The 252,242-nt window shown below is 40.5% G+C and overlaps 7 protein-coding genes and 1 pseudogene across 22 annotated transcripts; 7 read left to right on the top strand and 1 right to left on the bottom strand.

Moving 5' to 3' along the window:
- The first annotated feature begins 4,549 nt into the window (after window positions 1-4,549).
- Window positions 4,550-28,928, top strand: klhl15 (kelch-like family member 15). 4 transcript variants are annotated; one of them, XM_088322410.1, is made up of 10 exons: window positions 4,550-4,811; window positions 5,944-6,002; window positions 6,061-6,160; window positions 6,231-6,369; window positions 9,300-9,488; window positions 10,393-10,617; window positions 10,699-10,860; window positions 15,303-15,512; window positions 20,358-20,548; window positions 21,094-28,928. In XM_088322410.1, exons 3-10 carry the CDS (start codon window positions 6,138-6,140, stop codon window positions 21,842-21,844), a joined length of 1,890 nt encoding a protein of 629 aa, XP_088178536.1. In that variant the 5' UTR covers window positions 4,550-4,811; window positions 5,944-6,002; window positions 6,061-6,137; the 3' UTR covers window positions 21,845-28,928. The 4 variants fall into 4 exon arrangements, with proteins under 4 accessions (XP_088178536.1, XP_088178537.1, XP_088178538.1 ...); XM_088322411.1 differs by having other exon boundaries at window positions 4,550-4,768; XM_088322412.1 differs by lacking the exon at window positions 5,944-6,002.
- A 3,288-nt stretch (window positions 28,929-32,216) lies between these two features.
- LOC148348033 (MICOS complex subunit MIC26-like) lies at window positions 32,217-43,550 on the top strand. Of its 2 annotated transcripts, none has more exons than XM_088322802.1 (9): window positions 32,217-32,338; window positions 32,885-32,980; window positions 37,790-37,918; window positions 38,093-38,125; window positions 40,596-40,650; window positions 40,714-40,809; window positions 42,253-42,344; window positions 42,416-42,505; window positions 42,573-43,550. In XM_088322802.1, the coding sequence occupies exons 1-9, from the start codon at window positions 32,252-32,254 to the stop codon at window positions 42,582-42,584; spliced, it is 690 nt and encodes a 229-aa protein (XP_088178928.1). In that variant the 5' UTR covers window positions 32,217-32,251; the 3' UTR covers window positions 42,585-43,550. The 2 variants fall into 2 exon arrangements, with proteins under 2 accessions (XP_088178928.1, XP_088178929.1); XM_088322803.1 differs by lacking the exon at window positions 32,217-32,338 and adding an exon at window positions 32,421-32,554.
- Window positions 43,551-44,019: 469 nt separating this feature from the next.
- Window positions 44,020-54,569, bottom strand: LOC148348034 (diamine acetyltransferase 1-like). 3 transcript variants are annotated; one of them, XM_088322806.1, is made up of 7 exons: window positions 53,926-54,057; window positions 53,067-53,210; window positions 50,537-50,588; window positions 45,482-45,562; window positions 44,469-44,570; window positions 44,367-44,407; window positions 44,020-44,295 (listed from the first exon to the last, which is right to left on the bottom strand). In XM_088322806.1, exons 3-7 carry the CDS (start codon window positions 50,565-50,567, stop codon window positions 44,119-44,121), a joined length of 432 nt encoding a protein of 143 aa, XP_088178932.1. In that variant the 5' UTR covers window positions 50,568-50,588; window positions 53,067-53,210; window positions 53,926-54,057; the 3' UTR covers window positions 44,020-44,118. The 3 variants fall into 3 exon arrangements, with proteins under 3 accessions (XP_088178932.1, XP_088178930.1, XP_088178931.1); XM_088322804.1 differs by lacking the exons at window positions 53,067-53,210; window positions 53,926-54,057 and adding an exon at window positions 54,291-54,569; XM_088322805.1 differs by lacking the exon at window positions 53,067-53,210 and having other exon boundaries at window positions 53,926-54,082.
- Window positions 54,570-65,770: 11,201 nt separating this feature from the next.
- Window positions 65,771-78,069, top strand: LOC148348035 (uncharacterized). 3 transcript variants are annotated; one of them, XM_088322336.1, is made up of 8 exons: window positions 65,772-66,149; window positions 68,058-68,128; window positions 68,196-68,372; window positions 69,589-69,635; window positions 70,743-70,817; window positions 77,084-77,122; window positions 77,187-77,360; window positions 78,024-78,069. In XM_088322336.1, exons 1-8 carry the CDS (start codon window positions 65,941-65,943, stop codon window positions 78,042-78,044), a joined length of 813 nt encoding a protein of 270 aa, XP_088178462.1. In that variant the 5' UTR covers window positions 65,772-65,940; the 3' UTR covers window positions 78,045-78,069. The 3 variants fall into 3 exon arrangements, with proteins under 3 accessions (XP_088178460.1, XP_088178461.1, XP_088178462.1); XM_088322334.1 differs by lacking the exon at window positions 78,024-78,069 and having other exon boundaries at window positions 65,771-66,149; window positions 77,187-78,017; XM_088322335.1 differs by lacking the exon at window positions 78,024-78,069 and having other exon boundaries at window positions 65,771-66,149; window positions 68,199-68,372; window positions 77,187-78,017.
- A 2,141-nt stretch (window positions 78,070-80,210) lies between these two features.
- On the top strand, window positions 80,211-95,922 carry acot9.1 (acyl-CoA thioesterase 9, tandem duplicate 1). Of its 2 annotated transcripts, XM_088322793.1 has the most exons (15): window positions 80,211-80,374; window positions 82,196-82,290; window positions 82,413-82,439; window positions 83,978-84,023; window positions 84,617-84,787; window positions 84,850-84,887; window positions 84,962-85,045; window positions 85,113-85,216; window positions 85,924-85,997; window positions 86,061-86,128; window positions 86,678-86,789; window positions 92,425-92,601; window positions 93,608-93,695; window positions 93,759-93,909; window positions 95,649-95,922. In XM_088322793.1, exons 1-15 carry the CDS (start codon window positions 80,358-80,360, stop codon window positions 95,705-95,707), a joined length of 1,311 nt encoding a protein of 436 aa, XP_088178919.1. In that variant the 5' UTR covers window positions 80,211-80,357; the 3' UTR covers window positions 95,708-95,922. The 2 variants fall into 2 exon arrangements, with proteins under 2 accessions (XP_088178919.1, XP_088178920.1); XM_088322794.1 differs by lacking the exon at window positions 82,413-82,439.
- Window positions 95,923-96,037: 115 nt separating this feature from the next.
- Window positions 96,038-146,044, top strand: LOC148348037 (phospholipase D1-like). 4 transcript variants are annotated; one of them, XM_088322790.1, is made up of 27 exons: window positions 96,071-96,103; window positions 97,654-97,742; window positions 115,549-115,812; window positions 122,575-122,736; window positions 122,822-122,982; window positions 124,713-124,855; window positions 124,930-125,038; window positions 126,021-126,086; window positions 126,154-126,212; window positions 126,287-126,379; window positions 126,738-126,890; window positions 128,274-128,423; window positions 128,611-128,694; window positions 128,847-128,928; window positions 128,991-129,101; window positions 131,017-131,199; window positions 135,678-135,891; window positions 136,779-136,907; window positions 137,626-137,744; window positions 137,813-138,037; window positions 138,247-138,335; window positions 140,226-140,339; window positions 140,421-140,470; window positions 141,716-141,850; window positions 142,996-143,149; window positions 143,236-143,353; window positions 145,321-146,044. In XM_088322790.1, the coding sequence occupies exons 4-27, from the start codon at window positions 122,607-122,609 to the stop codon at window positions 145,543-145,545; spliced, it is 3,096 nt and encodes a 1,031-aa protein (XP_088178916.1). In that variant the 5' UTR covers window positions 96,071-96,103; window positions 97,654-97,742; window positions 115,549-115,812; window positions 122,575-122,606; the 3' UTR covers window positions 145,546-146,044. The 4 variants fall into 4 exon arrangements, with proteins under 4 accessions (XP_088178914.1, XP_088178916.1, XP_088178917.1 ...); XM_088322791.1 differs by having other exon boundaries at window positions 115,549-115,701; XM_088322788.1 differs by lacking the exon at window positions 115,549-115,812 and having other exon boundaries at window positions 96,038-96,103.
- LOC148348038 (U2 spliceosomal RNA) lies at window positions 130,125-130,210 on the top strand (annotated as a pseudogene).
- A 7,754-nt stretch (window positions 146,045-153,798) lies between the features above and the next one.
- LOC148348039 (TRAF2 and NCK-interacting protein kinase-like) lies at window positions 153,799-241,586 on the top strand. Of its 4 annotated transcripts, XM_088322465.1 has the most exons (34): window positions 153,799-154,206; window positions 158,554-158,619; window positions 167,529-167,585; window positions 167,733-167,858; window positions 168,392-168,502; window positions 168,575-168,665; window positions 168,742-168,872; window positions 171,213-171,267; window positions 171,361-171,439; window positions 174,072-174,247; window positions 177,927-177,993; window positions 178,067-178,265; window positions 179,930-180,046; window positions 183,506-183,592; window positions 190,874-191,080; window positions 202,447-202,689; window positions 205,502-205,618; window positions 205,850-206,089; window positions 208,327-208,433; window positions 208,525-208,640; window positions 208,712-208,803; window positions 210,280-210,303; window positions 215,940-216,127; window positions 220,131-220,245; window positions 220,594-220,740; window positions 223,712-223,835; window positions 223,896-224,066; window positions 226,720-226,863; window positions 228,380-228,514; window positions 228,587-228,687; window positions 232,183-232,332; window positions 232,408-232,567; window positions 233,586-233,725; window positions 236,684-241,586. In XM_088322465.1, the coding sequence occupies exons 1-34, from the start codon at window positions 154,150-154,152 to the stop codon at window positions 236,765-236,767; spliced, it is 4,224 nt and encodes a 1,407-aa protein (XP_088178591.1). In that variant the 5' UTR covers window positions 153,799-154,149; the 3' UTR covers window positions 236,768-241,586. The 4 variants fall into 4 exon arrangements, with proteins under 4 accessions (XP_088178591.1, XP_088178589.1, XP_088178592.1 ...); XM_088322463.1 differs by lacking the exon at window positions 210,280-210,303 and having other exon boundaries at window positions 153,800-154,206; XM_088322464.1 differs by lacking the exon at window positions 220,594-220,740 and having other exon boundaries at window positions 153,801-154,206.
- The last annotated feature ends 10,656 nt before the right edge of the window (window positions 241,587-252,242 follow it).

Raw genomic sequence — 252,242 nt, forward strand, 5'->3', positions numbered from 1 at the left:
GTCCTGTTTTCCTGTTGATATCTTCAGTCCGGTATTGTTTCCGTTTATTTTTGTCCTGTTTAATTTCGGGTCCCAGTTTTGTTTCTGTCTATTTTGGTCCTGTTTATTATTTTCACCAGTTTTCGTTCCCGGCTTGTTTCTTCTTTTGGTTTACTATGTTTACTATGTTTGTGTACTGTAATGCTAAATGTAATTCACCCTGGTCATCCTGAAAGGGGGATACCACTTGTGAGGTCCCTTCTCAAGGTTTCTCTTTTTCCTCACGCTGAGGTTTTGAGTTGTTCCTTGCCCGCATGTTGGTTTAAGATCAGGTAATTGTGTCATTGTATTCCCGTGCAGTCCTTTGAGACATTTTTGTGATCAAGGGCTGTTTAAATAAATGTGACTTGACTTGACTAGTTATCGATATCTTGATTTTTTGTCAATCCTGTCTGTCCCTTCCTGTCCTTCCATGCGAGACCGGCTTCCTAACGTGCATGAATCCCCATTTCCCGTAAAATAAAAGGCTTGTGTGAGAACGTCATGTGATTGGGTCCTGTCTTCGTTCTGGTCCTGACACAAATCTGTTTAAAAAAACTAACATTCTAGGCACTGAAATAGTTATAACCCAAATGGCTGGTGACACAACTCCTTTCACAAAAGAATAACATCAAGTTCCACTTGTTATAGAAAAAGAGAAGTATTTCTTGAGCTTCTAGGCTAACATTGAACTTAAAAAAGGCGAACTTTTAGCTATACATGATACTAATTTAAAAGACATTGATAACATACCTATAAAGTATACCATACAATATCTTGGAATACATCTAACAAAAGAAACCAAACAAAATAACATTCTAAATTTGGAAAATAAAATAAAACAAGATGTAAATCTTAATTGGATTTATGGCTTCAACGGGATGTATTGGCCGAATCTATTTGACTAAAATGTAAAGTTAATCTAGACGTATCTACCCAGGTCTCAAGCAATTACAGACAAGATCATTAAAACTATCAACCAAATGCACTTTAACATTATTTGGAGAAACAAAACGCATTATGTTAAAAAAAAAGCCACATCTTCAAAGAAATAGGTGAGGTTGGCCTGAAAGCAAGAGATTTTGACTGCCTCAATGGAACTCTAAAAATAAAACGGATTCAAACATGGATGACCAATAATAATTTGTTCTGGTATTGTATCTCTAAATATATATTTAAAAGGCTTGGAATAATTGATTTTTTTCTTTCATAGGATTGAGGTTTTTGAGTTTTTCCTTGGCCTCATGTAGGTTTTAGATCAGGGGATGGTGTAATAATAGTCCGACATTTGCAGTTAACTACGGTAATTCACCTCCTATACAGGGGATGTCAATTCTAAAAGGTAATGTAATAATAACCTCATTAGACAATACTAAACAAAATGGACATTCCCTGGAAATAATAAAACAAAAAGGAAATTCATTATGTATTTGATGACAATGTAATAAGTAGGGGCGGCACAGCGGCTGAGTGGTTAGAACGTCCGCAACACAGTTCTGAGGTCATGGGATAAAATCCAGCAACCAGCCTTCCTGTGCGGAGTTTGGATGTTCTCCCTATGCCTGCCTGGGTTTCTTACGGGCACTCCGGTTTCATCCCACATTCCAAAAACATGCATTTCAGCTTAATTGGCAGGTCCAAATTTTCCCTAGGTGTGAATGAGGGAGCGAGTTGTCTGTCTCTGTGTGCCCTGAAACTGGCTGGCAACCAGTTCAAGGTGTACCCTGCCCACTGACCTGAAGATAGCTGGGATGGGCTCCAGCACCCCCGCGACCCTACTGAGGATTAGAGGTGCAGATAATGGATGTGATAAATAGATTGAGAACTAAATATTTAAAATTACTTTTAGCCTCCAAAGTCAAAGAAACAAACACAATTTAAAATGATGAATAATATTCATCCATCAAAACATCTATTAAAAGCACGTTTTAAAATTGAAAAAAAAATCTGCTCATTTTGTAAAATTGATATTGAAACCACTGACCATTTGACCTTTTTATGTCCAATTTACAAGATTTCTGGCAAATGTCTATCTCTGGCTTACTCCTGTCATCTCCACTTCTCCTACCAAGTTGACAAGAGATCATATCACATTTGGACTAATTTTAAAAGAACAAGAATGAAGAAAATGCGACAAATATTATCTTATTTACAGCAATATTTCATCCACAAAAATAAGAATCAAAAGTGTTAATCCGTTTTCAGTATTTTTTCAGTGAATTTGTTTATTTTAATCAAATCTTTGAGTTTAAAACAAGACTCTCAGTGTCCAAGGGATTATTAGTACACATAAGAATATTCCCCTTGTGTTGATTTAAACATCTCATCTCATCTCATCAGCTGCACCGCTTATCCTCAGTAGGGTCGCAGGGGTGCTGGAGCCCATCCCAGCAATAATCGGGCAGTGGGCAGGGGACACCCTGAACTGCTTGCCAGCCAATCGCAGGGCACGGGGACAGACAACTCACTCGCTCATTCACACCTAGGGACAATTTGGACTGGCCAATTCACCTGAAATGCATGTTTTTTGGAATGTGGGAGGAAACCGGAGTGCCCGGAGGAAACCCACGCAAGCACGGGGAGAACATACAAACTCTGCACAGGAAATCTGGAGCTGGATTTGAACCTACGCAGGGGGTTCCCAAGACCTTAGAACTGTGCCGCACATGCGCTAACCACTGCGCCGCCGTGCTGCCCTGATTTAAACATCTCTTTTTAAATTTTATTTATTTTCATTATTTAAATCTGTATTTCTACAGCACATTATTTTCCTCTTAAAAAATGTTTAATACGTATTGTTTGACTTTCCATGCCATATTTTGTACTTGCAATGTTTAATAAAAATCAGGAAAAAAAATAACAAGAAAAAAGACTTAACCACGCAACAGTGTTGGAAAACCCAAAATCTGCTTAACAGGATTTTCTTCTAAACACAACAAGTACAATTTATTTGGTTTTCTACTCATAATTACAATGAAAAGTAAACCAGAAGTCCCAGAAGGGTTATTCTTTTGTGATTAAGCGTCTTCGATGGTTTCCTTTTAGCTTTCCTATATGAAAATCCCATTTCCTTCAGGTGACTTTGGACAGTTCTGACCCAACCTTCTCCAATTTCTTCATTTTGTCTTGTTGTGCATTTTATATTTTCACGACATATTAGTTAATTGTCTTGACGCGTACATGTCTTCCTTGGCCTATCAGTACGCTTGACTTTAACCACCCTCGCATGCTCTTTGTACTTGGTCCAAATCTTCGATACAGTTGACCGTGAACAGCCCACATCTTTGGCAAACATACGAGTGGAGTTACCGTCTTCAAAAAGTTTGACGATTCTGTCTTTGGTCTCAATGAACCTCTCTCTTGTTGGAGCTATGATTCACACCAATCCACTTAGCCCGGGTGGCCTCCAAGGTGTGATAATGGCACTGTTTTTAACCGCTGACGAACGAGCAGACTAAATCCAAGCCACGTGCCAAAATTAAGGAAAGGAAATGGACTGGGTGTGTACTTATTTTCTACTCAAAATGCACTGATTCCATATTTTTTTGGGTCAGAATTGAGTGATTCCACTTTGATTTCCCTGCACTTGCTCTATAAAAGTAACAATTGGTCACCATTTAAATGCTTTTTCTTATTTTTTTTAGTGTTTCTGAATGCCTATATGTTGCTCTTTGGAATGAGTTTCATGTTTGTGATCCGAGTTTTTCAACGGACTACATTGTCTGAGAGAGGGCTTGCTCTTTCTTGACTGGTGATTCCATACTTTTTGCTAGGGGTACAAAACAAACTTGTATCCAATAAAAAAGAACAACAATATTAATTTCAACACTAAGCAAACATACATGAACTATCGTATCAATGTTAATTTGTTATTTAAAAAAAATCATAGGTCAAGAAATTTGTATTCCTTCTTCACCGTGGAATCCCTTCTTGGATCGGCGCTGTGTTCTTTTACGCTCTACTGTGTATCACTGGACCTCGTTCGCACCAGACAACACAGTAGCATCTTCTGGTCAATCATAATACATTGGGGTTTTTAGAATAAAAGATGTAAAACACATGTTTAGGTATTACATAATTATACTGCTATTTTTGTGCAAATTATTTATGGTTATATTTAGGTAAATAATGATTGAATTTCTTTTTGTAGTGTGTCGCCAAAAAAGCCACAAACAAACTAAAATATATGTATTATTGTGCAATATTGAACCACTGTAGGGCACGGTTGTCTAATGCAAAGGAAACCCTGGACAGAATGAGCACTGCGTAGCAATTAGATACCAGACAAATACGGCGGCGACGACTAAGTATGGATTCCTCGATGTCAAAGAAATACACATTGCCCCACCAACGATGTTGTATCAAAAATTACATTGGTATTGTTCATGTATTTTAGTCTAGTATTCGAAACAATGTTTTTTATTTTTACTGAACGAAAGTTTTTTTTATACCGCTAGATATGCATTAAAAAGGAATATTTAAATATCCGAACTGGGACGTCGACGTCCGCTCAAACCGGATATGACGCTTTTCAGAAGATGGCTTCCCCAAAACCTCTGGATTGATTTGGCTTGCTAGTGGTCTTCCGTTGAGCCAACCCGGGGCCCCTGGAGCAACTCGCTCTGGGGTTCGGGTCCCACGGGTGACACCATGGCGGTGGCTCGCTGGAGTCGTCTTTTTCCGCTTTGAAAATAACGGTGTTCGCTTGTGTCCGAAGCGATCGTGGCTCGTGTGGAATCTCAGCGCCGGGGTGAGATGCTTCGTTTGGCCGTCAGGCTGAAGTTGTTTCCCCGGTTTGTCGTTTTCTTGCTACGAATTATACAATGACAAAAACGATAATGGGTTTCTGTTGCACTCTTTTTTTTTTCTTTTTTTGCACCATTTTGAGATCACTGGCTTTGAAATCAATTCTGTCACGTAGCCTCAACGTAGGCTCAACAAACCTGCGAGGTCTGCTCTTATATTCCAGTATTTAACTCAAAATAGTATAAAATCGTCTTAACTATCATAGGTGACACTATAGTGTAATGGTTTACAACGAGATTTCACACCTGTCAACCCCAGCCATTTGTTACCCTTAATTCGCGATAATAAACATCCCAAACACAACGCGGCATCGAATTACTCACAGCAAGACACAATACGTAAAATAAAATCAAAGATAATGTTTGTAAAAATGTGTTTACCAAATAAACCACACAAACAATGCTTTCAGCAACTTTCTTATTTGTTTCCCCATTTGCTGTAAATTTTAGTGTTGCTCACTATGCGTAGCGGTATAGAATTTAGAAGGCCTCGTTATAAGGACAGCTTTAATTTTAATGAGATACTCTCACAATTTAGTTACATTTGCGACAAACGTGGCAGAGTATCAATTCCCATTGTCTTATGCTGTATTTACAATGTACATTCCTCAAATGGCTGAAAACTCATTGTCGTTATATATTGAGGAAGGCATAACAATTCGCTCAAAAGAAAATAAATGCTTGATCAAGGATATCATTTGCTACTCTACTGCGATAATATTAACAATCTTTGTTGCCACGGCCGACTGATACTGGTGACAGATGATACGAATTAGAGCCAAGCTGGACAATATAAGATCAGTCTAAACAAAAACTGAGGTTTTAAATTTTTTAAAATTATTTATTTATTTATCCCGTTCTAAAATTGTTAGAGGGCATACATAATTTGAAAAAACGTGTGAAATACGAAGAAAAATGCATACGTTGATAGTTATAACATTAAACGTGGAGTCACTGCCGGGCCTTTCCTACCAGATTTATTGTAGCTTTATAATGACACTTCTTGAACAAAAACACATACAAACTTTTCATATTAATTTTACAGCAATGCTAACATGCCTTTGCCCGGTGATAAATGTCCCAGAAAATGTACTCTTGTCTTTTTCACTTTTCTAATCAGGCTGGAAACTCAGATATGGGAAATGCCAGAGACTGCTTTAAGCTCAGACATCAGGAGCTGTAAGTCTTGTGCAGCACTTTTACATTTGGTCACTTAATGATTAACCCCCCCCCCCAGGTGATTGTTATTGAGTCAGCATCAACTTGAGACACTGGGACACTGTCCTCCGATTGGCCGGGCTAACCTCCTCTGACATGCCTGTTGCTCAGTCTCAGAGGTGAGTATATGTCACTTAATGGCATCATTCATTTTAATTTTATTTTAATACGATTTCCTGCCAATTACAGGTGTGTTATGTCGGGTGCGGATGTGGAGGTGTACCTTTCCCAGGTGCACGATGGGAGTGTGTCTTCGGGCTTCCGGGCGCTATACGAGGAGCATCTGTTGCTGGACGTCACGCTGATGATCGATGAGCATCATTTCCAGGTAAGTGATGACATATATTGTCACGGAATTTTTGAAGGACCCAAATGCAGGACTCAAGGTGGCGTAAAATGGGAATGTGATCAAACACCTACAGGGGCCGTTTATTTATTACAAAAAAAAGAAGAAATTTACTATAGATCAGGGTGACTAGAACCAGGACTGCTGTGGGAAAACTTGGGAATGTGGTCTTTGGGTTACAGAGGTCCTGAAAATAAGATTTTGGAGTACCTTTCAGAAGATGGCTGGTGCAGAAGGTCTTGGGACAAATAGGGGACTGCCAAGGAGGGGAGACTTGAGATAGAAACTTGGGTGTGGGGGGTGGGGGGGTTGTTACTTGAGAGCGGATCTTTGTGTGGGGGAAATCTTGAAAGGGAGATTTGGGTTAACCTTTAAAAATATGGCTAAAATGGAAGATCTTCAAGTGGATGAACTTGGAACAAGGGGGGAACTGAAAAAGAAAGTCGTGTGAGGAGATGCTTGCCGTCTTGGTGAGTTTTTTTTTTTCAGGAATCAAAACGGTTCAGCAATTTGAGATGCGAGCCATAGTATTAATGGTAGAGGTGGCTCTTTGTCAGATTGGAATCAACTCCGTAAGGAATAGTGAGGGGGACTGGAAAATGTGGTGATGCTGCTATCTGTTGGAGAATATGTGGGAATGTATGTGCCATAGCATTACATGTACAGAATTTCTATACAACATTAATACGTTCAGAAATGAGGATCGCAAAGTGAAATTGCCCCATAGCATAAGTTAGAAACGACAATTAGCTAATGGTAAATTGCTCCCCCACATGAAAACAGTTGGCCTCTTGATCTGACTTGAGCCACAGCACCTACATCATCTGGTCACTGTTGTTTTTTGGTGTAAGTTAGACATTAGACCTAAGATTTATGGCCCGAACCCGAACCCGAGGCAATTTCGGGCCGGGTCGGGCCTGAAATGTCAGTCATACGGTCGGGTCGGGTCGGGTTCGGTCCTGCTTTTTTTTTTTTTTTTTTTTTTTTTTTTAAATTAATTAATAATTATAAATATATGTTCATTAAAAATATATACTTAAACTATGTATGGATACTAGACCAAGGAATATAGTAAATCAAATAAATATTATTTGTGTACAATTAGTTGTGATTGCGGAAATCATAGCGTACAGTGACGTTGGTGACTTTTCCATCCGCATTAACAAACGCATTTTGTAAAATACGATCGCGCTTTATTGTTTAAATAAACGCGTTATATTGACTAGAATCTCCCAATTATTATAATTAGCTCGCTTTATTTTGTTTTAAAGCGTATTATATAGAATACGATCGCTTTTGTCGGAAGCGTACATTGACGTTGGTGACATTTTCATCCGCGTTAAAAAACGCAATTTGTAGAATACGATCGCGCTTTATTGTTTAAATAAACGCGTTATATAGACTAGGATCTCCCAATTATTATAATTAGCTCGCTTTATTGTTTTAATAAGCGTTTTATATAGAATACGATCAGGGGGGGGGGGATTTGCATAGGAGTCGGAAAAGGGCACAACACGTCAACACCCGCTTAATGAAAGTGCTGCGCTAAAATCTTAAGGACGTACTACTACTGCTGCTGTGGATTATGGCCCAATGATCAAGTCGTCAAAATGACGGACGCCCTTAAATGTTTTCGCTACCTCAAAAAAAAAACCCGTCAATGACAGATTGTCGCTTAATGTAACATCTGCAGTGCAGACACAGAAATATAAAAGATGTAAATGTTTGTACAGTTTTATTTAACTTAGGCCTAGATGTTGTAACAAAAGGCAGAGTTTAATTTGTTATCATAAATCACCCCTCCTTATAAATAAAATATGTAATTTCGGGCCCCCTCGGGCCGGGCCAGCAAATCCAGTTAATTAGTCGGGCTCGGTCCGGGTCGGGTTTAATACCCGTCGGGCCTGCGTCGGGCTCGGGTGCTTTTTTTTGGCCCGATCTTACCTCTAGTTGACATCATGCACTTCAGAGATTAGACGGATCTTGGCATTGACGGTCAGTGGCGTGTGTGGGACAATGTTGATACTACTGTATTTACCGGACTGTGAGTTCGTGTATAGAGGGGGGGGGGGGGGTCTTACACTCCCGTCAGACCTCTATGTGAAAATTACCAACACATTATTATAATCATTGAGATTCAATTTTTTATTATCATTACTATATATATCACCTGACATGTTATTTTAACACTAAACCAATAGAGGGTGCTCTAGGTGTGGTGATAATTTCACCTTGCCCTGTTGTGGCGGGACATTTTTCAAACCAGAAGAAGGAATCAGCTTTTCGTCCAACTCCCAAGTTGGGGTAGTTGTTGACTGGTTAAAGTGACACAGAGGATGAAGATTTGATTGGATTCAGTGATTTGGAATGAAACTGATATGGTATGCATGTTCTTTTTGCTAGAGATATCTGAATAACTAAAATGTTACCTCGGTACTGACAAGCATGTAAGATATGCTCTTACGTTAAATGGTAGTAAAGCCCATTCTCTATTTTATTTTTATTTTAGGTTACATTTTAAGATGACTTGTATGTTTTTGGTTTTGGATTTGATCAAGTAAATTTCCCCTTGTAGTGCAAATAAGCCTAGCACAAAAATGACTTCCACCTTCTTTGTTTCAAATAACTCACTTTGGAATTGATGGAATTACAGCGTCCCCTTTTGTACAGTACCAATTCACCATGTATCATAAGGAAATCTGATAACATGAAGTTTTAAATGTCATTAAAAGATCCAAGGAAATGTATTGATAAAATAATGTTCTCCCTGTACATAATTACTTCGTAGTGACTTATAGACCAGAAAATGCAGTAGGTCTTAAATCAATGCGGAAAAACGTTACACACCACTTTAGAGTAGGCCTGTTTTGTTCACTTTTTGAAATAACAAAAGCTGTAAATGTCTCCTTCAGGCTCACAAGGCGCTCTTAGCCACCCAGAGCGACTATTTTCGGGTCATGTTTACGGCGGACATGCGGGAGCGAGACCAAGAGAAGATCCACCTGAAGGGACTAACAGCAGCTGGTTTCGGGCACATTCTTCGCTTCATGTACTACGGCTCGCTTGAGCTTAGCATGCCTACGGTGCAAGAGATCCTACAGGTGTCTGATTGCACTGAACTAAAACCATAAAGCAGGGGTTGGGAACCTTTTTGACCCATAGAGCTATAAAAGCACAAATATTTAGATTTTTATTTGAGAGAGATGGCGAGAAACACCATATATTTTAAGACAAGGTTCAACAAAATAGCCAAACATGCTCTCCAGACGCACATTTTATTTCACTCTATGATGTTTGACGATTTGATAAAATCAATGAAATTATAATAATGCCAGAGCTGTGTCCCATATCAAACTAAATGTACCACTTAAAATTTGTCTCCCTCCTGCAGTTGCTCAAGTGTTTAGGCTCATTTTGACCGTCATTTTTGTCCAATATAATGGTTTCCAAGCTAGGTCTGATCAAAGTTATTTTGTAGAAATGTCACAAACTACTACAAATGAGAAGGATACCGTATTTCTCTTCGGTGCAGACTGAGCTTGGCAAGTGGAAGAAGGATTGCATGCTATGTGTATAGCTCTGCCTGTTCCTACTGCTCACAAAATCAAATTGCTCTGCAAGATTTGCTAGAGTATTTGAGTGTTTAGTTTCTTCTGTGGGCTTTCGTCATACAATCTCTCAACAGTGAACATAGATTGTTCAATGAGCTTACATGTAAAGGATGTTTTAGCAATTTATAGCTAAATGGGGTCTGTTGTTATGACACCTTGACTGTAAATTGTAGTTGAATTTGTGATTATATATATATATATATATATCAAAACCTATAATAAGCGGTGATATCTCTGTTCTCCCCTTTGCTTTAATCGGCTAAGCATTTAACTAGATGGTAAATCATTGAATAAGTACTATTTTATCTTGCGAGCCATAGGTTCCCGATCCCTGCCCTCAAGGCAAGCTTTCAACAACAACAAAAAATATCTCTTTATGCCTGTTTGGTGGTAGGCGGCCATGTACGTGCAGCTCACTGAGGCAGTGGAGTTCTGCTGCTCTTTTCTGTTGGCCAAGATCTGCTTGGAGAACTGCGCCGAGGTCATGCGGCTTCTGGAGGACTTCAGCGTCGGTGTGGAGGGCATCCAGGAGCAGATGGACAACTTTGTCCTGGACAACTTTGTCCCGCTCATGAGCCGAGCCGACTTCCTTTCCTACCTCAGCCTGGAGAGACTCCAGGTTTGGATTTCAAGCAAAGCTAAATTCATATTGATTTTTCCACCGGACTCTTAAATGAGTACTCTTCTAAATCCGTCACAGGCATATTTGGACAGCGATGCTCTGAGTCGATACCCGGAAATCGAACTGTATGAAGCGGTGCAGTCGTGGCTGCGACATGACAGGAGGCGTTGGAGACACACGGACACTATCGTCCAGTCGGTCCGCTTCTGCCTCATGACGCCTGCGAACATCTTTGAGAAGGTGAGGATGGAGATGGACGGATTATTTTTCCGATGTTTTTGGTTGCACTACACCAATGGTCTCAAACCAGCTGATTTTTGTTATGAATTAGCGCAAAGGGCACACAGTTTGATATGAATTTCTAATATTGCATCTTAGCTAGATTTCTTTTAAATAGCTTAAAAGGTAGCTTTTTAGTTTACTAGAAAGGTACATGGACGGATAGAAAGCTAAAAAAAAACTAGATAGCCCGTGAGAAAGGAGGCCTGACTTTATCCCGATAACTAGCAAAAGATGTTAGTTAGATTGTATCCAAAACATGTAAAAAGCTAGCTAGATAGCTTGACCTATATCTAAATGGTAGAAAGATAGCTAGCAAAAAACTGCAAATTTCTTGCTCATTTGCATTATAAAACCCATGAATACAGACTTGGTTTGTTGTACTTCCTGTAAGGAACAAAATCAATAAAAACATGGGTACATAAATTTGTTTAATACATGGATAGATTCTCATTCTATTCTCATAAGTACCATATTTTCACGACTATAAGGCGCACCGGGTTATAAGGCGCAACCCCCCAAAACATTCTTTTTTCCCCATATATTTTCCATACATAAGGCGCACCGGACGATAAGGCGCTACAGTGGGAACGTTAATCAAACAGTCAGATAGTTCAGTCAAACTTATTAACCCCTTAACATTCCGGCGGCTGGCAACAGCAAATGCGTGTCTCAGACACGTACGGACACAGTGTCTGTATGTCACCAATCGCTCAAATGCGTCATTCCACATATCATTAGGGAGGTTAAACTCTTGGTAGTCAAGAATTGCCAACCATTTCTTAATTTTTATTTTTTGCTGGCAACTGTGTGGACAGCAAAGTAAGAATTCCATTGTGCAGGGAAACTTCATTCTTTACTGTGCATATGAAATGAAATGATCTGCATTTATAAAGCACTTTTCAAGTCAATGAAGACTTCCCAAAGCACTTTACAATGTGCTTCACATTTTACCAATAGCGGCCGTGCAGCCATGTAAGGCGCAAACCTGCTTATTGGGGGCATTAGGGGTTCAGTGTCTTACCCAAGGACACTTCGACATGTAACACGGGTTTCGAACTGCGATCTCTTGATCCCAAGACGAGCGCTCTACCTCCTGAGCTACTGCTCAGAGAGCTTTTGTCTTTTATTAGCATATTTGGTATTGGAGTAATGCAAAAGTAATTGAAAGTAATCAAGTTAAAGTAACCCTATCCAACCCTGTCCCGGATACAAGTGGCCGAAATGAGTTTCTTCCGTAGGGTGTCTGGGTTTTCCCTTAGAGATAAGGTGAGAAGCTCAGTCATCCGGTAGGGTCTCTGTGTAGAGCCACTGCTCCTCCGCATTCAGAGGAGCCAGTTGAGGTGGCGCAGGCATCTGATGAGGATGCCTCCTGGACGCCTCCCTTGGGAGGTGTTCTGGGCATGTCCCACCGGCATGAGGCGCCGGGGGCGACCCAGGACACGCTGGAGAGACTATGTCTCTCGGCTGGCTTGGGAACGCCTCGGCATCCCGTCAGATGAGCTGGAGGAGGTGGCTGGGGATAGAACGTCTGGGCTTCCCTTTCTAGGCTGCTGCCCCAGCGACCCGACCCAGGATAAGCGGAAGGTAATGGATGGATGGGTGGATGGATGGAATTTCTAAAATGACAATTATGTTACTACTATATTGTTCCTCTGTTATTACCTGGTTAATTATTAAGAATAGAGTTAAAAAGAACATGGCACTGCAGCTGGGTGGTAAGCGCGCAGCCCAGGGTTCAATTAATGGATCTGACAGCGCGCTAAGCCACGCCTAACATAGTTACGGTATCCATGTATTACACGCGGAGCAAACAGAGTGACTATTTCATCACTATTCCTGATAGCATAGCCGTATCATTTATTCCTTATTATGCAAACTTATCTCAAAATGTCAATAGAAAAGGGTCTCAATTATCATATACAGAGTTATATTCATGGCATCAAGGTGTCTAAAGATGCTAATAACATTTTAAGGGAGGATGCAAAATCTTTGCAATCTATGAGTAAGTCAGAAGCCCTGTACCAACTACACATAGAAATATATTCAGATTTCTTAGAGATATTGGTATATAGAGAAGATGCAAATGAGTGACCCAGAACACCAAATTCACAAAACGACTGGTTCCATCTCCACCCGTTCCAAGTCTCCAGCGAGGAATATATGGAAACTACTTTACCAGTCCCTCAAACCCAATACACCGGATCACGAACTGCACATCCTATTGATATTTACAAGTTTTACTTTAATGATGAAACCCCACCTTTGCTTGTATTTGTTTTTGTCTTATGCTAACAAGGTATGCGATTTAGGGTGCAGTAATATACTCGAAAAAAGTGCAAGTAAAGCAGCCGCGGTAACTTACAAACTTGTCTTACTGAAAACTAAACTGTCCCAAGGGGGCACACTGGTGTCTGCCACCTTGAAGACCCCTGCATTACACAATACAGTGACATTTAGTGGTCAGATATTACAGAGCAGGTGTGGCGAACACGCAGCTCTTGGCCAATAAGAATGCGGCTCTTTGCCTCATCATATTTTCTATATACTGTGGCTCTAGTTTCATGTTTAGGTTTTTTTTTGTGTGTATTGAGGGTAGACACTTTCTTTGAAATTAACACAAGCAGAATACTTGTTGTATTGTAAGGTGAGGAGTTTGTTATGGGAAATAATGTTTTTAATTGTGTGTGTGTGTCTGTCTGTCATGGCAGGTCCGTGCGGGGTGTGGCTCTTTGACTCATAGTTAAAAGTTTTGGCTCTTTGTGTCGAACTTGTTCGCCACTCCTGTTACAGAACAGAGGATCCCTTTTAACAAATAAAAAGGACTGTATAAAAGTTTTTTTTCAAATAACTATTTTATTGTCAAACACAATTTTTAATCATCATATAGAGAAGAAGCAAGGAGACTATTTGGCAATTAGAGTGCAGAAGACAATGAAAATCAGTAAAGTAGTGAAACAGTGAAAAGTGAATCGTGTTATAGTAAGGGTTTACTGCAGCGGTCAGCAACCACCAGGTTGAGACTGGTAGCAGGTGGGTTCTTTCATATCGTTTTACACAGAAATGATTAATAGTTGCCTTGTTGTAGAAAAAAAGTTGCCTTATTTTTTTACAATAGTATATCACCATATTTGAGCAATAATTGAACAGTCAAAAAATATTGCTGACCACATTTGATCAACATTGGATGCAACGAGAATTGAACCCAGATTGCAGCTGTGAGAGCGCCGAAGCCTAACCAGTTGACTTTATCATCATATTATTTTTACTCACGGTACCATGTTCCTGAATATGTGGCACCATGGTTAAAATTATTCATTAACAACATAAACTATGAACACAATACAGACGCTGCCCGACTTAGGAAAGAGACGGACGATCGTTCGTAAGTTGAATTTGTTCATAAGTTGCTTCAGTTCTTATTTTGTATTGAATGTATGTTTAAGGTTTATATAAGTATGTTTAAGGCTTGTATAAGTAACCTGTGTTGTTTTGTACTGAAAAATAATGATTTGATAAAATAATATTCTATTTAAAGATAAATAAAGTTAAGTTTAACTTACTTTTGGAAGATAAGCATCAAGAGTTGGGCAACTTCCTCCTCCGTGGTAGAAAGTGGCCGAAAAAAGCAATCCAACCATTTTCTCAACCGCATCAAGCTTTCTTATTCCGTTTAAATTTCAAAAGAAACGTCTCGCCTCTTTTTTACCCCAACCATATTGAATGGATGCACGAGATATTAAACAATAAAAATGTCAAAGTTCTTAGCGCGCTTGAGATAGTATGTTTACACATGAACTAGGAAGAGGAAGCCGAATTTCTTCTTTGGGGTGGTGACCTCTCATAGTGCCACATGCTGGTAGTGGCGGAAAGAAGCACTACAGTACTTTCCTGTACTCGGAAAAAGGTGTACAATACTAAATCTAACTTGCAGTAATATGGATATATTTCGACTTGGTGAGAAAAATGTTTGTATCTACCGTTTTTCGTAACTCGAATGTTCGTAAGTAGGGGAGCGTCTGTACCGTTCCCTCGATGTGCTCTTTGTCGTTTATTTTTATCTTTCAGGACTTTTTTTTTTTACTTTGGTACTGTGGGCACAGTAGTGTGATAACGAGATAAAATCAAATGTATTTCCCCATGTTATCTACATCCCTCGTGATCTAGTGATTACTCATTGAATTTAGGCTTATTATCATTATTATGATTATTACTATTACTACTATTTTTTTGAGCCAAGCTTTAAGAATATTGTCAGATGTTCAACCGCTCAGTGGGACAGAAAAGGTTGGGCCTACTGGTCTACTGTATTCCAAAACATATTTAGGATGAGCGTATAATAACTCGAATTAAGCTTTTACTCACATTTTAAATTGACATTTACTAACATTGTCATCCTGCAGGTGAAAACGTCCGAGTTCTACCGTTACTCGCGTCAGCTGCGCCAGGAGGTGGAGCAAGCGCTAGGCTACTTCCACGACGTCAACGGGCAGCCACTAGCTGACACTTGTGCCAACCGCATTCGCTCCAAGCGGCCACAGACTGCCGTCTTCCGGGGAATGATTGGGCACAGCATGGTCAACAGCAAGATCCTGCTCCTGCAGAGGCCCAAGGTGCCGTTGTTGTCACTTTTATCTCTCGCAGTAACTCAATGTTTCTAAAATAACGTATTTTCCGGGCTATAAGTCGCAGTTTTTATATAGTTTGGTTGGGGTGCGACATATACAGAGGTTCCCCTACTTACGACCATTCGACTTGACTAAAATGGTGGAAACTAACATTTTTTTCAGGATGTCGAAAAATATCCGGACATTGCTGTAAGTTAGATTTCGTATTGTGTGCACCTTTTTCTGAGTACAGGACATAACTTTAGTGCTTCTCTCCGCCGCTACCGGTGTGTGGTGGTGGTGTGAGAGGTCAACCAGCATCCACCCCGAAGAAGAAATCCGGCTTCTACTTCCTAGTTCGTGCGTAATCATAAAACGGTACACGTACTGTATCTCAAGCGCGCTCGGAACTTTGACATTTGTATTGTTTAATATCTCGTGCATCCATTCAATATGGTTGTTGTAAAGTGTAAAAAAGAGGCCAGCCGTTTCTTTTGAAATGAAAGTGGAATAAGAAAGCTTGATACGGTTGAGAAAATGGTCAGAAAACTTTTTTTCTGCCACTTTTTACCATGGAGGAAGACCACTTGAACTTTATATATCTTTATAGAATATATTATTTTATGAAATGTTTATGTTTCAGTACAAAAAATACTGGTTACTTATACAAGCCTTAAACATACTTACATAAACCTTAAACACACAAAATATTGCACTGAGGCAACTTATGAACAAATTCAACTTACTCCAGTAAGATCTCATCTGTAAAATATTGACTCATTACTACTGGGTAAAAAATTCACATGTTATTTTCACTATTACCCTCAAGAGAGCGCTCCAGGCCTCTGTTATTAATTACAAAATTGCCGTTGTTGTCCCACCGCATGAAATGCCCCCCAAAGCATATAGAACACAGGCAAACCTAACTAAAAGGTCATTTTTGGGAAATGTAATAGTCAAGTCATGTTTATTTGTATAGCTCTTAATCACAAGAAGTCTCAAAGGGCTGTACAGACTACAGACTATTATTACATGAGGTAAGCCCCTTCCAGGATGACCTGGCTGCAATGAATGTTCTAAGCATCAACAAAATATACACAGACATTATCAACATAGAATACATGTCATTCATAAGCTATACAATATAAGTGTGTTTTAAGCCTAGATTTAAACAGTCCCACTGAGGTTGTAGATGGAATCTGTGGGCAGAGCATTCCACGGAACCTATATATATATATATATATATGTATAAATATATATAGGTATAAATAGATATGTATATAGAGATAGATATCTATCTGATTCCTGTTGTATTCAATGTTTAGTAATTTAGGTAAGCGATGTGTATTGATTTGATCAATCATTGCTATGTATATATATACAGTGGCTTGCGAGACTATTTGGCCCCCTTGTACTTCAAGATATGAAAATGTAATTTCCTCCTTGCAAAACAGCTCGAGCTCAGTGAGGTTGGATGGAAAGCGTTTGTGAACAGCAGTTTTCAGTTCTTTCCACAGATTCTCAATTGGATTGAGGTCTGGACTTTGGCTTGGCCATTCCAACACCTTGATATGTTTTTTCTGTGAACCATTCAATTGTAACTTTTGCTTGATGTTTTGGATCATTGTCTTCTTGGAAGACAAATCTCCGTCCCAGTCTCAGGTCCCTTGCGGACTCCATCAAGTTTTCTTCCAGAATGATCATGTATCCGGCTCCATCTATCTTCCCATCAATTTTAACCTGTCCCTGCTGAAGAAAAGCAGGCCCAAACCATGATGCTGCCACCACCTCGTTTGACTGTTGGGATGGTGTGTTGAGGGTGATGAGCTGTGCTGCTTTTACGCCAAACATATTGTCCTGCATTGTTGGCAAAAAGTTCGATTTTGGTCTCACCTGATCAGAGCACCTTCTTCCACATGTTTTGTGTGTCTCCCAGGTGGCTTGTGGCAAACTTTAAACAACACTTTTTATGGATATCTATAAGAAATGGCTACCTTCTTGCCACTCTTATATAAAGGCCAGATATGTGCAGTATGCGACTGCTTGCGTGGGTTTCCCTCGGGGCACTCCGGTTTCCTCCCACATTCCAAAAACATGCATGATAGGTTAATTGGCCGGTCCAAATTATCCCCAAGTGTAAATGAGTGAGTGAAATGTCTGTCCCCTGTGTGCCCTGCAACTGGCTGGCAACCAGTTCAGGGTGTCCCCTGACCACTGCCCGAAGACAGCTGGGATGGGCTCCAGCACCGCCGCGACCCTACTAAGATAAGCAGTGCAGACAAATGATGGATGGACGACTTATTGTTGTCCTATGGACATATTCTCCCACCTCAGCTATAGACCTCTGCAGTTCATCCAGAGTGATCATGGGCCTCTTGGCTGCATCTCTGATCAGTTTTCTCCTTGTATGAGCTGAAAGTTTAGGGGGTCGGCCCGATCTTGGTAGATTTGCAGTGGTCTGATACTCCTTCCATTTCAATATTATTGCTTGCACAGTGCTCCTTAGGATGTTTAAAGCTTGAAAAATCTTTTTGTATCCAAATCCAGCTTTAAACTTCTCCAGAACAGTATCTCGGACCTGCCTGGTGTGTTCCTCATTCTTCATGTTGCTCTGCGCTTTGTCTTCTGAGACCATCACAGTCCAGGTCCATTTATACAGAGACTTGATTACACACAGGTGGATTCCATTTATCATCGTTAGTCATTTAGATCAACATTCAGAGATCCTCACTGAACTTCTGGACAGAGTTTGCGGCACTGAAAGTTAAGGGGCTGAATAATTTTGCAACATCCACTTGGTCGTTTTTATTTGTTAAAAAGTTTAAAATATCCAATAAAGTATATTGCACTTTGTGATTGTGTCACACTTGTTGTTGATTCTTCACAAGAAATTAGTTTTATATCTTTATGTTTGAAGTCTGAAATGTGGCAAAAGGTCACAAAGTTCATGGGGGCCAAACGGTTTCGCAAACCCCTGTCTAACAGGGGGTTAAACATCCCAGACAACATAGCTCCTAGGATCATTGGGACACACAAACTCTCCCACCATGGTAAAGTAGCAGATCATGGAGGAGGTGTACAAACCCTGAATAAGAAAATTGTATGTAGCACATGAATTCACTGCGAGATGAGGAGAGAACAGTGCTCGTACTATGTCTAAAAATGTCTGCTGCAGAGAGAATGGAGCAAAGTAAGTTTAATAGATCAACGTCTCTTCTCCTGAAGCACTGGTACAGAGGACCTAGGTACTGGCTGTGTCTTTCCCTAATTTTACGTGTGATGTTTTTTAAAAAATGTTTTTATATGATTTATTCCCCTCCAATTGCAACCGCAAACATACAGTGCATCCGGAAAGTATTCACAGCGCTTCACTTTTTCCACATTTTGTTATGTTACAGCCTCATTCCAAATTGTATTAATTTAATCTCTTATCTCAAAATTCTATTCAAAATACTCCATTATGACAATGTGAAAAAGTTTTTTTTTTTTTAACTTTTTTTGAATTTATTGAAAATATAAAACTAAGAAATCACATTTACGTAAGTATTCACAGCCTTTGCTTAATACTTTGTTGATCCACCTTTGGCAGCAAATACAGCCTTAAGTCTTTTTGAATATGATCCCAGAAGTTTAGCACACCTATCTTTAGGCAGTTTTGCCCATTCTTCTTTGCAATAAGTCTCAAGCTCAATCAGGTTGGATGGGAGACGTTTGTGCACAGCCATTTTCAGATCTCTCCAGAGATGTTCGATCGGATTCAAGTCTGGACTCTGGCTGGGCCACTCCAGGACATTCACTGAGTGGTTCTGAAACCAATCTTTTGAGATCTTGGCTGTGTTCTTTGGGTCGTTGTCTTGCTGAAAAATGAACCTTCGCCCCAGCCTGAGGTCAAGAGCGTTCTGGAGCAGGTTTACATCCAGGATATCTCTATATATTGCTGCATTCATTTTTCCTTCTTTCCTGACTAGTCTGCCAGTTCCTGCTGCTGAAAAACATCCCCACAGCATGATGCTGCCACCACCATGCTTCACTGTAGGGATGGTATTGGCCTGGTGATGAGCGGTGCCTGGTTTCCTCCAAACATGGCGCCTGGCATTCACACCAAAAAGTTCAATCTTTGTCTCATCAGACCAGAGAATTTTGTTTCTCATGGTCTGAGAGTCATTCAGGTGCTTTTTGGGAAATTCCAGACGGACTTCCATGTTCCTTTTACTAAGGAGTGGCTTTCGTCTGGCCACTCTACCATACAGGCCTGATTGGTGGATTGCTGCAGAGATGGTTGTCCTTCTGGAAGGCTCTCCTCTCTCCACAGAGGAACGCTGGAGCTCTGACAGTGTGACCATCTGGTTCTTGGTCACCTCCCTGACTAAGGTCCTTCTTCCCCGATCGCTCAGTTTAGAAGGCCGGCCAGGTCTAGGAAGAGTCCTGGTGGTTCCAAATGTCTTGTGCTCATTGGGATCTTCAAAGCATCTGCTGCATTTTTCTGTATCCTTCCCCAGGTTTGTGCCTTAAGACAATCCTGTCTCGCAGGTCTACAGACAGTTCTTTTGACTTCATGCTTGGTGTTTGTGCTCTGACATGCAAACTCAACTGTGGGACCTTATATAGACAGGTGTGTGCCTTTCCAAATCATGTCCAATCAACTGAATTTACTGCAGGTGGACTCCAATTAAGCTGTAGAAAGATCTCAAGGATGATCAGTGGAAAAAAGATGCACCTGAGCTCAATTTTGAGCTTCATGGCAAAGGCTGTGAATACTAATGTAAATGTGATTTCTTAGTTTTCTATTTTTAATAAATTCAAAAACAAAATAATTGAGATGCCCTGCAGTAAGTAAAATCATTTTTACAGGTGTGGTGGGAGCTGGAGGGCCCCCAAGTGCCGCTTAGACCCGACTGCCTAGCCATCGTCAACAATTTCGCCTTCTTGCTCGGAGGGGAAGAGTTGGGGCCCGATGGGGAATTCCACGCATCCTCCAAGGTCTACCGCTACGACCCTCGACAGAACTCGTGGCTGCGCATGGCCGACATGTCGGGGCCCAGGTCAGGGAGCTTCAGCTCCTTTTTATAATATATATAAAATTCTATTCCAGTAATCATTTTTGTTAAATTATTTAATCAATCATTTACAGAAGTAGTCCGAAATTTTAAACTTTGTTACTCTCTGCTGCCATCTACTTGTTAAAGTCATGGCCTTAGTCAGCTCGTTCATCATGCGCATGCAAGTTCGTGCATTTCTTAGACGCGATCAAATAAACTTTTTTTTTTCATCTTTTTTGGGGGGTTTGGGTTGGTGTTTGGACTGTACTTAAAACAGACTTGATCGCACTGTTCTGTGTAATGCTAACAAAAACCATTGTCAAATGAACACAGCGTAGAGGCAAACGGCCAGATAAACACGGTGGTAATACAAATATCTCCACCTATCAATATTTATAAAAATGAACATTAGTATGATAGTTTATGTATTTTTGCCCATTATTCAAATCATCATGTATATTTATATATATATATATATATATATATATATATATATATAAACAAAATATTCAGCACTATCCCTTTGAAACCTTACCTCTGGTTCGCAGGTCTGAGTTTGCGGTGGGCGTGATCGGCAAGTTTATCTACGCGGTGGCAGGCCGCACGCGAGACGAGACCTTCTACTCCACGGAGCGCTACGACATCACAGAGGACCGATGGGAGTTTGTAGACCCCTACCCGGTCAACAAGTACGGACACGAGGGCACCGTCCTGGCCGGGAAGCTCTACATCACAGGTGGCATCACGTCCTCCTCCACCTCCAAGCAGGTGTGCGTCTTTGATCCCGACCGGGAAGTGGGTGGGGCAGCTGGAGGGCCCCCGGCCGGGTCGGGGGCCCGAGGTGTCCGCGGGGGGGCTCCCGTGCCGGGCGCCCACGCCGGCTGCTGGGAAAACAAGTCCAAGATGAACTATGCCCGTTGCTTTCACAAAATGATCTCACATAAGGGCAAGCTGTACGTTTTTGGTGGTGTTTGCGTTATCTTGCGCGCTTCCTTTGAGTCGCAAGGTTGCCCGTCCACTGAAGTATATGACCCTGATGCAGACGAGTGGACCATCCTGGCTTCCATGCCCATCGGGCGAAGTGGGCACGGCGTGGCGGTGCTGGAGCGGCAGATCATGGTACTAGGCGGCCTTTGCTATAATGGCCATTACAGCGACTCCATTCTGACTTTCGATCCCGAGGACAACAAGTGGAAGGAGGACGAATATCCCAGGATGCCGTGCAAACTGGACGGGCTGCAGGTCTGCACCCTGCACTTCCCCGAGTACATGCTGGAGCACGTCAGGCGCTGCAGCTGAGGGCGGCTACACACTCGAGTACTTTCAGCATTTAGTCCCACCGGTGCAATGAATTTCCCGTGGACTCAAACTGGTCATTTTAAGAGCGTTTTTATTTTATTTCTTATTCTCTCTGTCTTCCACAATTTTTGACATTTCTGCCAAGGCTCAACCGATACGGGTTTTTCAGGGCCAATACAGATTATTATTATTATTATGTTATGTTAAGTTATGGCCGATAACCAATATTTGGAGGTGATATTCATCTACTCTGAAACCCTTTAAAAATTGGTGCAAGAATTGTTTTAATATTGCGGAAATAAACAATGTGTTACAAATTCAAATACAACTTTTATAGCTCTCAGTAACATTTACAGTAAATTAATTAAAATTTCAACACAACTCGCATAACTAAACTTTCACGTAAAACAAAAGCTAACAGTGCAAAAAAATCAAATTCGGCTTAGCAGCAACTTGTACAATGCAGTGTTCATTTTACCTCTGAAAAGTGATGGGTCCCGGGGAGTCGCATGCTCAAAAATCTATGGGTCCCAACAGGGATCTATGGGTCCCCAAAATTTAGTGTTATCGAGGTTGAAATCGTAAATCGGCGACAAATATATAAGTCTATATATTCATTCAGTTTTAATCATCAAATTATTAATTCATTTTCTGCATCAAATTATTGTTGGTAATATACCGATTAAAGGGATAACCACAAACATGTCTTTTTTTTTTTAATTTTCTCCTTTTATACTTCCTTTTTTTCTTAACTTCTTTATACAACATAATTCGTAATATCAATCATCAAAGCAAGTGAGCCGTTTGAGAGTCAGCTCTTTTTAATGAGTTGAGCCAAAAAAGCCGGTTCTCTATAAAAAGGACGGACTTCCTTTCACTACACGAGATCTCGTTGGGCGAGATCGGTGTGCAGACGAAAACTCGAACTGCGAGACCAAAACAAGAATGGTGGATCTGCCTGACGAAAAGTTTGGAGTGCAGTAAATCTTTGTTAAAAAAAAGTAATCGGGTAATAATGACAATTTTGTGGCAAAAAGGTTGCGTCCCAGGGACGCACGTTGATTTGAGACGATGCGTCCCCAGCAAAAATCAGCCGTCTAGGGCGCAGGGACGCGGGCAAACGAGAACACTGATAATGGTACATAAAAACTAAAATAGCTCTCTGATTTTTTTTTACAATGAATAAATAAAAACGTCAATACCATCAACATGGCTTAAACTAAATGTAAGGCATGGCAAAAAACCCTCATTAAACCATATTGCAAAAGCAATGGAAATTGCAACAGAGTTTGCAAACAGAAAAGTGTGGGCATTCCTGTTTTAGAGCCAGATTGTCAAACTTATGTTGTGGTAACAGCTAATCACTCATCTTTCCACTTGCTTATGCTCTCAATAACAAACACACTATCGCTTGACCAACTAATGTTATGATAATAGATAACATATACAGTTGTGGTCAAACACTTACATATACTTGTGAAGAACATAATGTCATGGCTCTCTTGAGTTCCCAGTTATTTCTACAACTCTGATTTTTCTATGAGGGTGATTGGACCAGGTAGTTCTTTGTCACAAAAACATTTATGAGGTGTGGTTCTTTTATGACTTTATCATTTGTTAACAGAAAAAGTAATCAAATCTACTGGGTCAAAAATATGCATACAGCAACACTAATTAGGAATTTTGGTGACTTAGAAAGTCAGTGAAATGAGCTTTATAGCATGGCCTCTTAACTTCTTACAGTGAGTGATTATGAGTGACTACAGCTGGTGACTTCTCTGAGGACATTTAAATAGGCTCATTGGATGCAAACGCCCACAAACGCTATAATGCAAAAGTCAAAGGAGCTCAGCATGGATCTAAAAAAAGCAAATCATTGACTTGAACAAGTCAGGAAAGTCACTTAGAGCCATTCCAAAGTAGTTGCAGGTCCCTAAGAGCAACAGTGTAAACAGTTGTTTATAAGTATAAAGTGCATGGCACTGTTTTGTCACTGCCACGGTCAGGAAGAAAACGCAAGTTATCACCTGCTGCTGAGAGAAAATTTTTCATGTCAATAGACTGAGAGGCTGCTGTGCAAGGAAGAAAGAAGCCTTTGCTCCAAAAGCGGCACCTTAAGTTTGCTGCTGGTCACATAGACAAAGATAAGATTTTCTGGAGGAAATTTCTGTCGTCAGATGAAACAAAAATCAAGCTATTTGGCTACAATGCCCAGCAATATGTTTGGAGGAGAAAAGGTGAGGCCTTTTACCCCAAGTACACCATGGCTACTGTCAAGCACAGTGGTGGTATTATGCTGTGGGGCTGTTTTGCTGTCAATGGAGCTGGTGCTTTACGGAGAGTAAATGGGATAATGAAGGAGGATTACCTTCAAATTCTTCAAGATAACCTTAAGTCATCAGCCCGAAGATTGGGTCGTGGGCACAGTTTGGTGTTCCAACAGGACAATGACCCCAAACACATCAAAAGTGGTAATGGAATGGCTAAACCAGGCTAGAATTAAGGTTTAGAATGGCCTGCCCAAAGTCCTGACTTAAACCACATTGAGAACTTGTACATAATGCTAAAGAAACAAGTCCATGTCAGAAAGCCATCAAATTTTACTGAAATGCACCGATTCTGTCATAAGGAGTGGTCAAAGATTCAACCAGAAGCTTGTCGATGGCTACCAAAAGCGCCTAATTGAAGTAAAAATTGCCTTGGGACATGTTACCAAATATTAGCGCTGCATTTTTTTATATTTTTGACCCAGCAGATTTGAGCACTTTTTCTGTTAAACAATAATACATTCATAAAAGAACCAAACCTCATAAATGTTTTTTTTGTGACAAGCAACTATCTGTTCCAATCACTCCATTAGAGAAAAATCCGAGTTGTAAAATAACTGGAAACTCGAGAAATTCTTCAAAAGTGTATGTAAACTTTTGACCACAACTGAAAGTCTTCACCTAAATGTTCTTCCCCAAAAGAAGTAGAATACACTTTTTACGCTATTTCTTAATCACACACATGCTTTTCCACCACGGGCTTTTTAAAATATCAATATTTATCAGCGGTCTTGATTCTCAGGCATGTCTGGACTCGCATTTTAGCAAGGCTGCCGCTGTCTACTCTGCTTTAACACTAGTCTTCTGCTTATTTCAACGATCGTAAAAGTCGTGAGATGTAGAGCACCGGAATCATACATTTTCGGGGGAGTTTTCTGTGTTTACCTTCTACTCGTCTGTACTCTCGCTCCTGTATGCAGTCTTTGACTGCAGAGTCTGAAAGGCTTTCCTGGCTCTCCCCACTGTCACTTGTATATATATGTATATATATGTATGTGTATATATATATATATATATATATATATATATATATATATATATGTATATATATATATATGTATGTATATCTATCCATCCATCCATTGTCTTCCGCTTATCCGAGGTCGGGTCACGGGGGCAGCAGCCTTAAAAGGGAAGCCCAGACGTCCCTATCCCCAGCCACCTCCTCCAGCTCATCCGACGGGACCCCGAGGCGTTCCCAAGCCAACCGAGAGACAGTCTCTCCAACGTGTCCTGGGTCGCCCCCGGGGCGTCCTATATATATATATATATATATATATATATATATATATATAATGAGAGAGACTCAGAGAGAGACTCAGCCATAGCCGAGCCTAAAAAAATCAACCCCTTCGAAAATATATAAGAATACAGATAGCGATATCCTTCAAATTCCCAAATATCGCCCCGCCTGATAGTCTGTTGACCTAATTTCTGCCCAAGACACGTGAATAAATGTGTTGATCTTATATCTGTGTACAAATACTCTCCTTAACCTCGCGAGAGAATTGGCATGCCAATTTTTGCTACTTGTATATAATATTCACAAGATGAACTAGTAATTGTTACTATTTTCATTCGATATACATCTGTTACCAAGGTAAAAACAGCATAGAAAACCTAAATGTTCTGTCTCAAAATGTTGTCAATAAAGGGACCAAAAAGTTGATCTAAAGAAATCACGTTGCATGAATTTTTAAAAATGTTTTATTTGTTTGATATAGCTGCAAATAAGTATTTGAACACCTGATAAAATGAATGTTAATATTTGCTACAGTGGCCTTTGTATGCTATTACAGAGGTCAAACGTTTCTCTCGTCTTTGACCAGGTTTGTACACATTGCAGGAGGGATCTTGGCCCACTCCTGCACACAGACCTTTCTTTAGATTAGTCAGGTTTCTGGGCTGTCGCCGAGAAACACTTAGTTTGAGCTCCCTCCAAATATTTTCTAAAGGTTCATGTCCGGAGACTGGCTGGGCCATGCTAGAACCTTGATATGCTTCTTGCGGAGCCGCTCTTTGGTTTTCCTGGCTGTGTGCTTCGGGTCGTTGTTGTGTTGGAAGACCCAGCGCTGACCCATCTTCAATGCTCTGAATCAGAGCAGGAGGTCTTTCCCCAAAATCTCCCAATACACAGCCCCAGTCATCCTCTCTTTATCGCAGTGCACACGTCCTGTCCCACGTCCAGACAAGCACCCCCAAAGCATGATGCTACCGCGCTCGTGTTTCACTGTTGGGATGGTGTTCTTCGGATTGTACTCTTCATTTTTCTTCCCCCAAACACGCTTAGTGGAATTATGACCAAAAAGTTCTATTTTGGCCTAATATGACCACAAAACTTTCTCCTATGACTCCTCTGTATCATCCAAATGGTCATACGCTAATTTAAGATGGGCCTTGACATGTGCTGGTTTAAGCAGGGGAACCTTTCTTGCCATGCATGATTTCAAATCATGACGTCTTAGTGTATTACCTACAACAACCTTGGAAACGGTGGTCCTAGCTCTTTTCAGGTCATTGAACAACTGTCATGTAATTCTGGGCTGATTCCTCACCTTTCTTAAAAACATTGAGACCCCACGAGGTGATATCTTGCCTGGGTCTCCACTCCGATTGAAATTGACCATCATGTTTAGCTTCTTCCATTTTCTAATGATTGCTCTAACAGTGACCTTTTTTCACCAAGCTTCTTGGCAATTGCTCCCTAGCCCTTTCTAGCCTTGTGGAGGTGTACCATATTGTCTCTGGTGCCTTTGGAGACAGCTCTTTGGTCTTCGTCATGTTACAAGTTAGTCTTACTGATTGAATGGGGTAGACCGGTGTCTTTATGCAGCTAACGACCTCAAACCGCTGCATCTGATTCAGGATGATACAAGGAGTTCAGATTGACTTTAAATTGGTGGACCAACAGGTCTTTCAAGGTCAGAATTCTAGATGATACACATGTGTTAAAATACTTATTTGCAGCTGTATCACACAGATAAATTGTCTAAAAATCATGCATTGTGATTTCTGGACTTTTCTTTTCTCTCACAGTAGACATGCACCTACGATGAAAAACTGAACTAAACTGATCTTTGACAATTCCAGCCGTTCATGTCACCCTTTATGAAATGAAACGGTAAGGTCTAGGGCCATTTATGGCATCCATGCTAAAATAGATCTTTGATGTCTACGGCTGTGTATGCCACCCTTGCTTAAACAGATCTTTGACGTCTACAGACGTTTGTAGCACCATACTTAAAATAGATTTTTGACGTAATCACTCATATATGGTACTCTAGCTAAAACTGATTTTTGACATATACAGACCTCTATGGCACACAGGCTAAAATGGATCTTTGATATCTACAGCTGTCTATGGCACCTTAGCTCCAATAAAGCTTTGACATTAATGATTGCCTGTGGCGCACTTGCTAAAATATATTTCTAACATTCTACAGCCATCCATAGCAGCCTTGCCTATATGGATTTTGAAAATCGACAGCCATTAATGGCATCTTCGTTGAAATGGATCTTTGACATTTAGAGCTTGTAATGGCAGCGAGTGAGAGGCACAGCCATTTTCATGTCTCAATTTTTTTTGCGCATTTTCTCACATTGGCCGTTGCGTGAAACAGACTTATTTCCCTTGGCTCCATTTTTTTTTTTGTCATTGTAACATAAGAAATGACCAACTAAATTACATTCTTTCTCGTTGTATGCAAAAAATGTCTCATAATTGTGGAAGGATTTTTATTTTTTTTCATCATCCTGGGGACAACTTGTGTACTAGCACATGGACAATTGAGCGACTGTGTCTGGAAGGTTTTGAAATGTAATATATTGGCTCAACTTGGACTTTCAATCGAACGAGTGCGCTGGTTCGGTGTTATGTGTTTTTTTTTTGTGTTTTGCGCAAAGGGCTCAGCACATACTGATGCAGTGTTTAAAATGTTATTTATTTTGCAAAATATGCAGTAATGTATTGTAATCTTTATTTTTGTTCTTTTTATGTCTTTTTGTGCAAAACTGAAAAACAAAATTCATTGCCAAGATGCCTGTCAGTTTCCACTTTTAAGCTTTTCTCAACTGGGCTATAACCATGGCAACTCTGAAAAACTGCATGCGTAGGGGATTAAAGGGATGGTATGTATTATTTGACTACTAGATGTGGTGTGCAACCAAACATGAGTGCTAAAAGCACAAGAAGTTTACAAACTACAAAGACTCAAAGGTGACCAAACTACAATCTTTTTGTTTCATTCAGTAAAAAAATCATTGATTTGAATACTAGGAAAAAATACATGAATTACCGTTATAATGTTATTCAAAAAAGCAAACCATAGGTGGAGAAATATGAATTTATTTTACATAGTGCAATCCTTACGTGGAAGTCGCCATCGTGTTTGTCTGGCATCTTGCTGTGAAGCTTTGCTCCTGACAATGGTTTTCGTTCCATTTAGTGGTCAAATATTGCTCCACACTGGGGTATTAAAGAAGTTCTGAATTTCTTCCAACATTCCTCACAGTTGCACCTCGTACTGTTTCAGGACGCTCCAGATTATTTCACTCAAGTCACTACTGTTATTTTAACTATGCACTTTTATTTATTTATTTTTTGGGGACACAAGCTTATTTGTTGCTGTTTTATTTTTTCAGTGGCCACAGAAAGTGTAAACAAGTTGAGGAATTTTTGCTGTCTAGAAAAAGAAAGTTGCTGAGTCCTTTTGTTCTCTCAATAGACAACCAGGAAAAAATAAAAACATTCACGTACAGTATTTGTACTGTATATACATTTATTCAGAGCAGTGATGCAATAGTTTACTTTAAATCTTGATCAATATCAAATTAATCAAGTAATCGAGGCACAAAAAACAATTAAAATTGATGGTTGCTGAAATGCACATAAATAAACGCTCACTTATCTACCGTATTTTCCGCACTATAGGGCGCACCGCGTTATAGGGTGCACCCCCAAAAAATAGTTTTTGGTCCTATATCTTCCATAGATAAGGCGCACCGGATTATAAGGCGGGGGATTTTTTAAGGGTTATTGATCTATCTTCTTTATTCATTATCCATTATCTGTTATTGGTCAGTTCATAATACGCTACTAAGCCTAGGAGCCGGGACTCTTACTCTCAGCCAAAAGGACAAGCTAAGGTCCTAGCCCTAAAGCCTTGCTGCGATCATTGCGAATGCACCGTTCCCGGAGGTACTGCAATACCGGGCCGATGCGTGGAGTGGACAGAGCAAGCTCTTAAGGCGCTACAATGGGAACGTCGACAAAACAGATGATTCAGTCAAACTGATTACCCCCTTAACATTCCCAAAGCTTGCAAAGAAGCAAATACGTGTCGTAGACACGTGCGGATGCGGTGTCTGTACGATGTCACTTAAATGCGTCATTTCAAATATCATACGGAAGTTTAAAGTCTTGGAATTCAAGAAATGCCAACCATTCCTTAGTTTCTATTTTCTTTTTCGCTCGCAACTTTACTGTGCATATGACAATAAACACTTGGAATTGAGTTTAATTCACTCAACTCATCACAGCAACATCAAGATCGTTCTAAAACAAGATACCGGGAAAATATAAAGCCTCATAACTCACCTAAGTTCTCACGTTCAATAATGCTACGCAATCATGGTCTTCTTACAACCGTGAGTGTAGTAAATCCAGGAGAGTAAAATGTTTACAAATACAGACTAATGAAACATGTTTCTCTATGGCGTAGTTTAGCAAGCTTGCTATTCAGTCATCTTTTTCGCCCAATTGCAGGGTTTGTTTTGGCCCTCCAGCCTATCCGAGGCTTCGAATAACTTCAGCCAATAGCGATCGATTTAACGGATGATTGACACATCTTTTTCGGCCAATTGCAGGGTTTGTTTTGGCCCTCTAGCCAATCCGAGGCTCCGAATAACTTTAGCCAATAGCGATTGATTCAAATGATGATTGACACATTGATTAGCCAATGAAACGCCGGTATATAAATCCCAGCATCCACCGCGGACTACCCCACGTTCGGGGGGAAATCGAGTTGGCGGCTGTTGCGTAAGTTGCGAGACCTTGCAAATTCAATATTGAGCCATAAATAAGGCGCACTGTATTATAAGGCGCATGGTCAGCTTTTTCAAAAAATTACCGTATTTTCCGCACTATAAGGCGCACCTAAAAGCCTTTATTTTTTTCAAAAGCTGACCATGCGCCTTATAATACAGTGCGCCTTATTTATGGATGAATATTAAATCGCCAAGTTTTCCAACTAACTTGCAGCCGCCGACTAGATTTTCCCCCGAACGCCAAGTAGTACATGGTGTATGCTGGGATTTATTTGCTGGCGTTTCATTTGCTAACCAATGTGTCAATCATCATTTGAATCGATCACTATTGGCTAAAGTTATTCGGAGGTCAAGAGGTGGATCCTTTTTATCATTTACAGGCTGGCATTGGCTTAAACGGCAAAACAAAGCCTGCAATTGGCCGAAAAAGATGTGTCAATCATCAGTTGACTCGATCACTATTGGCTAAAGTTATTCATAGGTCAAGGGGCGGATCCTTTTTAATCATTTACAGGCTGGCATTGGCTTGAACGGCAAAACAAAGCCTGCAATTGGCCGAAAAAGATGTGTCAATCATCAGTTGAATCGATCACTATTGAATCGTTTCTCCGGCGCCGTCACGAATGGCAGCCACTCCAGCAGCTCCCGTGTTATTTTCGATTGTTCTCAGTTATTTTCGATTGTTCTCAGCTTAGGGATGCTGCTGGAAAAGTGAATTTCCCTTCGGGGATGAATAAAGTATCTATCTATCTATCTATCTATTGGCTAAAGTTATTCATAGGTAAAGGGGCGGATCCTTTTTAATCATTTACAGGCTGGAATTGGCTTGAACGGTGAAACAAAGCCTGCAATTGGCCAAAAAAGATGTGTCAATCATCAGTTGAATCGATCACTATTGGCTAAAGTTATTCGGAGGTCAAGGGGCGGATCCTTTTTATCATTTACAGGCTGGCATTGGATTAAACGACAAAACAAAGCAATTGGCCGAAAAAGATGAATGTGTATAGCACGTGGCTGACGGCATAGAGAAAGCCTTTTTTTCTATTCTGTATTTGTAAATATTTTATTCTCCTGGATTTACTACCCTCACGGATATAAGAGGACACTGGCTGCACATTATTATGAACTCAATGACTTCGGTGAGCTACTCCGGGTTTTATATTGTCCCTGTATCTTGTTTCAGACTGAACTCGATGTTTCTGTGATAAGCGGTGCAGATAATGGATGGAATGGAGTGTCTATTTTTAAATTAAACTCAATTCAAAGTGTTTATTGTCATATGCACAGTAAAGTTGCGAGCGAAAAAGAAAATAGAAACAAAGGAATGGTTGGCATTTCTTGAATCCCAAGACTTTAACCTTCCGAATGATGGAACGATGCATTTGAGTGACATCGTACGGACACTGCATCTGCACGTGTTCTCGACACGTATTTGCGTCTTTGCAAACTTGCGGAATGTTAAGGGGGTAATAAGTTTGACTGAACCATCTGACGGTTTTGTCGACGTTCCCATTGTAGCGCCTTATAATCCGGTGTGTCTTATGTATGTCAAAAATAGGACCAAAAACTATTTTTTCGGGGTGCGCCCTATAACCCGGTGCGCCTTATAGTGCGGAAAATATGGTAAGACTTTTAGGTGCGTCTTATAGTGCGGAAAATACGGTATATTAATTTGATAGCGCGTGATTTATGCCTCGTAAAGCACTGAAACAGGAGAATATGAACTTGTAATGTGGGTAAATCCTCTTTGGAAATTGGCATTTATTTCCATGAATAAATGTTCATATTGGATAAATTCTGGTTGTTATTTGTTTTTGATCTACTGCATAAAACACACATTTCCAAAATAAAACGCCTTGGTCTAAAATGGGACTGCGCATGCATGTAATATACGATTTTGCAGGAGAAAGTGAATGCGTCTCGATGAGGTAGATCCCTTTAAAATATTTATAAATTATTTTGAGAAATGAATGATTGGATTGACTAAGCTCTACATTATATTTTTTACTTAATTTATGCACATTTCCGAAATAAAATGTTCGGTTTCAGTTTTAAATGGGTTTGCGAATGTTTGTTACATAGGATTTTGCTGGAGAAAGCGAATGCGTCTCAAGTAGACACGGTAAATCCTTTTCAAAATTATTAATTGTTTTGATGGATATAAAATTATATTGGAGATAATTTGGGTCCTGCCTCTATTCTGCAGCTATTTACAGTTTAACGCTTATTTCCAGGTTAAAAATATTTTGGTTTTAAAAATAGGATTGCGCATGCGCGTTACACACGACTCGCCGTAGAAAGCGAAGATACCGGACGGGAAATGTCAAATTTCAAACTGGTAATAATACTTTTTTAAGGTTTTGCACGAAGACAAAGCTCAATTGAGAGTAGGTACAAGTTTGAATCTTTTTTGTGTAACTGCTTTCAGGTACATCCCGTAATTTCCAGCCATTGCTGCCTTTCAGTGTTAGCATTAGCTAGTTGTTAACGCTTGACTGGGTTAAACATTATGCTAACTGTTAGTACTCAGTTCTAAAAATAGCAAAAATTGAAAACATATTTACGTGGTAACTGTTACTTTCCATTGACACGTTCATTTTTGTTGCAAATTTCGACATACGTTTAACCCTGTGCACTCGTATTTGTCAATTCCTTGGGCATCCGGCAGGTGTCGCTGTGGGCTACAGCTCCGGGGCTGCTGACGACTGCTACCGCCTGTGAGGCCGCCAAGAGAAGCCCACAACCGGCTATAAGCATCGATGAGGTGATCTCCCTTTTTTTTTGAAGAAGTTCATTTCATTAAGTAATTGAACACGAATGTAGATGATGGGGGAAGAAAATACTGCGCAAGTGTTTGCATGCAACAAATGTTATTTAATGTGTAAACAAGCCACCATATTCCGTAGGATTCCCCTGTTTGGGTTATCATTTAAATTATTATAGTGATTTAAAGGCTAAATACACAGTTAAGTTTTTACCTCTTATTACTTAGTTCAGTTTAATCCATTTGGCCGTCATAAAGCAGACAGAGGAACCTTACAGAGTCATCAAAACAACCAGGAACATCATGGGCTGCTTTCTCTTCAGTTATGAGAATATTGTTGGCTCTAAGGATTCCTCTCACCTCGGCCACCACCTCTTTGATCTGCATGTGCTACAGGTCTTCAAGCTCATTCAGTGCCAGGCTTTTCTCTCTAATGGGAAGAGACGGTTTTATACAATTTTTTGCCATTTTGATATATTTTTGATGACCTACAGATTTTTTTTGTCATGTAGCTATATAGGTGAATGGGTACATCAAAAGAAAGCTTTAACTATTAAACATTGCTAAGTTTCCTGAAAATAATCGTTTCTAAGAAAAGTTCAGGAAAAAAACGTTTGTCTGTGAAAGGATGCATTTCAAGCTGAATTTTCTATTTTGTGATCTTTTATTATATACATTTGTCATACCTCCAATATCGAAACAATGCTTTCCATAAACACAAAGGCGCTTTGCTTGCAAAATACAATTTTATTGCAAGAACACTAAACTTATGCATGAACGATTTCAGGTGACCTGATCTCATTATTTAGGTCGTTATGGCAATTGGGATGAGCACAAAACGTCATCCCTCTCCGTCCCGTCGGTTACGAAGGCACTTTGGCATGTTCTTTAGAATGAATAAGCTTTGAAACGTTAACTGTCTGTACTTATGTCATTGCTTTTATCAGCACATTGCGTGTACTCTGCAAATGGGCTGGCCCTTACATGCTGTCATACTGTGTAATAGGGTGGAGGTTGGTTGGTTCAGTCCCTTAACCACTAAGGTTGTAGGGGAACCATTTTCCTGTCGTGTGTCTTGGGCAAATACAGCCTGGTGGCGCCTATCCCTCTCCAGGCCAACATATGATTCCACCCGGCCTCGAACCGAGGATCTTTAGAGTGATAGGCAAATGTGCTAAGCACTGCATACAGAAACGAAACTAAGCACTAAGTGTTGACAAAGATCTGATAAAAGCCTGCCAAATAGTGGTGATTTATCAGATATCATCCACATAGGCTTGATACTTACTAATCACCAGCGCATAGTAAAGTTAAAAAACACGTATTTTCACATTTTGGCAGTCAGGGACAACGCTTTTGAAAACTTATTTATACAGTAGGCTCAGGGACCATTTCTTCCCAACGCTATATTATCCAAATCACGGTTCACAGATCCATTAACCAAGAGGATTGTATAGGGCACCTCTTCATGTGGTGTGACTTAGGCAAGTACAGCATGGTGGTGCCCATTGCTCCAAGCTGTATTATTCTAATACCATATTTATATGTGCAGAACATGCATTTTCTTAACCCTAAAAAGAACCCAAAATTTGGGTGCACGTTACACACATGGTATTTCGGTAGCATATTACCATATTTGTCCAATGATTGATCAGCCGACCTTATCGCTAAATGCAACCACATCACTCAACCCACAAGACATATACAGTCTATTTTTTATGTAACATAATTTAACCCAAAGGCTGTAGTTTTAGCTGGACGAAGCAACATTGAGTACTCATTGTTTTGCCCTACCAACATTATGTGATCACTTCAAAAAATGTTTTGTTCACCGAGCAGCTCAGAGTGTTCACGTTCTCTGGTGAAGTGATGACTCATGAGTCCAATGAATCAGTTGTGCCTTTCCCCTATTTAAAGTGAAGTTTGTTTTGTTTAAATTTGGTCTCCACCTATAGGTAAATCTTTAAATCCGAACCCTAATCCACCGCTACTCTCTTGTTGCTTTTTTTAAATCCATGCAGGAGAATAAACTCTCGTTTATACCCTAAAATTGCAAAGTTCAATCCGTTCTCTACATACCCACAACCAGCGTGTTAATAGCGCTGTGTGGCACACAATTGATCAGCAGAACGTTAGTTGAACCTTGCTCAGTAGACTCAATATTGTTCCTTCCTTGTGTGAATTTCCCTACAGGGATGAATAAAGTATCTAGCTATCTAAACAATATCCTGTTTTTGAAATTGACATTGTAATTATTGTCTGAGGCTTTAATTATTTCCTTTATTTCACTGGACTGAAAACCAGGAAACAAGGCCGCAATTTGCAATCCATTGATCGGCAAGGCCACGCAGCAGAGTCAAAGCTTTTGCTCTATTTATATTTTGCACAATTTGTAAACTTTTTTTGTTCATGTTTGAAAATTATTGTATTACACTGACCTATTGTTTTTTAATTCAAACACTTAAGTGTCTTTTTCTTTTTCGTGTTTCTTTCTTGTTTGACTCATGTAATTATTAGTAGGCTTATTTTTATGCATGTATAACTTTGTTTAGTTGATTATTTATTTTTAATAGTGGTCTTAACATTTAAATGTTGTTTTTATTTAGATTATTAACATTGTGTTCTATCTAGCTTTTTTTTTAATGTTAAATTACTCTTTACAGCATGCTTGTTCCGAGCAAGTGTGATTTTTTTTTTTTTTTTTATCCTAGAAACGTGTTCCTGAAAGAGTTCCTATTTATTTGGTTTCAACGCTTCTTAAAGCAGGTTGTTTTCGTGTGTGTTTCGGTGCAAATAATTAAAATGAAAAATGTTATCATTTGTTTATTATCTAGTTTGTGCTTTTGCTCTTCGATCATTTCTTTAGATTTCCCATTTTAGTTAGTCAGGTAGGGTCAGGTTTCGATACTTGCAGGCGGGGTCGGGGTCAGGCGGGATATTTTAGGCCCGATCTCACCTCCATCCTTACCATGACCAACCCCAAACCTACATCATTGTCCATATCACGCTGCATGGATATTATATAATAAATAAGGTAATTCTTGATTGCTTGTTCGTAGAGGCAAGATGCCTGTTCATTTATTTCCTTGCCTCGCCCACACTAACACGTGAGTTAAGATTTACTGTTTTGCGCTATACCAATATCTAGAGTTCTAAACTTTAAATTCAGTCTGATTCATATTTTTAATTATATATTGGAACCCGTTAAATGGAAACTGGGGCTGCATAGAGGCAATGTTTTGCATAAGAGGCGGCAGTAGCTCAGGAGGTAGAGCGATCGTTTTAGGATTAAGGGATCCCAGTTCGAATCCCAGCTTGTCCGTGTTGCATGTCGAAGTGTCCTTGGGTAAGACATTGAACCCCCAATTACCCCCAATAAGCAGGTTAGCGCCTTACATGACTGCACAGATCACGGCCGCTATTGGGAAATGTGAAGCACAATGTAAAGCGCTTTGGGAAGTCATTGACTTGAAAAGCGCTATATAAATGCAGATCATTTCATTTCATTTCATAAGAAGCCTCTTATAAAGCTCTTGCTGAAATACATGGAAATCGAGCACTGGGCCGAAAATTTACTGTACCAGGGAAAATTGTTACGGAATGGAGAAAACAGAAAGTTGTCCTGAAAGACATAAATAAAAGCAAAAAAGCATCAAAATTGAAACAACTCTTTGGTGTAATTCATGAGCTTGAAGGACATTTTAAAAAATTGTTAATTTATTGATGGTATTGTGTTCATAGTTTACATTGTCAAACAGCGATTGTTTTTAATCATGGCATCATGTTTTCAATGATGTTTGTCACCTACAATGCTTAATTTGAGCTGAAAAAAAGTAAAAAAATGTTCTACTGATTTTGAATAAAAAATCAAAAGTGCACTTTATACACAAGCGTCCGTCATACTCAAAATGTATACGTAACCTAACATTCCTTTTTCATCTCCTTTCTCTCTTCAAACTTGGGGTGCGGCATTCGAAAACTTAAGGATGCAATCGTGACTTTCGGCCAGTAGAGGCTGGCAGAGTAGCAAATGATTTGCGTGCATTTCTTAGACACGCTTGAATAAACTCTTCCTCTTTTGTCTTTATGGGGGTTTGTCCTGCCCCCAACCGGCCTGATAAAAGTAAGATGAAACCAGATAGGCACAGAAGAAAATAAAGCATAAGGGGTCTTTGAACAGTTAGGAATTGTTGACACATAATTTATTGAGAAAACATATAACTCTGAATTTTCTAAGAACTCCTCAAACGAGGCACCCTACCTTTAAGTGTTTTATGACATGTTCATCCTGGAGTGCCACATTTAACCCCATTGTAAACAATGTACACTATGGTATTATCAATGACAATAAAGACAATTCTTTTAAAAACGTAAGAAAATTGATGAGCCTAAAGGATCATCATACCTGTCAACCTCCATAGCTCCATGCCCGTACAAACTGTTATATTTTCCCGTACAAAATACAAAATAATCTTACACTATATATATTTTTTCTGAATAATGCATGATGGGAATTCCCAGGCGGCAGACGCATGCGCACAGTAGCATCAAACCGCTCGCTTCGTTTGCAACAAAAAAACTATACCGAGATAGAGGTTTCCGCGGCGAACTCCTTTGACTCGATTGATTTTCCGTTTCATGATAGTCGGTGTATACCGGATGGTACCCATCATTGACAAATTTGCGTTTTTCCATACAGATTTCCTTGTACGTCGTATTCGTCTTAAAATGCATAAAAACCCTACTTTGTACAGCAAAACCGTACAGGTTGACAGGTATTGATCATATGCTCCGTCGTTGTTTTCACAGCTGCCGTCGTTGTACACCAGACCTGCCGAGTTGGAGCGCCGTGTTGATCCGATGGAAGCAGTGGGTCAGTTGGAGCCGAGCGTGACGTCTCTGAGGAAATGGGCAGAACCCTTCACAGATCGATGCCAAGTGTGTGTTTTTTCTGCTTGGGGGCTATCTTAAGGGTTTATTGAAAATCTTTGATATTAATAAAATGGCTCTCTCTCTTTTCTCAAGTGACATTCAAGAATCTGGAATAAACATGATTAAAGGTTTTCACAGAAGTAAGCATTGAACCAATAGACATGTGTTTTGTGTTTGTAGAAAGAAAGAAGGACAATAGAAGACAAAGTTGAGGTAAGTACCGTAAAATTCGGACTATAGAGCGCACCTGATTATAAGCCGAACCCAGTTCATTTTTAAAAGAAAAACCATGTTGTACTTACATAAGCCGTACCTGACTCCAAGCCGCATATACCCACAATGAAACATGAGAAATTTACAAAGAAAGCTGGTAAGCAGAAAGAGTTTTAATAATAGACTGTACCTTAACCCCTTAACATTCCAACGGCCCACAGGTGGGCTGCTATACTTTTGATAAAAAAATGCGTGTCTGTACGACGTCACCCGTCACTGAAATATGTCAAGCCACATATCATTGGAAATCTTTAACTCCTGGTATTCAAGATATGAGGACCATTCAAAAATATACTCATCAGGGAAACACCACAATCAGTCTGAAACAAAATACCCGGAAACTATAAATCCTGGCCGTCTTTAACTTCTTTGAATGTTTGCGAAAATGGCTTTGTTACGGCAAGTAAAATTCATAGAATACAACCGTGTAAAATAATGGCGACAGATGAAAAGGAATTCGCCTAAAACATTTCTGCTTTGTTGGACGTTGCTTTTTGTAATGCGTTCATTTCCCCACATTATTTCCGTTTACATATAAAGAGAGACAGAACTGGAGTAGTCGTCGAACTGAGCAAGCATGTTGATAAGAGAGTACTCTGTTGGTTTGGACACATGGAGAGGAGCAGAAGTCAATGGAAGGAGTTCAAGAGGAAGGCCGCGATTGACGTGGATGGATGGTGTTATGAGTGCACTGCAGGAAAGAGGTCTAAATCTAGTGAAAGCTAGAGCTATTGTTGGTGATAGGAATGAGTGGAGAGGTGTTGAAAAAGGGTAGTGGGATGTTTGGGTGCGTTCTAAGGGATGGGCAGGGCACCTGTATGATGCGGCAGGGGTAAACCAGTGAAAGCTGTCGGGCCCTGCTGTTGAACAAAAGAGTGTTGTGTCACCCTGACCTGAGTTACATGGCCGCTTTCTGGTGTCCCGTTTCATCTGGAGGGACGAAAGCATGACCAACTTGGGTGCCGAGGTGCCTAACTTGTTTGGGTGTTTGGGCAATTGGGTTGGCCATGGTCCAAAAAATTTGGTGTGTTTTTTTGGTTATTTATTTCCCTTTTATTTTCTTTGTTATTGTATGTGTGTGTCTTGCTGTCGGTCACCCCTCTTGAGGGATATGACCAAGGTAGATAGATAGACATATACTGTAAAGAGAGTCGGAAAATTATTACCGTGGCAGTTAGCCCTCCAATTTTGATTGACGCCTTTTCTATTAGGGCGTCTGTTCATGCTAATTTTATTCATTTACAACACACGAAGTTATATTGAACTTGCTTCTTCAACACATATATTCCACCTGTCTCACTCTTACCTTTACTGCTCGGGCGCCACTGGCGGCCACTAGAAAAAATGCGTAAATTAGCTGCATCATTGCGCAAGCTGGAGAGTTTGAAACTTTGGGGAAAAAGTCGCAGCTTTTTGTCCAAACTGTACGGTAATGAAGACCAACCGATATGGGTTTTTCAGGACCAATACCAATTATTTAGTATTAAGGGGAGGCAGATAACGATATTAATTTGCCGTAAAAGCTTTAAAAATTGGCACAATTTGACACCTTTTACAGTAATTAGAATTTTAACACAACTAACAGGACTTTCACTTAAAACAAGAACTAACAGTGAAGGAAATACAATTAGCAGCGACCCTGTAAAGGTGCATAAAAACTTAAATAGCTCCCTGATTTTTTTTGCAATAAATAAATGGTTCTGTCAATACAACCAAGATGACTTAGATTAACTTAAAACAAAAAGTGCATTGAAATTTTAACTGAGCTTTCAAAATAAAGTCTGAGCGCTCCTGTTTTATAGCCAGATTGATGCACTAATATTATCGTAACAGCTAATCACTCAGCCTTCAACTTTAATGTGCTTTTTATGCTCTCTGAAACACAAACGCATACGTTTGATTGACAAACTAATGTTATGTTAAGAGCTAATATATCAGTCTTGCTTCCCTAAAACAAGTCAAATACACTTTTATGCTATTTTTAATCACTCACGCGCTTTTTTACCACATGTTTTTCTAATTGTTAAGATTATCAGCGGTCCGGAATCACAGGCATCTCAGTACAAGTTAGCAGAGCTGCCTCTCTAGCGTTATTGTTCCTGCTTCAGTGACTCCGCCCTTGGTCGCTTATCCAATCAGAAGGCGTGGGGTGGGTAGCGTCTGAGGATAAAGAGGAGGAGAAAGTGAGAGCGAGGCTCAGCTGCATTAGAGCCTAAATGACCCCGTTTTAAATAGATTTAATAAGCCTGTTGAATAAATAAAAATACCGATATCTGTCAAATTCTCAAATATCGGTGTCAATAATTGGCTCGCCCAACAATCGAACGTCCTCTAGTAATGTCTTTAAACAAGATATGATTTTCTTTATTTTTTTTTGCCCGTTCTCTACAATGTTCATTTGACTCCACAGGAAGTCTACAAAAGAGCAGAACCCACAATCACCGCATCCACTTCCGCAATCACAGGTGACAATATCAGTCTTGTAGTTTGAGAAAAGCACAGAACTGAATGTGAGTGTTGGTTTGCAGAAGCGTACCAGTTGTTTAGTGATCCGCCTCCGGACTTGTACCCTAGCGTGGCAGTGGTGGGATTCTCGGGATTGCTTGGACTCTACTTGTCCCAAGGTAAATCTACGTTGATAGAAAAATATGTGTAAAAATTTTACAACCATAAGGAACACATGAAAATGTAAGGTTTTCTTCAAATTGTGCGTCGAACCCTTTGTGCGATGTAAAGCAGCGGGCGTAGCTGAGAACACAATGAGGCTGCCGTTCACACTGCAGAATAATGCTCAATTCAATTTTTTTGGGGTGGAATCCGATGTTTTTGTAAAAGCGTTCACATTTCCAACTAAATGTGACTCAATGCATTGTTTCTCATAAATGCTAACGTCGTAATGTATCTAGTATTCTGATTTATTGTGCTACCAGAGGCTGAACATAGTTGTCCCCCCCAAATATTAATGAGTTTAAAAATCTCACTTTCTAACTCTTGAATGCTTTCCGTGTTTAAAGATTTAAAAAAAAAATTCTATTAAAATTAGACATTGAAAATATTGCAATAATTTTGCTCATTTTTCTTTAAATTTACATAAGACAAGTAAATAATGTTATAATCTTTCTCATTTTTCAAACTATTACTAATACATAAAACATGGTAATAATATCCCTTTAGAATTATTCTAGGATAAAAGTATAAAAATACTGATAAAATTCTCCCCATTTTATGTTTTTAGTATATTTTAGTATGAAAACTAGTTAAAAATAAAAAACATTTCCCTCTTATTTTACCAGAAAACCATGTTTAAAAAATGTATTGATATTACTTTTTTTTTTAACTTCTAGAAAAAGACAGTTTAGAAAAGATGAATAATTTTGCCCTTTTCATAGTTTTATAATAATAATAATAATAATAATAATAATTTCCTTGTATTGTCATTCTGTGTAACAATGTACACAGAACGAAATGTCGATTGCACCTGACCCGTTGTAGCGAGCCGATGCAGCCGCAGCCAACAGAGGGCGCCGAGTCATTCAAGTTGAAAATTATTGTAATTTTGCTAGTTTTTGGGGGGGTGGGGGTTGTTATGGTAATTTTACCAGTAAAACAAGTCTTGAACTAAAGTCATAATTTTGGTGATTTTTTCATTTTGACAAGGGAAAAAAAGTAGAAATAATATTGCTTTATTTACTTTTCTTTAAAATAAATTGCAAAACTTTACATAAACAAGAATAAAATAAGTGAAATTTTAGCACATCATTTCACTTCTTAGTTCATTTATTGTTGTTATTGTAACTGAAATACCAGCTCAGTAGCCTAGATGGTAGTGTGCCGGCTTTGAGACTGGGAGGTCGCTGGTTCGCGCCTCGACCGACACATACCTAATTGGTATAATGGCGGCGCCCTCTGGCTGCGGCTGCACCGACTCGCTACAACGGGTCAGGTGTATCGACATTTCGTTCTGTGTACATTGTTACAAAGAATGACAATACAAAGGAAATTATTAATTATTATTATTATTATAACAGGTGATTAATGCTTTTGTTCTAAGTCTGTGTCCTTTTCAGGGTCAAAATTAAAACGCGCTGCTTTCCCTGTTGGTCTCATGGCCGTCAGCGCCTCTATGTTCTACCCCCAGCAGGCCTCCTCGCTTTTCAAGGTTTTTTAAAAAAAATTGAATTCAGGATCTGGTCTCGAATCCCCTTCTTATCCTTTTGATGTCGCTGTCAGGCGAGTCGTGACTTTGGACGACAGTGGATGGAACGTGCTCGCGTTGTCGTGGAGACGCTACGGAAAGATCCACAGTTCTGGAAACGGAAGGTAAAAGGCTTCAAGAGGGATTTAATAACAATTATGTGACAAAAATCTAAGATTTTTTTTCCTTAAGTCTGAAAAGTGAGAGCGTCTAGACGGTGGCAGATGAAGCAAGAGAAGACACAATTACACACACAACTCTTAGCAATACTCAAATATCAGTTAAAGCTTCAATGTGTATTATATTGTGACCCCTAGTAGTGTAAAACTACTGCATTCATTTCAATAAAACACGATTGATTCACATAACTTAAAAAAACACATGATCGTGATTTTAGGATTAGTAATTGCTAATGATATGACACAACTTGAAGAAACTGGCATGTTTGGCTTACCACGACTACAGAAGCCCGAATTACTATTTTGTGAAGGTAGCTGGGTGCATCTAGCACTTAAAAAGGACACTTGACGAACACATTAGTAACTCACTGGACTGCATTTTGTATTGTATACTCAGTCACTGAAGACCTCCAAAGCACTTCACAATATACGTCACACTTTCCCCATTCACAGACACACACACTCACACAGATAGCCAGAGTAAGTCATGAAAGGTATAAATTGATAATTCCATTATGATTATCCACATAATCAATTTCACTTTTGACTTCAGTTTTGCATCTTTACATAATTATAACACGTTTTATTAGGTGCTGAAACCAAGCACTTTTCATTATTTATTATTTCTCTAGCCACTCATAAAGACTAGCTGTTTTTGGCTTTTCCATAATAAAGCTTATTTCGTCTTGCGGCTTTTTAGTAGCTTTTCCTGCCAGCTGCTAAAGTGTGCCACTTATACCAACTCTGACCAATACCAGGTAGTCACCATTTTTAGCTGCTCGGAATGTAATCCAGCTTGCCCTTTCTTTTGTTGCCACATGCTGGCTGAAATTCAGCCATGTTCACGCGAGAAAATGAGTTACTCCCTGATTTTTGTTGCGTGTTATCCTTCAGGCTTCGGTGGTGAATCTTCTTTGAATATTAAGCTACAGTGACCTCAACAGTGTTTACACACTGTCACTTTAATAAAGGAATAGTTGTACTAGCATAATGGTCCAAGTTTGTTTCAAAGGTTTCCTGTACATTATGGCGGGCATCTTGGGAAGGTTATGACATAAATTCACACTTGTTTGACCGAAATGTCAACCGTAACCTTGTTAACAGTTACATCATATTAGGTGTGTAGATATGCTTACTAATTAGTTCTAATTAAAGGCAAGATTGAGTCTAAAACAATTCTAGGCAGACCCAATCCAGGCCCGCAAGGGGTAAAGCCTAACCCTGCCCAACTAATTAACTTCATTTGAGGGAACGAGCTCAAAGAAAACGAAAAATGAATTTGCACATTTACTTGGCTTCTGTCTCTTTTTTATTGTTCTTGCTTTTCCATTTCACGCGGTGGAGGATCCACGCAATAGATTCAGTCCCCCATTCACGCAGAATTTTAAAGGTTCGGTCTAAACGTAATGATTGACTTACCTCTAGTCCGAATTAGGAAAAAAGTCAAGACACAACTGACATCCAGGAATGCGATTTTATTACTGCTTAATGACATCAAGAAATAAGCTGTTTTTATCTAACGCAAAGCAAAAAGTGAAGACTTCCTCTGATCCATGCAGTCACTCCTCTGTGGGGGTGGCCATCTTGACGAGGCTGCTCTTGTCGAAGCGGTAAAGCCTCCATCCTTCCTCTTGGGAAAGGTCCTCAGCCCCGCGTCGTTTGTAGTACTGAATGGAGACCTCGTTGTTCTCGGCCACCACAAACATCATGCCCGTGCAACGGGTCTTCACTGCCAGCTGCAAAGAAGGCAGGGCATGTCAATCTCTGAGTTTCGTTTATTCAAAATCAGTCTAAAAATGTCCCTCACGTCGCTGAGCTGACGCAAGATCTCCGATCCGATGCCGAGGCCTGCGAAAAAACAAACGTGAGCCAAGACCGACGGCAGGATGGGTGGAGTTTATTTCCCTACCTCGAAAGTCATCCATTACGTAGAACTCCTCCATGTAGAGCTGCTTGCCCACCCAGGGGTCATACGTGAAGTAGTACATGGCAAAGCCCACTACCCTGGAATCTGCAAGACAACAAATATCCTTTCCATTCTGTTTTTTTCTAATGGCAAAAACTATGATAGGCAACGAGTGAAATAATTTGACTCGGGGGTTTTCCAAACTTTTAGGAGTGGGCCCGATTTGGCAAGCTGAAAATGTGCAAGGGCTTTTAGAACAAGTTGGAATTTCTTGTCTAAATTTTGTGGTCTTCCCTGTTCTCCGTGCAAGTTTAAAAGCAATTGATGTCTTCTCCCCGTTGATTGGCAAATAAAGTAAATCTAACGGGCTTATTTATATCTCCTAATGTACCTGAAATAATATATAAATCCATCTATATAATGAAGCCTTATCCCCTAGTGGGAGGTGGCTAGAGTCAAAAATGCACTCAACATTCATTCCAATTCAGTCTTCCCAACACATGAATAATAATAATTAAAAAAAATGCCGTCTGATTTTCAGGGACAAAGGACTCCCTGCCTTTAAAGCCCCAGTGTGTAATATTTGACCACTAGGGCATAGTTTAATGCGAATGAAAATCAGTGCCACAGAGCAAAGCGTAGCAGCAAGATGCCAGCCAAACATGGCAGTGACCTCTAGATACGGATTCCATTATGTGAAATAAATAAATATCTACCTAGTTTTTAAATACAAATTAGCATTAGTTTGATAGCTAATGTATTTTTGCCAAGAATTCAAATCAATGAATTTTACTGAATGAAAGTTTTTTGTATCAGTACGGAACACTAAATATTACACACTGTCCCTTAAAACTTGAAAATGGCTCCATTATTTGAGTAGTCGAATAGAAATGCCCTTTGACACAGTTTTGTAATGTGAGCTCATGAAAGAAGCGCAACACACACTATGCTTCCCTTTTTTGCAAAGCAAAGTGGGAAGCGAGGAATGTTTCCATGACTCAGTGATATTGGCTAACCATGTCCGCCATCTCCTCCTGGGATTTCAGCAATGATGCAGTGGTAGAACGGCGTCTCGCCAAATCCGTCCTCCAGGAGCTCTACAAGAAATACATTTTACATTCAGTTCTCATATTTCATTTATTTCCCTCTCAAAACAATACTACTAGTATGTTTCTGTAGTGCAGTGGTTAGCACGTTCGCCTAAAACACAGGTCCCGGGTCCCCGAGAGGGATGGGCGCCACCAGGGTGTACTTGCCCAAGATACACCACAGGAAATGGTGCCCCTACGAACCTAGTGGTTGAAGAATCCAAACAACCATGTAGTCTACAGGGGCTGCTTAGGGTTCCAAAATTTGGCTCTCGGCCCAAGCTGAAAGACTTATCCAATTTGTTCATTTGTGAATAAATATGGATGCAGACATCTACATGTTATATTTCTTTGTATTTATTTTTAAATAGAACGTTTCACAACCAAAATGAAGAAATTAATCAATGCAAAATAATATTCCATTTTAAGCACTACACTTCATATTTCGTTTTGTAGTATTACTACCGTATTTTCCGCACTATAAGGCACACCGGGTTATAGGGCACACCCCCAAATAATAGTTTTTGGTCCTGTATTTTCCATACATAAGGTGCACCGGATTATAAGGCGATACAATGGGAACGTCGACAAAACAGTCAGATAGTTCAGTCAAACTTCTTACCCCCTTAACATTCCGAAAGCTTGCAAAGAAGCAAATACGTGTCGACACGTGCGGATGCGGTTTCTGTACGATGTCACCAAACAAACATTTTAGTTTCCATTTTATTTTTTTGCTGGCAACTGTGTGGACAGCAAAGTATGAATTTTATTGTGCAGGGAAACGGGGTTCTTTACTGTGCATATGACAATAAACACTTTGAATTGAATTTAGTTTAAAAATAGACTCGTCATAGAAACGTCAAGATCTTTCTAAAACAAGATTCCGGGAAAATATAAAGCCGCATAGCTCACCTAAGTTCTCTTGCAGCCTTCACGTTCATTAATGATACGTAACCATGGTCTTCTTACAACCGTGAGTGTAGTAAATCCAGGAGAGTAAAATATTTACAAATACAGAATAGTAAAACTTGTTTTCTCTATGCCGTAGTGCAACCCAACATGTGATTCACATTCATCTTTTTCGGCCAATTGCAGGCTTTGTTTCGCCCTTTTAGCCTATGCGAGCCTGTAAACGATAAAAAGGATCCGCCCCCTTTATCTCCGAATAACTTTAGCCAATACTGACAGATTCAAATGATGATTGACACATTAGTTAGGAAATGAAACGCCGGTATATTAATCCCAGCATACACCGCGCACTACTTCGCCTACGGGGTGAAATCTAGTCGGCGGCTGGTTGCTTTAGTTGCAAGACTTTGCGACTTAATATTGATCCATATATAAGGCGCACGGTATTATAAGGCGCATGGTCAGCTTTTGAAAAAAGTAAAGGCTTTTAGGTGCGCCTTATAGTGCGGAAAATACGGTACATTAGTTGTATTTTCAGTATTTTTGTGGTATTAAATTGTATATTTGTTTTAATTCTATAGTATTTTTGTAGTATTACTCAATTTTTTTAAAATATTTTGTAGCATTTCTGCAGTAGGTTTTTTGGGGGGTACCATCTGAAGTTGGATTTATAACGTAATTCTGTAGTACTTGCGCTAGTTTTATTTTGTCTCATTTCTGCAGTAGTATTTTTAGTATTTGCACAGTAGATTTTGTTTTATTATTGTAGTATAACTGTAATTTTAATTTTCATAATAGTATTTTTGTAGTTAAATCTTTTCATTTGTATTTTTGTATTTCCATATTAGAATGTTTGCATTATTTCTGTCATACTTCTCTGTTAGGGGTTTTGTATCATAATTAGGTGTATTTTTGTTGTAATTCTGTAGTATTTGAATAGAGTTTTTTGTATCTGTAGTATTTGCGTAGTAGATTTAGTGTTGTAAATGATAAAAAGGATCCGCCCATTGACCTTCAAATAACTTTAGCCAATAGTGATCGATTCAACTGATGATTGACACATCTTTTTTGGCCAATTGCAGGCTTTGTTTCACCGTTCAAGCCAATTCCAGCCTGTAAATGATTAAAAAGGATCCGCCCCTTTACCTATGAATAACTTTAGCCAATAGATAGATAGATAGATAGATACTTTATTCATCCCCGAAGGGAAATTCACTTTTCCAGCAGCATCCCTAAGCTGAGAACAATCGAAAATAACTGAGAACAATCGAAAATAACACGGGAGCTGCTGGAGTGGCTGCCATTCGTGACGGCGCCGGAGAAACGATTCAATAGTGATCGATTCAACTGATGATTGACACATCTTTTTCGGCCAATTGCAGGCTTTGTTTTGCCGTTCAAGCCAATGCCAGCCTGTAAATGATTAAAAAGGATCCGCCCCTTGACCTATGAATAACTTTAGCCAATAGTGATCGAGTCAACTGATGATTGACACATCTTTTTCGGCCAATTGCAGGCTTTGTTTTGCCGTTTAAGCCAATGCCAGCCTGTAAATGATAAAAAGGATCCACCTCTTGACCTCCGAATAACTTTAGCCAATAGTGATCGATTCAAATGATGATTGACACATTGGTTAGCAAATGAAACGCCAGCAAATAAATCCCAGCATACACCATGTACTACTTGGCGTTCGGGGGAAAATCTAGTCGGCGGCTGCAAGTTAGTTGGAAAACTTGGCGATTTAATATTCATCCATAAATAAGGCGCACTGTATTATAAGGCGCATGGTCAGCTTTTGAAAAAAATAAAGGCTTTTAGGTGCGCCTTATAGTGCGGAAAATACGGTAATTTTTTGAAAAAGCTGACCATGCGCCTTATAATACAGTGCGCCTTATTTATGGCTCAATATTGAATTTGCAAGGTCTCGCAACTTACGCAACAGCCGCCAACTCGATTTCCCCCCGAACGTGGGGTAGTCCGCGGTGGATGCTGGGATTTATATACCGGCGTTTCATTGGCTAATCAATGTGTCAATCATCATTTGAATCAATCGCTATTGGCTAAAGTTATTCGGAGCCTCGGATTGGCTAGAGGGCCAAAACAAACCCTGCAATTGGCCGAAAAAGATGTGTCAATCATCCGTTAAATCGATCGCTATTGGCTGAAGTTATTCGAAGCCTCGGATAGGCTGGAGGGCCAAAACAAACCCTGCAATTGGGCGAAAAAGATGACTGAATAGCAAGCTTGCTAAACTACGCCATAGAGAAACATGTTTCATTAGTCTGTATTTGTAAACATTTTACTCTCCTGGATTTACTACACTCACGGTTGTAAGAAGACCATGATTGCGTAGCATTATTGAACGTGAGAACTTAGGTGAGTTATGAGGCTTTATATTTTCCCGGTATCTTGTTTTAGAACGATCTTGATGTTGCTGTGATGAGTTGAGTGAATTAAACTCAATTCCAAGTGTTTATTGTCATATGCACAGTAAAGTTGCGAGCGAAAAAGAAAATAGAAACTAAGGAATGGTTGGCATTTCTTGAATTCCAAGACTTTAAACTTCCTATGCCAGCCTGTAAATGATAAAAAAGATCCGCCCCTTGACCTCCGAATAACTTTAGCCAATAGTGATCGATTCAAATGATGATTGACACATTGGTTAGCCAATGAAACGCCGGTAAATAAATCCCAGCATACACCGCGGACTACTTGGCGTTCGGGGAAAAATCTAGTCTGCGGCTGCAAGTTAGTTGGAAGACTTTGTGACTTAATGTTGATCCATAAATAAGGCGCATGGTCAGCTTTTGAAAAAAATAAAGGCTTTTAGTGCGGAAAATACTGTATCTTACATATTTGCAGGTATATCGCATACATTTCTATAAATTTGTTTTATTTTCTAGTTAATTGACACTTTTTATCATTTTGTATCATATATTTTGTTTTGTGCACTATCGTCTGTGTGTTCAAAACTTCAATATTTGAATATGTATTAGGGAAATTAGAATTCAGATTCACTGAATAATTGAAGAAATAAAAACAGATTCATCCATCCATCCATTATATTCACTGCTTATCCTCAGTATGGTCATAGGGGTGCTGGAGCCCATCCCAGCTGTCTGTGGGCAGGGGACTCCCTGAACTGGTTGCCAGTCAGTCGCAGGGCACACAGGGGCAGACGATTCGCTCGCTCATTCACACCTAGGTACATTTTGGACCGGGCAATTAACCTAACATGCATGTTTTTTGAATGTGGGAGGAAACCAGAGTTCCCGGAGGAAACCCACGCAAGAACGGGGAGATCATGCAAACTCCACACAGTAAGGTTTGATCCCATGACCCCAGAACTGTGCCGCGCACGCGCTAACCACTGCGCTGCCCGATCGATTCATCGATTGTGAAATTAATCGTTAGTTGCAGCCCTAATAATAGAATTTCTGGAGTAAAAACGTTGTATATCTGAAGTATTTTTTTTTCATTATTTCTTTTTTGGAATGTTTGTAGTGTTAGTGTTTTTGAATCATAATAACTGTGGTGGTATACAAGTATTTCCCAAAAAGTATTTTTGGGAGTATTTCTGGAGATAATTTTTCATTACCTTCATGTAGGTTTTAAATCGGTTCATATAATTGTAGTCTGAGCAGCCCCTTTGAGACTTGTAGCGATAAGGAGCATCTGAAAATAAACTTGATTTTAGAATTTTTGTACTATTACTTTCTTTGTATTTCTAGGGTACAATTTCTGTAGTAGTGTTATTACAGTGGTAGTATTTGTATGGTATTGTTTTTAAAATGAATGTTTTTAAGCACAAAATGAATGTTTTTAAGCACTAAATTTGATAATTATGAAGTATTTTCATTGTATTTGTGTCGTAGTATTATTGTTGAATACACACAAAGGGACACAATGGGGACAAGTTGGCAAAAAAAAAAAAAAAAGTTCACGATTAGTACTTTGTTTACTATTGTCATGGTATTTGGACCAGTTTGGTTTGGGGGGCTGGATTAAAAAGCCTGCCGGGCCACATGTGGCCCGTGCACTGTAGTTTGCCCACCCCTGCATTGTAGTCCATACCTTTTTCAGTCAGCGTCACGTGTTGCTCCATGTCCTCGTACTTGGCGAGTTCCTATGGAGTAGAACGAGGCGATGTTTAACAGGAATTAGAAGCCAACAAGCCTTTCATTGAGACCACTTTTGACAAAGAATAAGAACACTTTAAATGAAACTGCGTAGAAACAATGAGCCCCATTTGATGATTGCACTTCCTCTAGGTCATAGGTTTTGAAACATGGGGCCCGGGAGCCAATTGAGGCCCCTGCCTTAAAATGGAAGTTTAAGGGACTGTGTGTGTCATTTTACCACTACTGTATATAGCAATGCATTCCGTCATGCCACCGAAAACAAGTGCTAAAAGCACAACCTAAAAAGACAAAAGTACGGAGATTCAAGGTGACCAAAATGCACCTTGTTTCTTTTTAAAAGAGAAAAATAAGAAATTAAAAAAAAAAAAAAAAGAAACTCAAGGAAAATAATAAAAAGGACAGGATCTACACCTACATGGCCATTCATAACCTTGCCCCTCCCTACCTCTCTGACCTCCTTCACACTGCTACCCCATCCTGTACCCTCAGATCCTCTTCCTCCGAAATTCTGCGACCGTGTCCAACTTTAAATCCGGACTCAAAACTCACCTCCTCAGACTTGCCTTTTTTTGACCATCTGCCTTTGCATACTCCCCCCTTTTAACTAATGTCGTTATTTGCTATTTGTTACTTGCTTGTTTTAACTCTTGCTTTATTTTTGTGCCCTACAATATTACAGCGACTTAGGGTGTCCTGAAAGGCGCTTCGAAGTACAATGTATTAAGGAAAGAAAAAAAGAAAAACATAAGACAAACAAGAAAAATTAAAATGATTTTTTTTTTAAGTATATATTTTTTGTCCTTTTTCTCTTTAATTCCTATACTTTCTCCCCCCCTACTTTTCTTTATATTCCTGCTTCTTTTTTTCCTATTTTCTATTCCTTTAAAAAATATATATTTTTCCCTTTATGTCTTTCCTTTTCAGTCCCCATAGTTTGTAGTCTTCCTTGGACTCATTTTTGGTTACACTACACATTACACTGACATCTATCTATCCATCTATCTTGATCATATCCCTAAAGAGGGGTGACAGACAGCAAGACAAACACATACAATAACAAAGAAAATAAAGGGGAAAAAAATAGCAAAAAAAAACACAGAAAAAAATGTTTGGACCATGGCCAACCCAAATGCCCAAACACCCAAACAAGTTGGGCACCTCGGCACCTAAGTTGGTCATGCTTTCGTCCCTCCAGATAAAACGGGACACCAGAAAGCGGCCGTGTAACTCGGGTCAGGGTGACACAACACTCTAGTTCAACAGCAGGGCCCTACAGCTTTCACTGGTTTACCCCTGCCGCATCATACAGGTGCCCTGCCCATCCCTTAGAACGCGCCCAAACATCCCACTACCCTTTTTAAACACCTCTCCACTCATTCCTATTACCAACAATAGCTCTAGCTTTCACTAGATTTAGACCTCTTTCCTGCAGTGCACTCATAACACCATCCATCCACGTCAATCGCGGCCTTCCTCTTGGTCTCCTTCCATTGACTTCTGCTCTGTAGATCCTCTTCAACATTCGCTCCTGATCCATCCATGTGTCCAAACCAACAGAGTACGATTTTATCCACATGCTTGCTCAGTTCAATGACTACTCCAGTTCTGTCTCTCGCAATTTCATTCTTCAATCTCCAAGTCTCTGCACCATACAACACAGTCAGCACAATCAGACTCTCACAGTCCTCTCCTAACACCCATGCTCATACTGTTGCTCATCACTCTCCTCAGAGAACCCAAAACCTTGCTTCCTTGATTCACTCTGTACAATACCTCACACTCCATTCCACCAACTGCAGCCACATCACAACCCAAGTACCTAAAGCTTTCAACTTCTTCCAGCACCTGTCCATGCAACCTTATTTCAAACGCCATGCCCACTCCATCACATGAACACTTCACCACCTTACTCTTACCAACATGCACACATAACTTACGCCTATCACATACACACGCTACACTAACATCTAGTGCAGGGGTGTCAAACTCATTTTAACTCGGGGGCCACACGATAGAACAAACATTCTGTCGGGGGCCGGACTAGTAGATTAAAGAGGAAGAAAAAGAGATAAAGAAATAAGAGAAAGAGGGAGGGAAAAGGAGAGAGGGCGGACAAAGAAAGAAAAAGAGAGAGAGGGAGAGAGCGTGAGAAACAAAAGAGATAAACGGAGAAGTCATGAGAGAGGGGGAACGAAAAGGAGAGGAAGAAAGAAATTAAAGAGAAATAGAAAGACAGAAGGAGAGAAAAGAGAAAATAAAGCGCATAGGGTAGGGAGAGAGAAAGAGGAAAGGAAAAAAGGAAGTTAGAGCAAATGAAGTTAAAAAGACACGGAGCGAGAGAGACAAAATGCAACAAAGGAAGAAAAATAGAGACACAGAGAGTGGGAGAAAAGGGGTGGAAGAGAAAGAGAAAGAGAGAGAGAAATAGATAAATACAAGTACAGTGTCTTTGTGAGAGGCACCTGGCTTTGGCAACATCAAGTGGACATATTTCAACCTGCAGCTTGTTTTTCTCTTGCGCTTCTCTGAGTGTTGTCTCACGGGCCGGATTCAATCCCTTAGCGGGCCTCATCTGGCCCGCGGGCCGCCTCTTTGACACCTGTGATCTAGTGGATACATATAAAACACTGTCCCTTTAAGAACAACTGAATGCTACCAACGCTGTTTTTGTGGAAAACCCCATATGGCTCAACCTCACTATCTTCAGCAGCCCCAGCTCAATTTAGTTTGAGACCTCTAGGTCTAGGTCATCTTCACAAGACAAATCAAAAACTTAAACAAATGAAACTATTTCCTATATAAAAAGTGCCAGCCTATTTTTATTATGTCCAATTGTAATTAATGTCACAAAAGCTCAACATGCATACAAATATCCACATAATACAAGTCGTTTTTCTATGAGGTTCCCTGCTCATTTTACACTGAAAAGTCCTGCCTTGCCTTTCAATTTTTCTGCAGGTATAGCTTATGAGTGGGCCTACAAAATGTGCATTATCCTGTTTTTTTAGGACAAAATGACAGACACAATGAGCCTCTACACTCTAGTAACTGCGGAAAGGATTCGAATTTTAAGTGGTGTACTGTATTTATATTGATATGGAACACAGGCTCTGGGATTATTATTTCAATCTACCAAAATCAAACGTCACACAGTGAAATAAAATACGCTGATAATTTTAGCTCTAACGGGTTCAGCAGTTTTTTGTTTTTTTTAATAGTGTGAGTCTTTCAAAACATTGCCTTTATTGCTCTTTGGGTCAAAAAAGATCCCGACTACTGGGCTATACAAATAAACACGACTTGACTTCAAAATCTGTTTACCTTTTGATGATTTGATGATTTCTGGGCGTGTTTTAACCATTTTTTGCTGAGTGAAACGCACTAATGTATTTTTTTTCTATCTGAACCTGACTCGAGTCCAGCTGCTGTTTACGCAAGACAATCAGACGTGAGTCAACAGGCCCAAACAAAGAGTGATGTCACACTCATCGGTTTCCAGGCTGTCCTTTTATGGTCTTGACGTAGTGTTTTGTGTGCTTACGGTATGACGATTCGATTCGCGACACGATAATAGTTGGTTGTTTACCAACCACAGGAATCGAATATAGGCCTTGACCTATATCCAACCTACTTTCGAGTGAAGGATTAAAAACGGGGTTTTCTTGTTTGAGTAATAACGTAATTACCTTGACCAGCCGTAAGATATCAGGCACGTCCTTTGGTTCCGCCTTTCGCAAGCTATACTCCATTTTCTCCGTTTACTTTTTTTTCCTTTGTTGCGAAGTCCTCTGTAAGTGAATTGAAATATTAGGAGCTTCTTCATTCGCTTCAGAGACGCCTTCCCCTAAAAGTCAGACAGTGGTCCAGTCGACTTGATCCGCGAAAGAACATTCAGTATGAGAAAAGCCCGAAAGGCTCGATGCCGACTCCTGCTTGCGACTCGTTGTTTACTTTCGCTTTATATAGCCCATGAGTTCGCCCGTGTGATTGGTTTCACTTCTGACCAATTGGGATTGAGTTCTTGGTCACGTGTTTGGTATTTTTCCTAATCGGCTCGAATTCCTTTCTCGTTTTTGTTGTTGTTTTTATCTTTAAAAAGAGTCAACATAAAAGTATTTGCAGAAGGTTTATAACTTGAGTTATGGAAAAAGCACCAGCTTGACTGATTTTTTTTTTGCTATTTGATGTGCTCCTTAAAGTGTGTCATATTTGTATTATCTTTGCAACCTAAAATCACAAGGAAAGATACAAGCTACGTAGACCCCAAGTGACCCACAAAGCAACTTTTTTCTTCACATTTTTGAGAAGCGGTGAGAGAAAATAAAATGAGAAGAGGGAGTGGGGAGAAAACAACAAAAAATGTCAGGAATAAAGGGTGAAAAAAAGAAAAAGGCGACAAAAAAAAGAAAATCAAGAAGGAACTAGTAAATGAAAAATGAAGAAAAAAATAAAGAAAATGAAAAAGAAAGAAAAAGTAATGTTGAAAAGCAAAGAAAAAGAGTAAAAACACACACAAAAATTTTTGGACCACGGCCAACCCAATAGCCGAAACACCCAAACAAGTTAAGCAAAGAACATAGGAATGGAAAAATACCAGCTTGTCAAAATTTTTAACTCTTTGATTTGCTTTTTGAAAGGACTATGTGATATTTTTTTTACAGCTAGATATGGCTTTATTGTGTAGCGCAACTAAAAGCAGTGCTCAAAACCACAAAGAAGAATAAAAGCTATGTAGACTCCAACTACCAAGAGACGAAACAGCAAAATTTTCCTCTCCTTTTTTGTCAAGCCTTTTGCAAAGAAAAACGTGAAAAATGGGGAGCAATAAAGGAGGCGGAGGAGAAGAGGGGTAAAGACAAAAAGAAAAATAAGAAGAAATGTATAGAAAAAAGCAAGTAAAAAGAATGAAATAATGAAGACAACAACCAAAAAAGAACAAAGAGAAGAGGAAAATGAAAAAAAACTTAGAAAGGGAAAGGAAAGAGAACAAAAACAGAAAGAAGGGCGACACGGCAGCTGAGTGGTTGGCGCGTCCGCGGCACAGTTCTGAGGTCATAGGTTCAAATCTAGCTACCAGCCTTCCTGTGCGGAGTTTGCATGTTCTCCCCCTTGCTTGCGTGGGTTTCCTCCCGTTCCAAATTGTCCCTAGGTGTGAATGAACGAGTGAGTTGTCTCTGTGTGCCCTGCGACTGGCTGGCAACCAGTTCAGGGTGTCCCCTGCCCATTGCCTGAAGATAGCTGGGATGGGTTCCAAGTGACCAAAAATCAACAAGCTTTTTGCGTAGAAAAAAAGAAAAACAACCAAAAAGGTAAAGAAAAGGCAAAAAAAAGAACAAAAGCAAGAAGGAAATAAAAAAAAAACTAATGAAAAAGGAATAGAGAGGGGGGAAACTGAAAGGGAGAAAAAAGAAAAAAAAAGAAAGACAAAAACACAAAAAGGAAAAGAAGAAAAAGGAAAAGAAGGTTTTCAACTTTAATTGATTTTATCTCTTCACAGAGTGCGTAGGAGAGGAAATACACTAGCTAGTTAGAATTGTTTACATATGATGTGTTCTTTAAAGATTTCACTTGATTGGGAAGTCTTTTTTAGTTTTCCAGGCTCATGTTATGTCGAATAAATACAAATGTATCTACCTATTTTAAAAGAAATAGTGTCTATATCAGGGGTGTAAATGTTACGGTTGCCCATGGCGCCCAATTAGCCCCGCCCGTTTGGTTCGTTGACTGATTGGCTTCCCTTCTATTTAAGCTCAGTGCTCTCACTCATCCTTTGTCAGTCCTTCAATGAACCTCTGCACCCGCAAGATGTGGGTTTTGACTCTGTCCGGTTTCCTGCTTGTGTTTCCCGTCCGTTATTGTTCCCATTCAGTATCGTTCCCATCCGGTATCATTCCCGTCTATTTCTTCCTGTTTGATATCGATCTCCATTTTCGTTCCCGGCTATTTTCTTCTGTTTGATATTGATCTCCAGTGTCTGGTTGCATTCCCGTCTAGTTTGTCCTGTTTAATTTCGATATCCTGTGTCTGGTATCATTTCCATCTATCTCGTCCTGCTTGTTATCGGACTCCAGTGTCCAGTGCCTGATATCAATTCTGTCTGTCCCGTCCTGTCCGGTATCGAACCCATCTGTCCGATATCTGCTCGTGCAATTGGTATCGATCTCGTCGGCCTCTGGCTTCCTGTCATTCTACGCTAGACTGCTGCTGTACATCTTCCGCTGAATCACTGGGGTTTGGGTTAACGCGCATGACTGCCCCATTTCCTGTAAAATAAAGCTTGTGTGAAAAACGTCACGCATCTGGGTCCTGACATGTCAAAAGTAATTTTAGTTCACATAACTAAAAATATTCCTTTAGGTTCTTTTTAACTTTTGCAGACGGAAAACACGATACAGTGTGCTATTTTGGCCCTCATTAAAATGCACGTGTACAAGTATGGCTTTTTATCTGCCACTCATTTAATAAATGATTTCCACCTGCTTTTGAATTAGTTTGCTTTTCATGCACAACAAAAGTTCTCCTTTGCTTTATCTGTCCGAATCAAAAAAATAGAAACAATTTATTTATCACGATGAAAACGAACCACTGTGTGTGTCATAAAATTTTACAAATGTTACACAAGGTTAAAAAAACGTACCTTGTTCATGATGAGGTCATTTCTTTAATATTTTTTTGTATTTAAAACACTTCAAACATTTCAAGTAATGTCATTCATTATCTACTTTGTTAAAATCTTGGATTCATTATTTGAAATCATTTCAACAGTTAAAACAGCAACAAAAAACAAATAAGTTCAATTACATCTAGAAAATGCTGCGGTACAGTAATACTATGATATATCAATATATACATCATACATAAATAGCACAACAGAAATACTACAAAAATACTACTACAGATATACAACAAAAGCGCTACTACAGAAATATAACAAAAATACTACTACAGTAATACCACAAAAATACTTCAACATTAGTACAACAAAACACCTCAGGAACACTGCAGAAATACTACTACTGAAGTACTACACAAATACTACAAAAATACCACTACAAAAATACTAATACAGAAATACTACTACGGAAGTACTGCAAAAGTACTACACAAATGCTACAAAAATACTACTAAAAAGCACTACTACAAAAATACTAATACAGAAATACTACTATGGAAGTACTGCAAAAGTACTACACAAATGCTACAAAAATACTAAAAAATACTACGACAAAAATACTAATAAGGAAATACTACGAAGGAAGTACTGCAAAAGTACTACACAAATACTACAAAAATACTACTAAAAAGTAATACAGGAATACTAATTAAATACTAATTACATATGACAAAAATACTACTACAGTTATACAACAAAAGACTACAGAAAAAATGTGGAAATACTACCGTACTTCGGAAATAACACAAAAAAATAATAACACAGAAATACTTCTACAGAAATACTCCAAAATAAATCACATATTGACATCATATGCGCCGCCGTGAGCGGCAGCCTTTCCAGCAGCTTCGTGTTATTTCATTTTTTGACACATTGTATATATTTTTATTATATATTTGATATATTGTTTTAATTGTCTGCTTCTATCTTCAGTGTTTTTCGTCCCGTTTGACAACTACACTTTGGATTGCTTTCTATCCAATTGTTATGGGTTTTAACGCACAAAAATGCGTTTATTCAAGGAATCAACTCCTTGCCCAGAAGAATTCTCGCGCCGGCGTGATGAGGGGGCCCTATCGTGGCTGCAGAGCCGGAGCTAAGGTGAAGGCTAAGCGGCTGGCGGTGTTATAAGCCTTCGGTACCGTCCGTAATCATGGTAAATGTAAACTCTGCCAAATAAAACCGACGAACTGGCTGTGCTAGTGAAAAATATCAAAGCGTACAGGGAGTGCAGTTTGCTGTGTTCTACGGAGACATGGATCTCGTCTATAGCATCCCTTTTTATCCATCCATCCATTATCTGCACCGCTTATCCTCAGTAGGGTTGCGGGGGTGCTGGAGCCCATCCCAGTCATCTTCGGGCAGTGGGCAGGGACTACCCTGAATTGGTTGCCAGCCAGTCGCAGGGCACACAGAGATGGACAACTCACTCGCTCATTCACACCTAGGGACAATTTGGACCGGCCAATTCACCTGAAATGCATGTTTTTGGAATGTGGAAGGAAACCGGAGTACCCGGAGATATCCCACGCAAGCACGGGGAGAACATACAAACTCCGCACAGGAAGTCTGGTAGCTGGATTTGAACCCATGACCTGAGAACTGTGCCGCACACGCGCTAACCACTGCCCCGCCGTGCTGCCCTATATTTTTTTATATACCCTATATATTTTTTTAAACATTGAAACCAAATTTATTTACAAAAAAGCAACATAGACAGCTGCATTTCTTTAAAAGGCAGGTCAAGCCAAACAACATACTGTACATTTTTTCACTTAACACGGAATGCAATGAACATTAAACACTTTGCAGCATGTGAAAGTAAGCAGTAAATTGCAGATATTTCTTAAATGAACCTGATTTTCAAGCTTTTTTTAGGGTTGACAACATGTCAACAGTTGAGCGCTAACCCTAACAAGTAAGGATCGTTTCTTTTCTGGAATTTGGAACATAGAACAAGCTGCTCCCAAAACCAGAGTAATGACACTTAAGTTCATGGAACAGTCGCAAGAACTGAGAAGTAATTTCAGGGGTAAGATAGTGCGGATACATAACACATGTCAAGTTTTTATGATTCAATGTTCCATTGTAGGACATTAAACGTTGGGTCAGCATTCTGTTTTTCAGTGTGAAAATAAATGATGAAAAAATATCAAAAGTGTGCATTGAATCCAATAGGGGCTCTAAATAATTAAAAAGATTGAACTGTCTGATGTGGCACTGGGCGTGAATGTGGGGTTTTGTGTTATCTTGCATTTGTAAAACAAAGGGACATTCCAGGTTTTCTTGCCCGCAGTCAGTTCTTTGAAGCCAGAGCAAGTGTTCGCCTAACAAGTGGTTCTGACTGAGCCAGCTGCAAGCAAGGAGCAGGAGACACGGTCCGTTTTCTACCAAGCAACCAAAAGGTTCTGTTTTTGGAGCCAGTAACCTTCAAAGGTCAAGCCTGACCGCTATTGCTGTGTTGGGCTTTTAACCTATTCTGGCAGAAAGCACCCCTGGGACAAAGACAGGACGGGCTAGCCAAGACCCACAGCTTCACAACCCCGGAATGATGCTGGTCCTGGCCGGGCCTCCAGCCTTGATTATTCCTTACTGCTGCTCCTCAGCCTAGAACATCAGAACTGGCCTCCACCATCATCGAACCGAAACCAAAGTTCAGACCATGTTGCCAGATATTGATTGGTCGATCTTTAGGAGAATTCTATCAAATTACAATAATAGCCAGTTGTCTTAAATTGTATCTACAGTAAAACATTATGACAACCACCATGGTTGTCTACTCAAATGGTAAAAGCCAAGATCCCCACTTCTATCTTTCTTTGTTTTATTTGACAACCAGCTGGCCCCGCCCCCTTGGCACCGGCTGTAACAGATTGTCTAAATTGCGTGTGTGCTTCTTAAGGGCGGGTTTTGGAGACTGACGGTTGCTGGATCATTGCATTTTTCTGTTCTGCATTAGTCTGTTCTGTTTGGCTCTGTTCTGTTTTGTTTGACTCAAAGAAGACCTGTCATGCCCGTTTGTCTGAGTTAGTAACTTTAAGCCTGTTTGTGAGTATTACCCAGTCTGAATTTCTGATTGTCTGTAAGTCTGTTTTTGTTTTGTTTTTGTCCCTGCGTGTTGGACAACTTTTATTTTCTAAATAAAAGTAACTGATCGTTACGCAATTGAGTTCACACCTCCTGCCTCCCGGTTCGGTCCGTGACACTTGTCCTTGTTTTGTTTTGTCTTCTATACAAGTTTCCCCAAAGGATGATTCATAAGGAAAATTCCTAGAATCGGACAGTGTGTCTTATGATTAGAGTATGTTGAATTATCAAAAACAGTGAAAATAATTTACTTAAAATTGTTTTGTAGCCGATCCTTCAGATTACTTAATAGGGTTTTCATCTGTTTTCCGGATATGATCCTCTAAAAAAACTTATGTGGTGCTCCAAAAAAGCAAGACGGGTTTAAAAAAAAAAAGGAACTCAGCTCTGCAATTTAATTGGTCTATCGATTAGCCAAATAATTGTTTGACCATTCAAACACCAATGAGGTTGAACCGTATAAAATAACAATAACCAGACTAAACCATTAAACTTGGGCAGTGCTTTGAGAAGCAAAACTGTTTAGTCAAAAACTTTGCTGCCTTATTTTTGTCCATTTGCTGGATTACGCAAATACCAGACCTAAACCTGCTAACAAGGATCTAAAGCTGGGGAGCTCGTTGCGTAGATTGCGAACTACTGGTGGATCGCAGATAAAGTACTGGTAGATCATACAAAAGTGTGTTCAGTGCATTGTATATGTAGGGATATGTTATTTGTCAAATGCAGAATGTGAGCATCAACTTCAATGTTGCTTATGCTGCAGTAACAAATTGGAGAACTCCAGATTGTGTAAAAGAGAGGGTTAATTTATAGCAATTATAATTGTTTTTAAAATCGTATTGAATTTTTACATTTGAATTAATATGTATTTAATGGTAATGAGTTCAAATAAAATGTAATATTTACATTTTTGTATCGTATAATGTATGAATATGGGGTTTATCAACATGTCTTGGAAATCATCCATCCATCCATTATCTGCACCGCTTATCCTCAGTAGGGTCACGGGGGTGCTGGAGCCCGTCCCAGCTATTTTCTGCAGTGGGAGGGGGACACCGTGAACTCGTTGCCAGACAGTTGCAGGGCACACAGGGACAGACAACACGTTTACTCATTCACACCTAGGGACAATTTGGACCGGCCAATTAACCTGACATGCATGTTTTTGGAATGTGGGAGGAAAAACCAGGGTGCCCGGAGGAATCCCAAGCACGGGGAGAACATGCATACTCCACACAGGGGGTTCGATCTCATGACCTCAGAACTGCGCCGCACACGCGCTAACCACTGCGCCGCTGTGCTGCCCTCTTTGGAAATCAATAAAGAAAAAATGTTAACTAATTTACTATTTAAGTATATGTTCGAATTTCATATAATAATTTCAATTAAACCCTATTTGCCTAGAGTCAGTACAGGGTATTTAATCTTTTCCATTGAATGGATCTGTACCACAGCGGGTACAGTGTCATTTGTTTTTTGCAAGAGTAGCATTGGACAAAATCATTGGCAATAAAAAAAAAGACTGACCTAAAATGAGTCATGGAGTTGACAATTACAATACGACTATTGTGTTACGTGTTTTTTTAATCATATTTCATCTATTTAGACATACATTTGAAATGCTAAACTTCTCTTGAATCTCCATTTTAGGTGGGTAGATTCTTTTGATTTTGTCATTTTGTAAGAATGACAAAATCAAAAGAAAACAAGGCTCTCTCTTTCTATCTGTCTCTTTTTCTCCCAATCTCATTCTTTCCTACTTCTTTTCTCTCTCTTTCACTCTTTTATTAATTTCCTCTTTTTCTCTCTCTCCCTTTAACACATTTTTTCGATCTTTTATTCATGATGGCAATGGACTCTGGCACTTCATCACTCTTGCTGCTGCTGGACCTTAGTGCTGCCTTTGACACTGTGGACCATAATATTTTACTAGACCGGTTGGAAAAACTGGTCTCTCGGGAACTGTCCTCTTATGGTTCAGATCCTACCTCTCAGATAGGACGCACTGTGTTAAATATGGTGAAAATACATCTGAGCTCTTTAGTCTTACCTGTGGTATTCCGCAGGGCTCAGTACTTCAGCAATGGCTTGCGAAACTATTTGCCCCCTTGAACTTTGTGACCTTTAGCCACATTTCAGACTTCAAACATTAAGATATAAAACTGTAATTTCTTGTGAAACAACAACAACAAGTGGGACACAATCATGAAGTGGAACACACTTTATTGGATATTTTAAACTTTTTTAACAAATAAAAAACGTAAAAGTGGGTGTGCAAAATTATTCAGCCCCATTGAGTTAATACTTTGTAGCGCCACCTTTTGCTGCGATTATAGCTGCAAGTCCCTTGGGGTTTGTCCTTATCAGTTTTGCACATCAAGAAACTGATATTTTTGCTCATTCTTCCTTGCAAAACAGCTCGAGCATAGTGAGGTTGGATGGAAAGCGTTCGTGAACAGCAGTTTACAGATCTTTCCACAGATTCTCAATTGGATTGAGGTCTGGACTTTGACTTGGCCATTCTAACACCTTGATATGTTTTGGTGAACCATTCCATTGTAGCATTTGCTTTATGTTTTGGATCATTGTCTTGTTGGAAGACAAATATCCGTCCTAGTCTCAGGTCTTTTGCAGACTCCATCAGGTTTTCTTCAGAATGGTCCTGTATTTGGCTCCATCCATCTTCCCATCAGTTTTAACCATCTTCCCTGTCCCTGCTGAAGAAAAGCAGGCCCAAACCACAAAGTTCAGGGGGGCCAAATAGTTTCACAAGCCATTGTAAATGACGTGATTTGTTTTCAAAAACTGCTCTGAACATTGACAAAGTCAAAAATTTAGGTGACAAATTTGACCCCAATCCGTCCTTTCGAATACACATTAGGAATATTACTAGAACAGCTTTTTCCATCTTCGCAACATTACTATAATTCGCCCTATTCTATCTCAGTCCGATGCGGAGATTATAATTCATGCGTTTGTTACCTCCCGTTTCGATTACAGTAATGCACTACTTGCCTACCCCCGAAGTCCAAAATCAAGAGCCTGCAGATGGTACAAAATACTACAGCGAGGCTTTTAACTAACACAAAAAATTTTTATTTCAATACTCCGATTTTAGCTAATCTGCATTAGCTCCCTGTTAGCTTAAGATGTGATTTTAAGGTTCTGTTGGTATTATACAAAATCATGCATGGACTTGCTCCCTCATATCTTCTAGATTTTATTTCCCCCTATGTTCCGGTCCGTAACTCGCTCTGAAAATGCTGGTCTACTAGTGATCCCAAGAGCCAAGAAGGGAACCGCAGGTTCGAGAGCGTTCTCATTTTGGGCCTCAATGTTGTGGAATGCTCTTCCCCCTGAGATTCGATCTGCAACCTCTGTGGAACTGTTTAAATCTGAGCCTAAAACACACTTCTATTCTATAGCTTATGAATGACCTATATTTCCTGTTGAACTATCTCTTTCCCTCTCTTTCTTACTCTTTTTCCCTCTGTCTCTTTCACTCTCTGCTTCGCTATATCCAGTCAAGTCAAATCACATTTCTTTTTATAGCCCTTGATCCCAAAATGTTTCAAAGGACTGCACAGACCACAATGGCACAATATCCTGATCTGAAACCGACATGCGCGCAAGAAAAAAACTCAAAAAGCTTAGCATGAGGAAATAAAAAACCTTGAGAAAGGGTCACACAAGTAACAATCCCCCTTGCATGGAGACCAGGCCAAAATAGATGTTGCATTGGGTAACAATACTCAAAACGTAGTCAACATCAATATAAAAAACATAGGTATTGTGTATAATTGTTCAAGAGTTCTATGACAGCAACGATGCAGCTTCCTATCTCAGCCGGCTGGTGGGTGCAGATGATGACATGCTTCAGGTTCAGGTGCGGGTCCACTGGCTCATCTCGATTCATCCTTCTCCCTCGTATCACCGCCAGGCAGGCAGCCGAAAAGGACACTAAAAGAAAAGAATGAGGTGAGGATCAATCAGAAGCTATTGAATAGATTGAAAAACTTCCACTGAGGTCGCAGATCCTATCTCCGGATGCAGAGCATTCCACAGCACCCGGGCCTGGATGGAGAACGCTCTCGAGCCTACAGACTTATTCTTGGCTCTTAGAGACACAAGTCGACCGGCAATTTCGGAGCGGAACCTCCGTGCAGGAACACAGTGGGAAATCAAATCGGCGAGATATGAGGGCGCAAGTCCATGTAAACATTTGTATGCTAGTAAGATAACCTTAAAGTCACATCTTAAGGGGACTGAAAAATACCATAAAGTCATGGGCAGAATAGGTAGATCTATTAGGGTTAAGTTGCTGTCGAGTAAGTTGTTGCCATTGTACCAAATAAAAATTTTGGGTTATTTTTATGTACAGCAATAATCTTAAATTAATGCTTTAGCTAATGCAAGAGCTATTTTATATTTCAGCAATCTGTTAATCTGGTTTGTCAACATTGTCGTGTCATTTAAGTTTCCTGCAACCTTATTTGAGTGACCTCATTTCTTCAGTAAACCAAGGCGTATGCTTCTTTAATTGAAATTTATACCGTAAGGGTGCCACAGAGTCAAGAAATTTAAGCAGTATTAAAGTCATTTGTAAGTGAGTCAATAGGCACGGGAGGGTGCAATTGCCACAGGTAATGGTTCTATTAGAGCTGAATTAGCACGTACCTTAACGCCCATACTTATTTTCTCTCTCTAGCGATCGCTCCCTTCCTCTATTGCTATCGCTCCCTTTCTTTCTCTCTATTTCTCTCTGTCTTTATCTCTCTCTCATACTCCTTTTATTTCTCACTTTCTTTCTCCGACTCTCTTTTTCTCTGTCTTGCTCATTTTCTCTCTTACACTTTCTTACTCTCTCTCTTTATTGCTATGTTTATCTTTTTTTCTTTCTCTTACTCCTTTTCCCTCTTTCTATTTCTCTATATTTCTTTGTCTTTTCACTTTCTCTTATTTCTTTTCTCTTTCTCTCTCTCTCTCTCTCTCTCTGTATGTATATATGTCTCTCTGTATGTATGTACGTTTTTTTTGTATTTATGTCTCTCTGTATGTATGTCTCTCTTATCTCTCTTGAAGACCCGTGACTGGCTGATAAGAGTGGCGTTCGCCCCGAGTTGTTTGCATAGTATACACAACTTGACAAAACAAATTGAGAATTTGAGTATTCAAATTAGTAAAAAGTGCACTGAATATCGAAACAAAGGCTATTATGATATGGTAACATTTTACATTTTCAAAATGAATTCATTTGGTTCATAATATTTTATTATTGTTTGTAATATATCATTAATACAAAATAAAACTGAAGGACTGCCTGGGAGCCGGAAGAGACGCCTCATTTAAGAGCCGAAAAGGCCGATTCTCTAAAAGGAGCCGGAGCTTTCATCACTACGATGTTAGTTGCCGCGCCGGAAGTGACGTTTCCTAATAGCCGAATCTAGCCTTCCAACCCTTAGGGGGTATTGCACGAAAATGGAATAAAGAAATCCGAGCTAACTTACTAAGCGCGGCTCAATTGAGTCAGGATTCGACTCAATCGGTTGCATGTTGGCCGAAGTACAGCGAAAATGTCGAGCCAGACGCCCGAAAACAATCCCAGTTTCGCGGATCTAAAAATGGAAAGGATTCGTGCGTCGTTTTTTATCGCAGCCGAACAAGAGCTCCTTTTGGACTTTTATGAAGACGTGAAAGAAATCATAAGACAAAAGGGAAACACTGCAGTTATTATTAAGGAACGAGAGAAAGCCTGGCAGACCATTGCAGATCGCCTCAATGCGTAAGTACTGCAGATGCCAAATTGTCACTGCAACTCTTATGATTATTAAAGGGACGTGTATTTAGTGCCGTTTAGTGGTAAAAAACAACATTCATTTACAAAAACCCAATCTTGATTTAAATCAGGGGACTCAGAAAGTGTTCTCAACAGTGAACATAGGTTGTTTAATGAAGGGGTTTCCGAATCAATTGAATTAGGGGCCGCTGAAGCTAGGATCCGAGTGAGGTTGGGTCAAATGGGTTTTACACAAAATCAGCGCTGATTAAAACATTCCGCTGCTCTTAAAGGGACAGTGTTTTACATGTGTCCACTTAATATTGCTGTGATGCGCATTCCACGGAACACTACAAACTACGTAGACCGAAAGTGGGCAAAAAAGGACAACAGGATGAAAGAAAAGTAGGGAATAAAAAGAAAAAAAGGAAAATGGAGAAAAAAAGAAGAAAAAATAATGCCATTTTCTTTTTTCTTTTCATTTATTATTTTTCTCTGTATTATTTTTTTCATTGAGTTTCATTTTTGTCTCATTTGTCGTTTTGTCTCTCTTCTTTTTTGTCCTTTTTCATTTATTTTTCTTTAGTTTTTTTCTTTTTTCTCTTTTCAAAAGTTTAAGGGGAATCTGTGGTCACTTTGGGTCTCCGTATTTTGTCTTCTTTTGTTGTGCATTTAGCACTTGTTTTCAACAGCACTACAGAATACAGCAAAATCTAGAGGGCGAATAATACACTTTATTGTTCCCTTAACCTTCATGTTAGGGCAGGGGTTTAGGAAGTAATATATTTAGTCCTTTAAAGGGATAGTGTCTCTAAGAAAAAATATTATATAAAAAAAATATATGAGTTATGGTATAAATGTGCATTTTTTTAAAAACACTCGTACGTTGAGAAGTGTGTATGATTTGTCCGCCATTTTACTGTCCATCCTGTCGGACAGGACAAAAGACTGAGATCACTTGCGCTCGTTTCTTGGTTTTATTGAAAGGAAGGAAATGACAAGGTGGGATTCTTCGATCCGTTGGTTGGCGGATCGAAGGAACTTGACAGGCGGGTGAAGGCTTGGCGGGAATGGTCGCGGACAGACGTAGTGTTCGGAAAAGAGTTCAGGAGTCAGACGGGCAGGGCAGATTACAGAAACGGGTCGGCAACGGAGATCAATCAGAAGAAAACAGGGAGCAGGCAAAGAGTCAGAGGTATGGGCTTACTGAGCTGAAGGCAACAGGTAGCATGAGTACAATCAGACAAAGTGTTACCGGAAGCTGGGGACTTAAATGTACAGGGTGTGCCAATCAGCTGTCCTGGCCATTGGCGCCAAAACCTGAGCACAGGTGTTCCCACTACATGTGATTGTGACACATCCATCCATTTTCTGCACCGCTTATCCTCAGTAGGGTCGAGGGGGTGCTGGAGACCATCCCAGCTATCTTCACGCAGTGGGCAGGGGATACCCTGAACTATTTGTCAGCCAACCGCAGGGCACACAGGGACAGACAATTCGCTCATTCACACCTGGGGACAATTTGGACCGGGCAATTAACCTAACATGCATGTTTTTGGAATGTGGGGGGAAACTGGAGTGCCCGGAGGAAACCCACGCAAGCACGGGGAGAACATGCAAACTCCACAGAGGAGGTTTGATCTCATGACCTCAGAACTGTGGCGCACACACGCTAAACACTGTGCCGCCGTGCTGCCCGCCAATGTACTGATTTATTTTTATTTTCAGATCTTTTTTTGTGCAGCGAATTTTTTTTATTAGGATATTTGAGAGCACTGCAGTGTTTTATCAGAGTTTTTTGGCCCTAACTCTGGCAGCCCCCAAGTAAATTAAGTTTGAGACCCCTGATCTAGTGTGTCAATAATATCCATTTAATGTCTCTTTTTGTGTTTATTTCATTGATCCTTCATAAAGAGCAAATTTGTCCGGCCAAAAGAGGACCTGGCAACAAGTCAAAATCAAATATAAGAACATTTTGCAAGCTGGTAAGTGATGTCGGATGAGATGAGAGTGAACGTATGATGATTTTGACATGGAATGTCTGATTCGTAGCAGTAAAAAAAAAGGAACAGACAAATGGCACAGGCAGTGGCCCAACAAGCCAGACTGTGAAGCCAGTTGAGGAGCCGTCCCTCAAACTGGAAAAAGGGAGTCCAGCAAAGGAAGGGATCCCAGGAGGGACCGTCACAGACTGCGTCCCAGCCATTGACACTGACTACTTCATACAAGGTTCTTACTGGAATATAAACCCTTGTTTATCGTGGTTAATGTGGACCAGAACTCCCCTGTGATATGCTAAAATACACAAATGGCTAATGGATCGCGGCCATACAAGTGCACCACAACTTTAGGCAGAAATATCGTCAAAAAAAGAGCCATACAAAAGATCATTTCACAGATCCCCAATGGCAGCAATATGAGATTTGGGATAAAAGAGCCATACAAAAGGCCATTTCACAGGTCCCCAATGGCAGCAATATGAGATTTGGGATAATGGATCACACCTGCAAGAGTGCACTTCATTTAAGGCAGCAATAACAGCCACTGGGCCCAACAAAAGTGTGTTTCAATAGTCTCCTTTCACAGGTATATGGGATTGGGCATAATGGATCGCAGCCATGCAGCTGCACTCTATTCTAGACAGAAGTATAAATTACAAAAGAACTGCCAGGCCCGGCACTAATGCACTTCATTGGTCCCCACTTGCAGAAATATGGTATTGGGGATACTTGATCACAGAGTTTGAGTGCACTTAAATTTAGACAGAAGAAACGGGATAGTGAGCCACTATGCCCGACAAAAATGCACTTCACTGCTCCCCACTCGCAGAAATTGGAGATAATTAATCAAAGCGTTCAAGTGCACTTCATTTAAGCCAGAAAAACTGCCAGGCCTAAATAAAGTGTACTTCACTGGTCCCCGCTCTCAGCAGTATGGGATTGGGCATAATGGCTTGCAACGCTTTAGTGCACTTCATTTTAGGCAGAAATAATAGGAAAAAAAGAGTCACAAGCCCGACAAAAGTGCCTTTCCCTGGTCCCCACTTGCAGCAATATGTTGACTGTGGCTGCACAAGTGCATTTCATTTTAGGCCGGAACACAGTAACGACAAAAAACGTTGTCGTACCCGACAAAAGTGCGCTCTGCCAGTCTACCATTAGTAGCAATATGTGATCAAGGCAGCTGCATGAGTACGCGTCATTTTAGGCGGAAATAATGGCAAAAAAGAACGGCCATGCCCAGGAAAATTGTGCTGTGCCTGCCCCCACATGCAGCAATATACAATCGGGGGTAATGGACAGCAGAATATTTTTCAACCAGAACTGTTGCCAGGAAGTAGCAAGGGATAACAACACTGCAGCAATATTCATTCGATCAATCATTCATTCCTCATACTACCCATGTATCAAAAAAATATACTGTCTGATTTTGTCTTTTCATGCAGTGCCTGGGAACACAGTCACGTTATTACAGCCACAAGAAGAAAATCAGGTTCGTTGCCATCTAAATCAGTACTTCTCAACTGGTCTGACTTCAGGACCCTTAATTCCACCCTATGACAATCTGTGACCCAAATATAGAAAAATATTCTACTTCTGAAACTCATACAACGAAAGGATTTCGCAGTCAGAAACACAGATCAAAGAATATATTCACTTTTATGTCTTTCAAATAACAAAATGACCAGCAAAACCAAAAATACTTCAAGTACTATATTTACTGCATAGAAGCCTACATCACAACACCCCCCGATAATGCTTTAAAATAGCCACATACTAAAAGAGACTAACATATTAACAGGGTTGGGTAGGGTTACTTTAACTGGATTACTTTCAATTACTTTTTGATTACTCCAATACCAAATATGAAAAAATTACTAAATTTTGTGCAGGCTTGGGGAGTAACGGAATACATGGAACGGCAAAAATGATGTTGGCAAGCTGTTTGGATTTATTTTCATTTTGTTTCTGTCTGTCGCATTTTATGTCAGTTTTGCCAGAGATCAAAGCCAGAAGAGAAAGCTTACCACGTGTTGTGAGTCATAATTTTACCCATATTTAGTTTATTTTGTCTTTTATTAGCATATTTGGTATTGGAGTAATCCAAAAGTAATAGAAAGTAATCAAGTTAAAGTAACCCTACCCAACCCTGGATATTAATAAAGCACGTACCTTAACGCCCATACTTATTTAATTATCTATCTATCTATCTATCTATCTATCTATCTATCTATCTATCTATCTATCTATCTATCTATCTATCCCTTATGATTTACTTTCTTGAGACCTGTTATTATTGGCAGATAAAGCAAATAAAACCAACATAATCACAATAAAATAAGATGTGGTCCCTCTCAAGCATGCCGATTGACTGAACAGGTAGAAGGGATTGAGCAGGGCTTTATCACCATGTACTGTTAAGGAGTGTAATTGACAATCCGCTTTTTCTTCGTCTTAGCATTATTTTGCCATGGAAAGGGCCTGCGACTCACTGAATAATGGATCCTAACCTACCAGTTGAGAACCACTGATCTAAATCACTGCTCCTTAGTTTCCTGTTAAACATTCTAAAACAAGTTATTTTGGATGTATACAATAGGTGGAAGGTACATCTACAGCGGCAGGATCTACTTCTCCAGATGAGGAGACAATATCGCAGGTCTCCAAGTGTGAGGTATCAAGTCAAATTTGTGGAAATGTTTTGCTTTTTTTAGCCCAGAAAGTCATTTGGCGTCAATAGAAAGTATCCATGTCCAAAAAAAACCCAAGTTATGTTAAGTTATGTTTATTTGTATAGCCCTTAATCACAAGGAGTCTCAAAGGACTGCACAGAACACAGATTATTGCAAACCACAAACTATTATTACACCATCCACCAACCTCGTTGAATAATATTTAGGGATATTGTGAGCTCGAGTTTTTTTTTTTTAAACTCTCAAGTCAAGTCAAGTCAAATTTATTTATATAGCCCTTAATCACAAAAATGTCTCAAAGGACTGCACAGGATTACAGTTACAAAATTACACAATTACCTGATCTTAAACCAGCATGCGGGCAAGGAAAAACTCGAAAACCTCAGTGTGAGGAGAAAAGAGAAACCTTGAGAAAGGACCTCACATGTGGTAATCCCCCTTCCAGGATTGACCAGGCTGAATTACAATTAGCATTACTGTAAACATAATAGTAAACATTAGGTAAGATGTTGAAAATGTCCGGAAAGTGCATGACATCAACGACGCCCCCAGCCTGCAAACCAGTCCAGAAAGTCTATGACGGCCACGGCGCTGCCTCCCGTCTCTGCCAACTGGTAAATGCAGGGGTTGACATGCTGCAGGTCAGACGCCGGTCCGCTGACCCATCCCAAATCATCCTTCTCCTTCGTATCAGCCAGGCAGGCGTCGGAAAAAGACAGGACAAAACAGAATATGAGGTGGGCATCAATCATATGCTTTGGAATAGAAGTGTGTCTTAAGCCTCGATTTAAAAACTTCCGTTGAGGTTGCAGATCTTATCTCCAGAGGCAGGGCGTTCCATAACACCGGGGCCCGGATGGAGAACGCGCTCGAGCCCGCAGACTTCTTGGCTCTCGGAGTCACAAGTAGACCGGCATTTTCCGAGCGCAGACTCCGTGCAGGAACCTACGGGGAAATCAAATCGGAGAGATAAGAGGGTGCAAGCCCGTGCAAACATTTATATGTTAATAAGAGAACCTTAAAGTCACATCTTAAGTGGACTGGGAGCCAGTGCAAGTTGGCCAATACAGGAGTAATATGCTCAAACTTTTTGGTCTTAGTCAAAAGTCTGGCTGCCGCATTCTGAACCAGCTGCAAACTTTTAATGCTAGACATCGGGAGACCAGAAAGCAATACATTACAGTAATCAAGCCGAGAAGTAATAAACGCATGAATTAAAATCTCTGCATCTGATTGGGACAGCATCGAACGAATCTTCGCAATATTACGGCTGTGGTAGAAAGCTATTCTAGTAATATTTTTCACGTGTAACTGAAACGACAGATTAGGATCAAATATAACACCTAGATTTTTGACCGAGTCACTATGGGTGATATTACATTTGTCTAGGTTCAGGGTAGTGTTTGAAAACAACTGACGACAGTGAGCTGGACCAATAATCAACATTTCAGTTTTTTCTGGGTTAAGGCGTAAAAAAATATTTGACATCCATCTTTGAATCTCAGTAAGGCAAGCCTCCAGATTTCTAAAACTTAAATGTCCATTTTTTTCCAGTGGCACATACAGTTGAGTGTCATCTGCATAGCAATGGAAACTAATATTATACTTGCGGATAATGTCACCAAGCGGGATCATATAAATACTAAAAAGAAGGGGGCCAAGTACAGAGCCTTGAGGAACACCACAAGGGACATTAGATTGTTTAGAGGTCAGATTGCCATAGTTAACACATTGCATCCTGTCTGACAGGTAGGACCTAAACCACGAGAGTACAGTTCCTGAGATACCAATGCGTTCTAGACGAACCAATAATATGTTGTAGTCGACCGTATCAAAAGCAGCGCTGAGATCCAGCAGCAGTAACATTGATGAGGCACCAGAATCTATTGTTAAAAGGAGATCATTGGTTACTTTAGCCAGGGCTGTCTCAGTAGAGTGATTTGCCCTAAATGCTGACTGGACAGTTTCAAAAAGGTTATTTTCTGACATGAAGTCATTTAGCTGCTGTGCAACGACCTTTTCAAGTAATTTCGCAAAAAATGGAAGATTTGACACTGGCCTATAATTACCTAGGCTTTCTGGGTCAAGGTTAGGTCGCTTAAGCGTGGGTTAATGACGGCAGCCTTGAAGGCTACAGGAACAATACCCGAGGATAGCGATATATTAATAATATCTAAAACTGATGGTCCTAAGATAATGATAATAATAATAATAATAATGCATTTTATTTAAAAGCGCCTTTCAGGCCACCCAAGGACACTGTACAGACAATGGAAAAAAATACAATTTAAAAAGTTGTAAGCGAAATAATAAATAAAAACAAGACATAAAATCATAAAAACATAGGAAATGAGAAGCTATGTGTTGTAAGCAGTCATGAACAAGTGTGTTTTTAGAAGGGACTTAAAAGTGGAGAGAGGTGTGCAGTATTGGAGGTCCGGAGGTAGATTGTTCCAAAGCTTGGGAGCAGTGCAACTGAAGGCTCTGGCTCCCATGGTGCTCAGATGGGCAGGGGGCACTGACAGTCGGAGGGAGGACGAGGATCTGAGGGAGCGAGTGGGGACGTGCACCTGGAGAAGGTCGGACAGGTAAGGAGGAGCCAGGTTGTGAATGGCCATATATGTATATAGGAACAGTTTGTAGCTGATGCGATGCTGAATAGGAAGCCAGTGTAGCTGTTGGAGAACGGGGGTGATGTGCTGCTGGGAAGATGTTTTTGTGATGATGCGAGCAGAGGCGTTTTGAACCAGCTGAATTTTACGGAGGGACTTTTGAGGAAGGCCGAAGAGGAGAGCAGTGCAGTAGTCAAGGCGGGATGTGACAAGACTGTGGACGAGAATAGCAGTGGTGCGGGGGGTGAGGGAAGGGCGGAGTCTGGTAATATTGCGGAGGCGGAAATAAGCAGTGCGGGTGATGGTGTTGATATGTGAGTGGAAGGTAAGCATGCTATCCAGGATGACACCCAGACTCTTGACCTGGGGGCAGGGGGACACTAAGGAGCTGTCGATGTTGAGAGAGAAATTGTTTACTTTGGATAAAGTGGATTTGGTGCCAAGAAGGAGGAATTCTGTTTTATTGGCATTTAATTTAAGAAAGTTTGTTGTGAACCATGTTTTGAGTTCGGAAAGGCAAGAGGTGAGGGAGGGAGGTGGGAGTACGGAGTTTGGTTTGCAGGAGAGGTAGAGTTGGGTGTCATCAGCAAAGCAGTGAAAGTGGATATTACATTTGCGGAGGATATGACCAAGAGGCAAGAGGTAGACGATGAAGAGAAGAGGACCTAAGACAGATCCCTGGGGAACACCCAAACAGATCCTTCACCAGTGAAGCTGGAAACGGATCAAGCAGGCACGTAGTTTGTTTGGCCCTACTGACCATCTGTGTTAGATTATCAAGGGACAAATCATTGAAACTGAAGAATGTTTCTGAACAACCGCCGACACAGTCCATACCTAACACCTCCACATCTTTGATATAGGAGGAGGAAACAGAGCGTTCTTTTAAAATTTCATTCCTGATTAGTTGAATCTTTTTATTTAAAAATTCCATAATGTCATTAGCAGAATAAGTGCAACCATTTGGGTTAAGTTGTTGTCTGGTAAGTTTCGCCACTGTGTCAAACAAAAATTTCAGATTATTCTTATGTTCAACAATAATCTTAGAGAAAAACGAAGCTTTAGCTGAGGCAAGAGCTACTTTATATTTCAGCAAACTGTCACACCAGGCCAGTCGAAAAACCTCCAGCTTAGTAGTGCGCCATTTTCGTTTAATTTTTCTGCAACTTTGTTTGAGTAACCTAGTTTCTTCAGTAAACCAAGGTGTATTCTTCTTGGGTCGTAATTTATACTTTAGGGGCGCCACAGAATCAAGAACATTAACCAAAGCAGTATTGAAGTTGTTTGTAAGTGAGTCAACAGACCCAGTGTACGAAGGGAAGGCTGCAGTTACCGTAGGTAATAATTCTTTTAAGGCTAACACCGTTTTAGGGCGGATATTGCGACTGCTAAAGCCTAAATTTTTAACAAAATAGTGATCAGAGATGGCATTAGGATACGGTAACACTGTAACATTTGAGGCTACTACGCCACGGGTCAGGACGAGATCTAGAGTGTTCTATACCTTTATTTCGTGTAGATAATGTCTGAGTACTGTATTTTCTGTACAGCCTTTTGAGACTTGCGATTAAGGGCTCTACAAATAATCATGACTTTACTTTATGAAAAAAAGGCCTCATGGCGTTCCCTGTCGGATCAAAGTGGTACTACAACTTCAAAACGAGATTATATGCGCTTATTTGCATTGATTCACATGCTTAATGGCTAATGCATTGCGCAACCTGATACATTGATGGGGTAATTAGTTGCCAAAGCTTTTAATAATTGATTTTAATCTATTTTATCGTTTCGTTGTTGCAGCCCCAATCTCATACTTTGTTATGTACCCTTTGTTGGCAATAACGGAGTACTGTCTCAGTCTGATGCGGAAATTATAATTCATGCGTTTGTTACCTCCCGTCTCGATTACTGTAATGCACTACTCTCTGGTCTCCCGAAGTCTAGAATCAAGTCACTTCAGCTGGTACAAAATGCCGCAGCGAGGCTTTTAACTAGGACAAAAAAGTACGATCACATAACACCGATTTTGGCTAACCTGCATTGGCTCCCAGTTACCCATAGATGTGATTTCAAGGTTCTCTTAGTATTGTACAAAATCATACATGGACTTGCTCCCTCTTATCTATCAGAACTGATTTGCCCCTACGTCCCGGTCCGAAGCCTATGATCTGAGAGTGCCGGTCTTCTGGTGATCCCAAGAGCAAAGAAGTGTTCTGCTGGTTCGAGAGCGTTCTCCATCCGGGCACCGGTGCTATGGAATGCTCTTCCCCCTGAGATCCGATCTGCAACCTCAGTGGAAATGTTTAAATCTAAACTTAAAACTCACTTCTACTCCATAGCATATGAATAACCTACTCCTCTCGTCGGCTGAAAAAATAGTCTGTGTAATATAGTGTAATAATCTGTGAAGCCCTTTGAGACTCTTCGTGATTTAGGGCTATACAAATAAAAATGACTTGACTTGACTTGACTTGACTGTAACCATTCAAAGCTTTTCACACACTGTTGCTGGTATTTTGGCCCATTCCTTCATGCAGATCTCCTCTATAGCAGTGATGTTTTGGGGCTGTCGTTGGACAACATGGACTTCCAACTCCCTTCAAAGATTTTCATTTGGGTTGATATCTGGAGACTAGCTAGGCCCCTCCAGCACCTTAAAATACTTCTTACAATGCCATTCTTTTGTTGCCCTGGCTGTGTGTCATGCTGAAAGACCCCAGCCCAAACTCATTTTCAATGCCCTTGCCAATGGAAGGAGATTTACACTCAAAATCTCTGGATACATGTGCCCATTCATTCTTTCCTTTCCACAGATCAGTTGTCCTTGCCAATTAGCAGAAAAACAGCCACAAAGCATAATGTTTCCACCACCATGCTTAAATGCCAGAAATATCGCGTGTTTTTAGGTGAACAAATACTTATGTTGCACTGTAATTTGGAAATATGTTATCTAGAAATCAAACAATGTGATTTTGTTTTTTCTCCACATTTTGTACCTCTTGGTTGAGGTTTACCCATGTTGACAATTATAGGCCTCTTTAATATTTTAAACTGGAGAACTTGCACAAGAACTGGTTGACTAAAGATTGATTTGCCCAACTGTATTTATATAGCACTTTTCAGAAACCGAAATGCAACTTATCCTTGCCCTCATGTTGGTTTCAGATCAGGGGATGGTGTAATAATAGTCTGAAATAATAGTCAGTGCAATAACCTGTGCAGCCCTTTAAGACTCTTTGTGATTAAGGGCTATACAAATAAAAATGACTTGACTTGACTTGACTCAAAGTGCTCTACAACAGTGTTTTTCAACCTTTTGTGAGCCAGGGTATGTTTTTTACATTGGAAAAAAATTGCGGCGCACCACTAACGAAAAAGGTTATAAAATAACACTGAATACTATGTTTAATTACAATATAATTTATAATACCCCCAGTTTTTACAGCACAGACACTTGACAATAACGTAATATTTGCAGAAAATAATTCATAAATGTTTTACAAAATTTTAAATTTTAAAAAGTGACATTGAATAATTTCTCACGGCACACCTGATGATCTCTCATGGCACACTAGTGTGTCGCGGCACAGTGGTTAAAAATCACTGCTCTACTAAAACAATGTTTCGTGTAACAGGGTCCTCTGCAAGAAGTTCAAAAGCAGTCAAGGATTGTGGTGAGTATTGGCTAAATTTGGTGGATATCACGCACAAATACTGCCATTTACATTTTTTCAACAGAATTCCCAAACGATCAGAAACGTTTACATGGAACATCTTGAGCAGCAAATAAAGCTGGCCAACATCAAAATTGCTCTAAAACGAAAACAGATGAAAAATATGGATCTCGATGCACAGATTAAGCGCAAGACCCTCAGGAAACTGGAACTGGAGATCATGAAAATGGAGAGAGAGGTTGGTACAGGGGTGGGCAACAATTTAAAGTCCCTGGCAGCCGCGTTGGGTTAAAGTATTTGGTCAAGGGGCCCATCCTGGAGACCCATCACATATTTTTATTTATGAATAATAATACATGCATATACATCTAAATAATAAATGTCTTTACATTTGTTTTTGAATAGAATAGTTTCAGCTAATTGGTTTTGTAAGCAAAATCATGTTTTTTCAAAGCACAATTTTAACCACTAAATTTGTTATTTAGTTTTGTAGTATTACTTTAGTTTCATTTTTGTATTATTTTTTCGTATTTCTATAAAATTAATTTTGTAGAATTTGTATTGTAGTATTTTTGTAATCTTTCCCTAGTGGAATTGTTTTAGTATATTTAGTATTTTTTAAGACTGACATACTATTTTGTAGTATTTCTGTTGTAATATGTTTGTAAGACGCCTTACAAAGTTGGCGCCCACACCCCAAAAAACATGTTTTTAATAGTAGTATTTTATTAACTATTATCTTCTTTAACTTTTGACCATGTTCGTTTGGCAAGCCGGATAATAAGCCTGACGGGACGCATCTGGCCTTGGGGTTTTGGTTTGCTCCCCCTGGGCTAGTATGTCTGTGTAACCGTAACTGTACATGGTGTATTAATTTTTTCTCATGCCCTCTGTCTTCCAGGTACCCATCAAAACTGAATAAAGATTTGAATTTTTGTAAAATTGTACTTTCCATCCTCTTTCATGAATTGACTCTCCTTTTTTATTATCTCTTAAGAGTGCTAACACAGGAGCCTCAAAACAACTGTCACATGACCTGACAACAAAGATTCTTCAACATCATAGTTAAGAGCAGGGTATTAAACATGCAGCTTGTGGGCCGAATCAGACCCACCAAGGGTTTTAACGAAAACGCAAGAGAAAAATTAGATATGTCCACTTGATATCGCCATTGCCAGGCATCCCTCACAAAGCATATTTGGGCATGTTTTTCTCTCTTTACTCTTTTGTACTCATTAAGTTTTTCTCACTTTATGTATGTATGTGTATATATATATATATATATATATATATATATATATATATACATATACATACATATATTTCCTGTCCTTTAATCTACTCCTCCGCCCCGTGAAAAGTTTTATACCATGTGGCCCTTGAGTGTTGACACCACTGGTTTAGGGGAAAGATAGCGCCACATTTAATTTTGTGAGCAATGATCAAGACATTATAATAATTGACAATTGATACTATACTATTTTATCACAGATCCTGACCCACCCACCATCAACTTATTAGAAAAGGGAACATTGACATTTTTTTCATTCAGAAAAAGCTTCATTTTGTAGAGTACTTGAATTGTTTCTTTCACTCATTTGAGACAGGTGGAAACGTGTTGGCCTGGAGAGGTATGGGCGCCACCAGGCTGTACTTGCCTAAGACACACAACAGGAAATGGTGCCCCGACGACCCATGTGGTGAAGGAATCCTACCTACCAACCAACCAACCAACCAATTTGTAGAGTACTTAACTTATATCTGTCTTTAAAGCTTTACTTAAAAAACTGTTGCACTTAAAGAAAAGGGTACCCTAATAGTGTATATTTTTTCTGCTAGGTACATTTAGTTATGTCAAATTGAGTTATTTGACATAGTTTTTTTGCTGTATGGGTACATGTTTTATTCGATTTTGGGGGGATTTTAAAATATGTAGGAACGTAAAGAAATACATAGCATTACTTTGTGTTCTGAAATGTTTCGGTACTTGAACAAATTATGGTCGAGCACAGTGAAAACTAATCAAAACCCATTATCAAAATATAGTACAGTTGGTTGAATCCTTTAACCCAGGGGTCGGGAACCTTTTTGACTCAAAGAGCCATAAAAGCAAAAAATATTAATTTTATTTTGGGAAAGAGCCACACCATATATTATGAGACAAATTTACTAAATTGCTAAACCCGCGCCCCAGACAAAAGCTTAGTCTTCAGCACATTTATTTTTGATGATTTGATAAAAATTATGAAAAGAGAATAATGCCAGAGCCCCTGTCACAAATTCAACAAACAGACCACTTTAAACTTGTCTCTTTCTTGCAATTACTCAAGATCGGTTAAACTCCTTTTGACCCTTTTTTTCATACATATGGGTTTCAAAACCAGATGCAAGCATTTATTTTGTAAAAACGTCACAACATTCTGAGAATAGGGAGCCTTATGTGCTTACCTTTGGCGAGAGATGGGAGGGAATGCTTGTACTTTTTGCATAGCTCCACCCATCCCTCCCACTCACCCAATCAAATGACTAAATTCTCTTCCGGTGTTTTGGCGTATTTACAGTTCTGTGGATTCATCATAAAGTATCTGAACACTGAACACAGATTATATAGTGAACTTTTAAATAAAGGATTCTTTAGCGTTGTACAACCAAAACGAGTTTTTTCCCCCCTTTTTTGTGTGACACCTTGACTGTAAATTTTAGTGAAAAACGTGCCCTTTATATACTGCGAAGTGTTTCCACTGCATTTAGCTTTGGTTCGACTTTACGTGTACCTGAATAGGATAGACAAACCCGGTTTTGAACAAGATGGAGAAATTTTGCATGCAATCAAATTGGTCTCTGAGCCACAGATACTCATAGAAAGAGCCATATATGGCACGCGAGCCATAGGTTCCCGACCCCTGCTTTAACCTCTTGGGTCGTAGGGGCACCATATCCTGCAGCGTGTCTTGGGCAAGTACAGCCTAGTGGCGCCCATCTTTCATCAGGCCAATATACAATACAATTGTCAACATGCGTTTCGTATTACATTCGTGCTCTTTTCTGGAAAAAAAAGAAGCTCAACTGTGTCAAAATAATTCCCACCACGTTCCGATGCGTCATCACCTAGTAGGCGTGGCTGTATTCTAACGCGGAAGTGCCTCTCTCCCTGAATCTGCAGTTCTCATCGCGGTCCCGAACCGAGGAAGTCCAAATTGGTTTCTTCGTTGTTTTTCTTTTTCTTCCCGTTGAGATGTTTTCATCGAAGAGGTTTGTCTCTTTGAATTCTTATTTTTGCCATGCAGTTCATATATTTGACACGGCGCCACCGCAAACAAAACAAACAGGAGTTTTAGTCCGGTTTTCGGCTGGGCTCGGATTTCGGGTGGTGGAAACACAGTTCCTGGAGCTGGCAGGGTGTGACTGGGAAACTGGGAAAGACAAATGCGAATCTCGATTTCCTCCATATTAAGGGGTTCAATCATTCGATCTTTGATTCAGCCAACCGATCTTTCTTTTTGAGTTTAGCTCTTCCAATTGTACTGAAAAGGTCAAACATCAAGTTATTTGATTGGTAATTGTGAACATTTTGAATGGACATTTCAAAAATAAATGTCGCCACAAAAATTAACCAGAAAGCCTCTTTTTAATGTTATAAAGTAATATAAATGCACCCAACTGCAACAATAATTTAAAAATATTTTTGCTTATCAAAGGGGACATGAAAATAAACTCATTATCAATGTGTTTTAATATAATTTTTTAATTAATTTTATAATTTCTAAGTCTACTAATTTTCCCTTATCTTACTTTAATCATTAGCATGTTCTTGTCACCCACGTTGGGTGTAGATGTGTGTGTTCGTGTGTGTGTGTTCGCGTGTGTCCAGCACTCCAAACCAAATACAGTATCTTATCTCATTAGCTGCACCGCTTAACCTCAGTAGGGTCGCGGGGGTGCTGGAGCCCATCCCAGCAATCATCGGGCAGTTGGCAGAGGACACCCTGAACTGGTTGCCAGCCAATCGCAGGGCACACAGGGACAGACAACTCGCTCACCCATTCACACCTAGGGACAATTTGGACCGGCCAATCCGCCTGAAATGCATGTCTTTGGAATGTGGGAGGAAACCGGAGTGCCCGGAGGAAACCCACGCAAGCACGGGGAGAACATACAAACTCCGCACAGTAGGTCCGGTAGCTGGATTTGAACCCACACAGGAGGTTCCCAAGACCTTAGAACTGTGCCGCACACGCGCTAACCACTGCCCCGCCATGCTGCCAAATACAGTATGACAATAGTAAATAACGTACGGCTAATAAAATCCTGTCTTTTGGTGCCGACACTTTTCACCGTTGTCCTTCTGTGTGTATTCAAAAAAAAAATCTACTACAGAAATTAAATAGAAATAGAGGTTCTACAAAACTATCAAATTGAGTGCTTGAAAACAGGGACCTCAAACATTATTTTGCTATCGTTTTATAAATAAAATCATATTAAAGAAATTTTATAAAAACACTAATACTATAATACAAAAATACTACGACAGAATTATACCCCAAAATACAACTACAGTCATGTTACAAAATACTTTTAAAAATCGGATAAAAAACACGACTATGGAAAGTCAAGTCAAGTCATTTTTATTTGTATAGCCCTTAATCACAAAGAGTCTCAAAGGGCTTCAAAGGTTATTACACAGACTATTTTTTCAGACTATTATTACACCATCCCCTGATCTGGAACCAACATGAGGGCAAGGAAAAACTCAGAAAACCTAGACATGAGGAAAATGAAGAAACCTTGAGAAGGGACAGCACATGTGGTATCCCCCTTCCAGGATGACCAGACAGCAAAGGATGTTGCAATCACAACTAATACAGAGATATTGTCCACGAAAAGTATAGGTTATTCGTATGCTATAGCGTAGAAGTGAAATAAAACAAAACCTACTGCGCAAATAGTACAAAAATACTATTGTGGAAATGCTACTAAAATACTACTGCAGAAATATGAAAAAACCTACAAAAGTAAAACAAGTAATTCTACAAAAAGTGCTATTTAATTGCAGACCATTTACCATTCATTTAGGTTGATGTCATGCCTGCGACCTTCGGCGTCCTTGGCGAGCAGAAGATTCCTGCGCTCAGCGGCCAAGAACGGGAAAGCGCCCGACATGGAGGAAGGTGAAAAATCATCGTCACTGAAAAGAAAAATGTCTTAAATGTTTTACTGGATGAAATCATGATTTGGGTTTGACTTTTCCAGCCCAGGAATCAAAATGTGACGTGTTTTGTTTCTCCAACAGGAAATCCTCTGTTGCACGTGTCAAACGGTGTGTTGGTAATCATGTGTAATAACGTTGCAATTAGCAGTACTAGGGCTGGGCCATAGTGTTAAGAAAAAGGTAAGGTCATGCTAATTAGCAGCACCGCTGAATATGAAAGAGCTAAGCAGCATGTAAAGATTCAAAAGAATAATCTGTCATTCATACATTATAGTAGACCCCCGGGATACGACATGTAATTTTTTTATTGAGGTGAGGATCGAATGGTAAAATTGCTGTATAGCTGGGGATAAAAACCTACGGTATTTAGCTATGCCTTCCGAACCCCTAGTACTCCAGAAAAAAATAATTATACAAAAAAATAGTATATCATAAATATTACTTTGTAACATGCATGTATATGATCAAATTACAAATAAATATACATGTAAATTAAAAATAAAATTTTTATTTACCTTTGGTATGATATGACAAGCTGGTAGAGCGGAGAAGCAGGCGAATGCCCGGGTTGGGGGGGTGGGGTGCTTGTCATGCCGTTTTAAGATTTCCATACTTTAATTGCATTCTTATTTTTGATAATAGTCCCAATCCTAGTGGTGTTTCTTAATTCACTCCCATTGTTATTAGGTTTTTGCTTCTGAATTTAGCATCACTGCAAGCTCTGGACCGAGAGTAATTAAAATACTGTACAGAAAATATCGTAAAAGTATTGTTTCGCTGATTTGCTTCCATGGTTTTCATGTATTTTGCTTCTCCCCTAGCATCACTGCCAGACTTTGACCCATAGTGAACAAATAAAGTAAGAAATTACCGACTTGCATCACAAGATTTTCAATTGTACAAAGAAAGGGAAATGCATTGTAGGAGGTAGTTCAACCAATAGCATATTAGCATTTTAATGATTCCATGACACAAACCAATTGCAGACCAGCATTTTCTATGACGTTGACCAATAGCAAACGGGCATCTTGGAGATGTAACTCATCATACGCACACACACTTAAAAATATTTTGGGCATGCAAAAAATAAATGTCGTATCATGGAAAAAATGCAAAAAAAAATAAAATTTCTTCACTGTAAAAGTTAAAATGTCAGGCAGTAACACTGTATCCCAGGGTTTTTCCTGTATCTACCTCCTTCAAAAAACATCAAATATTAGTGCTGTACTGATGACTCAATGTGACTATTTATGTCTACTACCCCCCAGGAGGTGCAGTCCTAATTATTGCTAATAGCGTAGCACGTTTCTCCTCTATAGCATGTCTCCCGCCTGCCTGGCTGACCTCTTCCATGCCTGACTCTTTCCACATCTCAAATACTTTGACTTCATTTTCTTTCCACAGAGCGGCTAAACTAAACACCCACTGGGATCGGTTATCGTCTGTTAACATTTTTCTTTTTCCTTTCAGTTTCTTTTCACGCTTTTCATGGGACAGCAGTGAGGAAATGGACTTCAAATTGGGCCTGGTCATTGAACAAGAGAACATTTTTATTTCGTCACTGAAGTCCCATGATAAGACGGAACAAAATATTCAAGAAAATGTGAGCGGTGTACTTAATTTTGTGCGATTGAATTTCCTTCCAGTACGAAACAGACTGAGAGAAATTGTGGGAGCTTCCACAAATTGGAGGTATGATTATATATTCTTTATCCTCTACATAGAATAGCTAATCCCTTGTCATTTAGCGGGCCAACTTTGGCATCCTCTGTTCATGCCAGTTTTTTTTCCACTAATAGGTTCCACGGATAAATACGGACATGGCAGAATTATGCCGTCACTTTACACGTACCTTTACATTTGTTTTTTTTCCAAATTAATCGTTTTCAAGACTTGATTGATGATCGTATCAAAGCAGACAAAAAAGATCAGAGGGCAAGCAAGTGGCTGTTTTGACATTTTGTTTACAAGGTGTGCTTGTACGTGGCTAGCCAAAATCATAGATTTACGCTATATATAGGTTAGGGGTAAGTTCTAGGGCTTGAACCCGACACAACCCAGAATGCTTTGCGGCATTAAAATAGTTCTTATTGGGTAAAATAACCACTTTGCAAAAATGTACTTAATAAGGCTGGTTAGAGAACAGATTAATTGCAAAATTGAGGGAATACTGTATCTTCTCTATCCTCTGCATAGAATCGATCTCTTGAATCATTTTTGCACTAATGCACTGTAAAGGCGCAGTGATGTGTTAATGATCCCGTTTTGTTTTTAATTCTGCAAAGCGACCATCAGCAGGCCATGTCGGAACGCATTTCCCTGTCATCCATGTTGGCCCGGTCCCAGAGCGAACTCCCAGCCAAAAGCATGAAGGAAAGCCTCCTGGAGGTCCATTTACCTCTCGGTTCTGAGCCTCAGCTTAGGGAGAAATACCTCACCTTCCATAACACCGTCAGGTAGTCGCCCATGTGTTGTATGGTACACCAACTTCTTCATTGCTCGCTTTCTTTTTCTTCAGGTTCGGACGCATACTGGAGGACTTGGATAGTTTAGCAGGTATCAGCTGGAAGAAAATATATTGATTGATTGATTAATAACGATGATGTAGACGTCTCCTTTTTGGTCTTCAGTGCTCATTTCCTACTCGCACACATACAACCCTGCCCTGAAGAGGTCTCCGTTATCCATTGTTACTGCTCTGGTAGACAAAATCGGTAAGTGCAAGCTACTCGGGAAATATTTTCGAGCTTGTCTTCACGATAACTGAGTTATCGATTGCAGACATGAGGCAGCAGGTGATCTATCCCGACTGCGACATCAAGTTCTCAGGTCACGTGACCTGGGTGGGCTCCACTTCCATCGAGGCCAAGATGCACATGACGCAGGTGCAAGGTCAAAATATTCCTTTTAAAGACACAAAAAATTAAAATAGCAACAATAATTTATGTATTGTTGTATATGTATGTATTTATACATGGACATATAAAAGATATAAATGTGAATGAGAAATATTTGTATTCATGTATTAATATTTAATTCTATGTTTAAGTTAGTTCCACATTCAATGCTATTTGTATTCTTTATTTCTTGTTTGTAAAATCGTTTTTTACTTTGGTCTATTTATTTAGGTGTATATATATTTGTAGATTTAATTTTAATTTTATTTTAATTCATAAATTTTTATTGTAAATACTTTAAATACTGTAAATAATTTTTTCGTTTTTCATCCAACCATTTAGCTAGCTAGCTATTGATCTAAGTTTGCTGGCCCTCTATCAATAGAAAATTGTACCCTATTGCACCCTTGAAATGTGTCAGTCCATCTAATAGCTTTTCCTTTGCAGTTTTATCATTGGCTGCCACTGACGTCTTTCAACTTCATAGATCCATTTTAGCAAGAGCGTAGGTTTGGTCTTTCCATCAGTTGGGCCATAGCGCAATATTTTTAATGTGATCACATTACAATGATGGCTCAATTTTGGTGTGGACCCATCCCCTCCATCCATGCAAATTCTATGCCCTTGATTTTAACTGTCAGTCACTGAAGAAATATGTAATAATTTTAATATGGTGTCCCGTTTGTTCATTTAAGTACCGTAATGGCGCCTATTCCCCGATTCTGGACGCTACATTTGTTATGGTGGCCCGTGATCCGGAGAACAAGAGGTGGGACCAGGTCGAAGTCTGGAAGTCAGAGGAACTGCGGTGACTTTGTGGTTTCATTTCCAGGGCGGCTTATGTAAACCCTCTGAGACCGGAAGGGCCCAAAGAAGAAAATCTTTTCAAAGAAGGAGAAGGTAAGAGAGGCCAAGTCAAGTCACATTTATTTGTGATGCCCTTAATCACAAAATGTCTCAAAGGACTGCGCAGGCCACAATGACACCATCTCCTGATCTGAGACCGACATGGGGGCAAGGAGAAACTCAAAAAGCTCAGCATGAGGAAAATAAAATAATAATATTGGAGCGATGTGGTCAAACTTTCTTGTCTTGGTCAAAATTCTCGCTGCCACATTTTGAAGCAGCTGCAAACTTTTGATGCTCAACATTTGGAGACCAGACAGCAATGCATTACAGTAACAAACGCATGAATCTCAGCATCTGATTTTGACAGCATCTGGCGAATCTTTGCAATATTACAAAGGTGGAAGAAAGCTATTTTAGTCATACTTTTCACCTGTACCGGTAACTGAAACAACAGATTAGGATCAAATCTGACACCTAGATTTTGACAGTCACTCTGGGATTATATTACATTTGTCAAAGTTTAGAGCAGTGCTTGGCAATAAGTCACAAGAATGAGCTGACTTAAGAGTGACTTTTGACTCATGTGATGTTTGTCTCTAGCTAACAAGTCTCGGCGGGTGGAGCTAAGCACAGCTTCCCTCCTGAAGGTGGCGCCGACGGCAGAGGAGAGGAAAATTGTTCACAGCCTCTTCCTCGGCACATTGGACAACAAGTAGGAAATTACAGATATACAACCCCTTACCGTTCCTGTCAAATTTGCCTAAATTCCAATCCAAGACGGAACCAAAGTAAATTGAATGCCGTTGTTAAACCCCTTTGGAGAAAATGGACACTTTTAGTCTCTTTTGCAAGGTTACACTTTGAGGTTTTGTCCCTATTTGAAATACTCAATGCAAATGCCACAAACATTGAGTAAGCAGAGTTGGAACACACAGAAATAAGATGGCTTCCATTCTCGCCTGAATTTTTATTTTGCAATCAAGTTTCTGTAGATGAGTGTAGCATGGGCATCTTAGTTGAAAAACAGGTGAGACAATAGATTGAATCTTTACCAAGTACCTTGTCAAATTTGATTAAAATCTGAAAAACTAAATATTGTATTTTACACTTTTTTCTGGGGTTGGCAACCTATGACACGGGTGCCAGCAGTGGCACGCGAGCGCACGGCAAAATAATAATGATTATATTTTTTAAATGCGCATTTTTACCTGGAATTTAGACATTTTCAGTTGCGCACCGTGTTATATAGAGGCTTTACGCTAGCGCCCCTTGGTGTGTCAGTGTGTGTTTTTTCGCGGCACCTCGTAGAGGAGAGATCCGTGTTTTAACCCAGCCAACTAAAGACGCGCGCGATAAATGAACGAATCATGACTGCTCCTCGAGCGAAAACATCTCGTTCTTTCCAGCCAGCGTGGACAGACGAATGAGGCTTTGTGCAAAAAATGACCGTGGTCTTTGTGCATTATGCCCCGAGAGCGTTGTACCTCTTGCATCAAGTGTTAAACGTCATTACGAGACAAAACATCAACATGAATTCAAGGATGAGTCTGACATGGTAGAGACATTAAAACTCGCTGTGTCCAGGTACGGCTAACAAACACAGACCCTGAAAACATTTTCACTGCTAAAAAAACAAGCTATCACATTGCTCACTGAATGGCAAAGCACAGAAAACCATTTACTAATGGCGAATATTTTAAAGTAGCGTGCGTGTGCGCGTGCGCGCCTTCTGCTTTGCTGCTGTTATTTCAAGTTTTTCTAGTTTCTAAAATATGATTTTATTGATGAATGGTATGGTAGTTGTCCATAGCACTTGTTTTTTTACAGTAGTTTATTACTAATGAAAAATTGTTGATTCTGGTTCTTGTGGCAAAAAGTTGAAGTCATGGATGCTACAGGCCTTTCCACTTGTTATTCACATTCATTTTTTAGTTGATTGATGAGCAAGAATAGTGGAAGATAAATTGGTCAGTTATACCAGTGTTTTTCAAACAGTGTGCCGGGGCACACTAGTGTGCCGTGAGACCTTGTCTAGTGTGCCGCCGGAATTTGCCCAATTTTATCTTTCAAAAAAATCAGGCCATTATTCAGTATTTTTGCAATCTTCAGACGAGGAACTGTATTAGTCATCCATATCAGTAGATGGCAGTAGATTTTCATATACTTTTTTGTACTAATTATCTGCTCTTGAGGTAGCACAGTACATTTAATAACTTTATTTGTTTAACAAAGCGGTTTAAGATTGTACCGTAAAACATAAAGCATGTCTTTCTTTTTTATTTTAAGTATTATTTTCTTCCTTTTATATGCTAATTATCTTTTTATGAGGTACAGTGAAATATTTGACATTTCAACGGACGGTGTGCCTCGGAACTATTTTATAAATAAAAGTGTACCTTGGTTCAAAAAGGATTGAAAAACATTAAGTTATACGATTAAAATGTCTATCCATGTTGTACATTTGGACTGGTGTAAAATGACAGCTCTGTTGGATATTTAAAAAATGTTATGCGGGTCATTATTGTCATTGGTGTGGCACACTGATTTACAAGGACATTTGAAAGTGGCACTCCACACCGAAAAGGTTGCTGACCCCTGGTCTAGGAAATGTGAATTTCCCTGCGGGGATGAATAAAGTATCTATCTATCTATCTAGGTGTTTCCAAAAGTGGCCATTTGGAGACAACCAGTTTACAGCCCTTAAAACTTTGCATTTGTGTATTTTACTTTGGCTAACTTTTAGGCATTGTGAAAGGGTTGTAAATGACTTATCTTGACTTCTCTTTCTAAAGTCAATTCATGATTGTGCACACTTTTGCATAATACTTGTGATAAAAATGGATCCGTGGTTGCTTTTGTACACTTATTTTTCAAAACTGATTTTAATACATCTTGTAAAATTGTGATGGTAATTTCATTGGCTAACCAATGTGTTAAAACACATTTGAAACGGTCCCTCTTGGCTAAAGATTTTTTAAGCCGAAATGGTCATGATTTTTTTTTAATAAAGGCCCTCATAGGTTGTCAAATGAATGTTAAAAAAAAACTTTTGCCCAAGACTGGTTTCAATCCAAAGGTCAGAGGTTAATGGCTATGCCGGAAGGCATCTGAAAATAATCTGATGAGTCTGTTTATATTTGAAGGGGAGTTTTGTAGCCTAACAGACTGATTTCAACAATGATAGTCAAAAAAATCAGGAATGCTTTTAGGCCGATTTTTTTTATTCGGTCAGCATTATCGTGTGTTTTGAAATAAATATTTTACATGGTTGGATTCACCAGCGCATGTAAATGTCACCAAACCATGTTTGCGAGGAATCCTATCATGAGTGGAATTTCACAGCACCTGAGGGTGAGTCATACTGGCTTTATAGTTTTCGGACTGATGGTGGTGTTTCTGTGATGAAATATCTTGAATCCCAAGAGTTTAAGCATTCCAAAGGTATGTGGCATAACGTATCGCAGTGACTGGGACATTGTGAAGACACAACTTTATCCACAGTCTGACGGCCCAAAGGCAGACCCATGGAACGTTAAGGGGTTAATTCTTTCTAATTCCATTGTATGCTTATTTTTATTTCCCTTGCACCTGCCAAGCAGAGCTAGTTTGTTAGCAAGTAGTGTGTGTGGTCTTGTCAGCAATTCTTTCACATTTTGTGGTCATTGCACATGCTGAGCAGTGCCATCGTACCAATAACGCTACCTTTATTAACATTAGCAGCGCTGAAGCTTCAATCAACCCTTTTGGCAATAATGCATCTGTGATGTTAGTTGCATCAACATAAGCTACTAAGTTCCTCGAACCCACAGAGCTGGCCTAGCCCTTAGAGCAGAGGTAGGTAAACAATAACGCAAGGGCCACATGTGGCCACCCAGGATTTTTCACTTGAACCACCAAACTAAAATGGTCAATTATAATGACAATATATACAATAGTATATAAAATACATCTCATTTTTTTTTGTCTGCCAACTTAGTCCCCATGGTCCTTTTCTGTGTATACAACAAAAATATCTACTACAGAAATACTTTACAACAGAATTACTAAAACATAACTACAAAATTAAAAATAAAATGCAGTGTTTAATAACAGGGACCTATTATGTTATTTTGCTTTTGTTCTTAAAAGAGAAAAAATACCCCAATAATACTTCTACAGTAATACTACTACATAAATCCTACAAAAATACTGCAGAAATTTTACAATATCCTCCTATGGAAATATTTCATAAACACTCTTGTTGAACTACTACACAAATACAACTTAACTACTACTGTAATACAAAAATACTACAACAAAAATAAATCGGTAATTCTACAAAATACTACAAATAGGCTAGAAAAAAACTACTATGGAAAAATACTTTAAAAATCCTATGTAAATATTACAGAAATACTTCAAAAATACTACTGCAGAATTACTACAGAAATACTACAAATTAAAACTGCAGTAATACAACAAAAAACCTCGAATAACACTATAAAAATACTTTTAAGGAAATACTCAATGAATACTTCTACAGAAATACTAAAAAAATACCTCTACAATAAAACTATACATCCATCCATTATCTGCACCGCCTATCCTCAGTAGGGTTGCGGGGGTGCTGGAGCCCATTTTCGCTGTCCTCGGGCCGTGGGCAGGGGACACCCTGAACTGGTTACTGCACACATTGACAGAAGACTCACTCATTCATTCACACCTAGGGACAATTTTAACTGGTCAATTAACCTGACATGCATGGCTTTGGAATGTGGGAAGAAACCAGAGTGCCTGTAGGAAGCCCATTCCAGCACGGGGAGAACTTACAAACTCCACACAGGAAAGCTGGTAGCTGGATTTGAACCCATGACCTCAGAACTGTGCCACGGACGTACTAAACACTGACCTGCCGTGATACTGTAACACAAAATACTACTACAGAAATATCACATCAAAAATTATACACATATACTACAGAAATTATACATTGAAATACTTTCAAAATACTACACAGATATTACAGAAATGCTACTATGCACATACTACACGACATTCTATTTCAGAAACACTAAAACAATAAAACTACATTAAAACTACAAAAATAGTACCGCAGAAATACTTAAAAATACAACTAAAGTAATACTTCAAAACTAAATATAAAATTCAGTTTAGCTTAAAACGGGGACTTTAAAACCAATTTGATGAAACTAATCCATTTAAAAACAAATATAAAGAAATGTAACATATAATAAGTATAAAAAAAAATATATTGCCAAACGTGTATATTTAGTCATAAATGAAATTAATTGGATTTGACTCCAGGTTTATAACGCAATGCGGCCCCTGACTCCAAATTTGGCACTATATCACCGGTAATGCTATCTTTATTAGCGGTGCTTGAGCTGCACTCTATCAAAACAATGCTATCCGTTTGCATTGGCAACTAGCATTGCTTAGCTCAGGGGTGTCCAACCTGGTCCTCCAGAGCCGCATGTCCTGCATGTTTCGGAAGTTTCTCTTCCCCAACTCAGCTGATGCAAATACAGTATGAAGCTTGTTAGCAAGCTGTATGGGAGCTTGATAATGACCCAGGTGATTGGACTCACCTGTACAGTATTTGAGCAGAGAAACTCCAAAAACATGCCGGACATGAGTCACTTGATGACCAGGTTGGCCATCCCCGGCTTAGGTAATGACGCTAGTCACATTAACAATGCTCAAGCCGTATTCATATGTGGTCCAATACTAAGCGGGGTGAGCCATAAGCTTTAGTAACACTCGAGCTATACTTCTTTACAATCCTCGCTCCAATTAAGCGGGGCTAGATTTAGCATTAGCAGTGCATGAGCTCGACTAATTTACGGTCCTCCCCTAATTATGCTGGTCTAGCCTTTAGCACTGGAGACTAGCCTCGAACAAGTGATGATGACAAGAGCCGAATTAGTAATGCTTAAGCTGCACTCACGTTTAGTGCTTACACTTAGTGACCAGGGCTAACTGTTAGTATTAGTGATGCTTGAGCTTCACCTAAAATGAGGTCCTCACTTAAATTAAATGGTGCTAGCTGTTAGCATTGATGCATAGCAGCAAGTTGCATTAGAATTAGGATTTGCTTGAGCTGCACCCATTTATGGTCCTCGCACTACTGAACAGGAGTAGCCGTTAACATTAGTGATGTCTGATAGCTATCTGTTAGCATTGGGGACGAGCAACGCATGAGAGATAATACTAGATTCATTTGTATTAGCAGTGCTTAAGCCCCACTCCTGAGCGTTCCTTGCTCTACTGAGCAGTTTTAGTCTTTAGCATTAGCGGCTAATGTGATTGTGCCAGCAAAGTGTAATCGATTTTTTTCTTCCACAAAGGACCGTGAGCTTCAGCAGTCGAGTGTTGCCTCCCAACTCAGTCTGGATGGAAGACGCCAAACTCAAAGGCTTGGAGATCTGCCACCCACAGGAAAGGAACATCTTCAACAGGATTTTCGGAGGCTTCCTGATGAGGAAGGCATATGAGCTGGGCTGGGCTAATGCTTGCTCCTTTGGGTGAGCGACACATCCAACTACATAACCCACTCGGATACGGCGACCCGGCCTTATACCCTGCAATAGTCAAGTCACTTAATGTTTATGTATGACGCCATTAATCACAAGAGGTCTCAAAGGACTGTACAGACTACAGGATACTATTACACCATCCCTTGATCTAAAACCCACATGAGGGCAAGGAAAACCTCAAAAACCTCAGCATGAGGAAATAAAGAAACTTTAAGAACAGACCGGACATGAGGTAATTACCCCTTCCAGGATGACCAGGCTGCAATGGATGTTGCAGACAATGCGCTAACATCATTAAAATGGACTATAGTTGATAACTGAATGTCCGGTTGACAGCTTCCTGACGTCACCTTCATTCATAAAATATTGAAGTGTGTTTTATGCCTAGATTTAAACACTTCCACTGAGTTGTAAATCTAATCTCAGAGGGGGGGCAGAGCATTCCACAGCACCGGGGCACGAATGGTGAACGCTCTCGAACATGCGGATTTCTTTTTGGCTTTTGGGATCACTAGTAAACCTGCATTTTCCAAGTGAAGGCTCTGAGCAGGAACACGGGGCAGACGATGTAGCAGGGCAGATATTGTCACTGCTAAATCATTTAGTTTCCTTAATACAACATTTAGTCACAACCTCATATGTACAATAAGAGATAGCATTAGAATACAGTAACACAGTCACATTTAAGGCTGACAATCTGAGTAAGAACAAAGTCGAGTGTGTTTCCATATTTGAGTCGGCATATCAATTAATTGATTAAAACCAAATGTTTTAATTAGCAATACTATCATATCTTGTTATACTATTTTTATGCTCTTTGGGCCCAAAAGCTTGCAGTCTAAAGGGAGAAGATAAACACATGATTAATTACAAAAGTTTCTATAACCCAGCTATACGGCAATTTCACTTTATGGATCCCACCTAAGAACTGATCAATGTTGTATCTCGGCACAAAGTTGTCACAGTCACAATGACAATTATCCTTCTATACCAGGGGGTGTCGGCCCAGTCTGGTGGCAGTGGATGACATTCTTTTCCGCAAGCCGGTGGAGATTGGATCCCTTCTGCTGCTCTCATCACAAGTTAGGGAAAAATAGATGACGTAGAAAAACAAAAAAAAAATCCGACACTTACCTTGTTTTCAGGTGTGCTACACGGAGGCCAAGCACATCCAAGTCCGAGTGCACAGCGAGGTGTTTGACCCGCTGACTCGCCAGCATGACACCACCAACGTCTTCCACTTCACCTTTGTGTCCGACCGCGATGTCCCCAACATAGTTCCTCAGACTTATGGCGGTGAGGTTCAAGAAAGTATTTTCCCTATTTCAATCCCAATAATAACTTATTTCATTGCCTGACTGGGGCATTATTTTTCACCACTAGTGGGGATTAATTTAATATGTTGTGATTGGAACGTGACTGTCCAACCAAACGCCGTCAACATCAACGATCCATTAATATCTCCGCCAATCTCCCACCTGAACGGATCCCATCGCCTTTGTCTTTCTTTGACCCCTAAATATAGCCAGAGGAAAACAAATCTTGTGGCAAGAAATTCAAACATGGCCTGAGGGGACACTCTCTCAGCCGTAGGAAGGCCTTTTAAGGATGATTGTGGTGGTAATTGAATATTTTGTGTGCTGGGAGTTTTGCTTTAATTTCAATATATTCAGTGTTAGAGAGAATTGTTCTTTATGCAAAGCAGTTGCCAAATTCACCGGTAGAGGGGGCCAGCGATTCACCGGAAAATTCAGTTTAATCAGCCTAGTAATCGATAGACAAAACCTATATTTAACATATATTTAACTTTTAATTATTTTAGTTACAGTTCATGAATTTTGATAAGGATTACAAAAATTAAAGAATTATGATACAAACAAAATGCACATTCTGTTTTAATCTAACACCCTAGGGTTTATTTGTACATGGAATCGAAATTAAACAAGGGAAAAAAAAGGTTTCAGAAAATTTCGGGATGTTATAAAATCGACCGTTATTGTGTGGAAAAAAATGGTGTGTGTCTTGCAGGTGAAAGGGGGGGAGTGTCTAGTGGCGTAATGATTTGCTAGGAAGGGACTCACTGGAATTCAATCTTACCTAAAAGGGACAGGATCACTGCTTTGATAAGATTAATTTAGAATATTCATTTGCACAGGCAATTCCACTAAAATTAAGCCACCCACGAACCAAAACCGCATAACTTTGAAATTGAAACGGTCACCTTTTGATTTTGCGGGGTTGGTGAAATCCATGTCTTTGCTGAGGTCACAGCGTGAGGACCAATGAGATCTATTGGACTTGCTGAGTGGGACCACGTGCCAGTTAAGCGCACTTTTACAGCGATGGGCTCAGTGGTCATCCGCAGCGTCCTGCAGGCGGGCCAAAAGAGGCCAGTGATTTGTGGTTTAAACAACGCCCCAGGGGTGTGATTTGGGGTAAGGCCAAGCCTATCCCGGTGTGCTCAGGTGTGAACGTTTTTTTAGATTAGTGAGGGAGGTAAGAAACTTACCTCAAGATTGTTATGAACCCAATGGGGGCAGACTATTAAAGCGAAGTAAGCTTGTACATGTGAATGGCCTAAACACGACACATTTTGTAATCACTTCAGCATGATTAACACATAGACATGAATGTTTTAATTACAATAACAAACTTCATGTTATCAGACTTTGTTGTAATCCGGTGAATATTTGTGGTATCTGATAAGACATGCGGGCAACACGGCAGCGCACATGTTCTGAGGTCATGGAATGTGTTGTAATTAGAAAGTGACTTAATCTAATTTTAATATTCTGGAAAAGTTCCAAAATTAATTTAGTTTTCCGCGGTTCAGTCCAAAATAAGGAATTAACCTACTCTGAAAAGCTTGTTGAGCTGCAGTGAAACCTTCATTCTGCTAGAGTCTGTTAATGAAATGCGTTGTGATGCCATAAACTGTTATATTCAACAATTGCTGCCAAAGTACAAGCTACTTGACTTGAAAATCGTTTTGAATGTAGAATCCTAAAAATATGTATTTTTTTCTCTTACTGCAGAGTCCATGTTGTATTTGGATGGGAAACGTCACTTTAATCAAACTGTGGAGTCCAATTGAAAGCTGCCATGCCAGAAATACCTTTTCTTTTTCAGTCCGTCCGAGAGGGAACATGTGTGAAATCTCTGTTATTTTGTATTCTTTTCGCTATTTTTTTATTATTATTTATCATTATCTCGGTGAGTTTAAACACTGCTTCGATGTATTTTTCAATTTACTCTGTAACATGCCTTACTCTGCCTTTCGGTGCAATAAACGGATTTTTTGCTACACAATTATCCGTGCAAGTATTTATTTTTTTATTTCCTGGAATGTTGAGCTGCTGCGGAATGCAGCCGGTTCCTGTTCTGCTCTTTTGCGTGTGGCGTGGAAGTCACTTAAGTGACACCTGTTTGCTTTTTGGGAGGCGACGGCAAATGCGGATGAGCGTCGTCTGAAAAGCATGACTTCCTCAAGGTAAGGTTCTCGTTGGGAGTTTGGAAAATCGGGCTTTTTCATGACCCTTATTAATAAATTTGCTACGTTATACCTTCTAAAAGGATGGGCATTATAGAAGATGAGTAAAAAGCGTTTTCGTAGTTTACGATGAACATAATATTAAGCTAACAGTGTAATTTAATTTTAGTTAAAGGTGGACACGGTCCAATATTGTGAAACTTCCTGTTCCTTCAAGAACACTGTTTTCCAATATAATGTTGAATATCCTGCTTAACATTTATATTAGCGAGCATTTTCTAAACAATGCTAGGATTTTGATACAAAGAATTTTTATGTTGCAACCAAAATAAAAAACAAGTTAAAAAGAATGATATCAAATTAATACAATTCTATTAACTGATTTCAGCCAAGGAGTACCGATACCACTGTATTTATTTTTGGATTCAAATTCAAAGATCATTATTTCGGTATTTAAGGAATCACTCAATTACTTAAATTCTACATTAATAGTAATATATGCGGCAGCACGGCGGCGCAGTTCTGAGGTCATGAGATCAAATCTCCTGTGTGGAGTTTGCATGTTCTCCCCCTGCTTGTGTGAGTTCCCTCCCACACTCCAGTTTTCTCCCACATTCCAAAAACATGCATGTTAGGTTAATTGGTCGGTCCAAATTGTCCCTAGGTCTGAATAAGCGAGTGAATTGTCTGTCCCTGTGTGCCCTGCGACCAGCTGGCAACATGTTCAGGGTGTCCCCTGCCCACCGCCCGAAGAATGCTGGAATGAGCTCCAGCACCCCCGTGACCCTACTGAGGATAAGCGGTGCAGATAATGGATGGATAGTAATATATGCTCTTTAGAAATTTAACCCTTGTTTTGACCTCAGTTTAAGGACCATTTTTGTATTTTTTCATACAGCTTACATAGAAATGTGAATAAAACAAAACTTCGTTTCTTCTACTCTTGGAACTGATCTATGAAAAGTTAATGTATTTATAGTGAAAGAAAATATATTTCAGGGGATTCTTTCTTGGTTTTTAAACACAGAAGAAATTAATTTTCACGTGTACAAAAGAAGAGTTGAAATAAACATTGCTAAATATATATGAAAAAACTTTTTGTTTTAGGATAAGACTAAATATATTTTTACATTTTTGGAAAAAAATGGACTACAGTATAACTTTAAAAAAACCAATAAACCATTTTCAGTCAAATTATATCATCAAAGAGTATTGAATAACAATGTTCAATATGTGAATAAAAACACTTTTATTCTATGGTTAGACAAAAACTATATTTCATGATCAAAAGAGGCAGGATATCTCGAATGAATAAAAACAACTTAATAAACCAAGTCTAGACAAATAAAAGCAACAAAGCGTATTAAATAACTGTAAGAGAGCATTTGAAACGCCCAAGTACCACAATTACAAAAGTACTCTTTGGTCAAGACTATACGTATTGTGTTTTACGTTACATAAACTAAAATAAACTTAAATTGTGCTTCTTATAACTCTGCGATTTTAAAAGTAACTCGCTGAATGACACGTGTTTCTCTTTTATTTTGAAGTGACCGGAAGTGTAGTTGCAGCGTCTGGTGAAGTCGTCGTCTTTACGTTTGCTCGCTCGCTCAAGCAGTTTCTCTTCATCTTCAGGGAGGTAAGAAGACGCGCGCCGTCGCTTCCGGGATGTGCGCGCGCAGGTTTTTTAAACGTACGCGCGTGAGTACGTGGGGGCGACTGTAACCTACGATTTTTGTCAGAGTTTGCTTTGGTGCGCGTGCGTCAATCAATTGATCGATCAATCAATTAATCTTCCGGTGTGGGCGGCGGCTGTCTTTAGGGGGAGATCCATTGTGGTCCGAATTGATGAGAGTCACGTGATCAAGCTTTCGTTTTATTTCCTTACAACCGTACTTCCTTTTTTTTGACTGGAAATGGGGATTTTTTTTTTCATTTCGTCATGCCTGTGTTTGGAATGGACGGCTCAGTTTTTTTTATTAGAACAATGGAGTTCATACAATCGGTTGATGTTTGAAATTCCGATAACTAATATTTTCGGATAGGGTTTGTTTGTGACACAGCGAGAAAAAAAACCCACACCAATAAACGATTGACAAAAGGAAATAATAAACTATTTGCACCAAAATACCTGTACAATAAAATCATACAATGCATGTACATGTAAAGGGAGTAGTCTGAAGCTGAAGCTTTTAAGTGCCTAGCCCAATTCCATTGTGTTCCTTGCATGCAATATGTATTCAACACCAGAACAAGAAAACAAAACTTAACCCCACAAAGGAAAATAAGAAAACAAAGAAAGGACATTTCAAATAGTCTCGCTAGTGGCTCCTATCTCATAAAATACTCAAAGAAACTTGATGTATTAATCTCATTTTTTATCTAAAATACTTCTAGTATGTTTTTTTAAGTAATATTAATTGGGGACATTTTAAAAGGCTTCATCTAAATTGTTTCATAAAATACCTTTTCGCGTGACGTACTACAATGAACAAGGACTAAAATTAAATTAAGCAAAACCTGAAAAAAAATGTCCAAAGTGTGATCAGGAATGAATTGGTATTTTCTTGGAAAAGTAATTCAAATCGAAGTTAAGGTTTTACATTAGAGTCTTGAATACTATTTGCTGTTTACTGTATTTGTTTATATGTTTGTTATTATTGTTATTATTTTTAAATTACTTAAAGACAGACTCAGAGTTTTTGAACCATATCTAAATTTTATGCCGGTGTTGTCAGGTTGGCTTTGCTGGCCATTCTACTTGAGCGAGGTTTTTGGGGCTGTGGTTTGTTGAAAAAGAGCCAGAGAGCCACTAAGAAGTGCCTAAGAGCAGGATGACCGCATAAAGCTCCAGGGCCGCTTGTACACAAAATAAAATGTTTATAAATTTTATTGGTATTTATTGGGGGTGCCTTGATACAAAAGCGCGCTAACTAAATGTCCAGAGGCTTAAATTACTACTGTGTAAAATTTCAGAAAAATCAGTTCAAGTAAGCCACTTGCGAACACACACACGCTCGCAAATAAGGATTTATATCGGAGTCTAGATCTAGTTTAGGGGTGTCAAACTCGTTTTAGCTGGGGGCCACAAATGCTATAAAAAATCTCATGGGGGCCAGACTAGTAAGTTTAAGAGAAAGAGAGAGCGATAAACAGATAGGGAGAACAAGGGAGACGGAGTAACAGTGGGAAAAAAAAGAGAGAGTAGAATAGAGATATGAATGGAGAAGAAGGGGGAAATTAATATATAGAGAAAAAGAAAGTGAAAAAAGAGAAAGATAAAAAGAATAAGAGAAGTGAAACAACAGAAAGAAGAAGAGTCAGCAGGAGAAAAAGAAACAAAGTGAGGTGAAGGGAAAGGGAAAGAAAGGGTGAGAAAGAAAGAAAGAATTAAAGTGTAAATTATAGAGAGCAGTTAGAAAGAGAGCAAGACAGAGAAAAAGAGTCAGAGTGAGAAAAATAGAGAAAAGATAAAAAGAGAGAGAAAGAGAGAGTGAACAGGAGAAAGAAAAAGGGAGAAATAAATAAAAAGAAGTGAGTCAGAGAGAAATCGAGAAATACTACCACAGTTGTTTTGCAAGTGTTACCTGGTTTTGGTGACATCTGGTGGAAATATTTAAAACTACAGCTCATTTTCCTCTTGCGCTTCTCTCACCGTTGTCTTGCGGGCCAGATTTAAACCATTGGTGGGCCAAATCTGGCCCGCGGGCCGCCTGCTTGACACCTGTGATCTAGATAGCAGATATGATGTGTTATCATATATTTTATACGTACATATATTTTTTAATTGATTTATTTTCTCTTGTATTTTCTCCTTTTCTGGAGAGGAGGAAAAAAGTTAAGAAAAAGAAAAAATGGGAAAAAATATTTGAATATTTTAACCTGTTTTCAAGATCCAAACATGAGGGCTCAGGTTTAAAGAACCTTTAGTGTTGAATTTTTTTCCTAATATTTCAAATCAGGGTATCAAGCCTCCTTTAGGGTTGAAAATAAATCACATCATCTCTGAACTTCATTACCTAGATGCCATTGACATGGTGACCGAGCAGCAGGAAATGCTGATGGTAAAGTGTCTCCATGGTAACCAATGTGTCCATAATATATGTAATGTGCAAGAGATTCTCCTCAGGTGCGTCATAGGAATTGAAGTCGTCGCATTGGTAACAAAATTCCAAATGGGAGTTCTTTGAAAGTCAGTCTTGCTACTTTTTAAATTTCCTAGGTCGAGTTTGGTTTGCTTTCGGTGAGTTTTCTCACTCTGCTTTTTTATTCTTTTTGATGTGCTTCTTTTTTGGACAGATTGTGTTGAAAGGCAACACACAGGAAGTGTGAGGAAACTGTGTTTTTTTGTGTGTGTATGCGTGTTTTTTGTGCGCAATACCTGCTCCTCAATTGCTCCTCCTGAATGAATGTTGACTCACGTCAGACTTTGGCGCGTTTGTGTGTGCAGGTAGTGTGTGCAGGTAGTGTGTTGCACTCAATTATGTACGTGACTACATTATGTAAGGTGTTTGCAGTTAAACGTCTTTTGTGTGCATTAATTTGTGAGCGTATGTGTCGAGTCGTAGTAGGTCTAAATGAAAGCATGTGAGCAGCCTGTGAGTGTACGTGCAAGTATGTCAGTGTGTGTGTGTGTTATATTTTATGTTTTGTGTGTGAATTTTTTTGTGTGAAGACATTTGTCTTGGTGTTTATGTGCCTGCTATTATCTGTGTTTGGGTATTTGTGAGCGTGTCCGTTTGTGTGCGTGTGTATGCAAGTTTGCGTGAAAACACATTTCTTTTAGTACAGGTGTGTCAAACTCATTTGAGCGTGGGGGCCACATGGGAAAAAAAAAATTCACAGGGGCCGTACCAGTAGATGAGAGAGAGAGAGACACACATTCAGAGCGAGAGATCGATAGATGAATGGACAGATAGATCAACAGATAGAGAGAGACACAGAGTGATAGAGTGCATGTTACAGTGAGTGAGAGAGAGAGTACACAATACAGAGAGAGAGAGAGTAAACAATACCGTGAGAGAGAGAGAGCACACAATTCAATGAGAGAGGGTACACAATACAGTGAGAGAGTGTCTTAGTGCATATGTGCATGCCACTATCCGTGTTTGTGAGCATGCGAGTTTGTGTTGCTGTGTATGCAAGCTTTCGTGAAAACGTGAATGGGTAGGATTTTTTAATTCTGTTTATTTACCACTGTTGTGTGTTTGACTGCTAGTTTGTTTGTGCGTGTGTTCACTGTAAAGCAAATTTGAGTATGCACTTGTCCGGCGACTCCAAGGCTGACCAAGCGGGGGAGATCCCTACAAAGTAAAATCTTTTAATGCCAATTCGCAGCAGTGTAATGTCGCAGGTAGATTTGACCCTTTTATGCATGAATCCAAATCCATAATATATTATTTATATTTAAAATTAATTTATACCTTAATAGGAGCAAACGCAAACTTTTGTCCCCTCAAACCAACATAATGGAACCAGACACACAGATGCACCCTCGCGTGTGCATCAAAGCACTGAGAAAGAAAGGTATGTTGTTTTTGTTATATGTCGAAGTGTCCTTGGGCAAGGCACTGAATCCCTAATGCCCCCAATAAGCAAGTCGGCGCCTTGCATGGCTGCATGGCCGCTATTGGTGTGCGAGTGTGTGTGTGAATGGGTAAGTGTCAAGCACATTGTAAAGCGCTTTGTGAGGTCTTCATTGACTGTATAAAAAATGCAGACAGACAGACTTGTTTATTGTGTTTGTGTGTGTGTGTGTGTGCGTGTGTGCATTGGCTGTTGTTTCTTGTATTTTTGTCTTTTTATGAAAGTTTTTGTGTGTGTATATGTTTGTACGTCTGTATTTTGTGTATGTGCCTGGTAAACCTTCAATTGACTTTCCGGGAGTGTATGTGTGCTTTTAAGTGGCTGAGAGATCGTGTACTCAGTGCTCAAGGTGCGTTTGTGTTAGAGGCCCAGCCTTGCCTCAATAATCATCATCCCCGGTCGATTATAATGGACAAAAAGTAGCTGCGTGGACTTTAAATCATTGATGTCGCCGCTCGATGTTGCTCTCGTCCTTGTTAACAAATTCAGGGGCGTGTGAAAGCCTCAGAAACTTTCCTGAGCATCCGGGGAAAAAATGTGACTTTTTAACCATTAACATGAACTCAAGTGCATAATCTCACCCCTGACTTGACGAGAACTTCTCAAACGCGTAAAGCATGAAAATCCGGTTGAGAGTTTTTTTTTTATTTCACGCTCGAGAAAGTTCACGGGCCATGAGTAAAGATAGACTTTTTTTCAGGACCGATACAGATTATTAGTAGTAAGAGAAGGCCGATAACCGTTGTTAGGAGCCGATATTCATCTGCTAGAAAAGCTGAATAATTGGTGAAAGAATTTTTTAATAATGCAAAAACAGAGAATATTTGTTATGAATTGAATGAAAACTTTAATAGATCTCTGAAACCTCTTAAAGTAAATACATTTGAATTTCAAGTCAAGTCATGTTTATTTGTATATCCCTTAATCACAAAGAGTCTCAAAGGGCTGCACAGACCAGACTATTGCAAACCACTGACTATTATTACACCATCCCCTGATCTAAAACCTACATGAGGGCAAGGAAAAACTCAAAAACCTCAACATGATGAAAATGATGAAACCTTGAATGCGGTAATCCTCCTTCCAGGATGACCATGCTGCAATGGATGTTGCAATAATAAATAATACACAGATATTGTCAACATAAAATTTAGGTTATTCATATGATATAGAATAGAAGTATGTTTTAAGCCTAAATTTAAACAGTTCCACTGAGGTTGCAGATCGAATCTAATGGGGAAGAGCATTTCAACACAACTAACATGACTAATCGTTTACTTAAACCAAAAACTTTGATTTTCAATGTGCCATCCTGCTGCCCGCCATTCCCCTCGAGGCAGACGACCAGGATAGATTGCCAAATCATCAATCCAGCAAAAAAATCGTTCTTATTGTCATGATTCACTCTTTGTTTTGCCTTTTGTAAAAATCACAACCTATATATTATCCTTTCAGTAAGCAAATCCGTTCAAAACAACAGTATCCTGCAAAGAAAGGGGGCAACTCACGCTCAGAGTGAATGACTCCGCCAAAAATGAAAAACACCATCCAAAAATGCTCTCGATGTGGGCGATTCTCCAACCGACCACTGTTAATCAACTTGACAAACACTGCAAACCTGCCACACTACAACACCTCTTTTGTGCAAAATCTTTCCACCCGTCCAAATTTCGCAATTTAAATCCCAAAAAACAGCCACATGGAGAGCCCACTCAGAAGACGACCCTTCATCAATTGCGGTCAAAACCAGGCTTCAACTCCCATTTCACTGAATGTCTCAAAACCTCCCCCCTGAGTTAAAACCCAAGTTCACTATCTATGAATACGAGTGAAATAAGACAGCATTTATAAATTTGCAAGATTAATTAAACAATCTTCCTCAGTACATTTACACTTTGTATTAACAAGACTCTATATAACTTCTAGCAGACGAATTCTTGAATGTTGTTGTCTTTCAGTCTTTGATTTGCTTATTCCACATTACATTCACCATTTGAATGTTGCTTTTGGCCCATCAAAAATACTTTTTCAAAATGTGTCCATGTCAAACACAAAATGACTTTATTGTCTTTTTTGTCAGTTCCACTGGCAACGAATGCAGGAATCTCCTGTTAGCTGTCTGAAAAGCAGCTGGGATGTGCTCCGTCACCCCCTTGGCCTCGCTGTTGATAAGCGCCGCAGATAATGGATGACTGATGTCTTTGTTCTCAACTGTGGTCCCCCTCACAGCAATTTATTTTTGTCCATGACCTCTTTTTGACAGATTGATATGTCCTTTGGAGAGTGCATTGACTTAGAAAGAGTCTTTTTGTGGAATTCACTGGCACTTAAGAGTCCCGTTAATTTATGTGCTTTTCGTACTGGGATTTTTAGTAAATTAACCGGATTATTCAAATTTTTCTCTAAATTTAAATACTAGTAGACATTATCTTAGTTTAATCAATTTCTATTCATTTATTTCCCGTGCAATTATTTTTAAATTAGCATATGTCTCGAAATCAACTATTCCGTTACACGGGGATGAATAAAGTATCTATCTATCTATCTATCTATCTATCTATCTATCTATCTATCTATCTATCTATCTATCTATCTATCTATCTATCTATCTATCTATCTATCTATCTATCTATCTATCTATCTATCTATCTATCTATCTATCTATCTATCTATCTATCTATCTATCTATCTATCTATCTATCTATCTATCTATCTATCTATCTATCTATCTATCTATCTATCTATCTATCTATCTATCTATCTATCTATCTATCTATCTATCTATCTATCTATGACCCTCTTCAAGATTGATCAGTTTCTCATTGTCTTCTAAAAATACTCTTCCATAGACACTGTTTCCTTTTAACTTAACCAAACCATAAGTCAGTATTTGTTACACATTTGTTTATCACTTGTCAATCGTAACACTCAATCTAAAAAATTCAGTGTGTAATCAATTGTCCTCCCAATTGTCCTTTGGGCTAAACTTGTCAAAATTACAAACCCTCACACTATCTAAACATCAAAAATCTCAAAAGATCTAAAAAATCTCTAAAAATGCCAAATCGAACTTAATGTCATAACTTTTCTAATTGTATTTTCTTCTCTCTGTAATCATAATCAATCTTTTGTTATTGATTCAATATAGAGCAATACATACTTGTCACTTATGAATTGTTGAGTGTATTTATTTTGTTTATTCATTATCTTTTATTCTGCGCAACAATCTTTGTTTCTATGCATTAGTCTTTGTTCTATGCAGCCCTTCGAGATCCCTTGTGATTAAGGCTATACAAATCAACATGATCTGGTCCGACTATGAATAAGTTTCTTTTTTCCTTTGTTTAAAGGAAACATTTCATTCATTGACTGAAATAGCTTCAGCTACGTTATTAATGATTTCTAATCTCGAATTTTCTTTTCTGTGTTAGTTTGTCGTCATTTTCAAACTTCTTTCAAAATTTTGATTATTTGAAATAGTTCCAATGACCTGCATCATTTTATTGAGTGTAATGTATTATTGAATACAACTAAGGAAATAATCTTTTTACGTAGTACGCCTCTTTTGAATTTGTCCATTTACGAACGAGAAGATGGACACTGAAATTATAGACTGTCATCTTCATTGGTTTAATCGTCCTTGCTTTATTAGGAGCAAAACTACACGTCTTAAAGTTATTACCCTTTGCTATTCGCATTTTCAACAAAAAATGATTAGTTGTTCACTCAAATATTCTTTCTTTTTAAACTATTCTGTATAATTATCTTGTATTATACACTCAGTGTTTTCATTTTCCCACTTACCTGTCCTAAACGCATCATTTATGCTGGGGACGCAACTTTTTTTCCTTTAAATTGTCATTATCATTTAGTTTACTCTTTGACAAAGATTTAACGCATTACAAGCCTTATCGTTATTTTGGTTTTGCTGTATGAGTTTTTATTTTTCTGCACGCCGATCTTGGCTAATGAGATCTCGTCACTTCGAGATTACGTCATTGTTGTTGGTAATTCTTGTCAAGCAAAGGTCAGTCTTTTTATTAGACAAACGGCTTTTTTCCTTGTTCAATTCATCAAAGAGAGCTTGCTTTTAAACGGCTCATTTGCTTTGATGATTGATATCACAAATTATGTTGTACTAAGATATTAACAAGATGGCGGCGCATAGATACATGCATGCGGCTCGTTGCTCTCCAGCTAATCTTCTATTTATTGCCGTTCTCTTGTCTTTTTTGCTTTCACTTTTGGACACATGTGTGGCCAAAAATACTTACAGTAGGGACGAACTTATTCGGTTGGGTGGGCGTCTAAATTTCGACTTTTCGGGCACTTTTTATACCGCCTATGATATACCGAGCGAACTTCAAAGAGACCCGGCATCCTTGTGGACGGCTATTCCGCTTAAGAAACGACGACAACGGCGCCGTAAGGACAGAAAACAGAAGCGTGGTTGCCGTGCAGGTAGATGTGTGAAGTGTGCGAAGTCTAAGCAGCAAGATGGACGCGAGGAAGGACGCGAGGATGTAACTAATTCCACCATTCATCCCTCGCTGGACAACCCACACGAAAAGCCACAAGAGCGGAAGCTTTTGAAGATTTCGACAAAGACTACAAAGAGTTCAGCTAAGTCAAATGATTCAGCAAAGCTGAAATTTGGTCTGTTAAATATTAGATCGCTTGCTCCAAAAGCTTTACTTGTTGATAACATTATTCGTGATTATAAACTTAACTGTATGGGTCTGTGTGAAACTTGGTTACGCCCGGATGAGTACTTAGCGCTAAATTATGCCTCTCCCCCAGACTACGAGAGTAGCCATATAGCACGCACGTTGAAAAGAGGTGGTGGTGTTGCGCTAATTTCTGAAAAATCGCACAAATTTAATCCACGTACCTCTAATAATTACAAGGCGTTTGAGGCTCTTGTGATGTGGTCCTCTCTATTGTCAATTTATGTAATAACTATCTATCGTGCACCTGGGCCATACACAACTTTCTTAGACGAATTTGCTGAACTTTTGTCTGAACTAGTAACCTATGCAGACAAAATTATAATTATGGGAGACTTTAACATTCATATGAACTCCCCACTCAATTCACTTACTATTGCGTTTAGGTCTCTAATTGATGCATTTGGCTTTAATCAACTGGTTGATTTGCCAAACTTGATGATCTAAAACAGGTGGTAAATGCGGCCAAACCGACAACTTGCCAGTTCGACCCGCTCCCAGGTTCACTTATTAAAAGTCTTTTTGGCGTCCTTGGACCTTCAGTTCTAAATATTATAAACATATCACTCTCCTCAGGTGTAGTTCCAGCAGCTTTTAAGTCCGCCGTTATTAAACCCACACTGAAACGACCCAACCTTGATCCAGAAATATTAAGTAATTACAGACCTGTGTCAAACCTACCTTTCCTCTCTAAAGTACTCGAAAAAGTAGTTGCACAGCAGCTGAATGCTTTCATATCCGAGAATAACCTTTTTGAATCCATGCAATCAGGATTCAGGGCTAACCACTCTACTGAGACAGTTCTGATCAAGGTAACAAATGATCTCCTAATGTCATTGGATTCTGGCGCTTCATCACTTTTGCTGCTGCTGGATCTTAGTGCTGCTTTTGACACAGTGCACCACAATATCCTACTAGAACGGTTGGAAAAATGGATTGGTCTCTCAGGAACCGTCCTCTCGTGGTTCAGATCCTACCTCTCAGATAGGACGCACTGTGTTAAATATGGTGAAATGACATCTGAGCCCTTTAATGTTACCTGCGGTGTTCCGCAGGGTTAAGTGCTTGGCCCCCTTCTTTTCAACATTTACATGCTTCCATTAGGTGACATTATTCGCAAGTACAATATCAGCTTCCACTGCTACGCAGACGACACTCAACTCTATCTTCCGTTGGAGGAATCTTCCACACTAAACTGTGGAAATTTGGAGGCCTGCCTCACTGAGATAAAAGAGTGGATGTCACTCAATTTCTTGCATCTTAACTCTGAAAAGACCGAAATGTTAGTCATTGGTCCATCTAAATGCCGTGACTTATTCTCAAAAACTGCTGTGAACATTGACAAATGTCACATCACACAGAGTGACTCAGTTAAAAATTTTGGTGTCATATTTGACCCTGATCTAACCTTTGAGATGCATGTAAAGAAAATTACTAGAACCGCTTTCTTCCATCTTCGTAACATTGCCAAAATCCGTTCAATACTGTCTCAGTCTGATGCGGAAACTATAATTCATGCATTTGTTACCTCCCGTCTCGATTACTGTAATGCACTACTCTCCGGTCTCCCGAAGTCCAGAATCAAGTCTCTTCAGCTAGTACAAAATGCCGCAGCGAGGCTTTTAACTAGGACAAAAAAGTACGATCACATAACACCGATTTTGGCTAACTTGCACTGGCTCCCAGTTAGCCAAAGATGTGACTTCAAGGTACTCTTAGTATTGTACAAAATCATACATGGACTTGCTCCCTCTTATCTTTCAGATCTGATCTGCCCCTATGTCCCGGTCCGAAGCCTACGATCTGAGAGTGCCGGTCTTCTGGTGATCCCGAGAGCAAAGAAGTGTTCTGCTGGTTCGAGAGCGTTCTCCATCCGGGCACCGGTGCTGTGGAATGCTCTTCCCCCTGAGATCCGATCTGCAACCTCAGTGGAAATGTTTAAATCTAAACTTAAAACTCACTTCTACTCCATTGCATATGAATAATAACCTACTCTTCTTGTCGGCTGAAAAATAGTCTGTGTAACATAGTGTACTAATCTGTGAAGCCCTTAGAGACTTATTGTGATTAAGGGCTATACAAATAAAAATGACTTGACTTGACTTGACTAAAGAAAAGTACAGTAAGTAGAAAAATGGAAAAAGACAAGCCTGTTATTCGCAATTACCATCAACAAATGCAGAAAATAAATTAATAATTCGATGATCAAAACTGAATGAATACACAGATATCTACTATATTTGTCACCGATTCATAACTTCGATCTTTGTATCACTAAATTTCAGGGGTTCTTAGATCTCTGCCAAGATCTATAAATCTTTTAGCAAGCTAGTACACGGAATTCAAAATTCCTATCATATTATCATTATTGATAGTTCAGTTTTAAAATAGTTTCATATATATATATATATATATATATATATATATATATATATATATGTGTGTGTGTGTGCAGCACGGTGGCGCAGTGGCCAGCACGTGTGCGGCATTACTAAGGACCTGGGAACAGGTGTGTGTGTGTTCACAACCAGCCACTGGCTCCTGTGCGAAGCCTGCATGCTCTCATTGTTTACGTTAGTTTCCTCCGGCTATTACCTCTTTCAAAAACATGCATTTCAGGTGGACTGGTTGGTCCAAATTGTCCCTATGTGTGAATGAGCTAGTGAATTGTCTATCTTTGTGTGCCCTGAAATTGGCTTGCAACCAGTTCAGGGTGTCCTCCAATCGCTGCTCAATGATTGCTGTGATGGACTCCAACATGCTACCCCACTGAGGACAAGCGGTGTAGCTGATGAGATTTACCTATCATGGTTATGGTTCATACCGGCCGAATATGAACACAAAACTTTTCTGCATCTCACCTGTAACGCCCTTATTGTTGACATATTCCTTTAATATCATCAAAATTGGTTTTTCACTTACCATTGTTCATCCCATGTAATATCTTCATCATCGTTATTAATGCTACTTTTCCCTCACCGTTCTTCCATTTTCTCCTCAGCGGGTTGTTGAGTCCAAATGAGACAAGAACCAAAATTCTAAAACTCAAAAAACATCGTTAGAGCAACACTTTTGCTGTAAAATCAAATTTTACCTTAGTTCCTTCGTAGTGTTTTATAATAATAATAATAATAATATAATAATTTCCTTGTTTTGTCATTCTGTGTAACAATGTACACAGAACGAAATGTCGATTGCACCTGACCCGTTGTAGCGAGCCGATGCAGCCGCAGCCAACAGAGGGCGCCGCCGACCACTTTTTAAGTCTTAGGAATGACTCGGCCGGGGCGCGAACCACCGACCTCCCAGTCTCAAAGCGGGCGCCTTACCATCTAGGCTACTTTCACGATAGTTCCCTAATAATATTTCTGTAGTCTATAATATTTCCCATTATGGCAACAAAATAGTGTAGTGTTTGTGTAGTCGAATTTATATTATTGTAATACTTTGCATTTCTCTCATTTCTTGTTCTAAAGCAAAACAATATGTTATGTCTATGTTCATTTGCCTTCAAATAGATTTTCATCCTGTATATAATTCTCTTTTATTTTTATAGCTTATCTATAAATTTACTGTCACATGTTTTTCACAATGCTGACAACTTTTTTTTTTTTTTTTTTTTTACTACGGTGACTATTTTTCACCAAATGCATATTACACAAATCTCAACTGTATGTAACATCTTACATGCAAATATTTTTGTGTAAATATTGCATCAATTATAACTAACCTTATCTTCTTCTTAATTTAGAGTCCACTTACTTCCTGCGCCCTCATTTTCACCTCTTTTTTTATTTTATTTTTATTATTCACAGCCTGCTCGGTGTCACGTGTGAATCCTCCCCTTCTACATCTAAAACCTATATTCAACCCAGAAAAATACTCCCTTTTTCTTCTTCTCTTATCACGTCCTCCCTTTTAATTAATCACTGCCAAGGCCGTGCTATGACCTATGGTCCTCCTTCATTTCTCGGGGATCTGCCAAAAATGTACCTTCCTTTTCCTTCTTGATTTACTCACTCTTGATCCCGTGAATTAACTGCGCCTCCAACCTTGCACAATGACCAATTATCTCAGACCATACGTCCGTCATTCTCCAATCCACCCGTGTGTGTTCTAACAACTTTTTACACAGAACTGAGAGTGGGGAGAATTTGATTGAGTTATGTGTGGAAAATGAGTTGGTGATTGGAAATACATTGTTTAAAAAGAGGGACGTGAATAAGTATACCTTTGTCAGAGTGGATAGTGGCAAGATGGTGGACAGAGCACTTATGGATTATGTAGTGGTTAAGAAAGGGATGTTAAGTAGATTGTTGGATGTGCATGTTTACAGAAGTGAAATGAGTGGTATGTCTGATCATTTTTATGTGGAAGGAAAACTGAGAATAGATGGATCGTGGAGGGCTAGTTATCAGAAGAGTGTGAGGGAAGAGGTGAAAATGTCAGAGTTGAATAAGGCAGAAAAGGAAAGAGTTTAAAGAGAGGATAAGGGAAGAGTATTAACGGATTAGTAGAAGAGAAATGGAGAGTGTGGAAATTGAATGGAAGTGGTTTAAAGAGGCAGTGTTGAGGAGTGCAAAAGAAGTGTGTGGAATAAGAAAAGTTGGTCGAGGTATTAGGAATGGAAGTGAATGGTGGAATGATGAGGTATCAGAGGCTGTGACAGAAAAGAGACGTGCCTTTGACTAGTGGCTGCAAGATAAGACTGGCGATGCGTATGAAAGATATAAAGTGAAGAAAAGGAAAGCAAATGATGAATGGTGTCGAAAGATAGGAGTGAACTTTGAGGAAAGGAGAAAAGTGTTCTGGAAAGAAGTGAAAAGAGTAAAAAACAGTGAGTCTGGAAAGGAAGAGAAAGTGAAAGATAAGGATGGTAGATTGCTGGTTAGCGGTAGTGCAGTCAGGACGAGATGGGCAGAGTATTTTGAGGAGTTGCTAAATGTGGAGGATGGGAGAGAAGTGAGAGTCGAGGCGATCGATGGTATGGGCAGAATGCTCGTGTTGGGTGATTTAAATGTGAAACCTGTGGAAACATGGGAGATGCAAGAGGCAGTGAAAGAAATGAAAAGTGCAAAGGCACCTGGGTTGCATGGTTGTACTGCTGAATGCCTGAAAAAAGGTGGCACAGCTATGATTGACTGGTTAGTACGCTTGTTGAATGTATGTTTTTTAAGTGGTGCTGTTCCTGTTGATTGGTGGTGTATGTGTGGTGCCATTGTATAAGGGTAAAGGTGATAAGTATGAATGTAGCAATTCGAGAGGTATCACTTTGTTGTCTGTGCTGTATAGAAGAGTCTTGATTAAGAGAGTGAGAGAACGAATGAGGTGGTGATGGAGGAGCAAAGTGGTTTCAGGAAAGGAAGAGGATGTGTGGATCAGGTGTTTGCAGTACGACAAGTGTGTGAGATATTTTGCAAAAGGTAAGGATGTTTATTTGGCTTTCATGGACTTGGAAAAGGCATATGACAGACTTGATAGAGAGGCGTTGTGGCAAGTGATGGTGATGTATGGAGTGGGTGAAAAGTTGTTGGAAGCATTGAAGAGTTTTTATATGAACAGCAGAGCATGTGTAAGAGTAGGGAGTGAGACAAGTGAGTGGTTCCCTGTGTTAACTGGTGTGAGACAGGGGTGTGTGATGTCACCATTGCTGTTTAATGTGTACATGGATTAGACCTAAGATTTATGGCCCGAGCCCGAACCCGAACCCGAACCCGAGGCAATTTCGGGCCGGGTCGGGCCTGAAATGTCAGTCATACGGTCGGGTCGGGTCGGGTTCGGTCCTGCTTTTTTTTTTTTTTTTTTTTTTTTAATTAATTAATAATTATAAATATATGTTCATTAAAAATATATAGACTAGGATCTCCCAATTGTTATAATTAGCTCGCTTTATTGTTTTAATAAGCGTTTTATATAGAATACGATCGCTTTTGTCGGAAGCGTACATTGACGTTGGTGACATTTTCATCCGCGTTAAAAAACGCAATTTGCAGAATAAAATCACGCTTTATTGTTTAAATAAACGCGTTATATAGACTAGGATCTCCCAATTATTATAATTAGCTCGCTTTATTGTTTTAATAAGCGTTTTATATAGAATACGATCAGGGGGGGGGGGGAATTTGCATAGGAGTCGGAAAAGGGCACAACACGTCAACACCCCCTCAATGAAAGTGCTGCGCTAAAATCTTAAGGACGTACTACTACTGCTGCTGTGGATTATGGCCCAATGATCAAGTCGTCAAAATGACGGACGCCCTTAAATGTTTTCGCTACCTCAAAAAAAAAAACCCGTCAATGACAGATTGTCGCTTAATGTAACATCTGCAGTGCAGACACAGAAATATAAAAGATGTAAATGTTTATACAGTTTTATTTAACTTAGGCCTAGATGTTGTAACAAAAGGCAGAGTTTAATTTGTTATCATAAATCACCCCTCCTTATAAATAAAATATGTAATTTCGGGCCCCTTTCGGGCCGGGCCAGCAGATCCAGTTAATTAGTCGGGCTCGGTCCGGGTCGGATTTAATACCCCTCGGGCCTGCGTCGGGCTCGGGTGCTTTTTTTTGGCCCGATCTTACCTCTAACATGGATGGTGTGGTGAGAGAGGTGAATGCAAGAGTATTTGGCAGAGGTGTAGACATGATGGACAACATGGAACAGTGTGGCAGGTAAGTCAGTTGTCGTTTGCAGATGACACAGCGCTTGCGGCTGATTCTGAGGAAACATTGAGAAGGTTGGTAACAGAGTTTGGAAGAGTATGTGATAGGCGTAAGTTATGTGTCAATGTTGGGAAGAGTAAGGTGATGAAGTGTTCACGTGATGGAGTGGGCATGACGTTAGAAATCAGGTTGCATGGACAGGTGCTGGAAGAAGTTGAAAGCTTTAGGTACTTGGGTTGTGATGTGGCTGCAGTTGTTGTTGTTGTTAGATCGCTTCAAGTCGTCTAAAGATGATCTTTAGGAACGACATGGAACGCTTCGGTTGTGTTACGAGTCCCGCGAATTGGCCGCTCCGAAAGCGGATAAGGTCAGCTTTGGGTAACTTGTACCGAAGCGTTCGTGTAGCGGGTGGGAGACGCATTCGTCGGTCATGTGGCCGTCCACAGGACACCACGTGGAGATTGCGTTCCTTATCCTGCTGTGGCTGCAGTTGGTGGAATGGAGTGTGAGGTATTGTACAGAGTGAATCAAGGAAGCAAGGTTTTTGGTGCTCTGAGGAGAGTGATGAACAACAAGAGTATGAGTATGGATGTTAAGAGGGGACTGTATGAGAGTGTGATTGTGCCGACTGTGTTGTATGGTGCAGAGACTTGGAGCCTGAATGCAGAATTAAGAAGGAAGTTGAATGTTTTTGAGATGAAGTGTTTGAGGACTATGTTATGAGTGACAAGAATGGATAGACTGAGAAATAAAATTGTGAGAGACAGAACTGGAGTAGTCATGGAACTGAGCAAGCATGTTGATAAGAGAGTACTCGGTTGGTTTGGACACATGGAGAGGATGGATGAGGAGCGAATGTTGAAGAGGATCTACAGAGCAGAGGAAGGCCGCGACTGACGTGGATGGATGGTGATATGAGTCCACTGCAGGAAAGAGGTCTAAATATAATGGAAGCTAGAGCTCTTGTTGGTGATAGAAAGGAGTGGAGAGGTGTTGTGAAAGGATAGTCGGATTGTGGACGTGTTCTTAAGGATGGGCTGGGCACCAGTATGATGCGGCAGGGGTAAACCAGTGAAAGCTGTCGGGCCCTGCTGTTGAACAAAAGAATGTGTTGTGTCACCCTGACCCGAGTGACATGACCGCTTTCTGGTGTACCATTTCATCTGGAGGGACGAAAGCATGACCAACTTAGGTGCAGAGGTGCCTAACTTGTTTGGGTGTTTGGGCAATTGGGTTGGCCATGGTCCCAAAATTTTTGTGTGTGTGTTTTTTTTTTTTTTTTGCTTTTTTTTTCCCTTTTATTTTCTTGGTTATTGTGTGTGTTTGTCTTGCTGTCGGTCACCCCTCTTGAGGGATATGACCAAGATAGATAGATAGATAGATAGATAGATAGTTTTTAGTTCAGTTGGACTGATAAGGGGATGCTCGATGGATACTAAAGATGGCATTTTCTGATACAATTATTTATCGATTATGTCAGCATATATTAGCGCGACCTAATTTAAGACTTTAGTTGTATTTAAGGTATGTTTTCAATGCCATTATTTTAGTTAAATATAGGTGATTATCAATGACAATGGATATATTTAGAAAACCCATTTTTTGAAAGTATCTAATATATAACATAATCTTTTGAAGTTCCAAATGAAATTATGTGGAGGGAGAATATTTTGCATGAAATATTGCTTTTGCAATTGTAATCTAAAGATTAGAACTAATACAAATTGAAAAAATAAGTAAATCTTGTTGCATAAATATTACTTTAAAATTCATGTGAATAGTAAACTTCAAGAAAATAAAATACAACAATAATATTCGTTTGAAATTAGAAATAATTCTTAATAGGAACATTAAAATAATCGCTTCAATATTTTTTTTATTTTTATATCAGAGAGTTTAAGGAAAATTAATTTTGTATAGCTCTCTTAATTTTTATTTTTTGATATAAACCCATCTCTAAAGCAGTGATATAATAAAAAAAATGTCCCCAGCATGTGATGTGGAATGTCAACAATGAGTCAATGTAGAATGCCCTTCCAGTTCTTCCTGTTTGATCGAGTGCATGCGTGTCGACCTGAAACTAATTGTGTTTCTTTTTACTCAATTCAACCGTGCACACATACACACACACAAAATTTGTCACTGGAGTTGCTTGAATGCAGTGCTTTTAATTAGAGTTTACCAAGCCCCCTCCTCTTAAAAAGAAATCCTAAAGTTGCCCGAAGTCGAACGCGCCAGAGCGCCCTTGACAGGTCTGCCTGCCTTAATATTTGAGAACGAATGCTTTTATGACACTGAGCAGTCTTTCAAAATGTATCTTATTTTTTTCTTCCTGTCTAGGGTGGCCATTTTGTGTTGCATGACCCCCTTTATAACATATGAGTGAAATAATCTGGAAAAAGTAAGCCCCCAAAAATGCTTTTTTCCTCTCTCTCTCTCTCTTCTCTCTCTCTTCTCTCTCTCACACAGGTAGAATGCCCACAATCCTATGCTGGCCTCTGATTGGCTGTCGGGCAGCCTCCCTGCCATTTTGAAGAACCAATAGCGCCTGGTTCTTGTTGCCCAGTTGGGTTTCTTTCCCTCGAGAGCCGCTATACTCTGCGTGCTGCCCTTCTATAGCGTGTAAGTGCGAGTGAGTCTGTTCACATGTAGCCACAATTTTGCAATACAAATAAGAGGGGCCTTAAGGAGTTGAGAATGAGGATGCTCTTCTTTCTGCCATTATCGACTCAGGTCAGTGGATTCCAATGTGTGAGTGATGGTGCATTGAGGCTGATGATGATGATGATAATGGTTTATGAGCAGAAGGTTGTGTGTGTGTGTGTGTGCGTCTTTGTGTCCAATTAACGTGAGTGCGAGAGCGGTCAAGGCTGTCTGGACAGTGTTTTATTCTTGAAAGTAAGACAACAAAATTTAGGCAAAGGAAAGAGTGGTTCTTGGCAAGTTCATTGGTGTCAATTGAGTCCACGGTTTACCACCGAACATTGCGTTTAAAAAGAGACATTGTGTATTATTTAGCGCCTCTTTGTGGTAAAGAAACTTTCATTCATGAAAAAAGAGAAATATTGACTCAAGTAATAGGCTAAAACACAGCTGCTGTCCGGAATTCGAAAATGTGTTTATATATGCTGCCATCTACTTGCTTTACGTCATGATCGCAGTGCATGCATCAAGTATGTGCATTTCTTAGACCTTCTCGAATAAACTCTTCTTTTTTCATCTTTTTTATATGTATGTATATGTATATGTATATGTATATGTATATATAATAATAATAATAATAATAATTTCCTTGTATTGTCATTCTGTGTAACAATGTACACAGAACGAAATGTCGATTGCATCTGACCCGATGCAGCCGCAGCCAAGAGAGGGCGCCGCCGACCACTTTTTAAGTCTTAGGAATGACTCGGCCGGGGCGCGAACCCGAACCTCCCAGTCTCAAAGCGGGCGCCTTACCATATGTATATGTATATGTATATATGTATATATATGTATATGTATATATATGTATATATATGTATATATATGTATATGTATATATATGTATATATATGTATATATATATATGTATATGTATGTATATATATATGTATATGTATGTATATATATGTATATGTGTATATATATGTGTATATATATGTATATATGTATGTGTATATATATATGTATATATATATATATATATGTATATCTATGTATATGTATGTATGTATGTATATATATATGTATATATATATATATATATATATATATATATATGTATATCTATGTATATGTATGTATGTATATCTATGTATATATATATATATATATTATATATTTTATATATATTATACTGCATATATACATATCTTCAAAGAACTACGTTGTTATTTTTTTTTTTTTTTTAGTTTTTATCCTGATAGTCTTTTTTCTTACCTAGGAGTATTTTGTCTAAACTTTTTGGATATTTTCACAATGCTTTTATCAATGACAATTAAGACTATTCCATTCTATACTTTCCTGCTTCCTAATGTGTTCCATGTCCCAAACACCTGATAAAAGAAAGATAAAAGCTGTAGGTGCAGTGGTAAAAATTATTAAAGGCTTTTTGAACACAGTTGAATATTGTTTACACATACTTAATAGAGAAAATACTCAATTTCAACTCTTTAGTGAAACCTCAAATGACGCACGCCACCTTCAACTATCACATAAAGGGGCATTTTGTAGAATACTCAAAGGTCGGAAAATTTGTATTTATTTTACACAACATGAGGCTCACATAGAACTGAGCTGACAACATTGTTCGCCTTCTTACTGCTAAAGATATCCCAAACAGAAAACTTGCAAAAGGCTGGGAATTTTTTTGAAAGGAAATCATGTAGTTTGGTCACTTCAGTCTCCAAAGGTTGTATTATTTCTTGTGCTTTATAGCACTTGTTTCTGTCTGCACTACCCAATAATAGTGACGTCTAGTGGTCAAATATTACAGCGTCCCTTCCAAGAGCACATCAAATAGTAAACAAATCCAACAAGGAAGTGTTTTTCCACTCCACACTGCGATAAAATGAAAACTAAGTAAAAACCTTGCATTTGCTTCAGCTCCCGCAGTTTGTTTCTACTATTTTTTTCTGAATAGCATGGCTAAACTATTAGCCAAGTTTACTCAAAATGTAAATGACACAATATTTGACACCCAATCTAATTAACTAATCAAGTACATTATGTAACCACAAGGAGAGTCCCAAATTGTCAGTGTTAGACTGAGCTCGCTAGCTATCTAGCTACAGACTGTGAACAAGCCATTGAGTCCCACAGCGAGTCAGCTTGAGCCCAACCACAGCGTTAATAGTGGCCATATTGGTACTTTCTCTCTAATTCCTTCCCTGCCACTGATGATTAAGAATATTTAATATATGTTTTGAAGGACAGGCGGTGACTGAAATATTTTTTTTAAAATGAACAGCAAACTAAAAAAATGAACACAGCAGTTTTTAAGATTAATGTAGATTGCTTCTGTTTATAATTACTATTGTACAGCACTTAATCACAAGAACCCTCAAAGGATGTGTTTGTAACTTCAAAATATTCTATTTGATGACACCATCTTCTTGTCAGGTCCAGAAAGGAGACACGACCCACTTGCGTTGCGTTTGTCACAAGTTTTGTTAGAAGAAAAGGAAAGGGTTGCGCCCATGATCCGGGGATTGCTGGACGCGGGAAGCAGGTCGCTCTGAACGCAGAAGTGGATCTTCCGTGGTGAACGATGGCGGTGACGGGAACGGAACAACGGGTCAGTAGCCGAGACAGGAGAGCAAAAACGTGGACGGGGTCGGAAGTGAGTCGTAAACCAGGAAAGGAGAGTAGACGTGGTCGAGGACAAAAGAGGACGAAAGCCGGGACGGGAGAGTAGACATGGTCAGGATAAAAAACGGGTCGAAGCCGGGGGACAGACAGGAGCAAAACACAGGTCAGGGTCGAAAAGGGCTTGCCTAGTGCTAACTGAGGTTCGCAGACGGACTGACAAAAGGGGACAGATAGGAGAGGGTATAAATAGGGACACGGAGCCAATCAGAGTCCGAGGCAGTTGGGGCCAAAGGAGCGGGCACAGGTGATGCAAATCGGTAATCATGACACTTGTAGCTGAAATTATCATTGCAGCTTCTGTCAAGCTCCTTTTCTTGCGCCTGCAAGTACGTGACATTTTTAAATGCGCTCTAATAAACTCTTCTGTATTTTATCTTTTTGGGGTTTGTGTAGGCATTTGGACTGTATTTTTCTCACTTTCACCGTTTTCATCCTAGAATATGAATAAACCGCCAGCTTGTGCGTGAAATCACTTTCCTTTCCCCCACCGCCCCTCCTACTTTTATCTAGCTTAATGCGTTCTGTGGCCAGAACACAGTGGGTAAAAGTTGTCAAGTAAATTAATATTTGTATAACCGGTAAGCAGATAAGTGCAGTGGAAAAAAAATATCGAGGCTGTTTGAACTCAGTCAGGCTTTGTGGACACATGCTTACAGATAAAAACATCTACTTTCAACATTTCAAGTACACCTCTGACTATGCAACCCACCTTTAAAGGCATTATAAAAGAGCCTTTTTTTCCCAATTAGGCACAAAACATTTAGTGTTTGTCCCCCCAATCATGCAGATATGTACCATGGAACTCCAGATATTAATTTTCAAAGTAGACAGTTTAAAATCATACAGTATCTACTAGAGCTGTGACGTCACCGGATGACATCGAGAAACAAAACAAACGGTGAGTCTCGTAGAAAAACAAACAGCGATTGCAGTAATCCGCGAATGCATAGCGCTCATTTCAGCTTGAAGGAATTGGAATTTTGCTAACCGTGTCGCTGGGGGGACTTCTGACTGTTTTGTCCGAGTTGATGATCAAAGGGAAAGTTTACCTGGCGGCGTGTTCCTTTTATAATTTCGGCTCATTATAGCTATGTGATTGTGACTTTTCCTCTCCTGTTTTTGCCTCATGTCTTGCCATTAATATAATTTGTCCAAATAGCTCCCCATGAGCGTGCAAAAGGCAAGCTAGCCAACCTGCCGTGATCATTGCTTTTTCTCCTGGCTGGGTTCGTGTTTGTTGCCGTGGTAGTGTATTGTTGTTGGCTTGCAGATATCCTGGCTGCTTACCGCATGTTTTCAGTCAGCCAGACTTCTGTTCTTTTCCCCCGATCGGTCCCGGTTTGTCCTCTATGGCAGCCGGCTTGCCTGCCGTGTCTAGGCTGGTTTAGCGCAGTTAGCTCTCCGTGTTAATTTTGCTAGTTTGCCCCATTTTGGCTGCTTGCCATTTGTTCTACCATTGCTGCACCCACCTGTGACACAATGCCGAGGCATCCTCCACAAAAACTACCCGCTAGCTTAAAACACTAAAAAAACATTCTACTAGTTAACAACTAGTAAAGACTAGTTGTCCTGTGGTGAGGGGCCCTCTCCCCCTGGGAGGTGTGAGAATTCTCCCACCGTGGTCCGCTGCGTGTCGTAAGAGGCAAATAAAGTGGAGGGAGCGAGGGGACTGGGGATCCTCTCCTCTCTATCTCTACTCCCTAAGAGACAGCAAGGCAAAGAAAGGGGGCGGGAGACCGAAATGTCTCGCAAACCCTAGTTATAGGATCACTAAATGTGAGAGGATGTGGAAGTAAAGCGACTGAGTGGAAGAAAGAGGAGATCGGAAGGATGACAACTAAAAGGATGGTTGATCTGTTAGCCTTGAGTGAAACAAAGATGAAAGGAAAGGGTAAATTACAGGTATGTATGGTAGAAAGTCTGGAGTTACGGGTGGACATACTAGAGAAGGAGTGGCTGTGCTTGTGAGTGAGAAAGCAAAGGAAAAACTGGTGGAGTAGAAAGAGATATCTTCCAGATTGATGTGGGTGAGGTTCAAGTGGGGTGTATAAGTATGAATGTTTGTAAGTGCATATGGACCTGGTTCAGAAAGAAGTACTCAGGAGAGAGAGGAGTTCTGGATGGATTTGTCCGAATGTGTGGCAAGTGCGAAAGATGGATGGAAAGTGTTAATACTAGGTGACCTGATTGCTAGAATGAGTGATGGAACGGTTGAAAATGTGATTGAGAGATATGGAGTACCAGGAAGAAATGAGAGTGGGAAGAAATTGAGTTATGTGTGGAAAATGAGTTGGTGATTGCAAATACATTGTTTAAAAAGAGGCACATGAATAAGAGAACATCCCTGCCAAATGGTAATTGCGGCGACCGAGCCAGGGCTTCCATCTGGGAAATTAAACGTGTGTGCGTGTGTATGTGTTGTGTAATACGACACAAAGTGAAGGAAAGTGGTAGTGAAATAAATGAAAGGGGGAATGTGCCTGGGTTGGATGGTTGTACTGCTGAATGCTTGAAAAAAGGTGGCACGGCTGTGATTGACTCGTTAGTACGCCTGTTGAATGTATGCTTTTTAAGTGGTGTGGTTCCTGTTGATTGGTGTAGTGCATATGTGTTGCCATTATATAAGGGTAAAGGTGATAAGTATGAATGTAGCAATTTGAGAGGTATCAGTTTGTTGTCTGTGCTGGCTGCAGTTGGTGTAATTGAGTGCAAAGTATTGCTCAGAGTGAATCAAGGAAGCAAGGTTTTGGGTGCTCTGAGGAGAGTTATGAGCAACAAGAGTATGAGTATGGGTGTTAAGAGGGGACTTTATGAGAGTCTGATTGTGCCGACTGTGTTGTATGGTGCAGAGACTTGGAGCCTGAATGCAGATTTGAGAAGGAAATTAAATGTTTATCAGATGAAGTGTGTGTTAGGAGTGACAAGATTGAATAGATTGAAAAAAAAAAATTGTGAGAGACAGAACTGGAGTAGATTGATAGATAGATAGATAGTTTATTCATCCCCGCAGGGAAATTCACATTTCCAGCAGCATCCCTTCACTGAAAGCAATACAATAATAAAGCATAAGTAGTAGTGGAACTGAGCAAGAGTGTGGATAAGAGAGTACTCGGTAGGTTTGGACACATGGAGAGGATGGGTGAGGAACGTATGTTGAAGAGGATATACAGAGCAGAAGTAAATGGAAGGAGACCAAGAGGAAGGCCGCGATTGACGTGGATTGATGGTGTTATGAGTGCAGGAAAGAGGTCTAAGTATAGTGGAATCTAGGGCTCTTGTTGGTGATAGGAATGAGTAGAGAGGTGTTGTAAAAGGATAGTGGGATGTTTAGACGTGTTCTAAGGAATGGGCAGGGCACCAGTATGATGTGGCAGGGGTAAACCAGTGAAAGTTGTCGGGGCGTGCTGTTGAACAGAAGATTGTGTTGTGTCACCCTGACCCGAGTGACGTGGCCGCTTTCTTGTTTCCCGTTTCATCTGGGGGGACGAAAGCATGACCAACTTGGGTGCCGAGGTGCTTAACTTGTTTGGGTGTTTGGACATTTGGGTTGGCCATGGTCCAAAAATGTTTGTTTGTGTTTTTTGCTACTTTTTCCGCTTTTTTATTTTCTCTATTTTTGTATGTGTTTTTTCTTGCTGTCGGTCACCCCTCTCGAGGGATATGACCAGGGTAGATAGATAGATAGATAGATAAATAACATGTAAAACAATAATGAACTGCTTTCTAGGGTGCTGGTGTGCTTCACATGTCGTCAGGGAGCAGGAAATCAAAGACGAGACAAACTGTCTTCAAAATGCATTATCTCGGAAAAAATATTGGAATATACGAATGACATATATATACATATTATCCCAAAACCCTGTTCTATTTTCTCACATTTTGTATGTTTAGGAATTTGGGAATCCCCTTCGGTGTAAAATGGAGGATTGATTTCAATATCTGCCAATGGCATTGACTATATAACAGATATTTGACATCTATACCCGTCATCGTCAGTGAATGAGTCAATTCATTATTTATTTCTGTGTGTAACGAATACTGTAGTGCTACCAGTTTGCACCCTTTTCACCCCATAAAAACCCGAAATTATACATAGCGAGAGATTAATATCATGCTTTTCTTTGCTCGTTACCGGTTTCCCAGGTGAGCCTGGGGCTCCAAGCAGAGCGGTAGCCATGTTGGGTCAAACGCAGCCGACCTCCAGCACGCTGCAACTGGTGGCCAGCGACATGAGCAACATCATGGAGACGCTGGATGCCCGTGAGCTGGACACAGGCGAGAGCGTCAGTTTCTCTCTGCAGCCGGGTAAATTTTGCCAGATATAAATTGTTCAGTGCCATTGACTGCTTTAGCCGTCATACCTCCATTTTCCACTCAAACGTATTTACAGGGGACGGGTTGCCATTCCTGGCGGTGTACAACACTGTGAGCTTCAAGGACTGCAAGACTGCTTTCTTGTCCTGCCCCATCATGGCCAATATCCTGGAGGTGGAACGCTTCACATCAGCCCAGGACCGCTTCAACGTCAGCCAGCAAAGGAGCGTTAGCAAAGTACGTTGCCGGGCTGGCGCTCGATTCACAATGGCCTGCTTCACACTGCAGAGCTTAATTCTCAATTCTGTTTTTTTGGGGGGGGGGGAAATCATGTGTTTTTGTGAGATTGTTCACATTTTCTACCAAACGCGACTTATAAGTGATCTATTGTGTGAAGGACACAAGTGTCCCGCATGCGCAGAAGAGTACCCATGACGTCACACTCAATGCGCTCAGTCATGGATGCTTACAGCAGAGTATATCCAGCAATTTGAAAGTTATTGTGCTACTGGAGGCAGTGCATGTGCAAGTTTATCCATCTAAAATTCTATTCCATATGTAAATATAATTTAATCCATCCAATCAATGCTTCTTAATTATTTTCTGTCATGCCCCTTCCTCTCAGAAGAAGAAATCTGCTCTCGAGAAGTCGGTCTCCTTATCCAGGTCGTATCTATACCTCAAACTCAATGCTCAACTCTTTGCTATCTGCTCAGTTGAGATGTTAGATAGAAACAAAACCCTGCCAATGAGAGCGCCACTTGATACCTATTGTATTGGAAGTGCTATTGCACTTGATTCTTTGGAAAGTCAAACAGTAGAAAAAGGCCCCGAGGTCAAATGAGCCTGCGGGGTCCGCCCCACTACTTGAAAACCACTGGTCTAACCTATCTAATCTATATTTATATACATTTGTGTGTGTGTGCTTGTGCGTGCGTGTGTTTGGGTCCATGTATACGTATGTGACTAGTGGGCTCAGAGATGGCTCTACAGATTTCGTGAAAATTTACATAGTTGTACTTTAGGGCTCTCGGAGTGTTTTAGCTAGGTTTTGTGTCAATGCACCCCAAATAGATACCAAAAAAATTGATAAATGTGGCCTGGCATGGCCACCCATTCTACTTGAAGGCTGTGGTTTGCTGAGACATATGTGTTACAAATGGCCTATGGACCGTGCCGGTGCGTGTATAGTGGTCACTTATTTGTGTCACTTCTTTCACAGCAGAGTGGGAATCTGTACCTTATGCAAGCTGTTACCGGCCCACAGAGAGTAAGAGTGCCGGGCAGGGGGAGTTGTCTCTTTTTAAGGAAGTGGCACGTTTGGCTCGGGTCACTAACAACCCCAACAACCTCGCCCAAGGAGAATGCCTGCCATCGCTGGGCCATTCTGAATGTCATTTTAAAAATGACATTAAGAAGAAAAAAATGGACTATGGCGTTTAGTGGGGCAGTTGCAGTTATGTCTGTCCAGAGATATGTGTGGGTGCAGAGTTGTTGTCGGGAGTGGTGGTATAATGATGTGAGCGGCTTCATTGACTAAGACTTCATTTGTAATTTCCAATGACAAGTAGAACATTTCTGTGCCATGTGAGTGCCTGTCCTTAACACTCTCACGGCAAGAAACATTTTAACAGAGTTGTCCCCCAAATATTAATGAAATCTAAAACCCTACTTGCCCTTTATTAAATGTTTTTATCTGCCATCGTTGTTGATTTCTCCCCTTCCTTCTGTCTGGTTGAACGCAGAATAATGATATGTGTCGCCAATTGATGACGTGGAAGGCCCATGAATGCGTCTTGATCGCTCACACAGATTTAGGACCATATATGAAAGTAGTCTGGGTCTTGTGTAAAAAAAATGGGATATTTGCCGTTCAGACCGACTTCAACAGATACACGTCGCGTTCGTGCAATTAAATCAGATGTCCCTGCAGTGTGAACCTAGCCAATGACTATTTGCTGTTCCAGTCCATGCCGGCCGTCTATAAGATCGAGATGAGACACGGTAACTTCACTTGGCTGGTGAAGAAGAAGGAGAAGAACTTCCAGGATCTCCACAGAGACTTGAAGACATACAAAGCCATGCTCCACCTACCATTGCCCACTCGCAGGTGGGAATCCACAAGGATTGGGAAATTGACTCTCAGAGACAGAGCTGTTATGTCTTTTAAATTTTGATTCACAGTCACACTATCAGGAGGCAGACGGCTTCGGGGGAGGGCAGGGAAATCCCCAACCTACCCAGGGGAGGTGGAGATGAACTGGTCAGGGAGGAGCAAGTGTCCAGTCGCAGGGTGTGTTTGCATTAAATCTGACGGCGTAAAGAGTAGTCAATCAAACAATATATACTTTGCTAGCCCTACACTAACATATAATAAGAAACGCTCTATGGGAGCTATTAAAAATTAAACTGCTAGTAGAAAACTTATGCTAATATATATATTTTTAAAATATTCTATCAGCTTAAGCAGGAATAAAACCATAATTTTATTTTTTGCAATCCAATTTTGAAACAATAGATTTAAATTACAATTTGTATTTGTTTACATTTATTATTTATTCAAAATGAAAGTTGATAGATTAATATTAAAATACTGTTTTGTTTTGAACTTTATTTTTATACAAACTAGTACAACTAGCCAGCTATCAAGCTAGCTAGCTAATCAATAACACATAACGAGAAACGTTATATTGAAGCTATAAGAAATTAGCAATAAATTGGAAAACTAATGCTAATATTTTTTTGCCTTTTTTGAAATTCTATCTGCCCAACTAGTAACAAAATAAGAATGAATTTAATTTTTAAAATGTTGAAATTATTTTCTGATTTAAATATTTTTATATTTATTATTGTAGTATGTATTTAAATAATTAATAATAATTGACCAATTAATTGAAAAATTATTTTATTTTTATATTACAGAGTAGCTATCAAGCTAGCTAACTAATACGCTAAGACATAATGATAAACACCTTATTAGCATGCTAGTGGAAAAATTATGCTAATATTCTTTTTCCTGTTGTATGACATTTAATCAGCCTGGCTAGTAACAAAACTCTTTTTATTTTTAGGCAAGATTAGTTGTAATAGATTTTGGTGTTAAAATTACTATTTATATATTTACATGTATTTATTACTTTATGCACTCAAATAATAAATAATAATCGACAGACTAACTGAATATTAAAATAATTTTTGCTCTCCTAGCTAGAAAAGCTGACCAGTTATCGAGCTAGCTACCTAAAGTTTAGGTTCCTCTGTTGTTATTTTTTTAGAAACAACTGGAAGATTATCTCAATAAACTCCTCAAGATGCCGACGTACCGCAACTATCACGGCATGGTAAGTGTCTTAATGCAGAAATCTAGGCCGGTAGAACCAGTTCAACCCTCTGACTTTCTGCCATCAGATGGAATTCATTGATGTGAGCCAGCTGTCATTCATTGGGGACCTGGGTCCAAAAGGATTGTAAGGGACCTGAACGCCCCCTTGAACATTTTTGACATATTTTAGACAGGCGTCTGCTGTTCTTGTGCTCACAGAGAAGGGATGGTTCATAAGCGATCCGGTGGCCATCGGATCCCCGGACTCAACTGCTGTGGCCAGAGCAAGATGTGTTACCGCTGGTCCAAACGGTCAGTACACCGCATATCGCTAAGACACAGGAGACGAATACTTTGTTAGTGTAAAAATCTAAGCAATTTACACATTATCTCGTAATAATCTGCAGCATTTCTTTTAAGAATAGCCTATCGTTAGCATAAAAATGTGTTCACAACCCCAGTTCGGATATTTTAAATGTATATTGGACAATTTTCTGGTAGTCATGAGAATGTATCTTTACTCTAAATAAGAAAATTCACAATTGATCAGAAAAAGAATTGTATTCTTCGTTGTTTCTGTTTGTATACGACATTATTAACACTTCCCCCTGTTGGTCGTAATGAGCTTAGGGCGATATTTGAGCGTCATCATCTTTGTCTTACGTGATAGATGGCTAGTAGTGAAGGATTCGTTTCTGCTGTACATGAAACCTGACTCGGGCGTCATTTCCTTCGTGATGCTATTCGACAAGGAGTTCAGCGTCAAAATGGACTCCAAAGACACAGAGACACAGCATGGCGTGCGTGTGGACAGCCTTTCCAGGTAAACACACACATTATAAAAAGTCACTAAAGTATCCAATACAGACCATAATGGAGTTTTTTAAGTTCCATGGTACTTGTAACCTCCTTGCTCGAACGTGTATGATGAGTTAGTGGAGTAGTTCAGAGTCTCTTTGACAGTATTTGCCCTGATATTGTTAAATGTAAATGGTCTGCATTTATATAGTGCTTTTCGAGGCAATAAAGACCTCCCAAAGCTTTTTCCTTTTTTACACAAACTACCTAACCGATAGCAGCGTCAGCCATGCAAGGCAACAATATGCTCATCGGGGGCATTAGATTCAGTGTTTTGCCCAAGGACACATCGACATATAACACGGAGGATCGAACCTGTGACCTTTCGATCACAAGCCAAGCATTTTACCTCCTGAGCTACTGCTGCCTAGTATAGGCCAAACAAGTTAATATGGTGGCCTGCACTAAGAGCTTAAGGTGTTTCAGGTGAAAATGCCAATACTCTTTTTGTGTCTTTAGGGCTAGGTTCACACTGCAGGGAAATCAGATTTTTTTGCATGGATGCAACATGTATCCGATCTGTTAAAGTCCATCTGAACAGCACAGTTTTTCTCACCGGACCCAGGCCATTTTAATATGTGGTCTTTAATCCAATAAATGGTCTTTCAGAATGCAACTTGTGTGAATGGCTGAGGCACATTCATGCGACCTGCATGTCATTGAGGGGCGGGATGAAGTGTAGAACTCAACAACCATGGCGGATGAATACACAGAGAGCATTCAATGGAGGGAAGTGATCTTTTGAATTTAATTCCAAATTTGACGGGACAACTCTGTTCAGCCTCTGGTAGCACAAAAGATTTAAAATTTCGAGATACGCTGCGTTGTTAGCATCAATGAGAACTTCTGCACACGATAAATGCATTACGTGTGATGTCCTCATCTGAGCATGCGGGACACTTGTCGTGGTAACACACGAGATGGGCAGAAGTCACAGGAAATTGTAAACAAGTTGCATCACAAAAACACAAGAATTCACCCCCAAAAAATCGTAATCGAGCATTAAGCTTTGCAATGTGAACCTAGCCTAGAAAGACATTTTAGTGCACGGGTAAATTACTGCAGCACAAGGACCAAAAAGGCTAGTTACATGCACTAGTATCCTCTATATACAGAAAGTGCGACAGTTGCTAGGACAGAATATTGTTCACTAGTATGCACTTTTTTCCTTTCACTTAGGACAATTCAGTGCACTAAAAATTAACTTTCATGCACTACTATCTCAACTACTATATATATTCAATCCACTGGTATCACTAGTATCAACGGTTTGTTCAAAACACTAACACAGCTTTCCTGTGGCATAACGAGTATCAAGCCAATAGAGCGCCTCCATCGTCTACCACAGGTGCCTGGTGTTAAAGTGTAGCAGCTACCGAAACGCACGCTGGTGGGGGCAGGCCATTGAGGGCTTTGTGCATGACCATGGCGCAGCCTTTCTCACCGACCACCGCTTTGGCTCCTTCGCCCGACAGGAGGAGAACATCCCTGCCAAATGGTAATTGCGGCGACCGAGCCAGGGCTTCCATCTGGGAAATTAAACGTGTGTGCGTGTGTATGTGTTGTGTAATACGACACAAAGTGAAAGAAAGTGAGCCTCTCTTGCCTCGCAGGTGGGCAACACTGTACAGTGTGCGAACATTAACAAGTGTGCATGGACGCTATTTTTTGTGTGTGTTTTTCAGGTACATAAACGGTAAGACGTACATGGAAGATGTTGCCAATGCTCTCGAGGCAGCTAAAGAAGAAATCTTCATCACAGACTGGTGGTGAGTTCAAGTCTGTGTGTTTGTGTGTGAGTGTGCTGAGCGCCTAAGTTCACTTAGTGGTCACCACTAGTGGAACATTGGTGTTGAAGCAGATCAGTTACTGTCTGAGTTTACGGCACCTACACAACTCCTCACTTTGTATTTCATGTCAGGTTGAGTCCTGAGATCTTCCTCAAAAGGCCCATCGTGGAGGGCAATCGCTGGCGTTTGGATCATGTGCTACGGCGGAAAGCTGTGAGTGTGTTGTGTGTCAATTTCCAATGTGACTTTGGTGAATTATGACCTTTTGCTAACAGCTACAAGGAGTACACATCTACGTCATGCTCTACAAGGAAGTGGAGCTGGCGCTGGGCATCAACTCTGGGTACAGCAAACAGACATTACGCCACCTTCACCCCAACATCAAGGTGTGTGGGTTGTGTGCGTGTGTATATACAGTGCAGTGAAAAAGTGTCACAAAGGTTTCAGCTTATCAAACGAATTTTAATTTCACATAGAGACAACCCAAGGAAATTCTGTCATGAAATGTTAAAACCATTAATCAAGGTACAAAAAATCATAACCTATCTGGCCCAATGTAAAAAAGAAATTGCACCCCCTTGTTAAATTACAAAGTAACTGTGACTCGCCACAGTTTTGGGAAAGCTGAGTTCAATTCCAAAGGCCAAAATTAATTGGCACCACTTCGAATCAAGACATTACTTAGATTGAAGCTGTTAGACAAAGAGAAGTTGGCTACAAATCTTAAGAACATCATTTACATGCCACAATCCAAAGAAATTCCAGAAGAAATTGGAAAGAAAAGATGGAAATCTATCAGTCCAGAAAAGGTCACTAATTTCCAAGGTTGTAGGGCTTTAGTGAACCACTGTCAGTGCCATTCTCCACAAATGGAGAAAACAGTGGCAAACCTTCTCAGAAGTTGATGACTAAGATTATTCCAAGAGTGCGGCAACAGCTCATCCAGTAGGTTACAAACAAACCTAAAAAAAAAACTGCAGGCTTCGTTTGCCTCAGTTAAGGCCAGTGTTCATGTCCTTACTTTGAGAAAGACACTGCCCAAAAATGGCATCCATGGGAGAGTTCTCAGGCGAAAACTACTGCTGTCACAAAAGAACTCAAAAAGTCTTAATTTGCCAAAATTATCTTGATTAACCTCAGGACTTTTGGAGAAACATTCTGTGGTGTAATGAGTCAAAAATGTTACTTTTTGGAAGGAGTGCACACCTTTACATCTGGTGTAAAAATGGTACAGTATTTGAAGAAAAGTACATGATGCCAACAGTTAAAGCATAGTGGTGGCAGTGTGATGGTCTGGAGCTTCTTTGCTGCTTTAAAATTATGAATGTGACGGTACATCGGCAAATAAAAGTCCAAATGCGTCGGCATGTGCTCTTGACATGGCGACATGTGTAGGTCATTAATTTTCGATTTTTGCAATCCGGAGATGGAGTAAGAGCTTGCTCTGTCCACTCCACGCAACGGCCCGGTATTGCAGTACCTCCGGGAACGGTGCATTGGGAATGATCGCTGCATGGCTCTGTGGCTAGGACCTTAACTCGGCCTCTTGGCTGAGAGCAAGTGTCTCGGCCCCTTGGCTTTGTAGCGTATTATGGTTTCACCGATTACGGATAATGGACAAATGATTAAGAATATAGAACAATAAACCTTACAAAATTCCCCCCCGCCTTTGGACAAGGACAACTTGCTGTGGTTGACAGAATATAGAATACCAAGTTTTACCAAAAGATCCTGAAAAAGAATGTCTGGCCATGAGTTTGTGCACTCAACTCAAGCGCTCTTGGATTATGCAGCAGGACAACGATTATAAATACAACAGCAAGTCCACCTCTGAATGGCTCAAAAAACAAAATCAAGGTTCTGAAGTGTCAAAGTCCGGATTTAAATCTAATTGAGATGCTAATGTGACTTTAAACGGGCAGTTTGTGCGAGAAAACCCTCCAACAAGGCAGAATTCAAACCGATATGCGAAGAAGAGTGGGCCAAAAGTCCTCTACAACCTTACCAATTATTATAAAGATTTGATTTTTGTTATCATTGCCAAAGGTGGTCCAACTCGTATTAGGTTCAAGGGGCAATTACTTTTTCACATAGCGCCAGATAGGCATGAATTAGATTTTATGCCATAATAAGAGGAATCAACGTTTTAAAACTACATTTTGTCTTTGCTTGATTTGTCTCTGTGTGATATTAAAATTGGTTTGATCATTTGAAACCTTTGTGAGTGAGGGCAAAGGGGGCAAATACTTTTTCACAGCACTCTATGTTCGTGACGTTTATTATTTTTGTTGTATGAGCCAGGTGATGCGCCACCCGGATCACGTGTCATCTGCTGTGTATTTGTGGGCCCACCACGAAAAGATCGTGGTCATTGACCAATCGGTGGCCTTTGTGGGCGGCATCGACCTGGCATACGGCCGCTGGGATGACCAGGAGCATCGGCTTACCGATGTGGGGAGTGTCACCTTCTCACAAACAGAGCAGGTCTGTATATATCTATATATATATATCTATATATATATATGTATGTATTTATGTATATGTATGAATATATATACAGTATAAGTGTCCCGGCTCCTTGGCTTTGTAGCGTATTATGAACTGACCGATAACGGATAATGGATAATGAATAACGAAGATAGATCAATAACCCTTAAAAAACCCCCATATATATATATATATATACTGGACTGTCTCAGAAAATTAGAATATTGTGATAAAGTTCTTTATTTTCTGTAATGCAATTAAAAAAACAAAAATGTCATACATTCTGGATTCATTACACATCAACTGAACTATTTCAAGCCTTTTATTATTTGAATATTGCTGATTTTGGCTTACAGCTGAAAAAAACTCAAAAATCCTATCTCAAAATATTAGAATACTTCCTCAGACCAAGTAAAAAAATAATTTTATAACAGCAAAACTAAATCAAACATTTGAAAATGTCCATTGATGCACTCAGTACTTGGTTGGGAATCCTTTTGCACGGATTACTGCATCAATCCGGCGTGGCATGGAGGCAATCAGCCTGTGGCATTGCTGAGGTGTTATTGATGCCCAGGATGCTTCGATAGCGGCCTCCAGCTCATTTGCATTTGTAGGTCTGGTGTCTTTCATCTTCTTCTTAACTATACCCCACAAATTCTCAATGGGGTTCAGGTCAGGGGAATTAGCAGGCCAATCAAGGACAGTGATGCCATGGTCAGTGCACCAGTTACTGGTGGTTTTGGCACTGTGGGCAGGTGCCAGATCATGCTGGAAAATGAAATCCTCATCTCCATAGAGCTTTTCAGCAGATGGAAGCATGTAGTGCTCTAAAATCTCTTGGTACACAGTTGCATTTACTCTGGACTTGATGAAACACAGTGGACCAACACCAGCAGCTGACATGGCTCCCCAAACCATTGCTGACTGTGGGAACTTCACACTGGATTTCAAGCAACTTGGATTTTGCTCCTCTCCAGCCTTTCTCCAGACTCTGGCGCCTTGACTTCCAAATGAAATGCAAAACTTACTTTTGTCTGAAAAGAGGACTTTGGACCACTCTGCAACTGTCCAGTGCTTCTTCTCCATAGCCCAAGTCAGACGCTTCTTCCGTTGTCTTGAGTTCAGAAGTGGCTTGACCATGGGAATACGGCTATTGTAGCCCATTTCCCGGACACGTCTGTGAACTGTGGCTTTTGATACCTGGACTCCAGCTTCAGCCCACTGTCTTTGAAGCTCCGCCAAATTCTGGAAGCGGCTCTTCTTCACAATTTTGTTAAGGCTGCGGTCATCTCTCTTGGTTGTGCAGCGTTTTCGGACACATTTTTCCCTTCCAACAGACTTTGTGGATATGCTTTGAAACTGCACTCTGTGAACAGCTTGCTCTTTGAGAAATTTCTTTTTGTGTCTTACCCTCCTGATGGAGGGTATCAATGATGGTCCTCTGGACAGCAGACAGATCAGCAGTCTTCCCCATACTTGTGATTTAGTTTACTGAACCAAGCTGAGTGTTTTTAAGGCTCAGGAAACCCTCGCAAGGTGTTTCGAGTTATGTAGATGATTCAGGTGATTAGTTGAATAGCCTACTTGTATACTTTTTCATGATATTCTAATATTTTGAGATAGGATTTTTGAGTTTTCTTAAGCTGTAAGCCAAATTCAGCAATATTCAAATAATAAAAGGCTTGAAATAGTTCAGTTGATGTGTAATGAATCCAGAATGTATGACATTTTTGTTTTTTTAATTGCATTACAGAAAATAAAGAACTTTATCACAATATTCTAATTTTCTGAGACAGTCCAGTATATATATCTCATCTCATTAGCTACACCGCTTATCCTCAGTAGGGTCGCGGGGGTGCTGGAGCCCATCCCAGCAATCATCGGGCAATGGGCAGGGGACACCCTGAACTGGTTGCCAGCCAATCGCAGGGAACACGGGGACGGACAACTCACTCGCTCATTCACACCTAGGGACAATTTGGACCGACCAATTCACCTGAAATGCATGTTTTTGGAATGTGGGAGGAAACCGGAGTGCCCGGAGGAAACCCACGCAAGCACGGGGAGAACATACAAACTCCGCACAGGAAGTCTGGAACTGGATTTGAACCCACGCAGGAGGTTCCCAAGACATGAACTGTGCCGCACATGCGCATATATATATATATATATATATATATATATATAATATATATATGTGTGTGTGTGTGTGTGTGTGTATGTGTATACGGTCCCGACGGATCACCACCTTATCGTGGTGGGGCACTTTGCGCGTCTCCATGACCCCTAGAGCTATGTCGGCGGGAGTCTCGTACTCCTGGTAGGGTTACCCAAGCCGAACAGGTCGAAGGGTAGAGTCCAGACTAAGAGTGATCCCAAAAGCTGGTGGCGGCACGCTTTGAGGCGGTTTCCTACAGACCTGGATCCCGTTAGCCGCCTGCAGTTGTAGAAAGATGCCGGTCGTCTAGGGTCTCCCTTGCCACTGGAACCATCTTCTTTACAATCAAGATAGTGGCGTTGGGGAAAGCGCACCCCTTACGCCACTTTAAAAACCGTCATTGCGCAGGTATCCTCTTTTACCTGAGTCTCCGACCACAATCCAGGATCGGACTGTTCAAACATCAGCAGACTCACAAATAAAAGAAGATGGTCATCATCGAATCGATGGACAACCCCAACGATGTGTATACTTGTGCTGGTACAGTGGAGTTAGTGGGTGGATGCAGAGCAGGAAAGAGACCGCAATCAAAACTGATTTCAAAACTTCCACTTGTCAGGATTTTCATGGCTTTAGAAGATTTTTTGTTTTAATGGCTCTCTTATTTTAGTCCCTATTGTCAATTAACCTATAGCTAAGCCCCACTCTCAAACGCGATCAGCCAATCACAGTTTGCAGAGCAGACTTCATAGACTCAGACAAGCTCTACTGGCATGTCCATTCAATTATGTTGCAGTTTGTCAGGTTTTTTTGCGTGTGTGTTTTTTTCTTACATTTTAAACTTTTAACAGGTCAAATGCTGTGCATGGGGTACGTGCAAATCTGATACGAGGTATCTTGAGAGGCCGGGCAATGAGGAGAATGTTTTATCCAATTTAGCCATGTCTAAATCAAGACAAGTGTCTGCTTTGGATAAAGTTATGTGTTGACCACAGCACCATCTCAATGTGTATAAAGTTAATAAGTATGTCTGCATTTGTTCTAATTTCAGGCAGCGTCGTATTTCATAACGTTAACATCTCTAAAGTTAAGATGACGCAAGCTAACGTCATACATCATGTTTGTTTACTGGGAGTTCAGTGGCCTGTTATGTGATTTCAATGTGAGTTTTTGTACATTGGTAATCATACGTGATTGTAAGCTGTTATCCAAAGAGCTCTAGTCAACATTGGATACCACCAAAAAAAATCAGACTGAGCTCTGCAGTGTGAACCTTGCCTATACTCTAACTTTTGGAGCTTAGCTTCTTTAACTTACCTGTGAATAACTAATATAACAAATGTTGGCATTGTAATGCTGAATGATTCAACGTAAATACTGTGGCACCAAACTATTGGAGAGGTAGTCCTGGTAGCCTACAGATGGCAAAAAGTCTTGTCCTTGGAAAATATGCAGCTGAGTTTTGGACTAGCTGGAACTTTTTATCCACTATCTCAACAATAAAATACTTAATATAACCCTCCGATGTATAGTTCAGGCCCTTTTGGTGACTTTGAGATGATTTGTGATCTTTGTGGACCCCAAAAGCATCAATTGCCTCCTGCCAAATGTGCCCTACTGTGACACTAAAATCCCTACCGTGACTGAGTAAAGGGGATGGGGCTTAGCCACAGTTCAACTGGTGAATGTAGCCAATCATGTGCCTTCTTCTTATTGCTTGATAATTGCAAACTTTGTTTTAATTGTTGTCATCACATACTTCTCCCTTTGGCTGCACTGCAAGTCTTGGGACTAGTAGCGAATAAATCCAGTGCAATAAAATACAGTTTTGTATCGCCAAACCAGAAAGTCTGTACAATGCCCTCAAGATTGTGAACTGATTAAACAGGATCAGTTTTCATTTGCGACTTTTGCAGCCCTTATAAACTCTTTGTGATTAAGGGTAACACAAATAAATGACTTCACAAGGCATTGTGGGAGGTTTCAGGAAATAGCATATTGGGATTTTCATGATGCCATGACTCAAACCAACAGCAGACAAGGATTTTAAAAAGTTGTCGACCAATAGCGAACAGGCATCTTAGAGATGTAACTCGTATGCGTGAACAAAGTTTGAAATTAAAGTCTTTGGGCAGTCAAAAGAATTTGTTGTTGATGTTGTGTAGTGGGGTAGAGGCCATAAAGAGGGCCTAAAATAATTATTTTACACCGTAACGTGAATGCGTCATAAGGCAGGGTTCCCATATCCCCGGGGTCTACTGTATAACATTTGTCTCAGGTTTGTGATTTTTATTTTTTCCTCTACCTGCCTTAGACTGAGGAGTCTTTGGCAGCCACCGTGGCCCACGCGAATGGAAGTGGCGCAGGCTACGGCAACGCAGCCTTCACAGCAGATGACACGGTAGAGCAGCCAAAAATCAAAAGTCAGGGCAAGATGAGGAGGGCCAAGATGAGCATAAAGCGCCATCTGCAGAAGCATGGGCTTGCCCACGCCGACAGCGATGACGAGCTCGACTTGGAGGTGACAGGTAAGTTATGTTAACTCATTCACTACCAATGATGACTTAGTGGAATTGACTGATTTAGACATCAATCCTCCACTTAAATAGGCTGACTAAGAAGGAACTGTGAATTAAGTCAATAAGTTATGCAATGTTTAGTTTTGTTGAAGATTCATCAAATGTTTTTGACTTTAACTCATTCAATACTATTGACGATCTAAGACATACAAAATATGTTCTAGATTTGGTGGCATTGACAGTTTTATTTTCCATTTAAATAGGTTGAGTAAATGCTTCAGTGGCACCATCTTATATGTTCGGCACATTTGAAAGGAAAAATTTGCTGCACTTATATAGCCACAAAAGCCTTTATCCAACCTACCGTTACTTAAATGGAAAATGGAGAATCGAGGTCTAAAACCGTCGATGGCCCTTAATTAAGTACATATTTTTGGTGTCTTTAGTCATCATTGAGAGTGAATGAGTTAAGAATATTGATAACAATTAATTGAAAACAGGCAGCACGGCGGCGCAGTGGTTAGCTTGTGCCGCACAGTTCATGGCATGGGAACCTCCTGCGTGGGTTCAAATCCAGCTCCAGACTTCCTGTGCAGAGTTTGTATGTTCTCCCCGTGCTTGCGTGGGTTTCCTCCGGGCACTCCGGTTTCCTCCCACGTTCCAAAAACATGCATTTCAGGTGAATTGGCCAGTCCAAGTTGTCCCTAGGTGTGAATGAGCGAATGAGTTGTCTGTCCCTGTGTGCCCTGCGATTGGCTGGCAACCAGTTGAGGCTGTCCCCTGCCCACTGCCCGGAGATGGCTGGGATGGGCTACCCCCCCCGCAACCCTAATGAGGATAAGCGGTACGGCCAATGAGATGAGATGAATTGAAAACCTTCTGGATGTCGGTCTCAGAAAGCGAGGCGGATCGGAACCAGCAACCCGGCAATGGCGATCTGTGTGGCAATACGCGCTTCTGGCACGGCAAAGATTACTGCAATTTTGTGCACAAGGACTGGATTGAACTGGACAAACCTTTCGATGGTAAGCCAAAAAGTTGTTATTATGTTAGCTTCATTGTGGTTTTCTCTGTTGTTCACAATTGTAGCATAACCTGATTAAAATATTTCATGAGATTGTATCTTCATACCTGTTAACCTCAACCAATTGCTCCTTATATTAATGATTGCAATTCACCGTGTTAAGCGATAATAAACCTTACGATCACTATGTGGAACCTATTTACTCCCTGCAAGACAGACTATGTGACAGGACATTGTCTTCTGCTACCAGTGGCTGAGACGGTTCAGATTAGAGCCAAAATAGGCAAGATGAGAAAGTTCTAACAAAAAAAGGTTGTTTTTTCACCTAAAAAAAAAAGGTTTTTTTTTTTTTTTGCCCCATGCAAAAATTGTTATATGGTGTTGGTTAGATCCTTTAACCACTAGGCTCATAGGGGCATCATTTCCTGTGGTGTGTCTTGGGCAGGTTCAGCCTGGTGATGCCCATCCCTCTGTAAAATCCCTACCTAGAAGTCGCTGCCCAAATTGTATGGCATCTGGCTGTTACGCTGTTCTCTTAAAAATTATTTTTTTACGCATTAGACAATACAGTGCCATCTAGTTGTCAAATATTACACACTGGGGCTTTAAAGCCTCGCAAAGTCCAACAATAGGATGTAAATTGTCTTCAGCATTAGGCATGCAATTATTTTCATTGCAAAAATTTAGATTTTTAACTGTATTTCCTGCCATGTTTGCAGATTTCATCGACCGTCACGTTACCCCCAGAATGCCCTGGCACGACATCTCATCGGTGGTGCACGGTAAAGCGGCGCGCGATGTAGCCCGGCACTTCATCCAGCGCTGGAACTTTACTAAGGTCCGTAAGTTCACCTAAAAAAAACACCCGAGCCCAACTTTTTTGACGATGCGTTTTGCGTTCTTCAGATTGTCAAACCAAAATATCGTTTGCTGTCCTTCCCGTACCTTCTGCCCAAGTCGCACACTAGCACCGGACATCAACAATATCTGGTACCCGGCTGCGTTAAGACCAAAGTGCAGATACTCCGCTCGGCATCGGACTGGTCGGCCGGCATCAAGTACCATGAAGAGTCTATCCACAACGCCTACGTGCAGGTCATTGAGAACAGCCGGCATTTCATCTACATTGAGGTGTGTGTGGACAGTTTTCAATGAGTGATGTACCCCCTTTTTTTGCTTGTTGCGTGTACTGCCGAGGTTTTTGAGTTTTTGTTTTCCCTCATGTAGGTTCCAGATCAAGGGATGTTGTAATAGTTGTCAGTGCAGCCCTTTGAGACTTTTTGTGATTATGGGGGTCACAAATAAATATGACTTGACTTGTTTGGCACTGTGTCTTTCAGAATCAATTTTTCATCAGCTGTGCAGACAACAGACACGTTTTCAACAAGATCGGCGACGCCATTGCTGAGCGTATCATTAAAGCGCACAGGTGAGGTACAAAACTGGAAGATACTAGGCCAAAATTTATGCATACTCATAAATGCTGTAGATCAGGGGTCGGGAACCTATGGCTCGCGAGCCATATATGGCTCTTTCTATGAGTATCTGTGGCTCAGAGACAAATTTGATTGCAAGCAAAATTTCTCCATCTTGTCCCAAACTTGAGTTGTCTATCCCGTTTAGGCACACGCAAAGCCAAACCGAAGCTAAATATCCTGGGATCACTTCGCAGTATATATAGGGCACGTTTTTACTACAATTTACAGTCAAGGTGTAACACAAAAAAAGGGGAAAAAAAACTCGTTTTGGCTGTACAACGCTAAAGAATCCTTTATTTAAAAGTTCACTATATAATCTGTGTTCAGTGTTCAGATACTTTATGATGAATCCACAGAACTGTAAATACGCCAAAACACCGGAAGAGAACTTAGTCATTTGATTGGGTGAGTGGGAGGGATGGGTGGAGCTATGCAAAAAGTGCAAGCACTCCCTCCCATCTCTCGCCCTACGCCGTCTGCTCCAAAAGTGAGCTCATCAGGCTCCCTATTTGCAGAATGTTGTTTTTACACAATAACTGCTTGCATCTGGTTTTGAAACCAATATGTATGGAAAAAAAGGGTCAAAAGGAGTTTAACCGATCTTGAGTAATTGCAAGAAAGAGACAAGTTTAAAGTGGTATGTTTGTTGATTTTGGGACAGGGGCTCTGGCATTATTCTCTTTTCATAATTTTTATCAAATCATCAAAAATAAATGTGCTGAAGACTAAGCTTTTGTCTGGGGCGCGGGTTTAGCAATTTAGTAAATTTGTATATAATATATGGTGTGGCTCTTTCCCAAAATAAAATTAATATTTTTTGCTTTTATGGCTCTTTGAGTCAAAAAGGTTCCCGACCCCTGCTGTAGATACTGGTATCAGGTTGATACCAGGTGATATTTGAGATATCTGTAATCACAGCGCTATTGATACTGGCATCCAGGAAAGATCCACATTTTAAAGTATCAGTACTCACAGAGGCTTTAGATACTGGTATTAGATTGATACCAGACTGTAATTGAGCTCATGGTACTCCTAGTGCTATTAATTCTGGTATTGTGCAGACACAAGTCCATATTAACCGTCATGTTGTGTTAGGAATTGGCACCACTAACTGTTGTTAGGGGTCAATTTTGACCCAGGGTATAACTCCTGACCACCAAAAAAATATATGTTTGATACAAAATCCTAACAAACATTATATGGATTCATTACTATATATTCTCATTGTTATTTGATTTTATGGGCCTTGAGACACTTCAGTTATTACATTGGATAACCTTGAAACAGGAAATTGGAGACCCCAACAAAACATAAGTGTTAAAAAGTATAGGTCTTAACATCATATTCTTTATCTTCGTATATTAGGGATATGATTTTTTTTAAAAACTTGTAATATTCTTGTACATAAATTTTATTTTGGGGAATCATTTGGTGTATCTAATGGTATTGGTGCTCGTTGATAACTGATACTCTGCCTTGTTTTTAAGTGTGGATGGGCGAGTAACGATACCTGCTACCAGTATTGGTGATAATACCGGCCTTGTTTAAAGGTATCACTTTTCACGACGATGGCCATTTTCCAATTAGCAACAAATATATTTAATTGAGAGTGAAATTGTTACATATTTTTTTGATATTTCAAAGAAAATATGTTTGTATATATTCATATTTTTTAAGGATTATCAAATATTTTAGGGAAAAACGTATGTGTGAGTTCTATCGGTATCACTGGCTACTCACAAGTTCAAAAGCGAACATCCCTCATTTATTTATCTGAAAATCACCCTGCTATATGGTCAGTGTCACATAACTCCGCTTTCTACCCGCTTGTCTTGTTCTAGGGAAGGTGAAAAGTACCGCGTGTACGTGGTTACACCGCTGCTGCCGGGTTTTGAAGGAGACATCAGCACCGGGGGAGGAAGCGCCATCCAGGCCATCATGCACTTTAACTACAGGTGGGTGTGTGAGTTTGTTTGGATGACTACTTACATCGTTTTTTTCTCATTCTCTTTTTGCAATGTCGTGTCGTTCTGCAGGACCATGAACAGAGGGGATCACTCCATAATCTCGCAGCTGAAAAGAGAAAGTAAATCAGTTTTGCTTTTGCCTCTTCCACTAATACTTTCTGTTCCAACATTTAACATTTCATTCATATTTTTTACACAATCTCAAACTATTTCTCTATGAAACTGGTCTTAAAATGTATAATAACCTAATTTAGCCTGACTGTGGTGTTTTAATCTGCACCCCTAAAAATCCATTTGCAGGTAATTTTGGTCATTCACTAATTTCTCATTTAATATATTTTAAATTGTGTTTTAAATATATTTTGCTTATTTCAAAGTTTTTTTTCTATTTTCATCCTATTATTTTTGTATTTTTTACCATATATTTGCTTCGTTTCCCTTTTTATTATGAATATTTTTAGGTAAAATCAGAAACCCTTAAAGGTGGGGTGCGTAGTTTGAGCTGTCCTTAAAATGTTTAAAATTGAATATTTTCTTCATTAAGTACATGTTAACTGCTTTGAAAACACTTTGTGTATTTTTTTTCCATCGCACCTATCTACTTTTATCCTACTTTTACCCTCTGTGTTGTGGCCATGGAGAGCATTACTCTGGAGGAAAGGAGGTAGGGAGGGAATGGGCGTATGTGATTTCACGCGTGTGCTGGCTGTTTTCTTTTCTGCAATGATTATTTCAGCCAGAAGATGGCGTCACCCAGTACAATATTTTGAAGTTACAGACACCACTTTTAAAATGAACAGAATTATTTGGCAGATTGCAGATTTTTTTTTTTGTATCCTAGCTTATTTAAAATATTTTTTTTACTAAAATAAAAAAATACTTCAAAATAAAGATTGAATATATAGTGAAGTATAATTTTAAATTCATTGATATAACATGTGTGGAAAAATAACAAGTACTAGAATTAGAACAATTCTTTAGTAGAAAAACACTATTCCTCCTTCAATGTATAATGACTCACAAGAACTTATAAATATGCTATTTCAAGACTTTGACATGAAAAAGTATTTGCTTCTCCGTCCTGTCGTTCTTTTTTTGGCTTACTTTTCTCCTTTAAATCTTTTATTACATGTTTATCCTGGGGTCTTATCTGGTTGGAAACAATGTTCACTATGTTGTTATCAATGACAATAAAGATTATTCTAATTCTAAAAATATAATAAACTCTTTGTTTTGGAGAATTATTTCTGTATTAAGAAATATGATGTTTAATATCAACTTTTTTTCAAACTGATACTTCAATTTTGCGGCGTAATTTCTGATAGATACTGTAGTAAATTGTTTTTCGATCATGTGGCCTCCAGTGGACGACCAATGGATAAACTACATCTCCATTGCTGGCCTGAGGACGCACGCAGAGCTGGAGGGCAAGATGGTTACTGAACTCATTTATGTGCACAGCAAGATGCTCATAGCCGACGACAACACCGTCATCATCGGTAAGTCCGCCAAAAATAGTGAGTTTTGGTAATAGTTCCCACCCCTCGCACCAAAAGTTGCTGTTTGACTTGTTTGATGATAGATGCAGAGCAAAACACAATCAAAGTCAAGTCCACTCCTGCCTCTTGTGCCACGCGTCTTCTCTCTCCTTTCTCCCTCTCTCTCTGCTAAGCTACCGACACTGTAGAGCTGGGGCGTCGCGCTGCCTGAATCACTCATCCGGGCTGGGCTCAAAATAGGATAGGGAGGATGTGAGACAAAAGAAAGCACTTTTTTGTTCTTTTTCTCATAAAATTATTTTTTTATTACTCTCTGAGACCTCATGTCGCTGACCTCCTGGAAAGATGTTGTTCACATCCTTGGGATCCATGGAACCCACATTGGATACCACTGTTGTATTGAAATCACTTTTGAGCCAGTTGAAAATATAGATTTTGGCAAAAATGACACAGCCTCATCTTACCAATCAATGGACATGTAAAGCAGTTGTTTTTATTGCGATTAACCAGCAATTCAAAATAGTAATGTTTTGAGTATCAATAAACTAATAACGCTTATTACGCAGAAATCAACTATTATCAACAGATGAATTGGGAGACTAACGTTTCTGCTAAATTTGTCATCATCTTTAAACAAGACGTAACTTGCTCAAAAATCGATTTAGATATAACGTGCAAATGCTCTGTGGTTTCCTGTTCTATTACTGTTAGAGTCTGGCACACCTCTGCCCATCGGAGGGCGCCTAATCAGTTTGTTATTTGGACAGGTATGTCCAATCACCCCACACCTGTCCCTAATTAGCCTGACCTTTCATAAGGACATTTTGGACAGCACCCAGAGTTGGGTCTTATGGTTTGTGGTGGACCCAAACCCTGGAAGCAGGAAGACGCAGCGTGCTCAAAAACAGATAGGATTTAAAAACAAAATAATCAACAAAGTAACAAACAGTCAAAAACAACAATCAAACACTCAGAACCAAAAAATACAATAACAATTACATTTCCCAAAAATGAGATACTAACTTGTCTTAGTGAAATTTGTGAGAGTGACTGCGCTAGGGAGGACATTTTATAGGAAAGGGGCCGGGGTCATTTTTCAGCACAACATCGGCACACCAGAGTAACCCGCCGCAACATCCCCGCAGGCTCAGCCAACATTAATGACCGCAGCATGCTGGGAAAGCGTGACAGCGAGGTGGCCGTCATTGTGGAGGATTCTGAGATGGTGCCGTCCATCATGGATGGGCAGGAGTACCGGGCGGGACGCTTTGCGCTGCAGCTGCGCTTAGAGTGCTTTAAGTATGTTATTGTTGTTACCTTCCCTGGCGAGGAAGCATCTAATAACTTTTAAGCATGTGGTAATGGTGTCATCTTGCATCTGCCAGGTTGATTCTGGGCACTCACTCGGATTCCAGCATTGATGTGTCAGACCCGATCAGTGATCAGTTCTATAAGGAGGTCTGGATGAGCACGTGCGCTCGTAACGCCACCATCTACCAAAAGGTACAAAAAGTCAAAACATATTACAAATAGAGCTGAAATACAATGAAATGAAATGAAATGAAATGATCTGCATTTATATAGCGCTTTTCAAGTCAATGACTTCCCAAAGCGCTTTACAATGTGCTCCACATTTCCCAATAGCGGCCTTGCAGCCATGTAAGGCGCTAACCTGCTTATTGGGGGTATTAGGGGTTCAGTGTCTTACCCAAGGACACTTCGACATGTAACACGGACGACCCAGGATTCGAACTGGGATCCCATGATCCCAAGACGAGCGCTCTACCTCCTGAGCTACCGCAACTATTAAAATGAGAGCATTGTTAAGTACAGTAATTCCTTGCTATAATGTGGTTCACTTTTCAGTTTTGCCGCTTTGCAGATTTTCAGCTTTCATTGTGTTCTGCATTCCGATTGACTTAACAGCATTGATTAAATAATGTTTCCAGGTATAGTGTACAGTACTTTTGTTAAACGAATGCTAGGCCTGTTTTTTTCTCAATGTATTAGAGTATTTTACTGTAAAATTGTCAATAAAAAAATAACCTTTTTTACTTCATGGATTTATTAGCGTATCACGAATTATTTATGGAATGTAAGCCCACATAAATGAGATTTCACGGCAGTCTGTTTGAAAGTTTTCATAAACAATGCAATATAAATAAAATGCACCAATAGGCTCAAGTGTTCATCTGTTCACTGTGAGCAGTACAGAAATACTGTCTAAAAAATTACATTTATACTAGAACGAGCCTTGTGGCATTATGACGTTGATGGATGGGTACTACGAAGATTAGTGTATAAAATATGTGACTGTATTATGAAAGAGGAGCTATCTATAGAATGTATTTAATGGGGAAGTTGAAGGTGTAGGGGAAATAAGTGTCTGTTTCATACTACCCCTTTTCAAACATGTTATGTTAACATTATTTTGTAATTGAGTCATTGTTTTTGTCCTGTTTTTATTTTAATCCAACCATCCATCCATTGTCTTCCGCTAATCCGAGGTCGGGTCGCGGGGGCAGCGTTAAAAGGGAAGCCCAGACGTCCCTATCCCCAGCCACGTCCTCCAGCTCATCCGACGGGACCCCGAGGCGTTCCCAAGCCAGCCGAGAGACATAGTCTCTCCAACGTGTCCTGGGTCGCCCCCGGGGCCTCCTGCCGGTGGGACATGCCCGGAACACCTACCGAGGGAGGCGTCCAGGAGGCATCCTTATTAGATGCCCGAGCCACCTCAACTGGTTCCTCTCAACGTGGAGAAGCAGTGGCTCTACACAGAGTCCTTCTCGGATGACTGAGCTTCTCACCTTATCTCTAAGGGAGAACCCAGCCACCCTGCTGAGGAAACTCATTTCGGCCACTTGTATCCGGGATTGTGTTCTTTCGGTCATGACCCAAAGTTCATGACCATAGGTGAGGGTAGGAACGTAGATCGACCGGTAGATCGAGAGCATTGCCTTTCGGCTCAGCTCCCTCTTCACCACGACGGACCGGTACAGGGTCCGAATGACGGCAGACGCTGCACCGACCCGTCTGTCGATCTCCCGTTCCATCCTACCCTCACTCGTGAACAAGACCCCAAGATACTTGAACTCCTCCACTTGGGGCAAGACCTCCTCCCCGACCCGGAGGGAGCATACCACCCTTTTCCGACTGAGTACCATGGCCTCGGACCTGGAGGTGCTGATCCTCATCCCGGCCCCTTCACACTCGGCTGCGAATCGCTCCAGCGAGAGCTGAAGATCACGGCCTGAGGAAGCCAACAGTACCACGTCATCTGCAAAAAGCAGTGACGCAATGCTGAGGCCCCCAAACCGGACTCGATTCCCGCCGAGGGTGCGCCTAGAAATTCTGTCCATAAAAGTTATGAACAGAATCGGTGACAAAGGGCAGCCCTTTTATTTTAATATTCGAAATAAAGTTTTCATTCATTTATCCATTCATTCATTTGTGGTCTTGCCCTTGTGTAGGTCTTCCGCTGTCTTCCCTCCAGCGATGTACGCAACATTATGGAGCTAGAGGGCTATCTGAGCAAGCCAGGCCTGGACCGAGAAAACCCAGCCCGTGCTCAGGAGGAGCTCAGGAAGATCCGCGGCTACCTGGTGCAGTTCCCCTTGCAGTTCTTGGCTGAGCAGAACCTCTTACCCCCCATCGGATCTAAGGAGTCCATGATGCCCATGGAGGTTTGGACATGAGTCCTCCCTGATGGACCCTGTTTTCCACTTATCCCATGAGATTTTAAACCAAAAAGACTGATAAAACACTAACTTCTCGGCCTGTTTGCATGCTCCCGAAGTGCCAAATGCGCTGACTGTTAAGCCGTCCCACAGGGAGACGCTCCAATGATGACTGACTGGTGCGCCATTAATCCCGCTCATGCCAGCGGAGATGTCCTTGTTGCACGCTTGGCGTCCTCGTTCTTGTTTGTGCTCAGCATGTTGGTCTCATTGAAGGATGTTGCCTCAGTGGAATTCTCTCCGTTTATATCCTGTTTTTTTTCTGTTCATCCTCCTTTTCTACCTCACATCTTAGTCTTCTAACTAGTCTTCTCCGTCCCAAGTTGCCTTGAGAAGCGTTGTTCTCCTGCATGTTCTGTATGGGTGTGGCCTCCACCAAATGCACTATTTGCACAAATTCATGTTGAGCATCCGGAAGGCTTTCCAATTAAAAAAAAATGCATACTTGAAAATAAGAAAAAAAGGTGTTGTCTCTTTTTGAAACCAATCCCTGAGGAGTACAAAATCTGATTTTCTACATACTCTATGGGAGCGGGCATTTTGTCACTTCTTGTCAAGAGTGTTCACCAATATGGCCGTTGCCTCATACAGACATTACTAATATAATTCTACTATCAGAAACACAAAATATTACTTATTTCTATGAAGTTTGCCAACAGGAATCTGTCACATTATTATATAGTAACTGAAAAAGAAAACTCAACTGTACAATGTTGTCAAACACACAACAGTTCCACATAAATGGATCTAGCTTTGCATTAGCTGCACACTTTTGCGTACATGGACCATAAAAGGGACAAGAACAACACTACACAAATAGTCTCCATACTTAAAAAGACCAATAAGTATAGAGACTATTTGTGTGGCAGTAGCTCAGGAGGTAGAGCGATCGTTTAAGGATTAAGGGATCCCAGTTCGAATCCCGGCTTGTCCGTGTTACATGTCGAAGTGTTCTTGGGTAAGACACTGAACCCCCAATAAGCAGGTTAGCGCCTTACATGGCTGCACAGATCAAGGCCGCTATTGGGAAATGTGAAGCACAATGTAAAGCGTTTCGGGAAGTTATTGGCTTGAAAAGCGCTATATAAATGCAGATCATTTCATTTCATATCTTATTAGATTTAAGTATCTGGAGAACAGAAAAACGTATTTATGAGGAAAAAAAGAATGTGGGGGATAGCACTGGTATGGACGTAAAGAAAAACCAAAGCTGTATTATAGTATAACGACAGACTCTCTTGCTTGATTTCACATTCAAAGAGATGCTTTAAAATGAGATATCTCACTCTCATGACTGAAACTCCCAAGTAACGAGAACATTATTAAAAAGTCCTAATTCAGAGGTCAGGTTGGATTACCCGAGGCAACTTTTTCAACAACTCCAGGCTGTCAGTCGAAGAAAAGCTCTCACAAGTGGGTGTAAAAATAAGTATTTTTAGTGTCCTTGGAAAACCTCAAACAGTGGCCTCATTCCCACTTGTCTCCACCGTGTGGCACCCAAGATGCTATCTAAATGCCGGGCTTAAAATGATTTACGCTTTTAGTTCGAGTTGTAGCCAAATAAACAAATATAACCCATCCAAAACTGTAAGTTTTTACAAATAAAAATAAATACAGCCACTAAAAAATTGTCATTTGGAAATAATGTTGCTGCTATTGTCATTGCAATATTTTAAAGTGCACTACTGTTTTACAGTCTACAAGCACTAACAGTGCTGTCATAAATTCAAACGAAAACTCTATCCATAACCCTACCTCCAGCCAAAACCATAAACTTAGAACTCACAATACTGTGAATATTTGTAGGCGGAGTGGTGGCTTAAATGATGAAATGCCTGTTACACAATAATAAAGTGATAGGTTTGCTACCCACTCTAGACAGTAGACATTCTAGATTTAAGATTTTGGTTGGAGCTAAAATTAGGGTTTTGGTTGCTCTAACAAAAAACTAAAAATTTGTATTGGCTTGGCTGGGGATTAAATCCAGAACTGTATGAGTTGGACCTTAGCATTTGCGCTTCCAGTGCTGTCACAAATTTAAACCAAAGTTCTAACCATAACCCTAGCTCCAACCAAAACCATTACCCTAGAACCCACAACCTTGAATGTATTTGTAGCAGCGCTGGTGGCTCAAATGGTAAATGTAATTTCTGTATTACATTTTCAGGGTTAAGGGTTCGATTCCCAGTCACTGCAGTATAAATTCTGGGTTTACAGTTTTATGGCTGGATTCAGGTTTTGGTTGCTCCAACAAAAACCCTATACAGAGCCTGCCCGACCTACTACCGAGTTGGGTTCCGTAAGATCTTTCATAAGTTGAATTTGTTCGCAAGTTGCTTCAATGCTATATTTTGTATGATTTTGGTTTATATAAGTATGTTTGAGGCTTGTATAAGTAACCTGTATTGCTTCGCACTAAAAAAACATTTCCTAAAATAACATGTTCTATGAAGATAAATAGAGTGAGGTTTTACTTACTTTTGCGACTTTCTCTCCAAAAGGTCCTCCTCTGTGGTAAAAAGTGGCCGAAAAAAAGCATTCCAACCATTTTCTCAAACGCATTTTATTCCACTTTTGTTTTAAAAGAAACTGCTCGCCTGTTCCTTACACTGTACACCGACCATATTGAATGGATGGAAGATGTTAAACAGTTAACACGGCAAAGTTCCGAGCGATAGCGATCCAGTACACGTTGTTATTACACACGATCCAGGAAGTAGAAGCCGGATTTCTTCTTCGGTGTTATCAGGAGACCAGAACAGACCAGGAAACCCCAGAGCATTCGTTTCAGTTATTTATTTAGGGAAGCGTCCAGGGCTTGCGGGAGACGAGATGGCTGTCAGCCGTCAACAGCGGAGCCGGAAAGAAGGCTTTGGATCGTGTGGCCAATCGGAGGGCGGAAGTCAAGCAGGTCGAGTTTACCGGGGCTGGAGAGAAGATCGTAGCGTGGGACGGAAGCAGGTCGGGTCGGAGGCAGGCAGAAACAGGTAAACAGAGTTCTAGATAAAACGGGCAATCAGGAGAGTCACACAGAGTTACAATCCTAGAACTCTGACGAAGAAGTCTGGGCGCAGCGCGCTATAGAACGAAGCGTCAGCCAATCAGAAGGCGCCCACATGATTGCTCCAGGTGACCAGAGTTAGCAATCATGACAGAACCCCCCCCCCCTCAAGGGACGGCTCCAGAAGTCCCAAAAAAAACCAAAAAAATTAATCCAAGGGCAGGCCAACCGGTATTCCAGAAATAACAAAAAAGCAGAAAAAATGCAGGTATTCCAAGGGAAAAAAACAGAAGTCAAAAGTAACAGTCACAGAGTCCACAGGCACGTCTCCAATAACCCAAAAAAAAAGAATAAACAATCCAACGATCAGTGACGAGAGACAAGGCAACTGGAAAAAAAAAAAAAAAAAACAGGGACTCAGAACAGTACAGTACCTAAAATTCCTCCGAATGGACAGAGGCCCCCTCATCAGCATCCGAAGGGGCGGCAGAGGGCAGGTCCGGAGGTGAACGTGCAGAAGGCCCTCGGGGACGATCACGGCGCGACGCTGGTTGGTCCGGGTGTTGTTCACGAGGGAACGGTCCAGGATCTGCCGGGTGGATCCCCGTAGAGGAGCTGACCAGGGAGTTGTGCGCCTACTCCACCCAAAGCAAGTGCTTGGCCCATGAGAGCGGTACCAGAGACACCGTGCAGCGCAGTCTCCAAGTCTTGGTTCACACGTTCAGACTGTCCGTTGGACTGGGGATGGAACCCTGATGAGAGACTGACTAACGCCCCCAGTAGACGGCAGAATTCTTTCCAAAACCCTGACGAAAATTGAGGACCCTGGTCAGAGACAATATCATTAGGGATGCCATGGAGGCGAAACACATTCTGTTGAACGGCCTGGGCGGTTTCTTTAGCGTTGGGGAGTTTGGGTAGAGCCACAAAGTGCGCCATTTTACTGAACCGGTCAACTATGGTCAGGACTGTAGTCATACCTTCAGATTCAGGCAACCCGGTTACAAAGTCCATAGCGATATGTGACCATGGTCGATGAGGGATCGGTAGGGGATGTAGTAGACCGGCCGGACACTGGCGAGAGGACTTGAAAAGCCAGGACGTAGTCTTTTATGTCTCTAGTCATGGAAGGGCACCAAAAACGCCGTGACACAAAACCTTGGGTTCGCGCTGCCCCTGGGTGGCAAGACTGTAGGACCTCTGAACATGGGGGCTCTGGGACAAATAATCGGACAGGAGCTGGGGCCGGCTTGGTCTCGTAGCGCTTCTATCACTCGCCTCTCCACGTCCCATGTGACGATTGCAACCATGCGCGATGCTGGGAGAATGGTTGCCGGACCCTGGGGTTGGTCCTCTGGTTTCTGGAACTGTCTAGAGAGGGCGTCGAGTTTTACATTGCGGGAACTGGGTCTGTAGGACAGGGTAAAATTAAAGCGGGCAAAAAACAGAGACCAACGCGACTGTCGTGGGTTTAGTTGCTTGGCCGAACGGATGTATTCTAAATTCTTGTGGTCCGTCCAAACAACAAACGGCACCGTCACCCCCTCCAGCCAGTGCCGCCACTCTTCTAGCGCTAACTTAATGGCCAGCAACTCACGATCCCCCACATCGTAGTTGCGCTCACCGCCGGGAGAAGAAGGCGCACAGGTGCATCTTCTGTTCCTTCGAAGATCTCTGGGACAGGACAGCCCCAACACCCACATCCGACGCGTCCACTTCAACCACGAGTTTCTGTGCGGGGTCTGGTACCTGAAGAATGTGGTCCGTGGAAAAGTAAGTTTTGAGTTTATTGAAGGCCTCATCAGCTGCAGGGAACCACTGGAAAGTGTCCTTTAGGCTGGTAAGAGCCGTGAGGGATGCTGCCACTGAACTGTAATTACGGATGAACATTCTATAGAAATTGGCGAACCCAAGAAATTGCTGGAGCTTCTTACGGTTCTCCGGAACGGGCCAAGACGTGACAGACGATACTTTGGCCGGATCCATCTGTAGCTTCCCTTCGGTTATTATGTAGCCCAAGAATGAAACAACCTTAGAGTGGAACTCTTATTTCTCGGCTTTGACAAACAGGGAGTTCTCCAGGAGGCGACGGAGGACGACCTGGACGTGTTTCCGATGTTCCTCTCGGGACTTGGAAAAGATATATATATATATATAATATCATCCAAGTATACAAAAACCAAACGGTTCAGCACATCCCGTAACACGTCATTAATCAGAGATTGGAAGACAGCGGGAGCGTTGGTTAACCCAAACGCCATTACCAGGTATTCGTAGTGGCCGGTGGGGGTGTTGAACGCCGTCTTCCATTCGTCTCCGTCCCGGATACGGACCAAATGGTAGGCGTTACTGAGATCAAGTTTCGTGAATATTGTAGCCTCTTGAAGTAACACGGTTCTTTACCGTGATATCGTTGAGTCCCCGGTAATCGATGCAAGGTCGGAGGGACCCATCCTTCTTCCCAACGAAGAAGAACCCTGCTCCCGCTGGCGAAGAAGAGGGTCGAATGATGCCGGCCGCCAGGGCATTTGATATGTACTTGTCCCTGGCCTCCCTCTCGGGAGCCGACAGGGAATAGAGCCGACCCCGAGGGGGAGTTGACCCGGGCGCTAGATCAATAGCGCAATCATAAGGCTGATGGGGTGGCAGGGAAGAGGCCTTAGCCTTGCTAAAAACCTCCCGTAAATTATGGTAGCACTCAGGAACCCGGGACAGGTCGGGTGGAGTCTTCGGGGACACGGAATTATCAGCTCGAGAGGCCGCGCACAGACAGGTTTGATGACAGTCCATACCCCACTCCAAAATCGAGCCAGAACGCCAATCAGAGTGGGGATTATGTTGGATCAACCAGGGGTGGCCAAGAACTATAGGTTGACTTCGGGAGTGCAGCAGATAAAAACAAATTTTCTCACAGTGAACCGGAAAGTCTTAATTCGATGGGGAGCATTATTTGAGAAACGGTGCCCAGCAAGTGCCCATCTAACGCTTGTGCCGAGGTAGGACTAGGGAGTGTCTTAAGTGTGTCTTAGGTATTCCTAACTTGCGGGCAAGGGACAGATCGAGATTGTTTACCTCGGCGTCCAAGTCAATCAGGGCCGGAAATGTCTGAGCAGAATCAGAGAGGTAGAGAGAAGCCGGATAAGGGGTCTTGCGTTTTTGGGAGCAGATACGACGGCTGAGCTCAATCGGACGCCCCCTATGTCCGACGAGCGTTGGCTTTTACCGGACAGGTGGCCACACAATGTCCCTTGCCGCCGCAGTATAAACATAATTGTTAAACGAACCTTCGCTGGCGTTCCTTGAGGTCCACCTTCATTTTTTCTACGTTGGGGGCGGCCGGGACCCGGGGGTTAGGTACGTTACCCTCTTCTGAAGTCGAGCGGGTAATGACTCGATTAGGACCTTCCCGCTCCCGTCGTCTAGCCTGAACCCGGCGGTCAATCCGGGCGGTTAATTCAATCGCCTCATCTAACGTACCCGGGGAAGCGTGTGACACTAATTCGTCTTTGAGATAGTCCGCTAAACTATGCAAATAAGCATCGACCAACGCCTCTTCATTCCATTGTGGATGCTGGGTGACCTCTCACAGCGCCACGTGGCGTGAAGAAGCACTGCAGTACTGTCCTCTACTTGGAAAAAGGTACACACATTATAAAATCTAACTTACAGCAATGTCCAGATATTTTTCGACATCCCGAAAAAAAATATCGTATCTACCGCTGTGCGTAAGTCGAATGTTCGTATGTAGGGGAGTGTCTGTACTTAGAATAGATATTACCTTGGCTCGGGAAGAAATCCAGAACCCTGTGAGAGGTATACAGGCATTTTTACCATTTGAGCTAACAGTGATGCTTCTGATATCAACCAAAACTCTAACCTGAGCCTAGATCCAACCACAATAAACCCTTACTCTGGCTCCAAGGAAAACCTTAACCCCAGTTTCAATCAAAACCCTAGCCCTAGCTCCAACCAAAACACCTACCAAAATAACTTTATATTTTCGCTTTATTATTTTGTATCCCGGATAATTTGCAAATTTTGTTGACAAAAGAGCATATTAATAAAGAACATCTAAACCTCACTCAAAACTAAGCCCCTCTAACCATAGGGTCTTTGTTGACTTGTCTGAGAATTGAGTCCACAGCCTCGTAGGAAAAAAAACCCCAGCATTTTCCCAGTTTAATGACAAGTATCAGTGAATGCATAAAACCCTAACCCTAGCACCAACCAGAACGCGAACCCAAGCTCTAATCAAAACACTAAACCTTGCTCCAACACTAACTCACTAACCATGGCTCCAAACCTCCAAAGCCCTACTCTGAGTTTGTAGTGACTTGACTGGGGGATTGAACCCCGACCCAATATGAATACAGCATCATACCAGTTGAGCTAACAATAATACTAATTTATAAGAACCTCAACCTTACATCCGGCCAAAGCACTAACCCAAGCTCCAACCAAAACTTCACCCCACCAGTAACCATGGCTCCAAAGACAAGCCACTTTCTCTTAGGTATGTATTGGCTTGACTGGAAATCAAACTTACATCCCCTGTAAGTGGTAAGCAAGCATATTACCAGTTGAGCTACCGGTAATATTTGATCATTGAAATCATGTAACTGTAGCTCCAACCAAAACCCTTGTCAAACACTGGTACATTTTGGCGTCCTTTTTCAGTTTTAAAAACAGCAATATTATACATGTTCATCAAAATTCGGATGGCAATTTGACAACCATTCTTAATTGGCATAGCAATAACACACATTGAAAAAAAACTCGTAAGGGGTCAGTTTTTCGTAAAAACATGTAAATGAAATGAAATGAAAACGAAATGAAATGATCTGCATTTATATAGCGATTTTAAAGTTAAGACTTCCCAAAGCGCAGGGGGTAATATATCGAAAAAAGTCAAAGGGTTTGTATTTTGAATAAAACACAGAAGGCGTTAATATGTCGAAAAAAACACGCAAGCTGTTAGTATGTTGAAAAAACACAGGAGGGTTTAGTATGTCGATAAAACTCGGAAGGGGTTAGTATGTAAGGGGATGTAAGTATGTACCGTAAGTATGTAAGAATGGCATCAAATTAAATTAGTATAAAAAAGCAACAAAATATTCTTATCTCAAATGGCACGTATTTAAGGAATAAAAAACGAATACTGTCTCTGCACTAAATTATATCAACAGTGGGCGTGTCCACGTGACGTCTACGCCCCTCCCGGGATTCGCGCGCGCGCGTCCCCGCCGAAGTGACGCTGAAGGAGTGCTCGCCCCCGTCGCCTCCGCTCTGCACTCTCTGGTGCGCGCGTCCGCGCAGGTGGAGGCATGTAGCTGTACCTGAAGCTTCGTCTTGGCACTTCTTTTCTGCTCCCTGACGTCCCTGCGACCGCGTGGAGGGAGGAGGAAGCGGAGGGAGGTGGAGGTGGTGGAGGAGGAAGAGGAGGAGGAGGAGAAGGAGGCCGAGGAAGGCACGAGACGGGAGGACGACGAGTCGAGGACGCTTGTTTGCTTCCTTCCATCTTGAGTGAAGCAGCTGCATCGGTGCTTCTTACCCGCGCCACCATGGCGAGCGACTCCCCCGCAAGGAGTCTGGACGAGATCGACCTGTCTGCTCTGCGGGTAAGTGTGCGCGTACACGTCAACGCAACGAGCACCTGACCTGTGGTGCGCGTGCTGTTTCCTTCCACGCTGCATGGACCTGCACGTTATTTTCCTTCAGTCAATCGAGAGCCCGTGCGCGTTTTCACACCTCGATGCGCGTGCACGTTGATCTCAACGATGAGGTGCGCGCGTCACCCAGTTCCGCCATTTCGTGATGTTGTGGTCTCATCGGCAGGGGTGACGCGCTCGGCGCGCACGCGCACCCTGCCATAGCTGAGGAATGTGTGGGCGGACGGGTGCTTGTGCGCGAGTGATGCCAACTTGCTCCTTCTTGCGTGCACGCGTTCTTGTATACCTCTCGTATTCTTCCTTCTCTCATTTATAACTCCACAATTTGAGAGTGAACAACAGCGAGCACGAAACAAGTCTGGACATGATGGTGGAGGGTGCGACTCGGGCTTGTGTATGCGCGTGCGTGCGCGTCTGGAGACTTTGGTAGGCCGGGTCTCCATCAGTGAGGAGAAATTAGGTCACGCAGGACTGAGATGACACGTGCACGCGCAGCAGTTGCGCGCATACTCTTTCACTCTGGTAACCTTTTTACTTCAATTCGTTGTATAAGCTTTTTCCAGTAAACACTTGAGGACGTTCTGGACAAATAAGACAGGAAACTTAATTTGAACTCCCTTTGTAAACACTACATTAAGGCTGCTAAGAAAATGTCATTGGCTTATATATGTTAATGACAAAAAGACTATTTTAACCTTGATCTTTAAGTCCTATGAATACTGAGAAAACTGCAACTCCTTACACCCATGCTTTTGAGACTACTTATATTAGTATAAAATGTAAAAAACAGTTGAGAGTGGTCCATTTTGGGGAAACATTTTTTACAAATTTGGGCGCATAAACATTTCTCCAACTATAACTCATATCCCATAAAATGCTAGTAAGTTATTACAACAGTCTGTAAAATTACATTCCTGTCAACCTCAGCCAAATTCTCCCCTTATCAATGATTGCAATTCCCCTTATAAAGTGATAATAAACCTTACAAACACGAAGTGTCACCTATTTACTCACAGCAGGACAGACTATGTAGATTGAAAACATAGTTCATTTGTAAAAACAAGTTCATTTATCAGGTAAACAACACAAACAAGTATTTTAGTATCTTTTTTAGTATTTTCCCTATCTTGCAGTAAATTTAGAGTTGCTTAAATAACTTAGAACTACAAATATATTTTTCCCTGTACAAAAGTTGTTTAACGGCTTACACAATTTGAAATGATAAAGAAATAAAAATAAATATGGAAAAAAAATTGAAGGTAACATGTATGAATTGAGCACTAGAAAAATAAATCACATCGGCTGTATAGGATGAAAAAAATTATTATCCTTTTTTTCTATATTTCATACAAAAGGGTCAAATGTTTTACTACGATCTCTTATGGATAAAAACAACTTAGAAATGATATATAGCATGCAATTGCTATCATTATTCTTTAATTCGTGCTGTTGCAAACCTAAGCCAACATATAGATTGTATTCAGGCTGTAGTGTAAAGTTGTGTTTAGTCTGATAAGCATATGTATCTTAATGCTTTCGTGATTAATGCTGTTCAAGAAGAACTCTACAGGCTAAAAGATAAGCTAATGTAAATCATTAGGGCTCTAGCGTAACATTTTTCTGAGCCTACATAGTTTTTTAAGCATAGTGAAATGTTTATTTTCATGTTTTCTGCCCATTATTGCTTACATTTATCTTTGTCTTTTGTCTAGTCTTTTCTGGTCCAGGCCAAAATGTTTGCTCCTTTTCACGTCTTGCTGCTTTTTACATATATTTAGCTTAAGCTTACCTTCATCTTTGGTCAATTTTGTATAATTTTGTTTTTTTAGCCTAACATATTGTCTCTGTCCTACTCAAAAGCCATCTATCATTAGTGTTTTCTCATCTTGGCATCATCTCGCACTTTCCTCTGACCGCTTTAGAGTTGCATCTTCTCATTTTTGTGTAGCTTTTTTTTTGTTCGAATCTGTTTCTTTCCAAATAAGCATTAGTTTTAGCTCCGCATTGTCTCACACCACCTTAGCATCCTTTCGCTACTACTTCTTAGTTTTAGTTAGGGATCAACCAATATGTTTTTTTTCAGGGCCAATGCCAATACCTATTATTAGTATTAAGATGAGGATTACCAATATTTGGAGCCGTAAAAGCATGATCATTGGCGTAAGAATTTTTTAATAACGCAAAAAGATTAAAAAAATATTTGTTATAAATTAAAATAAAACTTTTACAGCTCTCTTAGCCTTTTTACAGTAAACTAATTATAATTTCAACAACACAAACATGACTAATCTTTCACTTAATTCAAAAACTAACAGTGCAGGACATAAAATTAGGCTTAGCAGCAGCAACTCTGTACATCAAAACTTAAATAGCTCCCTGATTTTGTTTTTCTCATCTCATCTCATTAGCTGCCCCGCTTATCCTCAGTAGGGTCGCGGGGGTGCTGGAGCCCAACCCAGCAATCATCGGGCAGGGGACACCCTGAACTGGTTGCCAGCCAATCGCAGGGCACACAGGGACAGACAACTCGCTCGCTCATTCACACCTAGGGACAATTTGGAACGGCCAATCCACCTGAAACGCATGTCTTTGGAATGTGGGAGGAAACTGGAGTGCCCGGAGGAAACCCACGCAAGCACGGGGAGAACATACAAACTCTGCACAGGAAGTCCGGTAGCTGGATTTGAACCCACACAGCAGGTTCCCAAGACCTTAGAACTGTGCCGTACACGCGCTAACCACTGCGCCGCCGTGCTGCCCCTGATTTTGTTTTTACAATGAATAAATAAAAATGTCAATACAACCAACATGACTTTTTTTTACACAAATAGTGCAACGGAATTTCAACGGAGCTTGCAAATTGAATATTGTGGGCACTCCAGTTTTAGGGGCAGATTGATGAACTTATGTTATGATAAGAGCTAATTTATCAGTCTCCACCTGAACGTACCTGTCTATAAGCTTTAGCTTAGTTTTTTATCGTGCCTACCGTATTTTACCTACTATAGGGCGCACCGAGTTATTGGGCGCACCCCCAAAAAATAGTTTTTGGTCCTATATCTACCATAGATAAGGTGCACCGGATTATAAGGCGCTTCATTGGGAACGTCGACAAAACAGTCAGACGATTCAGTCAAACTGATTACCCCCTTAACATTCCCAAAGCTTGCAAAGAAGCAAATACGTGTCGTAGACATGTGCGGATGTAGTGTCCGTACGATGTCACTCAAATGCATCATATCATTCGGAAGGTTAAAGTCTTGGGATTCAAGAAATGCCAACCATTCCTTAGTTTCTATTTTCTTTTTTGCTCGCAACTTTACTGTGCATATGACAATAAACACTTGGAATTGAGTTTAATTCACTCAACTCATCACAGCAACATCAAGATCGTTCTAAAACAAGATACCTTGAAAATATAAAGCCGCATAGTTCACCTAAGTTCTCACGTTCAATAATAATACGCAATCATGGTCTTCTTACAACCGTGAGTGTAATAAATCCAGGAGAGTAAAATGTTTAAAAATACAGACTAATGAAACATGTTTCTTTATGGCGTAGTTTAGCAAGCTCAGTCATTCAGTCATCTTTTTTGGCCAATTGCAGGGTTTGTTTTGGCCCTCTAGTCTAGCCAATCCGAGGCTCCGAATAACTTCAGCCAATAGCGATCGATTTAACGGATGATTGACACATCTTTTTCGGCCAATTGCAGGGTTTGTTTTGGCCCAATAGCCAATCTGAGGCTCCGAATAACTTGCCAATAGCGATCGATTCAACGGATGATTGACACATCTTTTTCGGCCAATTGCAGGGTTTGTTTTGGCCCTCTAGCCAATCCGAGGCTCCGAATAACTTCAGCCAATAGCGATCGATTTGACTGATGATTGACACAATTGCAGGGTTTTTTTCGGCCCTCTAGCCTATCCGAGGCTCCGAATAACTTTAGCCAATAGCGATCGATTCAAATGATGATTGACACATTGGTTAGCCAATGAAATGCCGGTATATAAATCCTAGCATACACCGCGGACTACTCCACGTTCGGGGGAAAATCGAGTCGGCGGCTGTTGCGTAAGTTGCGAGACCTTGCGATTTAATATTGAGCCATATATAAGGCGCACTTTATTATAAGGCGCATGGTCAGCTTTTGAAAAAAATTAAGACTTTTAGGTACGCCTTATAATGCGGAAAATATGGTATGTTTTTCAAGTTTCTTGAAAAATGGTCTTTTGTCAAAGAATCCCAGACTATATAATTCCCCATTTGCTGACTTCTAGTATGTTTTTTTTCTTCCAGGACCCGGCGGGCATTTTTGAGCTGGTAGAACTAGTTGGCAATGGCACCTATGGACAAGTATACAAGGTAAGGCCCGTTGTTACAAAGTGACTCCTAGTCTACTGTTTTGCAACTGTGTATATTAAGGATAATGATCGGACTTGAGCTGATTAAAAGTATTGTGTGTAAATACGACTAATGCACAGGACTTAATTTGCTTTTTTGGCTTAAGCTCTCATTAATTCAACATTGAAAATGTTCTAAAAGTTATAGAAATTCTACTGAAATTTTAATTAGGGATGCACTGAACTGAAAATTTTAGACCAAAACTGAGAGCTGAAAATGTGCTTGGCCAAAAACCAAAAAGAAAAGCCGGGAAAATGAATAAACTAATACCGTATTTTCCGGACATATAGGTCACTTTTTTTTTGTAGTTTGGCCGGGGGAACTTGTACAGGTTTTTCCTTTTTAATTATGCATTTTTTGGCTGGTCCCACTTATAATCCAGACAACTTATTTCGCATTTACATGCTAAGGAGTTACGTTATATAAAATGAGAAATAACTGACCGGCTCAACAGACTGAATGTCACTCACAAAGTCCATGCTTTGGAATTTGAACTGCTCAAAAGAAAGCTCTGTAGTTTTAGCAGGTAAACATTAGCAAAAGTTTGGCTAGTTCTTAACAAAAACTTGCCCCCGAGACTTGGTATGGCTCGGCTCACCTTGAACGTGACATTATCGCATCTTTCTTTCCAATGCTTTATTTATTTTTTTTTTTTTTTTCTTTTGGCCAAAACCGAAAATACACTTCTGGCCATTTTTGGCTGAAAAAATTTTGGTGCTGAAAATTCTGTGCATCCCTAATTTTAGTAAGGATTGTGATCTAGATTCAGTAGGTCCTAATGACGACTAAGAATGTTCCTGTAGTCCACTAAAATGTTTGAAGCTTAAAAATATCTGGAGAGGAGGTTTAGATTTTTTAGCGTTCTGAATGACCCAGCAGACGCTTAGCTATCACATAGGCGCTAACAGCTAGCACTGTGACTAAAGTTGGAAAAATGTTTTGAATTCCTAAAAGCTGACTGCAAAGTCAGCGAGCCAGAGCATGACCACACACATGAGTAAGATGTTCCTTTCAAGCTCTTCTGGTGACAAATGACGCCATTAGGACTTTAAAAACAGTTGGTTTCTTTCCATTTTTGTGTAATATATGACTTGCTTAATATGTCGTAATGACGCATTAGACTGCTGAGTATGTTATCAAGAAGGAAGGTTCCTGTTAAGTATCATACAGATTGCTTGGAATTTTTTTATTTATTTTGGCCATGAAAGAAAAAGTCAGAAATCATGTTATGAGTGATAACTTTTGGCCCCTTTTTAAGAACAACCCGCACTTTTCATATCGAGCAATAGCTACCATAACGATGAGTTAAGACAGTGTAATAACAGTTTACAATGAAAAAAAACATATAACGGACTTGGGTTTTTCATGATTGTAATGAAGTAGAGACTGGAACGGAACGTGAGCACATTTTAAGACAGCGTAAACTGGAAATATGAACTGTCATGAATATATACAAAAAATATTTGGATCCATGCTCTCTCAGTTGTCCATGTTCCGTCAAATATTTTTCACCATTAACAGTTCTTTAATGAGTCTGTGTAGTAGATGTAGGGATTTTTTTGGCTTTAATTGTGAAAATACTGTAAATTCTGGACTAAAGTGCACCTGATTATAAGCCGCACCCACCATATTTCAAGAGGAAAACCGATTTTGTACTTACACAAGCCGCACCTGTATATAAGCCACATTAAAAAAATGTAACACAAAATGAACTCAGATCCGACTTTAAGTCTCGCGATTGAAAGTGAATATCTTTCATTAAAGTACACAGTCCAAAAATCACAGCCGGCTAAATGAACGTAAAATGATATCGGTACTAGTCCGGGTCCCGTTGAAAGTAATCCAAAGAAAAAAGTGTATATTTCCAAAGGTAAGGGTGGGAAAAATATATATCCACTATTGTCCGCCGTGTCCACAAACACTCACCTTTACCGGTCCCCACTTCCCAGTCAGCCCGCGTTCTTTTTAATCCGCCCGTCCAAAACATATCAGAAAAAGTGTCCAAAATAAATACATTACAAAAATATACAGTTGCAAATACATATTATACATGGTTACACATATTGACAAAAAAGACGGTACACCGAGAGAATTTTCAAAGCTTTAATAATAATAATATAACTTTCATCCCAAACAGTGCTTGTGACAGGTAGCAGCACGCTAGCAACACGCTCGCAACACAGTAAACGGGTCTGTTAAAAAAACATACCGTACTTGTAAAAATCGCTGTAAACAGTCCTCATCTTCCTTCTTACAACTGAAGCCATCAAAGTCGTCTTCCTCAGTGTCTGAAAGTAACCGTGTCATTTAGACGTCGTCCCACGCTCCCGCAGCCTCACTCGCGCTGTCACTGTCGCTGGTGTGCCCTCCTCTCCGTCACGGCTTTTGGAACCCGTTGGTGATGGTGGATTTTTTGATGCTGCCCCACGCTGTCAGGATCCACTGGCAGACTTTCGAAAAAGTTGCCTTTCGCATGCGGCCAGTTTTAGTTAAAGATTTCTCGACGCTAGTCAAGCCAAGAAGTTGCTTTCTTCCTCGGCGCATATATTCCACCGGTCTAAACCTTACCTTTTGTACTCGAGCGCCGCTGGCGGCCGTTATAAATTGGCCGCATCACTGAATAAGCCGCAGGATTGAAAGTTTGGGGAAAAAGTAGCGGCTTATAGTCCGGAATTTACGGTAGTTTACTGCAATCAGTAAACAAATTTGCCTCTGTTGCTTGTGCTCCAGCATAAATCTTTTTTTTTCTCTGAAGGATGCTAGAATTCCCTACACTGATAAAAAAAAAGTGATTACTTTGAGTTCTTTGAGTTCTGATGTGAATTACTAATCCCAAGAAAATGGATTCAATGAACCAGGCCGATTGAAATAGGACACACAATTTATTAACTCAGAGAATTAATGATTAATGAAAAAAAGGGGGGAAATCAGGAGTGGATGAAAGTTTCAGCGACAGTGACGGCGCAAGTCCGGCTGCGGGAGCGTGGGACAACGTTTTTATGACAAAGTTTCTTTCCGACACTGAGGAAGACGACTTTGATGGCTTCAGTTCTAAGGAGGAAGATGAGGACGGTTTACCGTGATTTTTACAAGTACGGTATGTTTTTTTAACAGACCTGTTTACTGTGTTGCGAGCGTGTTGCTACCATTAACTGCCCGGATGAAAGTTATATTATTATTATTAAAGCTTTGAAATCTCTCTCGGTGTACCGTCTTTCTTTGTAAATATGTATGTATGTATAATATGTATTTGCAACTGTATATTTTTTTGGGGACACTTATTCTGATATGTTTTGGACAGGCGAATTAAAAAGAAGGGGCGTAACAAACGCGGGCTGAAGGGAAGTAGGGACCGATAAAGGTGAGTGTTTGTGGGCACGGCGGACAATAGTGGATATATATTTTTCCCACCCTTACCTTTGGAAATATACACTTTTTTTCTTTGGATTACTTTCAACGGGACCCGGACTCTGCCGGTCTGCATCAAACCTTAAGTACCGGTATCATTTTCCGTTCATTTTGCCGGCTGTGATTTTTGGACCGTGTACTTTGATGAAGGTTATTCAGTTACAATCGCGGGATGATTAATTTTGTGTCTGTGTTACATTTTTTTAATGTGGGCGCATGCGGCTTATATACAGGTGCGGCTTGTGTAAGTACAAAATCGGTTTTCCTCTTAAAATGTGGTGGGTGCAGCTTATAATCAGGTGCGCTCTCTAATCCGGAATTTACGGTATACTTTACGGTATGGGTGTAAGCCATAATCAGCAGTATAAAAACAAATGCTTGCAATATTTCCAGTTGATTTGAGATGGCTCCAAAATGTATGATATTGTTTCAATTGCATTGCAGGAAATTAAGAACTTTAGGTTTCCTTTGGGCACTGCGGTTTCCTCCCACATTCCAAAAACATGCATTTCAGGTGAATTGGCCGGTCCAAATTGTCCCTAGGTGTGAATGAGCGAATGAGTTGTCTGTCCCCGTGTGCCCTGCGATTGGCTGGCAACCAGTTCAGGGTGTCCCCTGCCCACTGCCCGAAGATGGCTGGGATGGGCTCCAGCCCCCCCGCGACCCTAATGAGGATGAGCGGTACGGCTAATGAGATGAGATGAGATGAGATTACAATTTTCAAAAGATGGTCCTCTGGAACAAAGCAGGTGTGCAGAACAGTTCTGAGGTCATGAGATCAAACCTTCCTGTGTGGAGTTTGCGTGTTCTCCACTTGCTTGTGTGGGTTTTCCTCCTGGGCACTCCGGTTTTCTCCCACACTCCAACAACATGCATGTCAGGTTAATTGGGCGGTCCAAATTGTCCCTAGGTGTAAATGAGCGAGTGAGTTGTCTGTCTCTCTCTGCCCTGTGACTGGCTGGCAACCAGTTCAGGGTGTCCTCTGCCCACTGCCCGAAGATAGCTGGGATTAGCTGCAGCACCCCCCGGACCCTACTTGAGCATAAGCGGTGCATATAATGGATGGATGAAAAAAAGTGGATAACATTCCACCATATCTGTTGTAAACGGCACAATCCTTTCATTTGATGAAGTTGAGAAGTGGAATTATTTTCTACATGTGGTACGCAGCTTGCCATTAAGGTGGAATGGTGGGTCCTGAAGTAGAGGTCGACCAATTATCGGGCCGGCTGATTATCGGCACAGAGATTTGGGAATTTGACGGATATCGGTATTGTCATTTTTACTTATTCAACGGGCTGATTATTTGAGCTCAGATACAGCAGTGTCATGATTACTAATTTGGGGCACCTGCGACTTCCCCGTTGGCGCCAAATGCCCTGAGAGCTAATTGGCTAAGAGACTCTTTTAAACCCCCGGCTTTCAAGAGGACGCCGTCAGATCGTTGCAAACCTTTGCTCCCAGCTCGGCACGCTCATTCCATCTGACATTTTCCTGCCCTGTTTTCTCTAGCCTGTTTCTGGACCCGTTTCAGCCCTTATCTGCCATCCCGACCACCGATCTGTTTTGGCCCGTTTCCTGCCTGATACCTGTTGCCGACCTCTTTTCTGAACTCGATACCGCCCTAGCTCTCCCGTCCCGCCTACTGACCAATATCCCTGCAGTCTACAATTATCCTCGCTCGACAAGGAAGTGCCACTTCTGCGTTCCCGCCACCCGCTAACCGTGGCCGTCGATCATCGGATCGTGGAAACAAGCCCTGCTCTCCCTCTTTATCAATAAAACTGAGTATACGAACGCTACTGGGTCCTGTCTCCGTTTCTGGCTTGTGACAGAACGATCTGACTAGAAAAGGACCCAGCGAACGTTTCTCACGAGCACCGATCGGAGAAAGAAGGAGGCATGCAACGTTCGCATCGGACTGAGACTGAGGTCCGACGAATGTCGGGTGACGTGTCAGCCATTCTACAAATTGTTCGGCAGCAACAGGAGTGGTTTCAGCGCCAGCAAGAAAGGTTAGATGCACTCCCGGAGATTCTTGCTCGTCAGCTGCACACATCAGCCCCGCACCCCGGTAATTCTCCTTCTGGCGTGCCGCCCCACGCCCCGCCCGTCCCGTTCACGAATTCTCCCGCCATCGAAACGGCGGAGACGCGTGTGGGCGCCCCGGAGAAGTTTTGTGGCGATCCTGCCCAGGTTCACGCTTTCCTGGTGAACTGTCTGCTCATTTTCGATCTGCAACCCCGCAACTTTGCGTCCGAAGCGGCCAAAGTGGCCTTCACTATTAACCATTTGTCCGGGAGACTCTGGGGAACGGCTGAATTCGAGAGGAGTTCAGCGGCGTGTTCCTCATTAGATCTCCTGGCCAAGGAGATCCTGAAAGTATTTGACACAGGATCTTCTTCATCCGACGCTTCCCGGTCCCTAATTAACATTCGCCAGGGAAGACGCACGATCGCCGATTATTCAATCGACTTCCGGACGTTGGCCAGCCAAAGCAACTGGAACGTGGAGGCGTTAGTAGACGCCTATCTCCACAGCTTGGAGGACTACATTCAAGACGAGTTGGTGTCCCACGCCCTGCCCATCAACCTCGACGAGGCCATTGCGCTCACAGCCTGGATTGATCGTCCGCCAGAGCCACCCAGTTTCCTGCTCGCCGGAGGGGACTGGCGCCACTTTGGATTTCCAGAAGCCACCCGCGATCCTACTAGACCCACCAGAGGCAATGGAGTTGGATTGCGCGTCGCTGTCCGTCGGGGAGCGCCAGCGTCGACTCTTCGAGGGCCTTTGCCTATACTGTGGCGGGCAGGGACACCGGGTATCCTCCTGCCTGTCAAAAGGGGGAGCTCACCGGACGGTTGGAGTCGTCCGACTGAGTTCCATCCGCACCCTGATCTCCTAGACCGGAAGGCCAGTGCTCCAGGTCCATCTTCTGAGTTCTGGTTCCACCCAGTCCCTGTCCGCCCTCGTGGACTCTGACGCGAAGGTCACCATCTTGGACACGGCCTTAGCCCAGAGAATGGGGTTAAAGTTCGTTTCCCTCCCAAACCCAGTTCTTGCCCAGGCTCTTGACGGTCACGTGCTGGGCACGGCGACACACGTTACGGGGCTAGTAAAGATGAGAACATCCGGGAACCATCTCGAAAGAATCCGGTTCCACCTGCTCCCCTCCCCTGGTCAACCGCTTTTCTTGGGTCATCTTTGGCTGATTCAACACAACCCTCGCTTTGACTGGCGGACAGGGGCGGTTTTGGAGTGGGGGGGCTAAATGCCACTGGACCTGCCTTCACACATCTCTCATCCTATCCGCTCCAGACCTCCTCCCGCAGCGCCCGATCTGTCTGCGGTCTCCGTCTGCTTGCCTGATTCGCCTGTCAGACTCGTCCGTCCGCCAGCCTGCCATGCCCGTCTGTCCGCCGTTCATGCCCGCCTGTCCGACTCGTCTGCTCGCCAGTTCGACTCTCCCATCAGCCACCTCAACTCGTCCGTCCGCCCGCCGGTCATGCCCGTCTGTCCGCCCGCCACACCTGTTTGTCGGCCTGCCATGCCGGTCTGCTTGCCTGATTCACCCGTCCACCTGTCTGGCTCGTCCGCCCGCCTGCCCGACTCTTCGTCGGCTTTCCTGCCCGACTCGTCGTCCGCCTGCCTGCCCGACTCATCGTCCGCCTGCCCGCCCGACTCTTCGTCCGCCTGCCTAAAGTTAAATTTTGTTCTAATCTCTAGCTAGCTATCAACCTTCTTTTTCTTTTCAGCTTTCTATCTGGTTATTTTGTTGGCTTTTTACTCATTTAGTTAACCCCCTTTTAGTTTTTTACCTGTTTACATTTCTAGCTAACTAACATCTTTTTAGCAATTATCAAGCCATCTAGCTAAGTTTCTATTTCAGAAATTCGTATCAAAATGGGTGGACTATGCGCTAATTGGTAACAAAAGTAGCTAGACGCTTGAAAAAGGTTGAAGACCCCTACTCTATAAGTTTTTCCTCGATATTATTAAAGTCATTCTAACAGAGCTACTCGCGTGCAAGGAATGCAAGGCTTGTCTGAACACGGCGCTGGAGGAGTGTTGTTTTCTGGTAGGCCGCAAAGTTTCGCCTCATCCTTCCCCTCAGGTGTGAGTGCATCTAACACACACATGAGCACACACATGATCACACTCAGTAGCGATTGTGTGGCGGGTGTCAGTGTTGCAGGAAGCCAGATAAGCAAACAGCGATGCTATCGCTTCCTCCCGCTTCACTTTTAACGCCCGCTTGCCTCCGCTGCTGACCTGAAGTCCTGTCAGATGACTCATGTGGATGTCTTTGTGCTGCTTTGTACTGGACACAGATGGTCTCCAAATGTTTTTATTTACAAAAAATAAGTGTAAATCTCTTTTCAGGTGAATTGGCCGGTCCAAATTGTCCTTAGGTGTGAATGACCGAGTGAGTTGTCCTTCTCCGTGTGCCCTGCGACTGGCTGGCAACCAGTTCAGGGTGTCCCCTGCCTACTGCCCGAGGATAGCTGGGGCACAGTGTCAAAGCAACACTAAACACACCTGGTGTGACCATAAAGCCACATGCATCAGGTGTGCGGAGGAAATTTTTGGAGGAAAACAGCGCAGCGACAGTATTGTGGAGTATCAAACATGTTACATAATATTTTACTGGAGTTTCCTTTAATCCTCAAACCCAGACAAGCCAGTGTTTCCCATACAGAGGTAGATTCTGGAGGGCTGCCAGGGTTTATATGGTCCTGCCACAGTCTCATCAACCTAAATTTTGAATTTATGAATATATATAAATGCGAAGAGAATCAAAATAACTTTTAGATTTCTCATTATATAAATGATCGCTCCTGGATAAGCCCGTAGCTGACTTCACTATCGATGTGTGTGTGTGTGTGTGTGCGTGTGTGTGTGTGTGTGTGTGTGTGTGTGTGTGTGTGTGTTTGAATGTAGAATGAAGTTTAAAGTACAGTGTTAAGAAATGTGGGAGGCCTCCAGTTATAGTTCAAAGCGCTATATAAATAATGACCATTTACTATTTACACATCCGTCATTGTTGCTTCGGTTGTTGCCCTTGCCTGCACTGTGATTGGACGGCTGAGTAAAACATGACTTTGACGAGCGTCGCATTTTCGCCCCAGATCAACATTTTTCAATGCTCTGCGAAACAACACACTGCCAACGTTTTCATCAGATCAGAAAAATGTGGCCCTTCCGTTGCGAGCGATTGGAAAAATGTGCTCAGAGCAGAAAAATGCTTTGGTGGACACAATCAAAAAAGCAATGGTGCCGCTAGCGTTCGTCAGCCAAAGGGAAGACCACCAAATTTACCTGGTGTGCGCGGGTAATGAAAAATAATGTGCAGTTGTGAACACTTATTAGGCTCAGGTGGGTTCTCTCCAGTGTAAAATATAGCCGAATGTTTTTTGTCATATTTGTTATTTGGGTTATTAAAAAAATTGTCCTTACATCAGGGTCGCCATGTCAAGACGGGTCAGCTGGCGGCAATCAAAGTCATGGATGTCACAGGAGTAAGTAATGTCCAAGTTAACATATAATGCAAAAAAACTTAGCTGTTGTAAAGGAAATTAGCATACATCAATGTTAAAAGATTTGCTCAGACACAGTTGCATATGCAAACATTTGTGCCCCCTCACAAACTTGTGTGTATTTTAAAGGATGAGGAGGAGGAAATAAAAGCAGAGATTAACATGCTGAAGAAGTACAGCCACCACCGCAACATCGCCACCTACTACGGTGCCTTCATCAAGAAAAACCCCCCTGGGATGGACGACCAGCTATGGGTAAGTACAAGTTCCCCACACTGGACAAAATTATTGAAAGACAGAATCTCACTTATTAAATTCTGAAAATCCAAAGATTTATTCAGAAAAAGTCTCTCCAAACACAGAAAAAAAAAATTTCACTTAAGGAAGGAAATGTAGGCTACAAATAATTATTTAGAAAAACAGAAAAAATATTGAAAGAAAAAATAAATAAATGAAATAACAACTAACACCCTACCTACACACACACACACAAAGAAAAATGCTTTAAAGACGTTTCAAACCAGAAAAAAATATGCCAAAAACTGGAGAAAAATTGCTGCAAAATAAAAAACAGCATGACAGGAAAGGCTTTAAGAGTTTTTGGTCCGCACTTTGAGGAACCCTCTGCCACTCTTCTATAGCCAGGTAAACCCTCATGATAGAATCGTTTTTTAGTGATGATACAAGAAGGTCCTTGTTTTGGCAGGATCTCCATTTGTATAGCTGCAATACTAAATTTGAGAAAAAAGGCTGAATAAGTCAATGTTTTCTTTTGTGCGATTCTCCAGCTGGTGATGGAGTTCTGCGGCGCCGGCTCAGTGACTGACCTCATTAAGAACACCAAAGGCAACTCCCTCAAGGAAGAGTGGATCGCTTATGTCTGCAGGGAGATCCTCAGGGTGAGCCGCGCTAGAAGAACATGTGAAAGTCAAGTCAAGGGCACATTGTGATGAGGGATGCTGTTTTCACAGGGTCTCACTCACCTCCACCAGCACAAGGTCATCCACCGGGACATAAAGGGTCAAAATGTGCTTCTCACGGAGAACGCTGAAGTCAAGCTGGGTAAGGCACAAAGAGACCAGGCCAAGCTTTCTTCAAGTTTTATGTGACTCAATTTTATAATCTGTTTATTGTTTAGTGGATTTTGGGGTAAGCGCTCAGCTGGATCGCACGGTGGGACGCAGGAACACCTTCATTGGCACGCCTTACTGGATGGCCCCAGAAGTTATTGCCTGCGACGAAAACCCAGACGCCACCTACGACTTTAAGGTTGGCCTGAAGCGCTCTCGACTTTGGCTTGTTATTTTCACTGATAGATTGATTGATATTTTTCTTCTTTTGCTCTGTTCATCAAAAACCAGGTTTCAATTAATTCAAAATCAAAATCTTTGGTTAAGTTTAAAAAGTAGGAAAAAATGGCCGACAGGAAAAAGCCAGGAAATTAATTATTTTGTATTGTTTTGATATTACTACTAGAAACAGTTCCTTCCCCAGGGCCATCACCACCCTAAACAATCGCACAGAACTGAATATATATGTTTTGAGACTTATTTGGGAGTTTTTATTGCTGCTAAATGTTGCAATTCTTTTCCCTGCATCTTTCTTCCGTGGTGCAATATATTTTTTGCACAACTATTATAACTGTAGTGCCATTGATATGACATCGAACTAAACCATTAAAGAACCATGACCACAGTGGACATGTAACTGTAGCTTTAATGCCTTCTCTGAATGGTGAAAACTGTGAAGTACATTAGTTAGAATGAATTGAATCCATGTGCCAATAAGTTCATGACAAAAAGTGCAAAGATTTAACATTTGTCAATCCTATAACAAGATACAGTTATTCATACATCATATAAACACATTTATTTTGACAATATCTGTGCATTATTTGCCCTCATGTAGGTTTTAGATCAGGGGGTGGCGTCATATTAGTCTGTAGTTTGCAATAGTCTTTGATCTGTACAGCCCTTTGAGACTCTTTGTGATTAAGGGCTATACAAATAAACATGACTTGACTAGTATTAATTTACTATATTTTCAAAATTAACAGTAACGTATTTATTTAACAAAAACTGCTATTGTGAGAACTATTCAATAACTAAGGCCAGTCTCTAAGCATATGTTGTAGTGTTGCATATTTATCCTGATAGTTTTTTATCTTATCTCATTAAAGTGTTTGCTATGTGCTTACTGCGGAGTGCCATGTCTAAACTTGTTGTATTCAATGTTTTTGTATAAAATGAGGAAAGACATCTTCCATTGTAGCAATATTGTTTGTGGAGTGTATATGAAAATGACTTGCATAATAATTCAATGAAAAGAAAAAGCATTACATAAGGGGTCATATTCTGCTGAAGAATAAGGCACGTAATGCTAACTGTGCTAATGCTAATAGCAGAATAAAGTACACTTTTCTTACTTAAAAAAAGTTGCAATAGTTACAAAATAACCTTTAAATTTAATACATTATCTAGAACAGGGGTCTCGAAGCATTTTTAAGCTAAGAGCTCCTTTTTCTTACTAATTAGCACAAAAGGCACCCAGTTTGAATTTAATTTCTAAAATAGAAACGTTACTATTTTGATGGCTTGCTAAGTAGCTAAAAAGAAAGGTAAACAAGTAATAAACTAAAAGGAAGCTAGATAGCTACCAAAAAGCCAACTTAAGAGCCGGATAGATAGCTAAGAAAAAAAAGGTAGCCATCAAGCTAGAAACGAGGCAAAAAATTAACTTAATCACTAGCTAAAAAGATACAATGTTTGCTAGATAGCATGCGAAAAAAAATAAAATGCTAGCTAGATAGCTTACTAAATAGCAGAAAAGGCGGAAAGATAGCGAGCTACGAAGCTAAAAAGGTAGCCAGACAGCTAGCTAAAAAAAAAAACATTTTGTTCATTCACGTCATGAAACCAATAAATTGGAATTTAATTTGTTGTATTTTCTGTAATGTAAATCAATAAAAAGATGAATAAATACATTTGCCTATTACATGAATAGATTCTCATTCTATTCTTTTAATTATCGTCATTGCCTAAAAGTGAACTTAACTGGAACTTTTTTATTAGAATTTCTAAAATCTCAACTCATGTTATTATTTATGTTGTTTATTATGTTGTGACTATGTTATAAACAACTTACTTTTAAAAAAAAAGGGGTTAAATAAACTCAGTCAACCAATAAAAATTAATTTTACGAGGAAATCAAAATGACCCAGAACTAGTGAGCTATTTTCAGAAAAGGTCCGCAGGCAACTTAACTGTCCTTAAGGGGGCACAATGGTAACTGCGGACAACACCATGGAGACCCCTGATCTAATTGAACTTTCTTTACTTTTAACACAAAGCTGATATAAAAATTTGACCGCAAAATTTCATTTTGAAAAGGAGACAAAGCGTTGTTTGTTCCTCTCCGTTATCAACTAAAAAGCGTAACTGTGGAGCGGTCCGGAACAAGCTAAGTGAAAGGGAAAAGTGTCCGAATGTGACAGGACAGATGGCGGCATGATATTTTTATGACTTAACAAGTACACTTAGCACAGCTAGCATGTTAGTGCTTTACTTGCTAACGGACAAGTGAAAGTGTTTGGATTTTGTTTTTTTTCAGAGCGATCTGTGGTCGCTGGGCATCACGGCCATTGAGATGGCGGAGGGAGCGCCGCGTAAGTCCTAAAATGAACCTTTTTTAATAGTTTTGTCTTTTAATCTTATTTTTCATTTTTTTCCTCTCCTGGTTGGGAATTTTATGTCTCCAGCGCTGTGCGACATGCATCCCATGAGAGCTCTTTTCCTCATCCCGAGAAACCCTGCACCCAGACTCAAGTCAAAGAAGTGGTGAGTCATGTGAGACAAGTGTGAAGCACATTGTAAAGCGCTTTGAGAGGTCTTCAGTTACTTGAAAAGAACTAAATAATTGCAGAATATTTACCATATACCCCTGTGATACAGCAACCTCGCCTTACAGCGTTTGTACTTTGCAGTTTGGAATAATATATTGTTTCAGCCCCTCTTTACAGCATTTATCACGGTTCATGGAGCCCATAACTATATGGGTCATCTGGGCATCACATTCTGTTATGTGTGTCGGACCAGGACAGCCTGGCTGTACTTATCACGTTCCAGGCTGGTTTTTAGGGAATGGGTTTGCCCCCCCACCTGAAAATACTGTACCGATTTCCATGGTTGTTAGATAGATAGATAGATAGATAGATACTTTATTCATCCCCTAAGGGAAATTCACATTTCCAGCAGCATCCCTGAGCTGAGAACAATACAATAATAAAGCCAAAAGAATACAATATACAAATACCCAGTGTGACGTGCAAATGCCCACTTTAGCATGTTATATAGAGTAACTAAATAGTGCTACACAGAACACATAATGCAGTAAGATTCGGTAATATCCAATGTAGGTGGTGTGGTTTAATGTGGGCCTTTACTCTGCCGGGTGGAGTTAAAGAGCCTCATGGCATGAGGAAGAAAAGATCTCTTCAGTCTGTCCGTAGTACAAGACAGTGACAGCAGTCTGTCACTGAAACTGCTCTTCTGTCCGGAGATAATGCTGTGAAGCGGATGCGATGGATTGTCCATGATTGACCTCAGCTTTTTCAGTGCCTGTCTCTCAGCTACTGTTGTTAGGCTGTCCAGCTCTTTGCCCACAACAGAGCTCGCTTTCCTAGCCAGTTTATTGAGACGAGAGGCATCCTTCTTCTTGACGCTGCCTCCCCAACACGCTGCCGCATAGAAGAGGGCGCTTGCCACTACTGTCTCATAGAATATTTTCAGGAGCTTTTTGCAGATGTTGAAGGAGGCCAGCCTTCTGAGGAAGTAAAGTCGGCTTTTTATTTATTATTATTATTATTATTATTATTTATTAGGAGCAGGAGGAGCCTCCTGATCTGACTCAGATACAGCACCTTCATCTTTGGATCACTGTTGTTTTTCTGTGTATAGCATCATCCTGCTCTGCTTAGATGAGCCAAATTGGCACCAGTATTACCACATCAATAAGATTTTTTGCATACACAAAAACGTGCGTGTGTATGATTAGTTTAATCTCTAAGTTCCCTGTATTCTATTGGTTGACGTCATATCAAATAGTAATAATTGCAGCTCATGAAAATGCCAATTTGTTTTTGGTTGAATTACCTCCCACAATGCTTGTTTTTCTTCATTCAGTTCAGAATCTTGTGCGTTTTGTATAAACTATGCAAGTTAGTGCCATATAGACTATGGTTCAAAAGTTAGGGGTCGCTTAGAAATTTCCATTCTTTGACAAAAGCAATGTTTAAAAGATCTTTTTTTTTTTTCAAATAAAAATCCTTATTTCTAACTTTTTAGATTTCTCGCCAATACTTATGCAACTTATTTGATTAAAATGAAACAGTGTGACTTTTCATGGAAAAACACACTATTGTCTGGATGACTCCAAACCTTTGGACGTTAGTGAAATGCTAAAATTTCGGATCGTATTTTTTTGCTATGGGGACAGGATCTTTGCTGTAAGAAGCAAAGGGAGAGAATGAGGGAGTTACAAAAACATGATAACCATGGAAATGAAGGTTGCGCTTTTCCAGAGAAAGCAAAAAAGGCACACAAATATCTACCCATTCTTAATTGCATGGATTAAACCAATCAAAAAGGGGAATAAAGCAAATAAATATTATAAGGGCGTGCCAATCCTCGCAAGTGGAATTTTTTTTTCATTTTTAATCTGCCGTCTCCTCCCCCCCTTGCATCCACCCGCTACCACACCCAACCAGCTTACACCAAAGGTCAAGTAAAGTCACATTTATTTGTCGATCCATTAATCAAAAAATGTCTCAAAAGACTATACAGGCCACAATTACACTGTCTCCTTATCTGAAACCGACATGCGGGCAGGGAAAAATTAGAAACCTTAGCATGAGGGAAATAACTAAACCTTGAGAAGAGGCGATACAAATGGTAATCCCCCTTCAAGGATGACCCGGCTGCATTGATTTTGCAATGGGTAACAATACACAAAACATAAAAAAAGGTCGATAATATAACATTTAATTTCTGTATTATAATTTTATTGAATTCTTTACACGTATATTACACATAAGTAGTACCTACCATATCTATGTTGTTGTTTTGTGTAATACCAGTATTTTGCCAGAACATTCTACCTTGTAGAAACGTCCTAGTGCGCAATGATTCAGAGTTTCAATGTTGCAAGTTTTACCTGATAAGGAAGCAAACAAAATTCGCTGTCAGATTAGCCTATGGTAGGACATCTCCACAAGGTAGGACGTTTCAGCAGAACACCGGGCGTGCGAAATACTTTAGCTAATTCTCATAGGTTTCTATCCACCCCACCATAGGACAATTTCACCTTGCGATTTCCATCAGAACGCATTCATGTTGTATCCCGCCTGTCTACTGTAAGTAACGTATCTGACTAATTTAGAAGCTGCATTGGTGTTGTTTTTGCTCGGTTAAGGTCCAAAAAGTTCCAGTCGTTTATTGAAAGTTGCCTGGTGAAAAGTCACAGTCAGCGGCCGAGCACGGAGCAGCTCCTCAAGCATCCCTTCATCAGAGACCTCCCCAATGAACGTCAAGTGCGCATCCAGCTTAAGGACCACATCGACCGCACCAAAAAGAGGCGAGGAGAAAGGGGTAGGTTTTCAACCCAAAAAAACTACCTTGTGTTTTTAAAAACAGGTTTTCTACCTTAATGCTATCATATTAAGGATTGACCGATATGTTTTTTTTAGAATACTGATTATTAATAATACGAGGAGGCCAATAGCTGATATTTGGAGCTGACATCTACTGTCATTTTAAAAATTGGCGTAAGATATTTTAATAATTCAAAAAGAGGCAAAGAATATTTGTTATCAATTCAATTAAAACGTTAATGTCTCTCAGTAAATAAATCAGAATTTCCACACAACTAACAAGACTAATATTTCGCTCAAACCAAAAACTAAAAGTGCAAGAAATAAAATTAGGCTTACGAGCAACTCGTATAGAAATGTACATAAAAACTTAAAAAGCTCCCTGATTTTTTTACAAGAAAAAAATGTCAATACCACCAAAAAGTGCATAGACTTTTGAATTTAAAATTTTGGGTTTTAGAGCCGGATTTGCAAAATAATATTATGGTCACAGCTAATCACTCAGCCTTCCACTTTAAAGTGATTTTCATGCTCTTTCTCAATAACAAACACACACGCCTGATTGACTAACTAATGTTATGATAACAGCTAATATATTAGTCTTAATCACACACATGCTAAACTCTTCATATTATATGCAGTCTTGCAAGGCATGTTGAAACTCAGTAGTTAGCAGAGCTACAGCTGTTTACTCCGCTCTAATGTTATTCTTCCTCCTTCAGTGGCTCTGTCCCCTTAATCAGGAGGCGCAGGGTGGGTAGTGTCCGAGACAGAATGCAGGAGAGCAAGAGAGAGAGAGAGAGGCTCGGCTGGATCGGAGCCTAAATAACCCAGTTAAAATATATTTAATCAGCCTATTGAATAAATTAAAATGCCTGTGTGTATATATATATATATATATATATATATATATATATATCCATCCATCCATCCATTGTCTTCCGCTTATCCGGGGTCGTGTCGCGGGGGCAGCAGCGTTAAAAGGGAAGCCCAGACGTCCCTAGCCCTAGCCACCTCTTCCAGCTCATCCGACGGGACCCCGAGGCGTTCCCAAGCCAGCCGAGAGATATAGTCTCTCCAACGTGTCCTGGGTCGCCCCCGGTGGGACATACCGGAATACCTCCCTAGGGAGGCATCCAAGAGGCATCCTTATTAGATGCCCGAGCCACCTCAACTGGCTCCTCTCAACGCGGAGGAGCAGTGGCTCTACACCGAGTCCCTCCCGGATAACTGAGCTTCTCACCTTATCTCTAAGGGAGAACCCAGCCACCCTGCAGAGGAAACTCATTTCGGCCACTTGTATCCGGGATCGTGTTCTTTCGGTCATGACCCAAAGTTAATGACCATAGGTGAGGGTAGGAACATAGATCGACCGGTAGATCGAGAGCTTTGCCTTTCGGCTCAGCTCCCTCTTCACCACGACAGACCGGTACAGGGTCCGAATGACGGCACCGTCTGTCGATCTCCCGTTCCATCCTACCCTCACTCGTGAACAAGACCCCAAGATACTTGAACTCCTCCACTTGGGGCAAGACCTCCTCCCCGACCCGGAGGGAGTAACCACCCTTTTCCAACTGAGAACCATGGCCTCAGACTTGGAGGTGCTGATCCTCATCCCAGCCGCTTCACACTCGGCTGCGAATTGCTCCAGCGAGAGCTGAAGATCACGGCCTGAGGAAGCCAACAGCACCACGTCATCTGCAAAAAGCAGTGACGCAATGCTGAGGCGCCCAAACCGGAATCCATCCACGCCAAGGCTGCGCCTAGAAATTCTGTCCATAAGTTATGAACAGAATCGGTGACAAAGGGCAGCCCTGGCGGAGCCCAACCCTCACCGGGAACGAATCCGGCTTACTGCCGGCAATGCGGACCAGACTCTGGCACCAGGCATACAGGGACCGCACAGCCCGGATAAGACTGTGTGGTACCCCATACTCCCGAAGCACCCCCCACAGGGCCTCCCGAGGAACACGGTTGAATGCCTTCTCCCAGTCCACAAAACACATGTAAACCGGACAGGCAAACTCCCATGCACCCTCAAAGACCCTGCAAGTCAAGTCAAGTCAAGTCAAATTTATTTATATAGCCCTTAATCACAAAAATGTCTCAAAGGACTGCACAGGATTACAGTTACAAAATTACACAATTACCTGATCTTAAACCAGCATGCGGGCAAGGAAAACTCAAAAACCTCAGTGTGAGGAGAAAAGAGAAACCTTGAGAAAGGACCTCACATGTGGTAATCCCCCTTCCAGGATTGACCAGGGTGAATTACAATTAGCATTACTGTACACATAATAGTAAACATAAGGTAAGATGTTGAAAATGTCCGGAAAGTGCATGACATCGACGACGCCCCCAGCCTGCAAACCAGTCCAGAAAGTCTATGACGGCCACGACGCTGCCTCCCGTCTCTGCCAGCCGGTAAATGCAGGGGTTGACATGCTGCAGGTCAGACGCCGGTCCACTGACCCATCCCAAATCATCCTTCTCCTTCGTATCAGCCAGGCAGGCGTCGGAAAAAGACAGGACAAAACAGAATATGAGGTGGGCATCAATCATATGCTTTGGAATAGAAGTGTGTCTTAAGCCTCGATTTAAAAACTTCCGTTGAGGTTGCAGATCTTATCTCCAGAGGCAGGGCGTTCCATAACACCGGGGCCCGGATGGAGAACGCTCTTGAGCCCGCAGACTTCTTGGCTCTCGGAGTCACAAGTAGACCGGCATTTTCCGAGCGCAGACTCCGTGCAGGAACATAGGGGGAAATCAAATCGGAGAGATAAGAGGGTGCAAGCCCATGCAAACATTTATATGTTAATAAGAGAACCTTAAAGTCACATCTTAAGTGGACTGGGAGCCAGTGCAAGTTGGCCAATACAGGAGTAATATGCTCAAACTTTTTGGTCTTAGTCAAAAGTCTAGCTGCCGCATTCTGAACCAGCTGCAAACTTTTAATGCTAGACATCGGGAGACCAGAAAGCAATACATTACAGTAATCAAGCCGAGAAGTAATAAACCCATGAATTAAAATCTCTGCATCTGATTGGGACAGCATCGAACGAATCTTCGCAATATTACGGAGGTGGTAGAAAGCTATTCTAGTAATATTTTTCACGTGTAACTGAAACGACAGATTAGGATCAAATATAACACCTAGATTTTTGACCGAGTCACTATGGGTGATATTACATTTGTCTAGGTTCAGGGTAGTGTTTGAAAACAACTGACGACAGTGAGCTGGACCAATAATCAACATTTCAGTTTTTTCTGGGTTAAGGCGTAAAAAATTATTTGACATCCATCTTTGAATCTCAGTAAGGCAAGCCTCCAGATTTCTAAAACTTAAATGTCCAGTTTTTTCCAGTGGCACATACTGTATATGTGTATATGTATATATATATGTATATATGTGTATATGTGCATGACTCCTCATTTCCCATAAAATAAAAAGCTTGTTTGAGAACGTCACGTCATTGAGTCCTGTATCTGTTCGGGTTCTGACAATATGTATATGTAGGTGTGTATATATATATATATATATATATATATATATATATAATTTGTATATATGTGTATAATGTATATATGTGTAGACATTTCTAAATTGAAATTTAAAATAATCTCGAAATAAAAGTTAAATCATTTTTTTGATTCTTTGGAGCTACATTTACCCACAGACGAGACTGAGTACGAGTACAGTGGCAGCGAGGAAGAAGATGAGGAGCGGGACATTGGCGAGCCCAGGTACGAATGGGCCCGCCAGCCTTTCCGCCCCTTCCCATTCTAAATTTATGACGACGCCTACCCTGTCCTTCAGCTCCATCATCAATATTCCCGGCGAGTCCACCCTGAGGCGAGACTTCCTGCGCCTGCAACTGGCCAATAAGGAACGCTCTGAGCTGATTCGCCGCCAGCAGCTGGAACAGCAGCAGAACGAAGAGCACAAGCGCCAACTGCTGGCCGAGAGACAGAAACGCATTGAGGAGCAGAAGGAGCAGAGGAGACGCCTGGAAGAGGTCACACCTCACTTTTTTTAAATCTAAAATTACATCTTCAGGGTTTGTACTGGTGCTTGAAGCCCTTGAAAATGCTTGATTTTTAATGGTGTGTTTTCAAGGACTTAAAATTGCTCATAAATGCTTGAAATTGTTGCTGTGTTTCTCAACAAGTCTGCTTGAAAATGAGCAGACACTTCATTTTACCTTTGCATTTCTTCTTTCCTCGTGATTAACAGCAGCTGGCATTAGTCCTATGAAACATTTTACTCAGGTAAAAGTAGTGTTTCCTCAGAATAATATTACTCAAATAGAAGTAAAAGTAGTCATCCAAATACTTATATGATAAAGTTAAAAAAAAGAACTTAGTGAAAAAAATACTCAAGTACTGAGTAACTGTAGCAACGTCGTACTTTTTTTTTAAAACAATGAATCAGATCATCAAACTATCAAAGTTTATCCAATCAACTACAAAATAAATTTAATTTAAAAATAGATTAAAATAATCAACGTACATTCAAGTACCTTGATAAACAATAAAAAAATTATATAAATCAAACAACGAATCGGCTACATATAGCACTTTTTCAACAAGAAGCTAGCCCATAAACCTGAACAAAGGAGATATATTGATATATTGAAGCTAGTGTTTGCCACTCTTTTTAAGGGGAATATGCTTTTGACGTGAAGCCAGGGGTGCTCCTCCTGATCTGTTTCATCCGTAAACAACTTTCCCCCCCACTTAAGTTGAATATAGTGACGCGTATAAAATAAATGCGCTTTAGCGGAGACGGACAGACGCGTACTTAGGTGTGGGTGATTTATTAAGTAATGAAGTAACGACTTAAATGTTGGCTTATGAGTCGGAGTAAAAGTACCGTTATTTTCTTCACAAATTTACTCAAGTAAAAATATAGGGATTTAAAAATACTCCAAGTAGTATAAAATTTCCCAAAACTTATTCAAGTAAATGTAACGGAGTAAATGTACTTCGTTACTACACACCTCAGCCCTACGGGTTGTGCCCAAGAGGACAGGTGCATCCTACATCGAAACAGGGCACTATGAAATGTGCCTTCGGGTAAGGATTACTGATCAATTATAACCATGTATTGTGGGGCATGCAAAAACTTAGGGTAGCATAAGGTAGCATTTTTTAGTGTTAAATTGTAAATAGAAAGAACTTCCTGCAATTTAAAATGTATGCTACATATTACATACATTTTTACCACCTATTTAGGGAGAGATTTGTCTTAAAAATATATTGGCGATTATCTCAACATCTAAAAATTATGTCTCGATAAATGCACATGCAAAATTAAATATGTAAATCGCAGATATATTTGTGGATCTGCAAAACACAAAATTCACTCTGAATTTCAAGTTTCCTTTGGCAAGACACTGAACCCTTATTGCCCCTCGATAAGCAGGTAGGCACTTTGCATGGCTGACTTAGCTATCGGGGTTTGAGTGTCTGTGTGAATGAGTAACTGTGAAGTGCATTGTAAAGTGCTTTGGGACGTCTTCAGTGACTGGTTAAAGCCCTGTAGAAATTCAGTCCATTCATAATGCTTGTAATGGTACTGGACAGACTGGAAAATCAGCTTTGAAAGTCCTTAAAAAGTACCGAAATGTATTTATTACAGTATCATCAAGGGACTAATATTTTGTTTTACACCCTACAGCAACAACGTCGCGAACGTGAGATGCGGAAACAGCAGGAGCGAGAGCAGAGGAGGAGGTACGAAGAGATGGAGCAGATTCGCCGGGAGGAGGAGAGGCGGCACGCCGAAAGAGAGCAGGTATGACAGGATCTAATTCATCCAAGCTGTGATTAATTAAAATCAGTGCTGTCAAAAATGAAGTTCTAAAACAAAAATGAAAAGGAAATCATCTTGTACAAGGTTGCAGACCTCTACAACAAATTTAAGGGAAACTGACATAACAGCTAGACTGGTTTCATCATATCAAGATTGACTTTTGGTTCCTCTTGTAGAAATTAATCCAGGATTCGTACAAGTGCTTGTAATCCTTCTTGAATTTTAATGTTGGCAAACTTTTTAGGGGAATGCAAAAGTTGAATGCATCTGCTTTGGAGCAATAAATATAGTTAAAATTAGTCCAAATTTGGCTCTTTTTTTTTGCTTTTTATACATAAAGTACTCTCTTTATTTGTCTTCCATGTTAAACTCCATTATTACAAAACACCTACAGAGCCCTTTCAGTGTTTGTAAACATGTGACGTATGAAGTTGCCTGTGCATTGTTGAAACAGAATGGCAGACTTCATGACAGTTTATAGCAGCCAAATGACACAGAAAGACCATAGAGCATAGATAAGAACAGCTCAAAATAGCACAGATGTTGTGTTACCAGCAAGATAACGACCTAATTTTAGTAATTAAAGTAAAAAAAAACGACAACAATTTATCGGTGCTAGATTCCCTCCTTTGAAGGTATTGTAAAAATTAAAAGAATGGCCTTGAAAACGTTTTTTAAAAGTGCTTGAATTTGGCCATGAAAAAAGTGTACGAACCCTGGTTATCGAACAACAAATCGAGACATGATCAAAAAAAAAATTTGTTTGTATACCAGAGCCATGTCCGCCTAGCGGCAGGTGGCTAGAGTCTTTTTCTGACTCTTTCTGGGAAATCGATACAGAGGAGGGGATTCCCAGCCCCCTCGCCTAACCCAACTGATGTTTTTGGGAGTCATTAGGTGACCAAACCCCCCAATTCCGACCCCTAATGCCGAGCGCCAAGCAGGGAGGCAATGAGTACCAATGTTATAGGTCGAGGCTTGAACCAGCGACCTCCCAGTTTCAGGGCGGGCGCCCTACCCCAAAACCACCGAGCTGGTCAAAAATGAGGGGGGGGTTTAAGGCAAAAAGATCAAAATAGTCAAAATGAATAAAAAGAAAAAAGAATATATACAAATATATTCATCCATCCATTATCTACACCGCCTATCCTCAGTAGGGTTGCGGGGGTGCTGAAAGGCCATGCCAGCCAGTCTCAGGGCGCCCAGAGACAGACAACTCACCCGCTCATTCACTCCTAGGGACGATTTGGACCACCCAATTAACCTAATATGAATGTTTCTGGAATGTGGGAGGAAACCGGAGTTCCCGGAGGAAACCCACGCAAGCACGGGGAGAACATGCAAACTCCGCACAGGAAGGCTGCTAGCTGGATTTGATCCTATGACCTCAGAACTGTGTCGCAGACGTGCAAACCACTTGCGTGCCATGCCGCCCTATAAATATATAAAAATAAGAGATAGAGATAGATATATATGTGTATATACAGCGGCTTGCGAAACTATTTGGCCCCCTTGAACTTTGTGACCTTTTGCCACATTTCAGACTTCAAACATCAAGATAGAAAACTGTAATATCTTGTGAAGCATCAACAATAAGTGGGACACAATCATGAAGTGCAATATACTTCATTGGATATTTTAAACTTTTTTTTAACAAATAAAAAACTGTAATTTCTTGTGAAGAATCAACAATAAGTGGGACATAATCACAAAGTGCAATATACTTTATTGGATATTTTAAACTTTTTAACAAATAAAAACGAAAAAGTGCGTGTGCAAAATCATTTAGCCCCTTTACTTTCAGTGCAGCGAACTCTGTCCAGTTCAGTGAGGATCTCTGAATTATTCTATGTTGATGTAAATGACTAACAACGATTAATGGAATATACCTGTGTGTAATCAAGTCTCCATAAATGCACCCTCACTGTGATAGTCCCACAGGTCTGTTTAAAGCGTAGAGAGCATCATGAAGAACGTGGAACACACCAGGCAGGTCCGAGATATTGTTGTGGAGATGTTTAAAGCTGGATTGGGATACAAAAAGATTTCCCAAGCTTTAAACATCCCAAGAAGCACTGTGCAAGCAATAATATTGACATGGAAGGAGTACCAGACAAATCTACCAAGATCAGGCTGTCCCTCTAAACTTTCAGCTCATACAAGGAGACAACTGATCAGAGATGTAGCCAAGAGGCCCATGATCACTCTGGAATAACTGCAGGGGTCTACAGCTGAGGTGGGAGAATATGTCTGTAGGACAATAATCAGTCGTGTACTGCACAAATCTGGCCTTTATGGAAGAGTGATAAGAAGGACGCGATTTCTTAAAGATATCCATAAAAAGTGTTGTTTAATGTTTACCACAAGCCACATGGGAGACACACCAAACATGTGGAAGAAGGTGCTCTGGTCAGATGAGACCAAAATCGAACTGGGACGGAGATTTGTCTTCCAACAAGACAATGATCCAAAACATAAAGCAAAAGCTACAATGGAATCAATCATACTCATATCGTCTCAAACCTTCTTTGAAACTTTAAACGCAAAGTGCAATCAAAGCGGCTTTGAAGTCCCAGGGTGGAATATTTGACTCCTAGATAGATAGATAGATAGATAGATAGATAGATACTTTGTTCATCCCCGAAGGGAAATTCACATTTCCAGCAGCATCCCTGAGCTGAGAACAATCGAGAACATTCGAAAATAACACGGGAGCTGCTGGAGTGGCTGCCATTCGTGACGGCGCCGGAAGAAAAGATTCAATTTGAATCATTGGCAGTGTTGTCTAAGGCAAACAAAAACTAGTGCCACACTAAGCAACAAGACGCCAGACAAACATGGCGGTGACCTAAGTAGGGAATCCACTATGAAAAGGAAATAAAAAAAAACTATGATTTTTTTTTATTTAAGAAAAAAATAACATTGGTATAATAGTTCATGTATTTTTGCCTAGTATTTAAATCAATGTTTGGTTCAGGAAAAAAAAGGTTTTTTGTACCACTCGGAAGCACTAAATATTACACACTCTCCCTTTAACTCAAGTTAATTCAAAGCGTCTTTCAATGCAAAGGCAAGTCATGTTTATTTGTATAGCTCTTAATCATAAAAAGTATTAAAGAGCTGTACAGACTGCAAAGTACTGTATTACAGACTACAGACTATCATTACACCATCCCATGAAAAAAAACCTACATGAGGGAAAGGAAAAACTCAAAACCTCAGCATGAGAAAAATGTAGAAACTCAAGTTAACTCAAGGCAAATCTTTAACTTTGATGATGTTAGCCATGACACTTACATCCTCCTCAACGTCATCCGACATCTCTCTGATTAACACTTATTCCTTTGCCTTTCTGGTTTTTCTAACTCCTTGATTCTCCACTTCTCCTTCTTGCTTCTGTCACCGATCGGCTTGTCTTGGCTTTCCCTCCGCCGCTGTAAGGAATACATCCGGCGGCAGCTGGAGGAAGAGCAAAGGCAGCTGGAAATCTTGCAGCAACAGCTACTGCAGGAGCAGGCCTTACTTCTGGTAACCTCACTCTCCGTTTCTCTAACAACTTGCTTTGAAACTTTTATCCTTCATCTCTTTGATTGAGCTCTGTGCTCCCTAACTCATTCATTGCCATAAACTATTATATAAGTTTTCAGAAGCATTGTCTTTGAGTACCAAAATGTAAACATTTTTTTTAACTATTCTAAAGGTGCTACTTATCAGTTGGTATCAAGCCTCTCTGAATTATATCAGTATAATAAATCACCACTAGATGGAAGGAGTGAATTTGATCAGATCTTTGTCAATACTCAGTCGATCACTAAAAAAAATAATTCGACCACAGGATCACAATGACCCAGAACTGGTTAGCTATTTTCAGAACAGATCTGTAGGCATTACATCAGTCCCTAGAGAGCACCCTGGTGCCCATGGGCACAACGTTGGAGACCCCTACTGTTTCCGCTGTATGGCAGCGGATAGGCGTGGGTCCTTAAGCAGAGTATGGGCAGTGCGAGAAAAGCGAAGGTATAAGTAGTCAAGTCATGTCTATTTGCATAACCTTAATCACAAGAAGTCTCAAAGGGCTGTCCAGACTACAGACTATTATTACACTTTCCCCCAATCTAAAACCTACATGAGGGCAGGGAAAACTCAAGATCGCAGCATGTGGAAAATGAATAAAATTTTGAGAAGGGACGGCACATGAGCTAAACCCTCTTCCAGGATGACCAGGCCAAAGTGAATGTTACAATACACAGACATCACTACCATGTAATATAGGTCATTCATAAGATATAGAATATACGTTTCTTTTAAGCCTAGATTGAAACAGTTCCAAGTCAAGTCACATTTATTTATACAGCCCTTAATCACAAAAATGTCTCAAAGGACTGCACAGTATTACAATGACACAATTACCTGATCTTAAACCAACATGCGGGCAAGGAACAACTCAAAACCTCAGCATAAGGAAAAAGAGAAACCTTGAGAAGGTACCTCACAAGTGGTAATCCCCCTTTCAGGATGACCAGGGTGAATTACATTTAGCATTACAATACACAGACATAATAAACACTAGGTAACATGTTGAAAATTTGTCCGGAAAGTGTATGTCAGCAACGACGCCCCCAGCCTGTAAACTAGTCCAGAAAGTCTATGACGGCCACGACGCAACTTCCCATCTCTGCCAGCTGGTCCATGCAGGCGTTGACATGCTTCAGGTCAAACGCTGGTCTGCTGACTCATCTCAAATCGTCCTTCTCCTTCGTATCACCACCAGGCAGGCAGTCGGAAAAAGACAGGACAATACAGAATATGAGGTGGCCATCAATCATAAGCTTTGGAATAGAAGTGCGTCTTAAGCCTTGATTTACAAACTTCCATTGAGGTTGCCGATCTTATCTCCGGAGGCAGGGCATTCCATAGCACCGGGGCCCGGATGGAGAACGCTCTCAAGCCTGCAGACTTCTTGGCTCTCGTAGACCGGCATTTTCCGAGCGCAAACTCCGTGCAGGAACATAGGGGGAAATCAAATCAAAGAGATAAGAGGGTGCAAATCCATGCAAACATTTCTATGTTAATAAGAGAACCTTAAAGTCACATCTTAAGTGGACTGGAAGCCAGTGCGAGTTGGCCAATACAGGAGTAATATGCTCAAACATTTTGGTCTTAGTCAAAAGTCTACTGTAGCTGCTGCATTCTGAACCAGCTGCAAACTTTTGATGCTCGACATCGGGAGACCAGAAAGCAATACATTACAGTAATCAAGCCGAGAAGTAATAAACGCATGAATTTAGAGGTCAGATTGCCATAGTTAACGCATTGCATCCTGTCTGATAGGTAGGACCTAAACCATGAGAGTACAGTTCCTGAGATACCAATGCATTTCAGACGAACAAGTAATATGTTGTGGTCAACAGTATCAAAAGCAGCACTGAGATCCAGCAGCAGTAACATTGACCGGAATCTATTGCTAAAAGGAGATCATTGGTTACTTTAGCCAGGGCTGTCTCAGTAGAGTGATTTGCCCTAAATGCTGACTGGACATTTTCAATTAGGTTATTTTCTGAAATGAAGTCATTTAGCTGCTGTGCCAAGACCTCTTCAAGTAATTTTGCAAAAAATGGCAGATTTGACACTGGCCTATAATTACCTAGGCATTCTGGGTCAAGGTTAGGTCGCTTAAGCGTGGGTTTAATGACGGCAGACTTGAAGGCTACAGGAACAATACCCGAGGATAGCGATATATTAATAATATTTAAAACTGATGGTCCTAACATCCCAAACAGATCCTTCACCAGTGAAGCTGGAAACGGATACAGCAGGCAAGTAGTTTGTTTGGCCCTACTGACCATCTGTGTTGGACTATCAAGGGACAAATCATTGAAACTGGAGAATGTTTTTGACAACCGCCGACAGGGTCCTTACCTAACACCTCCACATCTTTGAGGTAGGAGGAGGCTGCAGAGCGTTAATTTAAAATTTTATCCCTGATTAGTTGAATATTTTTATTTAAAAAAATCCATAAAGTCATTAGCAGAATAAGTAGAACTATTTGGGTTAAGTTGTTGTCTGGTAAATTTCGCCATTGTGTCAAACAAAAATTCTGGATTATTCTTATGTTTGACAATAATCTTAGAGAAAAACGATGCTTTATCTGAGGCAAGAGCTACTTTACATTTCAGCAAGCTGTCACACCAGGCCAGTCGGAAGACCTCCAGCTTTGTAGTGCGCCATTTTCGTTCAAGTTTCCTGCAACCTTGTTTGAGTGACCTGGTTTCTTCAGTAAACCAAGGTGTATGCTTCTTAGGTCGAAAATTATGCCTTAGGGGCGCCACAGAATCAAGAACATTAACCAAAGCAGTATTAAAGTTGTTTGTAAGTGAGTCAACAGACCCAGTGTATGAAGGGAAGGCTTCAGTTACCGTAGGTAATAGTTCTTTTAAGCTAATGCCGTTGTAGGGCAGATATTGCGACTGCTAAAGCCTAAATTTTCCTTATCACAGTACACATTAAACAGCACCTCACACTTAACAAGATAGTGATCTAAGATGGCATTAGGATACGGTAACACTGTAACATTTGAGGCTACTACGCCACGGGTCAGAACAAGATCTAGAGTGTTCCTATCTTTATGAGTGGGCACATCAACTATTTGATTGAAACCAAATGTATCAATCAGTAACTTAAAAGCAATTGCAAGTGAATTTGATGGGGAGTTTATGTGAACATTAAAATCACCAATAGTTACAACATTGTCCGCATAAATTACTAAGTCTGTTAACAGTTCCAAAAATTCATCCAAAAAATTTGAGCATGGTCCAGGTGGGCGATACACAACAACTACATAAATTGGTGTTGACGTTAAGGACCTCATAACAAGTGCTTCAAACGTTTTAAAAACAGTAGGGGGACCAGGAGTAAATTTCAACTTACCTTCCAATATAAGAGCAACGCCTCCACCTTCTTTGCATGGTCGTGCCAAGTGCAAACTCACAAAGTTGGGGGGGAGAATCCTCTTTAACACTAAAAACTCATTTGGTTTTAACCAGGTCTCACAAAGGCCAATAAGGTTAAGATTGTGTTCATTAATAAGGTCATTGACAAGTAAAGCTTTGGAGGCTAGTGATCTAATATTCAGAAGGCCAAGCTTCAGCACTGTGGACTGAGCTGAACCCTTTCTCGAGTTTTGAACCTTAATGGCAACCTTAGTGGTAACCTCCACAGGATTATACTGTGAGTCCCGGGTCTTGTGCCTTGCATGACGGCAGATGTGGCCCGAATTCCATACCACAGGAATATTGTTGACAGGTGGAGTAGCAGGATGAGTAGTGGTAGAAAATCATGTTATTTCTTCTCCCTCCTCACCTAACAAGGGAGAATCAGAGGTAAGAAGCACAAACGAAGATGCTATAGGAGAGTACAGATCAGGGTGTGTGGTGCAGGCAATGGAACGCTCTAAACTACAAAAACTATGTGAATTGCATGAATCTAGCATAGCGCTAGTTAGCTCTAGCAATACAGACTCCACTCGCGTGGTTACAGGTTCACTAATCACCTGTGACCTGGCCTGCACTAGTGTACCCTGTCATGGAAGGCTTAAACAGTAATCTATATTTTTAGAATGAGCGAGAGCACCTTCCCAGTTAGTGTGAAGGCGGTCTCTCCTCAGCAGTTCAGGTCGGCCCCAGAAAGCAGGCCAGTTATCCACATACTTAAATCCCTGCTGACTACAGAAACTTGCCAGCCAGCGGTTTAGCGAGACTAGTCTGCTAAACCTCTCATCATTGCCTCTCGCAGGCAAGCGGACAGAGACAATTACTCGATGCCGACTCATTTTTCTCACGAGATTACAGGTCCTAGCAATATTTTTCTTTGTAATCTCAGATTGCCTCATTTTAGTATCATTAGAGCCGACGTGGATGACTATATCGGTGTAGCTAGCCCTGTCCTGGTGTCTAGATTTGCATGTCAGCTCCCTCAAATTAGCCTCAATGTCGGGTGCTCTGGCCCCAGAAATACACATAACCGTGGCTGGGGTGCTAAGCTTTATATTACGGGTGATGGAGTCACCTATAACTAGGGTGCGGGAGCCAGTAGACCGGGGTAGATTGGGACTAGCTAGGGGGCTGAACTTATTATGTGTCTTGATTGGCTCACCGCGATTAGCATGCCATTTAGGACTAATGCTAACCGGATTAGCAGGTTCGCTACAACGCACGCTAGCAGTGGGGTCCGCGGCACCTAACATTTTCCTTTTAAACTACACCTGCTCACGGACTCGTCGCTCTAGAAGGGCTACTTGTCTACGGAAGCAGGAGCAACCTTTACAACAACCCATACTCACTTGTGAGCAGTCGGAAGCCGAACAGCGTCTTAGCAGCCGTGGGAGGGGTTGCCCTTCACCAGCGATCGACAGCAGCGCGACTGTAAAACAATTGTGCGGCACTTACCTTACGCCAATCATCAAAGATACTTACCTGAAACTTTTTAGCTGTTCAAGATAAAAAATCTAAGTCCAGAATTCTGCTATAGCAGGAATTTAAATCGATCTCGTAGTCGCGACTACGTGAGCAACACAAAAACTCCCGCCACTGATGTTGCAGATCAAATCTCAGAGGAAGGGCAGAGCATTCCACAGCACTGAGGCCCGAATGGAAAACGCTCTTGGACCTGCGAAACTCTTTTTGGCTCTCTGGATCACTAGTAGACCAAAATTTTACAAGCCAAGGCTCCGAGTAGGAACATAGGGAGAAAATAAATCTGAAAGATATGAAGGGGCAAGTCAATGCATATTTTGTTTGTTACCAACAGAACCGTAAAATCACATCTAAAGTGGACAGGGAGCCAGTGCAGGTCAACAAAGATTGGGGTAATGTGATCAGACTTTATTGTCTTAGTCAAAAAGCCTATCTGCAGCATTTTGTACTTGGTGCAGGCTCTTGGTGCTAGACTTTGGGAGACCAGAGAATAGTACATTACAGTAATCAAGATGGGGGGCGTCACAAACACATAAATTATAACCTCATCATCAGACTGGGACGGAATAGAGCGACATTTTGCAATGTTGCAAGAATGGAAAAAAGCTGCTGTAGTAATATTTTTTATCCTGTTAACGTTTTAAAGCATTATTCTTTCTAAAAAAACAAATGTGATGACAAAGGGCCTTCGTCATCGTCAGGACAGAGGAGGATGACGTTTCATGCAACTCCACGATCGTCATGGCGATCCGAATCATGTGATCGCATCACCCGAAACATCGTTCTTGCAAAGTTCATGCATAGGTTTAGTGTTCTTGCAATAAAGTGTGATTTTGCAAGAAAAGTGCCTTTTTGTATGCAGGAAGATTTTTTTTTAGATATTCTACCAATCAAAAATTGAAACATTTAAAAGAAAGCACCGAAGCGAAAGTTGTGAATGCATTATTCTTTGACAAAAGACCATTTTTCAAGAAACTTGAAAAACATACCATATTTTCCGCATTATAAGGCGCACCTAAAAGTCTTAATTTTTTTCAAAAGCTGACCATGCGCCTTATAATACAGTGCGCCTTATATATGGCTCAATATTAAATTCGCAAGGTCTCGCAACTTACGCAACAGCCGCCGACTCGATTTTCCCCCGAACGTGCAGTAGTCCGCGGTGTATGCTGGGATTTATATACCGGCGTTTCATTGGCTAACCAATGTGTCAATCATCATTTGAATCGATCGCTATTGGCTAAAGTTATTCGGAGCCTCGGATTGGCTAGAGGGCCAAAACAAACCCTGCAATTGGCCGAAAAAGATGTGTCAATCATCCGTTAAATCGATCGCTATTGGCTGAAGTTATTCGGAGCCTCGGATACGCTAGAGGGCCAAAACAAACCCTGCAATTGGCCGAAATAGATGTGTCAATCATCCGTTACATCGATCGATATTGGCTGAAGTTATTCGGAGCCTCGGATACGCTAGAGGGCCAAAACAAACCCTGCAATTGGCCAAAAAGGATGACTGAATAGCAAGCTTGCTAAACAACGCCATAAAGAAACATGTTTCATTAGTCTGTATTTGTAAATATTTTACTCTCCTGGATTTACTACACTCACGGTTGTAAGAAGACCATGATTGCGTATCATTATTGAACGTGAGAACTTAGGTGAACTATGCGGCTTTATATTTTCAAGGTATCTTGTTTTAGAACGATCTTGATGTTGCTGTGATGAGTTGAGTGAATTAAACTCAATTACAAGTGTTTATTGTCATATGCACAGTAAAGTTGCGAGCGAAAAAGAAAATAGAAACTAAGGAATGGTTGGCATTTCTTGAATTCCAAGACTTTAACCTTCCGAATGATATTTTAAATTTAAGCATTTAAGTGACATCGTACGGACACCGCATCCGCACGTGTCTACGACACGTATTTGCTTCTTTGCAAGCTTTGGGAATGTTAAGGGGGTAATCAGTTTGACTGAATCATCTGACTGTTTTGTCGACGTTCCCATTGTAGCGCCTTATAATCCGGTGCGCCTTATCTATGGAAGATATAGGACCAAAAACTATTTTTTGGGGGTGCGCCCTATAACCCGGTGCGCCCTATAGTGCGGAAAATATGGTACTTTCTTTTCTAATGAAAGATTAGGGTTGACATTTTATTTTGGTGTTTCTTCTGCCTATATTGCTAAAGAGCAAAATTTTCTGTAGACCTTCAAAAATGTGTCCAAATGGCAAAAATCGGCTTCGACCGGCACTTCCAATTTGGGAGAAATGTTTGGCACTGAAAGTGTTAACATCTTATGCTCGCTAAAATGGGACTAAAATCCAACTCATTTTTTGTCAGGAGTACAAGCGTAAGCAAATCGAGGAGCAGCGCCAGGCGGAGCGTCTGCAGAGGCAGCTGCAGCAAGAGCGAGCCTACCTGGTTTCTCTACAGCAGCAACAGCAGCAAGACCCGCAACAGAGACCCCTGCAGGACAAAAAGCAGCTTTACCACTACAAGGACCAGGCGCCGGGGGCCACCAACGATAAGCCGGCATGGGCTAAGGAGGTAGGTCCAAGTCTACTCTGGGTGTTTTATTGTTTTGAATTGCTGGGAAATTGGATTCCTAACTGGGATTCAAAATCCTTGACATGCTGTGTCTTTAAATTAATGATCAATTCAATCGAATTTCTTAGTAAATCATTCAGTGCCCCTGTACAAGGCAGATTTTTAGTAGTTGACTGAGCCTATTCAAACCGTACCTCTTATAATTACAACCTGGTAACAATATAGTAGTAACTTATTAACGACATAGTATTAACAGAAGCTGTTATGCATGTATAGTATATACCGATGCCATATCCCCAAAGTGGGAGTTGGCTAGAGTCAAGAACACACTCACATTCTTGACTCTTTCTGGAAGATTGATACAAAGGAGGGGATTCCCAGCTCCGTCTTTTTACAAAAACAATGTCGCAACACCTGTCGTTGGGAGTCATTAGGTGCCCAAACCCCCGAATTCCACTCCTAATGCCGAACGCCAAGCAGGCCAGTGACCTCCCATTCTTGGGGCATTTCCCTACCCCAAAAGCTGGTTGAGTCTGTTTTTTCTAAAAATGAATATTAAACTGGGAGCCCTTGGTGCTAATCAGCAGCGAAATAATAGCCCTGAAACAAGTTAACTCAATTTAAATACAAGTCACCTGAAACTTCAAGTAAAGAAAACGATGACATTAGAGCTGTCAAAGGTAAACCTATACCTCAAGTTAACAGCTCTGACATAAGTCAACTCTAATTAAGGACAAGTCAAAATACAAGTATTCCTCATAATATTGCCCTTCAGTCAATGACAATGCTAAAAAATATTTTGATTCCATATGTCCTACATTCTTTATCCTCGGAAAAGAATAACTGATGTGCTGTACTCACAAGCAGGGAAATGCTTGTCTAAACAAATATCATTTTTATATATTTTTTGACATGATCAGACAACTTTTAAAAACAGGGAATTCCTCATAATATTGCTTCTCAGTCATCTTAAAAAGCCCCTTTCTACTTTTTTTAATTGCAAAGTCAAACGTAATTTGTCCTCAGCAAAATCATAACTGATTTGCTGTACTTAAATGTCTAAATAAATCTCATTTTAAAATATTTTTTGTGATGATAAGACCAAATTTAGAAAAGTGAATCCCTTATATTTTTGAGTCAATGCTAAAAAAGCCTATTTTTTCAGTTGCAAATAAATATGTTCTTTATTCTGAGCAAAGAATAAATGATATATGTGCTGTACTAATGAACAGAAGAGCTTCAATGTCTTAACTAATCAAATTGTATTCCTTACATTGCTCCCAGCTGGACATTATCCCCTTTTACAGTGTTTGCAACTTTGCTTCTTGAGGACATTAATGTGAAGTGGTTTTATGCATTTGGTGGAAATATATGTTGGCCTGGAGAGGGTTGGGCGCCACCAGGCTGTACTTGCCCAAGACACACCACAGGAAATGGTGCCCCTACAACCCTGGTTGTTAAGGGACACACCCACCCACCAACCCACAGCGTGTTTAACCTTCATGATACATTGTCTACATTTTTTTCCCCCTAATTTTTAAATATTTTATCTTTACATCAAAGACAAAGCATATAAAAAACCCTGGAAGACATTTCCCTGGTGTGTCTAAAATGTCAAATACAAAATGCTACCTGCTGACCATTCTAAGACATTGCAGCATTGAGAATATACTTTTGATACTGCAACATAACATAATTAACAATTAATATAATTGAGATTTTTGAATGGATCGATAACCTAATGTGCAAAAATGCATTTCTCGCGATTACCACATCGGTTGGTTTATTTACGCTTGTACAGACATATGCATGCTTAGTTTTTGTGTTCATAGCATTACACACTTTCGCTATTGGGGAGAACCGGGAAACTTGCAAATGATGTTGCCTTTTTGCAGTAAGCTCCAAAATGATGGATACTTGTTATACAATTTCCGATTCGGATTTTTGTAGGGCCTGGTGAGGACCTCCAGACATACAGTGGTTTGCTAAACTATTTGGCCGCCTTGAACTTTGTGACCTTTTCCCACATCTAGGCTACATCTAGTTCTTATAAGCGTTCAAATGAACTCTTTCTTTTTTGGGGTTTGGGTTTGCATTTGGACTGTATTTGAAACCGTCATCAACTTACTTTCACCATTTGCGTCCTACAATTAAAGAAAACCACAACCACGCATTTGATATCGCCATGTCGACCCCCCCAACCTCCTTCCCTCAGTGTTACAGTGGCTTGCGAAACTATTGAACCTTGAACTTTGTGACCTTTTGCCACCTTTCAGACTTCAAACATCAAGATATAAAACTGTAATTTCTTGTGTTGAATCAACAATAAGTGGGACACAATCATGAAGTGGAACACACTTTATTGGATATTTTAAACTGTTTTGACAACTAAAAAATGAAAAAGTGGGTGTGCAAAATTATTCAGCCCCATTAAGTTAATACTTTGTAGCGCCCTCTTTTGCTGCGATTACAGCTGCAAGTCGCTTGGAGTATGTCTCTATCAGTTTTACATAGAGAAACTGATATTTTTGCCCATTCCTCCTTGCAAAACAGCTCGAGCTCAGTGAGGTTGGTTGGAAAGCGTTTGTGAATAGCAATTTTCAGTTCTTTCCACAGATTCTCAATTGGATTGAGGTCTAGACTTTGACTTGACCATTCTAACACCTTGATTTGTTTTTTGGTAAACCATTCCATTGTAGCTTTTGCTTTATGTTTTGGATCATTGTCTTCTTGGAAGACAAATCTGCGTCCCAGTCTCAGGTCTTTTGCAGACTCCATCAAGTTTTCTTCCAGAATGGTCCTGTAATTGGCTCCATCCATCTTCCAATCAATTTTAACCATCTTCCCTGTCCCTGCTGAAGAAAAGTAGGCCCAAACCATGATGCTGCCACCCCCATGTTCGACTGTGTTTGGATGGTGTGTTGAGAGTGATGAGCTGTGCTGCTTTTACACCAAGCATAACCTTTTGGATTGTTGCTAAAAAGTTCCATTTTGGTCTCATCTGACCAGACCACCTTCTTCCACATGTTTGGTGTGTCTCCCAGGTGGCTTGTGGCAAACTTTAAACAACACTTGTTATGGATATCTTTAAGAAATGGCTTCCTTCTTGCCACTCTTCCATAAAGGCCAGATTTGTGCAGTAGACGACTGATAGTTGTCCTATGAACAGATTCTCCCACTTCAGCTGTAGACCTCTGCAGTTCATCCAGAGTGATCATGGGCCTCTTGGCTGCATCTCTGATCAGTTTTCTCCTTGTATGAGCTGAAAGTATAGGGGGACGGCTCGATCTTGGTAGATTTGCAGTGGTCTGATACTCCTTCCATTTCAATATTATTGCTTGTACAGTGCTCCTTGGGATGTTTAAAGCTTGGGAAAAAAAATTGTATTCAAATCCAGCTTTAAAGTTCTCCACAAAAGTATTTCAAACCTGTATGGTGTGTTCCCCGTTCTTCATGATACTCTGTGCTTTATACAGACATCTGAGACTATCACAGTGCAGGTGGATTTATACAAACTTGATTACACACAGGTGGATTTAATTTATCATCGCTAGTCATTTAAATAGACATTGAATCATTCAGATGTCCTCACTGAACTTCTGGACAGTTTGCTGCATTGAAAGTATTTTTTTTTCCATCATGGCGGCGCGACTATACGCAGCGGCTTGTGTCTCTCCAGTAACTCTTTTTACTTTAAGTGTTCTTTTATCTCTCATCTTTTCTTTGATAAATACCTGTTCGGCAACTATCACCTTAAGTCGCCAGGAACTTATTAACCTGGGTCTAAGATTATATTTCGACTCATTTCACGATTACAACACCAACAACAACATCCCAAAGGACATACGAAGACCACCGGGATCTCCCTGGGTTACCTGCCCGCCCAACAAGCGACGGAGACGGCGGAGGGAACGTAAACAAAAACGAGGCTCCCGGGGAGGCCTAGCGAAGAAGCTAAAAAGACGACCACACCGACAAGCGCTTCCGAGTATCTTCCTGACCAACGCCAGATCCATCGTACACAAAATCAGTGAGCTTGAGCTGCGGATAGCTACCAACAACTTCGTACGGAATAGCAACATTTTTGTGATCACGGAGTCATGGCTTGACCCGCGGATCCCCGACGCTGCAGTTCAGCTAGCAGGACGCACGCTACACCGATACGACCGCAACGAAGACTCCGGCAAAAAAAGAGGTCTGGGACTATGCATTTACGTACATAATGCGTGGTGCAATAACAGCAGAATTATTGATGCACACTGCTCGCCCGATCTAGAGTTTCTGGCGGTATCGTGTAGACCATTCTATATACCGCGAGAGCTAACTGTGCTCATTGTGATAGCTGTTTACATTCCTCCGGATGCTAACGCTAGCACAGCGCTAAACCTTCTACTCGCTGCCATAAACATTCAACAGCTTGCACACCCCGACGGAGCTTTCATTATCGCTGGCGACTTTAATAAGGCATGTTTAAGGACTGTTCTTCCAAAATTCTATCAACATGTGAAATGTGCAACAAGGGGTGAAAAAACTTTGGACCGCGTTTACAGCAACCTCAAAAACGCATACAAAGCTTCCCCCCTCCCCCACCTAGTAAATTCGGATCACCTATGCCTATCCCTTACCCCCTCATACACCCCCATCCGAAGGAAAACAAAACCTGTAACGAGGACAATACAAACGTGGCCTGAGGAAGCCCTCTCCAAGCTGCAGGACTGTTTTGATCAAACTTGCTGGGAGGTATTTGAGCACCATGACCTCCAGAAATTCACTGACACTGTTTTATCCTACATCCGTTACTGCACGGATGAAGTCACAGTATATAAAAAAATCAAAAACTACCCAAATCAAAAACCCTGGATGTCCAGCGAGGTGCGCACCCTCCTCAAACACCGCAACACCGCCTTCAGGTCTGGAGACAAGGCTCTTTACGGGGTGGCCAGGGCTGACCTGAAGAGAGGCATCAAGGAAGCAAAAGCAGCCTACACAAGGAGGATCGAGCACCTCTTCGCTGGAAATGACCCGAGGAGGATGTGGCAGGGCCTCCAACACATCACCAACTTCAGAGGCCACAACCTGGCAACTGTTGAGGATGAGGCTTCACTAGCTGAGGACCTTAATCAGTTCTTCGCTCGCTTTGAAGCTGGTAGGCCACAAACAGCCACATCACACCCACCAACAACCAGCAGCAACTCCCTCACATTTCAGGAGCACGAAGTTAGGCGTGCGCTGAATACCATAAACCCCAGGGAGGGTACTCAGGGACTGTTCCAATCCGCTGGCTGGGGTCTTCACCACCATCTTCAACCGGTCCCTGTCACAGGCGACCGTCCCACCTTGCCTCAAAACCTCCACCATCATTCCCATCCCCAAAATGTCAGCAGTGGAAAGCCTCAACGACTACAGGCCTGTAGCTCTTACGCCTGTGGTCATGAAGTGCTTCGAGAGGTTAGTGTCCCGGCACATCAAAAACTCCCTGCCACTCACACTGGACCCCCACCAGTTTGCCTACAGGGCAAACCGCTCCACTGACGACGCCATAAACTTAGCACTTCACACCGTGCTGAAACACCTGGATCACCGGGGGAGCTACGTCAGAATGCTCTTCCTGGACTTCAGCTCAGCCTTCAACACCATTATCCCGGAGATCCTGGTGGAGAAACTTGCACACCTAGGACTCTCTCCCTCCATCTGCCACTGGATAATGGACTTCCTCTCCAACCGCCCACAGTCGGTAAAACTCGGTACCCACGTCTCTCCCACCCTAACACTGAACACTGGCTCCCCCCAAGGTTGTGCACTGAGCCCCCTGCTTTTCACCCTCTACAGCTCCGACTGCTCACCGACCCACCCCACAAACACTATCATTAAGTTCGCTGACGATACCACCTTGATCTGCCTCATCTCTGAAGGGGACGAGGCGGCATACAGGGATGAGGTTGAGTCACTTTCAACGTGGTGTTCGGAAAACCACCTCATATTGAACACCACAAAAACAAAAGAACTGATTCTGGATTTCAGAAGGAATGGCAGGAATCCAGCACCACTCATCATAAAAGGAGACTGTGTAGAGAGAGTCCACTCGTTCAAATTCCTGGGCGTGCACATCTCCGATGACCTCTCCTGGTCTGCAAACACCAGAGCGGTGGTAGGGAAGGCCCAGCAGCGACTGCACTTCCTGAGATTGCTCAGGAAAAATAACCTAAAACAGCAGCTGCAGGTGTCTTTCTACAAAGCCACAGTGGAGAGCATCCTAACATACTGTATCACGGTGTGGTATGCTGGGTGCACAGCAGCAGACAGGAAAAAGCTCCAGAGGATCATCAAAACAGCCCAGAGAATCGTCGGCTGCTCTCTGCCCAGTCTGGAGGACATTGCCTGCTCTCGCTACCTCAGCAGAGCAGAAAACATCATCAAGGACTTTTCTCACCCCGGCCACCATCTCTTCGACCTGCTGCCTTCCGGCAAGCGCTACAGGTCACACAAAGCAAAAACAAACAGACTCAGAGACAGTTTCTTCCCCACAGCCATTACCACCCTAAACAGACACCGCACAAAAAACTGAAAACTGTTGCAAAAAAACTACCTCACACGTATGTAAAATGGTACTCACGTACATGCTGTCTGCACTGTTTGTTCACTGCTCAAACAGACACCGCACAAAAAAAAAACCCTGAAAACTCGTGCCAACACTACCTCATACGAATATAATGTTACTCATGTCTTGTTCTTGCACATGTCGACTGCACTACAATTAATGCTCAAATTGCACAATGTCTGACCTTTTCCTGTTTCATGCTGACTATTTTTGCACTATGATGACTTTGCACCAAATGCAATATTGCACAACCGTTACGATACCAACGTTATCACGACAACCCTGTATGTAACATCCCACATGCCGACATTTCTTGTGTAAATACCATGTAAATTATAACTATAGCCTTATCCCCTTTGTCTTATAACATTATCTTCTCTGTTCCTTTATCTTTTTGCTCATACCTCACTATGAGTGTGTAAAACTGGAGTGTCATGCCCAATTTCGTTGTCACAATATGTTAGCCCATTTGTAACAATGACAATAAAGGTATATTCTATTCTACAAAAGTCAATTCCATTGAAGTTGGGAAAAAGTTTAAAATGTCAGTAAAATTAGAATAGAATGACTTGCAAACCTTTTCTAACCCATATTTAAATGAATACACCACAAAGACAAGATTATCCATGTTCAAACTCATAAACTTTATTTCCATAAGCAAATAATGATAAACTTAGAATTTTATAATTGCAACAAGTGCCAAAGTAGTTGGGAAAGGGGCTTCTTCACCATTGTGTTACATCACCTTTCCTTTTAATAACACTCAATAAACGTTTAGGAAGTGAGGAGACTAGTTGTTGAATCGTTGATAGTGGAATCCTTTCCCATTCTTGCTTTATGTACAGCTTCAGCTGTTCAACAGTCCGGGGTCTCCTTTGTCTTATTCTGCGCTTTATAATGCGCCACACATTTTCAATGGGAGACAGGTCAGGACTGCAGGCAGGCCAGTCAAGCACCCGCACCCTCTTACTACGAAGCCACGCTGTCGTGAGACGTGCAGTGTGTGGCTTGGCATTATCCTGCTGGAAGAAGCAAGGGCGCCCATGGTAAAGATTCTGTTTGGATGGCAACATACTTTGTTCCAAAACCTGAATGTACTTTTCTGCATTAATGGTGCCTTCACAGATGTGCAGGTTACCCATTCCTTGGCCACTCATGCACCCCCATACCATCACAGATGCTGGCTTTTGCACTTTGCGTGCATAACAGTCTGGGTGGTTCTGTTCTTCTTTGGACCGGAGGACACGACGTCCACAATTTCCAAACACAATTTGGAAAACTGACTCATCAGACCACAGAACACTTTTCCACTTTGTATCAGTCCATTTTAGATGGGCTCGGGCCCAGAGAACCCTGCGGCGTTTCTGGATGTTGTTGATGAATGGCTTACGCTTTGCAACATAAAGTTTTAACCCACACTTACGGATATAGCGTCGAACTGTATTGACTGACAGTGGTTTTCCAAAGTGTTCCTGAGCCCATGTGGTGATGTCCTTTACACATTGATGTCGGTTCTTAATGCAGTACCGCTTGAGGGCTCGGAGGTCACGGGCATTCAATAATGGTTTACGGCCATGCCGTTTACGCACAGTGATTTCTCCAGATTCCCTGAACCTTTTCACAATATTATGGACTGTAGATGATGATATCCCTAAATTCCTTGCAATTGTACTTTGAGGAATGTTGTTTTTAAACTGTTCAACAATTTGCTCACGCAGTTGTTCACAAAGAGGTGAACCTCGCCCCATCCTTGCATGTGAATGACTTAGCTTGTTCGGGTCTCCCTTTTTTATACCCAGTAACAACTCTCACCTGTTGCTAATTCATCTGTTCACCTGCAAATAGTTGGTTGATTTCCATTCATCCACTTTCTGAGTAGTTATTGACACCTGTCCCAACTATTTTGGCACGTGTTGCTGTCATCAAATTACAGAGTTGATGATTTTCTCCCAAAACAATAAAGTTTATGAGTGAAGACAATAAATATGTTGTCTTTGCTGTGCATTCATTTAAATATGGGTTGAAAAGAATTTGCAATTTACTTGGATCAATTTTTATTTGCAATTAACACACTTTCCCAACTTCATTGGAATTGAGTTTTGTATTCTATTCTATTCTAAAGGGGCTGAATCATTTTGCACAACCACTTTTTCGTTTTTATTTGTTAAAAAGTTTAAAATATCCAATAAAGTATATTGCACTTCGTGATTGTGTCCCGCTTATTGTTGATTCTTCACAAGAAATTACAGTTTTATATCTTGATGTTTGAAGTCTGAAATGTGGCAAAAGGTCACAAAGTTCAAGGGGGCCCAAATAGTTTTGCAAGCCACTGTATGCATGGGTGTGAGCGGCTTTATTTCAAAAGGCTGTTTTGCACAGAGATCGGCGCAGATTTCGAAACATGACAGTTAGGTTTTTAGCCCGCGATTGCTCAAAGGTGGGGGTGTGGTGCATTGTGTCATCTGCAAAATTGACCAGTTTTAACCCCCTAGCTACTTTGCACATATAATTTATATATTGTATTTTATAAACAATTTGGGGCCTAATACTGACTCCTAAGGAACACCACATGAAATGTCCATGTATGCAGAACCATGATTACCCAACTTCACAAACTGTTGCCGTCCCATCAAAAAATTATTTACCCAGTCTAACATTATTCTCCTTATCCTATATTCTTCCAGTTTATTGTATAATATGTTATGGTTAATGATATCAAAAGCTTTTTGAGATCAATGAATACTCCTCTTGCATGTTTTTGTTATCTATTTCCTGTGATTTCCTCTATTGTTTCAATGACTGCCTGTGTTGTTGATCACCATACTGACTCTCTGCAAACTAATTGTGTTTTTCCCAAAATTCATCCATTCTGTATTTTAGCTTTTACAAAAGTTTTGAGAATTGTGGCAGTATTGAGACAGGTCTACAGTTTTTGAAGTTGTGTTTCTCCCAGTTTTAAATCGTGGAATGACCTTGGCAATTTTCATCTGTTTTGGGAATGTACTAGTCAGAAAAGACAAATGGCAGATGTGAGCTAGGGGTTTTGATATCCCCTAAATGACCTGCTTGACTAATGACATCTATGCCAGGGCAGTCTGAAGATGTTTTATTTTTGCTTTTTTTGAACAATGTCAATAATTTCATTTTCCTCAACTACCCCAAGGAACATTGAACGGTGATTCTCCTTGATTAGATTATCCATGTAATATCGATTCTGCCCTAGATTCTGAATGTTTTTTGCCAGTTCAGTAACAATATTTACAAAGAACTGATTAAAACTGCTCGCCACCTCATCCATATTATAATCTTCAATGTTATTTATATCAAAATATTCAGGCAAATTGCTATGTTTAGCACCATCTCTAATGATGCTGTTTAAGAAATTCCATATCCCATTTATATTATTTTTGTTATCCTCTAATTTATTCCTACAATATTCATTCTTACCAAATCATATAATATTAATGAATTTATTGTTATAATTTATATTTAGCTTAATCACCTTCTGTTCTCTGCTTTATGAAGTTCCTATACTGTATTTTTATTTTTACATGCATTTTGTAGACCTTTAGTTTACCATGGACTTTTCTTGTATTCTTCCTTTTTATTATATTCCTTAATGGGACAGTGGTTATCATATAATGAAATCAATATTGTCAGTAATTTATTGTATGCATTGTTTACATCTACGTCACCATACATTTCGTCCCAATCCTGTTCCATTATTTCATATTTTAAATTATCAGTCGCCTCTTCTGACCTTATTCTGCTGTACTGTTCATGTTCCCTTATTTCTCTTTTACAATTATTGTCGTATACCGTGAATACTGGAGGGTGGTCGGTAATATTAGTTACCAATAACCCACTTGTTGCCTTGTTTTCAATTGCATTGGTGAATATGTTGTCTATCAGAGTGGCACTACGGGATGTTACTCTACTAGGTCTAGTAATTGTAGGGAAGAGACTTAGACTATGCATTGAATTCACAAAATCGTCAATACTTTTTTGATTGTTGGGATTTGATGTGTCAATATTAAAATCCCCACAATAAAGATATTTTTGTTACCTTGTTACCATGTACCCGGAGATTTATACACACAGCGTGCAATAATAACTTTTTCATACAAATCTGTATTGTGATACATCCAAGAAGATTGTCCATCACAGCCCCGACTATCTTGAAATTCAAGTTCAGATCAACATGCAGGATATTGCAACACCACCTCCACCTTTACTCTGTCTGTTGTTGTTAATAAATAGATAGCCTTGATCTCAAAAAGACATCCCCTTTTGAGTATTAATCTAAGTTTCAGAAATGGCAATTGTGTTCAAATGGCTGTTTGAATGTACTTATGTATTCCCTAATACTATAAAAAATTGTATGTAAACTTTGGCTATTGAAGTGGATTATAGATAATTTGTCCTCTGCTAGAATGCTTCCATTATATTGATCCTTGCTTTAATATGAACATGTATTGCTTGTGGTAGAGAAAAGGTTATTGTCTGGATCAATGTCTTGTCCTATGTCAAATGTGCTGTTAGTCAAATGTTGTCAATTACAGTTGTTCATGTTCCTTTATCCACTGTGTTGTGTGTCTATTGTAACTAATTATAGGTTGAGCTTTATCCCTGATCATTATGTTTCTGTTAATGTTGAGTCGTTTAAGTAAAAAAAATCTTTGTTTACATTTTTTGTAAAATTTGTGGAATGCGCTATGCTTTAATATTTTTTGCTACCACAAGGGTTAAAAAATGTGATACCCTACAGGTGATGCGTCGGGCTCAGAGCAACTCCCCTCGCATCCCCCCAAAAAAGTACCACTCCTTTAGGCAGGCCCGAGACACCCGCCTGGACCCCCTCCTCTTACTTCCTGGTTACAAGCCTCGCCGCCGCCGCCCTCCTTCCTACCCCGCCCATGTCAGCCCCTCCAGGGATCATGTTCACTTGCCCCGCATCCGGATCACTTGTGTCCCTGAGTCCGACCCCAGGGGCCGGAGTCCCAGCCGGAGGGTTAGTCGGAGGCCGAGAGGGTTTTACTAACTATATCTTTGTTTTTCATTTTTTAAACTCCATTAACGCTTTTTTGTCTAAGCAGGTGGCTTCACTTTCTAAACTTCATCAACTTCACGCTTGTTTATGAACACTTTCGGCATTTGTACTTCATGTTCTTCCTTTCTTCAGCTTCTACTTTTGCTCAGTGTTTCCCAAACACTGCGCCAATGGAGAATAATATAATTTTTAAATATTTTTGTCTCATAATTACTTTTTACATTTTATTTATAGCTAAAAAATGTCAATGAATAATGGGGTGTGAATATACTTTATCCTCTTCAAATATAAGCAATTATATATTACTGCAGGCTGCAGATAATTACTACCTTCTGGTTGTAGCACCTGCTATTGTTGCACATACCAAATCAGTGGTCCGACAATATCTGTGCAGCCAGCCCAATATAAAGATCAGTAGAAATAATGATAATGATGCGCCTAAATTCACTCTGCTTTCACTTGACCACTATGGAACTTAATTACATAGGAAAATGCACTCGATATGATCTCATCATCAGACTATTTTTACTCAAAGTGCCATGTTGTACAATGTTGTTTTGGCTGAACTATTTTCTATAAGGTGCCATTACAATGTTGTACAATCCGGCATCGTGAGTAAAAATAGTGTGATGACGAGATAAATCCTATTGCCTTTTCCTCCAACATCCACAGTCTAAATAGCCTAGAAGTTAGCATATGGCACTCTCTGCCCCCTATGCATCAAATGTTGCGTAAAAGAGGTCACAGATATTTTACGACTGATCAATTATTGCTCAAATTTGGTATGTACTACTTCTACTACTAAAACCAAAGTTATTCTTCCTTTTTATTTTAATGTTTTTACGGTGCACTATTCTTTCTCATTCACGAAGATTGCACTATTATTATAACTTTGGCATGGAGTGCTATGCCTAATGGGCTCACGAACAATGTTTCACAATAGTGATATGAATGACAATAAAGACAACTCTAATTCTAAAGCCGCGTGTATGACGCACACCCAAACTTTGAGGTTTTTTGGAGGGTAAGTAAAAAGCATGTTAAATATGGTATAGGCCAAAAATAAGGCAAATTTGTTTTTCTTTCTGTGCGGCCTTGTACAGAACAACCCACAGCCTGTACCAGTATGTGGCCAGGTTTGTTTCCCACCGCTGTTCTAAATGAAAGAATTTCGGTTCCTTGCTAGTTGGCATGCTTTGTGATGCCCAACAATGTGCTTTGGCGCAGTCAGGATTGGGAGACACTGCCAAAAACTGTTAACCAAACTATTTAACAAACACTTATTTCTCTCCAGGCTGTTTTTCTCCCTAATATTTTATTCTCTCAGCACTATGAGTGTTTTTTCTTAGTGATGTCCATCTGTATTCACCACAAAAGAGGTGCTACTTTTATCCAAGTTCCCATGATGGGAGATGCATGTAGGCCAAATGCAGCTATAAACGGACTGATTCCCCGTGGATCTCACAAACACATTCGAAACATCGGGGGGCAGGACTATATTGCACACACACCTCCAATTTATGGGGATTTGGGTAAGATTTAGTACTGACTTTACTTGTATAGAAGGACCAAAAATACAGTACTAATTAAAAAGAAGATATATAATAATATTTATACTGGTAATAATAATCAATAAAGAAAACATAAATATGTACTTAAAATTGATTATTATATAATTGAAAAATATAAATATGTAAATAATTAGATTAACAAATAAGCAGAACCCAAAAGATAAAAAATATATTTGAAAATAAAACTTCATAAACACACTTATTTAATACATTTGAGTGTTCAGCACAAACAGTGTAGTGTCGTTATTTTATGTATTCCTTTTATATTGTTGTTTTATTTTGTTTTTACCCAGTGTTTTCATTTTTTTTTTTGGTTCATCCATCCATTATCTGCACTGCTTATCCTCAGTAGGGTCGTGAGGGTGCCGGAGCCCATCTCAGCTATCTTCGGGCAGTGGGCAGGGGACACACTGAACTGGTTGCCAGCCAGGGCACACAGAGACAGACAACTCACTTGCTGATTCACACCTAGGGACAATTAAAACCGGCCAATTAACATGACATGCATGGCTTTGGAATGTGTGAGGAAAGCCACGCAAGCACGGGGAGAACAGGCAAACTTTGCGTACCAAGGCTGGTAACTGGATTTGATTCCATGACCTCAGATCTGCAAACCACTCATCCGCCGTGCCACCCTTTGTTATAATTCATTATTTATTTTTAATATTTATTTATATTTCGTGTTTTAATACTGCTTTTTTATTTTTTACCCAATTTTGCAGTCTTAATATTTATGTTGTATTTTATTTTGTGTTTATTCGAAATATACATGTTTTATTTAGTTTTTATCTTATATTTTTAATTTTTTTCGGTACATATTTGATATTTATAAATTACATTTTTACTATGCTTTTGGGTGTCCCCTGCCCACTGCCCGATGATTGCTGGGATGGGCTCCAGCACCCCTGCGACCCTACTGAGGATAAGCGGTGCAGCTAATGAGATGAGATATATATATATATATATTTACCAACTTTAAAGTGTAATAACTATTTGGTGTGCTTTTTACATTTAGTTTGGTGTTTTTGGTCCACCATAACATATTTTGTCAGTATGGATGCACAGACCACAAAAATAACTTTAAATCCCACCCTTAAAAAACGTTATTATTCCACGGTTTGGGATCCGTCCATTTTAATCGCATTTGGCCGCCATGCGTTGACAAAATTGAGACCGAATTGTAACTGACTTCTGAATTTCAGCATAAAGTCTCCAACCGGATCTCGGACCCATCGCTGCCTCCCCGGTCTGAATCTTTTAGCAGTGGTGGCATCCAGCAAGCCAGGACCCCACCCTTGCACCGCTCCGTTGAACCCCAGGTTTGTACCCCTTTCACCAAAGGCACCCTCACAGCTCAGCTCCTGTTATTTACAGAATAGATCAGATTTGTCCTGACAAATAAATTGGGATTTATTTGTCCACCCAAGTGTGAGTGAATGAAGACAAAAACGCAGTGTGCGCATGATCTCTCCTTTTTCTCCTTTATGCTGACCTCACGCCTGATCCCTCCTTTTGCTCCCTTTCCCACCCTCTCCTGATCCCGAGCTCAGATGGCCCACCTGGTGCAGGTGAAGAGCCCTGGCCTGTCTGGCTCTCAGTCCCTGTACGACCCTCACGGGGTTTCATCCTCCGCCCTGTCGCCTTCCCCCTCGCGCCCTGCTATGCCCCGGCAGAACTCGGACCCGACCTCAGATACCCCTGCTCCCCTTCCTCTTGCACGACTGGCGCCCCCTCTTGACAAGCTGGACCGCAGCTCCTGGCTGCGACAAGATGACGACATGCCCCCCAAGGTGCATGCCGCCTCTTCTGCTTTTTTCTTTTTTTGCATGTTTTTTTCTGTTGTGTGCAGTGAGCTCCCTTGTTTGTTTTCCTCCACCCCAAAAATTGGCAATTGAATTGTCATAACTAGCTACCAAACATAGAATAGTCATCTGATCCAGTAAAACTAGTGCAACCCTCTTATGTTACACTAAAATTGAACAGGGATTCCTTGGTTTTAACGGTTAGCGGGGACCAGAACCACTCGCAAAAAAGTGAAAAATTTTTGGCAGCCTTCTTTATAGCAGACATGCCAACAGACAGAGGGAGAAACAAAAGACAGTGCTACTTCGAAACTCTGATAGAAATAATACATAAATACCACTCAAAAATACTACAAAACACTAATGAAATGCTACTATGGAATACTACAAAAACATGACTTTGGAAATACTTTCTTTTTTGAAGGTGTGCCGCTACTTCGCGGATTTTCACTTATCGCGGGAGGTTTTGGTCTCCATTAACCGCGATAACCAAGGTCTCACTGTAACACCATAGCCTGATCTTAAACCGGGCAAGGAAAAGCTCAAAACTTCAGCACGAAGGAAAAAAGACACGTTGACAAGGACCTCACAAGTGGTGTTCCCCTTTCCAGAATGACCAGGGTGCAAAAGATTTATCATTGGGTGACAGTACACAAAACGTAATGAACGTCAATAAAAGAAAACAATAGGTAATATGTTGAAATTCGTCCAAAAAGTACATAACAGCAATGACTCAGCTTCCCTTCTCTGCCGGCTACAAAAATACTACTACAGATATACTCCAATAATACAACTATAGTAATATTACAAAAATACAACATACGTATGAGAAAAGTTCTACTACGGAAGTACTACAAAAATACAAAATAAATACTACAAATATACTACTACAGTAATTCTACAAAACTAAAAACCAAATGAGGTGCTTAAAACAGGGCCTAAATATATTAATTTGCTTTAATTGTGATCATTTTAAAATCAAGTTGATGAAACTAATCTATTTATAAATAGCTACAAAGAAATATAACATGTAAATATCTGCACGTTTGATTATTCAAAAATAAAAAAAAATTATATTAGTCTCGAGCCACATTTTTTAACCCAATGTGGCCCCTGACCTTAAAAGGTTGCCCACACCTGCAGTAGACCTTGGGATGCGACAATCCATTCCGGGGTCTTGGTCAAACACTTAAATTAAGTATAGCCAGGAATATAAACTGATTAGCGTGTTTAAGAATCCCTTAACTGCCTCTTCTGGGCATCGCTTCCTGTGGTGTGTCTTAGGGCAAATACAGCCTTGCGGCACCCATCCCTCTCTAGGCGGTTTTGTGGAGAAGGGTTTTTTCTCCCCCACATAAAACAGATAGTATTGGTTTCCATGGCAGGAGAAGCTGCCTGATCTTACACAGATACAGCACTTTCTCCATCTTGCCATTGTTGTCTTTGGAAAACTCCTTCACCTCTTTATGAGCCAGACTTTGCAGTACACTTTGCCCTCAAAGCCTTTCGGCATGCGTATGACGGTACCGAGTAGGCCTGTCATCTTTTCATTCCACGCGTAATATAGATGTTTCAGATAGAAAAAATGCAATGTTTATTCACTTTTGGTGGGACGTGACATGAGCTGGTATAGCAGAGTGGATGCAGAGGTTTAAGGAGGTGGCGACAGCTCATTGTTGATTGATTACAGATATATTCCTTAGCGAGGGTAGCAATGTGTGTGCCTTTTTAGCATTTCTTGATGATAGTTTTTTTTCCATGGTTATGTATTTACTTTTACCGTTAGCATCACTCGAAGGTTCGGGACCCATATTGAAAACAGTACAAGAAATCCAGTATTGTAAAGTCTTTACAGTTAGGACAAGATTTTGAACTGAGTGAAAATAAATGCATTGTGCGAGGTAATTCAGCCAATAGCACATCGGCATTTTCGTGATCCCTCAACGCAAATTAACAGCAGACCACCATTCCATGTGACACGGACAAATAGCAAACAAGTATATTAGACACATACCTCAACATAAAAAAAAAACACTGCAAAGTTTTTGGGCACTGCTTTTAGGAGAGGTCAAAAACAATATCTTATTCAACACCCTGAAGTGCCATATGTCGGGGATCTACCTTTTACGCACTCACACTCACACAATAGAGTAGTAGAAATAAAATTTCCATGCTGTAATTCTGAGGCGCATATGTGACCTTGCCTGTATGCCCTCCCCCCTCAGGTACCTCAAAGAACCACGTCCATCTCCCCAGCCCTGGTCAGAAAGAACTCTCCAGGAAACGGACCTGGACTGGGGCACCGGGCCACAGCTCACCACATTCGAGCCAGGTAAACACAAACCTAAGAAGATACTCGAGAAACCTGCCGATCTGGAGACTTTTTTTTAATTTTTTTTATTTTTTTTTTTGCATTGCCGTAGCAACCCCGATCTGCGGAGGCCCGACCTTTCCATGGATGCATCTCTAAAGAGGACCAGCAGTGGAAGCTCCTCCAGCTCCAGCACCCCCAGCTCACAGGGGGGTTCCAACGAGCGAGGTGGAGACTTGATCAGCATTTCTTATTTTTCAATGTCATCGTGAGGTAAAAAACCAAATCGCTGTGTTCAGCAAATGCAGTTACGAAGCCTGAAGGTTCTGCTCTGGTGTCCGACGAAGTAAAAGACGACGGCCGAGACGTTTCCAGACCCAGCCGGCCCGCGGTGAGCACCTGCATGTGTGGAGAACGCACATTGGGCCTGATATATATTTAGTCAACCACTAATTGCGCAAGGTCTCTTCTTGAAAGTATTAGAGAGGCCTATAATTATCAACATGGGTAAACCTCAAAGTGCAAAAAAAGAAAAAGAAATTTACTTTGTTTGATTTTTTAATAATTATTTGCAAATCACGTTGGAAAATAAGTATTTGGTCAATACCAAAAGTTAATCTCAATACTTTGTTATGCACCATTTTTCACAAGTTTTCCACACACTGTGTTGGTATTTTGGCCCATTCCTCTATGCACATATCCTCTAGAGCAGTGATATTTTGGTGCAACACCTACTTTCAACTCCCTCTTCTCCACAAAATTTTAATGGGATTGAGATGTGGATACTGGCTAGGCCACTCCAGGAACTCTAAATGCTTCTTACCAAGCCAGTCCTTTGTTGCCCTGTCCCTGAGTTTGGAATCATTGTCACGCTGAAAGACACATCTCATCTTCAATGCCCTTGATAATTGGAAGGAGATTTCACTCAAAATCTCTCGTTACATGACCCTATTACTTCTTTCCTTTGCACAGATCAGTCGTCCTGGTACCTTTGCAGAAAAGAAGTCCCAAATCATGATGTATCCACTCCCATGTTTCACAGTGGGTACTTCAGATACAGTTCAGTATTCGTTACCCCCCAAACATAGTAACCTGTGTTTTAAGTTCTAATTTGGTTTCATCTGAAAATAACACATTCTACGTCTGGATGTGCAGGATTTTAGTCCCTGGCGGCACATTGTGTGACTGTTATTAATTAGCCTTTATTACTGTAGTCCTAGCTCTGTTTAGGTCATTCATTCGGCCCTCCTTTGTGGTTCTGGGATTTTTGCTTACCATTTTTATTATTTTGAAGCCCTGAAATAAGATCTTGCATGGAGCCCCAGTTGGATGGAGATTATCAGGGGTCTTGTTTGTCTTCCATTTTCTAATAATTGCTCCCACAGTTGCTTTTTTTACACCAAGCATTGACATATTGCAGTGGTGCCCCCTGTCGCAGGTCTGCATTTTTGTCCTTGAACAGCTCTTTGGTCTTGGCTATAGTAGTGTGGAGTGTGACTGACTGAGGTTATGGATTGGTGTATTTTGTACCCATAAAGACTTGACACAGGTGCCATTACCACAGGTAATGTTAGACCTTGTCTCTGTGACAGCCAGAAATTGTGCTTGTTTGATTGTGACAAATTTCATTTTTCCATTGTAAGTTGCAAAAAAAAATCTTTAAAAATTAAACAATTTGATTTTTTTACACAGTCTGTCAAGGTTGAGGTTTACATATGTTGACAATTATAGGCCTCATCAATAGCGGGATAACTTACACAAGTAGTGCTTGACTAAATACTTATTCGGCCCATTGTACATACAGTGTATGTTGCACTTCTCACCCTTGTTCTTCTCTCTCTCTTTCATTTGTCTTTCCATTCATCAGAGCTATAAGAAAGCTCTAGACGAGGTCAGTGTTATAAGTCACTATTACTACCCTCCCCACAAGCACGTTAGCATGCTAGCCAACTGCCCAGTAGAAGTGGGCAAGTGGGTAAAATGTAGCCTGTAGCACCCTGCCCTGAGATATTTGACATTTGTATAATTAATTCTGTTGCACAGGGCAATAACATCAGGTTAATGTGTTACGGTGGGGTTCAGGATTTGAAGACTTAACCCCTTAACGGGCCATCGGACTGTTGATAAACAAATCCGTGTCACCAGCCACTGATATACATCATGCCACATTTCATTGGAAATCTTAAACTCTTGAAATTCAAGATGGGGATTATTAAGGAATATACTATACCTGTCAACCTCCACAGCTCCATGCCCGTACAAACTGTCGTATTTTCCCGTACAAAATACAAAATAATCGTACACCATTTATTTCTTTTTTTTGGAATGATGCATGATGGGAAATCCCCAGGCGGCAGACGCATGCGCATCAAACCGCTCGCTTCGTTTGCAACGAAAAAAACGATACTGAGATAGAGGCTTCCGCAGCGAACTTCTTCGATTTGATTGATTTGCCGTTTCGTGATAGTCGGTGTATACCGGATGGTACCCATAATTGACAAATTTGCGTTTTTCCGTACAGATGTCCTTGTAAGTCGTACTCGTCTTAAAATGCATAAAAAACGTACTTTGTACGGAAAACCGTACAGGTTGACAGGTATGATATACTCATCATAGAAATATCACTATCAGTCTGACACAGGATACCCAAAAAGTATAAAGCCGGCATAACTCACCAACTATGTCCCCTGGGCGTCATCAAGTGAGTTGAATGTACGTAAACATGGAGTCATTACTTCTAGGACCATCTAGTTACTAGACGGTCCTAGAAGTCACGACAGTGAATCTAACCATGTAAAATGTTTACTCCAAAACGCACTATAATGCTGACGGATAAAAAAAATCCGCCTTAAAGCATATATGCTTTGCTAGACTTCCTTGTTGTAATCCATTCGTTACGCTCTGAAACTCCCCTTTAAAAATAAACAGACTCGTAAATCTATTCCCAATATGATCCTTAACCTCCGACCTTTTGAGTGAAACCACTCTCGGCCAATAGCAGGCTTTTTCTCATGGTGCACAGCACGCATTACTCTATACAGGCCTGTTTGATAAAAAGAAGTCAGTCTCCTGTAGCTCCGAATATATTCAGCCAGTGGTACCTGAATAAAATGATGATTGACTCATTGGTTAGCCAATGAAATTCCCAGCATCATTTTATGCCATTTTCTGGGGTTGTATATAAATCAAAGCTGAAAATTAACATGCACAACATCATTCCTGATTCATTTTTATGCACCGTTACCATGCGCAAGTGCACACAATCATTAAACTACTTCTGGAAAGAACTCAAACATTTAACTCTTTCACAAAATTGGCCAAAGTAAAATAGGTGCAATATTTAGTTTTTCAGATTGTGATCAAATTTGACAAGTGTCTTCAATCTATTGTCTAACCTGTTTTCCAACTAAGATGCCCATGCCACACTCATCCGCAGGCATGTGATTGCAAACAAAAAAAAAAAAAAAAAAATCATGTGAGGCCAAAAACTTACTATTTCTGTGTGTCTAACTCAGATTACTCAATGTTACCAGCACTTGCAGTGATTATTTAAGTTTGGGACAAAACTTCCAAGTGTTTCCTTTTAAAAGAGACCAAAACCGTTCATATTCTTTAAACATTCAATTTACTTTGGTGGTGTCTTAGATTGGGATTTTGGGTGAATTTTAAAGGAACGTTTAGGGGCTGCAATCCTAATTTTAAACTAGGAGCTGACAGCAGAGAATAACACTTTATTTGCGTGCTAGTATGTACATAACTTAGACGGACTCCAATAACTTTTCTTTTCTCATCTTTTTTGGAGCTTGGTCTTGTTTGGACTCTACTAGGAGCAGGGCTTTTCTTAATTGGATAATTATTTTGCTCCACTGACAAATAAAAATTAAAAACCTGCAGTGACAAGCGTGATGTCCCTCTCCAGCGCTTCCCCCAGCCCTCTTTTCTCAAACCTTATATATTCCGCCCGAAACAGCTCTGATATAAGTTAGATAAAAGCCGATTAGCGCAATGGAAAAATGAAGCATATGGCAGTGTCTGAAACTCGTGACAAAAACTTACTGGACCCCAGGGCAGACAACTCTGAAAAGTTGCCTGCCCAGCCATAAAGTTGCCTGCCCTATTTTTCACAACTTGAAACACAATAAGACGACTAATCTCAAAAACAAAAAAAAACATAGTTGCAAATTATTAAGGATTGATAATCAGAATATATAACAGAACAACACTTTAAAATTAAGTTTATTATAAATGTATGCATGTACGTGACATCGCTGTTTTCCATCTGCCATCAGTATGTATCTGTATTTACTCATTTTCATTCATGTAACGTTTGCGTTGCGTCGTCTGCTTCAAACCATGTGAACTCCTATTTCCACAATGCTTTTAATGTACGTTTACGTTTTGTAGCGTCATAAATTTTGTTGGTTTTTTTTGAATGTTTCTTCTGGGGCTGATGTTTTGGTTGATACCTGGTAAGGATATGTCAGAGTGTGCAGTTTCCTCATGCGTGAGAAGATAAGCAGGGCATTGTGGCTCAGCCTTTAAGCATATTTATTCCTCAACAGCAAGCAAACAACAACACGGCTCCATTCAATACAACATGGCGATCAACAATTAGCAAAACGAAAAATGGTGTGTGCGTAATGACCTCAGACAATGGAAAACGTCTTACCGCAATACTACGAGTAAGAGCGCTATTAAATTGACAAATCTTAAAAGTTCCAAACCACTTCTCCATTTTTCTTGTGTTCTCTGGTCGTCTACTTTGGAAAATTATATGCAAATGCCCAACCTTATAATGCTCTGCTAAGTCCATAAGCATGAAGGTATTCGTTGCAGGCTTCTGATTGGCTGCCGAGTATGCAAATTTCCAAATGAACCGAAATTCGGAAATTCCCAAACAAACCGAAATTCCAAAATTTCCAAAACAAACGAAGATTTCGAAATCGGTATAAAACGTTTTATTTGTTTAAAAAAAAAAAAAGTTTTTTTTTTTGTTTTGTTTTTTCTTTAAAAAGTCTATTATGAATATCAATTTTATTTATTTATTCCTTTAAAAATATATATATTTTTTTAAATAAACACATCCAATATGGCGGGCATGCTATTATGTCTGAATTCGGCATTGAGGTCCTTATCTATTTATGTGTTTGGTCCCTTTTTTATTTTTTGGGGTGCAATAATCCTTCCCCAATAAGCCCCCACCTCCCTACCTGCCCCTAAATATGCACTAGCATGCCGCACGTCCAAACAACATCCCCTTCACTAGCAACCACCTCAACGAGTGTACCATATTCTTTTCACTTGGTCTTAAGATTTTAGCTTTAGCTTTTCATTTCATGAGATTGTTCCTGGTTAAAAGAGAGCAAAGTGAGATTTATGACCTGCTTTATGGCCATAGCATCCTGAGAGGGCCCGATCTCGGGAAGCTAGGCAGGTTTGCGCCTGTTTAGTTCTCTAATGGGAGACCGCCTGGGAATACCCGGTGCTGTGAATTGGTCTTTCTTTCTTTCTTTCTTTCTTTCTTTCTTTCTTTCTTTCTTTCTTTCTTCCTCTCTCTCCCTTTGTCACTATTTCCCCCTCTCCCTCTTTGTCTCTACTTACATTTTCTTTCTCCTCTATTTTTCCCTCTTTCTCTCTTGCTGTCTCTCTCTCTTTCCTGTTCTTTTTTACTCTCTCTCACTGTCTCTTTATCTTTTTTCCCTTTTCTCTCTCACTCTCTCTTTCACTTTCTCTCTCTTTATCTCTTTCACTCCATTCATCTTTCTCTTGTCTCATTTTCACTCTTTTTCTCTTTTTTCTTCTTTATTTATCTTTTCTCTTTTTCTGTTTCTCTCTGTCTCTTCCTTTAACTATTTTTTTCTCCCTTTCTCTGCCTTTTTCTGTTTTGTCTCTGTTCCTTTATTCTCTATTGCTCTATTTTCTTTTCTCTTTTTTATCTTCTCTCTTTCTCCTTCTCTCTTTGTCTTTCTTTCTTTCTCTTCCTCTTTTGTTCTCTCTTCCCTCCTCTCTCTGTAATTCTTTCTCTCCTTTTTTCTTCCATTCTGTATCTCTTGTTCTTTCTTTCTCTCTCATGCTAACAAGTAGATGCTATAGAATCATGCATACAGCTAAATGCTAACGACTACATGCTAACAAGTCATGCTAATGGCTACATACTAACAAGTAGACGCAAACAATTTATGCAAATGGCTTCATTCTAACAAGTCTTGCTAATGGGTAGATGCTAACAAGTTATTCTAACGGCTACATGCTAACAACTACATGCTATCGACTAGCAGCACAGGATCTCCGCAGGGGACCGTTCTCTCTCCGTTCCTAATCACTCTATATACATCGGACTTTAAGTACAACTCTGAGTCCTGCCATGTGCAAAAGTTTGCCGACGACACTGCGATCGTGGGATGTATCAGAAACGGGCAGGAGGAGGAGTACAGGAAATTGATTCAGGACTTTGTCCGATGGAGCGACGCAAACCCCCTGCACCTAAACACCACCAAGACCAGAGAGATGGTGGTGGACTTCAGGAGAACCAGAACTCACCCGGTTCCTGTAACCATCAAGGGAGAATGTGTAGAATTTGTCCAGACCTACAAATACCTGGGTGTGCAGCTGGACGACAAACTGGACTGGACTGCCAACACAGAAGCTCTATGTAGGAAAGGGCAAAGCCGACTTTACTTCCTCAGAAGGCTGGCCTCCTTCAACATCTGCAAAAAGCTCCTGAAAATATTCTATGAGACAGTAGTGGCAAGCGCCCTCTTCTATGCGGCAGCGTGTTGGGGAGGCAGCGTCAAGAAGAAGGATGCCTCCCGTCTCAATAAACTGGCTAGGAAAGCGAGCTCTGTTGTGGGCAAAGAGCTGGACAGCCTAACAACAGTAGCTGAGAGACGAGCACTGAAAAAGCTGAGGTCAATCATGGACAATCCATCGCATCCACTACACAGCATTATCTCCAGACAGAAGAGCAGTTTCAGCGACAGACTGCTGTCACTGTCTTGTACTACGGACAGACTGAAGAGATCTTTTCTTCCTCATGCCATGAGGCTCTTTAACTCCACCTGGCAGAGTAAAGGCCCACATTAAACCACACCACCTACATTGGATATTACCGAATCTTACTGCAATATGTATTCTGTGTAGCACTATTTAGTTACTCTATATAACACGCTACAGTGGGCATTTGCACGTCACACTGAGTATTTGTATATTGCATTCTTTTGGCTTTATTATTGTACTGTTCTCAGCTCAGGGATGCTGCTGGAAATGTGAATTTCCCTTCGGGGATGAATAAAGTATCTATCTATCTATCTATCTAAAGAGTAAGAGCTAACAACTACATGCAAATGACTACACGCTATCTACTACATTACATGTAAACAAGTATATTTTAATGACTACATGCTAATAACTAAAAGCTAATGACTACATGCTTACATGCTAACACTTATATGCCAGATCCTAGCCCCAACCTTCACAATTGCCGCAGGAATCTTCTAGTTATTATTTTCATTTGTTTTCCTCGTCCAGGACCTGACGGCATTGGCCAAAGAGCTCCGGGAACTGCGGCAGGGCGAAGAGACCAGTCGCCCCCCTGTCAAGGTCACCGACTACTCTTCGTCCAGCGAGGAGTCGCACAGCAGCGAAGACGAGGAAGGCGATGGAGAAGGAGGAGCCAATGATGGGACGGTCGCCGTTAGCGATATACCACGCATCATGTGAGAGAAATATGTTAGCCTCACTACACCTGAAAAGTTTGGGGTCACTCAGACAATTTTGTGTTTTCCGTGAAAATGTTTTTATTTATCAAATGAGCTGTTCAATGTCTATGTTCTTCTGCTCACATTAATCTCTCACTTTTGTTGGCCAGTCTTAGATATGGCCTTTTATTTGCCAGTCAAAGGCCAGCATCTCAAAGTCACCTCTTCACTGTAGATGTTAACACTAGTGTTTTGCGGGTACTATTTAACCAAGCTGCTAGTTGAGGACCTGTGAGGCGTCTTTTCCTCAAACAAGAGATGGTTCATATAGATGCTTGAATTCCCTAAAATTGCTTGAATTTTAATGTTGTGTGTTCAAGGTCGGGAAAATGCTTGAATTGTGGGTGAAGTGCTTGAAAATGATACTGATTATTAGTATTAAGAGGAGCCGCTAACTGATATTTGGAGCCGGTATTCATTTGCTGCAAAAGCTTAGAAATTAGCGTAAGACATTTTTAATCATGCAAAGAGAACCAAAAAATATTTGTTATGACTTCAAACAAAACTTTAATAGCTCTCTGCAACCTTTTACAGTTATTAGAATTTCAACACAACTAACATGATTCATATTTCACTCAAACCAAAAACTAACAGTGCAGGATGTAAATTAAGGCTTGGCAACTACCTGTATAAAGGTACATCAAAAACTAATTTTTTTTGTACAATATACGAATACAAATGTCCATACAACCAACAAGACCTGAAATAACTTAAACAAAACGTGCATCAATATTTCAATGGAGCTCCCGAAATGAAAAGTGTGGACACTCCTGTTTTAGAGCCAGATTGGCGACTTAATGTTATGGTAACAGCTAAACACTCAGCCTTATACTTAGTATGCTTTGTAGGATCTCTCATTCACAAAGACACACGCTTGATTGACCAAAATCTAATATATCAGCCGTCACTTGAACAAACTTACCTAAAACAAATTAACTACTCTTTTAATGCGACACGCTTTTCTAACGAGGGCTTTTTAAAATCTCAATATTATCAGTGGTCTTGACTCCCAGGCATTAAGGGACTCGGGAAGTAGCAGAGCTGCCTTTATTTACTCTGCTCTAAAGTTATTGTTCCTACTTCAGTGTGTCCTCCTCCGGTCGGTTATCCAATCAGAAGGCGCAGAGTGGGTAGCATTCGAGAGAGAGAGAGAAAAGGGTAGGACTGTATCTGAGCCTAACTAATCGGCCCGTCAAATTAAAAAATACAACAATACCAATATCTGTCAAATTAACAAATATCGGTGCTATTATTTGGTCCGTCCAAAAATCATCCTGCCCGATAATCCGTCGACTTGTACTCTATACACCTATGTAGATTTTTTATGAAAAAGCAGACATTTGCAGCCAAAATAGTCATCGAACACGTTTTCTTTTCCACTGGTCATCATATGTAAGGTTACAAAAGTTGAAAATCAACAGCTTTAATTCACAATTGAAAGAGCCGAAGGAAAAAAATGGCTGACAGGAAAATCTTGTTTCTGTCCCCTTAACAAACAAGCACTTTTCACATTATTCAGGTCATGTAATCAGATTTTATAACAAGACATTTTTAGTATCATAAACCACATCTTATCATCACACAAGATAAATGATTAAACGTGAAAAATATAGATAAAATATAGATTTATCGCTGGTGCCATGACCAGGTTCTGAAAGCAGTTGCTGAGTGCATCACCCTAGCAATCACAGGCAAATACCATCAAGCCCCAAGCAGGGCAGTCAATTTTATCAAGACAGGAGAGAAACCCAGGGCTTGTGCACAGACAACATCAGGACTCCTCCACATTACCTCGGATTGGCAGTTGCATGTCGACCTTGGGAAACAACTAAGGTACCCCCAGCACATATCAGCAACATCACTCCGACCAGACATGATAATCACCTCTGAGGCATCAAAACACCTTATCATGCCGGAAGTCACAGTCCCGTGGGAAGAGCGCATTGAGGAAGCCAATGAAAGGAAACGCGCAACGTACCAGGAGCTGGTGGAGGATTGCAGGTGCAGGGTTGGAAAGTTTTCTTTGAGCCAATAAAGGTTGGCTGGAGGGGTTTTGCTGGACGATCCTACTGCAGAGTCCTAGGACGGTTAGGTGTGACATGGGCAGCCAAGTATTTAGCCATTCATTTCGCTAGTGAAGCTGCATAAAAAGCGACCAGGTGGCTTTGGCTCGAATGGGCAGATATGTGGGCTGCTATTGGGACACGAGTTGAGGCGTGATCAACCTCGACTGGGTCACCTGGGCGAGAGTGTCTGATGTTGCGAAACGCGAAACACTCAATGAACCCAGGATACATTACTGATGATTCGTCCCAGTTGCACCCAGGAGATATTTCATTCAAGTCAAGATGAGCATAATCATGTTTAACATAATTTGTCAATTTCATGTTTGACTCTTGATCCGATGAAAACAGTCTAACTGGTCGATCAGTCATTGTTTTCCATTTAGACGTTGAGGACCTTAAACTTGTCATTGAACTTGTTGTAGAGGTCAGCCTTAAGCTTGTGCAAGACATTTCTGAGCGTGATGGTCTGTTTGGCAAGGCATCATGGCGTTGAAGTAGAACCTTAGTTGTGCCGGTCTGATCCCTTATCTTTTTATCAGGCCTTTTTTCAGCCATATCCACAAACTCTATATAAAAAAGGCCAGCACAATTTCCTCCAATGAGAAAAAATGTCAGCAAAAAAATGTCTTTCATGTCAAGTAGCGTTACACACAATGGTCTTTGAACTTTTTTCAACAGTCTTTAGCATATCTGCTAGGATACGTGCCTTTCGGACAAGGACTTTTATTACTTTCGGTTCTCCGAGGAGAATAATTCTTGTGAATTCCTTTGAAAGCCCAATTTAAAAGTTCCATTTTGGTGGTCTTGTCGTAGGAGCAGGTGGTATCAGGTGAACCTTGAAAGTCTGATGGTCAGTTTTCTGCTCTCTTTGTTGTGCTCAGTAAAGAAAGACTATCATAGTGGCAAGATGTAGCCATTGGTGTTCAACAATAATATCTTGTGTGTGTTTGATCTGGATTAACCTTGATAACACACTCATTACCATAACATGGCCAGTAGCAGACTTTTGACCTTTCTTAGATTTATATAATGAATTTTGTGTGTGTAAAGTTAGTGTTACGCATTGTACGTGGTATTACTAATTTGTATAACCTTCAAATTCAATATTTCTTATTGGTTGTGTGTTAATTCATTCATGTTACCTTGAATAAGGCTTGTTTTGTTGTTTCTCTTAAAAAGGTGAGGGCATGACAATTCCTTTCAGACATTGTCTAAGGCTATTCCCCAATCTTGGTCTCAGGTGGTTGTGGAAGGTAGAAGTAAGAAGAGAGAGGACCCATCTGAGCATCCCGGGCAGAGGACTGGAGGACGCTGCTTGGGAGGGTGGGATGGAATCCCACTTGAGAAGACAGAGCTATGCCCTTGCACAATAGTATTGCCCGTTACACATTGGATAACTGCTGTTAAAAGTGTCGATAAAAAATGTTCAAACCTCATGAAATTGTGAATATATTTAATTGCTGTTAAAAGTGTCGATAAAAACTCATTTTGTTGGGATATGATATAATGAAATTTTGTGTTTAATTGCTGTTAAAAATGTCGGAAAAAAATGGTTAAAACGTCATATTGTCAGATAAAACGAAATTGTGAATATGCAAAATTGTCGAGAAAAATTGTTCAAATCTCACATTGATTATTTGCTGTTAATAGTGTCAATAAAATTGTTCAAACTAAAAAAACCATAACAGACAATTGAAAAGGATCTAAGAGTTGTTCTGTGTAGTAGAGCCGTTAGTTGATTATTTTATTCTCATTTCTGGTTGACAATGTATTAAGTGTATTTCTGATTAGTTTCATGTTCTCTTCATCCTTAAAAAATAAGGACATTTCCAAGTGACCCCAAACCTTTGAACGGTGTGAAACGCCTTAGCTAACAGAAATCGATTGTCTTCTAGGCCCGCTGCCAGCCAAGGTGCCAATGAGTCGCTTGGCATGATGAGAGGACACAACGATTCGCATGGTGACACGTACGGAAACAATTCTCGAGACGGGACGCTAATGATGCCGGAGGTGAGCCAACCACAAGCTGCTTCACCCAGTCTAACTTGAATCAGGCCATCTCGTGGTCTATTGGGGGTGGCAGTAGCTCAGAAGCTCAGGGGGTAGAGTGCTCGTTTTGGGACCGAGAGGTAGCAGTTTCGATTGCCTGCTCCTCCTAGTTAAATGTCGTAGTGTCCTTGGGCAAGACACTGAACCCCTAATGCCGCTGATAAGTACGTTGACGCCTTGCATGTCTGACTCTGCTCTTGGTGTATGAATGTGTGAGAATGGGAAGTGTAAAGCTCTTTGGGAGGTCTTCAGTGACTTGAAAAGCGCGATATGAATGCAGACCATTTACCATTTAATGGCTTTTTACAGAAGCGCAGCAGGCGGAGGCGGAGCTCCACCACTAGCAATGGCGTCTTCGGCCTGGCTAATTTATTTGCAGAGGCCTCAAATCTCCCCGATTTAGTTCGGCAAAGTGCCTCTTCCCTCGTTGCGCTTGGCGACACTTCCAGGGTGAAAGTAGGTCGAAGGAAAATCAAAATCAGCCCTTCCTTTCTTACAACTATTATTCCCCATTTGGTTATCCAGCATCTTTCCTGAAGTCCACTCCTGCCCTCTTACCCAGTGGTCGGCAACCATTTCTCAGAGTGCGCGTGGGGTGCTTGAAATCCTTGAACATGCTTGAATTTTAATGTTGTGTTTTCAAGGTTAAGAAAATGCTTGAATTTTGGGTGCTTGAAATTTTTGCTATTGTCATGTTTCTTGGCAGCCTGACTCTGACACTGCTCAATAAATGAAGAAAGTTTATTTTTTTTAAAGTGCATAAAAATGGCGTTGATATGCCTGCTCTCAGTCATGATTGTGTTGTCATGTGAAGTGTCACCGCCCCCTACTGGTTGCACCCAAGAGGATAGCTCTAATCAGAAAACCGGCTCTCTTGGCCCGGTCATTCAGGAGAGCTCCAAAAAGCTTTCGCCTTCCAAACAGCTACTCAGATTTATTTTTTTAGTAATATCTTGTCAATGATAATAAAACATTATACACCAAATAATTTATAATTAGTAGTTTCATATGTTTTGAAAACGCATGAAATATAGATTAAAATATTCACAGATCCACATATTTTTGGGGTAAAATACAAAACAGATTAAGCTTTTTATGCACTGAACAGATTTAAAGTCCAGCAACACAAAATCCCTGAAATGCAAAACAATAGAATAAAAATTAAGGTTTAGGCTCCTAATTGGGGTAATTAACTAAATTTACAGTTCTGAAATGGGGTCAAGTCTAGGGTTACAATCTCGAGACAGGTGTGGGCTTAAGGTTACGAACTCCGGTTTGTGCTCCATATTAGGGTTTTAAACTGTTTTTAAGGTTCCAAAATATGGTTAGAGCTCCGGTTACAGTTTGAAACATTGTTAGGGCTAGGGTTAGAGCTAGGGTAAGGTGTAGGGCTAGTGTTAGGACCTATGGTTTGGTCTTCAAGTCAGGGCTTTACAGTAAACCGATTTTAGGGTCCCGAAATAATGTTGGTGTTCGACTCAGAGTATGAGGTTAAGGTTTAGGTTCCCGTTTTTCTTTTATTGGCACTGAATTTATTTGAATAGTACCGGAAAAATTGGAAAGGAAAACTGGAAAATTGTCTTTGAAAGTCCTTAAAAATGCTTGAATTTGGCCATGAAAAAGTGTATGAACCCTGTAATAATAAACCAAAATCATTATCACTACATCACCATGGATCTGAATGAATAGAGAAAAGGCATTAATTTGATCTCATCATCACACTACTTTTACCCACAGTACCACGTTGCCACATTGTAGTATGTTGTAATGAATCATTTCGGGAATGAGTTCAGCCAAAACCACATTGTATATTAATTGACCAATCACATGCCCTTTCAAGATAAAAAAAAGGGGTATCGTTAGCTACTATTTTGAAAAAAACAGGATTGCAATTTTGATGCGATTTTTGATTTTAAAAAAGGACATTTTCTGTGCTATTTTTGTTTTCTGTGAGAACTTAATCGTAGTGATTTGCTTTAACTTTAATAAAACAGTGCCCTCTTCTGGGGAGCTTTTTTTCGGGTTGCTGTCTGCTGCCCATTATTTACTTTTGAGTCCTCAATTGATCTAAGTACTTAGTAGGTACAAGGGTCAAACTTAATTTGTGAGGACATGAAAATTTCTAAGCTTTTGCAACAAATGAATACCGGCTCCATTTCTTGTCATTATACAAAAGACCAAGAAATTGGACGGCTTCTTCTTGCAGATGAAGAAAGCGATTTAGAGTTGCGGCTAGCCAGTTGCACACTAGCATCGGGTAACCGTGAATTCAGCAAGGACCCTGCGATGATCAAAATACAAGAGTCACAAATATAGCGGTTTTCCACAAGTTGTAGCAAAAGTCATTCATTTCACGAGTAATGGATCTGGCGTTGGTAAGATACAGGCTCGGCAGTGGTACCTTGTGAGAGTTGTTACATAGGTAGCCGTAGCGTTAGGTCAGAACTGCTATTGCCTTCTCTTCCGACGCCCCCTCAGTGGCTTCCTTAACCTGATCATAATCCACGGAGCACCTGATGATTATCACTATTTTTTTGCGCTCTCATGTCTTTCCTCAGAGTCTGATTTAATTGATTAACTTATTTTCAATCTAACAAGCTGCTATCTGTCGCCGTTTGTTTTGGGTGGACCCATTGACTCATGCTCCCGCCCCGCCCTGCTCTTTGACTGTCAGCATACACCGGCCTATACCAGTAGCGCACACACTTTGTGGCTTTGCATGCTGCTTGCAATCTTTGCCTTGCCTTTATTGGCTAGTGCCTTTAAAACCTGCCTCTGACTGTCCGGGGCCGTTAAAACCCAAACTCTGGTTGGTCAAACACGCCGTCATTCAAATAACAAAGGGGGAAAAAAACACAAACACGAAACTATGAGTCCTTAAAAAAGATCGCAAACAAGCGCACTACGTCATGTCAAAATTTCATTTAGATTTCAGTCAATCGTGAAGCCCTATGGTGAGAAAAAAATTGTGTAATGATGAGATAAAACCTAATGCCTTTTGCTATGTCAACAACGGTACCCTCACTGGCATGATTGGGGTTTTGATTCCCGTAATATCCAAAGTTGAGCAAATGTGGTACTCGATCAGTACTTCTCAATTATTTTTGGACACGCCTCCCTCGGAAAAAGAGATCATCTCGCGTCCCCTGTTTTTTAAGTGATCACATAATATTGGTAGGGACAAAACAAAGATTGCTCGATACTGTTTTTTTTTTAAGAAAACAAAAAGTTAAACGTACTCACAAATAATTGCAGTGTTCGCAGGAAGCAAAGGAAACTTATTCCTCTTCAAGTGAGTCCCGATACCAAACGACCCACGGGCCTGGTACCGGTCCGCTGTCTGGTGTTTGCCGACCATTAACCCACAAATTTGTATGAAGCTCATCTGTTTCCATGGGAACCCATCATCTTTTTTGCATCCCTCCAGTATGGGATGGGAGGAGGAGGAGGAGGCGGAGGTGGCGGCTCCAAGGCCTCATTCACGCCATTCGTGGATCCGCGAGTGTACGGGACGTCACCGACGGAGGACGATGATAACATCTCCGCTTCAGGTGACTTGTAAAATCCCGAAAGCGGACACAGGCGTAATAACCTTGGTTATCATAAAACAGCGATGTTTGCTGATGAGCTCCTGAAGCAGGAGCAGGTCCGACTAAACGAGGCCCGCAAGATCTCGGTGGTCAACGTCAACCCCACCAACATCCGGCCGCACAGCGACACGCCCGAGATCCGCAAGTACAAGAAGAGATTCAACTCTGAGATATTGTGCGCTGCTCTTTGGGGTGAGGAAAACGTTTTCAATTCATTAGGGTCAATACTGAAAAAAATACGGTGGGGCAAATAAGTATTTAGTCAACCACTAATTGTGCAAGTTCTACCACTTGAAAATACTGAAAAGACTTGTAATTGTCAAAATGGATAAACCTCAACCATGAGTGACAGAATTTGAAAGAAAAAGAAAACTAAAAATTTACTTTGTTTGATTTTTTTTCAAGAATTTATTAAGTGGAAAAGATGTATTTGGTCATATCAACACTTTGTTATGTAGCCTTTGTTGGCCAAAAACGTTAGCCAAACATTTTCTGTAACTCTTCACAAGCTTTTCACACACTGTTTCTGGTATTTTGGCCCACTCCTCCATGCAGATTACCTCTAGAGCAGGGATGTTTTGGGGCTGTCATTGGGCAACACTTTCAACTCCCTCCTCAAATTTTTTATGGGGTTGAGATCTGGAGACTGCCTGAGCCACTCCAGCACCCGGAAAATATTCTTTCCAAGCCTGTCGAAGTGTCCTTGGGTAAGACACTGAACCCCTAATGCCCCCAATAAGCAAGTTGGCGCCTTACATAGCTGCACGGCCGCTATTAGAAACTGTGAAGCACACTGTAAAGCGCTTTTCCAATTTTGGGCGGCAGTGGCTCAGGCGGTAGAGCGCTCGTCTTGGGATCAAGGGATCCCAGTTCGAATCCTGGCTCGACCGTGTTACATGTCGAAGTGTCCTTGGGTAAGACACTGAACCCCTAATACCCCCAATAAGCAGGTTAGTGCCTTACATGGCTGTAAGGCCGCTATTGGGAAATGTGGAGCACATTGTAAAGCGCTTTGGGAAGTCATTGACTTGAAACGCACTATATAAATGCAGATCATTTCATTTCACTCTTTTGTTGCCCTGGCTGTATTGCTGATTCAATATTGAATTACCGGTACAAGGTCTCGCAACTTACGGTAAGCAGCCACGACTCCATTTTTCGCGTAGAAGAAGAAGTGCGCTGTCCATACTGGGAAATATTAAACAACGATTCTCTTTTATTTGTGCGTTTGTATAAAGACCCTGAAATGGCTCCTATTAAGAGAGAAATTATTTTCCCCCCATTTTATTAACGCTCCACTTATTGAAACATGAATTGTTTGTACATGATTCAATTGTTTGTTTGTTTGTACATGATTCAAATTGAATCTTTTCTTCCGGCGCCGTCACGAATGGCAGCCACTCCAGCAGCTCCCGTGTTATTTTCGATTGTTCTCGATTGTTCTCAGCTCAGGGATGCTGCTGGAAATGTGAATTTCCCTTCGGGGATGAACAAAGTATCTATCTATCTATCTATCTATCTACACGCTTACAACGCAGAGTTTAAACTCAAGGCGATCAGTCACGCAGTAGAACACGGGAATAGAGCAGCAGTGAGAGAGTTCAACATTAATGAATCGAACACGAGAGTGGCTCGAGCTGGCAGAATTAAGAGTCCCCCTAGGAACTCGCTAACTGAACAATTGTTCCATGGGTGAATTATGTAAAACCCACTACAACGTTTTACATTTTACAGTTATTATGTTATTGCTTTACTGTTATTGTTTTGTACTTGTTGTTTTTGCACATTACGAGTGTCACTATATTGCGATTGCACTAACGTTTAATTTACCATAACAGTATCAGACGTTTTTTTGCGTGTTGACTAAATGGTGGAAAAGTAAAATGTTATGCCTTGCTGTTGTTCAAAGATGTTAAAGATGTGTCACGAAAATGCTTTACCTCAAAGAAAATAATAAAACAGCTGTTTATTCATTTTGGGAGTGAATGAAGATTGTGGAAAGCTTGTTTGTTATCTATTAATAAAGTTTGACTGACCTATCTGACTGTTTTGTTGACATTCCCTTTAGCGCGGCACCATCTAACGGTTGCATAACGTAACTACATCCTCTACTGTAGCCAAGTGATGTTAAGTCACATTTATTTATATAGCCCTTAATCACAAAAATGTCTCGAAGGACTGCACAGGATTACAATTACAAAATTGCACAATTACCTGATCTTAAACCAGCATGCACTTATAGCGCCTTATAATGCGGTGCGCCTTTTAGTGCGGAAAATACGGTACATACATATATATATATATATATATATATATGTATATACACATATATATATATATATGTATATACACATATATATATATATATATATATATATATATATATGTATATACACATATATGTATATATACACATATATATATATATATATATATATATATATATATATATATATATATATATTTGGCACAGCTTATCCTCATGCTTCCTCCACTTGTTGCTGCTCTATTTCCGTGTTCTACTGCGTGACTGATCGCCTTGAGTTTAAACTCTGCGTTGTAAGCGTGTCTCTTAATAGGAGCCATTTCAGGGTCTTTATACAAACGCACAAATAAAAGAGAATTGTTGTTTAATATTTACCAGTATGCACAGCGCACTTCTTCTTCTACGTGAAAAATGGAGTCAGTGGCTGCTACACTTAGTTGCCAGACCTTGCAATTCAATATTGATCCATATATAAGGCGCACCGGATTATAAGGCGCATAGTCAGCTTTTAAAAAAAAAAAAAAAAAAAAAAAAGATTTTATGTGTGGAAAATACGGTATATATTTTATCTACTTGCAGGGGTGAACCTTCTCGTGGGAACCGAGAATGGCCTAATGCTGCTGGACCGTAGCGGGCAGGGCAAAGTCTACAACCTCATCAACCGCAGACGCTTCCAGCAGATGGACGTCCTGGAAGGCCTTAACGTCCTGGTCACCATCTCAGGTGCGAATCACACACCATCTGAAAATAAATTGTTTGGGACTTACACATCCTCCCACCAGAGGGGCCCCCAACAAAGGTTTGAACTGGGCAGGGGGGGTGTCCAATCACCACACACTTGTGACGTTTTGAAGTCAAGTCACGTCCGTCATCTTCTAAAAACCCTAACAGAATTATCAGACAACCAAGGACCCAGGAGAAGGTTTTCACATCCCTGTCCCGGCGGAAGCTTTTGGTTCCTGTCTCAGCGGCGAGAAAATAGCCCTTCGGCCTTGCCTGGTTTTTGTCTTGGCATCGAGGAGAAGGCTCCTCGGCCACACCTGAATTCCTGTCCTGGCGACAAAGAGAAGACCCCTTGACCGCGCACCCTGGTTTTTCTGTCTTGGGGTGTGGAGAAGGACCCTCGGCTGCACCCCATTTTCCTGTCTTGGCGACAAGGAGAAGGCTCATCGGCCTCTCCCTAGTTTCTCGTCCTTTTAGCAAGAGAAGGGTGAGGGGCACCCACACCCTGATTTTTTGTCCTGGTGGCAAGGAAAAGGTCCCTCAGCTGCACCCTGGTTTCCTGTTCTGGCAGTGAGGTCAAAGGCTTTCAGCCATGCTGGTCTCATTGCTGCAGCCCCCATAAAAAAATGTTAGTTTTTAATTTTATTTTATTGGGGGGTGGGACATCTGGTATCCAGCCTTTGACGGTTATGTTAGAGTCTTGAATGCTTCGTACCACCATAGGGCCTCAACCGGGGTTTGATTATTGGATAATTGGATAATTGGGAACAGGTGTGTGGTGATTGGACACCCCTTTGCCCAATTATTCCGAACCCATCTCATCTCATCAGCTGCACCGCTTATCCTCAGTAGGGTCGCGGGGGTGCTGGAGCCCATCCCAGCAATCTCCGGGCAATGGGCAGGGGACACCCTTAACTGGTTGCCAGCCAATCGCAGGGCACACGGGGACAGACAACTCACTCGCTCATTCACACCTAGGGACAATTTGGACCGGCCAATTCACCTGAAATGCATGTTTTTGGAATGTGGGAGGAAACCGGAGTGCCCGGAGGAAACCCACGCAAGCACGGGGAGAACATACAAACTCCGCACAGGAAGTCTGGAGCTGGATTTGAACCCACGCAGGAGGTTCCCAAGACATGAACTGTGCCGCACATGTGCTTACCACTGCGCCGCCGTGCTGCTTATTCTAAACCCTTTATAAGGAAATTATGAACACAACACGTTATCGCGTACATTTTCATTTTAAATGAATTAAATTGTCATCCTGGTTTTCATTGTCATTTTAATATCCACCTTAATGCCAGGCTAGTTTATATCTGGTTTCTTGTTTGGACATTTTATTAGTTGCTTTGTGCTCATTTCTTTGTTGCTACTTTGATCCTGGTTTTGTTATTAAGTACCATCCCTCTTTTTGAGCACCACTGCCTCAAATTCCTGCCTCCCCCACATGGGTCCATCACATGCAAAGCCTAACATAAACAACAATAACAACATTGCATGATTTCCCCCCCAGGCAAGAAAAACAAGTTGCGCGTTTACTACCTGTCCTGGTTGAGGAACAGGATACTCCATAACGACCCCGAAGTAGAGAAGAAACAAGGATGGATCACTGTGGGTGACTTAGAGGGATGCGTGCACTACAAAGTCGGTACGGAGGACTCGTTCGGACACTCAAAACTTGCATGTTGTTCCAAAACTGTCATCTGGGATCTTTACACAGTCAAGTATGAGAGAATCAAGTTCTTGGTGATCGCCTTGAAGAACGCCGTGGAGATCTACGCCTGGGCTCCCAAACCTTACCACAAATTCATGGCCTTCAAGGTATGTGAGGAATTTTGATACGATCATGCAACTTGGCAGGAGTAACTCTTCGTTTGCATTCTTTGTATTGCTTGATAAGTCTAAGGTTCGTGTCCATGGTTATCATGCTTTTGCTTCTCCGTTTAACATTACTGCAAGTCATAGCTAATGGATACAGTACAAAAACAGAAATAAACCCCCAATTGTCGCAAGATATGTTTTCACAGTTTTGTGCGTTCTTTTAAGGTGTAATAACAATAATAAATGCAACACGTATTGTGTGTCTATATTAACTAAATTAACGAACTCTTAAAATGACTGTTTATGCATCGTGTCCTATTGAGAGTGATGTACTACGTGACTACACTATTGTAGGATACCCCCTCGAGTTTAACGTTATTACAGTATTAATGAATTACAGTATGTTTCATTACTTTGATAAAATTCAAGAAATGCAATAAAGGATTCCAGTTTTTGATGTCATTTTCATTTTGAGGATTCAATATCATGTTATGGAGTTAAAGTTTGATTTCTGTGCTAATGTCAAACAATTCAGTGCATGGGTTAAACACAGCAGCAATCTCTTCTCTCTCTGTTTTTCTATACTAAAAGCAGCCATCCTTGGCCTGAGCAACAAAAAATAAATAATTTCCCCAAGTATCATTCAAATATATACCGACTAAAATAATAATAATAATAATAATAATTTCCTTGTATTGTCATTCTGTGTAACAATGTACACAGAACGAAATGTCGATTGCACCTGACCCGTTGTAGCGAGCCGATGCAGCCGCAGCCAACAGAGGGCGCCGCCGACCACTTTTTAAGTCTTAGGAATGACTCGGCCGGGGCGCGAACCACCGACCTCCCAGTCTCAAAGCGGGCGCCTTACCATCTAGGCTACTGAGCTGGTCAGAAGTGACTTACAAAAAAAACTACTTTGTTACTAAAACAGTGCTTATGACCACATTGTGCTCTTACCCGTTCAATTGTGACTCCTGTGTTATGCAGACCTAAATTGTGACACTGACGCTTGAAAAAAGGTGGAACTTGCACTTTGCTAGGCCCGAACAAGAAAGACCGGAGAGAGGAAAACAAGTGAAGGAGCTGATTTCCCTTTCGTCACATATTTACATAGTAACACCCAGAGTTGAAATGTAGTATTTATTCTACACATTTTTAGAGCATTAGTTTGTGTTGTGATTGTCCTCCTACAGAAATCATAATAAAACAAAAATACATTTAATTTTTCCCTTTTCAATTAGTAAACATTTTTGGAAAAGTGCCAAGGAGCCACTCTGTAGTGCTAAAGAGCCGCATGCGGCTTCTGGACACGGGTTGCTGACCCAATTCAAAGGCAATAGATTTTGTTTCATCAACACACCATTTTTACAGGGCCAGAAACGCTCACTTGCATAGTGCATTTTGTTCTGCATTCTAATAGGTTAAAGTTTAACCCTTAATCAGTCCTGTTCGTCAATAACTTTGCGGTTTGATATGTATACGTAAGTAAAAGAGCTTGTTTAGTATTTGGTTGAAATGATTTTTTTTTTCCATTTTCGAGCATTTGTTTTTGGCACCGTAGATTTTTTTGTGGTGATAAAATAAGCTTAAAAGCCTTTTAACTTGTCATCAGTAAATAATAATAATAATAATAATTTCCTTGTATTGTCATTCTGTGTAACAATGTACACAGAACGAAATGTCGATTGCACCTGACCCGTTGTAGCGAGCCGATGCAGCCGCAGCCAACAGAGGGCGCCGCCGACCACTTTTTAAGTCTTAGGAATGACTCGGCCGGGGCGCGAACCACCGACCTCCCAGTCTCAAAGCGGGCGCCTTACCATCTAGGCTACTGAGTACCACTCGTGGTTAAGTGCATGCACTCTATTCATTGCGATCCCAATGCATACAATGTTTTGCAATTTTTGTCAGAAATATTCATCTATGATCAATCATTGGACAAATACGGTAGTTTACTGCAAAACCTCGCTTAATAACGCTGTAGTTGAACTTTACTGCCACAAAATCCATTTCTTTAACCTTTTTACAACCACTGACTCTGGCAACACCTCAAAGACCCACATTCATTCCCGAGAAGTGACCTTACTCTCCAGCTGTACAAAGAAGAACCTCAAAGTGTTTATATGTAATCAAAAGATTGATGATTATCCTATGTGTCATGTTTCATGATAGAGGCTTTATTTAATTGTCTATATGTATACTGTATTTTTAAATTGCTGCTTCTAGATGTTATTGCACTGCTGTTACAATGCACTATTCTTCATTGCATTAGTATTATTATTATTATCATTATAACTTGGGACAGTTTTTCTAAGCACTATGTTGTAATTATTTCTTTGTTGTTCTATTTGTCCTGATAGTCATTTATCCCTTTTCTCTTCAAAGACTCTACATTATGTGTTTTACCCTGGAGTGCCATGACTAATTGCGTTGCATACAATGTTTCACAACATTCATATCAATGACAATAAAGAAAAGAAAAGAAATAATTCTAATTATAAGGCTTCTTTAAGACTTTTAATTTCTTGTGGCTGCAGCCAATTTTTTTGTTGGTGTTTTTTTTTTGGGGTCTAATGGCTCGTTCAAAATTTTGGGTTGCCAACCCCTGGCCTGAATCATCTCCACGCGCTCAGCGCCACGATCCTGGCTTTTGTGCGCCTTATAGTCAAATGCATGTGTCGAGAACCTATGGTTCGCTAGCCATATACGGGTCTTTTTATGAGTACACCAATTTTGCTCATACTATTTTCCACTGTGTCGTTCTTTCCAATTTTCATTTGCTCCATACAGAGTACCTAACTCGGGAAAATCTGAAGTATGACATTGGTTTTGTCCAGTATATAAAAAGGCACCATTTCAATTCGAGTTTACAGTCAAGGTGTCACACCAACAGACCCAATTTTGTCTTTATATTGCTAAGAAATATTTTATATAGAAGCTCATTAAACAATCTATGTTCACTGTTGAGACATTTTCTAATGAAAGCCCAAAGAAACAAATGTGAACACACAAAAACGCCAGACAAGCACACTGAGCAGTTTAATTGGGTGAGCGGTACAGATGGGAAGATCTCTGAACACACAGCCTGCTTCTTTCAAAGAAAAATCTTTTCGTTTGCAGTATTTTGTGACATTTTTGCAAAAAAATTGCGTATAGCGGACACAGGCTCTGGCACTATTATTCAATACATTTTATCAAATCATCAAATAGCTCACAGTGTGCTGGAAATTTTGCTTTTTTTTGGTGAGCAGGTTTGGCGGTTTTGTTGAATTTTGTCCCTAAATATATGGTATGGCTCTCTCAAAACAAAACAAAATTCTAAATATTTTGCCATCATGGCTCTTTGGGTCAAAAGGGTTCCCAACCCCTGTTCCAGTGTGTCTTATCTGTGAAATATATATAACAAGAGACTGTATTTTGGAGTGCGCTGCATAGTGCAAGAAATACGTTATTAAGGGGGGAAGCACTATTGACATCAGGGTCCGGTGTCAGTCTTTCACAGAGCTGCAGCACCGCCCCCTGCTGGTGGACCTGACGGTTGAGGAGGGGCAGAGGTTAAAGGTCATATACGGCTCCAACGCAGGCTTCCATGTGGTTGACGTGGACTCTGGAAACCCTTATGATATTTACATACCCTCACACGTAAGACGTAATGAAAAAAAAACACTACCATAATAAAATAAGTATTACATAATAATATGCTGTACAATATTCAAGATCCAAGGTCAAGTGACGCCGCACGCCATTGTGGTGCTGCCCAAAACGGACGGCATGGAGATGCTTTTGTGCTACGAGGATGAGGGAGTCTACGTCAACACATATGGCCGCATCACCAAAGATGTGGTGCTGCAGTGGGGGGAGATGCCCACCTCAGTCGGTACGTGCCCCCAAATATGTAGTTACAGGGTTTGAATGTGTGCTTGAAATGCTTTTAATGTTGTTTTTCTAAGGATTGACAAGTGCTTGAACTTTGGGTTGAATGCTTGAAACTGTTGTCATGTCTCTGAACAATTCTGCTTGAAGATGACACAGAAACAGCTCACTATTGGCTTTGCTTTGCCATTGCACTTCTTCCCTCGTGATTAACAGCAGGTGTCATTAGTTTGTACGGCATTGTCCTATTAAGCGTCATAGTCCCCCATGGGTCGAGCCCAAGAGGAAAGGTGCATGCTACACCTAAACAGGGAACTATGAAATATGTATGTATTTATTATGGTTCATGTAAAAAAGTCCTACATGAAAATTTAAGTTACATATCACTCATTTTCACCCAACAACTCTAGGGGGAGAGATTAATTTAAAAATATTTACTCACGTATTGTTCAGATCGACAAATATATTTGCAATTTCCTCAAGATCTAAATATTATATGTCTTGATGAATACCTGCGCAAGATTCAAAATTGCATATGAAAATTGAGAACATATTTGTGACATACATGATTCACACCAGATTTCTTATTTTAATGGTACTGAAGAAATTGGAAAATGAGCTTTCAATGTTATTAAAAAGTACATGAAAAAGGTCAGGGTTTGTACGGTTGCTTGAAGTTCTTGAAAATGCTTGTATTTTAATGTTGTGTTTTCAAGGATTAAAAAGCACTTTGGTGGAAGTGCTTTTAAATGCTCTAAGTTGTTGACATGTTTCTCAACAAGTCTGGTTAATAATGATGCGGACACTGCTCTCTAGTGGCTTGGCTTTCCCATTGCAATTTTTCTTCCCCCGTAATTAACAGCAGCTGACATTATTTTGTATTATGTTGTACCTTGAAGTGTCATCGCCCCCTATGAAACTACTTAAGTGCTTGAACTTGGCCATAAAAATGTGCCCGAACCCTGGGTCAGCTTGCAGGCTACAGATTACTCGAATGCTATGTTTTCTGTTTTCTGTGTCAGCCTACATCCACTCCAACCAAATAATGGGCTGGGGGGAGAAGGCCATCGAGATTCGCTCGGTAGAGACGGGACATCTGGACGGGGTCTTTATGCACAAGCGAGCCCAGCGCTTAAAGTTCTTGTCCGAGAGGAACGACAAGGTAAGGACTTATTTTTAGAAACAAATATATTTCGATAATTTTGGCCATTCTTTTAAAGGTGGGGTGCAATGTTTGAGATGTCCATAATGAAGTTGAAAGTAGAATATTTCCTCAATCTCACCTAAATCTAAACTTCTATATAAATCCAGATTTACGAGTGTGTGTGTTCGTTCGTGGCTGATAGGCTGAAACGGCTGAACCAATTTTCGTAAAGATTCACACTGTTATACCTTGGGCTTTTGGGAGTGTTTTTAGCTAGGTCTGGATTAAAGGCACCCCGAATTAATACCAATAGAATCAATAAACATCTGCTTTCGTGTACAAGCATCTCTAAAACTGCATGCAGGCCACGCAGCGCTTTGGCACTCCCTAGTGCAGGGGAGGAAAACTTATGGCTTGTGAGCCATATATGGCTCTTTTCATGATTACATCTGGCTTGGAGATTAAATACAACTCGTGCAAGTATTTTCTGTATTCTTCTGGTTATGGTATGTGCAATGAAGATTTTGCAAGTGCAAAGCCCGGACGGCACTGATATTGCAGTCAGTTTGGTCCAGTACAAAAGGAAAAGGGTGCTTTTTGCTTACTTTCTGTCTCCATAGTCTTCCTTGGAATAATTTTTGATGGCACCACACATTACAGCGACATCTAGTGGACAAATATAAAACACTTTCACTTTAGGAACAGCGGAATGGTTTTAACAGCGCTGTTTTTGTGGAATACTCCATTTGGCCCAACCTCACCCAAATCCCAGCTTTCGCGGCCCCCAACTCAATTGAATTGGAGACCCCTGCATCAAACAATGTATGTTTACTGTTGAGACACTTTATGATGAAAACCCTCAAAACAAATTGTAAACGCCAGCAAGGCATCGAGAGAAATTTGATAGGTTGGGCAGTAGGGGTGCGTGGAGCTACTGTATGGACACAGCGCACTCCCTTCCCCATCCAGCATTGTCCACGCCAAAGGTAAATACATGTGTATCTTTCTTGTTTGGAGTACATTGCAATAATTTTACAAAAGAAGTTTGCGTGCACCTTTTTTGAAACCATTATTTAAAACAGAATTTATTTAAAACGGCGGAAGGGAGACAAATTTTAAGTGGTATATTTACATTCATTAAACAAGATGAAACCCGATTAATAATATTTCAAAAATTTGATCAAATAATGAAACGTCACACAGTGGAATACAATGTGCCATAGAATTGGCTTTTGTCTGGAGAGTGGTATTGTTCAATTTTCCCTTAAAATATATGGCATAGATCTTTCCCCCAATTAAGTAGAGAGATTTTTGCTTTCATGGCTCTTTGGGTCAAAAAGTTTCCCAACCCCTGACTTAGTGGCTCCCTGGCGCCTTCTCAACAAACCACGGCCCCAACAACCTCGCCAAGGCTAGCAACACCAGGCCATTATGCGTGTTAAGTATGTGTTAACGATGCTTAACTGAGTTCAAAGACCCCGGGTTCTTTTGCAGCATGCTTGTCTTATTTTATTTTAGCTGTTTGGAGCAGAACACGCTGCGTAGGAAGAATGGGGGAGGAGGGTGATTTCATGCTTGTCCCAGATTTTTTTGTTTCTATTTGTTAGTGTAGCATTACCCCAGTGAAAGCAAGAAAAGTACCGTTTCAAATACAGTACAAACGCCAACCCAAACCCCAAAAAGATGAAAAAAAAGTTTATTAAAGTACATCAAAAAATGCACTTACTTGCTCGGGCATCATAAGGAGTTGGGATGGGCTCCAGCACCCCCGCAACTCCACCGAGGATGAGCGGTGCAGATAAGGGATGGATGGATGGTCCTGCAGCCTTTTAAGTAGCTTCTCTCGCTGACCATCACCAGCTAATGCTAACATCCTAAGCAGCTAAGCTAACCACTAATGCTAGTGCTGAGGGCAGCGACACTAACCAGTAACGCTAGTGGCACTGCTGGTAACCCAAGCATCTGTGATAGTAGTCATTAATGCAGCTCATGTGTCGGGAACCATTTTGAGCCAAAAAAAGCAATTTTTTGGGGGGGTGGGTAGGAGAAAGCCAAACCATACATTGGAAGACAAAATTCAACAAAACTGCCAAACTTGCTCTCCAGAATAGAAGATAATTCTTCAGCATGTTATATTTCACTGTGAATGATTAATGGTTTAAAATATGTATGAAAGTATACTGTAATGCCAGAGCCTTTGTCCCATATCAATATAAATATACTATGTAAAATTTGTCTTCCTTCCACAGTAACTCAAGAGTGTTGAGGCTCATTTTTATCCTAGGTAATAATTTCAAAAAAATGTCACAAAATACTGCAAACAAGAAGGATAATGACATATTTAGAGCATTTAGTGCATAGTGCCGCCCATCTCTACCTCTCACCCAATCAAATTGCACTATAGCTTTGCTGGCATTTTTTGGGGGGTATGGGGGTTTACGGTTTGTTCCATGTGTTTTCATCACAAAGAGTCTGAACAGTAAACATAATTATAAGTTACCCTCCATACAAAGGTTTCCTTAGAGATGTATTGCAAAAATGGGGCATGTTGGTGTAAACTGTACATAAGACTGTCCCCTATACGAGACGGAACCTTTGGTAATAACAATGTTTCTTTGGCTTTGCATGGTTTATGGTGGCTATTCCTCTGTTTACACTTAAGACGATTCAGAAAAATAGCAAAAGCTTTCTTTTATTTCCGAGCCAGATGTATTCATGAAAAGAGCTCACCAGCTATAGGTTCCCAAACCCTGATGTAGGTAATATTCAGTTTTTTTCTTAGAACAATTGGAACAGTAGCGTATTACTGTCAGTTGAGAAGTTTCATTTGAAGAAAAATATGTATTTTTCTATCAACTTATTTAAAGGCTGATTTGATTTTAGTTTAATTTTTTTGGTTGTTGGCCTTTATGGCAATATTTTTCTTTAAACAGGATAAAGAATTTATTTTTAAAAAAAAACGCTTGTCACATTCAGGTGTTCTTTGCATCCGTCCGTTCGGGAGGGAGCAGCCAAGTGTTTTTCATGACCCTCAACAGAAGCTCCATGATGAACTGGTAAACCTGTACCCCACGATAATCTTGGTTCCCGGGGTATTTGCGAAACGAGCCCCTCACCCCAATTTAATGGTCCGGCGGAGCCCTGCCACGCTTTCACGGGACCCGCACTTTTGGAGGTCGCCTGAAGCTTCAGCAGTCTGGGGGACCTTCCCTGCGGACGGTTTGTAGCACATCTCCCCTTCTTCTTTGCAGGACCACTTCACTGGTCTGCCAAGAACCAAATGGACATGGCCCGACTTTCGTTTTTTAAAAGAAGTCTTTGGCCCGTAAGTGTGAGCTCTGTGGAAAAAGACATGTTGCTGAAAGGGAAAAGATAAAAAACAACTTGACTTGTTGAATGAAAAATAGGGATTTTTTTAATTTTTGGGAAATTGATTACAGTAGACCCCCGGGATACAACACTGAGATGGAGTTTGCAAAGTGAACAGGGGATAGAAACTTATGGTAATTAGCAAATGTCATTCGAATCCCTCGACCCCAGATAGAAACAAAGAAATAACAAAATAATATATAGTAAGTACTACTGATGTCTAATATATGAAAAAAAACGTACATAAATATAAAATACAATTTTTATTTACCTTTAGTGTGATGTGGCTTGAGCTTGTGAAGCGGAGTAGCAGGTGGATGCAAAGGGGGCGGAGGAGACAGCAACGGAGGATTATGAATTAAACTCATTTTAAAACTTTCACTTGCATGGTTTGAATACTTTGTGACTAAAATTGCCTCCTTATTTATCCTGATAGTCTTTCATCTTTTTCGATTTAAAGTCATTATGCCACGTGTTTTACCCTGAAGTGCCATGTTTCACAACGTTGATACCAATGACGATAAAGTTAATTCTTTTTTATTGTGAATAACTGTCAATCAATTGGTAATGGCCATATTCATTAGCAAGGGCAACGATGCCGTGTTTTTTTTTAAATAGCAAGACCCGTGTTCAGGGTTATCATCTTTTTGCTTCCCTTTTAAAATCAATGCAAGGATGACTAGCAAATATTACACAGGGTTGTATCGCCAACTTGCTAAGTCCTTACGAAGCACACAAGATTCTGAACTGGACAAAGAGAAAGCGAAGCATTGTGAGAGGTAGTTCAGCCAATAGCAGAATGGCATTTTTAATGATGCCATGATACAAACCAATAGCGGACTAGCATTTTATGACATCAACCAATATCAGACACTAATACCGCAAAGCTCTTGGGCATGCATAATAATGCATAATAATTTATTGTCTTAAAGTGAGGTAAATGCTGTAAAGAGGGGCCAGAAAAAACATCATATTCCACACCGTAAAATAAATATGTTGAAAGGCACTGTATCCTGAGGGTCTACTGTAATATATTGTCATTGTTGTGAAAATTGAATTATATAAAACCATAGCAAAATAAAGGGGAGGTTTATGAAAACTTCTTAGAAAGTAAATGAGAATTTGGGGAAAATCGGATTTGACATCCTTGTTGACTAGTTAATGTTTATATTATTATTATTATGAGTTGAAATTATTCATTTTCTATCACATGTGCAAAATGGGTCTTTTTTCTTATTATTTTCTACAAACACTTATGCCTACTGAACCAAACACAAATCTTACATACTTAGCACACTTGCTTTTTATTTTTTTATTTTTTTTCGTGTATTATAGTTATTAAAGCAGCATTAAACTACTGGATGAATTTAACCAGAGGTGACTGAAGTACCCACATTCCATACAAAAATAAAAGTTAAAAAGAAAGAAAAAAAATGGGGAAAAAATATTCATAATTTAATAATTATTTCAAAGGGAAACTTTTCAAAGTCCAAATTTATCTAACATATCCAATCCTAGATGTTTCGTAAATTGTGAATAAAAACAGATTTAAAAAATAAGACTATTGGAAATGTAATACTTTCAGATAATTTTGCTTAATATTAGTATTGTTTGTCCTCTTAACTGTCCTTTCTCTAATAAAATATTAAATGAAAAATATAATATTCAAAGTATTGTTTCAATTACTGCAAAAACAATCCTCAAAAATAGTTGAAAAAGGAAAACATGTCTTAAAACAATTGAATTCTTTTTTTCACAAACAACTTTTAATGCTATTCTTAAATGTGAAATAAGAAAACATAATAAATGAAAAATAAAATATAAAATAATATCTTAATAATATTCAATAGAACAATATGAATTTCATTTAAGAAAGAAAGAATGATATTGCATTATTTTAAGTATTTTACTATACTACAATTTTTTTAAATGTAGTAAAATAATTATATCAAACAAGAAATATATCAGTAAAATTAATTTTACCTGTATTCAAGTATTATTTTCTTTGAAAAACAAGCTGAAAAAAATAATACAAGAAAATAATTTTCAGATTGGTTAGATTAATTTAGCTGCCAATTTTAAGTATCAATGCATTACTTTAAGTATTTTTACTATATAACAAAAATACGGAAATATTAATTAGTTAGTTAATTTATTAATTTATTTTCTTTGAAAAACAAAAAATACAGAATAATGCTAGAAAATAACATTTGAAATTAGTTTAGTTGATTCGACTAATAATAATAGGTATTATTTATTTAGAATATATTGTAAAACAAGAAAAAATATTTCAAATACGCAAAATTAACCCAGTGAAACTTTTCTTTCCAGTGTTTGTCCTTTCCTTAAAAAATATTTTTTTTAAATGAAAAGATGTCAATAAGAGATCTCGACAAAGAATGTCACTCGGGAATCTCAGCGGTCAACTTTTAAGGTTTGCTTAGTGCTGCCTTGTAGTATTCAAACCTTTTTATTCTTTGTCATAAAAATGTTAAAAAAAAATAAAAATAATAACAAAGCAAAGGTTTGCTGCTAAGTGAGTCTTCATAATACTGTGTAAATACTCTCACTTATATGGGCGCACATCTGCACACTTTGGAGTTTGCACATTTCTTTTCATTTTGGGGCTTTAAGGGTTAAATTATGACAACCTAGATTCTATTTAGTTAACGCTAAGCTAGCAAAATAAAAGCTGAAGCTTTGCAGTTGTTAGCACCCTTACTGCCTACCTATTTAGCAGTCAATAGCACTGAATGTGTTCGCATGCTAAAATAAGTTCAAAATCTAAAATTTGAACATAACGGATCGTTTCACCATCCCTGCGCTAAGTTATAAAGTTACCGTGCACCTTGAACAAAACGCAACATGCGTTCTTAGCTGCTGAGTTAGATCACTGGAAAACAAACCAACCATTTATCACATGTCGTATTGATCATGTGCTAAGACTTAAAAACACTCTCTATTACGGTCAATTGTCAGCCACTTGAATAATACCTGGATGCAAATATGTTTTAAGTGTGTCACTCTGTTCATTTGTAACAATAACTTCTCAAGGTTTTGGTTCAACTCTGGGGATTCGGACCGAGTATTTGGACTAAGGGATAAAAGTGCTGAAGAGAGCAAACTTGTATTACAGTTACAAAATAAAAATATAACTGAGTATACCCTGGGCCCGCTCAGGATGGGGATATCCCTCCAAAAGGCATCGAAAAATGGCTGACCGCGGTTTTTATAGTAAACCAGATTGGCTAAATGGAAACTTAAACGTAAACAGGCAAAGAAAGGAAATCGCATCTTCACAAGAGACTTATGTTAAGGCTGGATCTAATTGGCTTTTGCATGTATTTTGATAAGAGTGGTAGACTCAAGGTCACTTGGAAAAATAACTAGGACAGTACCAAATTAATGGAAAACTTGAAACATCAAATGAATACAAAGAGTATATACTCCATTGAAATATGTGGATAGGCATAAGGTGCATTTATAACACATACATTGGTAATGTAAGTAATTATGTGCTGATTAAATAGTAAAACTAATATAACTGAAAAACTCGTGCAATTGTGACAGCTTATTCAATTATATATTTTAATAATTTAACACTACTGGAATGAACTGTTAGGCATAGGACCTTGGACCAAATGGACCATAGGACAGGTACACAAAAATTGAGCTGCTGTCACTTTTTCTACTGGGAGCACTGATGTGACTAAGTCATTTAGTCGGGTGCACAGCACATAATTTGGTCTCAGCGGCAGTTATGTCATAAAATAAATAATTATGGTGTTATATTTGTTATCCTTTCATTGTGCTAATCGTGGTTATAAACCTTTTTTTTCGGGTCGCACTTGCGGGTAAATCAGGCTCTTTATCGAGCCTCCTTAAGAGTTACTGCAAACTTTGAAATATAATTTGTGTATGAGAAATCCTCTAGAAAATGTAGCATTATTTTGACAAACCCGTTGCACACTCAGAGAAAATTACAAACCGTATCAAAAGTGTGTAAATTCATACGATAAAAACCCTTAACAATGAATCACATTAGTTTTCTTTACTTTTTTTCACTCACACTCCCGGGACAAAAAAGTATATTTTTTTTCTGTGTGTGTGCGTTTTTACGTTTCATTCTTCTCTTTTTTCACTTGCACAGACTCTTTTGCTCTCTGGATATTCTAGTCACGCTGTATATCTTACTCTTGAGTTCTAGAGAAAGACAAAAAAAAATAACAATATTGATGGGGTCTTTCTACAGATTAGAAAACAATAGCGATTACACTTTGTAAAGAAAAGTGGACACTGTTTTTATCGTGATCTTTGTATTTGGAATTTTGTATGGAGACTGTGAAGAGCTGTCACTGTGTGAGTGCAAATGTGTGAGAGTGAGTGTAGAGACGTGCATGCGAGAGTGTTCTCACCTCATCAGGATCATCTCAAAGGAAACGACGACCTCAATCTAAGGATACACATGCGTGATGTTAGAAATGCGACAATAAACGTCCTTTTTCTTGTACAGGAGCCTCGTGTTGTTGTTCTTCCCGGCACTGACACCGCAAAAACTGAATATTTAGCATCATATTTAAGTTTACCATATTTATATCTTCACATCAGGGGCAATTGCAATTGGCTGGATCGATATAACAACCCACTGTGATCACTTCATTTCTATGGTTATCATGTTTTTGCTTCTCCCTATAGCAATACTACAAGCCTTAGGACACAGAGCAAATACAGGAAGAAAAGAAATAGTGTTTATTGCTGACTCGCAAAGATTTGAAGAACATGAAGACAAAGGCATTGTGGGAGATAATTCAGCTAATAGCATATTGGCATTTTCGCTATGCCGTGACGCACACTAACAGGAGACTATCATCTTATTTAACCTCAACCAAGAGCAGACAAACATTTTAGAGACATAAGTCTATAGACACAAAAAACAGCACAAAGTCAGAATAATTGTTTTTTATAGTGGGAATCGATAAAACAACCCACAAAGATTACTTCATTTCCATGGTTATCATGTTTTTGTTTCTTCCTTTAGCATTATTGCAAGCCTTGAGACATAGCAAATACAGGGCAGGAAATACAGTGTTTTATCGCTGACTCGCAAAGTTTAGAAGGAAATGAGTACAAAGGCATTGTTGGTGGTAATTCAGTCAATATCATATTGGCATTTTAATGATGTCATGATGCACACAATAGCAGACTATTATTTTGTTTGAAGTCGACCAATAGCAGACAGGTAAGTATCTTAAAGGCGTGACACTACATACACACAAACGGCTTGAATGATTTGTTGTCGTATAGTGGTGGAAATGCCATAAAGTTAAAACGTTGTAAGACGGGCTAACCGTATTCCCAGTGTATGGTAATAATAAAATTGTTTTGCTATGTCTATGCACCTTGAGGTATGCTTGAACAAAATATGACTACAATTATTAACTATGAACCAGAGATACGAAGAAGAAGGATGTAGCGAAGCCCATGAAAGGAAAGACGCCAAAAATCAAGAGCTGGTCCAATAGTGCAGGGACAAGGGATGGCAGACCTGGCTATTCCCAGTGGAGGTCAGGTGCAGGGGCTTCCCAGCACAGTCTGTATGGGACACATTAACAGCTCTGGGAATAAGTGGAAGGGAGAGGAAGGCAGCTGCCAAAAGGGTGGGGGAAGCCGCGGAGAGAGCCTCTTGCTGGCTCTGGAGTAGGAGAGAGGAGTTTAGCTGGGCATCAGGAGAAGATGGGCAGTGACTGGCCATCACTGCCGGCCAACTCGAGGGCGTTGTTGTTAAGGGTCGAAACGCCCAATGACGGTTGGACACCACCTGACGACATCTTCTGGTTGATTTTTTTTTTTTTTTTTTTTTTTTGAAGGGTCGTCGCTACTTCGCGGATTTTCACTTATCGCGGGTGGTTTTGATCCCTATTAACCGCGATAACCGAGGTCTTACTGTGTATATATATATATATATATATGTATGTGTATATATATGTATATATATATATATATATATATATATATGTGTATGTATGTGTATGTATGTATATATATATGTATGTATGTATGTGTATGTATGTATATATATATGTATGTATGTATGTGTATGTATGTATATATATATGTATGTACCTGTGTATATATATGTATGTGTGTATATATATATATGTATGTATGTGTATGTATATATGTAACCGCGGTGTACGTGTCCCACCAAAGATCCACATTTACACTGGACTGGATGATGAGGTTTTTATTACAGTTTCTGCAAATGGATGAGTCACAACATTAGCTTTTCTGCTGGCTTTGATCTCATTGCAGTTCTCTCTGGTAAGACTGCCAACAAAGCATATCAAAGAGCTTTCTTTTCACTTTACATAAATTACATTTTAGAATATCACAATACATTTTTACATCTTTAAATTTTAACTAGATACTTTTAACAAGAGATCGTATAGTGGATTTTTAACGTTTACAATCAATTCAACATATTTTTCTTTAGTCTGAATTTTAACCAACATCATCCTTTTTTAATGTATATGAGAAAATAGAAATAAAAACAATAATGAGTATAAAAACGGGTACAATTTACCTGCAAATGGATGAGTCACAACATTTGCTTTTCTGTTGGCTTTGATCTCTTTGATCTCTACAAGGGGAATTCATAGTTTAGTAAAACAGAAACAAAACGAAAATAAACCTAAACAACTTGACAATATCAATCACATTACTGTGCATGTTGAGTGATTTGTCAGCTGGGGTTATAATGTTTAAAATTAACTTCTTTTGTGGAGCACCCAAAAATGTGTCTTACCATTGCAGTTCTCTCTGGTAAGACTGCCAACAAACCCCGCCTCCCGGTCACATGTCAGAAGCCAAAATCAAACCCCACCCCATACCAGCAGATGGCACTGTTGGACTCATCATTGCAGGACATTTAGCAAAAACTATACACATATTTCAGCAGGAATTTCAATAAAACAAAAGTTATTATTACACCCGTTACATATACATATATATATATATATATACATATATATATATGTGTATATATATATATATATATATATATATATATATATATATATATATATATATATATATATATATGTATATGTATATATATGTATGTATGTATATACAGTGCATCCGGAAAGTATTCACAGCGCTTCACTTTTTCCACATTTTGTTATGTTACAGCCTCATTCCAAATTGTATTAAGCTGATCTCTTATCTCAAAATTCTAGACAAAATACTCCATTATGACAATGTGAAAAAGGTTTTATTTTTACTTTTTTTGAATTTATTAAAAATAGAAAACTAAGAAATCACATTTACATAAGTATTCACAGCCTTTGCTTAATACTTTGTTGATCAGCCTTTGGCAGCAAATACAGCCTCAAGTATTTTTGAATATGATCCCACAAGTTAAGCACACCTATCTTTAGGCAGTTTTGCCCATTCTTCTTTGCAATAAGTCTCAAGCACAATCAGGTTAGATGGGAGATGTTTGTGCACAGCCATTTTCAGATCTCTCCAGAGATGTTAGATCGGATTCAAGTCTGGACTCTGGCTGGGCCACTCCAGGACATTCACGGAGTGGTTCTGAAGCCACTCTTTTGAGATCTTGGCTGTGTGCTTTGGGTCGTTGTCCTGCTGAAAAATGAACCTTCGCCCCAGCCTGAGGTCAAGAGTGCTCTGGAGCAGGTTTTCATCCAGGATATCTCTACATATTGCTGCATTCATTTTCCTTCTATCCTGACTAGTCTGCCAGTTCCTGCTGCTGAAAAACACCCCCACGGCATGATGCTGCCACCACCATAATTCACTTTAGGGATGGTATTGGCCTGGTGATGAGCGGTGCCTGGTTTCCTCCAAACATGGCGCCTGCCATTCACACCAAAGAGTTCAATCTTTGTCTCATCAGACCAGAGAATTTTGTTTCTCATGGTCTGAGAGTCATTCAGGTGCTTTTTGGCAAATTCCAGACGGGCTTCCATGTTCCTTTTACTAAGGAGTGGCTTTTGTTTGGCCACTCTACCATACAGGCCTGATTGGTGGATTGCTGCAGAGATGGTTGTTTTTCTGCAAGGCTCTCCTCTCTCCACAGAGGAACGCTGGAGCTCTGACAGAGTGACCATCGGGTTCTTGGTCACCTCCCTGACTAAGGCCCTTCTTCCCCGATCGCTCAGTTTAGAAGGCCGGCCAGGTCTAGGAAGAGTCTTGGTGGTTCCAAATGTCTTCCATTTACGAATAATGGAGGCCACTGTGCTCATTGGGACCTTCAAAGCAGCATAATTTTTTCTGTATCCTTCCCCAGATTTGTGCCTCAAGACAATCCTGTCTCGCAGGTCTACAGACAATTCTTTTGACTTCATGCTTGGTGTTTGTGCTCTTACATGCACACTCAACTGTGGGACCTTATATGGACAGGTGTGTGCCTTTCCAAATCATGTCCAATCAACGTAATTTACTGCAGGTGGACTCCAATTAAGCTGTAGAAAGATCTCAAGGATGATCAGTGGAAAAAAGATGCACCTGAGCTCAATTTTGAGCTTCATGGCAAAGGCTGTGAATACTTATGTAAATGTGATTTCTCAGTTTTCTATTTTTAATAAATTCAAAGAAAGTAAAAAAAAAACTTTTTCACATTGTCATAATGGAGTATTTTGTGTAGAATTTTGAGATAAGAGATTAAATTAATACAATTTGGAATGAGGCTGTAACATAACAAAATGTGGACAAAGTGAAGCGCTGTGAATACTTTCCGGATACGCTGTATATATATATATATACTGGACTGTCTCAGAAAATTAGAATATTGTGATAAAGTTCTTTATTTTCTGTAATGCAATTAAAAAAACAAAAATGTCATACATTCTGGATTCATTACACATCAACTGAACTATTTCAAGCCTTTTATTATTTTAATATTGCTGAATTTGGCTTACAGCTTAAGAAAACTCAAAAATCCTCATCTCAAAATATTAGAATATCATGAAAAAGTATACAAGTAGGCTATTCAACTAATCACCTGAATCATCTAATTAACTCGAAACACCTTTCGAGGGTTTCCTGAGCCTTAAAAACACTCAGCTTGGTTCAGTAAACTAAATCACAAGTACGGGGAAGACTGCTGTCTAGAGGACCATCATTGATACCCTCCATCAGGAGGGTAAGACACAAGAGGAAAATTCTCAAAGAGCAGGCTGTTCACAGAGTGCAGTTTCAAAGCATATCCACAAAAAGTCTGTTGGAAGGGAAAAATGTGGCCGGAAACGCTGCACAACCAAGAGAGATGACCGCAGCCTTAACAAAATTGTGAAGAAGAGCCGCTTCCAGAATTTGGGGGAGCTTCAAAGACAGTGGGCTGAAGCTGGAGTCCAGGTATCAAAAGCCACAGTTCACAGACGTGTCCGGGAAATGGGCTACAATAGCCGTATTCCCATGGTCGAGCCACTTCTGAACTCAAGACAACGGAAGAAGCGTCTGACTTGGGCTATGGAGAAGAAGCACTGGACAGTTGCAGAGTGGTCCAAAGTCCTCTTTTCAGACGAAAGCAAGTTTTGCATTTCATTTGGAAGTCAAGGCGCCAGAGTCTGGAGAAAGGCTGGAGAGGAGCAAAATCCAAGTTGCTTGAAATCCAGTGTGAAGTTCCCACAGTCAGCAATGGTTTGGGGAGCCATGTCAGCTGCTGGTGTTGGTCCACTGTGTTTCATCAAGTCCAGAGTAAATGCAACTCTGTACCAAGAGATTTTAGAGCACTACATGCTTCCATCTGCTGAAAAGCTCTATGGAGATGAGGATTTCATTTTCCAGCATGAACTGGCACCTGCCCACAGTGCCAAAACCACCAGTAACTGGTGCACTGACCATGGCATCACTGTCCTTGATTGGCCTGCTAATTCCCCTGACCTGAACCCCATCGAGAATTTGTGGGGTATAGTTAAGAAGAAGATGAAAGACACCAGACCTACAAATGCAAATGAGCTGAAGGCCGCTATCGAAGCATCCTGGGCATCAATAACACCTCAGCAATGCCACAGGCTGATTGCCTCCATGCCATGCCGGATTGATGCAGTAATACCTGCAAAAGGATTCCCAACCAAGTACTGAGTGCATCAATGGACATTTTCAAATGTTTGATTTAGTTTTGCTGTTATGAAATTATTTTTTTACTTGGTCTGAGGAAGTATTCTAATATTTTGAGATAGGATTTTTGAGTTTTTTTCAGCTGTAAGCCAAAATCAGCAATATTCAAATCATAAAAGGCTTGAAATAGTTCAGTTGATGTGTAATGAATCCAGAATGTATGACATTTTTGTTTTTTTAATTGCATTACAGAAAATAAAGAACTTTATCACAATATTCTAATTTTCTGAGACAGTCCAGTATATATATATATATATATATATATATATATATGTGTGTGTATGTATGTATATATGTGTGTATTCCTTAAAGATATCCATAAAAAGTGTTGTTTAATGTTTGCCACAAGCCACCTGGGTGACACACCAAACATGGGGTAAGGTGATAAGGTGCTCTGGTCAGATGAGACCAAAATCGAACTTTTTGGCAACAATGCAAGACGTGATGTTTGGCGTAAAAGCAGTACAGATCAGCACCCTCAACACACCATCCCCACTGTCAAACATGGTGGTGGCAGCATTATGGCTTGGGGCAGCTTTTCTTCAGCAGGGACAGGGAAGATGGTTGAAATTGATAAGGAGATGGACGGAGCCAAATACAGGACCATTCTGGAAGAGAACCGGATGGAGTCCACAAAAGACCTGAGACTGGTCCGGAGATTTTTCTTCCAACAAGACAATTAACCAAAACATAAAGCAAAAACTACAATTGAATGTTTCACCAAAAAACATATCAAGGTGCTAGAATGGCCAAGTCAAAGTCCAGACCTCAATCCAATTGAGAATCTGTGGAAGGTCAAATCAAGTCATGTTTATTTGTGTCAATAAAAATTGTTCAAACCCCATGTTTATTTGTGTAGCCTTTAATCACAAAGAGTCTCAAAGGGCTGCTCAGATAAAGGGTTTGGCAATGAGACTATTATTACACCATCTGAAGTTCCAAATGATTTGAGGAACCTCGTTTGCTCTGTCCACTCCACGCATCTTCCCGGTATTGCAGTACTTCCGGGAGCGGTGCATTCGCAATGATCGCAGCAAGGCTTTAAGGCTAGGACCTTAGCTTGGCCTTTTGGCTGAGTGTAAGAGTCCCAGCTACTAGGCTTTGTAACGTATTATGAACTGACCGACAACGGATAATGAATAATGAATAAAGAAGATAGAAAAATAACCCTTAAAAATCCCATCCTCCCCTCATCTAAAACCTACATGAGGGCAAATAATATACATATAAACAACATGAAATATAGGTTATTCATATGGTATCGAATAGAAGTGTCTTTTAAGCTTAGATTTAAACATTTCCACTGAGGTTGCAGATCGAATCTCAGGGGGAAGAGCATTCCACAGCACCGGGGCCCGAATGGCGAACCAACGTTTTCAAAGCGAAGGCTCCGGACCGGAACATAGTGGAAAATTAAATCTGAAATATATGAGGGAGCAAGTCCGTGCATGATTTTATATAATACCAACATAACCTTAAAATCCCATCTTAAGCTAACAGGGAGCCAATAAAGGTTTGCTAAAATCGGGGTAATGTGATCAAACTTTCTTGTCTTAGTTAAAAGCCTCGCTGCAGCATTTTGTACTAGCTGAAGGCCCTTGATTTTGGACTTTGGGAGACAGGAGAGTAGTGCATTACAGTAATCGAGACGGTAGGTAACAAACGCATGAATTATGATCTCCGCATCCGACTGAAACAGCATAGGGCGAATTTTAGCAATATAACGACGAAGGAAAAAAGCTGTCTAGTAATATTCTTAAAATGTGTTTGAAAGGACAGATCGGGGTCAAATGTGACACCTACATTTTTGACTGAGTCACTCTGGGTGATATTACATTTGTCAATATTCAGAGACGTTTTTGAGAACAAATCACAGCATTTAGATGGACCAATAACAAGCATTTCGGTCTTTTCAGAGTTAAGGTGCAAGAAGTTGAGTGACATCCATTCTTTTATCTAAGTGAGGAAGGCCTCCAAATTTCCACAGTTTAGTGTGGCCGATTTTTCCATCGGAAGATATAGTTGGGTGTCATCTGCGTAGCAATGGAAACTGATATACCTTCCGAATTATATCACCTAATGGAAGCATGTACATGCGGAAATGAAGGGGGCCAAGTACTGAACCCACAGGTAACACTAAAGGGCTCAGATGTCATTTCACCATATTTAAAACAGTGCGTCCTATCTGAGCGGTAGGACCTGAACCATAAGAGGATGGTTCCTGAGGGACCAATCCATTTTTCCAACCGTTCTAGTAAGATATTATGGTCCACAGTGTCAAAGGCAGCACTAAGGTCCAGCAGCAGCAAGAGTGATGAAGCGCCGGAGTCCATTGCCAGTAAAAGATCATTGGCTCAGGAGATACAGCGCAAGTCTTGGGATCAGGAGTTTGCAGTTCGAATCCGTGTTACATGTCGAAGTGTCCTTGGGTAAGACACTGAACCACCTAAGGCCCCAATAAGCAGGTTGGCGCCTTGCATGGCTGCACGGCCGCTATTGGTGTGTGAGTGTGTGTGTGAATGTTAGGTTAACCCCAACACTCAAAGAAGACACAGAGACGTGAGTATCACTTACTTGCAAGGAGAGATTACCATAGACTGCCTGTTACAGTCTACTAGACACTCTGAAAAAGTCTATTTCGTCCTTGCCTTTTTATTGTATTAGGAACGCCCTAGTTTACATGTTTCCTCTGCTAAAGGGAGTGGGAGTGACAAATAAACAGTTTGAGATCTGCTTTCACAACATCTTATCGTATCAACACCTGTTTAAACTTACATGTTATCGTATCAACAATATTACTTCTATTGAACTAGGCGAGAATGGCACACTAAGCAAGAATATACACCATATGCAACAGTAAAACAACTTATTTACAGATGAAATCCATCAGTGAATGGGTAAATGTGAAGCACATTGTAAAGCGCTTTGGGAAGTCTTCATTGACTTGGAAAGTGCTATATAAATGCAGATCATTTCATCAGTAAACCAAGGCGTGCGTCTTTTAGGTCCTGATTTAAGGCGTAAAGGCGCTGTGGAATCCAGGACACAAACGCTTCCATCCAACCTTACTGGGCTCGAGCTATTTTGCAAGGAGGAATGGGCAAAAAAATCAGTTTCCCGATGTGCAAAACTGAGACATACCCCGAGGGACTTGCAGCTGTAATGGCAGCAAAAGGTGGTGCTACAAAGCATTAAGATTAAGAGTTGCAGTGGTCTGATACGCCTTCCGTTTCAATATTATTGCTTGCACAGTGCTCCTCAGGATGTTTAAAGCTTGGGAAACCTTTTTTTATCCAAATCAAGCTTTAAACTTCTCCACAACAGTATCTCGGACCTGCCTGGTGTGTTCGTCGTTCTTCATGATGCTCTCTGCGCTTTAAACAGACCTCTGAGACTATCACAGTGCAGGTGCATTTATACAGAAACTTGAATACACAGAGGTGGATTCCATTTATCATTGTTAGTCATTTAGAAGATCCTCACTGAACTTCTGGACAGAGTTTGCTGCACTGAAAGTAATAATTTTGCACACCCACTTTTTCGTTTGTTTATTTGTTAAAAATAGTTCAAAATATCCAATAAAGTGTGTCCCACTTATTGTTGATTTTTTTTCCAATGAATTCAAGTTTTATATCTTTATGTTTGAAGTCTGAAATGTGGCAAAAGGTTTGTTTGTTTGTACATGATTCAAATTGAATCGTTTCTTCCGGCGCCGTCACGAATGGCAGCCACTCCAGCAGCTCCCGTGTTATTTTCGATTGTTCTCAGCTCAGGGATGCTGCTGGAAATGTGAATTTCCCTTCGGGGATGAATAAAGTATCTATCTATCTATCAAAGTTCAAGGGGGCCAAATAGTTTTGGAAGCGACTGTATGTGGGAGCCGATACCAGTCAATTATAAAAACTCCAATTAAATAGATTTTTTGTTTTTTTAGTTTGAACAATGTTATTGGGACTATTAACAGCAAATAAACAATGTGAGGTTTGAACAATTTTTCTCCACAATTTTAACAGCAATTAAGCATATTCACAATTTCGTTATATCTGACAATATGACGTTTCAACAATTTTTTCCGACATTTTTAACAGCAATTAAACAAACAACTTCATTATATCATATCCCAACAATATGAGTTTTTAATTGACACTTTTAACAGCAATTAAATACATTCACAATTTAATTATGTCATATTCTAAAAATATGAGGTTTGAACAATTTTATCGACACTTTTAACAGCAGTTAACCAATGTGTAAAGGGCAATACTATTGTGCAAGGGCATAGCTCTGTCTTCTCAAGTGGGATAAGCTCCCACCCAACCAAGCAGCATCCTCCAGTCCTCTGCGCTGGATGCCCAGATGGGTCCTCACCCTTCTTACTTCTACCTTCCATAACCACCTGAATAACCAGGCCGTTGCTGCCGGGAATCCCACAGTAGAGCTCCGGTTCCCTCCTCCGGGTGGGTGCAGACGATTCTTCTTTATGGCTGCGTCCTAGGCTTGCCGCTCGCAGATTGTATGGTATCTGCAGCCATTCGGAGCACAGCCACGGGGGGGGGGGGATCTGCCTGCACCTCCTTACCAGCAGGTTTCCGGAGGTCCAGATGGTGTCTTTGATGGTGGCGAGAGTGAGCCAGTCCTTGACAAAGTCGTTCTGTGACCTTTTCGACCGACTCACCCCGTAAAGCACGTACTGTGCGTCAGGGACCTCCCCTGCTGGCAAATCCGTGAATTTTCCTAGGTGGCCGGCCATTGCCCACAGGTCCTCGGCAGCGCTGCACTCACAAAAAAGGTGCCTCACCAACTCCTGGGCGCCACAGCCAGGTCGGGGGTTAGTCGAAATCGCTGACATTCCTCGGTGGTGCATTACAGCTCTGACTGAGAGAACCTCATGAGCCACCATCCATGACAGGTCCTGTAGTCTATTTGGGAGGGCAGGATGATTCACGTTGCACCAAACCGTTGTAGGCTCGCCAAACGCAAGCCCCTGCACAGGACTCACTGTTGCCCGTTCTTGCACAATAGC

The sequence above is a fragment of the Urocampus carinirostris genome, chromosome 18 (assembly GCF_059441175.1).
Source record: "Urocampus carinirostris isolate Australia breed hairy pipefish chromosome 18, RoL_Ucar_1.0, whole genome shotgun sequence".
In the NCBI taxonomy this organism is placed as follows: Eukaryota; Metazoa; Chordata; class Actinopteri; order Syngnathiformes; family Syngnathidae; genus Urocampus; species Urocampus carinirostris.

Coding starts and splice junctions, on each gene's coding strand:
- klhl15 (XM_088322410.1), top strand. CDS start 6,138: ATGCCTGTTGCTCAGTCTCAGAG. Junction 10,618..10,698: donor TCAGCCTGGAGAGACTCCAG/GTTTGGATTTCA, acceptor AATCCGTCACAG/GCATATTTGGACAGCGATGC. Junction 15,513..20,357: donor TGCTCCTGCAGAGGCCCAAG/GTGCCGTTGTTG, acceptor TCATTTTTACAG/GTGTGGTGGGAGCTGGAGGG.
- LOC148348033 (XM_088322802.1), top strand. CDS start 32,252: ATGTTCGGTTTCAGTTTTAAATGGGTTTGCGAATGTTTGTTACATAGG. Junction 32,339..32,884: donor ATGCGTCTCAAGTAGACACG/GTAAATCCTTTT, acceptor GGCATCCGGCAG/GTGTCGCTGTGGGCTACAGC. Junction 40,810..42,252: donor TGGACTCTACTTGTCCCAAG/GTAAATCTACGT, acceptor TGTCCTTTTCAG/GGTCAAAATTAAAACGCGCT.
- LOC148348034 (XM_088322804.1), bottom strand. CDS start 54,353: ATGGAGTATAGCTTGCGAAAGGCGGAACCAAAGGACGTGCCTGATATC. Junction 50,589..54,290: donor ATATCTTACGGCTGGTCAAG/GTAATTACGTTA, acceptor TCTACTCCATAG/GAACTCGCCAAGTACGAGGA. Junction 44,296..44,366: donor TCTTGCGTCAGCTCAGCGAC/GTGAGGGACATT, acceptor CCTTCTTTGCAG/CTGGCAGTGAAGACCCGTTG.
- LOC148348035 (XM_088322334.1), top strand. CDS start 65,941: ATGTCGAGCCAGACGCCCGAAAACAATCCCAGTTTCGCGGATCTAAAA. Junction 66,150..68,057: donor ATTGCAGATCGCCTCAATGC/GTAAGTACTGCA, acceptor TCCTTCATAAAG/AGCAAATTTGTCCGGCCAAA. Junction 69,636..70,742: donor AGCCACAAGAAGAAAATCAG/GTTCGTTGCCAT, acceptor TGTATACAATAG/GTGGAAGGTACATCTACAGC.
- acot9.1 (XM_088322793.1), top strand. Junction 92,602..93,607: donor GCTAATGCTTGCTCCTTTGG/GTGAGCGACACA, acceptor CTTCTATACCAG/GGGGTGTCGGCCCAGTCTGG. Junction 93,910..95,648: donor AGTTCCTCAGACTTATGGCG/GTGAGGTTCAAG, acceptor CTCTTACTGCAG/AGTCCATGTTGTATTTGGAT.
- LOC148348037 (XM_088322788.1), top strand. CDS start 122,607: ATGTTGGGTCAAACGCAGCCGACCTCCAGCACGCTGCAACTGGTGGCC. Junction 129,102..131,016: donor ACCTTCACCCCAACATCAAG/GTGTGTGGGTTG, acceptor TGTATGAGCCAG/GTGATGCGCCACCCGGATCA. Junction 136,908..137,625: donor ACTGGACAAACCTTTCGATG/GTAAGCCAAAAA, acceptor CCATGTTTGCAG/ATTTCATCGACCGTCACGTT.
- LOC148348039 (XM_088322465.1), top strand. CDS start 154,150: ATGGCGAGCGACTCCCCCGCAAGGAGTCTGGACGAGATCGACCTGTCT. Junction 177,994..178,066: donor CGGGACATTGGCGAGCCCAG/GTACGAATGGGC, acceptor CCTGTCCTTCAG/CTCCATCATCAATATTCCCG. Junction 206,090..208,326: donor ATGACGACATGCCCCCCAAG/GTGCATGCCGCC, acceptor CTCCCCCCTCAG/GTACCTCAAAGAACCACGTC.